Here is a 288,358-nt window from a genome sequence, read left to right on the forward strand (position 1 = left end):
GGTATTTTCCAGCAAGCACAAAGAACTAGATTAATCACTACTTTCATCCTGGTTGCCAAATATCCATGAATGCAACTCAAGACTGACTTCTCTTTTTAAACAATCCTGTTAATACAGATTCATATCCAGTTTCTAGTCAGCTAAGACCCTCCCTGAGATTTTTTTCACAGATCTACTGTTTAGCTGTATTGCCCCCAGTTGAGTTTTTAGACCAAAATGCAAGACCTTATTCCCTGTAAATTTTGTCTTATTGGATTTAAGCCATTATTGCAGCATCTAAAGACCTCATTGAGCCTTGATTCCGACCCCTGACATATTAGATACTCAGCCTAGCTTTGTGCCACTTACAAATTTGATCAGCATTCTCTCATTGTCTTCATGCAAGTCTTTGATAAGAAGCTAGAGAAAGTCCTGGATAGAGCCCTGAGGCTTGCTTCAAGAGACTTTTCTCTGCATTAATAGTCATTTATCTTGCAGTTGCATTATTGCCTGAGACCGCATGGGAAGTCACAAGAAAGAGAAATAATATACCATCAGAGCTTAGACAGGCCTACTTTGTGACCCCAGTTTGTCATTTACTAATTGTGTTCCTTCTAGCAGCATATGTGTATTGAACCAAACTGAGGAATGCAAAGGCTATTCCAACAGATGCAAACAACAAAAGCAGTGGCACAGAGTGGGGAAAATGAGGAATGTCTGGAGGACAGGAAAAAAAGAAAAGATATTGTATGATGGTGCTTTCACAAAGGATAAACTACAAATGGATCTTTTTTTTTTTTTTCTTTTATATTCATATAGAGTTTGCCTAACTCCTTTCTTTATCTACTATCTGGGGCTCATTAACTGGAGAAAATAATCATTTTAAATAGCATAAAATAATTTCTCTTAGAATAAGTATATGCATGTAATTTAGTATATGAAAAGAGGAGTAGAAATCCTGTTCCTTCATGAACTTGCTTTGTGACATTGGTTAGGTCATTTAATTACTTTTGGTTCTCCTCATCTACAAAACATGGGAGTCGGACCAGGATTCCTGCCATTTCTACTGTGGTGGGGTGGGTGGGGGAGGTGTGGTAAGGCAAATAGTCTATGGGACCTAAAAGCAATAAGTTACACGGAGTTCATGCTGATGCCTCTTTTTTCTTCCCCTAATCTCAATGCTGTTAGGCTAAAGCTACCTTGGAACTTCAAGAAATCTTTCTTCCATTTTACTTTTGATGCTTGTTAGGAGAAAACATAAGAGATGAATGTTGGCCAGCCATCACAGTATTTAAGCAAAAAGCCCAGAGGCTGTTAAACAAACAAACAAACAAATAAGCAAAAACGTTTACTATAAGTTCTCCTATAAAAATGTGACAATTGTTGGAAATATTATTTGATTCTGTCCTAAATAATACCTCTCACAGGGATAGCTAATACAGTGCTTAAGGTCATAAAATGATCATGAGTCAGGGTGATCAAGATTTGAATCATAGTTTCATTTTCTTCCAAAGATACAGACTGCTGTCTCTGTTAGAATCAGATGATGAGCTGAGCTAGAGAGAGGAAATGATTTAACTAATGGAATTCCTTGTAGCAACACATTGCCATATTAGGAAACTCAGTTGGACTGGATGGGAAATATACTAATCAAAATTCTCATGGTTGCCAGTGACAGAAACCCAGCTCAAAATAGTTTAAGCTGAAAGGTATTGCATTGGGTCATTAAATTGGGAGGATCAGAGATGGCACTGTTTTATCACCTCTCCCTCTGCTCAGCTCACATCTCTGCTTCTCTCTGCATGTTGACCTCCTTCTCTATGACTTCAGATAGTCTTTCTCCATGTAGCCAGGAAAGAAGGGAACAAAGTTAGCAGAAGTTCTAGGCTTAAAGGGCTGTCCAGTTAGCTCACTTGGTTAGAGCATAGTGTTGGTAACACTAGTCAAGGGATCGGATCCCCATACCAGCCAGGAAAAAAAATTTAAAAAGTCCCAAACTTGAATTATCCTAGCTTTGCTATTCCAGAGAAAAAGATAATATTTTTCCATATATAAAATCCCAGGAAAACAGAAAGGAAATGCCATGCCCCCCCCCCATCTAGCTAAAAAGGGCAATTGCTTATTTGTTTGTTTTGCTAGAATTACACTAAAGTTGAGCTCCTACAGACAATACAGGCCTGGTTGATAAGTAGCCTCCTACTAATCTGAAAGATTCACTTCCAAAAAATTAATACTCTAATGAGCAAGATATTGACATATTTTTATCTCAACAGAAGACATTAAAGATGTTTCCTACCATTTCATCAGAAAACATCATCAAAAAGACCCCAGGCTATGGCTAGGCACTCATCACGCTGAAGCTAAAACCAATCTAGTGAATGTCCACCTTGCCCTAAAGGCCCAGAACTCTTCTCTTGGCTAACCCTGTGGGTGTACGGCAGAACATGTCTTCTATTTACAGCCACCTGGATGGATGCAGGAGACAGCACCCCAAAAAAACAGTTAATTAACTTATCCAAATTAAAAAAAAAAAAAATCCCAGGGAAGGACTCTAGCTGGTTTTGGATCACAAACTAGTTAGATGTAAAATGCTATAACTAATGAGGCCTGATAACATACTTAACCTATAACCAGAAAATTGAGACACTACGTTTGGCAGGCCCAAAAGAACCATGTAGAGTAGACTAAGGTCAGTTCCTCAAAGAAAGCATCATATTCATAGCAGAAGAAAGAGGAAAGATAGCTGGGCAGGGGAGGTGGGAGTTCAGTACAGGAAGCCACTGACTCTCCAGGTGACTATTTCTCATAGATAACCAAATCCACTTCGCTCTGCTTAGAAATCTTCCGACCATCTCTTGGTTTGACCCTGACATTAGTATTGAGTATCATCCACGGTTATGGTCTGAATGCTTGTGTCCCTCAAAATTCATATGTTGAAACCTAATTCCCAATGTTAGGGTATTTGGATTGGGGGCTTTGGAGATGTGATTAGGTCATGAAGGCAAAGCCCTCATAAATGGATTAGTACCCATATAGAAGAGGTTCAAAAGCATTCCCTTGCTTCTTACATTATGTGAAGACACAACAAGCAGAGGCCATTTATGAACCAGGAGGTGGGCTTCACCAGACACCAGATCTGTCAGCACCTTGATCTTGGACTTCCCAGCCTCCAGAACTATGAGAAATAAACTTCTGTTGTTTATAAGCTACCCAATCTATGGTATTCTCTTACAGCAGCACAAATAGACTAAGATACCCAAATCGGCAGACTTTCTTCTGGTAATGATTAATGCCTATAGGATCAGAGCCACTTTGCTAGGGAGGAAGTCTAACAGAGCAAGGTGCCAATGAACCTCCACTCTTCAGGCAGTTCATTGTGTCTGACAGTGCCTGCCATCAGTGGGGTTCTTTCCTCCTCTGATTTTGGCAGCTCAGGAAACTGATTGCCTTCTGGGCCTTTGGCTGCCTTAACCCCTCCATGAACACAAGCTCTTTCCTTCATGGTGTTTCTCAACTCAGCCAGACTACAAGCCCCTTTGCCATCTCTACCTCCAAAAGATCCTGTAGCTTCTCATGCATAATTATCAATGTATTTGCTTTTTCATATTTTTATGTGTGGTCCTCCCCAAATTCCAACTTCAGCACTTTACCAATAATCAGCCCCTATTTATTTCCTCCACAAACTGAGCCAATTTAGAGCTGTTGAAACCAAGAAGCTAACTAGGTTCCTAGTTATATATTAATTTGTGTGGTCAAGATTAGTTTTTTAAAAAAACACAAAAGTGGATAGCCTAAATGGTGGCTTCACAAAGGAGAAGAAGGTACCTCTGACTCTGCTTGCCAAAGCTTGCATTTCTTCTATTAGAATTAGATGTCATTGGTTTGTCAAATGCATGCTTTGTCTCCTGTTAAAATGACAATCTTCAGTTGGAATTAGTTTTATCAATCCTCTTCCCAAAGTAAGATTTGGTAAAGAAATTTGGAAAAGAGTGTGCAAACTCCATGTAACCAAGGCAAGGACCAAGAGATACCATCCTGGAGGTCAAAGACACAGGACCAAAGACTCCAAAGAGGGCTCCTCTGTATGGTCTTACACTTCCCCAGCACATGCATTTCTGTTTCTGATTTTCCTCTACTCCTATGGACCCAAACTGCTGTTTTCTTTTTGTCCTATTGGGATTCCCTGACCCTACCCTAATCTCCTTTAGGACAGATGTTCCTTTTATATCAGTTCTAGTGATGCTTCAAAACGTGCTTACAGCAGCTTAGGCTAAACAGGAGAAAGGTGAGGCTACTGAAAGGCCAGATTAGACGAGTCCTGAAAGAGATCCGCATCAGCACAGTAGTGACAAGCTAATGGGTCTGGAAAATCTGTTACTGGCAGATTGCCAGCCTCCCACCTTCCAGAAAAAGATTCGTGGTTTACTGCGTGGTTCAAAATGTTAGTTCCAGGGCCAAAGAAGGAGGAACACAGTTAGGCAATATTGTCAGTTTCTATAGACTTCCACTGGGATGTCTTGAGTGATTGGGATTTTTGTTTGTTTGCCTGCTTGCCCATTTGTTTGCTGGGGGGGTTTTTTGTTGATGTTGTTCTTCTTCTTCTTTTGAAGATCTCTCCTACACTAGTCTCAATACTACAGTTGTGGATGATGTTCACAGTTGCTATCAAGCTTCCCATCATCTGAAAATGTCCGGATGAGTTGGAGGCAGCAATGAACAACCAGGCAGCCAACTCTCATAAAGATGAATCAAACTATGATGATCTGATAAGAAGACTTGTGAGATTCATTTTTTTCACCCAAAAGGATAAGAGTTATTATATCTTCCAAAATCGTCAGTGTGATAAAGTAACCAGTTGGAAGACACACTGTTCACGCTTTTCCCAAATGCACTAACTGGGTAAATAGAGAACCATGGCTCATACCAGCAACCATAAATTGAAAGTTAGAGCTTCAGGTCTATGTCTAAAGAATGACAGAGCATCATCTCTCCTGATTCATCCAGCAAAAATGCATCATCCTTTTTCTCCTGATCTAATCAGGAACCCTTCTGCCTGTTCGTTTTTCTATAAAAGTCCAAAAAAAGCAAGAAGAGATTTAGGCCTTTCGTCCTACACCGCTCTTGACTCAGGGTGGGGTTGGAAGTGGGCTGCATAAGAGCAAAAGCACAGATTCTATTCTGACCACACCACACTGCTGGAATCAGTTTCAAATGCTGTACACAAGTGCCATCTAGTGGTCCTCGATAAATTAACATGGCTCTCTAAGGAAGAAGGAAAGACTATTAAAGCCTTTCATGAATAACCAAACACGTTTTTATCTTTTTTATTTAAACAGGATGATTTTTCTGTATTTGCATTCTTTTTTGTAAGAAATTATTTCTTCCACCTGTTTCTCTTTGGTCTGGATAGAAGTATCTTGGCTCATCTCTGTCAAAGTGTGCTTTGAACCATAAAATGTAGGCTGGGGTTTATTCACAAGGAAACACACTGAGAATGTCTCCTTTATTGACAGCCACTACTCTGTGGAATGAAACTGAATTGGTTCTATTGCCTCTATACTCTACTTTAGCAAACACTCGAGGGTTGAATGGTGGCTGGAATGAAAGAGAAACATGAGAATAGGGATGGAACGAACCAGTCATCCCCTTCAGTGGTTCTCTGTTGCATGCAGGATGACAACAGAAGCTCCCACCTCCAAATCAAAGTCTCTTCGGTCTGACCCAAACTCATTTTTCTAGCCTCCTTCTCCTGCACCAGGTACAAAGTTTTATATCCACATTAGTCTGTCCATTAACTCCCGAATATATATTTTAGCTTGGCTTTTCTTCCTTTCCTTACCATTGCACTTTTCTCCCCAAACTGTGATATCCTTGCCCTCTCCTCCCTGTTTATTCAACCCTACTCATCCTTCAAGTTATGTATTACTGTAATGATGTGTCAAAATGGAACTACTGTAGTGTTGGCTTTTACTGAAACCTGTATTGCTGCTTAACAAACCACCCCAAAACTTAGTGGCTTCAAACTACAAGCTTTTATTCTAATTCACAAGCCTGTGGGGTAGCTGGGTAGTTCCTGTCTCCAGTCTCCTAGGGGCTGACTCATGCACCTGTGGTCAGCTGTGGCTCAGTCAGGAAGCTAGGCTATTCTGGGCCCAGCTCTCCCACATGCATGTTGGTTAGCTATCTGAAAGCTGCTCTAAGATATCCACAGCTGGGACAACCGGGATCTTCTTGTGGTTGCTTGTCCTCCAGCATTCTAGCCTGGGTTCATTCACATGGTGGTGCAAGGTACCCAGAGAGACTAGACCACACAAGACTTCTGGAGGCCCAGGCTTGAAAATAGCACCTTCTACTGCTTTCAGTTGACAAAGTGAATCACAAGATCAGTTCAGATTCTGAAGAAACAGACTCCGCCATCTAACAAGATGAAGTACAAAGTCACATTGCACAGGGTTTGGATATAAGGATGAGTGAAGAAAAATGACCATTTTAAGCATTTATTCTACCTCAAGGACTTAAAAATGCTACACTTCACAATGAGGGGAGAGCCCCTCTGAAGAATTCTAAAGGGGCTATCTGAAACAGGGTTTGTATTTACTAAACTGTCACTTTCATCAGGAATTGGATGTTAGGTGACGTGTTGTGCCTTGAAAAAAACTAACACTCCCCCCAATGCACACACCAAGGTGAAGGGTAGGGAGTGCCTGCCCTTAAACTGAAGTCTAGAAAGTGGTAATCCAGTGAGACCTCTTAAAGAGCTTGAAATGTGTGCTGTGAACTGCTGTCTGACTCACCCTGGATAAATGCTGCAGATGTGAAGTTAGTGCATCCTCACCAGCAATGGGTAACAAACGCAAGGCTTCCTGTGAAACAAGTGTGAACCAAGAGTTTTATGGAACTGGCATGAATTTGTCTTGGATCCTCATCAAGAGGGCAATGAAAACCTAAGCACTGAGGAGGACTCAAGCAAAAGGAAGCCAAATGTGCACTGTGCATGGCAGGATGTCTGGAAGTCAAGTGACCAGCTGGAAAAGCAATACAGTTACCCACTTTGAGGTACCTGATGATGTTCAGAGATGCTTAGATTGGGGGAGGGAACAGCTGGGGTTCTAAAGAACCACAGGGCACCTCCAGGAGGGAAAGAATCAGACTTTGTTGTAGGAAGCTTAGATCACAGTGATGCCACCAGTCGAGAAAGAAAGGTCTTGCTGCCATGGACTCTATGGAAAGTCACCAAAGAGCAACAGCTCTAGCAAAGAGAAAAGATCCACAGCTCCCTCACCCTTTGCAAGACCTGATCTTGGGGTGAGAATGTGGGAAAATTATAATTTCAAGAGAAGTTTTACTTTTTTGTTGTTACACTAAACATACTAATAACTGAGCTGGAACCATATCTCAGTCTTCTCTCAATGGGAAAGGCAAATATTAGTTCTGCATCATGTGCTAGGGCAGTGGAGAAATAAATCAAGTTTTCTAATTACACCCCATAAGTGTTGTGAGTTCAGTATTATGGTTTTCTTAAATTTCCTCCTTACTGCAGCTGTCTCAGGTGCCTCTTCAGCCACTGTTCTGACTGGGTTGATTTGACCTTTGCTTATAAGAAAGCGTAAGGTGTATGTAGAGCTAAAGAATCTAAATTGGAGTTATAATCTTACCATTCACTATATGACTTTGAGCATGGCCCATAACCTCTCTGAACTTCAGTTTTCTTTCTTTTATAAAAAATAAAATACGTTAACAATTTCTTATAATATAATCCGTCATTATTGAAAGTATTAAATGCAGTAATGCAAATCAAAGAGATTTTTTTTTAATATTTACTGTATCAGAAATTAAAACGAGAAGTTTTAAAATCAATTCATTTATAGCAACAATAATAAACTCTTTATATGTTTATATAAATAATATTTTGTATGAAAAGTAACCATCCTTATCAAAACAAAATAATTTAGGATAACGTGGCATTGTTTTTTTCATTTTTGCGATATGTTATTTTTCTTTTTAATGTCTGTCTGAATAGGAGACAGTTACATTCTCATATCTGCTTCCACATTCAATCTATTGTAATACGTGGTTTTGATTAGAGTATGTAACTAAACTTTGGCCTCAAACAGATATGTAGTTGAAAGAAGCAGGTGTATCATAGTAGCAATTTCAGATAATTGTGGATATTCTTTGATACTACACCAAAATTCAACAGGTAGCAATTTCTTTAAAGTTAGTTGTAGTTTGGAATCTGAAAACATATCAATGATTTTTGTACTCCATTACATAAAAATCCATCGATTAATTGTGCACTTTGATTGGAGTTTTTATCCATACACCATTTTTATAACATTATAACATTTCATATAAAAAACACTTGCTCACTGAACTATATAGGTCATCCAAATGTTGACACATTTCATTATACAATGATCTAAAAATCATATTTTTTAATATCACCACTGACTTCATCAGAAAATTCTTTAAGTACTGGGAAGCTGTCATGGTCCTGTAGAAGATACAAGAGGTCCATATTGCTAATTCTTGCTTAGAAGTTCGAATGTTTTCATTAACAATAAATACTGTTTATTATCTCCTTGAAGTGTTTATAATCTTGAATTCATTAAATTCAAATGGCTCATTTTAATTCTCAAGTCTGAATAATCATAATTTAACAGTGTTTAATTTCAAGCAAAATGGTTAAGCAATTGTACAAGTGCTTTTCCATTGGGAAAGAAAGTATCAGTGATGTTGGCCACACTGTCTATGCCTCTTAGCCAAGCAGATAGTGGTGGCCTTTAGTCATATATATCAACTTTATTTTGGCCTGAATTATGCAGAAGAGCCATAGCATAATGCCAAATTTAGTGAATCCTAGTGTGGTATTCTGATATAATAAGAAATATATATTTGATCTTTACTCCTGGTTCCTGGCATAGAACTCTTAAAACTTTCGTTAATTTCCTGAGTAATAGGACTGATAGGAACATCCTTTGTTATAATATTTGGTCTTACTTCCTGATACAAGAGCCTCTTAGACCCTTGGAATCTCTAGATCATGTGTCTTGTTGTATGCTAAGGAGATGACTGGTGGCTGGGGGTAGACAGCTTTAGGATGGGGGCTGGTTGCCAGAAAGACCAAGGCATTATTAGAGGGTTAAGAGTTTTAGCCCCACCCCACAACATCCATGGAGGGGAGAGGGGCCAGAGTTTGAGTTAATCACACATAGGCAGTGATTTAATTAATCATGCCTATGTAATGAAATCTCCATTAAAACTCCTAAACTACCGAGCTCTGAGAGCATCCTGCTTGGTGAACACACTGAGGTGCTAAGAGGGTGCTGTGCCCCTCTCACATACCTTACCCTGTGCATCTCTTCCATTTGGCTCTTCCTGAGTTGTATCATTTACAAAAGCCAGTAAAAGTAAGCAAGCTATTTTTCTGAGTTTTGTGAGCTATGCTAGCAAATTATTGAACTCAAGGAAGGGGGTCATGGGGACCCCTGATTTATAACCAGTTGGTCAGAAGCACAGGAGGCCCAGGACTTTTAATCAGCTTCTGAAGTGGGGGAAGACTCACAGGACAGGCCCTTTAACCTTGGGGTCAGATGCTAACACCTCTAATGTCATGATTGAGTTGAATCATTGGGCACCCAGTTGTTGTTCAGAGAGTTGGAGAACTGGTTGTTGGTGTGGGAAAAAACCTACATAGTTTGTATTGGAAATGTTGTGATAGAAACAGTTCACCTAGAGTTACAAAACATTTTAGACATCACCTAACCCACTTTAGAGGAAATTCTCTCTACAGCAGGCTTGACATGAGGACATTCAGCTTCTGATCAAGCATTTCCAGTGATGTGAATCTCAATGATTTTCTAAGCAGCCCACTCCACCATTCTTGGATAGCTTCAATTATTATGCAGATCTCCATCATATTAAGCCAAAATGTTCCTTCCTACGTTCCATAATGCAGAAGAGAATGAATCTACTCTCTCTTCCATATGGCTAACCTTCACGCATTTAAACTTTAAATTTCTTTGAATTTTAAAAACCACTTTAATCCATACCCTTCTCCACTTCAATTCACACACACACTCATGCATGCACACACCCACACTTCCATCATCATGATATCTCTTCTCTAGGACAGACTTGGTTTTTTGCTACTTGTCCTCACATAACATGGTTTCTGGATCCTTGTCGCCTTATCATCCTGGACCTTTTCTGCTACCTCATGCACCAACTAACGATAGCACCAGAATGCTATTAAAAGATTCTGAATTAAACCTTCCTACAACAGAATTTATTTTTTTCCTGTATGCCTGTATATTGATGCAGCCTACAATTGTATTCACTTTTTTATTTGTGTATGTGTTTCTTTTTCAGGAACCACATTAAACTGTGAGCACATGGTGAATTAATCTTTAAGCAAAATTTCTAGGTCTTTTTCCCATAAGAACATTTGTTAATTTGGCTTTACAATTCTGTACATGCACGATTGCTTTTTTTAGCCTAAATCAAGGAATTTATATACCATGCCAATAAATTTTATCTTTAGATTTAGACCCATTTAGAATGATGTTGACTGTTTAAGTTTTTATCAGTTTTAGTTATATATCTCTAGCACAGAATATTTGCTGACAATCAAAACCTACTCTCTCCTTCCTGGGCACATGACCAGATTACCTTTCCCAGCCCCATTTGTAGTTAAATACAACTATGAGATTGCTGTCTAGACAACTGAGTGTGCAGGAAAAGGGTGTATACTAATCTAGAGAGTGTCTCAGTCCATTTATGCGACTATCAGAAAATATCTGAAACTGGGTAATTTATAAACAACAGAAATTTATTTCTCACAGTTCTGGATACCGAGAAGTTCAAAATCAAGGCACTAACAGAGTCAATGTCTGGTGAGGGTCCAGTCTCTCTGTTTCCAATATTGTGCCATATGAATTCTGAGCAGAGGAGAGCTGCCTTCTGCCCTGGAATGCATACCCTAGAATTACATGAGCAAGAAATAAACTGTTTCTTAAGCCAATGAATTTGGGGATTAGTTATTATCACAGTTTAGCTTACATTAACTAATATATGTAACATATTGATGTCATATATGCATAATAAGATACATGTCTTTATCTATATGTGGATGTGTCTTCATCCACATTAATTCTTTTTTTCTGTGGTTAGAATAATGGTAAGGAATATAATATCCATTAATACAATTAGGCCATCCATATGTCTGTGCTTCATTCCAGTTTAAGAAACCTTTTTCATCTTCTAGAAGGTGCCCCAAATTCCTGATTTTGGTCATATTGTGCTTTTTTCACAAGGGACCCCTTCTTTGACAATTTTTCCGTCTTCCCCAGGCAGAGTTGGTATTTCTACCTTTCATACTCACACTGAAACTTTGCCCAAGCCTCATGACTTGTAATTCCATTTGCATTGCTTTCCTACTATCTTTCCATTAAACTATGTGTCCCCATGAATAGGGACCACATTTTATTTATCTGTATATTCAGTGCTGTGTTACAGTGTCTGACACATACTGAAAACTCAATAAATGCTTCAGAGTGAATAAATAAATAAATACCTGGATACTTTTAGGTTTGGACCTATAAGAAAAAGAAATCACCAAGAGATGGTAGCTCTAACATCACTAATTTTCCATTATTGTCAAATAAAGACTGAGTTTCTGACTACAGATTTATAGGAGCAAAGTAATTGGTTATCTTCAAGGTCTCTCTGGCATTCTGAAATCTGTCGATTCCCTTATAATCCTATTTTTGTTTTGACTTTCCAGAGCTAGTTATGGTGTCATACTCTTCGATGACTAGCCAGTGTTCCACATTGCAATGAACAAGCCTCTGAAAACCAGAGCATGTTTTTTAAACCTTGCACATTCTCTTAAGCTCAAGTAAGATGAAACCTACTGCCTTCTTATATTTCTTACTTTTGGTTCAATTTATTTAAGAGTATTCATGACAGCCAGATGGCCCACACTAGTTTCAGACAATTTATCATAGTGCACAACTGTTGCATTAAATCTATTTCTTAAAGGTAAAAAAATATATATTATTTTAACAGGAAGAGATAGGGCTCCAGACCTGCTGGATAACCTAGATGTCAGCTAGCAGCTCCCTGGCCCTCTAGAATCTTTATCTAGAAGTTATGTAATTGGCCCAAGTTTCAATCAATGTCCTATAAAAATCCAAAGCCCTCACCAGATTTTCTCCAAATTATGGGGAACATGGGGGTGGGTGGGATACATCCTCATGACAATCTCTTGCTTGGAGGTCTTGCTTCTGACCTTCTCAGTTACATACTCTATGTTCTGCACCACTTCAACCCAGGAATGAAGCTAAGCCCCTTTCTCAGTGCCCCCTAAAAAACCCCATCAGATATTATTGATGATTTGGGAAAAAGAGGAAAGGAAACTTATATCACAGGTTTGCAAACAACCTCAAAATGAATGTTGGCCTTTCAAGTAGCCTTTTAGCCCACTCCATGGGGATTTTTTTTTTCTGCTGGGCACCTCACCTGTAATGTATCTTCTCACTATCTCCTCTCTCCCTCTTCCTTCTTTTATATTTCTCCTCTCATCTGTCCCAATTTCTTTTTCTTTCTAATGCAGAGCAATGGAGCTCTTTCCTTTGTAGCTTGGTTTCCTATAGACCCAGTAAATGTTTCACCTCTCTTTCCGAATCTTACTGACTTTTTTGAAGTAGAATTCTGGCACTAGCTATAAGACAATAAAACCTAAAGCTCTGTTGCAAACATGCTGGGGGTTGGGGAGCAGGAGGGAGCAGGGAGAGACTGCTGATATCAAGACCTCAGTCATTTTGTATAGAGACTTGTCCATAGGTCCACAGTACATCAGCTGCAAAATACAGCCCTACCTCCAGGCCCCCTGACTCCTAATCAAATGCTGACTTCACCACAAGCCGTATCATCAGCCTCTACAGTGTGGAGTGAGCCTATTCCCTAAGCCGAATGAACACCTTTCTACTTTCCTTCCTTTATGCCCCAGTTTGGTAACAGTTGGCCTTTCTTGTTCCCTGATCCTATTTCCTTTCTTCACAAACTGCCCATTACCTCTGTCCATCTAAGACTGGGACTCTGATGCCCCAGTGTATCTAAGATTAGGACTGCACTACCAGCTTTCAGTATTTCACTAGACCAAGACACTGTAGTATTTCTATGAACCAAATTACCATATTTTGTTCATGTTTTCAAAAATCTCAGATCTGCTTTATATCTTGAGCTAAACCTTTAAAAAGCATTTTGACCATAGCTGCCCCCTGTTTAAAATCCCTACAGTGTATAAGGGTACTTCAAAAAAGTTTGTGAAAAAATGGAATCGAAAGATAATATAAATCTTTCCATGAATTTTTTGAAGTAGCCTCATATCTTGCTATTTTACTTCAATTTTCCTCTGTTACTAGGAAATTAGGTGTTTCCTTATCGCTTGAATTAATTCAGAACTAAACGATCTTGATAAACTTTCAGAAGTTGGGATAGAGAAAGGGGGAGTCAAGAAAAACCTGAGGTGGATGTTCCATTTAATTAACCATAATAAGGATGAATTGTTCAACATTCAATATTTAAATAGGGTTGGACATCTTATAATCAGTATTCATAGATATGTTGAGATAGAATTATCAACATTTTGTCATAAGATCAACATATTATATGAATTATGCTTAAACATTTCCCTAAACTATATCATATATATTCTATCTCAGTTGGGTACTTCAAGAGGAGTTAATAATTGTTTCAACATGATATCAATATGCAAGTATCTCCTCAAAAAGTTTAGACAAAAACACAAACACACACATACACACACACACACACACACACACACACACACACACACACACACAGAAACACACACATTCCAGATGTGCTGTCTTCATGTTCCAGGCACCTGGTTGCTTCCAAATAGCTGGATGCAAGGCCTCCTGCAGGTGAACATCTGGGAGACTGACTGCATTCTTCCCTATTCATCCAAAAGTTTTGGCAGCTAGTAGCAGACAGATTGAAAATCTTCCCTTGAAACAAACGAGAGTAGCCTCTGTCAGCTGAATATTGACAGGATCCGTGCTGAGGTTTTTATTCTAAGTCTCAGCTACCATCAAAATGTTGTTTCCAGCTGCTAAGTGCTGGCCTTTTATATTATACCTCAAGACCAATTATATTCAGAATAAAACACAGAAAAAACATATGTAGTAAGATTTCAGTTCTGGCAGAGGTGTTTAGATTACAGATAAAAGGTACAGAATGGTATACAGGGCAATGTCCTTGGGAATATCAGACTATTTAACATCTGAAATTATCCTCATGACAATCTGGGCTTTATGTATATGGGAAGAATTGGAGCTGGTCATCTCATCTACAGGCAATTAAATTTCCCTTGGCCCAGAACTATGGGTATCCATTTATGCTAATGAACAGTGCAATACTAAATTAAGGAATTTTTTGAGTTCCAATAGAATAAATATGTGATTTAAATTGTTTACAGATCAGCATCAACAATCACACAAACTATGTGAACTATACTTATATAGTAAGCTATATATGCATATTTTATTTTTTCCTACATGTATATGCATTATTCGGCTGTATGGTGGTGGATAAGAACATCTGTTTTGGCAGTCAGGTTGTGCATGGATTTTGTCTCTACTGCCTGCTATCTACATGAACTCATCAGAATGATTTAACCTTTCTGTGACTTTGTAAACTAAATAACAATAGAGCCTGCATTATGGGTCATTGCTTGAGGGTTATATGAGATAATATGTGTAAGGCAAGTGAGAGGTCACTGGAACACAAAAAGCTTTCAATAAATGTAACAGGATTGTGTCTGTGAATGTGAATATGAGTGTGTGTGTGTGTGTGTGTGTGTGTGTGTGTGTGTGTTTAAAGTTTTTGGCATTGATTTTCTGAATTTTATCCCCAAAGAGCTGTCATATGATCCACAGTTTATACTACAGGGGGAGAAAACCAAACTAAAAAACAGAAGGAAATTTTGTTCAAAAATAAAAGAAAACTTTAGAATTTATCGGTATATTGTTCATCCTTCTTAAATATCCCTCTGATAATTTTACTTCCCCACTCTAAAATCCTCATGGATTTTGATCACATCCTTATTTGATCACTTACAAATTATTTGACTTTGGGCCAGCCACTGCGTCCCTATCTATTAATGAGAATGGGAATTCCTGTGTACCTGCCTCTTGGAATTGTTGTGACAATCACATGGGAACTGCAGTGAACATCTCCTGCTCTTGTCTGCCTTGCTTCTTCTTTCTTGGGAGGAACTGCCTCCTGTCTTCCTCTGCATGTCTCCCATGAGATTGCTGGTCATTGGGATCTTCTTGCTTCTGATCTCAGGCTTGGGCATGTGCTAGAGGCCTGATCAATTGTGATACTTCATTTCAATGTCTTCAGCGATTGGTCCAAGAAATAGGCATTCAAGAAAAAATAGAATCTATCCATGAGTTTATGTATAAATAGACTCTGGGTAAGAAAGAACCTTCTCTTCTTGGATCACCATTTGTATGGAGGATATGAGCTGGAGCTTTTGCCACCATCTTCTCCAGCCACATGGAGGAAGCTGTCTAACATAGTAGGGAAGAGGATAAACTTTGAGGTAAAAAACATTTACAATAGCTATTTAAAAAATGAAATATCTAGGAGTAAATTTAACTAAGGAGGTGAAAGATGTCTACAACAAAAACTATAAAAGACTGGTGAAAGAAACTGAAGAAGACACAAATAAATGAAAAGACAGCCTATGATCATGGGTTGGAAGAATTAACATCATGAAAATGTCCATATTGCCCAAAGCAATCTGAAAATTCAGTGCAATCCCTATCAAAACACCAACAACATTCTCCCCAGAAAGAGAAAATAAAAAGATCTTAAAATTTATATGGAACCACAAAAGACTCTGTATAGCTAAAGCAATCTTGAGCAAAAAGAACAAAGCTGAAGGTGTCACACTACCTGACTTCAAAATATACCATAAAGCTATAGTAATCAAAACAGCATTATTCTGGCATAAAAACAGACAAATAGAACATGGAACAGAACAGAGAGACCAGAAATAAACCCACACACTTACAGCCAACTGATTTTTGACAAAGGTGCTAAAAATATACACTGGGAAAAGACAGTCTCTTCAATAAATGGTTCTGGGAAAAGTGAATAGCCACATGCAGAATATTGAGACTAGACCCCTATCTCTCACCATAAACAAAAATCAACTCAAAATGAATTAAAGACCTAAATTTAACAACTGAAGCTATAAAACTATTAGAAGAAAACATGAGGGAAATGCTACACAAAATTAGTATGGGCAGCACTTTTTTGAACAAGACTACACAGGCACAGGTAGTTAAAGCAAAAGTAGACAAATCAGACTACATCAAACTAAAAAGCTTCTGCACAGCAGGAGATACAATCAACAAAATGAAGAGACAACCTATAGAATGGGAGAAAGTGTCTGCAAACTACACATTAGACAAGTGGCTAATATTCAGAATACATAAGGAACTCAAACAACATAGTAGCAAAAAACCAAATAACCCAATTAAAAAATGGGAAAAGGACCTGAACAGATATTTCTCAAAAGAAGACATACATATGGCCAATAGGCACACAAAAAAATGCTCAACATCACTAATTAGCAGAGAAATGCAAATTAAAGCCACAATGAGATATCATCTCACCCCAGTTATCAACCAAAGAGAAAATAACAAGTGCTGGTGAGAATGTGGAGAAAAGAGAATCCTCCTATATTGTTGGTGGAAATGTAAATTGGTACAGTCATTGTGCAAAACAGTATGGAGGATCCTCAGAGAACTAAAAATAGAACTACAGTTATGACCAGCAATTCCACCACTGGGTATACCCCAAGGAAATGAAATCAATATAGGGAAAAGACAAATGCACTCCCACATTCATTGCAACACTGTTCACAATAGCTAAGAGATGAAATCAACCTAAATGCCAATTAACAGATGACTGGATAAAAAAAAAAAAAAAACAAAACCCGTGTATACGTCTATATAATGAAATACTGTTCAGTTATTAAAAAAAAAAAAAATCCTATTATTTGCAGCAACATGGATGAAACTAGAGACCATCATGCTAAGCGAAGCCAGCCAGGCACAGAAACACAAATACTGCATAATCTCACTCATATGTGCAATCTTTTAAAAAAAAGTGGTTCTCATAGAAGTAAAGAGTAGACTAATGGTTATCAGAGGCTGGGGCAGGGGTGGGGAAGGTGAGAGAGAGAAGTGGTGAATCAATGAGTGCTATCTACCCTAAGTGAATCATTGTGCACTATATGCATCCATTGAAACAACACACCATACCCCAGAAATGTGTACTAGTAAATGTTAAAATTTTTTAAAAATATTTTTCATAAAAAAATATTTAGGGCTGGCCAGTTAGCTCAGTTGATTAGAATGTGATGCTGACAACACCAAGGTCAAGGATTTGGATCCCCCTGCCAGCCAACCACCAAAAGCAATCAATCAATCAATCAATCAATAGTGGTAAAAAGTAGATGCAATGGGGGAAGTCCATAGCATATGTAACACAGCAAGAACACTTTTCCAAACTTGCTATAGGTCTACAATACATTTTCTAAACTATTTCTTGCTACCATGTATCATGCTGCCTCCAAGTTTATGCCTTCACTCACATTGCTACATTGCCACTCTTCCACCTACCAATTTCAACGCCTAAATTCCTTTTCCTGCTGCATTTTCAAATTTTGGGTTCTTCAATTTCCAGCTTTCTTTTACCTCTCCACCCATTATAGATTTCCCTTTCATCTGAAATTTTTCTAATACCTTATATTTTAGTAGTTAGTGATATTCTATAATGATGCTTTGGGGTGTTTCAGTATCGGTCTGGGTTTCTGATCCATAACTCTTTCCACATTTCATTACTAAGACTTCGCTTACTCCATAGCGGGGTCAAGGCTGTTTGCTTGCCAGCTGCTTCCTAGCTTCTAAACATCTAGTCCATTTTCAGAGCAGCATGAATGGATCTTTAAAAGAGAATGCTTAGTGAAAATGTAAAAAAGAAAAAAGAATGCTATTCTAATACCATTTATTGACATTAAAAACACTCATAGAAAAATAAAATACATATCTTATAAAAATGCACAAATAAAAAGGTGTATATTAAAAAGAATATAGTGGTCATTGAGGAAGGACATAATTACAGAGGTGGGGTGTGGCGCTGAAAGGGTTCTTGCATGAACTAATGACGGTGGTGTGCTGTAAACCGAGAACAATTAAAAAAGTCACCTCTTCCCATCTGAATTCCTAAATAAATTCATAAACATATACTGGGTCACATTGTTTCAAGATGCCTCAACGGTTTTGAGAATTGAAATCAGAACCCTCCTCAAGTACATGTTCCATTACATATACCCTGCTAATACAATGAAGCAAAAGGACTGCACATTAAACAGGGGTCAAACTTTAAGAAAATCCAATATAAGGGAATACAAACCAAAAAATTCTAAAACATGTATTAAAAAGGTTAGGAAGCAATTATTTCCATTGCCCAAAAAAATGTATTCTATTTAATAGATAACTTACTGCGAGGTTAATTTTAAATCTAGCAGTCCAGGTTCACGTAAAAGCATGTTTTAATTAAAGTGTTCTTCTGTTTAGAAAAGTTTAACTCACACCAATATTGCATAAAGAAAAGCAGCTCTGTTTTTTGTGTCATTGAATCTCTGCTGTTGCAATCCTAATTTACATGTTACATGTCTTAATGAATGGAGTATGCGTTATGAGATATGCACCAGGGAAGTCTGAGAGCATTTATTAAAGACTAAATTAATCAATTTAAAAATATGTTTTCCAAGTATTTGTTAAAAGGTTTGTTTTTTGTTTGTTTGTTTGTGTGTGTGTGTGAGTGTGTTTTCCATCTTGGTTTGTTTTTAATGCTGACAACAACAACATAAGGCCCTCAAGAGCAGAGATGCCCTGTTCCTTTTTCTGTAATTCCTAGATGTTTGGGGTCTGATAATGGCAGTGATCAAACTAACGATGTTAATGACCATAATACTTTAGATGGCAGAAGTATTCAAGACTGGCAAAATAAAATATCTTACTTTTGAAATGAGCTCTTTTAAATTTTCATTTCTTTCTTTCTTTCTTTCTTTCTTTCTTTCTTTCTTTCTTTCTTTCTTTTTCTTTCTTTCTTTCTTCTTTTTTTCCTTTCTCCATTGACAATAATAGGTAGAGAATCACAAATAATTTCAAACTACATTATGTTTCTTGATTCAGGGGACCATATATTAATGACCAGTTCTCAACCAGAGTGTCATAACATACTCATTTGTTCGTAACAGCCATGAAGTACTTTAAGATCAGTCTTAGTGTGTGATGTAAGTAATCAAATAGTAACAGCTAAGATAGCTCAGTTGGTTAGAGTACGGTGTTATAAGACCAAAGTCAAGGGTTCACATCCCCATACCAGCCAGCTGCCAAAAAAAAAAACAAAATAGGGAAGATACTTAAAAACTCTTATTTTTAATGAAGCAGTATATTTGAAGCTCTGCCATGAATAATATAATTTTCACTCATTTGCTTTCAAATTATGTTCTCTTGAGAAGGAGAAAAATGAAGACATAATTAGTATGTTAAAAATTTTACATACAGCCCTTCTATGTTGTCAATACCACGGCCTCATATTCACCATGGGACCTTCATATATTCTTATTTTAAATGTCCTATCATCTCATAAACACGGAAAGATACCAACATTCAAGTCTGTCACAATCTAAATCTAACACTGTGCTTCTCAATGGCAGAATTGGCACAAAAGGCTTCTGTCAAATTCTGGATCCTGAATTTCTTGTTTGAAAAATATGACCACTATAGAATTCTGCTAAAAAGATGTTAGTTAATCATCATATAAAAGAGAAACAGAGCTAGAGAACTATTACACAGATATTTATTCAGGTGTAAATCAGGTGTAAAGCAGTGATATGAAAACCCAGATAAATAAAAATTATTTTATCAGAGCAGTGCATTTAACTGATAATTTCAACATTTCCCTTTCCAAACTCATTTTACTGTGTCTGTTAAGGAAAGAAGGAAGGAAGGAAGGAAGGAACTGCAAAGGACATCCAAGCTTCTAAGACTTTGTAAGACTATAAAGGGAGACATTTGGTTATTTTTGCACCTGCCATAGATTGCCAGTCATTTGAGGTGCACTGAATAAAGAATTGCCATTTTCAATTCACACTGGGGACAGATAATGGAGAAATTCTATGGGCAAAAAGGAAAATGTCACATTCACACAAAATCCTAAAAATACAAAGTTGAACGAGGAAAAAAAAGTGACTGGGAAGAAAAGGAGAAAAGGGAAGAAGGAGACTGTGGGTGCCGGGGTAACACTGAAAGAGCACAGAGACTGAATTGAGTTTTTAATTTTGAGAGAAGTAAGAATTAAATTCTCCACCAGTAAAATAAATCAAGGGAACTTTTATAGGGTGACTAATACATTAACAACCGACAGAAGGAAAGGAGCTCTCAGGTGAAGCCAGTTCAAGGACAAAAGGGCAAGCTCCCACTCGCCGAACACTGTCAAGGGATCTTTAATGAATTCACGGAGCAGAGACTCAGAATCCAGAATTATCACAGATACTCAAACGCATCCAGAAAGTCTCTTGTGTACATCTCTGAAAGGCCTTATTATTGACTAATGAGCTTGTCTGAATCACCGATTTGCTTTATTATTTGCAAGCAAACATACTATTATGCCTGAGCTAATTTGAGATTCCAACTTTTCATTTTTAATGCTGCTTAGTTAACGCATAAAACCTTTCACAGCATTCGTGACAAAAAGGTTTCTCTTTATTCTTTTGTGCCAGTGATTTTTTCAAAGCGAGCTTCACTGGATGTCATTTTCTCTAGAAACTTTTTTCCCTTCTTCCATTAGTGGAACAGTCTAATTACCGCATAATCAAAAAGAGAAGCACACACGGCTGCCTGGCTTCACCACATCCACACAATGGTGCAGAATGCGTCTTAACAGTCCAGTGAACTGTCAGCGGCAAAAGTAATTGGAAATTGGGGGCTATTTCTTTGTGTACTAGTAGTGGGAGTTGTTCTTGGGCTTTGTTAATAGGCAAATCACTCTTGGGAGGTTGGGAGTCTACAGTTAGTTTGTAAGGACTCTTTATAATGTTTAAAAAAAAAAAAAGTTAAGATGCTGCCTAACACTCTCCTAAAAAATTTTTTTCAATTACACATTAAATGACTTGGCATTTGAGGTAATGTTATCTAGTGTTAATTCACCTGTTAGGAAATTGCCTCTGTCTAGAACCTGGGGTTAATAGAGTGCAAAAGACCATTCTTATCAAGGGGTGGGAGAAAGACGATTAATTTACACTATAAATTAAAACATAGAAAATGGAAAGAAAACAGACTCTGAGTTCAGACCTGACTCCTGAAAAGCTATTATGTTTTGTCGGTTTTTTTCTGTTTTTAATTTGTTATTTTTATCCACTTTAGCAGGTCTCTAATCATTCTAGGCAGAACACACAGCATGGATGAAACTATACATGAAAGAATATGCTTCAGGAAGCAAAATTAATTGACATTGCCGGGAATGTATTCACAGAGTCCATGGAGTTACAGCTGTGTGGCTTCTATTCACATCACTGTAGAATCATTTGTATGGTTAATATTTGCAAAAGCACATTTGAAAAGGAAAACTATAAAGTGCTAAGTAGCCTTGTTGACAAGCATCTTTGTCATAATTCACTTCAATAAAAATAGTGATGCTAATAATGATAAAATCCATTTGTACCACATTCAGAATCCATTGTAAAGTGATGTAAGTCAGAAGATGGTTTCCAACAAGTGAGCCTGAAAATAATTATTATGGACCACTATGCAGCTCTTTCTGAAGGTCAGTTACTATAAATAAAGTTTCTGATGAATTAATAATAAAAAAATAAATAAATAACTGAAGATAGATATATAAGTTATTCACCTGCATTTCAGGAGTCAGGCCTTTGTTCTACACTCCACCAGCTCCAACAACTAAAGGTAACAGCAGGTCTTGTCACATGCAAAATTTTAAATGAGCTTACCTATCACTTCCTCAGCTTCCAAGCCTCCCCTCCTTATAGTGCCAGGTTAGGCACCTTCACCGGAGCTCACACTCAGATGCCTCGAATTAAACTTAACCATTTCCCTTCTTCCTCCCTGCAGGTACTAACTTTTCCCTCTTCCTTTCTTCTAAGATTATGACATAGGTAATCAAGCACAGAATTTGGCCTGACGAGAATCTGCATACTGTAGAAATTAGCTAAGTAATATGTGGGATTAATCAAGTGTCCACCACTTTGAAGTTTTGTAGCTTTGGACATATTGCCAAATTTCTTAAGCCCCAGTTTTCTCATTTGTAAACTTGGGTCAGTAACCCTACACAGGCCTTGAAAAGATACATGTAAAGCACCTACACCAGTGCCTAGCACATACTCAATAGGTATTAGATATTGAATTATTATCTCCAGAGCCAAACACCGTACCTATCACATAACTGGGACTAAAATATATATCTGTATATATATTTTATATACAGAATGAGAGAATAAACACAGACTAGGCCAGATTACCATCAGTACCTTAAATACCAGAACAAGTCATCAATCAAGTAGCAATTACTTTATGCATAAAATACCACACAAGCATCAACATGGTTTCCAGAAGAACATAACGTTTTAAACTGGTTTAGTTTCTTCCTATGATAAAACATAGAAAAAGGAGAAAAGTTATATGCTTTCAGTAAGGTGGCAGAGGTTATCACAAATATTAACATTCAAGGAAATATGAAATTGTCTCCATCACTGCTGTCTGAGATTATCTGAAGTAGAGTTAGTTAATAATGACTCACTATTCACTTTTCAACTGGTGGACCAAATGACACATCTTTGATATCCCTTCTATCTATCCAGTGTACTTTTCGAAAACAATGGCTAATTAAAAAACAAACAAACAATAAAAAAAAAAACCTAAGGCTATAGTTAAGAAATTTTAACACATCACAAAGTAGAAGACAAAAAAATTTTTTGAAATATCCCTGACAAGTTAGAAAAGTTGCTTTAAAAATAGTACAAAATCAATGGGAACAATGTAATACATTTAGAGAAAATAAATGAAGTAAAAGAACAGGATAAAAAAAATCTTTTGGGGGAGAAAAAGGATTTTCGAAGAGAACAAATTTTGGTTTGAATAAAACTCCAGCACTTTCTAGCTGTATAAATTTGAATATATCACTTATTCTCTCTCAACCTCAGTTTCTTTATCTTTAAAATGGAAATTGGAATATGTCTATGTCACAATTTCCTGTGAGAAGTAGAATAATAAACATTCCAGGCACAGAGTAGCCACTCAGTACACAGCCGTAGTGAAGGAGTCAGTGGTGGCGGCGGCAGCAACAGCAGCACGACAGCAGTAGCAGGAGGAATAGATGAGTCTTGAAGAGTCGTATTTAACTACAGGCTGAATAAAGAGCAGCAATTTCATGCTGTAGAGAAAAAAAAAAAAAAACAGTACTCTACAATGTATTTTTTAAGTATATAATGGGGGAGGAAAAAGCAAATGGCCAATAAACATTTTTTAAATGTTCAATTTTACTAGTAATCAGGGAAATGCAAATTAAATAAAGAGATACCATTACTTGCTCATCACATTGGCAAAAATTTTTTAAATGTGACGATAGCAAATACAAGTGAGGATGTGAAAAGCAGGAGCTTTTCACCCTCGAGCACTTCAGAGAACAATTCTCAATGTCTAGTAAAAGAACAGCGTTCCTCTGCTACTCTCCAGGGGCCTTTATCCACTGGAGATATTGTTGCGTCTGAACACAAGAACATATGCACAAATATTGCTTATAATAGAAAGAAAAAATGGAAAAAAAAAAAACTAAATGTCTCCACAGTAGAATGGATATATAAAGTTGGTATATTTATTAAATGTAATATGATAGAACATTTAAAATGCATGAATCAAAGCTAACCCCCATATCGGTAGGAATGAATCTTAAAAACAATGTTGAAATGAGAAAACATGTTGCTGAATGATAAAAAATATTTACATATACTCCTTTGTATTGGTTCTGGAAAAGTACAAAAACATGAAATGATACATGCTAGATTCAGAATAGTAGTTTTTCCTGGGATGGGAATGGAAGAATAGAATCAGGCAGGAGTACACAGTTTATGACATTTGATTTCTTTCAAAAATATATGAAGTAAATAGGACAAATGAATAAGATTTCTTAAACTTGATACTGCGTGTGCAGGAAGGCCCATATAATCGCATCATTTAGACAAATCTCTGGAAGTTAGGTCACCATCTGTAAAATGAAGAGACTGAACCAGCTAATCACCAAGTTTCCTCCCAGCTGTGAGAGTCCCTGACTGTGATAAGAAGGACTATAATGATGTGGAGGGCCAGTTAAGTCATTCTTTCTGTCATAGAAAGAGGAAATCTATTTAAATTTAAGGAGAAATATTGCAAAGCTGCGGTAATCAAGGCTGTGGTACTGGCATAAGAGTAGACATGTAGATCAAAGTAATAGAACTGAAAGTTCAGAAATAAATCCTTATATTTATGGTCAATAGATTTTCAACAAGGATGCCAAGACCATTTATTTAGTGGGAAAGAATAGTCTTTTCAACAAATGGTACTGGGACAACTGGATATCCATATGCCAAAGAATACAGTTAGACTGGTACCTCACTCATATACAAAAATTAACCCAAAATAGATCATAGATTAAATGTCAGAGCTAAACTATCAAACTCTTTTAAAACAAAACATAGGAGTCAATCTTTGTGACCTTGGATTAGGCAGGGTTTTCTTAGATATGGCACCAAAAGCAAGAGACAAAAGAAAAACACAATGGGTTTCATCAAAATTAAAAACTTTTGTAATGGACATCATCAAGAAAGTAAAAAGACAATCTTTGGAATGGGAGAAAATATTTGCTAATCATATGTCTAATAGACTTGTAACAAGAATATATAAATAATTCTTACAATTCAACAATAAAAAAGACAAATAACCCAATTTTTAAAATGGGCAAAGGATTCGAATAGACATTTCTCGATATAAAAATTTACAAATGATATACCAATGAGCAATAAATACATGAAAAGATGCTTAAGATCATTAGCCATTAGGAAAATGCAAATTAAAGCAACAGTGATTTCAGATCCCCATTCCAGCTAGCTGCCAAATAAAAATAAAAAAGAAAAAAAGAAAAGCAAGCTTTCATCTGCAGTGCTGATGTTTAAATACACACAGACACACTGAGATACCACTAGTATGTCTATAATCAAAAAGACGAACAATAACAAGTTTTGTCTCCTCACATGATAGTGGTTAGTGTGTATGTGTGTGTGTGTATATATATATACACACACACACACACACACACACACACACATATGTATTGTCAATGATGTGGAGAAATTGGAAACTTCATACATTGCTGGTGGGGAATGTAAGCTGGAGCAGCCACTTTAGAAAATATTTTGGCAGTTCCTCAAAAATTTTACCATAGAGTTAATTTCCTCCTGGGTGTACACCCAAAAGAACTGAAAACATATGTCCATGCAAAAACTTGTACACAAATGTTCGTAGCATCTTTATTCATAATAGCCAAAGCATGGAAACAACCCAAATGTCTATCAACTATTGAATGTGTAATCAAACATGGAATATCCATACAGTGAAGCATTCTCAGTTATAAAAATGAATAAAGTACTGATACAAGCTACAACATGGATAAAACTTAAAAACATTAGATTGAGTGAAAGAAGCCAGACAAAAAAGTCACTGCTATGGCTGAATATTCCCCCAAAGTCATGTGTTAAAATCCTAGGTTCACCCCTGAGGTGATGATATTAGGATGATATTGGGGTCCTCATGATGGGATTAGTGTTCTTATAAAAGAGGCCTAAGAGAGACATATTGTACCTTCCATCAGGCGAGGAGACAATTAGAAAGTGCCATCTGTAAATCAGAAAGAAGTCTATAGCCATACCACCCTGAATGTGCCTGATCTCATCAGAAAGCAGGTTCTCACCAGATACCAAATCTGTCAGTGCCTTGATCTTAGACTTCTCAGTTTCCAGAACTGTGAGAAATAAATTCATTTATAAGCTACCCAGGGCTGACCAGTTAGCTCACTTGGTTGGAGCATGGTGCTATAACAACAAGCTCAAGGGTTCAGATGCCCATACAGGACAGCCACCAAAAAAAAAAAAAAAAAAAAAAAAAGACTATTCTATAAGCTTCCACTCAGTTTATAGTATTTTGTTATAGCAGCCCAAGTGGACTGAATCACATATTGTATGATTCCATTTATATGAAATGTCCAGAATAGACAAACCGATAGGAAAAGAAAGTGGATTAGTGATTTCCAGGGAATAAGGGAAGGGGGGAATGTGAGTGACTGCTAATGTATAAGAGATTTCTTCTTCAGGTGATCAAAATGTATTTAAATAAGATAGTGGTAACAGAGGTACTCTGAATATACTAAAAATCACTGAATTTTATACTTTAAAAAGGTAAATATTATGGTATGTGATTTATATCTCAATAAGCTGTTACTTAAAAATTTAAGAAGGAAAGTTTTGGGTTAGGTTTTGCAAAGAATAACTTGATTATCACAATTATTAGAATTTTCTTAGAAAGCTTCAAGGAAGTATGTGGAATCATTATTGTAGAAGCATTCCAAAAGAGAATATGTTACAGCCTATCTTGATGTCTTTAGACTTTTTTTTATCTGAAGGCATGAGGTTGGTTCATACAACTTTATGAGATTTCTTCCAGTTTATTAAATAACGAATCTAAGACTTCTGTTACCAAATATTGATTTTTCTTCTGTTTCCCTCTTGGGCTTTATTTCTAAACACAAAATGTATTCTCTTTCTCATCAGATATGAGGAAAACCCTTTGTCAAAATCAAAATTTGGTGACGCTATAATCACCTGTCATTTAGGAAGGAGTTTTTCCACATGGGTAGATACTACTAAATAACTGAAATTTATCTGCAGCCAAGCCCCATATTGTGTTTTCCTTAATCATTCTTGATAGAAATATCTCAAGAATGTTCTATTTCTTTGACTTCTGAAGCAGAGAACAGTGAACATATCCCATACCTCCCTTCTCTTCATGAAATGCAATCAGCATTATGATTGCCCATTCCCTGTAATGCGCTGTCATGCAAGGTCTGTCTCTGCTTTGGTTTGGGGCATCAACTCCTCCCAGGCTCTCAACAGTAATTTCCATTGTCATTGCAGAATGACTTCCATGAAGGCTTTTTCTAGATTTACAGAGCTTTTGAAATCCAATGCATAAAACACATCAGCTGCAAGTAACAAAAACCAATTGAGTTAGCTTAAGCCAAAGAGAGGAAATTATTAAAAAGATATGGAGGGGTTTAAAGGAATCCAAATATAAGAACACCTCCAAGACTCAGAAAAGGTTGAGAATCAGATCTGGGAGAGCTGGTAGAAGTACTTTCTCTGAACATTTTACCTCTACTTCTTTGGCATGCCTTTTTCATTTCTCTCTCTCTCTCTCTCTCTCTCTCTCTCTCTCTCTCAATTCCACTTTTCTTAGTTTTGAGTCCTTAAGCCAAGGGCTGAGCCAGTCTGAATCTTGTTTCGTCATACAGATATTGATTCTTAAAAATACTTAACAAACTTGGGCTGGCGGTTAGCTCAGTTGGTTAGAGCGCAGTGTTACAACACCAAGGTGAAGGGTTTGGATCCCTGTACCAGCCAGCTGCCAAAAAAAAAAAAAGTAAAAAAGAAACATAAAATTCAACAACCTTTCAGTGTTTTGAGAAACACCACAAAGCATCACTTGTTTGAGGCTGGAGCCCAAAGGCTGAAGGTTGGCAGATGTGTCTCTGCAGTTCTCATGTCACCCTGTGGAACAGTGTACTTAGCTGAGTAACAGTTCCACCATGAGGCTGAGTTCCAAGAGAAGTCTCCTGCCTTCTGGGGTTGTACTCCTTCTATGGTGCTCCACATTGTGGAAGCTGAGCATGGACATCAAAGAGTCTGAACATGGGTGCACTTGTTCTGGGGTTTCTGAGTGCCAGCAGCCACGTACAAAGCCACCTTATTGGAAGTTGATCTATTCATGAAGCCAACCCTTAACTATTTACAGATCTGAATAATTTTCCTATTCTGCGGTAATATCTGTCACTACCCATTGGCAAATAGAAAGGTTTCCACACATGATCTATGTAGTCTTTGCTGCCATCCCTTAATAATAGGGTTAGCACCCACATTTTAAAATAAGTATACGTTCTTCTGTAAGAATCAAACTTGTATTAGTGAAAACCATGACTCTATTTGGCACAACAACTCTTCCCACATCGTCATGTCAATATCAGCTTCCCTCATTGAACTTTGAAATCCTAAGGTGAAGGTAACTTGCATTTTTCCATTTTGTGTCACCTGAACCTTTTACAGTGTCTAGAACAGAATACGATAGATGTTCAATAAATATCTACTGGATAAAAGAAAGAAAATGTTTCCTTCTAAAACAGATATCCAAAAGAGAGAAATGAAGGGAATAAGAAAAGCAAAAGTCTGAAAAGTAAGGATGCAAATGAGTAGCTTGCAACTTGAGTTCCAAGTGGACTTTCACCTGTCCAAGGGTGTGTTTTTTAATAAAAAGAATAGTAGAGATCATTAAGCAATACAGTGTGCCCTTTCTTTCTAGGTGAGATGCTTTTACCCTTTTTATCTAATAATCAGAAGGGGTGTGATGGTTTGGATTTATCTTATTTGGAGTTTGCTCAACTCTTTAATCTGTAGGTTTATAACTTTCATTAAATTTTAGCCATTATTCATTTGAATGAATAATGATACAAATGTTACAAATGATACTCTAATGATACAAATGTTAGCTCAGATACCTAAGACTGTTTATTTTTTCCAGGCTATTTTCTCTGTTTTTCAGATAGGATAAGCTCTGCTAATCTGTCCTCAAATTCTCTGATTCTCTTCTCTGCCATCTCCACTCTACTACTGAATCCTTCCAGTAAGATTTTTACTTGTTATTGCATTTTTCAGTTCCATTAATCTCCATCAGATTCTTTTATATAACTTTTATTTCTTTGCTGAAATATTCCATTTTTTCATTTGCTTCAGGAGAATTCATAATTTTTTTTGAAGCATTTGATGATGGCTGCTTTAAAATCTTTGTCATATAGTTTCAAAATATCATTCATCTCAGTATTGGTATCTTTTTGTCTTTACTCATTCGGGTTGTGATTTTACTGATTCTTGGTATAAGTGATTTTTGAATGTATCCTGAGTACTTTGGTATTATAGTGCGAGACTCTCTATCTCACTTATTTTTTTGTTTTAAAGCAGGCAATTCAACTGTTAAAGCATATTGAGGGGGCCAGGTGGATGTGCATGTTCTGCTTTGCCACACCTCACCTCTCATCTCCTCACCCCCACACCACCCCTGCAAAAGTGGAATGCTGACTCCTACTGACTCTTTGCAGAGAGGAGGAATGAAGTTCATCACCCACATTGGCCAGGCCAACACCTTCCTAGAAAGTGAGACAACACTCACACCACAGCATTGCCTCCAGGGGAGGTGTGAACTCAGCTCCAAGCTGGGCCTCCCCCTGACACCAGAGGAGGGATGGAGAGAGTGGAATATCAACTATTCCTGCCTCCTACTAACTCATTCTGCCTTGCCGGATGCCAGGTTTGGTGTGGGGGAGAGGCAGGAGGGAGACAGGAGAAGAACTAGAGTGCAGACTAGCTCTCCTTTGCACTGCCTCATTCAGTTTCCTTATCAGTTCCCCACTAGGCCCGAGTGACACCAGTTGGGCTGGGAAGGAGTGAAGCATAATGGTAACTGAACCCCCTACCCTGCCATCTTGCACACTCTCTCTAAGTCTTGCTGCCGCCTGGAGGGGTTAGAGGCTCAGCCTGCTGTTGGATTCTGCTGCAGGAGCACAAGCACTAACTTCTGTGCTGGGCAGGGGGTGGGAGATGAACCCCACATTCAATCCTGAAGGAGAATTGGAGCACTGCTGCTTGTTTCCAGGAGGTGAAGGGTGGGGCTATGTTAACTGATCAGTTCTCCTGCTCCACTGAAACCATGGAGGATTTATGCAAGATTTTTCTGTTCTGTTAAGCCACCCTTTCCCATTTCTTTGGCTAAGGGAAACAGCCTTTTCTTGGAGCTTTTTTTTTATGCCTCCAGATTGGAGGCTTCTGCAGGGCCCCGTCCAGTATACATGAGAGACAATAAGGAAATCCTGGGAACTCACCGTTGTGTGGTTTCTCCAATCTTGAGGTTCCTAGACAGTCAACCTCTTTCTTTTCACTATTCGGAGTCTTCTTATGTTTTTTTGTTCTGTTATGTACAGGGTGTATTATTTGATCTCTATTTTAGAATCAGAAGTTTGGGATGTGATTCTTTAATTTAGACAGCTGAGACACACACAGATTTTTATAGGTAGGAGCCAGCCCAACCAACAATGTTCCCAGGAAAAAGTACTTTGGAAGAATGGATGAATGAATGAGTTATAAAATTTCAGTCATTGCCACTTGATTTGAAGAGAAGTTTTATTACACTGTTATCCATTTTCGTGTAATTTAATAGAACTTCCATTTATTTTCATTCTAACACAAAAAATACATTTTACTAAAACAACTAGACATATCAACATAAAAACAATCTCTATACTTAATTATGATATGTATATTTCAAAACTTTAAAGAGTATTTATTGACCTAATACTGGGCTTGTCCTCAAATCTGATTTTAAAATCCTTTTTTTTTTTTACTTTTAATGAGCTAATTTAATTTTTATTAGAAAAGTAATAATGCTTATTATGAAAAACTTTAAAATACAGAAAAGTTTTAAAAGAAACTAAATGTCTTTAATCTTACTACTGTTAATATTTTGGAATATTCTCTTCCAGTATTTTTTATTTTTTTGTCTACATAAGTAAATTAATTAGATTTATATAGTATACATAGTTTTAAATCCTGCCTTTTCATCTAACACTGTATCCTAACCATTTTCCTATAAGATTAAAAAAACTGGGAAAATTTATTTCATTGGCAGAAGAGTTTGCCATCTTAGGAATAAAACTAAATTAATTTGGACAATCCCTTTTCGTTGAATATTTAGATTGTTCCCTATTCTTATTTTTTGCTACTATAAATTGTGCTGTAAAGTATCTTTTTAAAATAAATGGTTATTTTATATAATTCTGATCATTTCCTTGTGATAGATTTTGTGCTTTCAATCTTTATTTTGAAGGGCATAAGGTTAATGCCAGTTTCTTGCATGTTCAGTAAAGATACTCAACTTCCTAGTTTTTAACTTTGCTATCATAAAAGCTTCCAAATATGTACTCAGTTATATTAAAAGTGAGGGCTCTGGGATTCTAGTGCATGTTTATATTTTTATTATTAGATGCTTTAATAGAGCTTGTGATTTTTTTTTACTAGTCTACACAATTACTCTGAATTAGTAATGAGTGGCTCTTATATGACACATCTGATTTTCCCACTGAAATGTGAAGATTACATTTTACTCTGAAATAGCCAAAAGCATCATAAAAATATACCCGAATGCATGGTTGTTGTCTTTTGTTTTTGTTGTTGTTCTTTCAGTTTTAGCTCTTTATAGCATTATGAGAAAATGTATACCACATGAATTCTTTATTGGTCCATAGGAAAAACATTGTTAAATACACAATTTGAGAACAGCCATAGGGTAGCATGTAAATCAGTGGAATCTTTAAATATCTTTGGCTTATGAGAATCGTACGATTTTTAAACCAAGTGAACCAGTTTATCATTGCAAAGTATAATAATTAAGCTTCGGTGGAAAAGGGTACGAGAAATATCACAAAAGATGAAAAACACATTGTTTGAATTCAGATAATTTCAGGATAAAAAGAAACTGGTTATAGGTAAAATTTTCATTTCCTAAAATGTTGAAAGGTAGAAAAAATATTTGCATAAAAGACTTTAAAGATTACATTGCCTTAAGTTCACTTTTCTTCCTTTAGAAAATAGACACAATGTGGCTCTTTGTAGCAACAGATCTCTTCTGTAATTGAAATGATAAATAAAGGGATCTGGGCAAAAACCGAGGTGGTTGGAGTTTTGAGCTGGGAATGCTGCAGTTTACACTTTTCCAAGTTTCTTTTCCTAACTTGTGACTCTGAGGCTGAAATAATGATCTCTTTTTTTCCCTTCAAAATAAATCTTTCCCTGCTTCTAACTACCAGGGGAATATTACGAAAACATTCAGAGCTAACATTACAGAACAAACCTAGCTAAAAACCGTGCATCAGCATTGTGAAAAGGGCTATAATTCCAGAGAGAGAAAAACTCCAAACATTAAAAGCAATGCAAAGCCCTTTACTGTTGATTCTGAGAAACACTAAATGTATTAGTCTGTTTCCATTACTTAGAACAGAATACATGGAACTGGGTGATTTATAAAGAAAACAAAATTTATTTGCTTACAGTTTCTGAGGCTGAGAAGTTCAAAGTCCATCTGGTGGTGGTGACAGTGACCCAGGGGCCTCACATTGGAAGATGGTGGAAGCAGAGAGAGCAGAGACAGAGAAAGACAGACTCTCCTCTTCTTTTAAAGCCCTCAGAACCGCACCCCTGACCACCATTTTTAATCCATTCACTACTACATGGTCCTACAACCCAATCATCTCTTCCAGGCTCCACCTTACAGTTACCATAATAGGATTTCCCACCCTCTTTACAGTCAAAGTGGGGCTAAATTCCTTATCCATAAATCTTGGGGGATACAACTCAAGCTTCAGGGAGCTTTGGGGGGACATAATTCAATCCACGACATTAAGTTTGGGATCCCTGCTGCTCATTTAGCAAAAATAAACTTACCAAAAAAATAAATAAATAGAGAGAGAGAAAGAAAATAGAAACCACATAGAAAACACTTCCTTGTGTTATTCTTCACCTTGGCATTCCTGACCAAGTATATCAGTTCATTTCTGTTGCTTATAACAGAATTTCTGAAACTGGGTAATTTATAAGATAATCATCCCCCTTCAAGTGAGGGCCAACTTTTTGATTGGGCACAGTAGGCACAGTGTCTAGAATGCATCATACTTTTAGGAACCAGGAAAATATTTTAACTTCTTCTAAACTCAGAAAAAAATAATAATAAAGAATATATTCCAATCTAAGTTAGATTTAGCTTTCACCAATGCAGTTGTAAAATACACTTTTTAGTGTTTTTTCTAATGAAGGAAGGAGCTAATACAACTAGATCCCAGGAGTCATAGTGTGGGCATGTTTCAAACCCCTAGCCCTTTCCAAGCCCTTGCCATCAGATTCCAACACCTCTCCCTACTCCTGCACTCACCCATGCAAGGATCAGGGATCTGCCCTTATTTACCGAGGACCTAAGCTCCAGATCACTATTTCCCTCTCCATTCAGACTGTAATATCTAGAATTGGCCCAACCAAACCATATATTGAGGCATTAATGCAAGAGGCCACATTTCTAGATCAGTTTCTCCACTGGATTGGAGATGGTGTGGTTTGGTGGGTGGGTGCAATAGTGAAGAGCAAGGAAAAGGTTGGGCTAAGGCTGGAACAAAGTGTTTCCTGTTCATTCTGGATCATCTCAGACATTGGGAAGCAATGGAGTGTGTAAGTAGAGAGCCTTGACAGCCTGATGGAAGAGCTGGGGAAGGCAGAGAGAGGTGTTGCAAGCAATGGAGGCTGAGGACAACACAACCATTTAGGATTTTTCAACATTCATCCTCTCCCTCTCTGTGGTCTTGGTCACTCTCATTTACCTGGCAGGGCTGGATGAGGGAAAGGTAGGGGAGACAGGTCTGTGCACTCAGGGCCCAGTGCTGCTAAGGATCTCCTTGCATTCCAGCTCTGGCTCAGCAGACCACATGCCCTCTGCCTCTGAGTGCCCATGCCCTGAAAGCCACATGTGAGTTTTCAAGGTATTTCAACGCATCTTGTAGGAAAAGCAAATGCTCAGCAAAATGGAAGTAGGAAACAAATCCTGAATCCTCATTTCCCCGGAAGCTTCCTAAGTTCTTGAAATGCAAAGCAGAGAAAAAAGCACATGTGTGCAGAGGGCTCTTGCCTCACTGTAAAAGTCAGCCTGAGAGTGGCAGGCAACACTCATTAGGCTGGCGCAGAAGAAAGCCTCTTCTTCGAAAGGCATGAGGGAAGTTAACAGCTGATGGGACGGATGTGTTTGTTTTAGCTTGTGCTTGGTCCTGGGACTGCTCTGAAGGGAAGGACGATTGCCCAGGGTCAGAGAGTGACCTTGCCCCGGGCATCTCCCTCTCCCTTTAAGTCTCTCTCTCTCTTTGTTAAGATACAGATTTACATCAGGAAGCAGCCCAGCTTCATAATGATGGAGACTGACTGTGCAGGTAAAAATCTTTGACTGATGGTGTGTAGGGAGGAAAGGAGAAAGACACAAATGTTTATGAATTCACTCTGAGATTCAAAACACGTCAATGCCTTGCCAACCTCCTTAGGCATAAAACTGGGCACCACAGAGATCAGCACTGATATTATATTTGTTGATGGTTCTCTTTCTCCCCCTTTTGTCTGAATCTCTGACTGCTGTTTTAACAACTTACTAAACTTATCAAATCAAGCGTTATCACCCTTCACCACCACTACCAACAATTTTCTTACATAAGGAAAAACAGAAAGGGAGATTCTTGCTTTTTTTTAATCAGCACTCTTATCTGAGTCCCCAGGAAAACTAAACTTATTGGCTCACTTTCGAAGAACATTTTTTCCAAGTTGCTCCAATGGGATGCCCCAAGGTTATTTAGCTTACTATTTGTCTCAGTATTTAAAAGATTAGCACATTAATAAAAACAGGGATCTGCAAATGCTCACTGTCACCCACCTAGAAGCAATTATTCAAAAGATAAACAATTTAACATCAATACTTTTTTTTTTTTTTTTGAATGCCAATATCTGTCAGACACTGTTCTGGGACCTTTCATCTAACACATGAAAATATAATTCATATCCCATGCTGATCAATGCAGGGTGAAAAAGAAATACATGTGTAACAGCAGTAAGAAAAGGCAGCATGCTAAGTAAAAAAGTACCTACAGGTGTAACAATGTACTTTGCACATCCTAGGTGTTTCTTTATGCATTCTAGGTGGTCCACACATGTGTTGAATAAATAAAACTTGTAGTTTATGTATAGTAATACTCACCTGTAAATATATTTTGCCGTTTCATAGTTCTGGTCATCTCACCCATATAACGTTCAAGTCGCAAGTCTCTGGTTCAAACAAAATTTAAAATTTCCTTTTGAATTGAGATCATTTGTGAGGCTGAAAAAAAACCCACAAGCCACAGAAAGATTCTAAGTCATGACAAGATTATTCAAATCAGTATTAGAAAAACTGGCGTTTTAGACGGGTACTTTCTATAGAAAAGGCGAATCATCATAGCTCATGTACATTGCACTAAAAAATACTTTTAGTAATATTAAAATTGGCTGGGAATGTTAATATACTGAAATGCATTCAAAATGTATTTATATTTTACTAAATAACCATGTATCAGGTACCATTAAAGAGAAAAATAGCTGTTGTACAATTTTACCTTCAGAATATTTCTCTTTGTTCATACAATTTTAAATTGTTTTAGTTTAAATTATGAATAATTAAATCCAGCAAAGCTTTTAAAATTTTTGTTGGAGGATTATTGTGTAGGGAGAAGTCAGCCCCCTTACAGAGGGTCTCGACAACAATATGTTTATTTAGTAGACGCAAAAACTGCAGGATGCAACTCCATCTATGAAAAGGGAAAAGAGAAGTCAACCGGAGTTCACAGTAGAACTAAGGTCGAAGAGGAGATAATCTCACTGAACCCAGAAACTGTCTATTAAATCCTAGATTTCACTCCAGGGCTGTTTGGAGGCACTTGGAATCTGGGAACCAAACAAGTAAGGGAATTATTTTATTCATGCTGTTGCAATAGATGGAATCCCCCAAATCAGAAGACCAGTGTTCCTCAGCAGGATGGTTTCATCTTAGACTTTTATAGGGAAAAGAAGACAAGCTATCTGTGGGATGATTTTGCAGTTGGGATTATTTTTAAAGTCAGGAGGAGTTTTAGCCAGCTGAGGAGGAAATTTTTCTGGGTCTAGCTAATTTTGGGAAGAAAAACGGTTCAGTTGATCATTTATGAGACAAAGAATGGCAATTTGGAGGGTCTGTATCTGGTCTTTTTTAATTAAAAATGGGTTTATTAGCAAGTTTTGTCTAAGTCATGGGGGGAAGGGTGGTTCCTTTGCCTCTGTCATTCTCAGTTTGGTTGTTAACTAGAAAACTGTCTTGCTCTTCAGAGTTCTCCTTCTAAGCAACCTAACTTTTTTGCGTAGTTGTTCATTGGTGTAACCCCCACTGAAGGCTTCAAATTGCTATAAAAGATAATTTTCAGGAAAAGGTAAAATGATGACACTCATACAGATATGAGTGTTATTTTAAAATAAACATGTATTAATAATTTTATTCTACTCAATCGGTGAGGAAACTATAATGAGGCAGATGTCATAACACCTCAAAAGAGAATTTGAAGAATATTCCTGATATTTTTAGATCAGGAATATTGAAATAAATATGCAAATTAAGGCAAAATGTGTTTTTCCAAACATAGTGGAGGGAAGTCAATTGGACTTGTCTAGAATTATTTTGCCTATATAGTTGCCTATAATTTACAAAGTAGTAAAATAGCTCAAAGACTGTGGAAGACTAGACTCATGTAACCTGGAAGAATGTCACTGGATATTGCACAGTTCTCCCCTAAAGCACAATTTTTTTCTACATTGCCTTTAGGGTGAAGTCTAAACTTTTTAGAACTTTTTTTTTTTTGGATAGTGAGTTCTTTCTGAGGCCCTGGCTCCTCCTACCTTGCAAACCTCTTTCGTTGCCTTTTCTCTCTTTTAGGGGTTGAATCAGTTCCTCCCCACAAATATTTATTTTGAAGTCCTAACTCCCAGTTACCTCATAATGTGACCTTATTTGGAAATAGAGTTATTGCATATGTTACTTAAGATGAAGTCATATTGAAATGGGCTAGGCTCCTAATCCAATATGACTGGTATACTTATAAAAAGGGAAAATTTGATCCCAAGCACACACAGGGAGAACACCACGTGAAAATGAAGGCAGATTGTAGTGATGCTTTTATAAACCAAGGAATATACAAGATTACCAGTAAATCACCAGAAGCTAGGGGAAAGGCATTAAAAAGACTCTCCCTCATAGTCCCCAGAAGAAACCACCCGTGCTGACAACTTGATCTTGGACTTCTAGCCTCCAGAACAATGAGGCAATATGTTTCTGTTGTTTATGCCACCCAGTTTATGGTACTTTGCTGTAGCGGCCCTAGCAAACTAATACACTCCCTTTCCACTGTGTTGTGCTTCTTTCAAGCCAGCCTCTCGAGGTAACCCAGGCTGTTTCCTCTGCCCAGTCTTCCTTCCTTCCCATCTACGTTTCTCTCGAGTCACTTAGCCAACTTATACTCATCCTTCAAATCAGTGTTTCATTCTTTTTTCCTCTGTAAGGCCTTCCTTGTCTCACCTGCCCTCCACAAATGGAAAGTACCACTCTGATGTGCTCCCATGGAACACTAGATCACTTTCCACACTTATCATAACTAAATACAGTTGATTCTGATTACTTGTGGTAGTTTTAGTCTCTAAAGTAGTCGTAAATACTGAATTAGGGAATGCTGAACCATTGATCGTAGAGGAAATACAGAGTCAGGTTCCTGCAAGCCTCTGGACACAACGTTTTCATCAAATGATGAATACATTGTTTTTTGTGTGCTTCTATTTAGAGACACCTTATTTAATATATATTGTTGACTAATTGACATTGAACTCACAACCAACAGCACTAAATGAAGGTTATCTCATCAAGAATTTTCTCCATAAGGCACATTACAGCCTTCTTTTACTCAGGAATACCAGTTAGCACTTCAGTACTACACTTGTAGGTCATATTAAACAGTGAAATCACCAATGAAAAGCATAAACAGGCAAAAAAGAAAAGAAAATGTGGATAGACACTTATTTATAGTACAAGAGCTGAAACAAGAAGGCAGAGCATTGCTTTGTTTGACCTCATCTGGGAATGCACAGGTTGGGTGACTCAAACTTTTTGCTTCTCTGTGCATGTTTGTGAATGACCGTGAAAGCACTGTGAGCATTAATTTGGGGATTACAGATACATTTTAGCCAGTAGGTAATTCACAAACACAAAATCCATGAATAATGAGGTTAGGCTATACTTGCTTAATTTTCTGACTTCTCTAGCAGACTGTAATTCCCAAAGGGCAGAGACTATTTTAAATATGTCTGTTTTCTCTCCAGCACTATTTCTGGCCCATGGCATATTTATTTCTTGAAAGAGTTAATGAATGGCAAGTGCAATAATAAATGTTCGTGTTATTGTGCTGTGGAGAATACAAAGATAAATTAATTTTGGCTCCGGATTACTTATATAAGATAACAAATACACATACATATCAATGCCAATAAGGGTAAGGATTTCAAAAGTATCTAGAAGGTTGGAAAATGTGTGGCTGAAGATCAAAGAGGGTTAAATAGAATGAAGCTGGTTCTTGAAGTAAGTGGAACAATGAGGTAAGAGGAGACTTTTTACTGAGAGAATAGAACATAAGCCACAGATATGTGGGAAACATGGGTTACACAGAAGAAAGCAGTTGGCTGGAACACAAGCAGAGTACACCTTGAGAAGAAGTAGAAAACAATATACCAATAGGAGGCTAAAGTAAGAATCCAGAAGATGAAAAGTTCCCAGCTAGACGTGATTTTTATTTCATCAGACGTGATGGACCGTTGAAGGGTTTTGATGAGCCACTGAAGAGAGTCACAAACTGATTGTGATATGTAGTAGAACGTAGGCATGATGGAAAGAATGAGTTAAACTCTTATTTGGGCTTATTAGAAAGTTTCGCTTCTTTTTAAAATTTAACTATATGGATATATATTTTTTAATTATATATCCATTGTATATTATATATAGTTGTGTGTGTGTGTGCGCGCGCGCATGCGCGCCTGACCAGTACAGGGATCAAACCCTCACTTTAGTGTTACTGCTTCTTTTTAAGAAGTGTTAAGGAGACCCTCCATTCATAGCTTAGAGGTGGCCTTCAGGAAGCTCAAGGAGATTTGGGGAAAAAATGGAGGAGGGTAGAAGCAGAGAGCAGCCAAAGCAGGTCATAGCTTCCTAGGATGCCCTAACCATTAATTTAATTCGGTGCCTATTAGCATCACAGAGGTCCATCTCCTCTATGAAGTCTTCTGGAAAACTGTAGTCAAGTTCCAACTCTATAATTATCAACATGACTCTAAACAATTTATTTTAATCTCTACTGTACTCGATTTCTGTGTGTCTAAATTAAAAGGAATGGGTGGTGCAGATTAGTACTACATAAGGCAGTTTGGGCCTCACTCATTAGAAATGAGGATTCTCAGGCCTACTGAACAGGCCTACACCTACTGAATCATAATTTTCATTTTAGTAAGATGTCCCAGTGACTCATGAGTTCAATGATAATAAATTACCAACGTATACTAAATAGGATTCCTTTGTATAGAAACACATGTAAAACAAGGTTATATATTCCTCATTTGATGAAAATGTTATGACCAGAGGCTTGCAGGAACATAACACTTTATTTCCACCAGTAGCAATGGTTCAGTATTTGCTAATTCAGTATTCATTATGACTTTATAGGACACAACTACCACAAAGAGCAAGAATCAACTATGCCACTACTGAGAGAATATAAAGGCATGATCTGCACATAGAATAAGAGAAAGGATATTATTCAGAACTGACATTCTCAAACACACATTGAGAGACAAATGAAAGTAATAATTTCAAAACAACTAAAACTTTGCTTCAATTCTATATATTCCACCAGGTCCCGGAAAGCCTCTGTTTTCTCTTAATTTCTATAAATAGCCTTGGTATAGAATGACACTTTTGTCTTGTCTCCACAGAAAAAGAGACAAAGTTTCACCCCTTAGTTTGACTTGATTTCTCCGAGAAGGTGGAAGCCCCAGTGTTTTGTTTTTCACATTCTACTCATTTGAGTCCTTTTCTGTTCCTTTATCAAATCTCACCTCTAGCCTGACAAGAATCCCTTTCTTCCTAAAGGAGCATTAACTTTCAGAATTCTTAAATTAATGTACAGCTGGAATCCAAACAGACTTTCGAGTGAACGATTCTCCTTTGTCTCTCCTGTTTAATACCAAGGTTTATTCTTTTACTGTTTGCATAAGCATTTTGTTCTTTTCCTCATTAAAAGATAAATTCCTATAATACAATAAGGTCTCTCCTTCTTTTTTAGGGTCTCTGCCACTATTTGCCTGTGCATTTATAGAATCTGCATAGGTGGCAAAATAACTTAGAATGACACCAGGATCACAAGGAATTACTTTTGCCACTGATCGTCTATGGACTCACAGACAAGATTGCTCCTCTTCCTTCTGTCTCAGAGATGCAAGTCTGAGTGTTGGGTCAGCAACCTTTTCGTGATTAAATATTCATGCACAAGCACAAATGCACACAGAGCAAGGCAATAAGAAGGGCCCCAAAATAATAGCAGCATCTCTGTCCTGCAGAGTATGCAGAAACACAAGGAAAGAATAAACACAGACCAGAATTGCAGATCAAAGACAATGTGGGCTGAGTATACACTGATTGCAATGGGGTTCCTGACAATAGCGAATTCTCAGAAATGTCTAAAGTCATTATCATCAGGCACTTTTTTAGAAATAATTAAATAAAGCTCTTCTGGTCTATGATCTTACAGGACAGGTTGAATAATGACATAGAAAACACACTCAGAGGGATACCAGGATTGCACCCCACACAGATGTGGTACATATTTATTTTCTCCCTGGTGAGATTGAAGGGGCCAGTGTGTAGCATAGTGCTTGGTGTTGTTGGTGTTGTTGGTGGCATATTTTAAGTACTTGTTAAATAAATGAACGACTTGCAAGATGCTGAATGCACCCAAATCCCCTCCTTCCATGGAGCTAATTTGTGATGTTAATAATTAAGGTGTTAATAATCTATAGATAGGCAGAGGAAATAGTGCTAAATAACATGGAGGACACTGAAGATACTGGCATTAATGATTTATATTCTGTTGCAAAAAGTAAGTTCAGGAATTGATTTGGAATATTTCCTCATAGCTTGATAAAAATATGCTTTTTGAAGTCAGACACACCTGGCTTTGCCATGTATTAGCTATTATTAATCATATCCAAATCACCTAAACTAATTTATAATTACTTTTCTGTAAAATATGGTAATAACACTTATTTCACTAATTTGCTGAAATAATTAAATAAAGTGACATACATGAGACTACCTAATGTGACAAATAGTAGATTCTTGAGTGGTATTTTAATTTCTACTTCCCTCATTTTCAGTATGTGCTCTAGGCCAGGAACTGAGGCAGATAATAGGGTATAGTGATGTATTAGTCTGCTCGGCCTGCTGTAACAAGTCACCATACACTGGGAGGCTTAAACAACAAAAACAACAAACATTTATTTCTTCCATTTCTAGCAGCTGGAAGTCTGAGATCAGGGTGCCAGCATGGTTGGGTTCAGGTGAAGGCCCTCTTCTAGGCTGCAGACTGCTGTCTTCCATTGTACCCTCACATAGCAAGTGTGCAGGAGAGCTCTCTGTCCTCTTTTTGTAAGAGTACTAATCCCACTCATGAACACTCCACTCTCATGACCTATACATTCCAAAGGTCCTACCTCCAAGTACTTTAATGTTGGGGATTAGCTTTTACTGCATAAATTTTGGTAGACACATTTAACTCATAATTATTTGTAAATATAATTGATACAAATTCTTTCCTCACAGAGTGTGTAGTCTAGTGAGGGAAACAGCCTTAAAACAAATTATTATCACAGAAACTCAAAAGTGCTTTGAAAGAAGAATACAAGGAAGGATAGATAGTTTTTTGAGTAGTATGACTTAACTGGTGTTGAGGGAGGCAGGTACCATCAGAGGAAGCTTCCCTGAAGGAGTGATCTTAGGCTTGTAATGAACAAATTTAATAGAAGTTCCTTTGACGGGAGTCGGGGAGGGATACTCCCAGGGTCCAGCATGGTTTTATAAAGGCAAAGACTTGATGAGGCTTAGAGTTTTTCATTCAACTGAAATAAGTCTAAAGTTCCTGAAGAGAGCAGTGTGAGCCAGGACATGCAAAACCTTTTAACACTGTGTTAGGATTAGCATGCTTTCCACTGTGTGTGACAGAAAATAATAATAATAATAATAATAATAATAATAATAATAATAATAATAATAATAATAAAAGTGGCTTAATTCATAAGCATAATTATTATTTACTTAATAAGAAATTCAAATGCAGATGATCTCAGAGTTATTCAGTGGCTACATCATGTTATCAAAGATGCACGGTCCTTTTATTTTTCTACTTTACCAACTTTAGTGTTTTTCTTTTATTATCAAGTTTACATCTCAGGGTCTCCAGATTTTTGCAGAAGCTCCAGACCTCACATTATCACAACAACCTTCAAGGCAAGAAGAGAGGGCAAACACAGTATTTCCCAAACCAAATTGGAGCTCTGTAAAAAAAGGAAAAAGGGAAACAAAAAAATTGGGGGAGGTGGGGAAGCAGACAACCAAAGCTGTTGACTGCACCACATTGAGAACTTTGGTCTTTATCCTTGATAAACTGAATATAGAAACGACAACAAGCAGACTGGATATAAAGTAGAACTCTGCCCAATCCTATTTCCTGAAGTGTTTCCCCTATGTTTTCTTTTAGTCATTTTATAGTATTGGGTCTTACATATAAGCTTTTATGAACAAGACCCCAAAAGCACAGTCAACAAAAGAAAAAATAAACAAATGGATAATATCAAACTAAAAAACTTCTGCACAGCAAAGGAAATAGTTAACAGAGGGAAAAGACAACTTACAGAATGGGAGAAAATATTTGCAAACTATCCATTGACAAGGGATTAATATCTGGAATATATAAGGAACTCAAATAACTTAACAATAAAAAAACAAGTAACCCAGTTAAAAAATGGTCAAAGGAGCTGAATAGACATTTCTCAAAGGAAAATATATAAAGGGCCAACAGACCCACGAAAAAAAAAATGCGCAACATCACTAAGCATAGGGAAATGCAAATCAAAACCACATTGAGATATCATCTCACACCAGTTAGACTGGCCATTATCAAAAGACAGAGAATAACAACCGCTGGTGAAGATGCAGAGAGAGGAGAACCCTCCTACACTCTTGGTGGGACTGTAAATTAGTGCAGCTGTTATGGAGTTTCCTCAAACAACTACAGATAGAACTACCATACGATCCAGCAATCTCACTGCTGGCTGTATACCCAAAGGAATGGAAAGCATTATGTTGAAGGGATACCTGCACTCCCATGTTTATCACAGCTCTATTTACAATAGCTAAGAGTTGGAACCTACCTAAATGTCCATCCATGGATGACTAGATAAGGAAAATGTGTTATACATAAATAACGGAATACCACTCTGCCATTCACAGCAACATGGATGAACTTAGAGAAAATTATGTTAAGTGAAATAAGCCAGACAGGGAAAGAGAAATACCGCATATTCACACGAAATGGGAGCTGGAGAGAGAGAGAGAGAGAGAGAGAGAGAGAGAGAGAGAGAGAGAGAGAGAGAGAGAGAGAGAGAGAGAGAGAGAGAAACAACAATCACAATAATTCCCTGAACTTTCAAAAGGAGAGATCAGAACTGAGGCCACCAGAGGTGGGAAAGGGGTGGGGGTGGGGTTGGGAGAAATTAATAAAGGGTCACAAAAAATGTTTACATGATGTAATGGTAAAACAACCACAAAAAAGAACTCTGATCCACAATCTGCAGCAACCATTCAAGGCAGACAAACCACAACCTCCATAGCAATCGGCCCAAAATGACAAGGACCTAGTAACTTCCAGCTTCCCTAATTTTCACCCCTGCTTCCATCTTAGAAACAGAAAAGCCAAATATGTTTCTCTAACAAATCACAAAGGATGCCCTACTTCTAGTTAGCCTGCCTCCAGCTTCCCCCGTGCCAATGACATCCACTCAGGGCATACCTAAAGCTTTCCCTTTTCTCACTATAAAGTTTTTACACTTCTCTGATTGAATCTGAGTCTCTACCAAATGCAAATGATAGTGTCTAACTCTTTTGCTATGGCAAGCTCTGAAAAAAATGCCTTTGCTTGTTCTTATCTGGGTAGTCTTTGTTTATTTCCACATCCTGAAACATTGGGAAGACTTTAGAATACTTTAAGCAAAGGACAGCCATGATGAGATTACAGAAAAAATAGCTGTGAAGAGACTAGTTAGGAGTTGTATTAGTCAGATCAGCTAATGCTCTAATAATCCACCACTAAATCTCACTGGTTTAACAATATAAAAGATGTATTTCTTATGCATGTCACAACCCCACCAGGTGTTCACGGGTGGCTTCCAAGCAGTGATTCAGAGACCCACAGTCTTTCTATATCGTGGTTTGCCATTTTTTCCAGCCTCAGAGACCTCCACTGAATCCTCTGCATCCAGCTAGGATTTAAAGGGGAGAGAAAGAATGCAGGAAATTGCATGGAGTTTTTATGGCCAGGCCTGGAAAAGATACACTTTTGTTCTATCCAAATTCCATTTCCCAGATTCAGTCCCATGGCTCATCTATCTGCAAATAAGGTTGAGAAATGTAGTCTTCCTGTGTGCCTGGAGGAAAAAGAAGCAAGTTTTGCATTCACATAAAATAGACTGCCACAGAAAGCCAATTGAATAGCTCAGGAAGGAAATGATGGTACCTGGACCAAGGTGATGATACTAAGGATGAAAAAAAGTTGACAGATTCAGAAAATATTTAGGAGTTAAATGAGTAGTAAGTATGAGGAATAAAGGTTGAGTCCTAGGTTTCTAATTTGTGGTAGTGCATGAATGATAGGGGGGATAAGAAGACTTTTATTTGTTTAAATGGAAAAAGCTTGGACAAGAGTAAATGCTGAGAAGGACTTAGCATAAGGAAAAAGGACCAGGGAAAGACTGTACATTTCCTGAAAAGAAAGTAACTCAAAAAGTATTAGAATCCAGAGCACAGGTAGAGGCATTGGCCTTAAATAGAAAGATCAATGACAGTTTTATTGTAATAGAGAAAAAGAAGAGCAGATTTGTATAGATGTGGATGACTATGGAGTTTTGGGGGGAAGATAGGTGGCAGGAGAAAGTTGTATGAGTTCTCATCTCATAGCTTTTACTTTTTCTGAGAAGTAGGAGGTGAGGACACGTGGTGACAGTAAGGAAAGGAAGTAGGAAAGTCCAAGGCTGAAAGAGAGGGGAGAAGAGTTGTTGCACAGCGGCAGAAGAAACAGAACAAAGAATTCACCAAGACAGTTTGGCCATAATAATCTTCGTGGTTAAAAATGTATATATGGACTTGTCAGTCCTGTTGTGAAGTTTATCCATTAGTGATCTGCTGCCTGGTAACAGGTATGGAGATCTGATGTCAAGTTGTACTTATCAGAACTCGTATTTTTACCAGGCAAGTACTATTAAAAGCGAGATAAAGAGATAAAAGCTGACCATGAATCACAAGCTAAAATATCCACAATGTCAAACAGAAAGTGTAAACACATGAAGCAGGTCCTGTTTTAGGCAAATGGGAACATTAGAATTTGTGGCGAATGAGAAAGTGCATGCCACATTTGAGTCAGGAAGAGCATGTGAGAAGGCAAATTATAATTAGAAGAAAGATTGTGGAGCACAGAATCAGCAAGAAAAGAAATTAGCTATAGTAGTTCATTTAGGGAATTCTTGGTCAATAGTCAGGAAATGAGCTTTTATTTACCAGATCCCAAATTAAGTAATTTAAGGCAGTAAGTAAAAGACTCAGAACTCCAAGATGCAAAATTGAGTAAAAAGTGTTTCCAAGAAAAATTTGTGAAATCTTGACTAAAGATAGTATAAACAACAATTAGATAATTCCTACACTACACAGCACTACACTGAGGGGAGTGAGAGGCACAAAGAGCTCCAGCCACAACAGTGTTCCTTGGGGTAACCTGATCATACTTCCCAGGGCAGATATGAACCTATTACTCTTTTATTGCTGAGATGCTTGACTGTGATGTCATTTAACTCCAAGTTTTCTCTTCTCACTTGTGGCACTGAGAAGGGAGCTTCTTCCTTTATATAATAGACATTGCAAAGGAACACACATGCAATATATACTTTTATTATTTTTCAGAATAGCTCATGTTTTTTTATCTTTTCCCTTTTATAGCTAATATATATGATCTTTTTGAATGGAACCAGCCAGGCCTTGGCTGTTTCTGCATGAGGATCACTCATGAACATTCATCAAGCCCATCTTTTTCCAGATTGTCACTTGACAAATGGCCATGAGACTTGGATTATGAGGTGGAATTTTTCAAGTTTCTTAGCACTGTTATCTATTTTATCATGAGATTAAGTTCTAAAACACCTAGAGTTATCAGAAAATGTATGAAAGCAGTTTTTTTTAATTAAAGAAAAAGGACTTATGAGATACTTTTAATGTAATAATATCACGGTCATTTGTTCTTGTTGAAAGCTCAGTAATAGAGAGTTGCTTTTTAAGTGCATTTTTTAAAATTACAAACTAATGAGAATAAATGGGTCATAGAAACCAGAAAAGCAAAACTTATTGTCACTATATGAGTCCTGGGTAATTGAAGCAATGGACCACAATCAACAAATTTCTAAACCATCATTAAAACCTTTTATCAGAATAATTAAACATGAAGTTGAGGCTGGCTGGTTAGCTCAGTTGGTTAGAGTGCAGCCTTGTAACACCCAGATCAATAGGTTGGATCCCCAGACTGGCCAGCTACCACCACCAACAAAAATAAATAAATAAATAAATAAAATAATTAAACAGGAAGTTAAAACACAATGGCAAAAGAAGCACAAATCAAAATTGCAACTCCAAAGGTAAATTAAATATGAGATCATATAGTCAGTGGAGTAGGCTACCACACAAAGAAAACACCTGTGCTTATAAGTCGTTTTTCTATAGATAAGCCACTGAGAGTTCTTCCAATGCAAATTGTGGTCCATGATTATAAGTGTGTGCTATATACATGAGTTGTGAAAAATCATGTGGGAAGGAAAAATGTCATTACTTTTCTATCGGAATAAGATGCTAAGGCTTCCATTTCATTTGTGGACATGGCCTTTCCAAATGGGCTCTGGAACTCAAATCTACCAAGCAATACCTCTTTGACCTAGTCCAAGAAAGGCACTCTCAGTTTTGGTTTTTGTGACTCTACCATGCTTTCAAGACTTATCAAAATCCTCCTTTTAGAAAAATAAATTGCCAAATGGAATGCAGAAGTATAGACATGCTGAATTTCAAAGTTACAGTCCTGTGAGAGTAGTCAGTGTCATATGCCATATTCATGTTAAAGAGTATATATATTCATATTCATGTATATATATATATACATAGACACAGTCACACACAAGCATACTTCAAAAAGTTCATGGAAGTATTCATGTTATCTTTTAATTAAAATTTTCCACAAACTTTTTGAAGTACCCTCCTATGTACACACACACACACACACACACACACACACACACACACACACACAGCGTTGGTTTATACATTAAATAACATTATAATGAAAGTAACTTAAGTCAGTACTGGAATCAGAGAATTTAGTTTTTTATACATTGTCAATACTTTACTCGTTTGAGAAACCTGTTTCACATCAAACTTCACTCACTGTTGGAAATATGCTGTAAACAGAGCACTTGTGACAACTTCTTACAATTGCACTGTTGGACAGCTCTGATGATTAAAAAACTCAATTTTTACGGTTCGTTGAAATTACATTTCCTGTAAGGACCAACCATTGGTGATAGTTATACTTAGGAACAAATCAAGCTTGCTCTCTTTTTGTTTAAATTTTAAGTTATAGGACCATAACTATCATGGGTTTTTTGAGTCTGCCTGTATCCTTTTCTTGCTTCAACAAATATTTTTGAAAAATTATTTTGGGCAAGGCATTGTGCATCAGCCTTTTTTTTTTTTTTTCCTTTCCATGTTAAATGGCTCCACACCTTTCAACTTCTCTTTGATTTCTTTTTTTCTGACCCCACAACATTCTAGTTAACCTATTGCACGTACTCTAGTAATGTCCCTCATAAAGTGTGGCACCTTGAAATAAATATATAGAAAATGAAGAATTTCATTCAACATCACCAATAATCAATAAATAGGAATTATTAAACTCAGCAATGTATTAGTCATAAAAAAGAGCAGACACAGAAGTACATGGCACATTATTCTTGGCTTCAAAGAGTTTTTAATCTAATTGGAAATGAAAATTTCAATTTTAGATTATATTAAATATTATAAAAATAATACAGGGGACACTCAGCTCCTGGCTGAGGCTTCCCAAAATTGATATCAAATTCACAGGTCTGGCTGCCTGCCCCCAGATAAAAGAAAACCACCCAAAAGTCAAATGTTGGTGAAAATGGAAGTCAGCTTTTATTCGGGAATACTGGTGACCTGAGGAGAGGTAGCAGGCTAACCCATCCCTCAAGTAAACCTGAAGAAGAATGGCCAAGCTAAAGCCATCTCAACGACTCAGGTTTACTGAGACTTTTTAAAGAGAGGGATGAAAGAACTGAACACGGGAAAATAAGAAGCATGAGGGAGGGGCACGCGAGCACCCAGAGCTTTGTTCAAGGTCTCAGGTGCAAGGTCTCTCCAAGACTCTGTCTGGTTTCTGCTTCTGTGCTTATCTCAGGGTCTGGGCAGTAACTGCAAGTCTGCAGCTTCAGGCTGACTGGAAAACTTTACTTTCGCATACGTAATGTCATCTTGCCCCATAACCAAGGTCTGAAATATCAAATATCCATGGGAAAGAGGGAACGCAAAGCCTTTTGAAATTTGCTTACAGCCCATGTAGTTTTAGGTCCCAACATGGCTTCAGTCCTGCTCACTCCAACAAAAATAAGCATTACGTCTCAGAAGATTCAGAGATATGTGTTCTAGAATTATTTCTGGAAATTCCTAGGTTCTAACTAGGGTTGGGTACTGAAAGCTACATGGATGTGACCATTCCGAGTGTAAACAAGCCCCCAAGTAGTCAAAAGAAGCACAAATACTGCTCGTGCTAAAAATGAAACCCATATGTTTTTGTTCTGTTTACTCCTTTCCCCACTCTTCAGTCAGAAAAAGGAAATATTTGCTTGAGATAGCAAATTAGTGACCGAATCCACAATTTTTGGAAAGGCCACTGGAATTTAAACTTAGCAAAATTCTAGTTTGCGTTTGTTGCCTCTTTAGACTGCAGTCAGTGAAAGCCGTTAAGATTATTTTTGACTCGAATTTCCTTTTTGATTGATTTTAGGTACAGCTCAAGCTCAAATGACAGATTCTTTTTTCCTTTAAAAAAAATAAAATAAAAGTTAGTCCTGTCTAGACAGGAAAACTGGAACGTAACCGGATAGGCTGCGTTTCCGGAACCTATTTGCCCTTTAGCAAGATGGTGGGCGCCTTGCGCACATGCGCGGAAGAAATGCCTGGGCGGGGAGTTCCGCTGCGTCGGATCGCGCCCCGGGCAGGGATTGGCAGCGCGCCGGCTGAGGGGCGGAACCGGAAGCGCTTGTGTTATGATACTAAGCCGGTTCATTTCTGCGGTCCTTGCTGCGTTTGGCTTGCCGCTGCAGGTGCTGGCTTTGCCAACGTTGCCATGGGGGAAGCGGAGAAGTTTTACTACATTTACAGTTGTGACTTGGACATCAACGTGCAGCTTAAGATGTAAGAATATTCTGGGGACGGGGAGTGGGATTGTTGGTCCATAGGGACTGGGAGGCAGGGGACTGTGTATGGTGGGGAAAGAAGATGGTGACTGGACTGAAGGCCGGGTTGGGGGCGGGGGAGCGTGTGGACAGGCAAGCAGAGGAGAATGGAATTGTGGAGAAGGGTCGTGTGGGAGAAAGATTGGGGACCTGGTCTCTGAGAAGGACAGCAGTAGGAAAATACCTTTTAAGTCCCACAGCCTTCAAAGCATTTTGCTGTTCACAGCACCCTCTTGAGAGATAATTACTGGCTCAGTTTACAGACGAAGAAATCAAGTCTCAGTAAAGTCGTAGTCCTGCCGTTGTTAAGAGAAAGATCGTTACTTTAGAATGGGACTGGAGACTGCAGAAATTATGGAGAGGTAGACACAGGCTGATGTGATAGTTGAGAAAAAGGTGAGCACATGGGTGTAGTGTATTGGCAGCATAGGAGGTGATAGAGGCTTAGGTTGAATTTTTGAGCAGAGTGGCATTGTTAAGCCAGGGAAGTTGGGAGTGAGTCGAAAATGAGGGTGCCAGTTGCAAAGGGACTAAGAAGATAGGAGAAAAGAGTCTTGCAGGAAAACCATGGGGCACCACTGTTGAAGAAAAGGTCAAGGGCATGACTTTTTGAGATGAGAATAATGGAACTGATGGAATAATGCGGGACAAGTAGCACCTAGTTGGAAATTATGTCCCTTTTAAGGTGGTGGTATAGTTTTTTCTTCTTTCAAAGCTATCAAAAACTATTAGCCACACATCATTCATAATCAGTATACATTTTTTGTGTATGAGGGCTGCTGCCCGTAGAATGTGATAAATACATTTTCTCAGAGTTGCTTTTGAATGAATTTTTTTTTTTTTCTGATCCCTCAACATTCACAAATGTTACTTTACATCCTTTGTTATTCAGTTTGTGGTGGTGGTAAAAATAATGCCAACAACCAAACTGTACCTTTGTATGATACTTTATGCCTGTAATTATGGTAATTTCTGTAGCATACACCACACTAGAAACTTATACGGGACCTGTACTTTTATCCTCTGGTAAAGGACTTTTCTTCAGTATGGTTCCTCTCAGTATTTTTTGGACATATCAATGCATTTTTTTAAACTTTTGAACATTAAAAAGAATGAAATCAAAAGAACTGGGCTATTGTTAACGTACACAGAGTAATATATACATTGAACCAAAGATAAAGCGTAAAGCAGAAGGTTAGCAAAATTCAATACTAATGGTCTTTTAGCTTCTTCCATTTTTTTTTTTTTTTTAAGGTCAGAAAACATTAATTTAGAATCATGTAATCAAGAATAGTAAATTATTTTATTCTATTTTTCTCCCAGGCTGTTTCATCTATTTCTAAGACTTTAATAACAACTTTCACTTTCTATGGTTTTAATAACTTGTACTTGTCTCTTTTCTTAGTTCCGTATTTGAATATCAAACTGCCCACAAGACATGGTCACTTTGGATATCCCAAAGCACTGTAAAGGCAGCTTGTCCAAAGTTGAGCACATTATTATTAGCTTATCCCTCTTACTCTAATCTTCATGTATTCTCTTACCCTATTTTGTTGATAGCATCATCCCTCAAATTTAAGACAGAAAACTGTGGGTCATGCTGACACCCCTCTTTTACCATCTTTGTTCAGTCACTCACCAAGTTGTCTTGAATCTATCTGTTAGTCTTTTTTTGCCTTTATATATGCTCTTCTTTCCCTTTGGGATGACTTCCTACCTCTTTTACTCCCATCTACTATATATTGTTCAGGCTCATTTCAGGCATCTACTTGGGGTACAAAGTCCTTGCCCCCAAGCCAGGATTGGTACTCCTAAGATTCTTTGATTTACCTTGCTAAGGTATGAAGAACATTGGTTTTGCCCTTCTTGCCCTGGTTTTTATTCTCAGCTCTGTTACTTTCTTCGTGACCTTGGATAATGAGTTTGATCTCCTAGCCTCTGCTTCCTCATTTATAAAATAAGAGTATGGATTAAATTAAGCAAGAAAAGGGGCGAGCCTGTGGCTCACTTGGGAGAGTGTGTTGCTGATAACACCAAGGCCACAGGTTCGGATCCCTATATAGGGATGGCTGGTTAGCTCACTTGGGAGAGCGTGGTGCTGACAACACCAATTGAAGTGTTAAGATCCCCTTACCGGTCATCTTAAAAAAAAAAAAAATAAAATAAAAAATAAAAATAAGCAAGAAAGAGTATATAATATGCCTGGCATAATATCCGACATAATTTTGATGTCCAAGAAATGCTCCTACCTATTTAATAGTATCCTGTGTATATTTTTTATGACTATTAACACTGTTTTAACTTAAATAAAAGACCAGATAGTACACATGTACATAGTTAAGAAAACAAGAGTACAACAAGAATATGCAATTAAAAGTAAGTTTTTTTTCCCCCGGAAGCAATGAGTTAATATTTTCTGCAAACACTGTATTGTTTATCCTATCTTTCTTTTCTGGGCCCCTATGCCTACTACAGTAAATGTTTGCTGAGAGAACAGATGCATAAGTGGTCATCTTGAAATGAATAAAATGAAACTAAGGCCTGGAAAGCTGGTGACTTCTAGAAGGTAGATTAAGAGTTGGTGACAGGGTTTAAAATTAGGAACTCTAAAATAGAGAAATATGTTGATGAAGCTGAATGATCTTAGGTATGTTAGGATTCTAAGAAATCTTTATCTTATGTAAAAGTGACTTTAATTTCATTTACAGGAACATGTTGTTTAGATAGTATAAGTTACCTTGACACAAACATTAATGCTTCTTAGCATTGTGCATTTGTGTGTATGTTTAAAAAAATGTATCTCTAAAACATTGTTGTTCTTGTGCTTTCAGAGGAAGCTTGGAAGGGAAGAGAGAACAAAAGAGTTATAAAGCCGTCCTAGAAGACCCAATGTTGAAGTTTTCAGGGCTATACCAGGAGACATGCTCTGACCTTTACGTTACTTGTCAAGTTTTCGCAGAAGGGAAGCCTCTGGCCTTGCCAGTGAGAACATCCTACAAGGCATTTAGTACAAGATGGAAGTAAGTTATTTTCTTGCATGTGGTGGATTCCAGACTGTTCTTTCATTTTTTTAATAGATGTTGCAAGTATAATTTAGTAATTACAGAGGAATTTCTTAAATTTAATACCTAGATGCATTGATTGTATACTTTAAAGCAGTAAAATACTCAGATAAAGTATGATACATATCAGTATTATTACTGCAATTGAAATGGAAGTGTATTTATGTTTGTGTTCAGTATATTAACATATTTTGATAAGCTCTTTACTGATTTACAACATGACCAAACCAAAACACTTCTGTAACATCTTTAAATCCTCTACCATTCTGTCCTCTTGAACACATAAACACTTGTGGTTAGTCTGAAATGTCTTCCAACCTGATGATTGGAGCCTACTTCTTTAGAGAGCTATTGTCATCTGTTCATATATGATTTTAAATATTATTTTAAATATGAAACTAAGTTTTTAGGTTCATGTTTTATTCAGTATGGAACTTTAGCAAAACATTGTTGGGATGCAGAGGAAATATAATGAACATGAAGTTCCTGTTTTTTCAGAACAGTATTGTGGGTCCTTAATCTAACCTCTTGACACTTCTTATTTGGTAGATAACATGGTACCATTCTTATATTTGATAAGAGTGTTATTCAGCACTCTGGTGGGCTCAGTGCAAGATACACAGATTATATGCTTTTAAGGAAGGGACTTATGCCCACAATATTCATGGAAGACAAGATGTGGCCACATGGATAGACAGGCTGTGCTACTGAAGGTACAAGCCTTTGTGTACCTACCAGGTATTGCCCAGTGGGGATGGGAAGTGTTTTTTCAGAGAGAACAGAAGCCTGAGCTCTGGTGATCTGACCACATCAAAACTGACAATTTTAATGGTGTAATTTCTTTACTAGTCCTTTTGTGGAGACACACCCACATCCACATGTATATATTTAATACTTTTTATTCTGGAAAATTTTAAACCTACGGAAGTATAGAGAATAACGTAGTGAACTCCTAAGTCCCCATGAGCTAACTACTAATTTCTAACTCATGGTCAATCTTGTATTCCCACCCTTATTTTATCTTTGGCAGCTGACCTGTATGGGGATCCAAACCCTTGATCTTGGTGCTATCAACACCATGCTGTAACCAACTGGGCTATCTGGCCAGCCCACCCACCATTATTTTGAAGCAAATTCCAAACATTATACATCATCTTAAATGTATGTATTTATGTATATTTCTTTTTAAAACATAATTATAGTACCATTATCACACTTAAAACAAGGGACCAGAATTTCTTATGAGTATCAGAGATTCTTAAACTGGAATCAGGAAGTCTTCAAAACCCTGAAATTGTATGCAAAATTTTGTGTGTCTTGTGCATTTTTCCAGGGACAGTGTCCAAAGCTCTAATTAGATTTCTTGAGGTGGCCTGTTACTCAAAAAAGATTTAGAACAGGAAGGTAAACAACTATGGTGAATCCCACTTTTCCTGGTAAGGAAAATTGTATAGTGGTTTTGTTCAATGCCTCGACAAAAAGGGAAATTAGAGCAAAAGCAAATTCTCAATTAGAGGAAGATTAAAGTCTATCTCCTCCTCCTTCCATTTGCTGACTCTTCTTTGCATTTTTTTTGTATTATATATTTGTAAGGATATAAAAACTTTCATGTTTGCTTTCTAAAAGTTTTGAATTTTTTTAATTTGTATTTTTTTAAACTATGAAACTACTTATTAAAGTAAGTACTCTAAAATGATGTAAAACGTTTTTTTTGTTTGTTTGTTTGTTTTTAATTAATAGGTTTAAGATGTGTGTAGAAAATAGAAAAAACCTTATTCGGGGTAAAGTAACATGAGGATAGGCTTTTTTTTTTTTAAATTTAATACTGTATACTCTTTGAGACTGAGGGAAAACATTTGCAAATTTTGTACATCCTGCTGTTTAGTTCTTAAAAGTTGAATGTATTACCAATTCATCAAAATAAAAATTGCTCTAAAATGCATGAGGACAAAAACCTTACACAGCCATCATTCTTTATAAGTGCTTGCTTAAAGGAAATATTCTATAAACTGGAGAAAAGAAATTATACCATTAAAGGATCTCTTGCTATCTGAATTTTTGCATTTCATTAGCTCAGATAGCATTTTGGGGTAGTGTGAGATTCTGAATTATTTAAATCTGTTTGATTTCTGAGTTTCTGATAATGAGATGTGCGAGTTCTAATAATGAGGCATTTATCCAACATTTATCCAAGTCTATCTTATCATACTTTACTCTATCCTGTCCTACAATAAGAGAGCCCATAGTGAGGGAAACCTGTATTTTCATTAATTACATTTAAGGTAAATTCTCATTTTTAGGTGTATATACTTCAAATTTCCAAGTTTTTTTATGTGAATATTATCCTGTAGGCAAGTGGTTTAAATTTTTAAAAACACTTATATTCTACCTTGATTCATAAAGGATTCAAAATGGCTTTAGAGAGACACATATACTAACAGTCTAATATAACTTAAAAATTACAGAGTTAGGGTTTAGAAGTGTATTATTCAGACTAGAGAGTGAATTCAATGGTGTGTGTGGGTTGGGGTGCATGGGAACTGCAGCATCCAGATTTAGATTTTACAGTCTTGTGATGTTTTTAGTGTGTCCAGGTGAATTTTAGTCTTGAGGTTAATGAGGATTAGGCCATAGGGAAGGGATGATGCATGGTGAGGAAGAGAACAAAACGATGTTCAAAATACACAGCTTTTTAATGTCTGACTAGATTTTTCCATAAGTTCTGGGATGTCTAGAGCAGTTTTCAAACTTTTCAGCTGCAGGATCATTTTTCTCAAAAGGACTCTCTGCAGAAACCCAGTATGTAAAACTGATTAAAAAGTGTGGTTGCTTTGATTTAAAAAAGTGTTGGGGGCCTGATGTTGTATAGCAAAAGTTTTGAGGAGAATAATCGATTGGTCACAGGTATTGTCTCCTAGTCATTAAAGATCAGAATATAGAGGTGAGAAATTTCACAATTCATTTTGGATATTGTGCCTGATTTTTCTAACTTTAGCTAGTTTTAATTAACCTCTATGGTTTGTTCATTGGTAAAAAATGACACTGCTTAGTAGCCTGCCCTACTGTGTAGATAGTAATTAAATAAATTCATTTAGTTGCTCAAGCTTATCTGTAGTACATAATGGCTTTCTTAAGCATGCAATTTATTTTTTTTTTAAGAACTGCATAGAGGAAAAGGAATTAAATGAATTTTTGCTTTTCCTTGAAATTGATAGCCATCTCTAATTTTCCTGGAGGTCCTTAATTTAATGGTGTAAATAAATGATTTGTTGTTTAAGTTTTAGAAAATTCTGTTCAATTTCTTAGCGATGGAGATGTATTTGATCTAGACTGTGATATGCTCCTTTGAGAATAATTTTGAGTAAACAGAATAATTTTGAGTAAACAGAAATAGAGTTCTATGTGTCTTCCGGGTATTAGTTTGTGTACTGATTGTATAATGTTCTCTTGGGATTTTAAAAGCCATCTGCTGTTTAAGGGAGTTGAAATTATCAAGTGAATCCAGTGTGAAGTTTAAGTGCAGAAGAAAATTTACAGAGATAAATAAAGGGTAAGAAAAAAAAAGCTGTGCTGTCGTTACTATATTAAGAACAACCAATCTTTAGTGACAGAATATATACAAACATGCTTTGAAAGCATAAAGCACTTAATAGCTAAGTTTTACAGTATTAATGAAATAACTTGAAGAACAGAAAATTCTCACAAAACAGTCACATGTCCATTCAGTTCAGTCTGGTTACTTCTTCATGTTATAAAGGTAGTTATTCTGCTTCAATGTCTGGTGTTTTAATTGTCTTTTTTATTTTTTCTTTTTTGCTTTATTATCCTTAGAAGTGTTTTGAGAATATGAGTAATTTTGATTTAATTTATCTTCATAATGTAAAGTTGTGTTCTGGTGAATGGTTAAAGAAAAATCATAGTTTGGTTCAAAAAGTTTTGACAGGTTGAAATATTTTCCCATTATCATATTCCCTTGTGTCTTAGTATTGTCTGAGTTTCTTGATTAATGGATTTACCAGTGTTATTTTTCATTAGCTCTATTTTTTTCTCAAAAAAATTTTTCATGTCCTCTGTATTTTAAATTGAAATTGCCTGTAGCAAAATTAAGGTGATTGCCACATCATTTTATAGAGTATTAATCTAATCTTTTTGGAACCTTTTTTTCTGAACAAACCTTCTTGTGTGATTTGTTAATTTGAAAGAAGGATATATATATATATATATATGTATATATATATATATATATATATATATATATATATATATATATATATATATATATAATCTGTTTATGTTGACTTTATTTCCATAGCTGGAATGAATGGCTAAAACTGCCTGTGAAATACCCTGACCTGCCCAGGAATGCCCAAGTGGCCCTGACCATATGGGATGTGTATGGACCAGGAAAAGCAGTGCCTGTAGGAGGAACAACTGTTTCACTCTTTGGAAAATATGGGTAAGCATTCTGTTCATCTAACCTATAACGAGTGTTGAAGCTTTCTGGCCCCTTCTTTTCTGGAGATGATTCTCCACATGAAAACCAGTTAGGTAAAGTGATTTGGTTATTCCTGAGACTGAATTTGACATATATTTCTTATAGGATATGCAGATAGATTAACTAAGAAACAATTCATGTTACTCTACTGTTAGTGATTGGTAATGTCATTTCTATTAGAAAATAGAAGTGTTTGGGGACTGGAACCTTGATTTTAGGAAAAAAAGGCTATTTGACACATACCATAACTACTTTCTTATAGAGTTTTTCTGATTCGTCATAATTGTGACAGAAAGTGCCATAAGCAGGATTAAAAGACATTAATTTGCTAATGATAAAAATGATTATTATAGAAAAGTTGTTAATTCAGTTTTTAAAAAAGTTTACAAATAATAAAACTCATTGTAAAAACAACAACAACAACAACAACAAAACCCAAAACCAGAAACTCATAGTCCTGAAGGATATTTTTTCTCCATCCATCCCTTTTCCCCTAGGACAGAGAGATAGCTCTGTTTTTAAAGAATTGGTGACATTCTATTTTTTTTTTTTTCCTGCATTTATTATTTAGAATTTCTCCCTAAAAATCTTGGCCTTTATCAAGTAGTTAGTTACCCTGGTATACAGTTCATATAGGAAAGACATGTAAATATTTAACTTTCTTTCCCCTTTATCAATTGTAAGAATAATGAGTTGGTGCCCTGGTAGCCTGCAAAAGTGATGGTTAATGGCTTTTTTGTTTTTTGTTGTTAAGTTTTGTCATGAACTTTTAGACTTAAACCTTTCTGATATATTTTAGTCCATTGCTGTCTCTACTCTGTATATTATCGCTCAAAAATTCCTGTTTTTAATCAGTAGGAGCCCATTGAAGTTGACCCCTTGTCCTTTTGACAATACCCTAGTAGTCATTGGTAGCTTTTTTACTTTCTAGAAGACAAACTATTCTAGGTTTATTGGGTAGCTTTCTGTTCCAGACCTGGAATCCCTCAAAGAAGTTCTGGTTTATTTCAGTGCAAAATGTTACAGACTTTAATCAGTCTGGGTATTATCGTATTTCTTAATTTTTGCCCATTTTAAAGTTGAAAAATGTTATTTATCTCTTTGTTTAATTTGCACATCATTATGAATGAGGAGGATCATACTTTGATGGGTTTATTGACAATTTGTTTTTGTGTTTCTGTGAATTGCTTTTTGATGTCCTTTGCCTGTTTTTTTAAATTGAGATATAATTCACATACCGTAAAAATCTTTGCATTTCCTTGTGTTGTCATTTTCTTATTGACATATAAGGAATCTTTGTAGATTAATGTACATTAATGTAATTATTGTAATTAGTTAGCCCTTTGTGTGTTAGGTTACAAAAGTTGTTTTTCCTGTTTGGCTTGTTCTTTTTAATTATTATATATTTGTTTGCTTGTTTGCTTGCTATTCATGCACCTTAAATTATGTTAAATTTATCAGATTTTTTTTGTCCTATGAATTTAATGCTTTAAAAAGTCTTTTCCATTTAAGATTATTTTGTTTTAAAAGGCATTACAGAAGTAATGCTTTTATTCTTTTACATTTAAATCTTTGATTCATCTAAAATTACTTTTGTGAAAGGATTGATGTATTGAGAAACAGCTTAAAAAAAACAAAACAAATGGTTTGTATATTTTTCACAATACTATTAAATAAGCCATCTTTTCCAACTATTTCAAAATGGTATCCACGTATATTCAATTCATCATGTATTGAAGTCTAAGAGGAGTATAGTATAGTGGTTAAGAAGACAAGTTGTAGAAATAGATTATCTGGCTTCAATTACTGGACTAAGTTAATACTTGTATATCCTTGGGCAAGTAGTTTAATCTCTTTATTCCTCAGTTTCCTCATCTGTAAAATGTGATAATAATAGTATCCACCTCATAGTTTTATAATGGTTAAGTTACTAAACACATTTAATGAGCCTAATATTTATTTATTATATTTTTATGTATTTAATAAATATTATAATGAGCTCAATAAATATTAGCTATCATTGTTTCTGGACTATTCTGTCGGTTTAGAATACTATTATAAAACGTTTCAATATTAGGTAGAGGTAATACTCATTAATCTATGTTTTTAGTATTTCTGGATATTCTCCATTTTAAATCTCTTTTTTTTGGCTGGCCAGTAAGATGATCTGAACCCTTGACCTTGGTGTTGTAACACCATGCTCTAACCAACTGAGCTAACTGGCCAACTCCCTGCCAGATAAATCTTAATATTATTTTCTCAATTAAAAAGAAAAACAAACTTATTTTGTTAGGAAATTTTATTGGATTATATATTCTAATTCAGAAGAGAATTGATGCTATTATAATAGTGAATTTTTCTATCCAGGAATGGGGGTCAGAAAGGCTTTAACTCATGAATAAAATCTAAATATATTCCCACTTAGAACAGCTTGATTGCTTAGTAATCTTTAGGTATTTTAATTTCATTTAGCTATTAAAGAGATTTGTTATTGAAATCCATACAGGAACAATACCTTAGACATAGTATAAAAAATAATTTCTAGTTTTTCTTTTTTTTTTTTTTCCTCGTAAGCACACAGTGGAAAATTCAGTTTTTAAATGTACTTTTTGGTAAAATAGCAAGTTATAGCAGAACCATATTACTAAATCAGTATTGTTCTTCTGCCAGAGTGTTTGCTTCTTCTTATTTTTCTCTACTAGGGAGAGAAAATCTTGCTTGTCACAGATTAAAAATAAAAAAAAAAATGCACACCAGTTTATTACTCTTCTTAGTGGCTAAATGTTTTTGAGAAACAGCCAGACAGATCTCTTGGATCTCATTTCCTCCTGGGCTCTTCATAAGTGGTTACCTCCTGGAATATCGACTGTGAGGGGTGGGCCCTGTAACCCCACATTGTTCAAGGGTCAACTGCGTTTTCCTTCCTTATTCTTTCTTTTTTTTTTTTTTTTGTCTTTTTCGTGACCGGCACTCAGCCAGTGAGTGCACCGGCCATTCCTATATAGGACCCGAACGAACCCGCGGCCGCTGGGAGCGTCGCCGCGCTCCCAGCGCTACCTCCTGGAATATCAACTGGAGGTTCCCTCATAAAAATACCTGTTTTAGCACTCATGTGCATTTTAAGGTAACCTTAGAATCTTGTTTAGGGAGATTTTCTGACTAGGCTGGAGGAGCAGGACTGCTGAAATTTCTACAGAAGGTCTGACCAGTTAGCCCTGTTGGTTAGAGTGCGGTGTTATAACACCAGGGTCAAGGATTTGGATCCTTGTACTGGCCAACCGCCAGAAAAAAAAAAAAAAAAAATCTATAAAAATACGGTGAAATGACCTGCCTAAAGCCAAATAAATTCTTTCTCAGATTGACATGTGTGGCACTGTTTTACTTGACTTTTGGCAAGTTTTGTAAAAAGTGCATTAAATCAGTAGTAATCTGTGTATAGGAATCATCTGCAAAGCTTGCTAGAAAAGCACCTTCGTGGACTGTTCTCAACAATTCAGTAGGTCTTGAGGGGGTCCAAAAATCAGTATTTTAAATAAGTATCTTGAGTGATTCTGTGAAAAGTGGTCTGTGGAGCACATTTTGAGAAATTCTGCATTAACCTATCATAGTAGTCTATTTGTATGACTTGCGTGTGCCGCTCTTTTTCATGCATTCTTCTTCCTTTCTTCCTTCCCTTGGTGTCCACTTTATTTGAAATTCTGTGTGTATCCCAATAAAAGAAAAATTCTTTTACTTCCCATCCAAACCAAGCTGGAAACATGCCTGAAAGACAAATCAGTAGTACTTGTTCTACTTAGAAAAGTAATTAAAACCCAAGGGATTCCATAAAGATAGTAGTAGCAATATGCAGGAGTTAAACTTAAATTCGTTTTTCTGACATTAAGTGAAATAAGACTTGAATATTGGAAAGTCATTTGTTTTCTCTTAACTCTAACTGGAAAATCGTTCACGCTGTTCCTTCATGTCCTGAATCCATCAGATGTCAGATACAAATGAAATGTGTTGGAGAGCAGCTTTGATTCTGTGAAATTATCTCATTTAGAGCAGCGTTCCTCAACCTGGAGTCATTACTCATCACTTTCAGAACTTCAGCCATATCTCTGTACTAAGTGAACTCTTCTTTACTTGATTATTTTATTTAAACCAGCTCACTTTTTTACTTCCATTTATTTTAAAGAAAAAACCTAATATCCCTGCTGTACCTGTAAAAAGTATTAATTAACTTTGGTGGGTAATAGTAAAATTAAATAGAATGAGAACAACTATGTCACTAAATTTTACAAATTGAGGCAAAAAAAAAAAACATCCTAATGAAATACAAATGGTTTTAAATCTATTTGATTTTCAAAATAGCATACAATACCTATTAAAAAGAAAAAGGTCCTTCTTTATTTAGAATCGTTCTGTTTGTGCCTAGTCAGGTGTAAGGGGATATTCACCTCACTGTCAATTTAATGTGAAGGTAATGTTTTGTTTTGTGAAGATAAGGTGTTATATCAACATTTTCTCTATTAACTGGTCCAACTCCTATATGATAACATTAGATTTTAATTTAGGTCTATGGATACTTTGAATAGTGGGGAAGGAGTGCAAAAAGCTAGATCACCAGCTCCTATTCCCCCTAGGCTGCTGCTTTTACTGACCTTCACCTCAGAAAAAGGAATTCTAAGAAACCCTATGAAATTAAAACAACTCCTTTTTGATCTCTGTGTCCTGGAGCTTTGCCCTGAGGGCGAAGTTGGGTTGTGGTGGGTGAAAGCAGGCATTCCCTAGCCAGCTACAGGACTTATTGTGCAGCTTTGGACTGTGGAAGAATATGATCTTCAGGATGTTCCAGGTGCTATAGTAGAGTGCAAACATCTACTTGTGCTGCTGGGTTACAGCTGCTTCTCTGCAGTGGTGCTGCTGACATCCAGGAAGACAAAGCACTGTGAGTCTTCTGGGTGGTCTCAATAGGGAGCCTATGCAAATTTTCTTCCACCTGTCATCAAAAATCATGTCATGTCACATTATAGTTCTCATGACTGAAGGAAACACTGCCTTAGATGTTTCTTATGCAATGAAATAACACCAATTACCTTTCATCTTTTTTGCTAAAGGGTCTGGTATGCACTTAGTAACTTTTAAAAATGGTTCTCAAAGCATCTAATATTGTAGTATTAGAGTACTGGTAATCTTATGAGTACTAATTCTTGCTAATATCTGTTTTGTATACTTGAGTCAGTGTGAAGCAGAACTTCTTGGAGAATAGTCTAATTAATAATTGAAAGACTAGTCTGTTAGAATAAGACTAGAATACCTATTATCCTTAATTTGAAAGTCTAGATTGTGAAATTTCTAAGTAGCTAAAGAATGGATTGATCATTAGGTTGAATTGGCAAAGAACTATAGTCAAGGTGCAGATTTCTCAAGTTGCAGATGTTTTTTCCAAATGTAAATTTTGAAGTCAAGGCAGTTGCTGCTATAGTGGCTTGGCACTGCAAGCTGGAGCATCAGCACCAGCTGTTGCTGGGGCCTCTGCTGGAGTCTGAAGCAGATCCTGCTGTGCTGTTTCTTCTGTCTTGCTTGTTTGGCTTAATTTCCCAAGTGGACACTATGCTCTGAGCATCTTCTAGCTTGCCACCTGGAGGCTGTGTAACTCTGCAAGGTTCCATTAGTGTCAAAAGAAAGTAATATGTTCACATGATCATTTGAATCACTTGGCATCACCTCTACCCTTCACGTCCCCTATCCTTAAATCTCTTTTCCAGATCCATCCCAAGGTACCTAAATCATTTAGTAAACCTATTTCCTGCCAAATGTACTTCTTTTTGATTTAGTTAAGTTCAACCACCAAAATACTCCCTGCAGGGTGGGGAGGTGGAGAGAAGGGAGGGAAGCCTTCTGCTGTTTCTGAAGGTACATTTCAGGATATTCATTTAAAGTGGCGTTATTACCTCCCTGTTCCCAGTTCCCTAGAGACTGCTCTAAGCAAGTCTGCTTCTTGTTGAATCTGTATCTCAGTTGAAAGGGAAAAAAAAATTTAACTTTATAAAAGGAATGTATAGGTCTTATATTTGTAATATAACATTTTTTTTTTTAGATATTTAACATGGTAAATAAATATCAACAGTCTTGATTTTTCACAGCCAGTCAGTGCACTTTGTATTAGACCTGTAAGGTAAGCTTTTGTAAATATGGTTGCTGGAATTACCTGTTTTATTGCCAACTTTAGAGATCTTATAACAGATATGGTTCTTAATCTTATTGTGCTCATGAGCTTGTAGCTATCCTTTATAGTTCCCAATCTAAATGTTTATGGCATCATTACTTACACTATATAATGTTCAGTGAAAATCCTCTTTATTACCTCAGGAAAATCTATGGAGAAACTATTAGCCAGAAAATTTTAATAATGATTTCAAAAATTTATGTTAACCTTTTACTGTTTAGTAGATAATTTTTTTTAAGATTAAAAAAAATCAATATATTCAACATGTACCTTACTTTAAATGTAAAAGTGTGCAAAATGCTTTAGGCTTGCCTACTGACACCTACACCCACTTCTCATCTTTTTCTTTCCATTGTAGTTGGTAATTTGCTCTTTCAGCTTTGGGAGGGATACTCTTTAAGTAGACTTTATGTTGTTTGAAAGACCTTGTTCAAAAACACTTAAGAAAGAGAAAACACTAACAGAAGAACATCTGTACCTCCCCAAAAAAACAAACTCAGAACCTTTTGACAGTTACGTAATCAAAACACATAGCTATAAAGCTCTTTATGAGTTTTTTAAATCCTTACTCTAGATCTTCTTGGCACTTTTTGAAGGAAACGTGATAATCAAAAGTCATATATTCTTTCACTTTGAAGCAGGATAACCAAGTTTAGGCTGAATTCTGACTATATGCTAAATTTCTGATTTGTAGACATGGGCACGTTTTTTGGTATATGAACCATTATTGTATTCACTTTCAGAACATCTGTCTTATGGAAAAGAAAACAGGAGAAAAATCAACGTGAACAGCAAAAAGGATAATAATAGCTAACATTTATTGAATACTTATTAGGTATCAGTCACTATTCTAAGTACTTTTTACTTGTACTGATTTATTTAATTTTTTCAGTAACCTTGTGAGATACAGATACTCTTTATAATCCCATTTTATAGAAGACGAAACTGAGGTACAGAGATGTTGAGTAACTTACCCAAGGTCACATAGGTAATAGATAGCACAGCTGGGATTCAAACCCAGGCAGTTTGCCTCTACAGTCTACTATGCTGAATTGTCACTTAAACAGTTGTGTAATTATTTAAATTTTGATTCCAGTCATTGTAAGTGGCATTTTTCCATAGGGTAGAAATTTGATTTCTATTATTTCTAAGATCTCCACGGCAGGGATGGAGTATGTGATGATTATCGATTCTTTTCTCCTTCCACCCTACCTATAGAATTCTCTGTAATACAGTCATGTGCGGCTTAATGACGGGGATACATTCTGAGAAATGCGTCATTAGGCAGTTTCATCATTGTGCAAATATCATAGAGTGTATTTACACAAACCTAGATGGTACGGCCTACACACCTAGGCTATATGATACCGTCATGGTCATATACGTGGTCTGTCCTTCACTAAAACATTGTTATGCAGTGCATGACTGTAGTTCTGACTGCTTGGAGGAGAAAAGCATGGCATGTGAAAAACAGTGCTGCATGGATTTTGGTTGCTTAGTTAATTACTTTACAACCCACTTGGGCTTAAAGCTTGGCAACAGAGACATACATTTCCTTGTGTAGAAATCTCTTTGCTTTTAGGAATCTAAAATTTCCAATAATGAACTGTATTAGTCTGCTTTTGTCCTGAACATTTCTCTTCTCCCCTAGCATGTTTCGCCAAGGGATGCATGACTTGAAAGTCTGGCCTAATGTAGAAGCAGATGGATCCGAACCCACAAAAACTCCTGGCAGAACAAGCAGCACTCTCTCAGAAGATCAGATGAGCCGCCTTGCCAAGGTGAGAAAGACAATTTGGATCAGGTGGAAAGCTCTGAATGATGTCTATTGTACTATACCATGACATTATGAATTCTGTCAGATTTTTTAAAAAATTTGAATTTAACTTTTTAGTGATAGTTGTACTGAAATATAATTTACATACCATAAAATTCACCTGTGGAAAATGTACGGTTTGATGGTTTAGTGAATTCACAGAGTTCTGTAATCATCACCACTATCTAATTTTAGAACATTTTTATCATCCCTGAAAGAAGCCATGTCCCCATCAGTTGCTCCCCATTCCTTCCTCCGTTCAGCTCCTGACAACTGCTAATCTTAACTTTCTATCTCTATGTATTTTCTTTTTTTTTGTCTTTTTTGTGACCGGCACTCAGCCAGTGAGTGCACCAGCCAGTCCTATACAGGATCCGAACCCGTGGTGGGAGCGTCGCTGCGCTCCCAGCGCCGCACTCTCCTGAGTGCGCCACGGGCTCGGCCCTCTATGTATTTTCTTATTCTGCACATTTCTAAAAATGGAATCATACAGTATGTAGCCTTTTGTCTGGAATTCTGTCAGATTTGAAAATATGTACCTCTTACTGATATATTCACGATGACCACCTACCTTTTTGGTGACTTTACATTCTAGAGATGCTTATGTTTTTTGGAAGTGAAGATTTGTTATACAATTAACTAGTCTAAATCACCTCCCCCCCACTTTATAAGCAGACTGAATTATACCTTTTTCTTTCAAAATTATTTTAATGAAGTGTTTTCATTTAGAAATATAAAAACAAAACTCAATTCTGTGCTTAAATTGCAACTATATAACTAATTTTATGAATCTCCTTTCACAGAGCACTGTTAGATACTGTTTAAGGATCCTTTTACAGTTCTTTTGTTAATAGACTTACTTTTAATTTTTGCCTGTATGTTTCCTTTGCAATGTTAGTATGGATGACTCTTTAACGTCTGGAGAAAGTTTTGATGCCAAGCATATAACAGCTTGTTGCCTCTACTTACATATGGAAGAAATCTTAGTTATAGAGAATAAGTACTTGCATAGGCTAGAGTTTGTGCTTCAACATAAAGTTTTTGTTGACACATTCTGTGTCTTTTTGTATTGCTGGTTTTAGGGAAATGATGTCATAGCTACCTCCTAAGCATATTGATCATATACTCTTGTCAACCTCCCCCCTTCGTCATTAAACAAATAAAATTTAATATTCAGTTCAGCTACTCATTCTAAGATTTTGTTTACATTTTTACATGGGATATAGAAAAGTCCTCAAGCTTTTCATATATCTAACTTCTCTTTATAATAGTTTATCTTAGCAGTAAACTTTCTTTTAAACTACTCTCTGTGACTTTTATAAACCTTGGGTAGTTAATAGAAATTTTATTAGAATCAGCTCATTTATAGCCTGTGGGTCACTATAATATGAAAAAGGTTAACTCTCAGGGGCAAGAGGAATGTGGCATATATTGAAGAAGCAAAAGTTCTTAAATTGTCTTTTGAGAGCAGCATTATGATTTGCATTCTAGATGAAATTCTAAATTTGAGGGAGAAATGAGAAAAGTCAAGAAATATAAAGCTGTATAGTTGTACAATTTATACACTTTGTTTTTCTATTAAACAAATTATTTAGGCTTCTGTTCACATGTTCCTAATTTTTTCTAATTATTTTTGATGGAAGTTACAAAAATAATTTTCATAACAATGATGGTATTTATTAAACATGGATATATTTAGTGTAATCATTGGAATTTGAATTAGACTTCTGGCTTTTTAATGTAGCACAATGTTATAGTATATATTTCTCATTTTACCTCGTATTTTGTAGTAGAAAAATATGTGATTTGATAATGATTAACTTTATTATTGAAACAGTAACCCCTTGAGTTTATGAGTGTTCATATTTATTCTTTTAGTTATTTACACACATTAGCAGCTCTAGAAATGATGACTGAGCATATGCAGAGCTAAATGAGGTATTGGAAAGAAGTTGTTAAAGTTTTTGTTAATTGGTAAGAGTTATCATCAACAGTCTAAATTCTTTATGTTAGAGTATGGGAACTTGGGTCCCACTTTTTCAAGAGATAGTTATTAAAATGTATGTGTTGTCTGTATTGCTCAGAATGGCTAACAGTTTTCAGGTAGGGCTTTATTGGTTTCTAAGTCTTTACAATGTGGATACAATTTAATGAGAATAAGTATCTTACAGTCTTTCTCTTGGTAATTGGAGCCAAGTTCTTTTCATGTTCTTTTACCCCTAATAGAATTGTACTTTTAACTTCTGAATGGAGTGGAGGCTTTAGAGCTTGCTGTGCTGTGACAGCTTGCATTAGGGTTAACTTATGTTTCCCAAAGACTAACTAAAAACCTTCAAAACTAGTAATTACTTTTTTTTAAGGGGAAAAATGCATCCTGTTCGTAGCATTTTTAAGGAACTGCTTCCTCTTTAAAGGAAGCTTTTATTTCTTGGCACTTTGGGCTAATATATTTCATTCTTTTTGATATAGCAGTTGATCCTCCTGTTTGAAGTTTCAGAACCTGTTATATCCCTGATACTGTTGAAGAAGAATGTTTAAAAATGATGTCTTTGATTTGACAAAATTGGAAGTTTGTGCACTTGGAAGCACTTTACAGTGGGAAGATCACTGTACTATGAGTTAGAGTTTGGTTATTCTACCAACTCAGGGACAACAGTTTCTGAGCGTGTAAAATCAAAGTTTAGAATGGATGGTTTCTAAGGTCTTGTGATCATATCCTATGATTCTAAAAATTCTATCTAGATTTGATATAGTTATCACCTTAGTAGAGCATGAAGCTGTGTTTATCAGTTTGCAATTGTGAACATATTGTCTTCATGTCATTCCTTGTCTTCTGGAATGTTGTATTCCTAGAGTGAAGCGTTATACAGGGCCTGCCTCATGTGAATGATGTGGCTATGCTTTCAGATTTTGTTTTTGTTTGATTAGTACCTGCTTTTTTTTTTTTTTCTTTTTTCTTTTTTCTTTTTTTGACAGCTTGCTCATAGGGGGATCTCAGCCCTTGACCTTGGTGTTATCAGCATCATGCTCTGCCAAGTGAGCTAACTGGCCAGCCCAGTACCTGCTTCTTTACTAAAATGTTTGGAGTAGGATTCCTGAAAAACAACTCTTTTTTCACCCAAAGCATGGTCCATTTACCCTGCCTTATACCGGAGAAAATGTGCTTTGATACTCTTTATGGTCTTACCTTGTTAACTTACTAGAGAGTATACTTCGATACTTATATTCTTAAGTTAAAATTATACTTACATATTTATTTTGTTCTTAAAATTGTGCTACAGTAGCTTTCTTTCTCTCCCTCTTGTTTTTCTGGTTATACATTTTAAAAAGATGTTTAGTTAGATTGTCACTTCCTCAAAATATTTTGAAATTGTCTTTGGTGTACTAAACTTTTAAAAACTGGGAAAGAATTTGTATGATCCATGTTCCCATTTTCGTACAAAAGGAGCAGAGATTGTAAATGTAATGCTCTCTTACTCCCATTTTAAGAAAAGAAATGACTGTTGAAATAGATGAGGTTTAAATGTTTAAAACTGAATGGTTTATTTCCTGTTGCATTTTGATTTTATGGTCAATGAATTTAGAGTTGTTTCTGATTGTTGAGAAGGCAGTTAGTTGGCTTAAGAGTAAAAAGTTGTACCTAAGTGTTAATAATAGCAAAACATAGCTACCATGCATAGTATCCATGAGCCTAAGTAAATAGCAGAGTTACAGTTTTCTGACTGTAATGTAAGAAAGTTTATTGGGTTATAGAACTGCTTCAGTCTTGGTTGCCTAGGGATAATGGGACAAGAGGACTGTGAAATGAAGATTAACTATTTAAGTGGCCTATGAAATATGGTGTTAGGTAATTATTAAGCAAAGAACCTCAACTCCAAGCTGGACAATACTTTATTCTGATTTATATGTCAGCTACGAAAGTTGAATTTTGACTACAATTTGAATAACTGAAGTTTAAATTAAAGCCTGCTTTCCAAGCTTGCATTTTTTAAAAGTCAAATCCTTTCAGAATTTTTATGAAATTAATTTTGTTAATGATTTTACACCATTTTGTGAACATACCTAGTTTTCCTTTGAAGAAAAATGAGTAAGAGTAAAGGAAACAAAACTGAATAGTTTTTAGTTTAGGTCTTATTTTTTGTAACTTGTATTTCTTAGACTTTCAGTAGGGAACAGGAAGAAATACACTATGTTTCCTCCCATCATCCTCATTCTCTTCTCTTTCCCATCTCTAAATTTTCCTAATTAGTTTTTACTAATAAAATGTCTTTTTGTTTGAATTGATTTGTAAAAATAATAAAAGGCCAGACTTCTAGGACATTTGTTAAATTTTCATTGTCCATGACCCAGCTTTTTAATGATTGTGGGCCTTGAGCAAATTTGCCCTTTGTTCCCATCTGCTCCATTTTCAGCTTGTCATATTGTAAGAGTTTTATGACTTGGATGCATATCCACCTGGGGTTTTGGATGTGACTACCAAGCTTTAGTGTTTGATTTATATTTGAATCCATGTCTTTAGACATGAAAGGTTAGTGCAAAAGCATGCTTCTCCACTGTCTCCTTTTCATTTTAGCAGCTCTGCTTGATACCTTTGGATTGTGCTTTAGTTTCTGTCAATTTGATTAAGAGGACGCAAAAAGAAAGTAATGACTAGATGAAAAATTCTTTGTGGTCTGTGTGACACAGGTTTGGAAATGTTGAGTAGAGTGTAGAGGTTAGCACTGTTGTAGAGAAGATGTGGTAAGATATGGTAATGTTTCATGCTGAATCTCAGAGTGCCTGCATGGGGGGTCACTGTGGATACATGTGAGGATCTCAGGTTTATTGCAGTAGGAATTAGATTTTTTTAGTTTATCAGGAATAATTAGTTTCTTGAGAATAGGGGTTATTTATAATCTAGTTGCATTGTCTAATAAGATATCCACAAGTCACATGTACTGATTTAAATTCAGGTTGATTAAAATTAAATAAAACTAAGAAATGTATTTGCTCTGCCACCATTTTCCTGGACACCATTTTTTTTCTCTAGACACCATTTTTCTGGGTACCTTGTAATTAAGTTAGTCTTTATGAGATTGTTGATTTCTTAGAAAACCATGAAGGGGCTAGAGAGTTTTGTGAGATGTTTCTGTTTTGGGAAATCTAAAGAGAACTTTCTCTCTTTATGGTACCTTTTTAGTTGAAGATTAGTTGAGCATGCTGGTTATACTGCAAGTTCTGAATAAACATTGTATTGACAAATTATCACAATCTCAAAAACAATCCTTTAAAATTGAAATAACATAAGACATTATCTGATCATATAATGAATTTTGCGAAGTGGGGTTGAAGTTGTTTAAATTATTTTAATAGTACTATTTGACCTGTTGAAATATTTGCGCATGAAAGAAAATATTTTGCATTGATGCATTGCATCAAATGGGTACTTGTCTTGAGACATTGTTTAGAGATTTAAACTTTATGTATGTGGGCAGGTCCTCTTTATCCCCACCAATATCACTTGGTATATCAAAGGCAGACTTTTAAATGTTGAAGACCAAAAAACGTATATTACTGAGTTCCTGATGTCATTGTTATTGCCATTATGAGTAATAATAATGATTGTTGATAATCACCTTGCATGTATAAAGTGCTTTAATCTATAAGACATTTTAGCATAGATTGAAACCAAAATGGAGAAGGGGTTAAGATCATGGCTTTGGAGACCATTTATCATTCATATCCTAGTTGTGTCTCCTGTTTAGCTGTGATCTTGGACTAACTACTTAACTCTTATAAATCATGAGATCCTCATCTGTAAAATATGAATAGTAGTTATATCTACTTTTTGGGGTTACTGTGAAGACTAAGCAAGATAAAATATTTAAAGGATTTAGCATACTGCCCCGCAAATACTGAACTCTAATAAATGTTAGCTTGTTATTCCTTTACCTTATTTGCTTTCATTTGATTCTAACAAGTGTAGGATCAGGACTTGTAACCTACATTGTTTTTAAACTCATGAAAAGATGAAAGCTTAGAGAACGATTACATGTTTGGTAAATTGTAGAACCAGGACCTAAAGTCAGGTCTTTAAATTCTTTATGTAAATCTTCTAAAGTTTCAATGACATATGCTTAATATTAAAGGATTGGGAAGAATTTGTTTGCATGAAGAACATATTGTTTTTATCCAGAAGATTAAAATTGAAAATAGAAGAGGGAGATAGAATATGAAACAATGTATACAGTGTAGGTCCTCCAGAATGACATAAAAATGATGCTCAGTAAACAGTGACCTGCCCATAGTGAATAAGCACCTATTACACATTTGTGCCATGAATGAATTGGAGTTTGAATCATATTTATTGCTTTAATTGTTACCAATACATAAATTAAAAGCAATAAAAAAAACAGTTAAACAGTTAATCTTATGACCTATTTCATGTAGTCAGTATAACTTCAAAGTATAAAGGCTTTGGAGGAAAGGAAACATGACTGTGAAAAAGTTAAATATTGTTCAAACAGTATGATAGGAACCTCAGAGTAAAAACACATGTGAGAATCCCTTAGTAAGGACAGAAAACAAAAAGAACAGATGCTGATAAAACTGTGGAAACATTTTTAAGCCCTGGAGAGGAAGTTAGTGGCTGATACTTTCTTTGTGTGATCACGACAATGATATGGCTAGAAAGTCAAGAGGTGATGGTAATGAAATCCTATTCATTCAGCTCAAGCTTTTGTCAAATTATTGACTAGATCACAAGATGATTTTTTGGAAAGTTTAAGAAAAAAGGACACTTCTCCTCTAGGCTAATTATAACCACTGTGAAAGAACTGATTGGTGAAAAGGAAATAACAGGAACTTTGGAAAAAACTAAAGATGTCATATTATACTTGGGACTGCAGTTATAGTCAGAGAGTGGAATAATGGACCGAGTTGGAGATAAGTTAATTCTCACAAAGTTTGGAGAAAGATAAGACATTCCATTGATCTGAGAATCTAAAAAGTAAGACAGCCCAAAAGGGACAAGGATTTTTAAGGGGTGATTTGGCCTGGATATAAGGGACCGTAGGTAAAATTCTTTAAAATTTGGAAGGAAAAATCCCTAAGGATAACAGAATATTTTTAATATTTATTATATAATATATATATTTTTTATATTTTACATTTTGTTTTGAGTGTACTAAAAGCACATGGGAGAAGTTGTTCTACAGTGGACAACCTAATTGATGTAGTTGAGTTTTATCTTCTGTATCAAACAAAGTGCTTTTCAGCCTAGGGGAGTTAACCAAATAACTTGGTTAAATGGTAACTGAAGCTCAAGATTGGCTGAATCAAAGAGTGGTTGAGAAGTAGTAGTAAGAAGGCATTTGTTGACTGTGGATTTACTCAGTTTTCCTAGTCCTGGCAAGATAAATGCTGAAGTTGTAAAATTATGTATCTATGTATTTTAAATTTTTATTTGTATTATAGAGCAATTTAAACAAAAGCATACAGAAGTACGTAATAGACATCTATATATTCACTATCAAGATTGAACATATGTTAACATTTTGCCTTTTTTCACATCTTTCTTTAAAAAGATTTTAAAAATTACGGGTAAAGACTTCCTTCATTCATTTTGCAATTTGCTTTTTTGAAAACACTTAATGCTGTTTTTGATATTTATCTTTGTTAATGTATGTGGCTCAAATCATTTCATTACAACTGTTCCATATGAGCAAATCAGTTTATTTATTCTCCCAACAGCTTCAGCTTTTAACTATTATTAGCAAGTACATTGTTTAATAGAAACAATAGTAGACATCCTTTTTTTGTTCCTAACTTCAGTGAGAATGTTTCTTACGTTTAACCATTTGGTAAGATGTTTGCTATTCTCGGTATATATTTAGGCTTTTTTACTAAAATTTTACATGTTGAATGAGTGTTGAAACTTACCAAAAAATGTTTGTTATTCTTTTCCTCATATGATTTTTCTTTTTTAATTTAATGTGTAGAAAAGAGTTAAAATAGCAGGCCTGAGGCTGTTGTCTTTAGAAGGGCCTGCTTGCAAGGTTGGCCCTTAGCTAGTGTCTGATAACACTTAATTTGTTACTTCTGAGACATTTCCTAACTGGTATACCTGTTTCACTCTGCCTAAACTGTACAATGTAATTTATGGTAAGTACCTCCTTTCTTTCTGGGAATCTAGAATTTTGGTAGTTGTAAAGCAGAGAATGCCTGTGTGGCCAGCCCCTGATAAAAACCCTAAACTCTAAGTCTCAAATGGGCTTTCCTAGGCACATTTTTCTTACTAGAGAAATAAACATACTTGCGGGTGTCTCTTACCAGATGGGGAGGGGAGAGCATAGGAAGCCTTTGTATGGATTTCGCTAGATCCCACCTATGACTTTTTTCATTACTAAACCATCCAAATATACATTCTTTCTGTGTTGCTGTCATAAATCTTAGCTGTGATTACGATTTCCTCTGAGTCCTGAGAATCCTCATGGCGAATCACTGAACCTGTGGGTGATCTTAGGGGTCCCTAAAACACTTAGTAATGCAGTGGATTATGTTAATAGATATTTTGTGTGAAACTGTTCTTCCATTCTTGGAATAAATCCTGTATTTTTTTTTTTAATTGCTTAATTCAGTTTGCTAATTTTCCCCTGAAATTTTGCATCTATAAATGAGAATTGCCTACAATTTTTTCTTTATTTCACTTTCCTTCATTAGTTTTGATGTCATGGTCATCTTCACCTCAGCAGGTTTTGTAGTGCCAGCTGGCTCCCTTTTGAAAAGGAGGAAATTTTTCTCTACCCTGGTATTAAGGCATTCTATATAGCTATAGTGGTAAAAACTTCTTGTTCTTTCTTTGTGTTTTGATTCCTTGATTTATGTTTTATGTTTTCATTTATTGTTTTATTTTGAGATATTTATTTTATTTAAAATATTCTATTTTCTGAATTTCTGTTGGATGTATTCCTGCTGTTTGTTGTGACTACTGACTTCAGCTTTTATTGGGATGTAATTTTGGATTGTAAACTCATCTTTTGCAAGGCTTATCTTCCTAAATTTTTATACCTATTTTACTGTTACTTTGCATTTTTAGCTGTTTGTTTTGGGAGGATGTCACATTATTAAAACTGGTATCAACTCAATGTCATTTGCTTATCTGCTGTTGATGTTAGAGGAACCTAGAAAATGGGAAGAGATATATTGAAAGACTAAGATCAGCAAATGTTTTGGTTTTTAAAAATATGATTGAAGAAGTTATTTTTGTTATAAACCAGACATCCTTTGTTGTTACAAATCTTAGAATAGGTTATCAAATTGATAATCTGCATGGATTTTAAAATCTGTACCCATGTAATGGTATTTTGTAGTTATATTTTAGAGAAATGGGGAGCATGAGAGTATCCAGCGAGGTGTTTTGAAAAATGAAGGCGTTACTTTTTATTTTATGCTTTTAAAATTGATAGAACTATCAAAACTGGTAGAAGATTTAAATACTAATGAGATACATTATAACTGGGGAGAGAGACTGGGAGTCAAGACCCCTGAGTTATAGCTCTCACGTATAGTGGATTATTGAATAATCAGTTATTTATATATTTTTGGAGATTTTTCTTTGTTAAAGCATGGTCAGTTGGACCTTATTATCTCTGCTAATTATAGGAATCATAATAATGCCATTAGTATTTTTATATTTTTAGTTATTTTGAAAAGAAAAATTTACCTCAGAGACTCTTTAGCTTATATGTTATTGCAAGTTGATTAAGTGTACTTTTCTTAGATTCTGAGTATATTTCTGCCTTGAAGAAGTTGTGTGAAATAACAGTTATGAATAAATTGACATTTTGGTTAGAGCACAGTGCTGATACCACCAAAGTCAAGGGTTCAGATCCCCATACTGGCTAGCCACCAAAAATAAAATAAAATAAATGACCTGACATTCTGGATAAAATTAGTGTAATAGAACAAGTTACTCAGATAGACCTATTAATGATCTTTCCTTATTGTTATAGCTATGTAATTTAATGTTATCAGAATATAATACTAAATTTCCAAAATTACATTCAGTTGATTCTATATGTTAGAGCTTTTTTTGAGAAGTCGGAATTCTTTGTAAGAAGTATCTATACTTGGTTAAGTCTTCACTTAGTTGGACACTTCATGTAAAGAAAGTATTCTTTTTCTATAGTTCCATCATTTAATGATTTAGGTCTAGCTGGGATAGCTTGGTAATCCTCAGTTCTCTACTTTCCAATCAGTTCATTTATGAACTGCCATTAGTTATGATATGAACAGTATATGCAGTGCGGTGTTAGACTAGATATAGCAATTTAGAAAAGTAAATCTACCATTTATAACATGTAACCCACATCTAGGTAAATGTATGTGCAAAATACATTCAGTGTTTTATCTATATGTATGTATATTGCATTTGCATTTTATCCACAATATACAACAATTGAGACTTGACCTTATAAGAGTACAGTAAAAATGAGTTTATTTTCTCAGAAAAAATGTAAGAGCATCCCCTATTTATGTATCTGCAATAATGTACTTCAACCACAAGGAACAAAATGAACAAAACTTCTGTTTTTTAGATGTCTACATTTTATAGGAAAGAAAATGGTGATCAAAGAGTTCAAGGAGAAATTTGTTACTTTACACAGAATCCTGCCTATAAAATTTGGGTTGGGTAGAAGATTCTCATATTGTTTTATTTCCTTCCTCAGAGGTTTTGTAATTGATAATAATAAACAGCAGAATTATGATAATAAATGCTGAAATTAAGGCTATCCAGCTTGTTTAGTGGTACCATTGACATCACCAAATATACCTCTTAGCTGTAGGTTTGTAAATAATATGGACAGCTTTTATAAACATGATTTATTTGATTTGATTCTGTGTTGCTGTGCTTTTGTGTTATTAACAAAAGGGTTTGGGAATATCTTATAAATTCATTCCTAATGCTATATGGCAACATGTTTTTTATTAGTCACTTCGGTTTGCTAACTGTTGTCTTAAGACTGTCAAAATTTTTAGATTTGTCTTGAAACCAGTGGTAGCAAGTAGACTAAATGAGTTTTTGCCAGTGTAAGATTGAGCCCAGAAATGTTCTGTAAATCTATTGCCTGTCTTTACAGCTATAGTTTCTGCCAGAAAAAATAGAAAGTAACATGCTTTTGAGACTACATTTATCTCTGAGAAGTTTAACTAAATGAAACTTTTATGAGGCAAATACTACTCTTCCTGAATAATAAGATTTACATGTAAAGTTTGAAAGTAAAATTGGAAGAATTGTGACCAACACTTCATTAATCCGGAAGATAGAAGAAACTAGAAGAAACTCTTATGCTTGCTAAGAATTAAATACATAGGCATATGAAAACTCTAACACACACACACATGATTTCTTTAATCTCAGTAGTTCAAATGAATTCTTATATATAATTGCATTTTTTTAAGATGAATTATAGCATAACTTGTATTTGATTTCATACAGGTAGGACTCCTATAGTATTATGTTTTTTGAAGAATTACACTTTTTAGTAATAGAAATCTATGAGAGAGCATATATATTGAACCAATAATGATACTATGTTCTAGTATTTATTAATTTAGCTCAGTTCTAATCTAGGCCTAGAGAGGCATTGTTGAAAGAGTTAAATTAGGCCTTTGACTTGAGGGAGTTTAAAGGAACAGAATATGAGGAAGTTGAAGAAATGCAACCCTGTATTAATCATGCATGAAGAAACAGTTTTGTACATGGTAGCACCAGCCATTTTTATTGGCCAGTATGTCTGTAGTTGTTTCAAGAGAGAAATTTTGAACATTTACATAGGCTCTGCAAATTGGAAAGTTTTCTCTGGTGACAAAGCAGATTGATTTCGTTTGTTTGTTTAAGTGGCAGAGAAAACTGGGAAAAAGTTGTATCTTTGTCAATTTTTTTCCTTATATTCACTAGGAGAGCATATGTGTGTCTGACTCAAGCATCATATCTATTGTATAGCTTTTTTTTTTTTTTTTTTTGGAAAGTCCCTTTATGTTGTAACTCTCTCTTAAAGTTTCTTGACATGAGTAAGGTTTGATACCTAATTCATTTTTAAGTTTTTTTTATTAAACACGTATTGAAAAATATCATGTAGTTTACGTAGTTCTTCAGTTGGATCTAGTTAAAAAGCCCTTGGAAGAAATAATTTGAGAGAGAACGGTCATGCTAATTATACTTGTTTTTCATTTCAGATGGTCAAGTTAAGTTAATTAGGCAGGTCCTTATTCTTTGAGTTTTTATTATGAAGTAAAATCACTTTATTTAGCATCATCTTTATAAATGCTAATCTTTAGTGGTTTTCTCAAGAGAGATTAACCACAGTTACTTGTTTTTTAAATAACTGTAGCTTTTAAATAGCTTTTGTTATTTTTTATTACAAAGATGATATACATCTTCTACAGTGGTAGAATATTATTAAAGCACGAAGAAGACAATAAAAATCACCCCTAACACATCACCCAGAGATAACCATCATTAATAGTTTACTTTATATACTTTCAGTAAATATATACATATTTATGTGTTGTGTGGGAATGTTTGTGTATTTATTTTAAAATTGGGATTATAATGTGTGCATGTTTAATTGAATCCTGCTTTTACACTTACTTTATGATGTCTTAAAGTTGTTCCAGGTTATTAAATATACTTCTACAACATGGCTTGCAAAGGCTAGAGGGTTTTGCACAGTGTGAATGTGACATAATTTATTTCAGCAATTCTCTGGATGCTTATTCAAAATGTTTGCAATTCTGTGCTGTTATAAGTCATTATCCACTTTAAATTTTCTCTTGGTTTGAAATGAAAAAGTGAGGACTGTTCTTTTGAATTGTTCTTAGATAACATTTATTTGATCTATCTAGTATATCCAAGTGATCAGACATGATCATAAGGTGTGTGTGAGTACTTAAAATCAGGATCAAAGTTTAGGGAACATCCTTGAATTCTTTTATTTCATCAGTTATATTCTGTCTTATGTCTTTATCTTATTTTTATAACTAGATATTAAGCTTCTTAAACATTTATACCATCTCTTAATAAACAAATAAAACTTTCTTTTCATAGCATCTGTGAACTTGGGCCATGTATCTGGTATTGTTTAATAAATATATGTTTATTGATGTCTGTTGTAAAGAAGAAGTTGGTGTTTGAATGTGGAAGAAACCAGCCAGGGTAAATTTGTAAAGCAGAAAACATGTGTCTGTATGTCTTCCTGTTTCTTTCTCCCCATTTACCATCCCACAGATTCTTGGGCAGACCTGAAACAGATAAACATTGTTTTTTAGTCCTTTTCCCTCTTTCAGCTTCAGGCATAAAAATCTAGGTCATGATGAGCCTCAAGAGAGCTGATGCTCAGTGTTGCATCTTATATATGTATCTTCTCACCCTCTAATCTGATAAGAACTTGATTTATTTAATACATAGTTATTGAGGACTACCATCTTGGTTTCTCTAATGCCTGAGCACATCAAGTTTGCTGATGTGCTGACAAACAGACTTATTTTCTGTGCCTGCAAGGTTTCATCCTCCCTTTCAACCCCCATTGTTACTTTCATAACACTGTGCCAATTTGTGGTTACATCTTTAGGTACACCTTTATGGTAAGTACCATGTGAATGACTCACTTCTTCTCACCTTGAAGTTATATGAGGACAGGGAACATGCTGCTTTTGTTCACCATTTTATTCTTATCTCCAGGGCAGAGGACATGATGGAAGTTTGTTACTCACAACAGCAATCAAGTAACATATATTTATGTTGAAAGTTTATAAATACTAGGAAAAATTGACCAAGGACAGGACTCATTTTTCCTCCAGCTTCATTTTGAGTGTCACTCCCTTCCCCCCGACCCCGCCAACTCCTCAAAGCTCTTGGGTAGAATTCCAAAGTATGCAAACATTTGTTTTCCATCCTATCTGTCACTCTTCTACATAGAAGACCTTTCAATAAATATAAATATTTATTGAATGAATAAATGCTAGGTTCTGCCGACAAGCTCTAGCACTCAAGAAACTTATGGTCTAGTGAGGCAGATAAGAATAAGGAGCAGGGAACCATGATTTGTTGTGATCATCATGTTTCCGAGGATCCCTGTCTGCTTTGACATTCATTTTCCCTGCTGTGCTTAGTCTCTACAGTGTACAACACAGCAAGTTGACCTACTTTTATCTCTGTTCTTGGTACTTTTATTAAACACCTACTTATCTGAGACATCTTTCTCAGTCACATATTTCTTTCCTTCCATTAAATCTGATAATATATGATTAGTATTCTAAGAAGTTTCCTGGGCATGTTGTTATTTGGTTCTTGGGATTCTTTTTTTTTTTTTTGTTAGAACAACTCATCAAAATAAAATTCCTGTTTTTTTGTTGGACAACATTGTTTCACACATACATCAAACAGGCCAAATAAATAAATAAATAAATAAACAGCAACTTCATAGACAAAAAAAGGAAAAAAAGAAACCTTTTATCTTTGGCCTTTTTAACCATCTCATACAAATCAACTGCTTATAGTACAGCTAAGTACATATACAAAAAAAGTTACTGGAATGCTCCGAATAAGATTGTTTTGTTTTTGGGGGGTTTTTTTGGGGTTTTTTTTGCTTTTTTTATAAGGTTTTTTTTCTCCTTTGAGATTATAATGAACATGGTCAGTACCAAACCACAATGAGAATTTGCAAGGGGAGGGAAAAAAAACAAAACTTCCAAGGCCCTGCTTTTTTTCTTAAAAGTACTTTAGAAAGGAAAATTTGTTTGCATTTTTTATTTGCATTTTATATTTTTGTACATAATGTAGGGGTCAGCCATTTTTGATGATCTCGATGACCAAACCAGCCTTCGGAGAGTTCTCTGTCCTACTTCTGACTTTACTTGTGGTGTGACCGTGTTCATTATAATCTCAAAGGGGATTCTTTTATTTAAATATTTACAACCCCTTGCTGTTTAACTCCGAGAGGAGTTAAGGCTCAATAATTACACTATTATTTTTGTGACAGTGGGCTTCTCTTCCAAATCTTGTAAATTCTTAAAAAATCTGTGTCCCTTAAAATGAGAGAGTGAAGCTTTTACTGAATTCTTGACCTATCTTCTTCCTAGCGTGGGCACCCTGGTGAGGACTGGTTCTTCACAAGCAACTTGAGACAGATTGTACTACTTTTATCCTGCTGTTTAACAGAATGCAGATTTTCTCTTTGGAAAGATCTAAGTCACTGACATTTCAGACCCAAAATGAAATATAAATTCTTATGCCAGTAATAAAATAATAAGTCCATACTCTTATGTTTTAAAGTTTATTTTTGGTCTTCTGTAGAATTTCCCAGATTGAGGATAACTAGAAGCTGCTCTGGCCTGGTAAAAACCACCCAGCTCTATCTACAGTACCTGCAAGAGACTAAATGACATAGGTCATGGGCTAATTTGAATTGGTGCTTATAATTTGCATAGTGCCTTACAGTTTATAAAATTTTTAATAATTATTAAGTTTTTTTTTTTAATCTGATTGAACGCTAAAAGTAAAAGGCCTTATAATTTGAAGAACTGAAAGAGACTTTGGTGATTCGAGTGTAGTGAATTAGTTGAAGAGCTGAAGGTTATTTTTTTGAAGAGGAAGGCAGAGGCCCCATTTAACAATTGTGTTAACTAATTCTAGACTTCCCTTGCTGCCTAACGTTTAACCAAGAGCTGACTTTACCATCTCCCATCTCTATCCCCCTGTTCCTTTGCGATTGGACAATCAGTGTATTATGTGCTTGGACTCTCCAATAAATAAGTGCAGTGCTAGCTAATCTCCAAGAATGGCCCTCAATGAAACATGCCTCCTAATACTCATACGCTTCCACATTAGACCTACACTAGCCCTTTGACTCATTTTAACTGATACAATGCAGCAGAAGTGATGCAGTGTTTCAGGCAAGACAGCTTGATAATTTTTGCTTCTGCTCTTTTTGGGAACATTTAACTAGCATGTAGGAAGTCCAACTCCTCTGTTGGAGGGCCATGTTGATAAACCACTTGGAGAGGGAACAGCACTGACAGTGCATGGGAGAGAGAGAGGCCTGTCACCCTAGTATCCCAGCTAAACCTACTCTTTCCCACTAAGGTCTAAGGCATGTGGGTGAAGCCATCTTGGCTGTTCCATCTTCAGGCACCAAATGACTATAGTCTCATGAGGGATTGTAAGTGAGGCCAGTAGGAAAAATTATTCAGATGTTCCTCAAGAAGATGACTTCTCCAAAAATCATGAGAAATAATATAATGTTACTTTAAGCCACTAAGTTTTGGGGTGGTTTAGCATTTAGTAATGGATAAATTGGGCAAGGTAGGAGAAATTGTGAGTGTTAACTGTTCAGTTCTGCAGAAATTAAAAAATTAATTCAAACAGAAGTATCTAGAATTTCTGCTGTCAATTTCAAAGTCTGGTGCAGGAGACAAACATGTAGACAAATAGTAGTCATAGCATAAATTTTCCTTTGCATTCAACAGTATCTTTCCCTATCAGGGCATATATATTTTCCTCATTCTTTTTCATTATAGTATTTCATAGTGTGTGTGTATACATAGTTTATTTAACAGTTCACACTGTTGATGGACACTTGCATTTTTTATGTCTAATTCTTCCATATTGCAAATAATGGTGTGCAAATGTGAATGTATGTAGGATAATTTAAACTTGTTTTCACAGTGGCTCTACCAATTTTATTTATTTTTAATATATATATTTTTTTGAGCTTGGGTTTCTTCAGCATGGCTTTATCAATTTTAGTACTGCCATGGTGACCACACATTCTTTGGGAGCTCTTTATAAGATTGAGAAAGGTCATATTTGGTATTCAACTAAGAGCTGCTAGACATATGCGATATAGGAAGTAATGCATATTAGCAGCAAACATAACTTCTGGGGCTAGCTAGTAAAAAATGGCTTTAGAACATTTCTGTTTTGTCTGGATGGTTTAGTAAAGGAGAAAAAAAGCTCCACCACATTCTCCCACATCTAAACTTAAGTTCTATTGCCAATTTTTTCCTCATAGGAAATTATTGGGCGATCAACTATTGTATCATAAATATGAAACATATTCAATAAATGACAGCAATTAATTGAACTTAAACCTCTTAGTAATAGTTCCTCAATAGAAAGGGGATAGCAGATACTGGCGGAAGGATATGGGCTTTAGAATCATGTAGACCTGGGGTTTAAATCCTAGCTCTACCACTTTATGGTAATAGTTTATAATCATCTGCAAACTGGATTTGAAACTGTCTACTAAATTTTGTGGTTATAAAAAGTGTCAAAAATTTGACATGCTAATGTTATTTTTCTGTTCCGTCCTCTAGGAAGTATTTACAAATTTTTGTTACTGATTTTTATTGTTACTTTGTTCATACAAGCAAAAGATATAATGTGACCTTTCCTATTTTCATTTATTTTGAAAACCAGTTTGTAACATCTTGCAAAGTAAGTTGGAATATATGCCTTTAATGAGTATGCAAAATAATATACCTGTCACGTTTTGCATTCATATCTTATTTGAATTTTGTGGGTAGGAATAGAAGTTAATGTTTTCATTTTATCAATGCAGGTTCAAAAATGACAGAGTTTGAAAATAAGAGTGTTAGTATTGGAAGCCAGGTTTTCTGGCTCCTCTCTTTCCTTTAGGTCACATTGCCCGCTATTCTTTTGGTTCTTTTGTGACTCTTTCTTGGTCTCTTTCCATGTTGGTTGCATATTTGTCTAATGTTCCACCAGAGCCAACAAAATAATTTAGTCCCTGCTGTGTGTAATTATGCTGAGCACTTACTGATATATTTTTTTCCATTTTAATTTAGAGATTAACTCAGGTGAAAAGGAATTTATTATTTGGAAGAAAGCTAAGTTGATATTATTATTTTTATATTACAGTGAACCTCAAATTTTTTGTTTGAAGTCACTGTTTTCATTTCTGAAATAGTTGTGACAACATGGTTGTGATAAGAGTTGAGGAAGATAAAGAATAGTGTTGGTGAAGATTTTTAGTTCTGTGAGAAAGATAATGATTGGTGGCAGTGTTTGACATTCTTGTAGGAATATGTGGACAATAAAGAGGAAGACAGCTGATAAAGACAAGCTACTTACTATATGTAAGGCTTTGATATCTAATTTTGTTTTATGCTATGAATTTGTTTAGAAAGAAAGAGAGAGAGTTGGCTGGTTAGCTCAGTTGATTAGAGCACAGTGTTATAACACCAGGGTCAAGCGTTTGGATCCCCATACCAGCCAGACACCAAAAAGAAAAAAGAAAAAGTAAAAAGAGAGAGGGTTTTGATACATAAAGCTAATTTTTAAAATTACACTTCCTAATACCAAACCTAGTTCTAATTTGAGGACTGTGGGATTTATATTCTTTGTGGATTTGAAGACTTGATGTATTGTTCATTTATAAAACTAAAGGTAGATTGATCTGTAAGACCGCAGAGGACTCTACCTACTGCAGCCATAGAAAGTTAAATTTTTTATCATTATTTCCTAAAATTAATACATACTTGCATATGTGTGTGCTTAAACGTTAGAGTATTAATCTGTAGGTCCTAGAGAAAATGCCTTGGTGTCTTTAACTTTCTTTTTTAATGTTAGTTAATTGAAATATGAGAAGAAAAGAAAAAAAGTGGTTTATTTACCATTTGAGGAACTATTCTAATTCCCTCCCTATGCAATAGTCAAAATACAAGAAATATGGAACATGGAGGTACTTTCAGGAAATACTTCATTATTTTTTCTGCATGTCTAACCATGGTAGATTTGTAGACCTTTTTTTAAAAAAAAGAAATTATAATATCTTTTAAAAAAATGATTTGTCTCTTGCCAAATTTCTTAATCTGATAGTTGTGTATGGTTTCTGTTGTGTATATGAATGTATGTGTACCGTATATGAGGATGACATTTTCATTCTTTATCCTCCTTTCTGTTAAATCTACATTAAAAGTTTCTCCATTGTATTTTTCTGTAGCTCACCAAAGCTCATCGACAAGGACACATGGTGAAAGTGGACTGGCTGGACAGACTGACATTTAGAGAAATAGAAATGATAAATGAGGTGGGTTGTACTCCTCTATTATATTTCAAAATATTTTCTCCAGATTTCTAAATTCATTTTTTGAGAAGAATTGTTTATTGCCAGGTATGTCACAAATGTGGGGTCATTAGGGTTAACCCTTGTAGCTGGGAATTCTATGCTAATAAGTGGAAAACATGGGATATCTGCATTTCTTTTTTTTTTTTTTTTTTTTGTTCTTTTTTGTGACCGGTAAGGGGATCGCAACCCTCCTGCGCTCAGCCAGTGAGCACACCGGCCATCCCTATATAGGATCCGAACCCGCGGCAGGAGCGCTGCTGCGCTCCCAGTGCTGCACTCTGCCAAGTGAGCCAGGGGGTCGGCATGTAATGTCAAACTGTGAAGTAGGTAGTGGATAGCATAACTGCACCAAATAGCATATAAGTGAAACCTGTGCAGGCTTGATGGCTCACTTGTGTGTTTTTTCTCATGGCAACAACACATATGCAAATTCAAGTCAGTGTTGGGTAAAACTTTCATCAGCACAGTGCTACCTCTTCACTTCAGTTACCATAAATCATCTTTAGGAAGTCCTCTCTCCAAATTAATATATTGCTTGTCTTATGTACTACATATAGGACTCTGCACCCTTAATAAAGTTACATGATTGAAGTAATTTATTTTTCTCATTGCCTTGTGTATTGGGCCAGTGTGTCTGTTTAATTAAAAGATGGCTTCAGTGAGAGTCTTTCCAGAAGTTGTAACAAAAAAGTTTTTTTTTGTGTGTGTTTGCTCTAAAATGACAGATGTTTGGCCTAACATTCTGTGTCTAGAGAACAGAAATAACAATTATATTAATCAAATTAGGAGAGAAGAATATCAATTTTGTGGTATGTCTAGTTTACTATAAACCACCATAGGGTACAACTGTCTTAATTTATATTCTCTGAATAGTTTTCAGCAGGTGGAAAGAGAGAGAAGTTTCTAATTTTACAGTGAACCAATTGTAAAAATTAGATTTTAGCATTTTTCTTTTTTTAGTGAATGTAGTAGCCCTTAACATTTACTTTCAGTGTGAATATTGGGTATCTTTTCTAAATTTATTTATAGTACATCCTCATATAGTCAAACTGGAAGAAAGATTTACTTTATTCAATTTTTATAATAGTCCTATTCCAAAAATAGTTTAATGAAAAAGCTTACTTATATTTTTCTATTCTTCAACTTAGGTACCTCTGGATGTAGAAAATGTAATGTTAGGGCTTACTTTGCCCATCCTTTATCACTTTCCCACCCCTACTCTTTAAAAGATAGGAGACCATTACCATTGATTACCACAGTGGACTAGAATATGCTTCATAAAGCTGAACAATTTAAGTAATCTCTTTAGACCGTTATGATTTTATGCATTAGATTTAAAGCCATTTGTAAATCTGTTTTGGGTCAAGACCAATCACCCTTTTAAGCTTTACTGTATTTTCACTTCATCATCACTGTAGTATTTACTTCCTGTTTTTTGTTTTTTTTTTTAAGGGGACACACTTATATAAAGAACATTTTTTTATGTGGGGGAAGAAGTAACTATTTCCCCAGTATCCTTAAAGTGTTCATAATAATAATTTACAAATGAAAAGTCATCTTAAGACCATTTATAAATTCTGAAAAACTTGTAAAGGTTATACTATGTAAAAGTTATATGTAAAGCTCAAACAGACTCTGTCCATTACAAAAAAAAAATTGCATACTTTTTTTACTTTTGGTTTTTGTTACACTTGTATTAATTTCTACAATTAGATTATTCATATAATTTAGGGGTGAGCTATTCTTTGCTTAAAATTGTTAGAAATACAGAACATCATCTTTATTTTTTAAATAAAATAGGCCTCCTGCAAATGTATAAAAAGTACCTTTAAGATTTTATATGAGATCCAAACTACTGAATAAACCAAAACTGTTATTAAGTTTGAGGAAAGAGTTATAAGTGAATAGTAGACACTAATGGATGAAATAATAATGCTGTATATAATAAAATAATAGTGCTATATAAAACAGTTCATGTATATAATAAAATAAAAATTTGTTGTATTTGAACTTGTTCTTGATAGATGCATGTATTACTGAAATGGGAAAAGTGACACATAGTGATCTTTTAAGAGAATGTTGAAAATGATTTTTTTCCATAAAACAATTTTTTTTTTTATAGAGTGAAAAACGAAGTTCTAATTTCATGTACTTGATGGTTGAGTTTCGATGTGTCAAATGTGATGATAAGGAGTACGGTATTGTTTATTATGAAAAGGTATTTGCCTTGGAACTTTTTATGGTCTCTAAAATAGAGAGGGGAGGGGAAACATTAAAAAAATTACTGTTCCTGCTGAGATGAATTATTTGGTTGCAAGATAGCAGCAGACAGCTGTCAGCAGCAGCTGTTTATGGATACACAAATCAAATCATATAGCTACAACAAGATTACAAAAGCTGATCATTCATGTAATGCAGTTCTGGGTTACAGATTCAATAAGTATGCAAGTGATTAAAAACTTTTTGATTAATTGTTCTGCAAATCGTGAGTTGGACACAAAAGTAATAGTTTTATTTACAATTATTATTCATTTGAAAAATAAAAAGAGGAAAATATTTTTTAAGTGGTAAGCTATTGAAAGTTAAGTATTTGTTATTTGTGTATATATGCAATTTGTTGGAATTCTATATGTGACACATAATTGTGCTTATGAAAGACTTCATAAATGTAGATTTATTTACATAATATGGGCAAAATTAAGAAAACCATGTTACCATTAGGCTGAGAAACAGAATATATGCAGTTATGGATTTCTTCTGGTCTATTCATTATGTGAAATTAAGTAGTTCTGAGCTAGGTATGTAGCCACTTGAAAAATATCTGCCTTATATGCCCGTTAAAGGGTTTTCATTTAAGTACTACAGAAATAATTGTATGTATAGTTCAAAACCACATAAACCAGGTTAACTTCTATGATTGTGGAAATAGAAGACAAGTGTTTAAATCAGTGCAAATGAGGACAGACTTTCAATACATCGCATAATTGCAGATGAATATTTCTTCTACCTTATAACTAAGTTATATGCAGTCTATTTATTCATTAGAAGCAACCCTTTTTTTTTTTTTTTTTTTTTTTTTTTAAATGTTCATTTATTTTTTATATATTGTCCGCTTTTGAACTCCTCAGGTCAGAAAATAAGGTCCTACAATGTATTAATACCCTGTCTTCTTAGAAGCAACCCTTTTAAGATGTATTTACACTTTTGTGTTGTTAAAGCTGTCCCAAGCGATTTTTAAAATATGTATACTTTTATAACTATAAATTACTATATGAAAGGTTTTTATGGTAAAGGATAAGGGTTTATATAGTTAATTTATAACCATTTTTGTTGTATTTTTCAAGTTAGCATTCACATTTTTTTCTCTTTATCTTTTATCCCTTTTACTTTAGAGAAAGGTTAGGAAAAGGTTGTTTCAGCCTTTTATTTTATAAATAATTCTCCCTGTGGAAAAAAGATAGGAAGATAGACTAGCATTGTTTATTAATTTATTAGAGAAACTGCATCAAAAAGGAAGGGAAATATAGCTGAGTGAAATTGCTGTGTCACCAACATTTTAATAAAATAATATTTTACATTTTATAATGATATGTAGTTTCATTAATAGTGTTATTTCCTACCCATATGGATTTTATATTGCAAAAACATGCTAATGGAGATGGTACTTTTTAGCATTGGAGATGTAAAGTATCTTTTGAAAGACAGCTTTGATAATAGATGAAATAATAACAGAATAGAAATTAGAAGAATTTCAAGTATTTTTGAAAAGGTTATTGACCCCTTTCTACTGTTTCCTGAAAATTGCTCATAAATTAATGCCCGTCTACCTACCCTGTCATATTTCCACTTAGTGTAAAGATTGTTGGGCCAGTGTATTGAATCTAATGGAAATAGACTTTCTTGTCACCTGTCTTTTGTGACAGATAGCCCTAGTGAAGATTACTTGTCACAGTTGGTCTGATAAATGTGTTTCCTGGTGTTGTGACTGAGAACAAGCCTTTTAAAGAACGTCTGTGGGAATTTGTGGTTTTCTGTAAGACTCAATTACTGAACTAAAGTTACAATGCTTCCCGTCTTTTCAGTCTCTTCTGATTTTATTGCACATATCTAAAGTTGAAAACATACTAACATTTGGAAATTGACAGAAAAGCTTGATACTAGGTATACAATCGTGAGGAAATGAATTTTGACCTTAATTAGTCTAGCCTTTTCTAGTATATTTGACAGTGATATTTATTATGCTGAATTACCTTTATTGCCTGAATTGGATAAAAATAAAAGCCAACATTCTTCAAAAACGATAACATGAGCGAAATAAGGCAGCTATATTTCTTAAAAATTGATCAATTCTTATTATTCAAGTTTACATTGTGTTGAGTATGTATCCCACTGAAAAGCAAGGTTGCTGCATCTCCAGCTGTGTAAATTTGTCAAACATTAACCCCACACTTAAAATTCTGCTCTTTTGAATGGATCTCAATTGTGATATCTTGAAAAGTTACCATATTCATTCAGTTTTTGCAAATGATGCAACATATCCGTTTTGCCCATGTTTTAATTATTCTGTGTGGTTTCTTCTAAGTTTGCAAATTAGCGCCTATTGTTTTTGATCCACTATCTTTATGAACAAAGTTAAAAAAAAAAAAGAAAAAGAAAAAGACCAACAGAAACAAATTTCCAGATCTCATATTTCTAAAACTGTAATACAAATTTTTGTTAGATTTTGTTGTTCTCAAAATATTTCATCAGTAACAAAAGATGTAAAAAATGGGTATGTATTTTATAATATGGTTCAGAGAAAATAAAAATTTTTTTAAAGGGAGGAATGATGCTCATTAAATAGAATTAAAATACATTAGAGTATACAACATTATGTATTGTTTCTTATTATTTGGTCAAATTTTCTTTTTTTTCTTTTAACTTACTGCTCTCTAATCCAGGATGGTGATGAGTCATCTCCTATTTTAACAAGCTTCGAATTAGTGAAAGTTCCTGATCCTCAGATGTCTATGGTAAGATATTGTCCCAATTTTTAGGGTGGAACTTCTCTTTAGAGTGACTGTGACGTAGACCCACACCATACACTCTCCTGAAAAAAAGTAAGAAGTAACCACCTCAGTAATCTAGAAGTTATTCATAAGTCCACTTCAGCTATCTAGATTCAGGTTCAGATGACATTCTAAAAATAAGGTCAGGATAGTATAGGTTTGAGCAACCATTTTATTTGAATTATTGAAAGAACTAGAGAATGTAGTCTTGGAGTAAATACTTGGTAGAACAGGTACTTGAAGGATTGTCATCATACAGAAGGGAAATTTGCTTATAACAGGAGGATCCTATACCTAGGATCAATAGATGAAAATTTTAGGGAGATCAAGTTTGTTATAAAATAAGCAAGATTGTTGTAATTATTAGAACTATTCAATTTGGAGCATGGTGACTTAGGTGATGGTGGGACACTTATCTATTAATGAATTAATTATATTAGTTACATTCCTAATCAGATCAAAATAGATTAAAAGCAGCACATTGGATGATGAAAACATGATGACTGAGATAAGTTGAGGTCATCAGATCAGGAAGTGTAGTGGCTAATAGCCTAACATCAAAGGAAGAGATGGGGGGAAGAAAAGTAAGAGCATAAAACATTAGAGAAAAGGTCACTTGCGGATTTCGTAAGAGCAAACACTCTAGATACTTTAATAGTCCCTGTGCATAGTACTTGTATAGTAAACTCCGGTTAACATATCTAAAATTGAGACTGAATTTTCAGTGTAAAATCAAATTATGTTTTGCATTTTGGATATTCAAAACACACAGATGGATGCATTCTATGGTTTACTTTCAAAATGGCTTGAGTGTAAACAAGTTTTGTTATATGGAATCATAGGTATCACTTATGTGTAACTCCTACCAAAATGTCAAGTAAATGAGTTGTCTGTATGTTTAGTGTCTTCTTTTCTGAAGAAAATGCCCATCAACAATTATAGCTGTTTTAATTATTTTTTTTTCATATTGTAGATGTTGTAACTAAAATAACAAAAATGAACTAGAGCCCCTGTTAATTTTTTTTTGTTTGCAAGACATCACCTAGGAGAAAAACTTTTTACTTCTAAGTGAAAGCAAGCAAGCACAAAAAAAGATAAAAAAGGAAAAATTTACCCCTTTGTCTTATTGTCCTATTGATAAAAGACAGACTTTACTTCTATAATTACAACGATATGGTACTGAAACATGTACATACAGAAATAGACTGGTTGAGCAGAATAAAAAGCCCAGAAATACATCTGAGTATGTATGGATATTTAGTATATGATAATGGTGGCATTTCATTACTGGAGTATAGTGCTAGGGAATGGAACTTAGAAAAAAATAAAATTACAGTAGATCCATATCTCACTTCATACATAAGGAAAAACTCCAAATGGATCCAGAATCTAAATGTTAAAAAATGAAGCTATACTAATACTTTACTCTCAGTGTAGGAAAATAGTTTCTAACTATGATCCAACATTCAGAGGCAGTAATGAAATGATTGATAAATTAGACTACATTAAAAAAATGGCATGGCATGAAACACTATCTGCAAAGTCAAAAAATTGTTAACAAGCTGGGAGAATATACTTAATACATATATCACAGACGAAGGGCTGATATGTAAAGAACTCTTAAAAATTAAAAGACAAAGGATCATAAAGCCAATCAGAAATTAGGGAAAAGACATGAACAGAAAATTCACACATGCAGTAAGTAGATAAATATGAGGGTACTTCAAGAAGTTCATGGAAAAATAGAATTAAAAGATAATATGAATCTTTCCATGAACTTTTTGAAGTACGCTTGTAGATAGATGAATATAAACAATATAAATATGTGTATTGCCTTAAGCAATGACAGTATGGTTAAAATTAATGATTTTGGCCATCGGTAAAGCAGTCAACATCAGGTGTGTGTATTCAAGTATTATGATCATTATCCTTGCCCTCTGTAACTGAAGTTTAAATTACTACTAAGATGACAGTACAGTGATGTCACAAGATCGCTAGTAGCTAATAGGAGGAGGGAATGCTTTAGTCTGAGTTGTCAGGGAAAATTTTAGAGTGAAGGTGATATTGGAGTGGATAGAGGATGTGAAAACCTTGAATATGTAGAGAGTGAGGGGTATATGTTTTAAGAAGCTGTACATATTAGGGCACTGGTGGAGCTTAGGTCATACTTAGTTTCCCAATCTCAAAATGGGTACATATTTTTAAAAGATACATAGGGGATTAAAGTACCAAAATGAAACACTTAGTATTATAAAATGGTTGTGAGTAAGTATCTATTTACTTTTTATTCTGACTGGCTATTGAAATTTCCTTTTGGTAAAGTTCACATTCTCAATTTTAATATTTGTAAATAATTTATAGGAGAATTTAGTTGAGAGCAAACACCACAAGCTTGCCCGGAGTTTAAGAAGTGGACCTTCTGACCACGATCTCAAACCCAATGCTGCCACAAGAGATCAGTTAAATGTAAGAGAATTTATAGAATATTAATATAAAAACAATTAAATGGGTATAATGGTTGCAACTGATGTGCTATCACTTCACAAAATGACTTAGATGCATATTTTTTCCAGGTAATATCAACAGTTTATCTGCAGTTTTATTATCATTGGGGCCTTTCAATAAATTTATTAGCTCTCTCTCCAGAGCTACAAATAATATATACTTTCATGATATAGCATTCTTAGAAATTGTCCCTAAGACATTGTCTGAGAGAGGATTTGGTGTGTACTCATGCATTGTTGTATACGTTGACTTGAAAGGAGGAAAATTTATTGTTTTTTTGTTTTCTTTTTTGGTAGTGGTGAGGGGGGGATTGTTGTTTGGGTTTATTTTATTTCTGGTTGAATTAAATGAGCTCTGTAGTTTTATACTTTTATATGGAGTATGACTTTCTCATCTTTTTCTTCCCCTTACATTCCAATAGTATACTTTTTAGATTGATAAGTACAGGAAATTTGTTTTATTTGGCTGGATGTACATTCTCCTTACTTGCGTAGTAGTTCTATTATAGGAATATTTAAATAAGTGAAAAATTTTTAGTGAAATGGAAATACATAGCAAGTATAATTGGCAAAAGTCATTCTTTTTTGTTGTTGTTGTTATAGATTATTGTGAGTTATCCACCAACCAAGCAACTTACATATGAAGAACAAGATCTCGTTTGGAAGTTTCGATATTATCTTACTAATCAAGAAAAAGTGAGTGCCTTGAATATTTTCATATATCAGATTTATCAACATACTTTGTTACTAATGATGAAGATGAGGGAACTGCCATGGAAATGTAGAGTTACTGCTTATTAGGTATAGTGAGGCAAATTACTTTGGAAGCGTGGTTTCCTTATTTTTCTAATGGAGGTAACTATCCTTCACAGGTAAAATAATACAGGTGAATAACCTGTGCAGAGTATCTTGTGCACAGTGTCTTCTTACCTCTTTGAACCCGGGCTACTAGGAAAATATTTACAGTATTAGAAGTACAGAATTCCAGAGGAGATATGGCTAGAGGGAGAATATGAGGAATATAATTTGAAATGTGGAAATTGAGTTTGTGGAGTAGCATACAGCTTGGCCTGCAGGATAGTGGCTAGGTCAGGACTTGACATTTGCTTTCCATAATGAAACCATGAATGGGTAAAGTTTCTGGAGGGAGAGAATTGTGATGAGGTAATCAGCAGTGAAATTGAGTTGGAGACTTGGTTTTGAGTTTTACTGTTAGCACTAAGAAGCAGGCAAATTACTTCACCTGTCTAAGCTTTAGTTTCCTCATATTTGATATGAGATAATCACGATAGTGAACTTTGTCTTTTTTGATCCTTAAAATTCACTGTAAATTTTTAGAACTGAGGGTCAGCGGCTAACTATTAAGGTATAATGATAACAATCAACATTTATTAAACAGCTACTATGTTCCAGGAATCTTTTAATCAACCCCTCAATGTATGTATTATTGTCACTGTTCCACAAACGAGGAAACTTGAGCCTTAGAGAGAGTAAGGGAACCTGTGTAGAATCACAAAGCTTATAAATGCTGCCTCTTGATATGCTTGCATTTATACGTTAGAAGAAAAGGGAGTCTGGAGATGAAGAAAAGAGAATTGTAGAGAAAAAATTTGCAACATCGTGCATGTGCCTTAGCAGGAACTCTGAAATGCATTAGGGGCAGAGGAAAGAAGCATTAGGAAAATTAATATATGTGAGGAAGCTGTTATATAATTATGTGAGAATGAATGAATTAATATGTTTTACAGTCTCATGAGATGATCTTTAACTACTTCGTTTTAACTTGTTTTTTTCTGAACCAATTGCATTTCCTTAATTTCTAAAGTAAAAATAAAAATTTGCAGCTCATTTTAACTCTTCAGCTTTTTCTCTTTATCAGTTATTGATACCTTGGGAAATTCTTTGTAGATGAATCATATTTATTCTCCTTTGTATTCATAATGAGAATGAGGAAGAATTTTAAATTTACTGTAACTTTGAGTGTTATTCTCTTTATCACTGAACAAAAGGAAATATTCATCAGCAGAAACACAGGTTTGTGATCTTGTGCTTTATAAAAGGATTGAGTTAGTGTCATGATATGTGTTACATGAAAAATAACTTCGGTCACAGAAATTGCATCTTGAATGCAGCACAGTGTCATCTAAAATACACAGCAAGATATTGAATTAAACCTGTTAGAATATATAGGTTTCAAGAAGCATAGAATAGATTTACAGAGCAGAACTTCCTTAGATGGAAAGGCTTGCAAGAAAGATTGTTTGTTTAAACAAGTAGTCACTTTCCACCGAAATTCAATTACTTCTAAATATGTGCAAAAGAAATAAAATGCTGAAGTGATATAAAGTATGTGACAAGTTTCATTTAACTAGTTGATCTCAAGTTTTCAAAAGGTGGGTGATGAAACTTCAATTCTCAGGACACATTATAAGATTCTTATAACCACAAGAGTGGAGTGAACAATATTTTTTAATGTTCAGGAAGCACTTTTGAGCAAGCCAAATATATATTGGCCTTGAATTGACCAGAGGAATTATTCACATATCTACATTTGTATTCTTGTAATAATTTGAAGTGGGTTTTGTAGAAAATAAATATCCCCATACCCTGCCCCTTAATTTATTTACACGAAGAAACTCTTTCATTGTCAGGTTCTCAGATATTGTGATTTAGGTTATTTGGCATTTGGGCCCTGAGGCTGAAAAGCTTTTCTAGATAGAAGGCAGTACTCAGAAAACAAATGAGAAGAAATTGGTTCTTACATATAGTACTTTTTATTTTTTAATTAAATCTAGTCTTTCCACCTATTTTTTCTAAATGAAATGTCTTAAGCAGTTCAGATAAAAACCCTCTAGTCTGAACATGATAATTGCACCTAAAAGTTCACAGTAATAACTTCGTCCAGTAAAACCATTTAAATTTTTGAAGTATTTAAAAATTTTTGGTCCACAGCAGGTAAGAAGTGACTCATTTTCGTGGAACTCAAAATGTGAATACTATAATTTTCAAAACTAGCTTTTACAGTGGCCTTTCTTCTTATAAAAAATGTTAATTAAAAATAACTGTTATATTAACTCCACACCTTTTGATTATGCTTGGGGAGAAAAAGCAGTAGAAAGAGTTACATATGGTGAAGATAATAGCGATCACTAAATGTTCTTATAAGGATGCTTCTGAGACAGTGACATCAGGACATTAATCATATTTGTGTCTTCTGATGAGAAGTTAATGGTGAACTACAGCAGAAGTGAATTCACTTCAGCAAGCATTTATTATCAACTCTTGGTCTAAGGCTTTGGGCTTTGAGGTATCATGTCCTCATATTAATATAAATTAAAATTATTTTAGGAAGGATATTTACACACAATCAAAACGGGGAAGTATAAGCTATCAGTTGATTAAGGGTCATTGTCTTAATAAATATATAGGTAATTACTGTAATAGAAATATGGAGATGACAAGGTCAGTGTGCTATGATGTGAGGGAGGCTTCACAGAGCAAAGATTGGCCTTAAAGTTTGAGCAGGCTTTGGCATTTATTATTTGATGATCATTTTTCACGGGGAAGAAAAGCATGAGTCATACTGATTGTTATGTTCAAGAGACAGAAAAGTTTGTATAATGGTTATGAAGTAGAAAAGATGGCATCAGATTGTGATGAGCCTTGAATTCTACCCTCGGGAATTGGATAATACTGGCAACAGGAAAAAATGTGTCCTAACAAGGGATATTTTAAGGAAGATACACTAGGATAGATTGGAGGAAGAGTCGAGAACAGAAAAAGAGACTTAATTAGGAGACTTGTACAGATTTAGAGAGTGTCAGCCGTGGGCGCAAATGCCAGTAACCTACATCACATTTCTGAGAACCCGATACTGAAAGAACTTCTTTGTGTAAATAAATTAAGGGGTGGGGTATAGGAATATTTGTTTTTTACAGAACCCATTTCAAATTATTACAAGGATACAAATGTGGCTGTGAATTTCTGTTTCTGATGTTGTGAGAGTGGTGTTGGAGGACAAGGTGTAGAGAAAAATATAACTTTAACATATGCAATTTGCTTCTGTACAAATGCTTGCTAAATACGAGAAAACATAACTAATGCCATTTTAAGTAAGGCAGCTTCTAAGGGGTTATGTAAAGGCCAAGCAGAGTCAAGGCGGGCCCAGGCACACTAGATTCCAGGAAGGGAGGAACCACCACCTGGTTCCAGGGACCAGCTCCTTATCTAGAGGCCGCCTGGCCTGACCACAAGAAAGATAAACGATTGGGAAATATACTGTTCCTTATCGGTGTGCCAGCCAGCTAAAGACCACCAATAAATCTAAAGGTCACCTCAGATAACCCGTAAGCAGTATACAACTCATCCTATTGCAAAAGTCTGTCTAAAAACTGTTTTTATAATAAAAAGCGCCTGTGTTAGGGGCTCGGGGCCGCTTCTGTCCTGAAGACAGAGCAACCCCAGCATGCTGGAATAAAAAAACCTCTTGCTTGATTGCAGCGATCTCTGTCTCCTGGTCTTTGCGAGATGAGCCTTCCCAACAAGTAAGATTCGCACTTTCGGGCCAGTCTTACAAAGGGAATGAGAGGGTACAAGTAAGTTGATTTGCAGACAACTCCCAGGGGATAGGCCTGAATGCCTGAAATAAGGAAACAGCAGGTAGGAGGAAGAGGGTGAGGAGATTTTTTTCATTTTTGAGTATTTTGAATTGAAAATATTGGAAGAGCAGCAAAATAGAAATTTCTGGTAATTGAGTTGGGTAGAAGTTAAAACTAGAAATATGTGTGATAAATATAGTATTTTCTGCTCTGAAATAATTTTGATTACAATGCTAAGAATAGAAGATAATAGTGAGGTGATTTTTAAGATTAAAAGGGAGATTAACAAAATATTTTTAGCTATAATAAAACAGTTTTATTATGTTATACTGTATTTAATGTGAATGGTTAACATTTGACATTAAACTCAACAGAAATAGAATAACAATAATAAACTGAAAATAAAGTAACATTTATCAAGTATTTATTATATACAGGGTTTTTATTTATTTATTTGAAGTACTTATATATGGTTTCTAAAGATTTTACATTTATTAACTTATTTAATCTTCACCACAACTCAATGAGATAGGTTCCTTAAATTTAAATAATGTGCTCCAGGAAAAAAGATGAAGATAAAAGAAAGAAAAGGTTAAAGAAAAAAAACAGAAAAACTAAAAAAACAGAAGAAAAATAGAGAAAAACAAATAATGTGCTCTAAGTGACTCAGCCATTAATTGATGGAGCCAAGAATGAGGATTTCAACCCCGGCACCATGGCTCTAAAGCCTGTACTCTCCACTTAACCTGTGGAAGCTCTAGAATCCTGTATCTTTACATGGATCAATAAAGCATCTTTAAAAGACCTGGGTTTAATTATCATCATTATTATTGCTATCTTCAAATTCTTCCACTTTGTCTTTCTCACACATCTTCTCTTTTCCTTCTTCATTCTGTTGCGTCCTTCATTACATATGTAACATTCAGCTTTATAAAGTTGTGAAATTATTTGTACAGTGCCTTAAGTTCCTTGGTAACAGTTTATTCTATTAATCTCCCAGATAAATCTGAGAATCAGGGAGTTTAGATTGTTTTAGTTATTGAATTGAGTACATTAGCATGCTGCAGATTTTGCTAATAAGTACATATCTGCACATTTCTATTAAGATTGTTACGTACTATGAAACAGAAAAGCTTTCACTGTAGTTGTTTAAGAAGTATTGCTCTGTTTCCACATTCAATTTAGAAATACATAGAAGTGAAAAATAAATGCATGGAATAAGTTAGTAGGGCATTCTGTGTTCTATATGGATAGAAGGAGCATTATACCAAATGGTGTGTGGAGGGTGCAGAAGAAATGGACAGCTGTCCTTGGGGAATGCAGACTCCAGTTTTAGAGATAAAAATGCCCACAAAAGCATTTGCAGTAAGAGGAACATCATATAAATGACCGTAGTAAAATTGAGCATTGTGTTGAAGAGCATAAGGAAGGCTTGTAGACAGGAGGTAGGGAATCATTTATGAAATAGGTTAACTGCTGAGGCAATAAGGGCAATAAGAGTTTAATGAAATAGAGATTTGGGTTGTGGTGAGAGATGTCAGTGGAATGTTTTGAGAAAGAAGCCAAGTTTTTGTTGTTGTTATTTATTTATTTATTTTTATAAACTATAATTGAAACCACATTATAATGGTACGGCAGTCATCTTCAAAGAGTAGAAAGGCTGTCAACGTGGTGTCGGGTTAAATTTGCTCTCATTATCTCCAGAGAGTGAAACTGACCAATGAAGATGTTTTTGTCTTTTGGGTCATTATAGTTTAAAAAGGAAAAAAAAAAATGGGTTAGCTATCTATAAATATAATGGCTACTTTGGAAATTAGTCAAAGGAATTACTTAAGTAAATATTGGTCTCTTTTTGGCAGTGATGTTGTAGGGTAACTTCTGCTGACAATGGGAGATTCTGCTAAGATGACTTCCAACTTGAGCTTTTGAGAATTTGTGTGAAATGATTAGAAGAGAAACTGGTATTGAGGCTCTTAGCTAGAAAGCTATGTCAGACATTAGATGTGTGATATAATGAGAATCTGCCTGAGAGGAAATACAGGAAATATTGCTAGGAAATAATTGACAGGGATTAGCAATGGATTTAGGGAATCAGTATTGGTGGAGTAATGGCTCCAAGGGGCATGGGCTTAGCCAGGTAGGGAATGGAAGTGCATTAATAACGAGGCACCACCTAGTGGGAGAGGCATGACTGAGAGTCAGTTGGTGGACCTGGATTCTAGGTCTAGCTCACCCAACATTTTGAGGTGCGGTTATATATGATTTAATCATTGGACTAGATTATTTGCATAGTGCCTTTTTTCTTAATTTAGTAAAATCAAGAATAAGTTGGGCGTGAAGTTTCATTTTGTGTTGTACTAACAGAAGTGTTTTGTGGTCTAAGTGGACATTTTTTTTTGATGACTTGATTAATTTGCTATTGAAAAGATTTTAGTTGGGCAGAGTAGGAATTTAAAATGTTAAAGTTATCATTGTTCAAGAGATAATTCACAGGTAAATTCATAGAAGAAAATGTCTTGGGTCCAGCCAGACAGTGTTGCCCGTGAGATCTGACAATAGGGGTTGCTCTTTATGGAAAACAAATATGTATGTTTCTTAAAACAGCATTTATAATTTATGCAACCATGCATGACGTGCTCCAAGGTAATCTACTTAATTGACAGTCTTGAGAAAACTTAAGTGTATTTCCTGTCTAGAGAACTGAGGTTCCACATAAATGCTACAAATAGCCAACTAACTGAATGAAAGACCATTTGTTGCTGCTTCTGTACTTACCCATATTTGTGCTTGTTTTCTTTTGAATTTTTGTTTGGTTTCCTATCTTTTTAAGTTATTACTTCTCAGAGAGACATACATATGCCAATTTGTTTGAGTCCTCATGTGTGAGTATCTAGGTCAGCCAGTGATCATACCCTGGGGAGTTGATTGAGAGTGAGGCTAGTGGTAGGAATTTCTACCCTTGCTTAGCTTTTGAACTTTTCATTTAGTGGAATTTTGTGTTACAGCGTTGATATTGTAAAATACAGGTTTTCTCCAAGGCACCTTGGAGTTCATGAGACATGTCTTGAGGCCTACAGTATTTTAAAATAACAAAAGTAAAATGAAGAAAAGACTTAAATTAAAAAATTCGTAGTGCTCTGCAAGTGATTTGGCCTGGAAAATGTAATTTGGGAATGCTTTTTTTTCTGTTCTGCAGAGCTTCCTTAGGATCATATGCGTAACTTCATTCATTGTTTACACAAGAGCCCATCACTGACTCTGTGACTCTGCCATCAGTACCAAATAGAATTCTGCCACCCTTGATCTTTCCTATGCCAGGCAATAGGCTGTTGTTTCTAATTTTAAAATCTTTTCTGATTTTAGGCTTTAACAAAATTCCTGAAATGTGTTAATTGGGATCTACCTCAGGAGGCCAAACAGGCATTAGAACTTCTGGGAAAATGGAAGCCAATGGATGTAGAAGATTCCTTGGAGCTGTTATCCTCTCATTATACCAACCCAACAGTGAGGCGTTATGCTGTCGCCCGATTGCGACAGGCAGATGATGAGGTACACTATTATTCATTACTCCTGTTTGGGTACATTTTAAACTAGATCCTAATTAAAGACTATGTGTATGTGTGTGAGAGAGAGAAGGGGAGAGAGAGAGAGAATTTTTAGAAGGGAAGAGGATATACTTGGTGTGTTTTCAGAAGTAAAATTAAAATATTCCTCCAAGGACTCCTCTGTGAAATGAAAATTTACTTCCTGATCTGTTACGTGATAGGACAATCTCTCCCAGGACATTTACCTGGCAGCAGAGCTTGTACTGCTCTGTCTGGAAAAAGGAATTCTAATGAAAAATGGTTTAATGCAGCACCAGCTAGGGAATAATTCAGATCTCCTCTATCAGTCAGTATACATCAAGCCACATATAATTGTAGCCTTGAAAAGCCCTTGGGGCCTTTAAAGCATAGAGATGCATGGTCATCTTACTCTCCTTCAAACTCCTCCTTTAAACTCATTTGCTGACAATTATGTGTATATGTAGATTTTCTGAAGGTATTTTTGAATACTCTGGGAAGCAAAGACTGCAAACTTTATGCTGGCTATTTATATACATGAAAGTCCATCAGGGAAGGAGGAACACTGTTGAAATGAAGCGTTGCTAGATTTTGAGTTTTAGTAATTCCTAATTAGATATACTAACCTAGCAGTTTTTCTCTTCTTAATTTTTATAGGGTGAATGTGTTCTCAAATACAACCTAATAGTTTATCCTAGCATGTAGGGCTTGTAGAATGTGGAATGACTCTTCTCAAGCCTCACTATATATATATATATATATATATATATATATATATATATGAATGCTGATCCCATAGAACAACTATTATCAAAGACATTTTTTTTAAAAAGTGAGATCATTTTGGATTAGTAGTGAGATCTGAATTTCAAGAAGCAAACAAAGCATTTATTAAAGGCAATAGTTGATGTGTGTATTTAATTATAGTAGAATTTAAACACTAAAGTAAATGGTATAGTGAACCCTTCTATATATTCATCTGTCTTCAGCAGTTCCTAACTCATAGTCAATCTTGTTTCATCTATACCATTCACTCTCTCTATCCTAATCCCCTGCCCTCCACTAGATTATTTTGAGACAGTTTTCTGACTTCTGGCTGACTGGCTATAAAACAGGGGATCCCACGACCCCCTCCTTGAGTCCAATAATTTGCTAGAATGACTCATGTCAAAAGATAGATGTACAACGAGTTTAATTGGCTTTTACTTGCTGTTCTAGAATTTTGCAGCACCTTATTCTATAAAACAGAATGAGTGTTCCAATGAGCTGAGCAAAGGAGGTTGGGATTATAGACAGAAAAGGGCTGAAGAAAGCAGAAACAACAAAGAGTGGATTAGTTATTTCAAAGTTACTTTCCTCATAAAGGTTAAAGCTGAGGGAATTTCCTTATGGCAGCCAAAACTGGTCTGTTTGGGGATTTGGCTATTGTTTCTCTCTCTCCTGAGTTCTCTGAGGAACACATAAACGAGCTAATTTTGGCTTGGTGGCATGGATCTTTAGCATGAGTAACTCCATTTTGGTTTGGTCTGTTGGGCCTATTACAGGTGCTCAGTTTAAACCAGTGGCTTCCTGTAAATTTTATTTAACCCGAAACTCAGGGAAACATTATTTACTATTGCTAATTTATTACAAAAGACACTTTAAAGGATACAGGTGAACAGATGAAGAGATACATAGGATAAGGTCCTGAGCATAGGAGCTTCTCTTCCAACCCTCTAATCACATGGCTGTTTCCTCTGGCATTCAGCTTCTAAGGGGCTTTGTAAAAGTCTCTCATGATCATAAACTCAGGTGTGGTTGAAAAGGGCTTGTTATGAATCACAAAGGACTTCTTTCACCCTTGTAACTCTTGTCATTTAGGGAATTACAAAAGTTTTAGGGATCTGTCCAGGAACCAGGCACAAAGACCCAATAAATATTTCTTATATTACAGTGTCACATGTATATTATATATATTCTGTCAAAGCACAAAATTACAACAAATTTAGTTTAGGGTCTTAATTTATAGTGATTCTAGAATTGGGCAACATGTTATACCATAAAATAGAGTAAGTGTTCCAGTGAGCCGAGCAGAGGAGGTTGATTTTATAGACAGAAAAAGACTGAAGAAAGAGAAACAACAACAACAAAAAATGATTAGTTATTTTAAAGTTATTGTCCTTGTAAAGTGGAGACAGGAAAACAGAACAATGGAAAAATAACTGACTAGTTAACATCAGGCTATCTCTTTTGTGTAAGGATTAAAGCAAAAGGAACTTTATTATCATATCTGTTAAAAGAAAAACTTTAGACTAATTAAATTTAAGAGAGTTTAATTGAGCAAAGAATCAGGCAGCCCCGGAACCAGTATAAGTTCAGAGCTACTCTGGGCTGCTGAGGGGTCAGCTAAGATTTATAGACAGAAATGGGAAAGTGACATTCAAAAAATGGAAATGAGGTACACAAATAGCTGGATTGGTTACGGCTGGACATTTGTCTTATTTGAACATGGTTTTAACAGTTAGCTGCCTGTAATTGGCTAAGACTGGGCTACTTGTTACAAGAAGAGGTTTGCACATCAAGTTAGGTTACAAGAGCAGGTGATGGTCTGTTTACACATCAAGTTAGGTTACAGTTCACTATGTCTGAAGAAACATTTAGACCAAACTTAAATTAACATTAAGTTAAATTAAGTTTAATTTAATTTAAAAAATTCCCCTGTTTGGGAAGTTGGCTGTTATCTCTTTCTCCTGGTTTCTCAGAAGGTCAGATCACAAGCTAAGTGAAGTACAACTTAGCAAAGTGACTCAGTTTTTATTTTTAGTCTGGTCTGTTAGGGTCTAGTGTAGGAACTTAGTCCAAAACAGTGACCTCCTGTAATTTTTATTTTACAATTCTTATATATTCTTCCATATTTTCTCTATGCAAATTGCAAGTATATGTATGCATGTATAGTATATATAACTCACTTTTAAAAAAATTAACATAAATGGGAATATACTTTTAAAAACTTGCCTTATTAGCCAAACAGTATATCTCAGACAGTGTCTCATTCCCAGTGTATTTATTTGGTGTCCATAAAGTTTGGAAACATAGGCAAACTATCATCCATAATGTTGTCAAGGACATGTTTAATCTGTGAAAAAAAAAATACCGTGTTCTGCTCTTTATGGATACCTGTTGCAGGGGAGGAACTACCTTTTTTCTTCTCTTCATCTAGGTTCTCTGCTGGGCCTCTAACAAAAGACAGATTAGCAATAGAAAAGCATACAATTGTATTTAATGTAAGTTTTACATGACATGGGTGACTTCATAAGGAAATGAAGACTTGAACAAATAGTTAAACCTAAGCATTTTTATACTATGAATAGTGGAAAGTCCTGGAAAATGTGATAAGACAAAGGAGTATGAGCTAAGAGTTGTAAACTAGAAGAAACAACCTGTTCATTCAGATTTCTCTAGGTGTCCCTTCATTCTTTGAAGATAAGTATGCTCCCAAGGTATAGGGAGGGCACCTCTCACGTGAAGGTCCTGCTTCAGAGGAAGGTCAGAGTCATTCCTACACCTGCTGTTTCTCAAATTCCGTCAACTTGATATTTTTGAATGCTAAGGTGCTATATTTTGGGGTAGTGTGTCCTGTCTCTGTAGATCTACCTTATTCTTTTTAAACAGCAATATGATATTTTACTGTGAGTTTATTTTTTAATTTACTTAACCAGTGAGCCTCTTTTGATAAGCATTTATTTTCAATCTTTTGCTATAACTATTTTGTAGTGAACAGACTTATGTAGGTGTGTGTATGTGTGTATGTGTTTAAATTAAGAATGGCTTTGAACACTCTTTTGGCACCTGTTCATATCATATGGTTACTCATCTTTAATTTATTAATGTACTGTTAGTGTGCTGATAGATTTCCTAATGTTATACTAAAAGCCATACACTTGCAAAATAAATCTTAATCTTTTAAAACCTTTCTGAATTTGATTTGCTAATGTTCTATTCAGGAATCTTTAAAAGTCATATTTCTTACTGTTGTGTGGTCCAAAATGAGAGAGATTCCACATTAGAATTTATGAGGAAGTGTGGCATTTGAGATATACGTTGAAGGAAATATTGAATTTTCACAATTGGAGTTTATATTCCAAGTGGAGAGAGCAATATGAGCAACAGCAAGAAGATTGAAAAGCGCAGCAAGAATACAAAGTATTTTACTTCGAAGGAGTAGGATATAAGTAGCTGTTGGGAAGGCAAAATTGGAGCCCATGTCTCTCAATTGAAAATGCCTATATGAAGAGTTACTCTTAATTCAATAAGAAATGGGAAGTCAGTGAGTGATTTTGACATAGGACTTTGCATTTGCACTCTGAGGCATTAGAATTAACTTCTTCTTGAGAAAAATGGTGATCACTATCTAGATAAAATTTCATAGCTCTTGGGAAATTTTTATTGAATTGCCTGAGATGGAAACCTAATTTTTTTTTTTTTTTCTTTTGCCTCGTTTTAGTTGAATACATATGTCCTTCATGCTTGGAGGAATTTTATATTTTTCAAGATTTGACTATATAAGAGAAAACAGACTGTGTACTTACTGTTGAGTTTAATTCATTTTCATACAGATGAAGGAAAATGTAGTTTAAATATAGAATACCAAGTGACGAACAAATCAGATGGTGATAGGTGACTTGAAAAGAGGAAAATTTTCTTCTGAATTTCCCCTTCCTTAGGAATTTATTAACAATGCAGCTTTTTTTATTTCGCATGGTCAGATTTTTTCTATACTTGGGAAAACACACAGTTGATGCATTCAGCAGCATTGGTAATGAAGACTAGCAAGGAAACTGTGATACTTGTACCTCCAAAGAAGACGGATATTTGGCATTAAACATACTGATCAATGTTCTGTTATGTAATATAATCGGTTTTTTCCTTAGAAAAACCATGTAATTATTATAATTATTGTATACCATATATTTCAAATATGATAATAGAAAATCAGATGTTTATTGCTGCAATTAAAAAAATGCTTTTTAGAAACAGAAGACTGTAGAGGTACTTTGATACAGAGTCACTTCATTTGCCTGGCCACTGACACTGACATATTTGAATAAGAATAAGCCACTTAACCTTTCATTTAATTCGTATTTATGGTGAAATCATGTGTTTTATTCTTTGTCATTGTTTGCCTAGTAATAAAAATTTTTACTACGTTTGTGTAAGATATAAATCATGAAAAAAAAGGTTGCTGACACATGGTATCTGTCCTCATAGAATTTATAAAATAGTGGAAAAGACAAAGAATAAATAAACAAGTAATTACAAGTGCAATAGAGGTTACAAATAGGAAAGGAAAGAGTGGGCCATGAAATATTTATAGAAGATTCTTTGAAAACTTGAAAATGTGGAGTTTCTTCCATAATGTTAAACATAGAATGCAGTTATGTGATCTTTTGCTAAAAATGGATCCTTCTCTAATTTCTTAGTTTTACACAAACTATTTTGATTCCTTATCCCCCACTTTTTTTTTTTTTTTTTTGCTTTTTGTATACCGCTACTTTAAACAAGCATTTACTGGCCACTTACTCTATGCCAGCCACTGTTCTGTGACTTTTTTCTATTTACTTATTTAATCCTCATAGCCCTCTCTAAGGTTTATATTATGTCCATTTTATAGACGAGGAGGCACCAAGAGATTAAGTAGTTTATTAACATACTAAAGGTAACACAGCTGTAAAGTGTAAGACAAAAATAAAATTCTGGCTTAATATTTAGCAATAAATTAGGTAGAGTCATATTACATTTATTTTTCTAATATTAGCTTCTTTTTTCTTTGTTTTCTAGGATTTGTTGATGTATCTGTTACAACTTGTCCAGGCTCTCAAATATGAAAATTTTGATGATATAAAGAATGGATTGGAACCTACCAAGAGGGACAGTCAGGGGTCATTGTCAGAGAGTGTGTCAAATGCTGGAATAAATTCTGCAGAAATAGATAGGTATGGATGAGAGGGCATATTTTCAAATTTGATAGTTTTCTCCCTTTTCAATTTGTCTTCTTTTTTTTCCCTCTTGATGTGACAAACCCTAGTACTACTAATTTTGAAATTTTACCAATGAAGATGGCATGTACACTCACAGAACACAAATTACTGTTTTAGAGAGCAGAGCTTTTCAGGCTATTCAGTCAGTATACCTGAGTTAAAATCTTGACTGCCATTTCCTAGCTCTGCAAACTCGTGTAAGTTGCATGTTCTCTATGTGGCTCCAGTTTCTCATCTTAAAAATAGGGATAGAAATAATAACTGATCTTTAAGAGTTGTTTGAAGATTAAATGAGTTAGTACTCGTAAAACATTTAGAAAATTGTCTAACACATAGTGTTCAGGAAGTGTTAGCTAATATTACTGTTCATGTTAAAATAGAATAAACAATGGGACTTGTTAGTGGGCTCAAATAGTTTAAGGAAAAGTCTTTTTTATTAGCTGCTTTCACCTCTTTAGTAGTTATACTAAAAAGAAATAAAATATTACTTGAATTAAAAGTCAGCTATTAACAATAATAACAATTAGAAAGTCCCAGCTCTGTATCTGATACTGTGTCAAGTGGCCCTCATACATTATCTTGTTATAATAATCCTCTGAGGTGGGTATTCACATACCTAATTTAGAAATGAAGGTCTTAATGAGAAGTTAAGTAAATTGCCTAAGGTCTTATATCTTGCAAATTGTAGAGTTGATTTAAAAGCCCATGTTCTTTCTACTTTGCTAATTCGCCTTTCATAAAATCTTAAAATTCGAAATAAACAGGAACCTTTAGGAATAAAATGTGAGGCTCAGTGATATAAAATGGTTTTGTGAAGGTCATGAGGTTTGTTCATGACCAACCCCGATCTAGAATTCAGATTTCCTGAATCAGTCCAGTCTTTTCAATTATTACTTGAGCTCAAGATTGGATTTCTGCATTTTTCTTCATGATCATGATAGTGCTATGCTTTATCTTCTGTACTTTATTTGTAAAAGATCTGAAAACAGGAAAAAACATTTTTTCATCCCTTGGCTACTTTATATTTTCTATTTTTAAGAGAGGAGACCCCTTACGTTTCCCACTGTACATTGGAGGCCTTCTGTCTCAAGTTCAGATTATGTATCTTCTTCCTTTCTTATGCCACCTAACATGTTTTATTAGTAAAACATTTAAAATTAAATGTATGTAATTTTAAACATTTAAAGTTAAAATCTATTAAAAATGTATGACAGGGTGAAAACTATAACCCATAATTTCCCAAATTATGGTCTGCTAGTTACGAATTCTGTGTGATTTTGGTGATCTTGTGGCCAGACATGTTAGGAAATTGCCGTTTAAAGATAAATGGATTTTTTTTTTTTTTTAAATCACAGTACTTATCAAAACCTATACTATGCAGACTTGCACATAAATCTCCAAAAGGCTATTATTACCCATAATCTTTGACCATGGATAGTCTTTTCCCTGAGCATAATGTTACTCTAGTTTTGCACTAAATATACTTTAAGAAGTGATGTATTAACCAGACACAATTAAGGTGTACTATGCTGAGAAATTTGTGTTTTCTTTTATAGACAGACTATTTTCTATCTCATTGATCTCTCCTATTACTTTTTCAGCTCACAAATTATAACCAGCCCACTTCCTCCAGTGTCTTCTCCTCCACCTGCGTCTAAAACAAAAGAAGTTTCAGATGGTGAAAATCTGGAGGTGAGTGTAAAGCTTTTAAAACTTCCAATAGGAGAGATCTTACCAGTTAAACATTTTATGTTGGTCTTTAAAACTTTAGAACAGCTTGATTTTGATTAATAAAACGAATATTATGACTTTATTAAATAACTTGTTTTATGATGCATGTTTATGGCTTTTCCCTTCAGCATAAAGTGCCAGATAATCCTCAATTCATGTCATTTTATTGGTGCTTTGGGCATATGAATGGATTCATATGCAATGTGAAAATAAACTGGGCTTAAATATTTTATTAGGGAAACTCAGAATATTTATTGTTAAGGTATTTATGAACATTACTGTAATTGTTATCAGTGTTTGTGATTACATTGTGAAAATGTATGACTTTGATACTAGTGATAATACACTAAGGAGCTGTTTTTAACTATACAGATAAGTTAGACTCATTTTTGAGGTAGAACAGTCTTATTTGACTAGTGCTGCTCTGAAAAGTACATTTGGAAGTGCATTGCAGAAGCTGATCTAGTACATATTATTGAATTTATCCCCAAGACTTCTAATTTAAAAAGAGTCTTTCACACACCTGATGCTGAAAACAAATAATACATGCTTTGATATTAGAAAGTTCACTTGATTTTTTAATGTACATGTATTGCTTTTAGTCAAATTTTCGGAGTTAAGGTTAGTAACTGAATGAATCTTTTAACCATTGACTGAAGTTTGCATGTTTGCATACCTTTGAAATAACAGAAAATATTTAACTGAAAAAGAATTTTTTAATTACAGGATTGTAGAATGCTTAGGTGAGCCCTTTAAGGAACCATTCTGTGACAGTCTATTTTGCCTTTTTAAAGTTTAAGATGTTGATTCATTGATTTGTTCATTCATTCACATATTCACACATATTTGTTGAGCCCTTATTACATACTGTTTTAGGTACTCGGGTCTATGCAGCAAGAAACAAAACAATCAGTCTTTGTAGAGCTTACATTCTAGTGCTGGGGTGGGTGATAGTTAACAGTTTTTATATATAGCAGAAGAGATAATGATGTCTATTTTCTATACAGAGAAATAAACCAGAGAAGTATGGTAAGGAGTGTTGGGGTGGGATTAGGTGGTTGCAGTTTTACAAAGACTAGTCAAGGATGGCTTCCCTGAAAAAATAATATCTGTGTAAGGATGAAGCACATGAGGCTATTTGGGGGAAAACCATTTCAAGCAGAGGGAACAGCAAGTATAGAGGCCCTAAGACCAGAGTTTAAGTTGTTTTTGAGGAACAACAGGCCAGTGTGCCTGGTTGGGGAGTGAGCAAAAGGGAGCATGGCAGAAGACTGGGTCCAAGAGAGAACTAGGTATCAGTTGTGTAGGGCTTATAGACCCTTGTACCAATGAGTTTTACGTGGAAGCTGTCGAAATACTCCAGGTTAGACGTGGTGGCTTGAACCAAAGTAGTTTATGTGGGAGATACTGTGAAGTGATTGGATTCTGAAAGTTATGTTAAGGATATAGTTTTATATACTCAAAACTTTTAGGCTAAAAATAAAAAGTTTTTATATGTTTCTGATATTTCTTTTGTGACTGATGGAACCTATCTGTTGTTACTCAATGATTAAGACATTTTACATTTTCTCAGCTGAATAGTTCCATAAAGCATTCAGGTAATCCAAGCTACCCCAGAAAGGAGTGGGAATTATTTAGAGTGATGTTTCCCTCCCTCTTCCCCTTCCCCCAGTCGAATAACAATATTGTACAAGCTGTTGTCTTCTTTAAGCTAATATCTGCCCAAGCTCAACTTCCTCTTTTCTTATCACAACCTGAGATATTGTCCTCCTCCCTGACACCTTAATGCAGTGTCTTATATCCTCCCTCATTTCTTGCCTGGAGTTTTAAGAGACCATTATACATGTCTTGCCAAATGTTAGAAAGAAGATAGAAGCTCAGTTTTTATAACTGAAATATGATCATATTTCATAAATTCCTTGGGTTCTTAAAAATACGTATTCCCCAACTGTTAGGTACAGCATTGGATGTATGTCACTAGAGCAAGCTTATTAATTGTGTCATTGAAATCACTTGTGCCCTTCTCTGATATCTTTTTTCCTGCTTGATCTGTGAAAGAACTAGGGTAAAATTCCCCTGTATGATGGTGGAATTATCAATATCTTCATGTATTTCTGTTGGTGTTTGCTTTAAATATTTTGAAGCTCTTTTATTAAGTGCATTGAAGTAAATCGATTCTTTTATTACTGCTTAGTAACTGTCATTATATCTGATAATGCTTTTTGCCTAAAAGTCTGATTTGTCAGATATTAATAGAGTTAGTATTCACTGGTGTACTTTTTTGATTCTTTCAATATTTTTTGTGTCCTTATATTTTGTATTTTATATTTATCTCTTGAAAACATCATACAACTAAAGTTTGCTTTTTAAACTAGTTTATCACTCTCTTTTAACTGGAACTTTTGCCCTATTTGTTTTTATTGTGATTATAGCTGTCTGAAGATACTTCAAAAAGTTCATAGAAAGATTCATATTATCTTTTAATTCTATTTTTCCACAAACTTTTTGAAGTACCCTTATATTTGGATTTACTTCACCATCTTATATAGTATTTCTTATTCTTTCATATATACATATATATATATATATATATATATATGAAATAGTTTTTATATATTTCTGATATTTCTCATGTGGCTGACAAACCTGTCTGTTGTTATACGAAGTGTATGTGTGTATACTTTTTTTTTCTCCTTGCCTGTCATTGGCTAAATCCCGTTCCCCACCCTCCATCCCACTCCTGGTTTGAAGGTTATATTGTCTATATCAATTATTTTACTGGTTATGCTAGATATTTTAACTTGTGTGCCTAACTTTAAGTCTCGCATAATTACCCTTCTCCAAAACAGTACATACCCCTTTACTTGTGTGTAGTTTTCACCAATAATTTAGTTTTATCTCGTTATTTAACCTCCAAATTTGATAATATATTAATTACTATTATATACACTCAGTAAATATTTAGAGATACCTCTAAGGATACCTGTATCCTTACTCACCATTTCTTCTCGTGTATCCGACCTCCAGTATTAGATCATTTTCCTTTTGCCTAAAGCACATTTTTTTTTCTTTAAAATGTTTTAAAATTTTAAAATATTACTCATCCAAAATGAATTTAAAAATTTACAGTATATATTTCCTGTTTCACAATTTTTTAATTTAATTCCTCCATATTTATTGTCTGTAAATAATTTTTTATGAAAACATTGTGTCAAATGAAACACATTTTCTATTTAAATATATATGTCAGTGTATAAAAGTGTAACGTCCTTGTCATATAGTCAAAAGATAAACTTTAATACTAATTTCTGCCTGTTAAATTCATGAATTCAACTTTACGTTATGGCTTTTTGATTGAGCAGTTTTCTTATTGAATTTTTGTTGCACATTTGAAAAGGAGATCTAAGGTTTTAGTTCTAAAATTGGAGATTTGATTTTTTTACTACCTCTAAAAGGATTAACACATCTACCTTGTGATAACAACCTCTTATTACTCCAGCTTACTTTTCTTAAGGGCCCCTACTGCATTGAAACTTGCTAATTCATTGATCTTTGTACTCTTTTCTTTGTGAATCAGCTCCCTTCAATATTTGTGCTTTCCTCTAAATATAGCTTTTATCCCACGGCTCATCATTTTAGTCATTCTCTTATTTTTATTTAACTTCAGTTCCCCTAGAAAAATCTAAAGTCTTTATAAGCCTAATTACCTCTTTTCTATCTACCTGAGTATTGCTAAAGAAAAACACATAGCCTAGCATGCTGGTGTCACTATAAATTCATGATCACAAACCTCAGATGAGCACTCAGTGCTATCTGCCATCTTACATTTCTCTAGGTGCGTTGATCTTCCACCTCTGCAGTGACTCTTTCATACCTCTTCCACTCTGTTCTTCATGCCCTGACTCCCCATCTCCAGATGACAATTCTGTATTATACTTAATGGGAACAATAGAAACCACTAGGTGAGAATGGTCTGTTTTTCATCACCAGATTTGTAGACATGAAATCCACCCCATCTTTTTCTTGTTTTCTTGAACAGAAGAAACAGAACTCCCTTCAGAGATATGCTTTCTTTTCCTGATAGAAATATTCAAATATGTGTGTCAGTATTTCCCATCTGAAAAGTTCAGAAAAAAGAAAAAAACTCTCCCTTGATATCGTATCCTTTTAAATAGCACCTTATTTTCTTTCTTCCTTTCATGATCAGGCTCCTCAGAGAGTTGTTTATACTTACTGACTCTCTCCTTCCTTCTTTTCTGGTCTTTAATCCACATGAGTCTGACTTTTGCTTAACACTTATTTGCTAAGGTAGTAAATGACATTAATGTTTGTGATTACACATACTTTTCAGTTCCAGTCAGAGTATACAGCAAAGTAAATAACTCCCTTCTTGAAAAACTGACTCTTCTCACCGTTTAGGTGATACCATACGTCCATTGTTTTTCTCTTCCGTTCTCCGGCTGTTCTCAGTTTCCTTTGTCAGCACTTTCTACTCTGCTTGACATTTTGATGTTCCTCAGGGTCCTCCTCTGTTCCCAATTTATACTCTTATCTTATGCTGTACTAATAAACTCAAATTTATATTTCTAGCTCATATCTCCTGAGTTTCAGATTTATGTATCCAAATACTTGATCTACATTACATGTCCAACAGGCACTTCAAACTTAATATTTCAAAAGACAACTCTCTTACCCCTTGGCCAACTTCTCATCTGGGATATCTGTGACAAAACAAGTCAACCCATTTGCTAAATCCAGTAATTTAGGAGTTATTGTCCATTCCTTTCATTCCTTCCTACTTCCTCTCCATCAGCAAGTCCTTTTATTATACTTCCAAAATATTTTTTAAAGTTGTCTACTTTTCATATCTTCTCTCACCGTTCACTCTTCCAGACTACTGTAACAGCATCCAGTGATCTCAGCTCTTTATATATCTCAGAGCTACCAGAGTCATTTTCATAAAATGTAAATCAGATCATCTCACTCTCCTGTTTAAGATATTTTGTTGGATATTCATTATTTTTCAAATAAAATCCATACTCAATAGTGTGACCTTAAAGGTCTTACATAATTTGACCTTTGCCTATCTTTTCAGCCTCTTTTACTTTTAGTGTTCACTATATTTTGCTACATTATACCCTTTAAAATTCCTTGAACAGCCAAGCTCAGGGCCTTTGTGCATAGTATCATTTTGGTCTTGCCTGAATGTCATGTCCTCATTGCTGCCTTTTCTGACCTCCCAGTCTAAATTATTTCTATGATCATTTCTTCAGTATCTCTGTCCTTTACTAAATATTAATGTCTGGGAGGACAAGGAACTCTGTGAACCATGGTGTCTTAACCTCTCACGTGTTGCCTGGTTTAGAATAAATATTGGATGAATGGAAGGATAGATGGATGGATGAAATTCTGATCTGTGATATGAGATATATAGATGAAAACTTATAGGTAAATGTAGACTCTCTTATTTTTTCCTTTAATAACAGATAGTAATATAATATATATGCATTTCTTTTAATTCTTCCAGCAAGATCTCTGTACCTTCTTGATATCAAGAGCCTGCAAAAACTCAACACTGGCTAATTACTTATACTGGTATGTGAAAATTATTTTTTGTTTATTTTCTTATCACTCTTAAGGACTATTGTTTTTACATAGTGTAAACATAAAGGCAGTTTAATGTAAGGTGTGAGCAATCATCAAAAGCCTAAATACAGTGTTTATATCTAGCTGTATTCCTTTAAAACTGGGCTCATGGAAATGCTTGTTAGCACCACTGTTTCTCTTCCTTTCACTAACTTTCCAGAAGCTAAGATCTAACTGGATAAGGTAGTGGGTTTTTTTCACTTTGTTGCCTTTTTGCTGCCTTTTTGCCTTTTATGCAAATTTAAGTAGTGTATATGATACTTCGTTGTCAACCAAATGGAGTTCGTTAGCCTATGCACTGCAGAAAGCCGAACACCAAATCATGGATCTTTGCAGAAGAGAAAAAGGTTTATTCACAAGGGGGCCAAGTGAGAAGACAGGAGATATATGTATCTCAAATCCGTCATGTCCAAGCAGGAAAGGAGATATATTTATGAGGAATTTGTTATGAGTGTGCAAGGTGAGGAGATTGCCCTTGGTTATAAAGGTCTGAGGAAGTTCCCTAACAATCTGTACAGGTGCAAACCATCTGCATGCCTCTGCATGTTTAGAAAATGGCAGCATTAGCAGGATCTGGAGGGGGAGTCTTGACCCTCTGATGCCAAAACACCATGCATCAGAGAATTGCGCAGGCTCAGTAGAGAGCTCTGCAGGCTAGGTTTGTTGTGTGTTGGGCGAAACTATCTCTGGTAGGTTCTGGTAGGACCTGACTTCTGGGCCAGAGGATTTATATTAGTAGGCAGATAAGAAACAGAATGAAAGGTTAGCTATGGAATTTTACTGAAAGAAGTAGCAAATTAAACAAATAAATTTTAACTGAAAAGTCATGGTTACAACTTCACAGTCCTTCACAGTAGTGTATATTTTCATATTATTTACCAAAACATTAGAATCATGCAAAAATTGAGAGTTGGAATTTAAAATTTTCTTATTTCATTTTATAGATGAGGAAACTGAGGCAGAGACATGATGTGACTAAACTTAGTAGAACCTTAACTAGACTTAGATAATTTATCTACCACTTTGCTATGTACAGGGTACTTTGAATGAGTATATCCCTATGAATTTAAATATATCCCTATGAATTTAAATGGGGCAAGTATAAATATCTTTACATTACGTGAGAACAGTGTCCTGAGTGAGTTGAAGAAAACAGAGAAACTAAGATACAGATTTCCTGAAACACAGTTAATGTGAGGCATGGCTCCCTTTATCTGTTACAGAATTCTAAAAGGTTTAAAAGACAAGTACCTTAAGCCACAGTGAGAAATAGTTTGGTTCAATAAAAGAAAGCTCTAGCATTAAACATTAGATAAGAGAGTTTAGCAGAGCAAACAAAGGGCAGAGCCAGCTGGGTAAGCCCTACATGAAGCTTTCTTTACATTTGAGAAAATACTTAAAAGTAAATATAACTTTTTAAACTTCTTGACATACTTGAGATTTTTAAACTGTAGAAATGATCTTGGATCTGATCTTATTACTCAATTTACAGCCTTAATTTAAATGCCCATTCTGAAAGTTCGTTATCTTTGAATAATAATGAGGGATTTTGCTTTTCAAGAAAAAATTAGAGAAAATACTATTTTGTTTTAGAATGGGTTTGGGAAAACTGTCCTGTGGGTCAAATCAAGCCTTGACTTCATTCTCCCACTCTCCAAAGATAGTTTTATTGTAGATACTGCTCCTGTATCCAAGAAGTAATTAACTAAATGGGGCACTGTTAACAAATACAGGTTTTGTTATTTACATAAGCAATAAATATTTGTCTAGTTGAATCCTTTAATTTAGAAAAACTGCTATCAACAATCATAACCAAATCAGTCATTTCTCCCCACTTTGGAATCTGATTTTTTTCCCCACTGGCCTCAGTAGTGGGAAGAAAAGTAATTCCCTACTTTTACTTTAGCAGTTTAATGTAATATTCATAAAATTATACTTCCCTTGCATTAAATTTCAGTATGTCCTTGAAAATATGCCCAAAGAATGTTTTGGCTAGTTGTTAATCACCATTTTTCCTTCGAAAAGTTTATTTAGAAATTCTCATTTCACAAAATTGCTATTATTTCTTTTTAATGTAACCTCTTGTTTCCTAGTGTTTCTCTGTATTCCAATCTGAATTCTTAAGTGTATGTCTGTTCAGTGAGTATTACGGGAAAATCTTTTCTCATGAAAATCTAAGCAAGTGTTTAAAAGGAAATAAAGAGAAAAAAATGCATGGGGCATGTTGCTGAGTTTTTGAGTATTTCCAGGTTCCTTAGGTATTTTATAATGTAGATTTTATGTATTTTTAAAATCACTTAGTAAGAATTTCTTTATAGATATTTTTGTTTCTTGCAGTACTCATGGAAAGTGTTCTGTGGCTTGGAATTTATAGCCTAGAGTAGTCACTATTATAAGAATTCTATTTGTGTATGTTGATTATGTATTTTGAAATTATGTATTTGGATTTTACTATAGACCAGATTTCATCGTAAAATTTGAAATTAGCTTTGATGGGTCTTTGATCTCTTATTTAAAGTAGGAAGAATTTTCAAATCATTCTGAAAGCAACTGTACAGAAATCTATTAGATGAACAGTTTCCAGCATGGCAACCATTTCTGTTCAGAAACAGCACTTTGTTTTCTCCAAAGATAATAAACAAAGTACAGCCCCAGTTCCCAGTCTTATAAGCATTCCATCAAACTTAAATTTGATTTGTATTTTGTCACTATATCTCTGATTCATTGAAGCAATAGCCTGTGCTATGTGTATTCATTCTCAGAATAATTGTTTTTCCCATATTTACAGTCTGTATATTACATATTCAGAAATACTCAAGAGGAGAAAAGCTATTAATGTAGACTCTGGCAGGTACTGTTTTTGTGAATGTAGGATAATAGTATGGGAAATTATTCCAAATAATCAGTTTTAAATGATAATTCTCTTATTTTGAACATGGATAGAATAGTATAAAAATATTAATCAAATGTAACCATTTAAATGCCTTTTACTCTAAGCACACTTTATTATAACAAATGTATCAAAATATAAGTTTAATTGATTGTGACATTTTCTTTTGAACATTTTGAATTTCCTTTTTTCATTTGTTCCCTTTCCAGTGTTTTAAACAGGATTCCTGCTGTAGCTAAATCCTTAGGGGCCTATAGTTGTGCAGACAATCCTTTTAAAATGAATGGTGTCAACCTTTTAAGCCACAGAGGGGAGTTATAGTTTCCAATCTGTAAAATGTTGGACATCAGAATCTATAAATTGTTCTAGTTTTTTATTTTTATAGCCATTCCAGTGTGTTGAAATTGAAAGTAAAGTTTGGGTACTTTGACATGTTTTCTATAACTTTTAAGACCTTTCAAGGTAATAAAGGTTATTTACTCCACAAAATGAAATTGCCGGGAAACAGGTAACCCACTGATGTCATCTTACAATGGATACCCAGACAATTTTGTCTGCATTTCTACTTTAAGATGACAGCTTTCAAAGGAATACCTTAGAGTGCTTTGGAGAATTTAGTTTATTGGTGTGAACAGAGAACTCAGTAATGATTCAAATCTGGGTCTCCTAGTCTTGATATCTAACCTTGTCTTTCATGTTTGGAGATGACACTGTCCATTTGATTTTAGATGGACTTTTTCTTTGCAGCAGAACTTTGGCTTGAATTATTTTGAGAGGTGTTTGATACTTGATCCTTATCATAAGCATCCACATAAACCTTCAGTCACAGGATAGATGTAGTCATAGTGTTTACTTAGTGGTCAGACCTGAACACAGCAATGGGGCTTGTATATTACAGTCACCTGTATGTTCCTTTTGAAATGAGTTTGCTATGTAAACACACAGGAAAAGACACTGGATATACTAAGGTAATGGAGCCAATCAAGGACTTTAAGGGTAGAATGGTAAGGATTGGATTTGAATAAAACTGTACTCCAGTTTTATAGTTTAGAACAACTGTCTTTTTGACATTCATAGGTGTTGTCTTGAAATGACCAAATGTTCTGGAATACTATGAATAGGAAATATGAGTTTATTTTTTACCTGTTCTTAGCTCATTTATCTAGAACAGAGCTCTCGAGTAGAACTTTCTGCAACAATAGATATGATCTTCAGTGTTATATATGCAGCTACTGAGCACTTGAAATGTGGATAATGTGACTGAGAAACTGAGTTTATTTCATTTTAATTTTGAAGTGTCCAGTGGTGGTTCTAGAAGTCCTAGAAAGCATTCTTGACTCAATATTCATAAATGCCTTCTTGAAAGCCTGCTGTGACTATAAATGTAAATCTTAAAAGGGGATAGGCGATAAAGAGGCCTGAAATTTAAACCTGTATTTTTTTTTTTAATCCCCAAATTTATTTGAAAACAAGAAAATTCTTGTGCTGAAATTTTGGGGGCTTTAAGATTTCTCCTTTTCAGTGACATTTCTGAATGCATAAAAATACCAAATTTTTTTTCACAGCCTTTACACTTCAAAATATGTTTTTGTTTGCTTGATTTTTGTCCCTTAGTATTAAATGTTGGGATACTCCTGGTTTTGTGTGTTTTGTTTAGTTTTGTTTTCTTTGAGACAACAGTACATATAATATAGAGGTACAGTTTGTTGGATTTTTGTTTATGTATTTATTTCATTCCAGTTTCGTTTATTTTAATTGTTGATACTTAAGTGTCAAACAGTAGATATTACTTGTTTTATTTATGATATGTTTCAGCTTAAAGTTATGTTATTCTATGTGGATGTAAATATAGATTTGGTGTTTTGAAAAAAATAAATAGAAAGAAAATGTCTTCTTGAATTTTTGGTTTCGAGCTCTTGCTGGTAGTATGATACAGTGGATGTAGTGTCATGGTTCAACTCTTTATACCATTTTACAGAATATACTGGTTATACAACTCTGGGGACCCTAGAACATCTGTTATTATCATGGTAAAGCATTGAACTTTGTATAAAACTACCTCTCATATGCCAGGGGCACTGAAAGTTGTTAAAATATGACACCTGGCAGTTTCTTTGTAACCATGAAGGGCTAAGAGTTGAACACGTGAAACAGAGACAAGCAAGGAAACATTAATAGCATAAGTTGTGTGAGAGGCTATGCCTATTCTAGGAAGTCAGAGAAGGAAGACGTTAAAGTCTATGAAGACTTCCTGGAAGAGACAAAATGTCAGCTATGCTTGAAGGATGGGTAGAACATGGAAAGATGAAGAGAGAGGGAAGGTATTTCTAGATAGTACTGCGACATGAGCAAAAGCATAAGGGGGTTGCCTATGGGGAGGGGCATTACGGGATTGACCTTACTGGAGTGTGAGTGCATAAACTGGGGATAATGCAAGTTGGAAGCAGAAGCTTGGGCCCACAGAAACTCTTAAAATAGTAAGAAAGAGGAAACTATTGATGTTTTTGTTAATATGAATGGGACGTGCAGGAGGTATTTTAAAGACAAAAAAATTAGGATGACTGTATTGAGCAGTATGTAATTTTTTTTTTAGAGGTAGAGAGGCCAGATAATGGTGTCTGCTGTTTGATTCCAAGTAGGTCTGGATAGTAGAGAACCATTGCAAGAGGCATTTAATAGGAAAAATCAACAGTGGTGACTAATTGAGCATAGGTGTTGGAGGCAGCGGAATGTAAGCTAAGTTTGGCTCTAAATGTGTGGACCACAGATTGAACACAGAAGACTAACACAAGTTTTAGGCAGAGCTTGTGTTCTCTGCTTTGTCTGTAGCCCCAGCTCTCCTTCTTTTCTTATATTCAGATGTAAACATTTGTTTCCTGCCTGACTTTTGAGGAAACTTCAGTTTGTGAACCCAGCTACATGAGGATTTCTAGCTCAAATGCCTGGAATATTTATAGTACCTTCAGTAGAGGTAGAAAAAGATCCTATTTAGTGTAAGTTCAGCTTTACATACATTCAGTTAAAATGGCAAAGAGTATCTTAAAAAGAGGCTCTGGTGCTTGAAAATTAAGGTAGATGAATGTGAAAGCAGGTCACATAATGAAATACAAAATTAGAACTTAGGTGTAAAAAGAGAGCTATTCATGTTTGAGAGTTATCGATATTGAGATAATGGCTAAATCCATGGTGGGAGTCATTCGTTCATTCATTGATAATACATTGAGCAATCTGTTACGAGCCAGCCATGGAAGTGCTGAAGGTTATAGTGGAGAACAAGATAATCTCTCTGCTCTCATGAAGTTTACCTTCTAGATGGCTGAATATAATCTTTTCTAGAAATAGTATAAAGGATGATGATAAATGTCCATGACTTGAGATTTGGGAAACTCTAATCAATTATGGAGGTTGAAAAATTTTTTGTATTTTTTTAAAGATAAAACAACTTGAGAGTTAGCTTAGAACAGAAAAAATTCTGACCTAGGAACCCAGAGTGCTAGGTTCTGATCTCTGCTCTACGATCAGCTAATTGAGCCACCATGGGCAAGACACAACCTGTTTAAGTTTTGCTATTTATAAATCAAGGAAGTTGATCTAGGTATGTGCTTTTTGAACTATACATTATGAGCTTTTGAAGCAATTTAAAGCTTCACAGTCTAGCATTTGTTATTTAAAGAAAATGAAAAAGAAGAGTAACAAAATATTAACATATCGTTCATAGGTTATTGCTTTCAAAACTTCAGTTTCATTCATCTGTGTGCACACCTATGGCTGTGTGTACCAGGTTGTGATATAAAATATTATTTGTTATTATGGTTTGTAGTTATCAGAACATTTAGCAGCACTGGATTAGATAACCTCTAAAATCTTATTTATTTAATTATTTATTTATTTACTGGTGGCTGGCAGGCATGGGGATACGAACCCTTGACCTGGTGTTATAAGTCTGCGTTCTAATCAACTAAGCTAGCTAGCCAGCCTATTAAAGTAGTTAACGTTTACTAAAATATTTAAAATTTCTTTAACTCTCTCAAATCACAGTTTTATAATGGAAAAGTTGAAGATTTTATATTTTATATATATATATATAATATATATATATTTGAGAAATGGAGAAATTGGACGGGAAAGGAAAAACTTAGTTTAAATTTTATTTATCTTTCAAAAGTGTGTTAATGAGAAAAGGAGCTTCAGAGTGGTAATACCACTTATGTAATACCAAAGGTTATTACATAGATTATGAAAATAGTAGATCTTTTTCTTGAGTTACTTGGTGGATACGTGAGCTTAGGTGATTTCTGAGGATGTTTATGTTCTAAGTACCTTAAAAAATGTAGAAGAAAATATTTAGAAAGCAAAATTTTTAGAAAATTTATGATATTGCACAAATTAAGACATTACTACTGTTAGTTTATTTCTTAGTGATTATTGTATATGTCACTTCTTAATTTTTTACTTTTAAGAGTGGTGATAAAATGTTTCATTACTTCCATGTGATTATTTTTGCAAATGTGAATTAGTCTGTTTTAATGAAAAGACATAAATATTTACAAAATGAGTCTGAGTTTGATTTCACATCATATGAATGACTTAAACATATTTTAAAGGTATGTGATAGTAGAATGTGAAGATCAAGATACTCAGCAGAGAGATCCAAAGACCCATGAGATGTACTTGAATGTAATGAGAAGATTCAGCCAAGCATTGTTGAAGGTAAGCATTTATGTGGGGGTTGACAAACTGCAGTATTTTTTTTTTTTTATTTTAATTTTATTGGTTATGCATATTCTTAGGGTACAAAGCTGACTGTTACAACTTGTGCCAAAGATTGATGGCCAGGTCAGTACTATCAGCATGCCATTAAATGGTTGGAAAATCAAAAGAAGAATATTATTTTGTGATACATGAAGATTATTTGAAATGCAAATTTCAGTGTTCTTAAATAAATTATTGGAACATAGTTACACTCATTTGTTTTCCTATTGTTTATGGCTGCTTTTGTACTACAGTAATAGTTGAATAGTTGGAATGGAAACTGTATGGACAACAAGGCCTAAAATATTTACTCTTTGGTTCTTTACGGAAAGTTTGTTGATCCCTGACTTAGTGAAATAAAATTTTACGTGAAATAAAAAAAATGTAGGGTTTTCCTTTCTTTTTTTGCTTTCTATTTTTTATTTTTCTTATCATAACTAGGTACATTCTCAATAATCTGGCAATGGTCATATTGCAAATAATTTCTATAAAACTTATATTTTTGCTTCATCAACAGTTTTGAGAGATGTAAGGCCATTTTTCTCCTGGTGTTTTTTTGATTCTTAAAGCAATGTCACAGTTCAGCAAGCAGAGGGCACAAGAGCAATGTAAAGAAAACACATTCATCTGACTTTGCTACAGAAATATTTTATTTCATAGCATTTTTTATCTGCTGTTTTATGTTTCATCTTAAATTTTTAAATCATATGATATTAAACACTTTGAAATTAACCTTTTATATAGTTCTCAGAGCTTAGAGCTTCTCAACATCAAACTGATTGGCATATAAGCCCTTGGTCTTCTCTTCTAATCCCACTTCTGTCTATTTACAGCCTTTGTCACCCCGTGAAGACATTTATGTTTCTCTGATCTTAAAGTTTCTCACCCTTGAAATGGTGATAATATTTGCCCAGTTGCCTACACCAGGGTAATTGGAGGATTAAATGAGAAAATGTATTTTACAATATTTTATGAACTGAGATCACTTTATAAGATTTTATAGCGTTTAGTTTTTATGACATATTTTACTAAGCAAGCATGTAAAAGTATTGTGCTATTTGAGTATTTTTCTTCCTTTTTTTTTTTTTAGTAGATTTTTCATTCTTTGAAGATAGTTTGTTTCTGTCATTTATATGCCCAGCATGTTTCCGAAGACCTTACAGGCTTTCAGATATTTTTTTTAATCAATGAGTAAATGCAATTTAGGGTGAATGAATTCTATTTTGTCGCATGGTTGTGTGTGAAAAAAAAGTGCTGTCATGGACAGACCAGTATTTGCCGAGGACTCATAATTTTCAACTGTAGACAAGTTTGTGGTGTTTAACTAAGATAGCAGGTTTCTCATTATCTCTGAATCAAGATAATTAATCTTTTTCAATTTCACTTTGTATTGAAGTTTACAGCTATTACAAGAATCTTAAATAAAGATCATCCATGCTATTAAAGAAGCTCTGGTCATTGTGCTACATAAAACTAATTTTCCTTTACTTTAATTCCCTTTAGGGTGATAAGTCTGTCAGAGTTATGCGTTCTTTGCTGGCTGCACAGCAGACATTTGTAGATCGGTTGGTGCATCTGATGAAGGCAGTGCAGCGTGAAAGTGGAAATCGTAAGAAAAAGGTAAACCTATGGGGTTTGCTTTCTGTTTATGACCAATAGTGGCTTGGCATCATACAATACTAAGTTTTTGCTACGAGTCCATATTTTTATCTGTGATGCATTACTGCCTGTCATTTTAGAATCTTAGTACGTTAGAATATATTTGTATGGAACAGATTTCTAGAGATCATTTAGACTAGAATTCTTCTGAGAGAACAAAAGTCCAGAGTGACTTGCCTAATGTTGCAGAACTGGTTGTTAGCAGCAACACTGGCTTTGTACCTGTTCTTCTCGTTAGTACATTGATTTTTCTCTCATCTGTGAGGCTTCCACTTGATGAGTAGAATAGATGGGTATTTTTCATATGTTAGTTTTTCTGATCAGTAGCCTAAATGATGTGAAAGATTCACTTAATATCATCTCTTTTTCCTAATCCTCTTAGATAACAGGCAGATCTTTCTTGGCGACCTTTGTAAAACATTTCAACATATTTTACAGTTATTCTCCAGATGTAAGAGAGGAAAGATGAAGAATTGAGTCAGAAGTTCAAAGGCAATGGATAAGGTCTAAAGAGTAATGCTAGCAGAGACGTGTATAAGAAATAATGTTCACCAAGTTAGAAAGGGGAAAATAGGCTGAGGAGAAATACATTTTTATTGAGTTGTCACTTTCTTTGTTCTTGAGAAGAATCACAAACCATGATCAGATAAATAAAGTAAATCCCTTTTTTTCCCTTTAGAGCACCTCTTAGAGGTATCTGTGTGAGAAGCAGTATGCTCTCAAATGGAGCTTGTATCTGAAACTGCAGTTTGTCCTTGTGTCAGAGGCTCTTTTATTTAGCAGACACATGAGCCTCTTGGTTACACCTCAGTTTTAGCTGTCCTATAGGATGACTGTCTATTTGAGACATTACTCAGAGCTCCCCAACATAAATTTTGTATTTGCCGCATAACCTATGTTTTAAGTCAGACCATTCCAAATATAGTCTCAACATTGGTTAAAACTCTTTTTAGACATTTTCTCATGATATGGTAAAAGACAAACTTAACTTTACATAAATTTACTAAAAACAAGCCCTGGCATTGTGGAAAAATGTAAACATGGCTGTCTACTACCATTATTTGCATTATTACTAGTAATAATTAAATGCCTACTGCTAATAATTTAAAGTCATATATAACATTTTTCCATGCCTCAAAATTAATTTGGGAGAGAGATATGGCAGGTGTGCAGTGTTAGATATGTGGCAGGGTAATGCCTGAGTTAATTGTTAAGTGAGTGAAACAAATAGTAATGTTGCTATCTTCTTCCTGTGTTGACCTCTAGTTTAAAAAAACTTTCTGTTAGAAGAAGTCTCTGAGTCTAGATATTTGAGTTCTAATAAAAATGTATTTTCCATCAACATTTTTTTAAAAATTAAAGCTTTTATTTTTAATGTCGTAGTCTCTTTTCACTTTGTGGTTCTTTAGGGGACATTACTCATTTATTTGTTCTACAAATACGTATTGCATGCTTCCTGTGTGCCAAGCACTTTTCTGCATTCTGGGGATATAGCAGTGAATGTAAAAGTCCCTCCGCTTATGGAGCTTACGTTGTTGTTGAAGAAAGTAAACTAAATAAATAAGTAAAATATACAGTATGCTAGATAGTGTTGTGTGCTGTGGGGGACAATAAAGCAGGCAGTAGGAATAGGTGGTGCTAGGTTGAGTAGTAAGGCAGTGTTGTACTTGTCAGTAGAGTGGTCAGTGAAGGCCTCATTGAGAAATTGACATTTGAACAAAGACCTGAAGCAAGTGAGGAAACGAGTCCATGTTTCAGTCAGAGGTGGATAGCAAGTGCAGAGGCCCTAAGGTTGGACCATGTGGGGCGTGTTTGAGAAATGGATGAAGCCCAGTGTATTTTGAGCAAAGAGAGTGGGGTAGTAGGAAATGAAGATAGAGATAATGGGGAAACAGATGGAATATATCCTTATAAGCCATTATGAGGGCTTTGATTTAAACACTGAATAAAAGTAGAAGCTATTGGAGGTTATGAATGGAAGAGTGATATGATATGACTTTCATTTTAGTCACTGGTTGCTTTTGTTAAAAGACTATAGGGGCTGGCCGGCCCTGTGGCTCACTCTGGAGAGTGCAGCGCTGGTAGCCCCAAGACCTCGGGTTCAGATCCTATATAGGGATGGCCGGTGTGCTCACTGGCTGAGTGTAGTGCAGACCACACCGTGCTGAGGGTTGCGATCCCCTTACTGGTAAAAAAAAAAAAAAAAAAGACTATAGGAGCATAGGTTGAAGAAGAACCATCAGGAGAGTATTACAGTAATCAAGATGAAAATGATAGTGGTTAGGTCCCTAGGGTTTCCAGTGGTGGAAATGGTGAGAAGTGGCTAGATTTTTTACCCTTTTCTTATTATCTGCTTTCTGGTTATTTTGTCGTTTATTAGGACTTTAACTGAAATTGATGAAGATAGGATAATTTGAAAGTTGGATTAGTTGACATTACTTCACATTAATTTACCTGGTTATTTGTTTAGGGAGTAGACTTACTGATTTTTGTAAGCATATTGTGGAAATTCATACTAGTTTTCTGTTGATTTTGACTTGAACTTTTTATCATTCAGAAGGAGATTTGGAGTATTACTAAAAGGAAATAATTTAGTTTTATGTTTTGGGAGTCCTTGAAACATATTATTTTTCTTAACTTCCCTCTCTCACTGATTCCAGAGTTCTCTCCTTTGATGTATATATTTTTCAAGGTCAATAGAGTTGAAGTGCATGATGCTACTGGGATTGGCAAGTCAAGTTTTCTCTCTTAAAGAACAATCTCACCTGTTTAAAGAATGCAAGGCTCTCTCAGCTCTGAAAGGAAATAGATTTTTCTTTTGGAATTGAATAGAAAAATAAAATAAAATAAACACTGTAGATATGACTAAATGACGAAACTGTTTCATTATAACTTGGATTTTCTCAGTCTCTGAAATCTTGGCTCAATGCAATATGTATATGAGCTCAAGAAAGTGAATGATGATGATATCTTAGGAAAAGTTTGATCGGGCAGACTCAGTGAAAGGGAAAAGGTAAGGTCCAATTTTCTTCAAGTGAATTAAATTTTCTTCTTAAACACCAAAAAATGTGCTGAGGCAGCATAACAAAATTCTTGCTTAATATTTGGTCATGCAAAATCAAGCTTCATATGAGTTACAGTTTCTCTCTGTGGCTTCACAGATCTTTGGGAAACAGAAATTGAATCTTTAAGAATTCAACTCGAATATATTCTATTTTTCCTCAGCTGCAGCAGTGAAATTTATTCTCTATCCTTCCTGTGAATGTCCAGCTTTTCATAGTCAAGGGGTTGCCCTTTTTAATTCACGCTGCTGCTATTGTTAGCTGTATATTTATAAGTGCTTATCTCTCACATGTACACTATCTCCTTTACGTTAGTATCTATATACTTTTACGGTGCTTTGCAGATATTTTATAGTTAATAGAATCAGTTTTTATGTCTTTATTATGTGTTTTATAAACTACTTTTCCATTTTAACCTAATTAATTTTTTCTGATTTGTTCTCCTAGAATGAGAGACTACAGGCATTGCTTGGAGATAATGAAAAAATGAATTTGTCTGATGTGGAACTTATCCCATTGCCTTTAGAACCCCAAGTGAAAATTAGAGGAATAATCCCAGAAACAGCTACACTATTTAAGGTAATTGTTATGGGTCTTTAATCTATATGATTGGAATCTAATTCTTTAAAACTAGGTCAGAGACACTACCTTGAAAAATTATTACATTGCAGGGAATATCTGTAATTCTGTTCGATTTAGTAAATGCCAGATGAAAAGGTACCTTTTATTTGTCAGTGGGTTTCAGTTTATGATCTTTTTGTGTTACTGGTGCACAGGCATTTTTATATGAAATGTGTAAAATATTTTTATATCTTTTGGTTGTTTTTTAATATTTAATTCTCTAAACTAATTGTTAATTAGAGCCATGGCTACTTTTTGCCATGTAAGCTATTAAAAAAAAAAAAAAAGTAAATTGCAAAACTTATATTGTGCATTCAATTTATAAGTTCAGATGGTTAGATATGAGTTCCAGTCTGATTCATTCTAATATCTGTTCTTATGAACTTTAAGGTTTTCTTATATTTTCAAGTAGCAATTTTTTTTAGTCTTTTTAGTTCAAGCTCAATGTGCTTTCTTTTGGCTGGCCACCAGTTGTACAGGTAGAAACAGCTGATGTAGCTGCCTTCTCTAACAAGGTGTAAGGCCCAAAGAACTGAGCGTCCTTACCTGCAAGCTTCATTATCTGCTGGGCATTATACTGAAAGATTTCTGTGAGACGTGGTGTTTTAGGTTTTGTGATTCTAGAGGTAAAAGGGCATAAGTTGCATTGAACATTACTTTGCATCAGATAAAAAATGGTTCATAAAACAACAACTAATGTATATAAAGGGGTGTAATTACTGTAGGAAATAGTTCAGATTTTTTTTGAAAGGTGTGTTTTAAAGCAACTTGTTGCAGCTCAACTCACACAACTGAAACATAAGTTTCATAAAGCAGTGATTTATCTTACTGCATGTTAGGAACTAATAGCTTCTGTTCTTTTAAAAATTATCCTATTGCTTTAACTTTTAAATGTTGCTTACAGCCTATTTAATTGGTTTTAAAATTCATTAAGGTTACATCCTTCAATTTGAAAAATACTGGTATTACAACCTGCACTGAGAAAATACTAGTATAGAAGATACAATGCAAATATTTCTTAGTTTGTGCTTACAATCCACTGGGGGCTGAAATGTAAAAAGCTATACACAAGGCAATATACCTGTAACAACCAGCATTCCTTTGAACTAAAACTCCCAAATAAGGCCAGCTTCTAATAGTCCTGTTTTCTAAGGTCAAATAAAGAGAAGTGAATTGAAAAGGTAGTTCTATTGTTTTTTTTAAGCAGCATGGAAAAGAACATCTAAGATGTAGAGCAGGTATTGTAAGAGTGGAGTATAAGAATGTGTATCTTGTTAGGTAGATTCTAGACTCATTTTCTCCTTACTTATAGAATATTATAATTGTGCCTTATATACACAAAGTAAATGGTCAATATAATATCATGGGACATCTGTTTATCTAAGTGTCCAGTCCTTACTATTTTTCTTCCATCCCTTAAATATGTGGGCATTCGTGAAAATTCTGACTTGGAATTTAGGAATAATGTTTCTGAGGCAGTTACTTTAGTTATGTAGAGTAACTAGTTATATAGAGTTTCTCTATGTATACTTACTACATAAATCTTAAGTAATCCTTAGTCTTTTTTGTCTCGTGATTGCTTTTGAAAATCTGGTGAAAGTGAGGGATTGTGCACTTCAGAAAATTGCTCTTATTCTACACATACACAGAATTTTCTGCATTTAGTTGCAGGGAATCCATGATTTCCTGTTGTCCTTTTATAAACTCTTTAGAGCTAAAAAGGTTAAGCACCATTTTTTCTAGTGTTTTTAAAGAATATTTTGTAGTCTTTAACATAAGAGCCAAAGCTAGATCTTCATGGGACACTTGCTTGCTTTAGATTTCAGATGAAATCTGAATTTACTTTTAAATCTGAAAAGGGAAATCACGACAAATATCTTCCTGCTTGTTATTTATCTTTAAGGAAGATCACTTCCAGTTATTATTCTTGAGCTTTTGTGAACTAGGGCACAAGGTAATTTATAAAATATATTTTTGCCAGAGGTGATAAGGATACTCTAAGGTAATTTAAGGTTCGGAACAAACAACTAATGCATATAAAAAAGGATGTAATTACAGTAGGAAATTACCATAAGTACTAGAGTTTATAAGTTCTAAACATATAGTTTTTGAAGCCTTTTTTATGCCTTTTTCCCCATTATGTAGGAAAGTTGAACATACAGCAAAGTAGAAAGAATTTTACAGTCAACAGCTGTGTACCTACCACTTCCATCCTATCATTACCATTTTGCTGTTTGCTTTGTCTTTTCATCCCTCTATTTGATACTTTTTGTGCTATTATTTCTCTTGGCTTATGTAAATTAAGGTTATTACCATTCGTTTTCTTTATTTGCCTGAGTTGTTTATTTTCTTTGGATTATTATAAATTTCTTATCTTATGTAATTTCCTCTCAGAGATCAAAATAAATAGGGCCTATCTCTCAGAACAGTTTTCTGACCATTTATTTCCAAACTAGTGTTCTCAGCATGCTACTTAATGTGAGGTTTTATATGATTCTCACTTTCGAAAGAGAATCTAATTTCTTTATTTTTGGTTGATTTAAATGTATACCTAAATTAATATAGAAGTTCCATGTAATTGAGGGAAAGATTCTGGGGGGAAAAAATTATTCCATAATAATATTACAGATATTTGAGATCTCACCTCATTTTATAAATGAGAAATTTGAATCTCAGAACTGCACAAGTAGTACTACATTTGCCATTTAAAACCAGGCCTTGTTTACTCCAGTATATCTCTAATAATAAAAATAGTGATGATGGACATGTGTAGAATGTCTGCTCTCTATCAGGCATGGTGCCAGACCCTTGACTTCTGTGGTTTCTGATCACTTTAGTAACTCTGCAGATGAGGTGTTATCTTTATTTTACAGGGGAGAAAACAAGTTAAAGAATATGCACAAGATCACTGAGCTAGTACCTGGCAGAGCCTGGTTTCATATCCATGACTGATTCCAGAGCTTGTGCAATTTCCACTATGTAATCTTCTGACTATTTCTTAGCTAGTTCATTTTTCTCTTTAAGTTACCCTGAGTGTCTTACTAATAGCCCATCTTGTTTCTTTAGGTCCTTTTTACTGTGAGTTTAACTTACATGTCAGCATTTCCTTCTGTATGTTGTAAATCTTTATGCATAAATTGAATCCATATTTGAAAACAATGTTTTTGTTTTCCAGAGTGCCCTTATGCCTGCACAGTTGTTCTTTAAAACAGAAGATGGAGGTAAATATCCAGTTATATTTAAGCATGGAGATGATTTACGCCAAGATCAACTTATTCTTCAAATCATTTCACTCATGGACAAGGTGAACATAACCATATGTTGGTGGGGAACATTTTTTCATTTTAGAAAACTGTGGTTTAGTACCTTTATTTTTTACAAAAGGAGAAGTATTTGTAACATTCAAGTACAGTCCTGAGAAAACTCAACAATCTCCACTTGATCTTGAACAAATTTCATTGTTTTTTACACTTCGGAATGGCTCTAGTGATGAGTATACAATGAAACTGTATGTGTTCCATAAAAACTTTTTTTCAAATTAAATTCTCTGAGTGCTGGATGTAGTAATTTCCTTCCTCTTAAGTCTATTACGTCTTTAAAAAAAAATAAAGAAAAAGACTTCATCCTCATCCCTGGTTTTTAAAGGAACATGTTTCCCTCACTTTTTTTTTTCTTGAGTTCTAAAGTACTTTATGTCTAGAAACGACTGCATAAAATAGTAGGAGGAACACTATTGCTCATTAAAAACTTCCGACAGAGATTTAGAGTAGATCAGAAATTTGGCACAGTATCATGTAAGTGCTTAATAAATTTATTTTGATGATTGAAGTTAAGTAATTAATTTAAAGTTATGCTTAATGTAGGTTTACCTCCTAAATCTGTATTATATTAAAGTGCTGTAATATATGCCCACAAAATTGTTTTTTAACCTTCTTTAGTTTGGTTGATATATTTTATCTTTTGATTAATAGCTGTTACGGAAAGAAAATCTGGATTTGAAATTGACACCTTATAAGGTATTAGCCACTAGTACAAAACATGGTAAGTTTATTTTACCTCATGATTGTTTATTTCAATGTCCAAGTATACTTTTCATTCTTCAATTGAAAATTGTTAAAAATGTTAGAGATCGAACTCATTTCTAGCACTGAAGACCAGTTATGCTGACCTTCCTTCGTTTTTCCCCTTCCTTCCTTCCCATCTCCTCGTGCTTACTACAAATTTCATAGTCTTGTTACCTTGGAGAAACAAAATATCTGTTTCAGGTTTTCTGCCATTCTGCTGGCTACTCCCAAATCTTATGGATAGTTAATTACTCTTCTCATTTTTCTCTCAGAATGAACTTTTTAAAAAAATGCAAATATGCTTCTTTTAGTATCCTACATCTATTTATTTACTAGCTTTCATTTGCTCTTGGACAAAGGCCAAACACCTTTTCCTAGCTTATAAGTTCTTGCATAGCCTTTTCTTTTGCTACTCTCCCCCTGCTTGCTAGGCTTTAGCCACACTGGCTACCTTCCAATTTCTGTAATGCATCATGCTCTTTTCAGCTTTCTGAAACACCTTTCCTCCATAAGTTAACCTGTTAGTTTTACTATCCTTGAAAACAGGTGCTAGTCTCCCTTTACTACTCCCTTTCATAGTGCCCTTTCATTCATAGTTTTTATCCCAGTAAAACTTGTAAGCTTTAAGATCTACGTAGGCAGGGTCAAGCATCTATTTTGCTTACTTGGCAAAGTTCTTGCCACATAGTAGAGAAACAACATGACCTGTTAAGTGAATTAATATGTACTATTCTGTATTTGTGATATAAGAATAAATGAGACATGTCTTACTTTAAAGGTGAATACATGCAGATTGCTATAATGTAAGGGTCATCAAAACCAGATCATGATTGTTTATGATACTGAAGTATTGCTTTCTTCATTCAGCTTTGATTTTTAAAAAATATATTTGTTGTTTTATGCTCCTGTTGTCCCAGATTTACATTTTCTCATTCTCATTCTCCCACATACTATTCCCTTTCTCTTCTCTTTGGTAAAAAGTTTAATGGATTATTTCTAGCAAGTGACAGAAACATTGAATACTAGACAAAAGGAACCAATGGACATGCATACAACTTTAGGGTCAGGTGATTATATTCCATAATTCCAAATTTCTTAGATTGATTTTAAATTTGGAATATTTTTAACTGGTATATGTTATAAAACTACTGAAAGAAGAATTTTTTTTTTTTTGAACTATCACTTTATAGATAAGAAAGAAGAAATTTTCAATTAAGAAGCTTAGATTGTTACTTTGTGTTCCTCATGTTCAATAATAGAAATTAGCCTAAAGAAACATATAGTTTAAATCAACTTAATTAAAAAAAGATTTCCTTGTAGTTACTATGACATGATGCCAGTATAAACTTAATATAGTTTTCACAGACCTTTTTAAGTTGTTCAGATATGGAGTGTATCTATCTACAGATGAAGGCTATTCTTAGCAGAACCTTTATTTTTATTGATTAACCAATAGTTATGCTTAATTCAGTGCATACTTTTCTGTGTAGGTTTCATGCAGTTTATCCAGTCAGTTCCTGTTGCTGAAGTTCTTGATACAGAGGGAAGCATTCAGGTACAGTCTCAATTTTAAAGATTTATATAATTTATGAATATATTCTTGTTATTAAAAAATTCAGTCTTTATAAAAAGTACATAGAGTTAAGGAAAGTCTCCTTTTATCACCTTTCTTTACTCAAGTTTTTTTGTTTTCTTTCTTCAGAAGTAAACATTGTTTACAGTTGGAAATTCTTCCATGTTAGTACATATAAATGATAAATTGCTTGAAGAATGCGTGGCACATAATAGGGGATCAGGGGTTAATTGGTGAACAAACTAATACTTTGTTAAAGTTTATGTGGTTGCATTATATTCCAAAGTGTGGAAATTTGTAATTAAATCGTTAATTGATAAACATTTTGATTATTTCCTGTTTTTGTTGTTCAGAACAATGCTACGGTGATTTTTTTGCTCATACATCTTTTATACAGTTATTTTCTTAAGACCTCTGTCCTCTTTTTCCAATCTCTTGCTCTTCTTTAATATAAGAAAAGATGAGTAGTTCCTGTGACAAAACAATGTATATCTTTGGAACTTTTTACCCTTTAAGTACATGGACTAGTTCTTGTCCCATCTTAATGGTTTATTTTTGTTATTTTCAAAATACATTTTTCATTATTTCCTATGTAAGAAAAATATATGTAATTAACACAGAAAAAAATGATATGCCTGAGATGAAAGATAATACAGAGAGAAGTTTAATATAAGGTATTTGATACAGTGTGTTTTTTGCCTTTCCCAGTTTAGAATGTCCCAGTAATTCAGGATGAGGGTGAAATTTGCACAAAACCATTACACTGATTCACTGGCAAAGCAAATGCTTATGCTGTTCTTTGATTTGGGGCACAGCCATGTGCAGGTGTTAAAAGCTCAGGCTCAGAATATCAAACTGCATGGGATTGAATTCTGGCTATTCATCTTTCCAGCTGTATAACCTTAAGTGAACTGCTTAATTCTTTATTCAGAAAAGAGTTAACTCTTAGGTGCTAAGTCTATAATGGGCTTTCCTGGGCAAAAATCTTACACCCACATTACTGTTCCTTTTTTTTTTTTTTTTTTTTTTTTTGCTGTTGGAGGAAGTAGTATACTCGGTGTGTCTCCTCACAGGAGTGAGCAAGCTAGGAGCCTTGTGCATGAATTTCGCCAGATTTTTTTTCATGCTGACCCTGTTGTGTATCCTTTCACTGTAGTAAGCTTTAGTTATAGTGGAACTAAATGTTGAGTCTGTGAGTCCTTCTAGCAAACCTGTTGCTGGTCTTGAGGACCCCCTAACGTATCCTCTAAGCCACAATTTTTGCATCTATAAAATTCGGGTAATAATCAGTAGAACCTAGCTCTAAAGTTGTTCTAAAGAGGACATGAAGAGCTCTTATATAGGTTCTAATTGAAGTCATTGCTCCAAAAAGTTATTGACTGTTTATGTTGTTCTGGGTAAGTATGTTTTGTTTTTTTTTTAAATGAAGACAGTAACAGTTTGTGTACTGATTCTTGGCTCCATGTTTGATCTGTTGTGGAAGTGAACTCAGCAAGAAAGCAGTCAAACACTTGGAGGGTTGGAGAGCCAGAAGTTTATTACACTAGCAGGCCCATATGAGCTCGTGCTCTGAAAACCTGGACCTCCAACCCTCAAACCTAGGTCTGACAAGGCTTTTTACAAACGGACTCTTCCAGGGCTTTTACATGTTTTTTTTTTCTTTTCTCAGCATTTCAGCTAGCATATGCAGTCTGTGCAGATAAGCTCTTGTTACAAAAGCCAACAGAGCAAGCAGTGATTAATAGCCAGAGCAAGCAAGCATAGTTTCTAGGACAAGATATTACTTCAAGAACAAAGCAGGCTTGTGAGAAAATTATTTCAGCATTTTTCTCAACACTTCCCCACTTTTATGCTCTCTTTAAACTTTTGAGTGAGCATAACCTTATTTGGTATTGCTTTCGGGTCTCAGAGAGGTTTTAGGGAGGTGTAGTCTGTTAAAACTAGCAGACTACTGGCTGTTTTTTTCCAACCAAAGTTTCTATGGTGGCATGAATGTAGATTGCCACCATGAGATGTCTAAGAAACATCCTGATGTCAGGAGATAAAGGAGTGTTAATAAGAAATTCTTTTACCCTATTACAGTCTTTTGGGGCTAATGTCATCAATCTTATGGCAAAAAGCAAAGCAAGCAATATAACAAAATTAAAGGCAAGGGGTGACATATGCTTATCATTTCATAAAAATAAAATAGTGTACTTGTTATGTCCCGCGGTGACAAAATCCACAAGCTTCGGCTGTGTGCAGGATCAGCCGGCTTCAGCCATGTGCAGTGACAATTAGCAAGACATCTCTGGAATCGGACCTTGAGCAGGTCAGAGGGATTAGCCTTCATGGACATGAGGTGGCGTCGTTTAGGGAGGCTGCCTGTTTCACCCATGTATAAGTACATCAGGAAGTCAGACCAGCAACCTTAACTGTAGTAAGAGTGGTTAGTTCAATTATGTGCAGCCCCGTCCAGGTTGGTTTTAAAGGAGCCTTTTTCCAATCTTTTTTCCACGTTGTGTCACCAGTTTGAAACTGATGAGCCCATCTTCCTAAAGGGATGGGAGCTTGTTTTAAAATTGTCTGAGTTTTTTACTTGAAAGTCATAGCCAGTGACTACAAGTACTGTACATCTTTATCTTCCCCCAGCTGGTGAGGGTCCCTCTGCAGTCTAGCTATAAGCGGGGGTGGTCTTCCATACATGATCTTAAAAGGGGAATATACTATTGGTCCTGTCATACACCAGACTCATAGCAAAGCTAAGGGAAGCATATCTTTCGAGGGAAGCTCCTGTCTCTTGGCAGAGCTTAGCTAATGTGGTCTTTAGGGTCCGGTTTACATGTTCTACTTTTCTTGAACTCTGTGGCCTATATGTTGTACGGAGTTTTCATTTTATTTCCAGCACTTTGGCCAGTCCTTGAATGACCTCTATAATGAATGTTGGCCCGTTGTCTGACCCTATCATCAGAGGGAGCCTGTATCTTGGGACCACTTCCCTTAGAAGGGCCTTTGTGATCTCTCGGACTTGTTCAGACCACGTGGGCAATGTCTCAGTCCATTTAGTGAAAGTACATATCATCACCAGCAAGTACTTATAGGCTCTGAAGGATTTTAGTTCAGTAAAGTCCATTACCAGGTCCTTAAAAGGTGATATCCTGACTGGCTGAACTCCAGGGGCTGGCCAGAGTCCTTGCATGTGATTTTTGGCAGTCTTTTTTTGGCCTTTAGCAGGTGCTGTTTGGACAGTTGTTTTTTTGGACATCTAATCGGCCAGCCGGTTTCCTTTATTGATCTTGTCCTTTACAGTGTATAACAGCCACTTGGGAGGACTCTCAAATTGCCTCAAGGAGCTGAGGAATTTCTTCCTTGTCATTAGTAGTCCCCCCTCTTTTTTGTATAGGGCCCCATGGACGTGCAAGGTTGCAAAGGAATATTTAGAGTCAGTATAAATGTTGACCTGCTGTCCTTTTGAGAATCCGAATGCTTGAATAAGTGCCCATAGCTCTGCCCATTGCGCTCACCAGCCCTGAGGAAAGGACTTCATCTCTATAACCTCTTTATGAGTTGTTACTGCATATCCAGTTCTATTGCTCCTATCCGTGAACAGTTCCATGTCTGGGTCAATCAAAGGCAAGTCTGTTAAATTGGGCCTGCTGGAATATATTTCATCTATCAGTTCTTTACAGTTGTGGTCCGGGGAGCCAGACTCAGCAGGCAGGAGCATGGCTGGATTCAGTGTCCGCACTGTTTCAATGCGCACCTGGTGGTTTTCACAGAGGAGTACTAAATAGTGAGTCATCCTGGAGTTTGTCAGCCATTTGTATCCCCAACTGTTCATTAGGGTGGTCACCGCATGTGGGACCTTTACATTGAGATTTTGTCCCAGAGTGAGTTTATCTGTCTCTTGGATTAAGGTGATGGTGGCTGCCAAGGCCTGCAGGCAAGGTGGCCAGCCGGCTGTCACAGTATCCAACTGTTTGGACAAGTATGTCATCAGCCTCTGCTAGGGTCCTGTGGTTTGCATGAGGACCCCCACAGCCATATGATCTCTCTCATATAGAAAGAGGTTGAAGTCCCAAGTTATATCTGGAATTTTAAGGGCAGGAGCCTGGGTCAACAGAGTTTTAATGTCCAAAAATACATGTTCTTGCTCCGGACCTCACATTAGAGGCTCCTTTCCAGCTCCTTTAAGTGTTTTATATAAGGGCTTGGCCTTTTCTGAGTATCCTGGTATCCAGATTCGACAGAAGCCGGCAGCCCCAAGGAACTCTTGACTTTTCTTTTGGTGTCTGGTCAGGGTATGGCACAAACGGCTTGTTTCCTTTCTATTTTCAGTGAGTGGCGTCCTTCAGAGATGTAGTACCGTAGGTATCTGACCTTCTGTTGGCATATCTGTGTCTTTTCCCATGACATATTTTATGCTAAGTCAGAGAGCAGACTCAGTAGGGCTCTTGTTCCTTCCCAGCAGTTTTCCTGTGTGGGACTAGCCAGGAGGATGTCATCAACATATTGAAGCAGAATGCAATTCGACCTGTCTCCTTGAAAGACAGCTAAGTCCAAAGCCAGTGACTCTCCAAAGGGTGTAGGTGAATTTTGAATCCTTGTGGCAGCTTAGTCCAAGTTAGTTGAGTCCTTCCAGTGCGGGGATTTTCCCATTCAAGGACAAACAGTGGCTGACTTTTAGTTGCCAGTCAGAGACAGAAGAAGGTGTCTTTGAGGTTGAGGCAAGAGAACCATCTATCCTGTACAGAGAGCAGACTCAGGAGCGTGTATGGATTGGGCACCGTGGGGGGGAGGGTGACAGCTGCCTTATTCACAGCTTGCAGATCCTGGACTGGATGGTACCACTTTCCGTTGGGCTTCTTGACCGGCAGGAGCAGTGTGTTCCAGGGCGATTAGCACTCCACCAAGATTCTTGCTTCTTGCAACTGGTGGATGTGCTCCTGGATTTCCAATTGAGCTTCCCACGGGATCAGGTATTGTTTTACCCTGACTGGTTTGGCCCCTGGTTTTAGCTCTATGATTATTGGGGCATGGTTCGTTGCCATACCTGGGGGTCCCAATTCTTCCCAGACTGAGGGAAAGTCTCTAAAGAAGCAGTCTCAAGAGATCCGGTAGTCCTGTGTTTGAGTCTTCTTTAGCCTCAGTGTATAGGCATCATTTCTCTTCTCCAGGCACTGTTACAGCTATCATTAGGGTCTCCTGGTTACTTAAAGTTAAATGACTTGTTTCCCCAGGTGTGAAGGTTATTTGTGTACCTAGTTTTCTCAGCAAAACCCTTCCTAGTAGAGGCACCGGACAGTCAGGTAAATAGGGGAATTCATGAGTCACCTTGTGACCACTCAGGTGGCAAGTTCAGGCCTTGCAGAATGGCTGCTGTATGTGCCCCTGTTGCACCAATGATAGTAGTTTTCTGACCTGAAAACGGAGCTACTTGGCCGGTGACTACGGTATGTTTTGCTGTGGTATCCACCATGAAAGTCATAGGTTGGCCCCCTACCACCATTTTGACCATGGGCTCCTGGGGCCCAGGAACAGGGATCCCAGTCTCCCCTAATCTGAGTCTATTCATGTAAAGCCAATGAGGTTCTGGAACTCCTGGCTGGATGGTTCAGGCTTATATTTTCTTTCTAGTTTGTGCCTTGTCTTCGGACATTGGTTGGGGTTTCTCCCCACTTTTTGGGCACTCACTTTTCCAATGGCCAAACTCCCTGTAGAAAGCATACTGGTGTTGGACTGTAGGAGTGTCCATCCTCCTCCTTGATGGCTTTTTTTTTTTTTTTTTTTTTTCGATGTGGCGTTCCAGTTCAGATTGAGTGCTGCCAGGAGTGCCACCTTCTGTCTTAGGCATTTGTCCGCTTCCTTCAGGGCCTCCCGGTCTCGATTGATGAATACCTTGTTGGCCTCCTCCAGAAGCCGTGTGGCACTCATCCTTGCAAAACCTTCCAGCTTTTGAAGTTTGTGACAAATATCAGCACAAGACTGGGACACAATGGCTGCATTGACCATCTGTTGATTCTCAGCTGCTTTGGGGTCAAATGGTGTGTAGATCTGGAAGGCTTCACATATTTTTCATAAAACTCAGCAGGTGGCTCATCAGGCCTCTGGGTTATGATGATTGTTTTGGCACCTGCTTTTTTCCTTTGGAGAAGGGCCTCTCTATATCAGCAGAGTTGATTTCTCCATTCTTCTTCGTTGAAGTCCCAGTTCAGCACCATGTCTGGTGCAGTGTCTCTTGCCCCGGTCTCAGGATCCATGGCGGCTGCAGATGCCTGCTTTTGCAACCATTGTCTAGCCCGGTCAGGATGCATGGCCATTCCTTGGTGTTGAAGAGGGTGAGGAGTAGCTGGCAGTCTTCCCAGGTGGGTTAATAGTAGAAGAGGGGGCACCCTGGCTGCACACTACCATCTGGATTGATCTGCTGTGGGCCTTGGGTCTCCCATAGGGGCATCTGGAAGGCTGAAACCTGTTGGGCCAAGCGGAGTTGCCTCTCCACCAGTTTAGGACTTTCAGGACTTTAGGGCTCACTGGTGATGATGCTGGTGGGAGCCAATAGGACTGACATTGGAGGTCTGTCTGGCACTGGGTGCCTGAGGCCAGGTGTCTCCTCAGGAATGGGGTATGGTAGAGGAAAAAACTCTTCATCAGGATCCCTTTCGTATATATGTTTTTTCATCTCTCACCCTTTACACTCTGACTTCCGGACTGTTCACGCAGCAAGGACCATACTCTTTCCCTTATGAATGCAGAACCAGACCCAGGGTGGCAGAGTCAGTCAGCAGTCTATATATGGAAACTGATCTGGGTGTCCTGGCTCCCCTGAAATGACCTTATAAACAGCTCGAAACATTGGGAGGTCTAATGTCCCTTCCGGAAGCCATCCAACCCCAAAGGTAGGCCATTCTAATTCACACAGGGTCTGGAATTTCCTGAGGGTCATGTTACTTCTGTACTCCCCAGAGAAGCCTTTCTGAAAATTTTTAAGATATAATTAAGGGCAGTAGGTTTTGAGGCACTTGTCCCCATGTTTAATTCCATCCTCCATTTTTGTCTCAGGCACTTATGTCCTAAATAGCGTTGGTGCTGTCACTCAACTAAATGTCTAACCAAGCAAACAAAGTGAAAAGAGGAGCAGTGGGGTCCAGTTTAACCTAGTCGCAATTGGCGGGGTCAGCCCATTTCGCTGACACGGTAATTGGTAAAAACAGTTTTCCCCACTGCAGTTGGCACAAAGGAGAAAAATACCTACTAGATTCAAATCAGAAACAGAGCATAGCCAGGCTGCACCTGTTCAGTAGTGGGTATAGTCCAACCAAACAACAGAAGAGGGCTCAGACATTCAGAGAAAGGTAAAGAGGATTAAGCATTGCCTTGCAGAATTTTGGCTGGGGTAGTACTAGCAGCAGAGACATGGGAGCAAAATAGTCCCCGTGGCCACTTACCTCTTGCAGCTAGAGTCCCCTCTGGTGCCCTAAGCCTTTCAGTTTTTGCCAGTGACCAAATTAGAAATTAACAACGTACCAATGTACCCAGCAGTAAAGCAAGCAACACTTTACTAAAAAGGAGACAGACTAATGTAAAAGGAGGTGGGTTCCCCTCCAAGCGGCTGGGTAGGTGCTTCATCCCTGGGGATATGAAACTCATGCATGGGAGGGAAACTCTATGGCAGAATGTGCAATGGATCTCCTGGAGTAAACAACACAAAAGAAGTGTCACTTCTCAGGAGTCAAGTAAACACCTCCTAGGTCTGAAAAGAAGCGTTCACCTCTCTTTCAAGGACGCTAGAGGGCACTCAAACATCAAACATGGACAAAGGCTTTTCCTCCGCTGGTGTGGGACCCCTCCCAGTTCCCTCCCTGCTTCAGAGTCACAAGACAGACAAGGGTGGGAGCTGCTCTTCTCCCAGAGGAGGAGGAAGACCACACAGGCGTCTGCCTAGCTGTGCCCCTTGTATGGACTGTTGGGCCCATCTTGGCTAAGGTGTACCCATATAAACCCCAGGCTTGGTCCAGTCCGTTTCTGGACTGGAATACCATTATGCCATGCAATGTGACCACAAAACCACAGGTTAAGACCCACTCGGACACCGCTTTTATCACTTGATGCCACAAATATCACACATTCATTCACACTCTCACACAGAAGTTAAATATTTCTCTCCTGTAAACCCTGACCTGAGCTGAACAGAAGGCCTTTGCCACAAAGTCCCAGCACAGAGAAGCCCTGCCATAGGGCTTTGACCAGATAGGCCTTAAAGGCCCAGTACAGTAGTTCAGGGACCAATCGGGCACTCAAAGAGGCCCTTTTGGAAGGTGATCAAGCTCCCCTTCCCCCTGGAGGTGGGCCTGTACGTGGGGAGGGTGCCTACCTGTCCTGCAAGTAATGATGGGTGGGATTTCTGGCTGGTCCTTTCCCTCTGCTGAGTCTGTTCAATAGGAGCTCTTTAGGGTCAGTGAGGTCCCGATGGAACCAAAGCCCTGACAAATAGCCAGGCGGTGCCTCCCTCAGTCCTTCCTGGTGTCACCAATCCAGCCAAGCCTCACGTCCAAACCGGTGGCTCAAGGGGCCAGTATGAATCGCTTCCGGCCCATGCACCAGAAAATGTTGTGGAAGTGAACTCAGCAAGGAAGCAGTCGAATACTTGGAGGGTTGGAGAGCCAGAAGTTTATTACGCTAGCAGGCCCAGATGAGCTCGTGCTCTGAATACCTGGACCCCAAACCTAGATCTGACAAAGCTTTTTATAAGTGGACTCTTCCAGGGCTTTTATATATTTCTTTCTTTTCTCAGTATTTCAGCTAGCATATGAGGTCTGTGCGGATAAGCTCTTGTTACAAAAGCCAAAAGAGCAAGCTGTGATTAATAGCCAGAGAAAACATAGTTTCAAGGACAAGATATTACTTCAAGAAAAAAGCAGGCTTGTAAGAAAATTATTTCAGCATTTTTCCCAACAGATCTGTGTAAATAGTTTAGTTGAATCATAGGGTATTCTTATTATCAACTTTACTTGGTAATTAAAAGTTGTTTTCAAAAATAGTTGTGCCTTTTGTTTTTCTTGTTGCTACACATCCTTGATTAATCTTAGTATTGCCAGACTTCTCACTTTTGATATTTCATTGTGTTTTTAGTTTGCATTTCCCTGATTATCCACAGGGTTAAGCATTTAAACATATATGTGTAGACCGTTTATTTTCTCTGTGAAGTCCTTGTTCACATCTTTTGCCCATGATCCTTTTGGGTTGTTGGTGTTTTCTTGTGGATTTATAGGGGTTCTTTATATATTCTAGATACAGATCCTACATCAGACATAGCTGGTGTTTAAAAAAGCTGAAAACATAGGATAAACTTATTTTTTTAACAGTATGTTACTTGTATTTTCAAATAATATGCTCTGTTTTTCTTCAACATTTAAATATGAAAGAATAGGCCAGGTTGGTAATGGGGGGGATACTTTAAACATAATATTTTCCCCAGTGTTTCCAATTTCTTTGGACACTCTAGTGCATTTATTTACCCTTTAATTCGTTTGTTCAGTCAGCATCTCTCTTACTGGATTTTTACTAAGCTTGCTTGCTTGCTTATTTATTTATTTACTTATTTATTTCTCTCTCCCCCCCTCCCCCTCTCCCCCTCTCCCCCTCTCCCCCTCTCCCCCTCTCTCCCTCTCTCCCTCTCTCCCTCTCTCCCTCCCTTCCTCCCTCCCTCTCTCCTGGGAATATTTTTTTTTTTTTTGCACCTGGCTGGTAAGGGAATCCAAACCCTTAATCTTGGTGTTGTAACACTAAGTTTTTAGACCAGAAACTTGCTGGTCATTATTTACAATTTCAGAGTGCCTAATTTATTTGATTGTATTGAGTTTTTAAACATGTAAATAATGTGTTTTCAGAACTTTTTTAGAAAATATGCACCAAGTGAGAATGGGCCAAATGGGATCAGTGCTGAAGTCATGGATACTTATGTTAAAAGCTGTGGTAAGTTTTTCAGGCTATTACTTTCTATAGATATCTTTGAATAAAGAAAAACAGGCCATCCTGATATTGTCGTATTTATATATATATATATATATATATATATATATATTTAGATCATGATAAGATTTAGATGCTCTATAAGAAGAGTAGAAGATATGTATAAAATGTTGATAAAAGAAGTCATCAGTGCTTTGACCTAATAGTAGTAACAAGATGTAAATTCTACTTGGTCTTTAATGGATGTGTCTTTGCAATCACTTAACTATTTTACAATTATAAGTTACCTCTTCCTGGAAGTTTTTATTTGTCCCTTGATCTTTTTCTGTTTTTGACTACCTGCAATTAAGCAGACAATGGGAAAAATTTGAGTCAGAAATAATTGTGTTAATAATTGTGTTAGATAAAACTCAAGAACTAAAATAACATTGTTATGTTGAGAGGGTGCCTCTTAGGGTATTTTAAAGTCAGTACTTATGGTTTGTTCCCAGAAATAAGTAAGTAGTAGCATGCCATAGGGATTAATTTATGTTCTTCAATCAGTTCTGCCTGTCTTCATGAAGCTTATATTCTAAAGGCTTATTTTTTACTTCTTATTTTTTTAAGAGATTTTTAAAAATAACTAGATCATTTAAGTGAGGATTAATAAAGGAGTTGATACTAGAGTTGGGCCCTGAGTGATATATGGTATATAAAAGAGTACTTCAAAAAGTTAATGGAAAAATAGAATTGAAAGATAATACAAATCTTTCCATGAAAATTTTCTAAATACCCTTGTAATACATTGTACCTGTTTTATATACACATTATGTTTATGTCCATATTTATACCTATATTTAAAGCTGGAGAGAGCAAAAACAGGATTTTCTAGGCATTTAACAACAATTTTAAAACTTGCGTATTATTTTATGTCTTAGAAATTGCTTTTTTATACACAGTAATTTTTTTGTTTTTTGCAACACTCCTTTGAAATAGTATTACAGATTATTTGGGGCCTTATAACATATTCCCAAGGTTGTTCCTGATGATACATTTTTGGCTGAGAAGCATATATAATATTCCTAGGAACTTTGAGAACACTGAAATAAAATTGTGTGTGTGTATGTGTATATATATTAGAATTCTTTATAGTTGTAATTCTTATTTTTACTATAGAAATATAAACATACTGTAGGAATATATTACATATAAGTGAGTTTGCTCATAAACATGATTACATATAGACAGTGTATTTAGATTTAAAGACTTAAAAACACTAATTGAAGCATTCAAGAGAATATGTTTTCCCCTTGCTTTTTTACTCTATTTCTCCCTTCTTTCCCTCCCACCCTTTCTGCTTTTCTTCCTTTCTTTCACCCATTTCTCTTCTTTTCTGCTTTTCTCAGACCTTCAAGTCTGTGTTTTCTGTGCTCTAAAAATATTTCATGTCATCTATAGGCTTGACTAACTAGACTGGACATCCAAAATAGCTGGCAATTTATACTGTCGTTTAGGTAGACTTGTTAATTGAATTACCTACACATGGCTTCTCTGTGGCTTGGGTATCTAAGAGACAGAAAGTGGAAAATGTTGGTTTCTGAAGACCTGGTCTGGGAAGCTGCTACTATATCATTTCTGTAATATTCTGTTGGTCAGAGCAGTCATAGAGCCTGCCTAGATTTGAAAGGACAGAATATAATCCAACCTCTGAATGAAAACCAGTTCTCAGTACCTTGTTATGTGAAGTATTTTGCATGCCGTAAGGTAACTATTTTTTATCTTTTTATTTAACTTTCAGAGTAGTTATTGCGAACTTTTTTAAGTCATGAATCTGTTTAATAAAGGGATGTTTACTTTTTCCACTTGAAATACGTGCACACATACCCCTTATAAATATTGACTAAAATTTGAAAATCCTGTTCACTTAGTAAAATTATCCGAACACTATTTGTGTATTTTATGTAAACGCTTAATGTCATAGCATTCTGTTTTTTATATAATGGTCCATTTTTCCACAAAAGCTAATAAAAAGTATGGCTTTTTCATTTGGAAGAAATAGCAATTTAAATTATCATACCTGTTGGACAGTTAAATTCAAATTAGATCATGTTCTTCTCTTTTTCCCCATCATTACATTGCACGTTTACTTATTCCTTAGCAACTGATTTGATGGCAGGCTTTCTCTTCATCGGGAGTAGCCTTCTCTTTTCTATGTCTTGCTGTGTTACAGAATAATCTGTTGTGTTTTAGTAAGTTTGATAGCTGTTTAGGTAATAATGTTGGAGGGTGAAAGCCATTATCTGAATTTTTCATTAAAGGATTCAATACTTAACAAATTTGCTGTTTTGCACTAGAATCTGATTGTTAGGCATTATCATATAGATCTATGTGTAACTTTCATTTTGGAAAGTAATGTTTTAGTTTTTTGCCAGGGCGTGAGAGGAAGAAAGTGTTAATAGTTTTGGTGACATCCTTTTCCAGATTATACAAGGTGTCAAAGTCTACCTCATGCAAGCAAATATGAGAATACTGATTATTCTCATACACACATATCTTTAGTTAATAAAAAGAAATAAGATCATTTAGTCATCTATTTTTTTCTATACTTTACTGCAAGTCAAATTTGTTTTATAAACCAATTTCAAGATGATGTATATATCTCACATGGGGTCAGAAAACTAACAAACAGCATCCTTTTGACAAGATCTTCTTGGACAAGTATAGTGTTTCCATTGTGTAATTAGAGAATAATTTCAGTTTCCCTAAAAATTCTGTAATAGATCTACTCTGGGCCATCTCCAGTCATTCCGAGTATTAATTAGGTTTCGCCTCAACATTTCACTCTCACTTTCTCAAATTTTTTTTTGAGGACATAGTCTTTGTTTAAAGTGCCCTCTAAGTATTGATACTTTAAATTATTGAAGCATCTTAAGTGCTCATCTCCACAATTAAATATAGCCATATATATATATTTGTATACACATGCACACACACACATGCACACACACACAAAGTTGGTGGAGAAATTTGAATTACCTTTTAATTGTTTCCTCGTGTATATGTGTGTGTATATGTATATTTGTATATGTTTACATATGAAGGAGTGAGGATCATGTTATCTCCCTTGAATAAAAAAATTATCAATATAACCATCAAGCATATTTATGGCCATAACCCATGAGGCAGGGTTAAAGACTTATATATTTTCTATTTCCATTGGGGAAAAAAAAAAATTCAATAATAATGAAATATTGTAAAAGCAAATTTGATGATGAGGGGTAGTTTATACTAATATCGTGCTTTATTAGTAGGGACAGGTATAATTCATATGTGTCTAGCTACATGTAAATTTTAAGTCAAAAATACTGTTGCTGCACATGTGAATCAGTATTCGCTAATGATAGCTTAAACACTTTGAAAGAAAGTCAATAGTGATACAGTTAAACTAATTGTAATTTATAATTTGAGAAAAAAAGAATAGTAAGTAGTTCCATAGAACAACTCAGGTGCACTAATACACAATGACATTCTTTTTGAAAATTGAAGGAGTTTCAACTGTCTTCATATGCACATTATCAGTAGTTTTCTACCCTTGAGTGGCAGCCGGATTTCTAAGTGAATCATATATTAGAGGAAGAGTACTAAGTTCTAATGTGTTCTCAGTGTGCTGAGTTTCTCTTTATGAATACCAAATTTAATATCCCTCAGTAAATCACTTAGTAGTTTTTCAGTGGGGAGCCTTTAGTCATTTGTGAAATTGCATATTTTGCTGCCGTTTTAGGGCAGTGCTACTCAAAGTGTAATCTGTGGACCAACAGGATTGGTCTTACCTGGGAGCTTGTTTGTATTACAGAATCTCAGGACTTGATGTTTTGATCAGAATTGCATTTTAACAAGATTCCCAGGTGATTCTTATATACATTAAAACAACAGAGAAGGCTTCTCAAAAATTGGTGTGTGTAACAATTTTTGAAAGTTTGTTAAAATAGACTGTGGTCTCTGTTGTAACCATTCAACCCTGCCATTGTAGTGCTTGAGACAATATGTAAATGAATGGTTGTGACTGCATTCCAATAAATTTCATTAATAAGAACAGGGGTGAACCAGATTTAGCCCTTAAGCTATAGTTTGCTCTCTCTTCATTTAGATGCCCCTCATGTCCCTTCCCCACCAGTGGACCACTAAATGTGTTAACAACTGCATTCAGCTGCAACTAACATAATCTAATTATAGTGGCTTACATACGGAAGAGTTTATTTTATTTGTTGTAACACGACTGGAGGTAAATAATTGCTGTTGTATGTGTTTCAGCTGATTTAAGAGGTTAGGGCCAACCAAAGGCTAGGTGATTCTCTTGGCCTTTTCCTCATGATCCAATGTGACTGCTGCAACTTCAGTCATCATGTTTGCAGTGTAGCCAGGAAGAAGAAAAGGCCTAAAGGGCTAACCTCCCAGCTAAGTTAGTCCCTCTTTAAAAATGCTGTCCATGAAACTGCGTTTGCTTAGATTTCATTGGACACAAATCCCAACCCCATGACCTTGCACAATCTCCTTATTTCCTGGAGCCTGAGATTTTTTCGTTTGAAGGATGGTCATATTACTTACCTGTCCTCATTAAAAGGGTTAGAGATGATGAACATAATATGCATAGCTAAGAGCCTAGCCTTCAGTACATTGTAACTGTGATTATTATTAATTAGTAATTAATGATTTGTCCAGTGATGATACTGTTGATTAAGTCACTTTTGGACTTCTTGAATGGCCTTCACAACCTGACTCAAATGAACTGAGGTTTAAAAGGATTAAACTAAGGTTAAAATATATTTAATTTGAATAGGGCTAATTTGGTCATTAACAGGTGGTCCAATCTTTTTCCTTCATATGGGCTGAAATAAACATATTCTAGTAAATACTATTACTGTTTTTTATGTTTGCAAGTGGTGTTTGTTGTCAAGTTACTAATGGGAGGAACACACGTAGTGGGAAAATATGCTACATAGAGGTGCTGTTTGCTAAATTCTGTTTGAGTAGTTTCGATAAATGCTAGGTTTTCAGACTTTTTTTAGAAGAGAAAGGTAAAACAGAATAATATTGGAGCCGATGACTCTGCCTCTAGCCTTGGTCATATAATTTTTCTTAATACTTTGGAAGGTTATGATATGAACTTTATAAATGCCTTTGCTACTCAAGTGAATGCATTTGATTTTCTGTTTGCTGGCACATCAGGATTGTTGTTGTTTGTTTGTTTTAACCCTGCATTTACTTCTGATATCTTGTAGATAACACGGTTTTGGGTTATGACATGGTTGATAATTGATTTTATGTGTATTTCTGTAGGTACTTTTTCAGTGTCTTTAACATGTGTCCAATTTGAAATGAGAAATGGTACACAAATGTTATAATTAAGTTTCTGAAACCTAATTTAACTTTTGGTACAATTGACTTTATAACTTGACAAAATTCTTTAAGATATTTTTTCTGTTGCAAATAGTAATTTCTTTGAGTTTTAAGTGATAGACTCTTCATAGGATCAAAGATTACAAATATTAGAATTTAGGTGAGAAATCTGAGACAGTAGAGAGTGAATTAAAGTTAAAGTGGCACAGACTGCTTTTATATTCAATGGAATATATAACCTGATCTGCATGTGTTTTTCACAATTATTTTATTGTATTTATTTTTTACTGTTATTGCAGCTGGATATTGCGTGATCACTTACATACTTGGGGTTGGAGACAGGCACCTGGATAACCTTTTGCTAACAAAAACAGGTAACAAATAATGGCTGCTATTGGACATACATTTGATTTTTACCTTGGAACCTACATATTAACAAAATAAGTTGCACAAGTGAAGATAAATCAGAGTCTTACAAGTTTCTTTAAATGATACCTTAGAGGGACATTTAGGGAAACTCACATCCCTTATAAAAATTGCTTTAGTGGTAATCTTATAGATAGTCAGCTAGCCGTTGTTTCTGTACCTGTTATGCCTCTTTTTATGTAAAGCCCACAATGTATGGAAATAGTCCAATCTCTTATTATATAACTCTAGTTAGAATGTTGGAATGTTCCTTCTTTTACCGAACTATGTTTAACTCACTTTAATATCTATCTTTAAATATTTGCTTTTCCCCTTGGAGTTCTATGGAATAATCATTCTCATCTCCCTTCTTCCTGTGAATTCTTTAGCCCCACGTCTTTAAACCCCATCTCTATGCAAACATCTTCCAAACTTACATTTTTCTACTTCAGTCCATTTCATTAACTTCAAATTGAAATATCCAACTGCTTACTTAAAATCCTAAATAAATATGGCTAATTGTAAAATTTGTCCCCTTCCTTGACTACCTGCCAAAAATCTGCTCCTTACCTCATTGTCTCATCTCAATAGATAGAAGCATCATTTACCTAATTGTTCAAACCCTAGACCTAGAAGTCATTCTTGTCTTATTAGCAAATCTTGTCTACTCTTCACCTCCATCATAGATCTATGTTGAAGTTCCTCACTGTCTTCATTTCTACTGCTTTCATCCCGTTTGAAGGCATCAACATATTTTGCCTAAACAATTTGAATAAAATCTGAACTCTTTACTGTGGCCTTGAAGCTTGCCATGCTGGTCTCCTTTATGACACTCCTGCCTCAGACAAGTGCCCTTGTTTCTTTTCTCTGGAAAGCTCTTTTCACAGATTTTTGCAAGTCTGACTTTAGTTATTAAGTCTAAGTTCTAATGGTATCTCCTTAGAGAAATCTTTTCTAAGTTTCTGGTTTGTAATAACATATGTACCTCTTTCTCTATTAGCTTCCACTTATTATGCTATTTTGTTTTCTTTGCAGCATTTATATCTAGCTGAAGTTATCTTTTTTGTTTAATTCAACAAATATTTATTGAACACCTGCTAGATGCTGGGAATACCAAAGGAACAAAACAGACAGAAATCCTTGCCCTCACAGAGTTTGTTGACTTCTTACCATCATCTTCTCCCATTCAGGATGAAAGTTCCATGAGAGCAGGGACCTGTTCATCCAGATTACTGTCAGAGCCTTGAACAACACTTAGCTAAAGTGTTCAATAAATCAGTGTTGAATTTATGAGTGAATAAATATTTCTGCTCTTCTATGTAACCTTTTCTTCTTTGTTCTAAATAATCCAGTTTTTTCACCTTTCTGCAGAAAATAGATTTTCACATTACTCTTTAAATTGATCTCTCTGGTAAGTGTATTTTGTTTTGTTAGTATTTCTCCAAATTGTGATAGCCGGAATTTAACATAGTACTGAAAAGTTTAGAAAGAATTGATACTGAGATGAGAAATGAAGCTAAAGGAAGTTTATTGGCACAGGTGACGCAGTGGAGACATAGGTACAGGACCTAGCCTGCCTGCAATCCCGGGGGTTGGGCTTTTATCCCTTACTATGCAGAGTTTACAGTTCTAATTTGCTGAAGCTTAGGCTAATGAGGTGAAAGTTGAAATGTCCAGTGGGCGCTGCTGGGATGATATGTTAATCAGGTGACTTTTTAGGTTGTTAAGGATTGGTTGTCTTAGTGTGCATAAAGGGTTTTGCAAGTGGACCAATGGCATGAAGTCTTTGTGGTTTATTTTGGAAAGTTTTGTTATGGGGTCCTTCCTAGAAATGTTCCACCCTGTAGGTGGGGCCCCCATCCAGTTAGTGCCAGTGACACTATTTTGAGTATCTATTTCTGAGACTAATAATAATAATAATAATAATAATAATAATAATAATAATAATCAGGAATTTCATATATTCAGTTTTTAATGATTAGATACGAAAAGTCATTTGTGGTAGAATTTGTATGTGTGATGTCATGTCTGTGTCAAGGCCAGGCAGTCCCTCTAAGAACCAAGACTGAAGAAATATAGTCAGATTGTCATGGAGTTTCTCAATTTATGTGCTCTTTTAGCAATGGATATTTATAAAATGTTACAATGTACTGGGAAAGAGTTGTAATTTGGAAGAAGTTTTCATGTATTGTTTTCATTAGCTCTCTTTTTGGGTAAATCTTTTTATCACCAGAATCAAGCTACCAAAGCGATTCCATTTGTTTCTAAATTTCAATCATTTTATAATCACAATAGAATTATCTAATGCATAGAGTAGCATTACATCTATAATATTATATTCACAAGATCCTATTTGTCTTTTCTTTTGGAAATTGATAATATAATAGACGTTTTCCTGTTGGACTTTAAGAAGTATTGTTTATTGTGTATGTGTGTCTGTGTGTGTTGATGGGGATATTTTAAGAATAAAATTTGGAAAGAGGAGTCTACCTAATGTACTATTTGTCCCACATGTCATTTATTTGTTTTATGGAAATCAAATTGTAAAATTTCAGAAAGAGAAGCTTTAATCTTCTTCTTACCAGTTTTCCACTAGAGGGTGCTCCAAACTTGCCTTTAAAAACCACTTACATTAAAATGTGCTAGATAAGAGGCACATTCTTTTTCTTTTAAAACAGCAGATTTTTTTTTTTTTTTAACTGCTTTGTAATTTATTTCGTCCATTTGTATCACGCAGTTAGCATTTTAAATCTTCTTTATGGGGATAAATATTTTCAAATTTCCAGGTTTAGTTTAAATGAAATTAGGTTATATAAGGAGAGACTGATTGCATTCAAACAAGTAGAAGAGTAATACATTCCTCAGCTTCTAAAAATTTATAATAATTTTAAAATGTTTGTGTCGTTAGTTGTCTTTTAATGACAGTTCATATTTCAAAGCAGCTCCAAGTTATATTATTTCCATGTATGTTTTAAATCGATTTTGTATAGTTTAGAAAAAGTGAATTTTGAATGTGGTTCATTGCAGGAAATGTATTTCAGTACTTTTACTTAAAAATGCCTCGAATATTATGAAGTATCTTTTATGATGTATTTTGGGCCCATTATACCTTCAGCACAGATTATGTAACTTTAAAAATTGAGAATTTTGAATTATCTACATAACTTTCCAATCTCTCAATGGCTGATGGATCATTTCTTAAATATATGAAGTAACATTTCTCTCATTCTTCAAAATAGAACACCTTTGTCTGTTCTCATTTGCCAGCTGGGGCAGGTTTAGAGTTTATAATGAATTATAATCAGAGTGCTGTTGTATCACATATGTCCAGTTCCCAGGTATGAGAGATGGAGCAGAGGAAGGAGACATTCAGATTTTTTTTCACTGGTGTCTTTTTGGGACTTGCCCCTGGCAAACTGTTAGACCTATTAATATAGATGAGACATAAAAAGACCTGGCTAAGAATTCTAGTCATGTGTGAAAGAAAATGATACATTGCATATAGAGAATTTCAAAATCTATGCAAAGGTAATGTGCTAAAATGCAAAATAATAGTCTCAGTTTGTGCCAAACGGTTCTTTGCCCATGCATTTGGTTTTGGATACTGTTAGCTTGGTTGGAGTTTCCTCAACTTGTGCAGCAGAGGGTGCTATGTATCCATCCACTATAAATGTAAAAGTATGAAAAATTTTTTTGTCAGTGTATTGTTATGTGGTCAATTATAACATTGTTTTTTGGAAGTAAATTTAAGGTAAATAATATTTCACTTATTAATGCATTGCTATAAATTTCTTTGGATAAGAAATTACAAAATTCAAGCTCTGGTGCAGGATTGAAAAAAATGTTTTTGTTTTGTTTTGTTTTTTTCCAGAGTAGTCTTTAGAAGAAGCTTTAAGAAGTTTATTCAGGATAATCAATTTTGGCAGGATTCAAATGAAACATGGTTTGGGTTTATCCCAACTTTTTAGAGAACGGTTTATTTTTTCTTTTTATATTTGAGAATTTGAGGGGTACAGGGGAGGCCCAGTATAATGAAAACTTGTTCATTCCTTATAGTGTACAGACTTTGTGATAGAATTAATATGTTGATAATTGAAAACATTCACAGATGAATGCAGGGGGCTGGGGCTAAATGGAAAGTTAGTGGTAGGTCCTAAGGATGGCCCTTCTAATCTTGAGTTATACATTTGTGAGAGGAGTTGTGGTTTTTTGTGTCTTTGCACTTCACGGTAATACACTTTGAGCCTTTTGTCAGAAAGTTCAAAGTGAAGGAATAGTCACTTTTATTATCCCAATTGGACTTTTTTTTTCAATATATCACCTATCCTAATTTTCCTTATCGCTCTTTAATTTTATGTTAAGTTGATTCGCATTTTTTAAAATTCTGAGGAATAGTTTTAGACAGCAGTTAATAGGTTAGGCTCTGAAGTCAAATTTTGGGTTTAACTTGCCCTTCCACCATAGGGTGACTTTGGGTAAGTTACCTAATACACCTGTGGCTCAGTCTCCTCTCCTGAATGTGTAACTAATAATAGAACCTCTCTCCTGATGGTATTGTAAGGTTTCCATGAGATAATGTGGTAAAGTTTTGCTTGATATTAAGCACAACTTAGGTTTGTTTATTTTACCACCATGAGATGAGAATGTCTTCTTTTTCTAACTTATGTAGTTGTTACTTGGACTCATAATTTTAGAGATAAGAAAGTAGTTAATATATTTCAAAAATTCCTTTTTCCCCAACCCAAAATTCAAGCTCTTTTAAGTTACTGCTTTCCCTAATTCTCTTTTGAGTGGCTCTCTATGTTAATAGTTTAGGGGGGCTTATAAAAGAGAAACAGTCAATTTGATCATTGATTTGATGTTATCCTTTTTATGTTTTTAAGATAAGCCTTGATGTTTTCAAAATAAAGTATACTATATTTGTTTTATTTTTTTCTCAGAGTATAATACAGTTATTTATGATGTTCAAAATCTCATGTAGAAATAACTATTCAAATGGTGGTGCCTCCTCAGCTATTTCTATTTAAGTTGAGTATGATACATTAAATGCACTGTAAAATGTAAAGCCACACACTTTCTTAATGTGCCTGTTTATTTTCTGGGACATGAGGGAAAGGAATTCAAAAAGTCTTATGCATTTTGTAGGCACCCAGTAAATGCTTTTAAAAGGAATAAATGAACTAAGTTTTTTCATGTAATTTTATTCATTTTTAGGGTTTCCAGGAATTTTGTTTGTTTATTGATTTTTTACCATAGACTATGGACATACTATTATTTACCAGTTGGACTGGTTGTCTACAGTTGATGTATACAAAAGAGAACCAGCCCACACCTTCTATTTTTATCCATAAATATTTTTGATCATTCCTTTAGATGTTTAAATAGTGAGGAGGACTTTTCATATGAATCATTTTCTTTTAGAATTATTTAAAATGTCTTATCTTTGGAAAGTTGCTTGAATATTCAGTATCAGGAAGTCAATCTTGTATTAACTGAACCCTATCATGGGGAAAATCTTAATGGTTGCTGTAAGGATTTTTTTTTTTTTTTAAGTTTATTTTAAAAGGACATAGTTTCTTCTCATAAGTAATAAAAATGTTACGGTGCTATATACCATGTGTCTAAGGAGCTGGCAGTCACTTCATGGAGAAAGTAAGTTAGGCCAGGTTATGAAGAATGTGTTGGGTTTATATGGAAAGCAAAGGGGAAAAGAGTGCACTGTATTAGTTCATTTCTGTTGCTTACAACAAAATTCCTGAAACTGGGTAATTTATAGGGAAACAATAGTTATTGCTTACAGTTTTTGAGGCCAGATAGTTCAAAGTCCAGGGAACACATCTGGCGAAAGCCTTGGTGGTGGTGATAGTGACGCAGGGGTCTCATATGACAGATGGCGGAGCAAAGAGAGAGTAATCTCCTCATCCACTGTCCTTTTAAAGTCACCGGAACCACTCCCATTATGCCAAGAATGTATCAACCCATTGACAAGAGTGCAGTTCTCCCAATATAATCACCTGTTCAATGCCCCACCTTTCAATTACCATAGTAGGATTCCTACCCTCAGCAGTTAACAGTGGAGATTAAGTTTTGGGAGGACATTCGATCCAAGGCACACACATTCCAGTAAAAGCCTCAGAAGCTGAAATGAGCATTGCCTTCACACATAATGTACAGGCTGATTAAATTAGATTAATTTGAGGTCAGAAATCAGTCTGCTTCTTTTCGGATCACCTTTTATATAACAAAGCTTAATTCAGTCATTAGAGTGAAATTGTAGATTAGAGTATTTAATTTGTCATGTACTTTTTTTATCAAGGGATTCATTCTTTAGTGCTAGGTAGATACTATATTTTGCTTAGCAATGAATATGTTTTGAGGGAGGTAAAATTTTAATATATATTAACACATTCAAAGTTCTACCATAAAATAGTAATCATAACCTAGATTATTAAAAAGTTAATGTATTTTTATAGTGACCTTTTGAACAAAAGTGTGTCAGATTTTAAGGTAATGGGGTGTTCAGCACAGGGAATTGGTAACCATTAGTATTGATTATATGATTTTTAATTCATTTAGATTATTAATCTACCACTGTCCCCTCCACAATAACCTAACTGAAATTGTGAGTTCATATTAGTCAGAATTAAACTAGATCAGAGATCCTCAAGCTTCAGCCTGTGTCAGAATCACCCGAGGAGCCTGTTAAAATACAGATTACTGGGCCTCAGAATCCAAAATTATATGGTAGGGCCTGCTAATTTGTTTGTGTAACAAGGAAAAATATACCCTTGTATAGTTTGGTGCAAAAAATTCATGGAAAAATAGAATTGAAAGATAAGATGAACCTTTCCATAAACTTTTTGAAGACCCCTTGTACATAGTTATCTGAAAAGGTTATTAAATTTCTCTTGTCATTTAAAAATATTTGTATGTTTGAGACTGGATTATCTTCTTTTACTTCAGTTGAAACAACATATCATAATAGATGTAAAGCACGTATGAGAATCCAAACTATTTCTATTAAGCCACCATTAAAGAGATTTGCAAAATGTAAGACAATGCTCCTCTTCTCACTAAATTATTTTTGTTTTAGAAAAGTTTTTTTTAATAGAAAACAAGTTATGTTCAAATGTAATTGATGTATTGATTTTTTTTAAATAACCTAATATTTTTTTAAAGTCTCAGTTTTCATTTCAAATGCAGTAAACATTGATAGACATAACCCACATAAATGGAGGCTTTGGGGGGCCCTCAATTTTTAAGAGCATAAAAGGGTCCTGAGACCAAAATATGTTAGAATTGCTCATCAAAGGCCATTGTTTTTAATCATCAAAAGGTGACTTTTCTGCTTTAGACATTAAAATGGTTTTCTAGAAGAAAGGAGTATTACAGAGAATAAATCTTTATTGACTTAAGTGACTATATGAGAAATGAAAATTCATGACATTTGAAATTTGTTTTTTTTGAATGTACTTAGGCTATAGAGTCAGGTGTAGTAAGTGGGTTTGCCTTTATTTCACTAGTTAGTTTAATGGTATTCCTATTCATAAGAAGCCCATCTTAACAGTTGAGTGTGAAATGATAAATTGTGTGAAACATTTAGCAGATAATCAGAATGTCTATACTAATCTGTACTTATATATGTCTTATTGTTCTTTGTTACTCAAAAATATTATTGGAAAATATTGCATCATTACTGTGCTTTTAACTACAGATGAAAATACCTCTAACCAAATATATATCTTAAGGGCTTAAGTAATATGTATTGGGGACACTGGGAGGGTAGGTATAGGGAGCATTTTTAATTCCAAAAATATAGGTTTTATTATAATATTAAATAGTTATTCACCGTATTTTTTTCTAAGTTTAGTGGTAGGACAACAGGAAAGGTAGAACATTTGCATAAGAAATAAAGGCTTTTTGTGAAAAAGTGGTAAAATGTCAGGTTGTATAAAAAAAATTGGAGAGCACGAAATTTACTGTGGAGTAGAGTTTCAGGGAAGAATTTTGGAGTTGGAAATTATATGGAATCTTGAAAAAAAGTAGAGTTTGAATTACAGGAAACAGTGGAAGTGTCAAACAGAAGAGGAGTAAGCAGAGTTATAAAAAAAAGGAATGAGTACAATTTTTAGATTGGCCACATTTAGTTATTAGATAAACAAAATGGAAATGAAGACTCTACCATTAAATACTATTAATTTCAGCAGTATCTATTCTCTTTAATGCAAGGACCTCAAATGCCTTGAACTATAATTTTAGAAAGAAATTCATGCAGCATATGCACATAACAGGAAAATTTAATTAGCACCTCTTATTCCCTATGTATTACAAGTCAGGGACAAAAGGAGGCAATTACGGTCAACAACTAGTTGGACCATAGTTATGTACACTTTATTTCTCGATTGTTTAAGGTGATAGATTTGAATAAGACCACACTCGCTGAACTTCTTAATTAAACAGTTTTTAGATTCATGAAGTGCATTTTTAAAATCCATACAAGTTTCATTTACAGATATTAACTTTAAAAAACCATTCCCTTTAGTATGTACAAGGATGAATTTTCTTGAAACATTAATAGCCTCTTTTCAAAATACACAGCTCTTTGAACTTGCTAAGCATAATAATGGTTTCACTGTTAGATACTGAATATTTTATGCCTTATAATTAAGCAGTATTACTGTTCTTTGAGAGTTTTCTTACAAAAAGGATAGAAATATATCCTTTATTTGCAAGCAGTGATGCATAGATGAAATTAGAATCCCAGTAATGCCTCTAATGAAACGAAGGAAATTGGGACTAGATTTTCTTTTAAAAGCATGGAGCCCATTAAATAATCTGTGTGTGTTGGCAGTTTTGTATAAAAGATTGATCAGATTAATTATCTGCTCAAGTTCTGAGTATCATTAGGAATTATGTTAGTAACAAAACATTACTTAAGTAAAACCAAGGAACATTATCTACACCTGTAATATTGTGAGCTTCTCCTCTTTTTACCTCTTGAAGGGTAGAATGCCATGTATCCAACAAGGTAGAAAATAAATGGGAACTCCAGAATGTGAAGTACTAAAAGAAGTGCTTAGCTAAGTTGAACAGAGGATACACATTTAGTTGAAGGTGGTAAAATTCTTAACAGAAGTTGATCATGGACTCTTTACCAAGTTATGGAAAATTAAAATGATAGCATACCCCTCTTGAACTTTAAGAGATTAGGAGATGATGCTTTTCCATTGAGTACTGCATTTATCAAATTCTTTATTCTAGAACTGATTCCTCATATTTTTTGAATCATGGACTTCTCTTGAGAATCTGGTAAAGTGTATGGATCGCTGAAAATAGCTTCATTGTGCTTAGAGACCAGTGAAGCCCATTTTGGGATTATGAAAAGATATTTTTCAAACACGGTGATACACAGGCCCCTTTTAAATGGAAATAAATCTCCCCATGTTTACATATTTTATAATCTTAAACATATACAACATAAAACCTGATTAACATCTTGTGTGTCTACTCTCACATAACTATAAAATGAAGACAAATTTATAAAGTAAGTCAGTGTTACAAACAAGTAAAATTAAGTTAACAACATTGATGAGACAGGTGATATATTATTGAAACTAAATTGCCACTTACAATGTGAATATGGTGCAGATAGTATAGCGTGAGTTTGAATTAGTACTTTTACTATCATATCCCATGTGTAGGTTCTTGTACTACTTTTCTCTACTTGAACTACTTTAAAATATCTGTTCAGGATGCTGTCATAATTTCAAGGTATAAAATTGTGCTTTTATTTTATTAGTACTAGCCAGCAACAATTAAAATAGAATTGCTATTTGATACCAACCCAGGCCTAAGACACTGATATCACAGGGCAGTACTAAGTAGTAAGGTATCGTCCAGATGATCCAGAGTTGGCCTCTATTAATTTTATTATATATCATCATGGAAATAAAGAACACAAAATTTTGAAAACAAAACAACTTCTTATAAGAACTGTAAAGCTTCTAGAAAATCTCACATCAACAATGTTATTAAATGGTGTCTGAGCTGTAAATGCAGAATTAAGATATCATTGGTTAAATAAATGCAAAATAGACACATTGAGTGCTCCTGTATGCTAGGCATTGTCCTAGGTTTCAGGAGTATAACAAAGATAAATAAAACAGGATTCTTGATTATAAGATTATTAACTGATTCATTAAGAGTTTAGTGGAGGAAGAAAAATAAGTGAGCAAATAATTCCAATATGCACTTAGCCAAGGAGTTTTGATACATATAGATGAGGTAAGAGCCTCATAATAACTGCTTACCAAATGTCTGCTGACATGGATAGCCTTAGTATGAGCTACAGGAATCATTTAGCTAAGCTGTTACTGCCTTTGTTATTTTTTGGAACAAAGCCGTTTTTCTATTCTCTACAGGTTCCTTGCTATCTATATCTAATTGTAATTTTACTATACTATACTACACACACACACACACACACACACACACTTTAAAAAAAACAACAACATATTAAGCCTGGTATAAGTGAAAAAATAAATAAGTAAAAAATAAACGGTGAGGAGTTGATTTGGATAAATGCAAAATTGGTTTTCTTTGCAACAGTTAACATAACATACAGCCAGTGATAATGTTGTTTAAACCTTTGGATAGTTGTTGTTACGAGCATTAATACATATGCTGTTATTTCTCTTTACATATGAAGACCATGATCCAAATTTGATACAACTTCTGTTAAGTCTAGATAATTTACAGTGTAGTTTTCTTTACTGTAATATGAAAATAATGCCATTATCTACTTTGAATTTTTCTTAAACTTAGTATCATTATTGCCTAACAATCAGACTTTTTTTTTATTACCTGGCCGTAGCAGATTTGAACTTCCTTCTCATTTTCAAAGTTGCGTAAAATTTCCAACTTAATTGTTTAGTTTTTCCTTGTGAGAAAGATGACTAAAAGAGATTCAAAAAGTAAGGTTGCTTATTTTTTTAATATTTAATTTTACTAATTCCTGGAAGTTGTGATCTCAGATGTAATATACATATCAATTCCGTATATTCAAGCATCTTTAAAATGTTAAATTATTAATTTTTTTGAATAAAGTATGGAATTTTAATTTTTAAGTGGTAATTAAAGTATTTAACATAAACATTTACAAACAACTTTCAGAGACCTAGTTATTAGATAATAAATAGGTTGATTTAGTTTTTGTAAGTCCTGTCAGACGAAATGATTTTCTCCTCTTACTTTAGTGACATACCTTCTAGAATGGGGCAAGAATGTAGATGTAGATTCTTGCCTTAAGTGAGGTTTTTTAGTTATTTTGCTTTACACACCCATCTGTAACTTAGTTGGGAATAGTAATAGTAATAACAACAACAACAAGAATAACAAGAATAATGGCAGCTAATATTTGGAGTGTTTATTGTGTAACACATACTGCATTTCAGTTTTATTGTCTCTTCTAACTCTGCCTCATGAGGTAATTATCAGTATTATCTTACTTTGCAGTTTGGAAAGGTTAAGCAACTTTGTCAAGGTCACATACTTGATCAAGTGAGACATGACGATGTCTTTTGTACCACAGGGCAACTACTGTTTCAAAGTTCCTGCCAGTGCATCACTCTGACCTGGGACTTCATTGCCTTATAACCAGAATCAGTCTGTGCCCTTGATTGTTTAATTTAATTTCCCACAGTGACCTAATTATGGAGTTTAAAATTTATAGATAATAGTAATAACGTTCAGAGAAAAAGGTAGAAGTATACAGCTAACATCTTAACAGGAGAGTAAGTGTGTAAAGTATTTTGCAAGATGGCAGAAGTGTGCAAAAATCCAATAAATGCACTGCTAGAAGGATCGGTGTTGGCTGGTGCCCTTTAGGAAGAAAAATCTAAGCTTCCCAAATATCCTACAAAGGATAGATTTCCACATAAAACAAGTCATAATGTATTATAAGACAGATGAGAGTGGGCAGGTTGCAGTGGAGAGATTTCCATCTGGCTTTTTAGTGAATTCTTTCCTTCATTCAGCAATGAGTGCCTACTATGTGCCAGTAACTGCTGAGACTGGGTTACAGCAATGCGCAACATAGGCACAATTCCTAAATCCCTGCCTTGGTGGAGCTTCGATTGTTGAGTAGGATCCATGAGGTTACTTTTTGTTTTAAATGTACCCCTGCTTTATACATACTTATAAGTCAGAAGTCTATGGTGACTTTCATACTCTAGAGTGAGTTATCACATTCTGACATGTCTGTTTATGAATTTAGGTGACTGCTGTAGTGGGCACTGCAGCTGTTTTCAGCTCTTGGCAGACGTGAATACTGTTTTTGGTTTCCTAGTCTGCAGCTAATGAGTGACACAGATTAGTTGAAAATGATTCAAATGAATTTAACAATATAATTTGAAATTTGGGTTTGGTTTTTTTTATTTTTTTTTGAGTAATGTTAAGTTAAAGGAAGGGTTCATATCAGGAGAACTTAAGTGAAAGAAATGGTCTTCCATTATGAAGGACACTTTGCTTAAACCTGAGCATGAGAAATTTGCCACAAGATTCTAGTTTCTGCTGATGCCTTAAAAAGTTGTCCAGGCTTTGACCGTCTTTGATTCTGGAGACCTAAAAATAGGATTTAAATTTTTAAATTAATATTACTATGGTATGATTTTAAGCATAGTTTTATCTGAATGAATGTGAGTTAAAATGAACTAAAATATGCCTAAAGGCCACCCCCAAGCCAGGAGTTAGAAAATCAAACAATTTAATGGGCTTTTTCATAAATTAATACTCTTTATGAAGAGATACTTCTTATACCGGTTGTATGACATATCCCCTTCCCAGTTTTTGGATACAAATTCTGGATACAAATGAGTTTCTTGTCAACATCCAGGCAAACTCTTCCACATAGACTTTGGATATATTTTGGGTCGGGATCCGAAGCCTCTTCCTCCTCCAATGAAGCTGAATAAAGAGATGGTGGAAGGAATGGGGGGCACACAGAGTGAGCAGTACCAAGAGTTCCGGAAACAGTGTTACACAGCTTTTCTCCACCTTCGAAGGTAAGTCCATTTGCTTGACATAGAAAATTTTGGTAAATTTATGTTATAGAACAAGAGCAGTACTTGTTCAAATGTGTGCATTCTCTAGCATTAATCTCTTTATCAGAATAACACAGGTAACAAATATTTCCTGATATACATTTGAAATTTATTTTGATACTCAGTCTGATATCAAAGAGAAAAGACATAAAATTTCTTGTTTTCCCACTAATTACCCATTACCATTTCCCACTAATTATGGAGGCCTCAAAGTCAGTGGGTTGACATTTAATAAAGTATGCTCTGTATACTTGTTGGCAGTGGGATAGAGAGAAAGTTAAGTAACTTTATACCATTCAGATCTCCCTGAAAGCAGTCCTGGAGGATTATAATCACCATGCTGAGTTCTTTTCCTTCTCCCTAATTGACCTCCCATTTTTTTTTTAAATCAAAGAATGAAGGATTCGCCTTATTTAGAGTGATATTAGTTCAGTCATTTTTATTTTTTTAGCACCTTTATCTGTCTCAGTTTGGGTGCTCTTCAGGAACATTCAGAAGTTTGTTCAATGTTTGAGGAGTAAATGTTACATGTGATTTTGTCTCTTTTTTAATACCTCATCAGTCATTCTGCTGTATAAAAATGTTGATTTTTCTCTGTTCCTTTTTTCTTCAATATCACTATATCTATGCTTCCTTCAGACTAATTTACTTGGGACTGAATATCATATATCATCAGGAAAAAAATTAGGCATGTTTGTTAAATTCAGTATATGGCTCTGATGATTAATCAAAAATGGCAGGATCATATTTGACTCTAATGCTTTTTCCAGCCTAACTCTGCAAAATAAATTTTCTTAGTCTGGCTAAAAATTCCATGTAACAAAATATATGATCATCTCTTATTAATCAGTACGTATTACACCAGTAATTAATTAGTAAATTTATTTTTTTCAACTCTAATGGCAACAGTAGTAGTACTAAAACATTTTAAATCTTAAGTGTTCAAGGAAAACATGATTCTTTTAACCCATGTTTATGCCAAACACCATTCTAGATTCTGATGACAAAAAAGATTGCCAACATTTTTTGGTAAAAATCTCTAATACTGAATTTTGGAATGCATTTAAATATATCAAGCAAAGTTCTTATATTGTCTGAGAGGATGTTTGCCTAGTCACCAAAGATCAGTGAATTTGTTGGTCACGCTACCTTTCATCATTAACTACTTTGTTTCTCCTCTTTGAATAGTGATGACACTTATTAAATAAATATTTTTATGGGATTCAACTTTAATATTTGTGGCATAATGGACAGAATGCAGGGGAAATAGACCTAAAATACTGTAAGAGCCTCAACTCATATAGTTAAATGCATTTGTATTTTCCGTTTTGATGGTTTTTCTGGAAAAATTTAAACTATCTTTGAATGACTAGTGTATAGCATGATGGTTGGCATAAACATGGATAAAAGAAAGAGTGCATTTTCCTTGAACACTATACTCAACCCCTTTTAACAATCCAAATTATATTACATCCCTCCATATGAGGGTACTTCAAAAAGTTCATGGAAAGATTCGTATTATCTTTCAAGTCTATTTTTCCACAAACTTTTCAAAATACCCTCGTACAAGTTTTGTCTACAGTCAATTTTATATACTTTCCCACCCCACCATTATTTTTTTAACCTTATCTTTCCATTGTCCTTCAATACTAGTTTAAAGATTTCTGGTAACTTTTAAATCTGTTTTTTTCTGGATAGGATGTTAAATGGCTACTCTATTTAATATGAATTTTCTATTTTTATTTACTTGTTCTTTCTGAAATAGAAAATGCAGGTTAGTGGCAACAGATGTAAAAGATAAGTACAGTTAAGGTAACGACAAATTATCCACAACGTATTTGGATGTTTAAGCTTCTTATAGAATATTCCATTGTATATTTATTTAATTCGGTTTCCTTTGCTATAACAGTGGAAGCATGGGTAGTTAAATTTAAACCATCACATAATCCAGAAAGCATTAATGTTTGCATTTTTAAAAAGAAACATACATTCTGCTTCCATAAAGGTAGACATTTTAACATAGATTCCAGCTGCCCATTAGAATCACCTGGGGAGCTTGTGGAGGAGGTGTTGGGGAGCAGTTCTGGGCTCCCTCAGATTTCATGGTTTGGGATTGGGCCTAGACACTGATATGTCTAAGAAGCTCCCCAGGAGATTCTAAGGGACATTCGGTTTTGATAACTTGTGATACATCCCTTTCAAAATTGAATCTTATATTCTCCTCCCTGTGGTAAATTTCTAAGGATTCTCTCATGACAAGATGGGAAGAAACCACATATAATCAGATTAAGCAGAGTATAAATAATTGAGAGTTAGTTGAAAGGGCATCTTTTTTTCATAACGTAATACTTAACAGCTGGCTGTACTCTGCTCATACCACGTTCCTTGCAGCGATCTCAAGTGGATCACCTTTAGAAGAAGAAAAGTAGGCACACATAACTCCGTTGAAGATCACACAATCAGACGTATTACCCACTGCTAACCGTCATCTGCCTACCTCCCCATCACTCTCATTCAATGAAAACTTTCACTGTCTTCTTTGTGACTATTGCTGTGACTTCAACATCCACATGGATGGTCCAGCAGTGATCTGGCCTCAGAAGGGCTTGTCCTCATTTAGAACCAGCCTTGACCACTCCCTTCAATCAATACTAGTAAATTTACCCTTCCGAAATCTCAATCCCAAGCTTTCTATTCTCTCAACAACACTTTTGTATATTTACAGCTCATTTTTAGATGTGCCCTACAAGTCTTCCACCTCATTGATACTTCCAGTCTCATCACCCTACCACCATACATATCTACCTCATATTCTCACTTTTTTCTTTTCCTCACTGAATTTTATGGCTCCAAACTATTGCTCTTTCCTCTAAACTCTCTTTTAAGCATTTTTATTTAGTCCTGTAACTCCACCTGCTGAAACCACAACTCTGGTCAAAACTATTTCATACATGCAGTGCAACAGCTGTATGTTAGGAAAGAAAATCTAACAGTTGTGGTGTTACCACTGGTTTTAAATCAGTGTTTCTCAACAGGGCTATTTTGCATTCTCTACTCTCCCCAGGGCACATTTGGCAATGTCTGGAGACATTCTTTGGTTGTCACAGCTGGTGAGTGCTCCTGGCATCTAGTGGGAGAGACCAGGGATATTGCTGAACATTGGACTACTACCTTGTTTCTCCGGTGTGTGTTGTCACTGTCTCCACTAACTTGCCTCCTTTACTTTCTTCAGCCTTCTCCAGTAAGGCTTCCATTCCTACTCCACTATTGAAGCTAATCAAGGTAAACAGTTACCTATACCAAATCCAGTGCTTGCTTTTGCATCCTAGCAGCTTCTGACACAGCTGACCACCTCTGTTCCTGAAATCATTTCTCAGATTTGGTGTCATTTCCCTGTTTTCTTTCTGCCTCACTGGTCTCTCCTGCTTCTTTATTGATTTCTTCCATTTTCTTTCTGACCTTTACATATTGAACTGTGTAGAAATTTCATTATCATTATAAAGTGTTTAGTTCTGGATCTTTTTTTCCCCCTAAACTCTCTTACCCATTTTCATCTAGTTCTGTGACTTTAAATATGATCCAAATGCTGATGGCTTTAAACCAAAACGACCAGACCTAATTTCTCCTCTGAGATATATGTAATTGCCTACTTGACATGTCTGCTAAGAATCTAGCAGGCATCTCAAACTCAGTATATCTAAAACAGAATTATAGGTTTCCTGCCTAAAATTCAGTCCCTTCTCCATTCAGTATTTCCTATTTTGGTGAATTACAGTAGTGTTCTGTTACGTAAGCTAAATCCTTTGTGACATTCAGTTCCTCTCTTCTCTCTCCCCACCTCCATTGAAACTATCAGCAAATATTATCTACTCCATTTTCAGAATATACCCCTAATACCATGTTGTTTCTTTTACATCTGGAAGTCTGTGATACAATTTCTCTACCTCTATTCTTATTCCCCACAAGATGGCCAGTGTGAGCTTTTGAAAGTACTTGTCAGAATGTGTCACTGCACTCTTTAAACTCAGTTGCTTCTCAGTACATTTTGAATAAAATACCTCCTTAAGATGGCTCCTTCTTTCCTCACTCTATCAATTACTGACCCATTTCCCTGTTTTTCCTTTTTAAAATCTTTGTATCAGTCAACCAGACATAAAATTATCTTATCTGTTTGTTGTATGAGCCCCCAGCTTCCTCCAGAATGTAAACTCATGAATGGAGGGACCTTGTTTGTTCGGTTTGCCACTGTATCCCTAGTGCTTGGAACACTGTATATAGTGGGTGCTCAGTAAATATTTGTCTGTTGAATGAATAAAAGTTTTTTTTGTTTGTTTTTGTTTTTGTTTTAAGATTTCCCACAAGGAAATCAGTAACTTAAAGCTAGGTTAAAGCTGTTTAGCCATTTTATAACTTTTTTTTTAAAGAGTATAAGTGAGTTAAGGCCTAATTTGATTACAAGAATATGTCGGGTTAGAAGTTTTCATTATAGTTCTTCCTGTTTTTCATGAGCAATATGAAATTCAGAAATGATAAAATGAGTAATTTGAAACTCATATGGATAATCATTTTTGTATATGTTTCATTATCATTATAGTTCAAGTAAAACAGTTTTAAAGTAACATCTTGTCCTTTTTTAAATTTTATTTTAGATGGGTAGATGGCTGGAATAAAGATTCTGTATCACCCTCGTCCTGGCCTTCTTCCTCTGGAGAAGAGAGTGCTAGGCACTTGTGTTGATACTTTTACTGAGACAGCTAAAAACCTCATTGCCTAAAACCAAAGCTTCCTTTATTCACGCTGATCCCCAAAGTTAAACCTGAGTCTCTTTTTATCATCACAGTGCTAAGAAGGGGCCACCCAGAGCATAATAACTACCTAAGGGGAGAGTATTTTGGAGCAGGAGGTGGAGCATGCCCAGTAAAGACGTATTCACACCTTTCCCCACAAGCCTCCACCTCTGGAAATGAACATTTAGAATGTAGCATTCTTTCTCCTTATTTGGGAGAAGAGGAAGAGTTTGAAATTCGTGAAGATAAACTGTCAGTTCCTGTCAGAGGCCAGAATACTCCAGGGATATCATCATTCAGATAGCTTGTCCATTTTTAATGTAGTAGAGTACTAGCTATTTTCTCTTTCATTTAAGATTACCTATATCCAGGCCTGAAATCATGATTAATCTGTCTGGAAGATACTCATGAATGATTATCACTTTAGTTCCTGAAATCATGATTAGTATATCTGGAAGATACTCATGAATGATTCATGGGATGACATTATTTCTCTTTCATTCATTTAGCCATGGCACACTGAAGTCGTCTTATGGTAGCAAATTATCATCATCATCTAACAAAGATATCTTTTCATTGTTATAAAATGCAGATGAGATATAAAGTGGACTCTCCTCTGACCCCTACTAAGAAGAATATACTTAACAAAGAGTGAAAAGAATGTCATTATTAGACGGTTACTCCAAAAGTTTGTTCCAGAGTGTTGGACACCATAGAAATGGTGTTATAAAGAACCCAGGATATGATGATTTTTCAAGGCTTGCTTTTCATTGAGACCACTGTTGAATAATCTCATATTTTATTTTCCTTTGGAGTAATAGTAATCGTTATAAAGATCCAAGTACCACTACTTCCAGAGGTGTTCTTGATATGAGAAAGAAATACAAGATTCTAACTTGTTACTATTGTTTTTCTTTTCTGCTTTCCTTTAGGTATTCTAATCTGATTTTGAACTTGTTTTCATTGATGGTTGATGCAAACATTCCAGATATTGCTCTTGAACCAGATAAAACTGTGAAAAAGGTAATTTTTATACATCTGTGGTATCACAGTCTGCTTTTTATATATAAAAGATGTTAGGCTTTTAACAACCCATTTCTCCTGTTGTCCCAGCCCCTTGACTCTTAAGTAACATAAATAAAGAGACCTTTTGTATAATTTTTTTATATTCCAGAACACAGCAACCAACCTCTCAAGTCTTCTGCAGCCAGTTCTGTCCCTTCTCTGTTTATACCAATAGTCACATGACTAGATCACCATATTTGGAGAGACAGCTTACTACTACAATACTTGCTGTTAGTCCTGAAAAGTTTAGCTCTTCCTTTAATATTCTGTATAGGATACCTGATTCCTGGCATTCCCAGTCAAAGCATGCTAAGGATGTAATGCCATATAGGAGAAAACAGCCATTCCTTGTTCTTCCCATCCATACCCTTTGTTCCAGGAGTTTCTTACTGTGTCAGAAGAGTAGAGACCTGCTTTTTAAAACTTAGCCTGCAAAGAGAACAACAAGGGAAAGCCATTGTGTAGATGAACAGTTATTCAGAACTGTCTTACCTCGAGTTCTAGCAAGACATGGGAAGAAAGGCAGTGGATTAGAAAGTTTTTATCTGAACTAATTTCTGATTCTCTTATTTGTTGGAGGGGTGGAGTATATGTAAAGCACTTTATTTGTCGAAAGGTAACATAAGATGATCTTAACTATTCATATGATTATTAATATGAACTTTAAAGAAAGAAAGTGTAGCTTTTTAACTTGTAGAAATATAAAATCACTAAAAGTGATAGCAATCTCAGAGATGAAGTTGTTTTGGTGGTTGAAAATATTAAATAGCACCAAAAAGCCTTAAATTCTAACATAACTGACTCTGGACATTATTAAATACCCCTATAGATTGAACATGAATAAGACTGATCTCTTTTTTTCTAATTTTTGAAGTCTTTTTTAAGTGTTTAGAAAGCAGTGAGAAGAATTTGAATGTAAATATTTTATTACTTAACCATTTTAGAAAATTGTGCTCTTATTAGGATTACACTTATTTTTTTATCCAGCCAGCACTATTTCAATAAAAACTTCTTTTTCCCCCAATAGGAAATACACCACTTATCATGCAAGTTTTTAGAATGTCTTATTTTTTGTCACTTTAGTCATTTTTTATTGACTGGAGCCCATCCATCAAGAAATGTAATTGGTTGATGACATTTTTTTTTAGCTATAACTGATGGCTGCACCAGATTTCAAATGCTTTTTTGGGGTTTGTTTTTTTTTTTTTTTTTTTTGCATCTGCTATATTCAGGGTCTGTTTTGCTGTTTATTTTAAACCCACTTATTTTATCTCTGTCATATGTTTACTCTCTTCTAACTTCACTCATGTTCAGAAGTCATTTATGAAAGTTCTAACAGTATTTGTCAAACTGAGTCAGACAATTTCTTATGCCAGTTAAACTGTGTTGTTCTTATTAGATCTTTTGTTCCATCTCCTTCTATTTTAGGAAATCTTTATAATTCTTTTTGCTACCAGCTACCTTTATAGCATTATCTTTTAAAACACAAAGTGATACATTTCCTGAGAAAAACAAAAACAAAAGCATTTTCATTAGTCATTTCTCTTTTAGGCTAGTACTCCCTAGCTGTTTATTCTAGTTTCAATTAAAGGAATCATTTTTAAAAAGGCATACACCATATTTTTTCCCAAAACTGTATTTCATAAAAGGTTTCTTTACTTTCTGATGTTTTATCAAGAATGTGAAGTAACCAAGTGCAACATAAACTTGACCACAAAATCATAATGTTGGAAAGTTATGCTGGAATAGGCTAAAATGTATGATTTTATGTTGGTTGGTTTTTTCAAGAAGTAGAAGATTTTTATACTTTGATGAAATAATGATTGCTAACGTTACTTTAAAGTATCACTACTTGGAAAATTTTTGTGTTTGCCTCGTAAATCGAAACTAGCTAGACAGAGTAGTACATTTGAGGCCAAATCTTTAAAGAAACATGGATTATTTAAGTTGAGTGATTGTAAAAAAGTGCAATGATATTTTCCTGCATCTATAACTTATTTTAATATGTATCAATTTTGTTTTAATCTTTTGGAAACTGTTTCATTGTATGTGGAATACGTAACAATTTTGTTAATCAAATTTGCTTATTTGTTAGAAAACATGATTGGCCAAAAATGTGAAGATGGAGTTGACAGGGTTCACGACATGCTATCCCCAAAATGGCACCTTGACATTTGAGAAAATAGTAGAAGCAGGAAGGGCTCTGCCCATCTCCCACTGTTCTCCCCTGAAACAGGCCACAGAAGAATTCTCTGAACTTCCTTTAAAGTAGGTCATAAGAACCTCATTGCAGAGGGGCCCTCCCCTACACCTGGAGGAAAGGAATATCACACAAAGATGCTAAGAAGAATCTGAACAAACAGTTCCCACCAGTTTATTACCATTAGGTCATACCCTTTTCTGTTCAATAAAGTCCCTCTATCGCTATGAGTTGAGTATCCCTTATCTGAAATGCTTGGGACCAAAAGTGTTTCAGATTTTGAACTTTTCAGTTTTTGGAGTATTTGCAGAATACTTACCTGTTGAACATCTCAAATCTGAAGATGCGAAATTCAGAATGTTTCAATGAGCATTTCCTTTGCACGTCATGTTGGTGCTCAACAAGTTTTGGATTTTGGAGCATTTCTTATGTCAGATTTTCAGATTTGGAATGCTCAACCAGTATCCACTTCTACATCAAACTGAGCATAAAATATACAGTTTTCTCTGTTTCTAAAGGCTCCCATGTTGCTTAAAGTTTATATAAAATAAATTTGTATGCTTTTGCTTTGTTAATCTGGTTTTTTGTTACAGGAGTCTTAACCATGCTTGTGATGGATGAGAAATCTTTTCTCCCTTACAGGGTCAAAATTTTAAACACATAATTATCAATCATAAGTATTGATTGAATGCCTCATAGTAGTAAGTTAGTATGCTACCCATTGCTTGATTCTATAAGAAACTTGCTGAAAAATTGTTTTATTCCTTTAAATTTAGAACAAAGCTCTCCAGGTAGTCTAATAAAAATATTACATATTGATAAAAACAAAGTGTTATTGTGTTAGTATAATGAAAGCATAGTGGATAGACTAATTTTCAAAAAAATAGCAAGCAGATCACATTAGTTTATTATATAGATACATTTGTGTTTGATATAAATATTTACATTAAATATTTAAATCATATAAAAAATACAGATGCTAATATAACAAATATTCATTACCCACAACACATATTCAACAGATGTTAACATTTTGCCCTATTTGCTTTAGATCTTCTTATTAATGAATGAAAATGCAATTAATGTTGAATTGCGCTCACCATCTATCTTAAAGGGTAATCATTGTCCTACAGTTTGAGTATATCTTTCACGTGAATTTTTTTTATACTTTATGTATTCACTCCACAATATTTTTTGAGCTGTTTGCTGTTTGTCAAGCACTGTCCCAGTGTTTGTGTTATTGAAATAAATAGAGCAAAATTCCCTGTCCTCATGGAGCTTACCTTTTTAGTAAGGGAGATACACAAGAAACAACGTAAAGTAAGTAAACTGTATAGCTTATTAGTGATCAATGTTATGAAGGAAAAAAATAAAGGAGGAGAATGAAAGGGGTTGACAGTGGTGTTGGAAATTTTCAATTTGGTGGCCAGGCAGTAACTCACTGAGAAGGTGTGAGTTGGCTTTTTTTGAAAAAATTAAAAGATATTTTGTAAGCATGTGGTATGGAAATCAGATGTTTTGTTCAACTTCTATAGAATGCATTAATGAATGAAGGAAACTTAAAACATTTGAGATAAAAACATATATTCTCTAGCAAATCATTAACTTTGCTGCTAGGGATAGTGTGTGCAAAGAAAATTGCCTATCAAGGAGTTGTAAATCTTCTAAGCTTTTTGATATATATGACTCTGTTCAGGAAAAATAAATAAATAAGTAGGTAAGTAAGTAAGTAAGTAAATAAGTAAGTAAGTAACAACAGTAAAGAGAAGGTAGAAATAGTTTAATAGACTCATGACCACTAGACTTGACAGTCAGTGCTTTTTATTCATGTTTTTCTCTAATTCAGTAATTAAAAAGAAACCTTTTAACTGTGGTAATGAGTTCAAAGTAATTTAACAAGATAATACTATTTCATGTTGAATAATTAAATGGATATATTCTTCTAAATTGATTTTTTCACTAAACATACATATATATGTTCTTCATGGTTTCAGTATACTGCAAGATTGCAAGTGGATCTTTAGAACTGAGGGTGGTGATTGCATTTACAAGATGAAGAAACAGACATTATGGATATTAAGTTGTTTTCCTTGGTATCCTGATATATCCCCAGTGTACTAAGTACTCTTTTTCAAAGACACTGACTGATCCAGATAACAACTTTAAATTATGGTAAAAATAAAAAATACTATTTGGAGGCACTGGGGAATAACCAAAACCAGACATAAACACAGAGCATGTCTGTCTTTGAAAAGTGAACAGTAGAGAATAAGATTGGCAAGTTTGCGACCTTTTGCTTGTACTTTCTAGATTGTTGGGATGTAGGAATATTGAGGAGATGTAAGAGGATAGAGTTTGGAGCTGGTAGGATAGCTGGGAAGTTAGGGAAGAAATTCTGGAAAGGTAAAAGTCACAGAGGAATTGAGCCCTCTTCTCCCCCAATCTTCATATAAAATTTTCTCAAATGTGAAACAATTTGGAACCTGCAGTCGCAGCTGAGGAGGGAGCAGTAGCCAAACTTAAAGAACTGAGCAGAGTTTTCAGCTGTTGTCCATCACAGGGAGGACATATTTTGGATTTCATTTCAGCCAAGTTAACTGCCTGTTAGAATGAATCTTCTCAGGAACACAACAGAATTCAGAGTGTCTATAGCACATCAGTCAGAATGTCTATTATCTATTTAAAAAATCACTAGATATGTGAAGAAACAAAAATGTGACACAAAGTTAGTGAAAAAAAGCAGTTGGTAGAAATGTACTCTGAAAAGATCCAGATGCCACAACCACCAGAAAAAGACTTTAAAGCAGATAATATAAATATGTTCAAGGGCTTAAGGGAAATAAATGCATAAGGACTAAACGGATGGGGATCTCAACAAAGAAATAAAAACTAGGAAGAAAAAATAACAAAATGAAAATTCTAGAGCTGAAAGTACAATAGCTAAAATGAAATATTAATTGCATAGGCTTGGTATTTAGGAGTCAGTGATCTTAAAGATAAATCAGTAGAAATTATATAATCTGAAGAACAGAGAGAGTGTAGCTTGAAGAAAATTATTAGAACCTTAAGAACCTAGAGGGCAGTAACAGGTAGCCTAACATAAATTGGTAAATACTGTTAACCTTTGTTATAAAAGAGAATATTTTCATATTTGGTAAGTAATGTTGTTATGCCAAGTATGTATCTTTTTGTAATTTGGGCACTTATACAAGTGTTTAAGCTTTGATAAATTGGGCTAAAGGTTTATTTTAATTCTCCTGCTCCATGTTTTTTTTTTTTTTTAATGTCCTTAAAAATAGTTCAGAAATTGTCATACATGCTCTAAGTAGAAGTCAAGGTAAACAAAGGATTAAACTCAAGGAACACGTTTGTCATTATCTGGGATCCAGAAATGAGAGAGATAATTCATTGAAGATAGACCCTTAGATGTCCCTCCACCAAATTTTCCTTCACTTTTTACATATACCTCTCTGTTACCTCCCCTGTCCTGAGGCTGCAGAGCTATCGATTGTCTCCAATCCAATGAAGTGACAAGTACTGACCAGGGGCTGTGGGTTATTACATTATCTGTCCCTCCTTCTTGCCAGTTTTCTAGTAACTAAATCCTGTACTTAAAAGGACATACTGAGTGTGGACTACATTCCATCCACTTGGAAATCCCATTTTCTTCTAGCCTGCCTTTCAGAAGTATATGTGGGTCATTTATAAAAGGAGAAAGGAGTAGAGTGTAGTGGTCATGTATAGTGGCATGAGATTGTCTGAACGCATGCACTGTTTATCATCAGTTAAGGATCCCTGGGTTGGCTTCATAAATTCTCTGTTCCTCACTATCTGCGTGATATAGATGGAGATATTGTCTGCCTCAGGGGCATCTGGGAGTCAAATGAAATGTTACATGTATAGTGTTTTTCATTGTGTTTTACACAAAGTAGTCATTCAGTAACATTGGCTTTTATTTTTTAGGTTGCCAGTTTTTATCTATAATGTATACATATGGATACACACACATTAAGTTTTAGTACCTAGTGCAATTGAAAATCAACTGTAACTTTAACTATGAACTAAAAGAAAAGTTCTTTTTTCTTTAGAAATTATAGACTCACTGAAGTGGCCCTTTGTAGGAGTACAAGGAACTGTTGTAGGAAAGGAGATATTTTAAAAAATCTAGTTCTTATTTTGCCAGTGATTGACATAGTTCCTGTTCTTGTATAGGCCATGAAGATGGGGGAATAAAATTAATATAATCTCACCTTACTACATCCATTTCACAATGAGTAATGGGGATAAAGAGAATGGGAATTGTTAATATGTCTCAATTTAAGTCATATGTAGGAGTTCTAGATTTGAAATTCAAAAAAATAAAGGTAAAAATGTTTTTTTCTCTTTTTAAATTTTGGGGCCCTAATCGAATCAAATTTTCCACTTCCTTCATTTATTTTTTTTCCTTAAAAAATGTTTACAACCAGCAAGAATAGGGAGATAACAAAAACAGTAAACTTCCACACTCAATGGCATTTGGTATTCTTCTTTGTTACAAATCATTTATTTAGCGTAGAAGTGGCTATTTGTATATAGTAATCTATCTATATCAGTTTGATTCTATCTCTTTGAAATATGTCTTTTTTTCCCCCCCATTAAAAACCTAACAGACTGTTTCTTGTAGGTTCAAGATAAATTCCGTCTGGACCTGTCCGATGAAGAGGCGGTGCATTACATGCAGAGTCTCATTGATGAAAGTGTGCATGCTCTGTTTGCCGCGGTGGTAGAGCAGATTCACAAGTTTGCCCAGGTAAGTTATCTGTGGACAGTTTATCTCAGCTTCTCCATGTACTGCTCTAGACGCCTTGGAGAGCTATACTCTTTTCCTGCCAACTGACATCTTTTCTGGTTTTCTGTTATGCTTTTTTGACTTCTTACCAGCCAGCTGAAGTGAACATGTTCCATTTGTTATTAACTCTAAAACATCCACTTTTCTTAGTAATGACTAAGTTGTGAAGCACCAACATAGGTGTATTAGTCCATTTTGTGTTGCTATAACAGAATACCCGAGACTGGGTGATTTATAAAGAAAAACAAAATTTATTGCTTACAGTTTCTGAGACTAGGAAGTCCAAAGTCCATTGGGTGGAGGCACCAGTGACTGAAGGGTCTCACACTACAAGATGGTGGAAGCAGAGAGAAAGAGAGACAGAGACAGACAGACAGACTCTCCTCTTCTTTTAAAGCTCTCAGAACCACCCTGACCACCATTTTTAATCCATTCACTACTGCACTGTCCAACAACCCATTCACCTCTTCAAGGCCCCACCTTACAGTTACCCTAGTAGGATTTCCTACCCTTGGTACAGTCACATTGGGGGCCAAGTTCCTAATACATAAAACTTGGGGGACACAACTCAAGCTTCACTGAGTTTTGTAGGGACATAATTCAACCCACTACAAGAGGTATTTTTGTCGTTTGTAGTGTCTGCTGATTATAAATCCTTCTTGAGAATGATCTGGGGTCTAGCAAAGGCCTTGACAAGTGAAGAATATTTAGAAGAATAAAGGTAAAAATGTTGGGTTTTGGTAAATGGTAAAAGTGCTAGGAAAGGAGTTTAGAAGCTAAGAAGAACAATCCACATCACATACTGAAATGTCTCAGGGACTTACTATTAAGCAGTATCTACAAGTTTGTGAGTGGGGGAAGATCTTTCTACCCCAGCCTATGGAGATAAACCTTAGATTTAAAACCTGTTTTAATTATGCATTTCATAATGAGGATGATTATTAAAATGGTTAGCAAACAAAATTAGACTGCTTTCCCTCTTCTCCTTGTGAGCTCCTTCTTGACTTTACACATTCACCTAATTTTTCTTATCACCCCAACTCACACTTTGACTTCTCCCTTTACGTCCAGTACGTCACCAAGCCTTGTCAGTTTCTTTATCCATTTCTTTAATTATCCCTTTCTATAATTTTCTGACTACTGTACTACCATTTTTGTTCAGTTTTTCTTCTCTTCGTGAGGCCTTGGATAATTAAAACCCTTTGTAAATCTTCTCTGTGTTTAAGTCTTTTTCTGAGCATTTTTACCTTTTTCTTATAAATATTCTGATCAGATATATTTTCACAAAATAATGTGTTACCTTGTCTTTTTAAAATTTAAATGTGTATAGTGTTTTCCCATTGCCTAACAGTGAAGTCTAGTCTCTGGCAACTTAAGGTCTTCCAGAATGTTGTGTTCTAAGCTATTTTCCAAGCTGTTCCCTAAAACTTTCTTTCTGAATATTTTGTTCTTTTTCATCTCAGTGACTCCTTTGCTGCTGCCATTTCTTTTGCCCAGAATATCTATTTTCTTAATAATGCATCATCTGTAAACTTCTGCATGCCAAAATCTAACCTTTCTTCCAAAAGCAGTTCTTAATGCCACTTCAGTTTATCTTCTCTGAATTTCCTTAGTACTTTATATCTTTATTGTGAGTTGTACTTACATATTGCTTCCTATTATATATATTTGGATTGCCCTATAACTCACAAAATGCAAACTGCTTGAAAGCCAGGTTTTGTCTGTCAGTCACCTAGTAGTACAATGCCGTATGCTCTTAAAAAATATTCAATGTTTTGTTTTGTTTTGTTTCCTGAACATCAATCTAGATCACATTTTTACTACAAGGTCCACTTCAAAGTCTTCTTCATTAGTCATTAATCCTAACCAATCACTTCTTCCAGAGTAAATGCGGAAGTAGGTAAGTCCCTTGTAAAAGTCAATCAGCTAGCTAATGGTAGATCTGGGTCTACATGTAGCATAGCCAAATGTATTAGAGCTATAGAGAAAAAAAAACCCAGAGAGGTATAATGACTTACCCAACATCAGGTGACTAACAAGAACAAGGGGAAGAACCAAGACTTGAACCCAAATTTTTTGACTCCCGTGTCCAGTATTTTTGAAACCAGGTCTCTTAATTCTGTATTTCATCTTGCTCCATCCCTGTCTACAACTGTGCAAATTTCTTTCCTTCGTGAGTTTTCCTTACTACATACTTGTAGATTTTAGTTTTTCTTTTGTGTGTTCCTGGGCAATTATAGTATGTAATGGAGCCAAAACTCCACATTTGAAATTAGTGCTGTTGTCTAACACCTCATTTCAGTTTTCTGTAGCCATATAACCAACTCCAAATTCAGTAGCTTAAAAAGTAATAATGATGTATTATTGCTTATGATTCTTCAGTCAGTCAAGAATTCATCCATAGCCAAACTTTGGTGGTTCTTTTGTTTCCTGTGATGTTAGCTGGGTTTACTCTTTCAGCTGTGTATTCAGCTGGTGGTTGGGTTTGTCTGGAAGGTCTGACAAGGCCTCCCTCACAGGTCTGGCAGTTTGGTGCTCCTCCACATGGACTGTCTCTTTCCACTTCTCTCTAGCCCCCGCTGCTGCTCTGCAGTATGGTGAGTGGCTTCCCCAAGAACACATGAAAGCAGAAGCTGCAGGCCTCTTAACATAAGTTTCAAGAGCAGCCCAGATTCACAGGGAGAGGAAATCTATCTCTTGAAGGGAGAAGAGGTTGCATAGGCAGAGAGGAGAGGAATTAAATGTGACATCTTTACAAATTTAATTGCCACTCACCAAACATACTCCAGCTTAAAGTCTGAGTCTTCAAATGCTGTAAAATGAACTTGGGGCATACTTTATTATAGTGATCTAGTTTTGAAATTCTCTTGTTAATTTGCATAAGATGCCTGTTTTGCCAGCTTTATCTAAGAATAGAAGTACTATTTTTTTTTAATTATCTGTATTAAAGATGGAGGAGAGAACGAGCCTGATAAAAGGATCATACCATTATTTGGGGGACCTTGATGTACCAACATCTCTGGGCCTCAGTTTCTGCATCTGTAAAGTGATTGATATTGAGGAAAAAACTAACATTCACTTTCGACATAAATTTAATGTCAGAGATGCACAAAGGTTAATTGTTTTTTATTATATAAAGCTAATATTGACTTCCATAAGGGTTAGTAAATAAAATCTGCCCACTTCTCCCCACCACTCTCTTGTGCCAGGGACTGTTAAATTGTGGAAGGTGTCACAAACTCTTTTGTGTTATTGACATGTACCTTTTCTTCTATTTATAGAGAAAGTATGAATATGGATGATGAAAGGAATTGGTAATAGAAATGAGTATACTCTTAAATTAGACATTGGAGAGATCATTTTATAAGCATTAACTAACAGATGATTATATTTCTTGGAAAGAAGCCTTAAGTCTGTTTCCTAGGTTTCTATTTTTCAGTTCTTTAGTAGAATAGTAGATAAGATATAGAAATCTTGAATAGCTAATTCAAATTACTTTGGCCTTGGTTGTTACAAATTCTTTTATACTAGGGTAGATTCTTGATAACAAGATACAGTTGAAAATCAAGGTTATAGCAACATGAAAATAAGAATTAGCAAATACCTGGGTGATTCCAACAATTTAAGGATTGTCATCATCATCCTCGACTGGTAAATGTGGAGATTTAATGCAGCGTGAATATCTATGTAGATGAAAAATAATCTCATATTTCAGCTCTCCATTTTATAATGATAGACACAGTATCTGTGACAACAACAACAGCTTTGCTGTTTAATTGAACTTTGTACTTTATATGAGGGCATTTCAGAAAGATTACGGAAAAACAGAATTAAAAGATAATATGAATCTTTCCATGAACTTTTTGAAGTACTCTTGTATAGTACTTCTGATTCTTACTGTAATCGTATAGGTGTGTTTTAGCCTTATCTCCGTTTTATAGATGAACCACATAGAGTTGTTTCCTAGCTTATCAAATTCAGATCTTTTTTAACAGAATCCCGTTTTCTTTATCCTAAGGTGAATTTGAAAATGCTGATGATATTTTTTAGATTTACTTAAATATGTCATTTGTGACAATACTATTGTGCAAATGAAACAATATAAAAATAAAAGTAATCTAAGGATGTTCAATTTCATGCGAACTTGTGTAGGCATTGAAGCGTACATACTTGGCATACTAACTAAGGTCTTAGCTTCATATAAGTTCTTTTCAAATTATAAAATTATAGAAGCATGGCTGTTTCTTAACTAATCTCTGGAGAAGTTTTATTTTCCCTTTGAAACTCACATTTCTACATGTATATTGCTAAGTATTGATACAAATAAATTGCATGTGCACTGAAATTCTGATGACCAAAATCTGTTTTTTTTTTTTGTCATTGGTAGCATTTATTATAATGATGCAAATTGCTGATTGATTTTTGGTAATTTCAGTGCACTCCTATTAATCATTATGGATTGTAGAATCAAGTTATTAAAAAATGGGGATAGACTGATGTTAACAAAAGTTATAGTTATTTCAGCATGAAAGATACTATATTTTAAAATAGCATTAAAAATTGCCAGATACAACTATTATGTTGAAATGCTGAAAAGACTTATTTTCTTCCATCATGTAATTCCTTAGGAAAGGTAGAGATTAAACACTGCAATATTGGTTGCCTAGCAACATCTACCCATTAAATTTTCCACTGAAAAACACTTTTATTTGGGTCATTGTCTTTGAAATTGCATCATCAGAACTCTTCTTTCTGCTGAAATTATCTTTAAAGGGCTTTTTAGTCTTGTCTGCAAGGGAAAGGTAGAGATCTCATAACAGCTCTAAAATGAGGTCACTTAACAGCTCTAAAATGAGGCCTTTCAGTGGTAGTCTCTCACACTGCAGTCCATTTCTTCTGTGCTTTTTCCTGTCTGTCTCTCTTCACTGAGAGAGAGTAAAAGTCTGGAGAATGGGGTGTGGTTTTTATTAACTTTAATACATATTAAGTGTAATTAATTGAATCTTGGGCAGATTAACTAGAGCTAGAGATATGGTTTTTTTTGCAGACTGTCTGTAAAAAGGTAAGAATAGATTGGATCCAGAAAGTTTACCAAAGTTCCAGATCAAGACACTAGGAACACATCACTGCCATGTAAGAACTCTAGGACCTGTGGTGTTCAGAAGGAAAAATACAGGTCCAGGCAGAAGGGCACATAAATATGTAGTCATATATTAAGTTAAAGACCATGTGTCTTTAACTTAAGGGGATTCAACTATATATACTTGGGATTTCAAAACAAAAAACAATGAAAGGAGAAAAATGGTTTAGTTATTCTGTCTGAATTTCCCCTTAAGGGCGTATGTCCTCTAATAAATGTGAGATTGGCTCCCTCAGAATTGTTTCAGATATCTAGTGTCTCTCATAACATGGTGTGTTCCCTTGCTTAATGTGATCCCAGAATTGAAGATTCTCATTTCTTTTGTGTGTACATCATGACCATCAGCGCAAACCATCTGCCCTGAGTGACTGCTTAGGTGTTCAGAATTGGGAAACTAAGACCATTCAAGCCCATGTTGACTTTCATTTCTCTAGGTGAAATGTAGACATTGTCTGTGTCTGGAGTATGCATAAATACATCTGTATTAGGTTTAAGTGCATATTCACAGCACCCTGAACAATCAAAAAATCAGTACTTGTGCTTGTGTTAACCCTTCTGTTTTGTTTCGAAACAGAAGAAGTTATTTGAAAGTCTCTATTTCATGGGCCAGAGAAGTTTTGTTTTGTTTTTGTTTTTAAGCCTTTGTAACAATAATAAATATGTAGATACACTTAGAGGACCTTAGTCTATATAGTCTTAAATACACCGTGTTGTATTTTTGTTTGTGCACTTTATTTGATGTTTGGTCTTACGTGATACATTAATGAAGCTAGCTCTGTTTAAGGGCTATATATAGCTAATTCCCATTGTAGAAAAGGAATATTATCATACACAAGAATTTTTTGTTTGCTTTTTTTCTTTTATAATTTTATTTAAAGTTCGTATACCTAGACATGTTATTTTGGGGTCCTGATTGTAAGTGAACAGATAAGTAGAAAATAAAATGTACCTTTATTTTCCAATTAGAACATACCATCTTCAACAAACATATAATTGGCCTTAATAATAAAAAAAGTCCATAAAACCCAAGTTTATGAATTTATTATTATTTCCCGCTGCAAACATTAAATGGCATTTAGTCTTTAGCTGTGACATAGATGCATGAGTGTGTAGATGCAAAATAGAACTAAACTATTGCAGGTTTAAAGCATTGCTAGTACTCATATGTTAAATGTAAGTACAGCTCTTTCTGTGTATGTGTTTTGTTTTTATAATGTTACTTGATTCATACCAGCTTTCCAGTTTTTTTTTTTTTCCTTTTGGTGTCCACTTTTGCCTCATACTCTGTGTTTGTGCTTTTTTGTAACTTCCCTGTTTATATAAATTGACCAGTAAAACTGAATTCCTCTTTGCAAATTGAACACCTTTCTCTTGTGTTCCCTCTTACAAGCCAGACTGGAGAACATGGAATGCTCTCTAGTTTTAAATCTTCTTTTACTTAAGTGTCTTACTCATACTTTTCATAAAGTTAAAAGCCATATAACCTTGAATACTTTAATAGCCATGTGCAAAGCTAAAAAGCTAATCTTGTTCAGTATGGCTAATACATAGTCTCCCTTTATACTTAGTTCCCCTTATTTTGCCACTTTAAACAATATCTCTCTCTGTATAATAACTAAAATCTGTTTGGAACATCAGGTTTCCATCCTACTTCATAAATGCAAAACAATGACCTAAAAAGAAGAGAACAGAGAATCACATCTGAGTTTCCATTACAGATGCTCTTGATCATATGATGGGGTTGCCTCCTGATAAACCTCTTGTAAGTTAAAAATATTAAGTCAAAAATGCAGATAAGGGCCCACCCCGTGGCGCACTCGGGAGAGTGCGGCGCTGGGAGCGCAGCAGCGCTCTGGCCGTGGGTTCGGATCCTGTATAGATGGCCGGTGCGCTCGCAGTGCGGCCAGTCACAAAAAAGACCAAAAAAAAAAAATGCAGTTAATACACCTGGTCTACCAAAAATTATAGCTTAGCTTAGCCTTCCTTAAATGTACTCAGAACACTAACACTAGCCTACAGTTAGGCAAAATCATCTAACATGAAGGCTGTTTTATAATAAAATGTTGAATAATTCATGTAATTTATTAAATACTCTGCTGATGGTGAAGCACAGAATAGTTGTGTGGGTACTTGAAGTATGGTTTCTGATGAATACCTATCACTTTTCCCCTATCATAAAGTTGAAAAATTATGGTGAACCATTGTTAAGTTGGAGACTATCTGTATATAAACTTCATTTTACCATTAGGAATGAAGAATATTAATGTAAAATATTTTATTGAACAAAACAAAAAGTATTGAATTCTGTGTCCAAATAGAAATTCGTTTTCCCTAAAACCAATTTTTTTTTTTAATTTGGTAAATAATTTTCTAAAGAGCCAGCTCATTCCCCTAATGGATTAAATAAATAACATAATTCCAGTATGTCATACAGAACGATTTTTTTTATCATTGTTTCTGAGATCTATCCATAACTTAGATAAATTATCCCAGGAGGAATAATAACAACAACAAAGAAAACAATAATAACAGTAATAACAACAGCCTGTTGAACATTTAAATGTGCCAGGAATTACGTAAAGTGCATTTTCTTCGTCACCTCATTTAATTCTCACACCTGTGTAATAGGTGTATCACCAAGCCTGTTTGACAGCTGAGAAAAATGAGACTAATAGTGACAAAGCCCAGATTCAAGCACAAACTCTGGGTTGCAGAAGTAGATGCTAGTTAGTAAATAAATTAACTTGTAAATTTTAAAAATGATCTTTTAACTTTTCTCTCCTTAATCTTTCATCTGACCAAAGGAAAAAAAATCAGATTCCTGAACAGCCAAGAGAATATGATATATAAAGGAGTCACTGGGGACACTGAATCCAAGATAAATAGGATAAGGGATAACATTTACTTTGCACATTGGCCAAAACCAGTCTTGGATTTCATTGACCCACATATGCTCTCTTGTTGCTCTGCAGTCAGCACTGCTACACAACTACCCAATAAAACATATAATGTTTAAAAAACAAATAATGCTGGCACTTGCTGCATGACAAATGTTTCAAGGTCTTAAAATTAGTTAATTATTGTACTAGCAGCAGTCAGCAGAATGCCCCATAATTTTCAGCTAAAATGCCCTGCAGTTTATTCTTTATTCATACAAATTTAATTTCCTTATCTTCTCTAGGAAGGTTTTCAAACACTTGAATGTAATCCTTGATAAGGTTTGCGCCTGTTTGCTTCATAACTGCTTTTAGTAAGGTTAATTTCCTAGTAACTCATTTTCTAGCTCCTCTGTGTTATATCAAACCCTTTTATAAAAATTCTTTGTATGTACAGGGAGTTCAATATTTAGGGATGGGCTCTGCTACATACTATTACTAATGTTTTTTTTTTTTTTCCTTAGGCACACACTTTGGGGTATTTAGGAAATGCACTAGAGACCATCTGTTCAGTATCAGCATTTTTCTCATACAAACATATGAGAGTACTTCAAAAAGTTCATGGAAAAATGAAATTAAAAGATAATATGAAATCTTGGATGTTATAACCACAAAGAAATTATAAATGTTTAGGTGATAGATATTCTAACTATTGTGATTAGATCATTAGACAATACATGCATGTATTGAAACAACAAACTGTACCCCATAAACATGTACAATGAAAAAAAAATTTTTAAAGAAAGATAATACGAATCTTTCCAAGAACTTTTTGAAGACCCCTTATACCGATACCCATGTGCAGTTTTTAATTGCTTCCCATTTGCTTTCAGGATGTTCAGACTTCCTAGCATGTCAGTGTGGACCCTTCACAATTTGACTTTTACCTACATTTTCAGCCTTCATCATCTTCCAGCAGCCTTCAAAAAGAACCTTACTTGAAGCTCTGGTGATCTACCCCCTGATGACAGTTCCTCGTACTCAATCTCCCATCCCCTTCTTCCCAAGCAGTACACGATTGTTCTTTGCCTCTGATGAGTTCCCCACCCATTTGCCCAACTTTTAAGAGTCAAAGTGTGTGCTATGACTCGTTCTGTATATACTAATTAGGTCCTCAAGCATTTTGTTTTAAATATCTTTGGGATCTCTCACAGCACTTGAACCAGTTCCTGGCACATAGTAGGCATCAAATAAATAAAAGAATGTGATTTTATATAAGTGCCAAGGATCATTTCTTCAATAAGTTTATTTTATTTTTATTTTATTTTATTTTATTTTATTTTATTTTTTTATTTTATTTATTTATTTTTTTAACTTTTATTTTGTCGATATACATTGTGGTTGATTATTGTTACCCCTTACCAAAACCTCCCTCCCTCCTCCCTCTCCTCCCTCCCCCCCAACAATGTCCTTTCTGTTTGCTTGTCCTATCAACTTCAAGTAATTCTGGTTGTTATATCTTCTCCCCCCCCCCCCCCCCCGGTTTGTTTTTTTTTTGTGTGTGTGTGTGTGTGTGTGTGTGTGTGTGTGTGTGTGTGTGTATGTGTGTGTGTGTGTGAATTTATATATTAATTTTTAGCTCCCACCAATAAGTGAGAACATGTGGTATTTCTCTTTCTGTGCCTGACTCGTTTCACTTAATATAATTCTCTCAAGGTCCATCCATGTTGTTGCAAATGGCAGTATTTCATTTGTTTTTATAGCTGAGTAGTATTCCATTGTGTAGATGTACCACATTTTCCGTATCCACTCATCCAATGATGGACATTTGGGCTGGTTCCAACTCTTGGCTATTGTAAAGAGTGCTGCAATGAACATTGGGGAACAGGTATACCTTCGACTTGATGATTTCCATTCCTCTGGGTATATTCCCAACAGTGGGATAGCTGGGTCGTATGGTAGATCTATCTGCAATTGTTTGAGGAACCTCCATACCATTTTCCATAGAGGCTGCACCATTTTGCAGTCCCACCAACAATGTATGAGAGTTCCTTTTTCTCCGCAACCTCGCCAGCATTTATCGTTCAGAGTCTTTTGTATTTTAGCCATCCTAACTGGGGTTAGATGGTATCTCAGTGTGGTTTTGATTTGCATTTCCCGGATGCTGAGTGATGTTGAGCATTTTTTCGTATGTCTGTTGGCCATTTGTATATCTTCCTTAGAGAAATGCCTACTTAGCTCTTTTGCCCATTTTTTAATTGGGTTGCTTGTTTTTTTCTTGTAAAGTTGTTTGAGTTCCTTATATATTCTGGATATTAATCCTTTGTCAGATGTATATTTTGCAAATATTTTCTCCCACTCTGTTGGTTGTCTTTTAACTCTGTTAATTGTTTCTTTTGCTGTGCAGAAGCTTTTTAGTTTGATATAATCCCATTTGTTTATTTTTCCTTTGGTTGCCCGTGCTTTGGGGGTCGTATTCAATAAGTTTATTTTTATTTTCTCTGATACTACCTTTAATGAAAATATTTAAATAGACTCTTAATTGTAAATTACATTTCTTTTATTAGCATTAAAAGTAAATCGCCATATTTTTCTAGAATTGCCACTTTAAATTGTATCGGATTAAAATCAGTAATTTTGGCATTTTCCACATTTTTACATGTATACACACATGCATACCCACGAATATACTTGTTAGCAAGGTTTTTTTCACTTCACTTTTTTCTCTAAGAGTAATAATGACATTAAGTTCATAGAAACAAAGTTCTGTCACACATACAGTGCATTCTTAATTTCTCCAAGATAATGCCAGCATATATTTTATTGAATAAAAGGACACATGAGGTGAGGACAACTCAGTGTATATTCAGTCAAATGAAATGATCAGAGTTGTTCTTGCAGAGAGAGTGCGTGATTGACAACATCTTCATGTGTTAAACCAACCATTAACTGTTGCAGGTTATTTTTGCATTAAATAACCTTCAAAATTAATTGGTAGCATTCTCTCAATTTTACTGAATGCTAAACTTGAGAGATAATAATGAAAATAGGGCACAGTGTCATGTATACAGTCATTCATTGCTTAGCAATGGGTCATTAGACAATTTTGTCGTCATTTGAACAACATAGGGTGTACTTACACAAACCTAGATGATAAGTCCTACTACACACCTAGGCTATATGATACAGCCTATGGCTCCTAGGCTACAAACCTGTACAGCACGTTACTGTACTGAATGTTGTAGCTATTATAACGAAACTGCAAAATTCCTATCATAACATCATATGACGGCTGTAACATCACTAGGCGATACAAATTTTGCAGTTTCGTTATAATAGTTATGGGACCTTCGCCATACATGCAGTCCATCATTGACCAAAATATCATTGTGTGGTGCATGACTGTATATCATTATAAGCCTTGTATGAGGTAACCATGAGGTTGCTAAAAATCTTGGGTTTTTTTGTTTCTACTTATCTTAATATTGAACACAATTACTGTGTTGGCCTCAAAACAGTTCTTCATTGGGCCTCTTTTGTTCTTTCAGTACTGCTTCCTTTGATTTGATTTCCAGACCATTTCTGCAATGAAGTGGTTGCACTCTGTGGAATAAGCTACAGGTTTTCATAGCCTTTCCAAAAACTAAGCATACTTCTCATATATTAATCATCTGACCACTGCAGAATTCAGTGGAAGTTTTGCCTTCCTAGTGCTTGATGAGATTTTTTTTTGCTTGCCATGTCATAATTGGGCCATCTGGAGCTTACAGTCAGCAAACACCCCCTCCCCCAAATATTTTCTCCTATAAGCTGGTTTTTGAACCAAACCTCAAAAATCCCACATAGTGTGGTTAATCGCAATCCTGTTGATGGTATTTAGCAAGGTAATTCATTCACTTTCTATTTTAATGGAAGTCTTTTTGTAACTATAGACTCTATTGTTTATCTTTGTGAACACTAAAGTAAATTATTTTGTTTGTTTATTCTTAATTTTTCTAGTACTGGAGAAAATGAAACTGGATTTGACCCATCAAGATGCTTGTCTCAGTAGGAAAACCACTTTAGAAGCAACCTGTGTATAATGAAGACTTCCGAGTTCCAAGCAAGGAAGAGAAAACTTAATCTTCAAGATACCATATTTCCTAAATGTTACATGGTACCTGAATTTCATTTCTTTGGATGTCATTGCTTAAATATGGCTTTGAAGCGTTTATTTTGAAACATTGTATATATTTATTTTCAAATGTATACGTTGTTAATAAGCTAAGAAGTAAGAAGCTTATTCCAGGATTAAGTACATATTGTGAGAGTTCTGGAAGAATTTTATGTTGAAATAGTTAAAACATTTTAGTCTTTGAGTTTAAGACATTTTTTTTCCCTCATATCTTCACATCAGAACAGCAGTTATATGAATTTGGATTAATTGTCTCACTTAAGAAGGTTTTGGGGGGTTTTTTCTCTCTCCCTCCCTCCTTCCCTTTTATTCTTCCTCCTCCCTTTGTTTAATTTGCACTTTAAAAGTTTCATTTAAAATTTTAATTAAAAATTTACTTAATGTTTCATATGTTATGGCTCTTTCTTTCACAGGTCAAGAATTGCTTATTTGTCAGAAAGATGGTCATTTTCTCCTATAAACATTTTTTTTTAAAACTACAGTTTACAGTTCTCCTAGGTTGTAAGTATATAAAGTGGAATATGAAAATGTAGCTATCTGGACAACTGGCCAAAAGGTAATTTGACTGCAGATTTTAGTACAGAGCATAAGATATTTTTATATATTCACATAAGAAAATGTAAATTGTTTTTCTGCAATGAATTATTTTTTGATGGAACCTTAGTTTTCAGAAGCTTTTTGAAATAATTTTCCTAGACTTCTTAATATAAAATATCCTTTCTGATTTTATGCAAAATAATTTTTTGTTCTTTAGGACTAGAATTCCCATAATCCATCTAGCTTTTATGACTTATGGAACTTTGGAAAAAAGGAACATTATACAAATGATGTGAGAAACAGTAATAGTCTTTGCAGATTAATATATTGCATAGTCGTGTGACGTTGTCTTGGAAGAAAAGGATATCTCATTATTTTGGTGTTGAATAAATATGAAATATCAAATAACAGAAAAGATGAAGGTTAAATTATGGTACAGTTTCAGAGAGTGCCATTAATTATAATGTTTATTTGTCACCATATTTTTACCTCTGAGCTTGCCTATTTAGAGTGGGGTTACCAACTAGAAAGCAAGCATATAATTAAGAGACATCCTAGGGGCATATGGAAAATGATTTGTATAAAATGTACATGCAGATTAGAAAAATGCTAAACATGAAAAGACCTTTGTAAATCATCTTAGGAGAGTTTATGCATAAATTAAATGGCAAGCTCCATCCTCTATCTTGCTTTTTCTTTCTTTCATGTGTTGATGTCATTTTTTGTTGCCCATAAGTTTTTAACCCTTCCACATAATCCTCCTTCTAGTCCTATTTCTATTGGCACCTGCTTGAAAAGTTTTCTCTTAATGACCTTGTTGAAGGTGACCTCTTCACCTTCTGAACTCCTGGAATTATTTATAGCTTTTTAATTGGCATTTAGTAAAGTTGGGAATTTTTCTTGTACCTGCACCTTCTATTTTCGGGGTTGGCAGACTTTTTCTGTAAACAGCCAAGGTATTAAATATCTTCGGCTTTGGGAGACACATAGATAGTTTCAGTAGCAACAGCTCATCTCTGCTGTTACAGTGCAAATACAGCCACAGACCATATATAAACAAGTAGGTATGGCCAGACCCACTCTCTGGCCATAATTTGCTGACTCTGCTTTTATTAACTGTAAAACAAAACTATCATTTGACTCATCTTTATAAATTCCAAGATACTTTGCCTAGATAATAGAATGTTTATAGTAGACCTCAAATAATTTTAGCACTAACACGAAATTCTGTAAGGGCAAACACTGACAACTAGTAAGAAGTGATCATAAGTAACCTGGTATTCAGTGCAAGCTTATTATAAGGGGAATAAAGCTTTCTAGGAAGGAAGACAGGTATTGAGTGAGGAAGGAGCATCTCTGAGAAGGATGGACAGTGGCTGTGGTTTCGCTTACAGTATTTTGACTGATGAGCCTGTATCAGAATGAAAAGTGACTCATCAGTCTCAATTTTTATTGCTCAAAGCAACTCTACTCCTATTCCCCCCAAATCCCATGGTTTTACTGTTCAGAGCTCTATTTTCACATTGTAGTCTGTATTTGTTTTATTGTCATTGACATGCAAATTCTTTGGCAAGTTCTATAGTGTTTCAAGCACAATGTTAGCTTTGAGTATGAGAAATGTATCTGTAAGGACATGTTGCTTTAATTAAAAAGTGTGAGTACCATGGTCATTAACTGAATATTCAGAGTGAGTTTTCTGAGGAGGGGGAGGGATATGGATGGCAGATTGAGAGTGGGGCTATGGGAAATAAAGAAGAAAGGTGTGGTTAACATTCCCAAATAAGGGAGTGATACAGTCTGATTTTTGCCATTCTCCATATGCCAGGGCTAGATGTTTTCATCTCATTTGCATTAAAGAGTTTTCAGCTGGGTGTGTATTGTAATATCATCAGTCAACATTATTTAAGAGACATTCTAGAGGCTGGCAGACATTTTACATGACAGGACTATGCTAATGGCATATTAATATTCCTTATCTCATTTTTCTGTATAACAGTCCTAGGAGGTAGAATTGTCTTCCCATTTTCCATTTGAAGTAACTGAAGTTTGAGGTAGTTGAATCATTTGCACAAGGTTAAGGTGCTAGTGAAAGCAGAGTTGGGATTTGAAGTTGAGTTAATCAGACTCCAGTGATCACAGTCTTGACGATTAAATTCTCCTAGCCTTCATTTCTCACTGAGATAATGGTGGTGATCATACTTACCACTAATGTGTGCAGTCCACTCGACTTTACTCCCCAAAAGACAAGGCTCATTCCTTTTCTCATTTTTTGTAATTTTTTTTTTTAATTTTTAAAATTTCTTTTAACAGGATTACCAAAGGCACAGACAGCCAAAATGTAAATAGATTTCTAAGCAACTGTGTCATGTCATCATGCCACATATTCATACTTTTTGGGGATGGAAAATGGATGGTCATGGGAATAGTTGCGGCTAGTAAAGTCCATGATAGGTTGAAAAATGCCTTCAGTTCTTTATAGTTTTCCCCATCGAGAGGTGGAGCCTGTTTCTCCATTTCTTGAATCTGGGCTGGTCTCCCTGCTGGATGGTGAGAGACCATGGCATTCACACCCCCTTCTCCCCGCCCCTGCCCACACACACACTCCCAAACCCACCAACTGACAGCAAATCAAGCCCCTGAGGTAGAGCTGATCAGCAGTTGACTGAAGATACATAAGTGATCCCAATTGAGAACAGTAGAAATACCACTTAGCTGAATCCAGCCCCAATTGCCACTAAATCAATGGTTATATTAAACCACTAAGTTTTGGGGGGGGTAACATTTTATATAGCAAAAGCTAATACTGATATCATGCATTGATTGTGCACCATGAAACACTAGGAATGTCAAGGTAAAACTAAACATAAGAAAATTAGTCTAGTGGACCTATCCTATAGTGTAACTTTGAGATAAATTTAAAAGTTTTTAAATCACAATAATTTTACATTGGTCTGATAACTTCAAATAAGGTGTCTTATTTTTCTAAAAAGTCTAAATAGGGAGGAAATGGATATAAGTAACCTCAAAATAGGTAGAGTAACCCATATCTGAATGAACCATAGAATTTAACTGTATCTTCTCCAATTCTTACACTAGGTGATCATCCCTACTTCCTACCTTATGACCATCAGGACTAATTACAACATACCATTTATATCTGTTAATGTCAGTCACCATAAGAAACTCAGACCTCCCTAGTCATTCCTAATGCTCTGGTCTCTCATCACCTATACACTTTTGTACAACCCCGTCTCCCCAAACCTAAGAACTCCTTGGGCTTATCATCAACAGAATCTGTGAGTGCCAAAGTTTACCTTCTGTGTGGTAAAACTACTTACTGCATACATCTTTTTTTTTTCCTGTTCTCTCTCTTTAGAAGGAAAAAAAAAAAAAACCGCAAGCAAATTGGTTTCCGAAATTCAATAAAAAATCAACTAAAAAGAGTCTCTGAGTGTATCCTACTGTCTATACCTTCTTTCCCATCCCTTTACACAACACCTAAACAATGATTATGTTCATAATCCTAAGCCTTTGCAAGACTATCAGTCATCAAAAAAAAACAATAATGTTTAGTTAATTATACCTAATATTGAATGGTTAGTACAATATCTAGCTCAAAAAGTGTTTCATAGATGAGTAAACGAATATTAATTATCAGTTAACATTAATTAAAGAACATTAATTAAAACTTCCTCCACCAACTTTAGATAATTTTAATTTCAGTAAGCTCACTTCTTGACCAAACATTCCCTTTAAACTTAATAAAAAGAAATCTGAGTTTAGTATTTTTAAAAAGTGTAACATTAGCTTAGCATATGTATTAGTCTGTTTTTGTGTCACTGTAACAGAACACCTGAGACTGGGTAATCTTAAGAACAGAGGTTTATTTGGCTTACGATTCTGGGACAGCTGCGTCTGGAATAGGCCTCAGGCTGCTTCTACTCATGGTGGAAAATAGCAGTCCAACCTATGAGTACAAGGAGATCACATGGAGAGAGGAAGCAAGAGAGAGAGAGAGGGGAGATGTCAGGCCCCTTTAAACTAAGGAACTAATAAAGCGAGAACTCACTCATTACCCTCCCACCAGGGCATTAATCTATTCATGAGGGATCCACCCCCATAACCCAAGCAGCTCCCAACACTGCCACATTGGGGATCAGATTTCCATGTGAGTTTTTGGGGGGGCAACACATCCTAACTCTTTCATACAACACTGCAATTCTGCTCCTAGATCTCTACCCAAGAGAAATGAAAACATGTCCACAGAAAGACCTGCACACAAATGTTTCAAGCATGATTCATAACAACCCAAAAAAGTGGAACTCGAATATTCATAAACTGATGAATGGCTAAAAATAATGTGATACATTCATACAATGGGATATTATTCACCAAAAAAAAAATGGAACAAACCACTGATACCGCAACAATATGGATGGGCCTCAAAAATATTGTAGTAATATTTTAAGGTAACAGACACAAAAGACCACATATTTTAACCTTTAATTTCCAAAAAAGGTAAATCTCTCAAGGCAGAAAGCAGATCAGAGTTTATCAGGAGCTGAGGAATCTGATAATATGACAGGGCACTTGTGAGGACGGGGAGGAGAAATTTGCAAAAATTCTTTAAAAATATGAAGTGGTGGAGATAGTTTTACAATATGCCAAGAAAGTTTTTAAGTAGTAAGTAATTCTTAGTCTTTTGTTTGTTTTGTTTTGTTTTGTTTTCAGCTCAAATCCTGGACCTTGGTGTTTTCAGCACCATGCTCTAACCAACTGAGCTAACTGGCTAGCCCTTCTTAGTTTTTAATAGTATTATTTTCTGCAAGATACAGAGAATGAAGTAAATTCCGTAAAGCAGATTAATTTGTTCCTACATATTTAGTTTGTGTGAAGTCCTTTTCACAAGTACCTTTTGTACAAAAATTATTTGAACTATTAACTGAGATATATGTTTACATATATATTTTGTTCTGGCTCAGTTGAAGGTTTTTTCTGCCAGAAGTAGAGGTATCTTCTTTATTCTGCTAAAGCAATGCAGTGAACTTATTAAACTATAAGATGGTTTGCTTTTTTAATTTGCTAAATCAATTACTATTCCACATTTAAGAATTTCCATTAAAGTGGCAGTTAATGTTAATAAGGTTGCTTTATTATGGTTTTTTAATATGACAGTAATCTATAATTAAACTGTCACTGTGAGGTATTTATCACTGTAGTGTTAATATAATAAAATTAATTAATTAATTAATTAATTAATAAAATAAATGTTTGCATAGTGTTATATAGTATGTAAGGTAACTAAGCACATTTTCTTCAGGATGTAGTCCATCTTATGTTTCATTGAAATGTTCATTTTGTATTTTTAATACCATTCAGCAAGCTTTGCTCTGAAATGTCAAAAATAAAACAAAGGGAAGAAATATTATTTTTATGAGAGAAGATACATTATAGTAGTTAAATTAAGTAGACAACTTTTAGTTTGTCAGACTAGGGATAAGAATAGCATGTATAATTAAAATCTGAGAAATCTGTACTGCTATTATTCCACAAATATTTGGCTTGAGTAGTATAACATTTTGGTTCCTTTTATGGTCTCTTCCCCAGTAGAAGACCAAATACTAGTGAAATGATCAAAAAAATAAGAAAGTGATGATAACATGCAAACTGAACAAACATCTGAACAGTCTAATGAGAGAATTGTGTTTGTTGACTTCAGAAAGGACTTAATATTAAACAAGGGAAAGTTAACATAGTCTGTGTCTCTATCATCCTTTAGAAATTATACTTTCCAATAGGAAATTGCTGCCAGGACAATTTGAGAAATCACATTGTTTTCAAAAAGGTGACTAGAAGATGAATTAATAATAAATACTTTATTAGTAATAATAAGTAATTTATTAGTAATAAATTGTGTTAGGAATGAGGATGGGGAACTATTAGATTAAAACCAGCAAACTATATGATTGTATTTAGAATGAGCAGAGAGGTTTGCATAATGGCCTGAGGAGCAAGAATGTTTGACTCTTACCCTATTTCCTATATATGAAAGGGATACGAACATAAGGGAAATGAAAGTGTCACTGGTGCTCCATACTCCGATGTTTAGCTCTATTTTAAAAAGGGGGAAAAATCTAGATTGGAAACACTAGGGTTTCTTCCAAATCTAAACCACTGCATCTTGCCCCTTTCCCTGGCTATATGGAGGAAGGAACAGAAGGGTGGTCTGCCAGGGGGGGGTGGAGAAGGAAGGTAGATCCTGTGTAACAGCCCTTGGTTAGTTCACCACCCATTTTATCCTTGGAGACGACGGGTTGTGGGCAAGTGTTGCCTTGTGTATTAGGTTCCTATTGCTGCTATAAAAAATTACTACCAAATTAGTGGCTTAAAACACCACCAATTTAGTATCTTGTGGTTCTGGAGTTCGAAAGTCCAAAATGGGTCTCACGGGGCTAAAATCAAAATGTTATTAGGACTGCATTCCTTTCTGGAGGCTCTGGGGGAAATCTGTTTTCTTGCCTTTTTCAGCGTTAGAGGTTGTACACATTACTTCCAACTTCTAAGGCAGCAATGGTTGGTCAAGTCTTTCTTGTCCTGATTCTTCTGCCTCTCTATTCCCCATTTAAGGATCCTCGGGTTTACATTGGGACCATCTGGATAAAACAGGATAATCTCCTTATTTAAGGTCAGCTGATTAGCAACCGTAAGTCCCTCTTGGCATGTAAATTAACATACAGGTTCTGGGGATTAGAATATGGATGTCTTGTTGCCTTTCAATGCAAGTGATCCTACCAAATAAACTGCACAGAGTTGCAACTCCTACCTGGGTAGGAAACGAGGAAGGCAGAGGAAAGAGGCATCAGCTTTCTGGCACTAGGAGAGAGGACAGGAATGTGTCTGCCCTTAAATACTCCTTTATGTTCTCTTTTAGCCCACAGACTCTGAAAAGGGTCCAAATAGTATGCTTTTAAATTAACTCCAAGAATACACTATTTTAGTCCAAATATTAATCCCTCTTATATTTCTCTTCTACCAATACCCCAAGCTCCTTATCCAGAATAAATTCTGAGGATAATACAACAAGCACATGACAACATAACTCATGTAATACACGGCCAGATGTATTAGTGAAGTGAGAGCCTCAACTCACTGGAGCATAACATGACTATTTTCCAAATAGTTGCTTTAACTGTAGAGTGTGGGAATAATCCCTTCTCACTGGGTAGTAAACAATCCCATTCCACAACTTTTGGGAGCTTTCTAGTGGTAAGAACAGCCTGATTTTAGCTTCCAAGACCAAAGTCTGGTGGTTAATTTTTTTAATTTTTAAATTCATCTCCTGTTTATCTTAAAAGCTCATTCTTTGGATACTACTTGCTACCTCATCTTGAAACAAAATATGTGTATGTAGGACACCTACAGGAGATTCCCTCTTCCTCTGGGCATCCTTCCAGCTCATAATTTCCAGATGCTCTTGTCTTTTCCTGTCACCATACCTAGTATATGAGCAGATACCTACAAACTTTTGAGTAGTTGTGTTGGGGCCTTTCTCCCTTGACTTGAAAAAGTACCACATCCTTTACCATGAGGAGGGAAAAAATAACCTCTGAGTGTGTTTGTGTGTATACTACAGGGGCAGAGGTGATAGTATGAAGGTTAAGACCCATCCAGTGCACAGCAGTGCCCATTTTGAGGCCTCCTTCTGGCAACACCTTAATTTCACATACCCCTGGGCTTAGTCATTTTCTCCCAGGACCAACAGCTGCAGCTGAAAAAGCTGAGAGCTTCAGTCTACCCGCTTTGTATTTACCAGTCTAGGTTACAGCCTAGACTTTTGAATTCCCTCTGGAGTATTTTACTGTGGGGTCCTTGCTTACCTTTCATGTCTCTGGGCTTTGGGGAGGCACCTACTCCTATCCGAAAATACTCTCTTATCTCTGAATCTCACAGAAGAGTTGCAATACAGGCCTTTTTTTTTTTTTAATTCCGAGGTTCTTTGGGATCCTCATGCAAGTTACTCTGTCCTCTCTGCCAAGGTCTGCACACAGAGACAGGAACAAGGAGAGGATGCCAGCTTCCCAAGTCAGACATGCAAAAAAACGAAGTTGGAACTGTGCTTAAAAAAACTCAAAATAGAATACAAAAAAAATTAACTCAAAATGGATTTTAGAAATTAATGTAAGAGGTAAACCTACTTAAAATACTTAGAGCAAACATAGGAGAAAGCCTTTGTGATCTTGGATTAGGCACTGGCTTGTTTAGATATGACAGCAAGGCACAAGCAACAAAAGAAAAAAAATAGTTACATTAAAATTCATCAAAATTAAAAATTTGTGCTTGAAAGAACACTATCAAGAAAGTGAAAATCACCCACAGAATGGGAGAAAATATATTTAAGTCATATATGTTATGATAAACTCATGTCTAGGATACATACAGGACGCTTACAATTCAACAGTACAAAGATAACATAGTTGTAAAATGGGCAAAGGATCTGAATAGATGTTTCTCCAGGAAGATATACAAATGGCCAAAAGCACATGAAAGGATGCTCAACATCATTGATCATCAAGGAGATGCAAATCAAAACTATGATGAGATACCACTTCATACCTATTAGGATAGCTATAATCAAAAAGACAGACAATAACAAGTATCGATGAGATGTGGAAAAATTGTAATCCTACACACTGCTGTTGAGATTGAAAAATGGTTAAACACTTTGAAAAACAGTTTAGAAGTTCCTCAAACTGTTAAACATGGAGTTATCATATGATCCATAAATTCCAATCCTAGATACACCCAAGAGAAATGAAAAACCTATGTCCACACAAAAACATACCCAAATATTCATAGCAGCATTATTCATGATAACACCAAAATGGAAACAATCTAAAAGTCCACCAACTGATAAATGGATAAACTATTGTGGTATATAACACAATGGAAATTATTTGTTAATAAAATGGAATGGAGTTCTGATACATGCTACAACATGGATGAACCTTGAAAACATGTTAAATGAAAGAAGCCAGCCACAAAGGACCACATATTCTGTGATACTATTTATAAGAAATGTCCAGCATAGGCAAATCTGTAGAGACAGAAAAATTAGTGGTTGCCAAGGGATGGGGAGAGAAGTGAATGGGGTGTGAGGGCTAGCACGTATGGGATTTCCTTTTGGAGTGATAAAAATATCCCCAAATTCAGTATTGGTGATGGTTGCACAACTCTGTATTATGGTGTGTAAATTATATTTTAATAAAACTGTTATAAAAAATTGGTAAGGTCACTTAGGGAGAAAGTGTTTAAGAAGGTAACAGAGGGTATACAAGATTGACATGTGAGAAATTTCTGTGCTTAGAGGTTGGGTATGGAAGGAGGAGCAGGCAAAGGAGATAGAGATGGAATGCCGAAGAAGTAGGAGAAATACACAAGTATGTGGTGACACAAGCCAATTAGAAGTGTCTCAAAAAACAAAGTATTGGTCAACAGGAACGTTATTGAGAGTCTAATAAGTTGGCTACCAAAAGATGACCACTGGATCTGACAAAGCATTATCTTTATTTCCTATTAGACTGTAAGTTTCATGAAGGCAGGTTGATAAAAGCATCAATTTATGTGGAATAGCAGAGACAGAGCAGGCTGGAGTGTGTGGCAGACTGAATGGTAGAACTCTACCTGAAGGACTGGAGACAGTAACTGTAGACAGTCTTTTCTGTCTTTTGAAGGAGGAGAAAAATAGGGAGACAGCTTGCAGAGGATACTAGGTAAAGGGAGCATTTTTCTTTTTTTAACATAGAAGATACAGTTCCTAGGTATGGGCTGGGGATTGATTGGTTCCAAGACCCAACTCCACATTCCCCACCTCCCCTTCATCACCCCTTCCCCACTCTTACCACCTGTGGATATCAAAATACCCACGGACTATGTTAGAGCTACAGATGATGGTGATGATTCAATAAATAATGCAGGCTGTCTGGTTAGCTAAGTGGTTTAAAGCATAGTATTGTAACACCAAGATCAAGGGTTAGGATCCTGGTAATCCCCATGCCGGATCATCCACCTAAATAAATAAATAAGTTAATAAATAAAGCAAAGGGGGCTGCAAGTAAAGGACTGAAATCCCCAAGATCGTGAAAAGTCATGTCATCCCAAGAGGAGAAATGTAACTTAAATGTGAAGAGAGTGATTCTTCCATTTAACTGGAAGGTTGTTGAGCAAGGTTCTAAACTCCACTCCTGGGATGTACAAGTAGCCTTGGAAAATGAGACACAGTTTCTTTCAGCTTGGCATGCAGGACAGTCTGAAAGCTACATTTAATGATCAAAAATTCCTTCTTATTTTGCAGCCAATTTGAAGATTCAACCAGAGTAGCCAGCCTGCTTCAGTATTTCAGCCAATCAGCAGTTCTGCACAAGGTCCCAGTCAATCCATTTCTGGAAGCATATTTGCTTGAACTTAGCAACGAAATGACGTGTTCTTTATTCTGCTCCTCCAACGACCTCATTTTGCAACCCCACTCCTGTCCATTCTGGTAAAAAGGAAAGGGGTTGTGAATGTGTTCACACACACGTTATTCTTGTTCCCATGTCCTTATTTTCCTTTGCACTTCAAAAAAAAATTCATATTATGCTTTCATGGGGGATTTTGTGATAGAGAGGACAACCCTCTACACTCTCCCCTTTTCTCACTATTTGCCTAAAGTTAACTGGCACAGATTGCCCACTTCTACACATTTCTTAATTGAGAACACTTACATGGTGATTAAAAGTGAATACTGCCAGTGAAATATACTAAAGCACTTCCACAAATTATATGGATTTATCTTAAAAGTATCAGTGGGATTTTTATTTTTATTTTTTTTTAATTATAAGCAGCTGGGGGGGGTGGTTGTGTAGAGGGAGAGAGACAAGGAGAGAGAGAAGGAGAGTCATTTGAACACCTGATTTATATACATCTAAAGGGTCTTCCTGGTCTTCCCATTACACAAAGCAATAAATCACTCCTTTTTTGTCTTTTTGGCTTAAACTAATTTGAATCAGTTTTCTATCACTTTATCTGAAAGACTCCTGACTAAGGTAATTACATATCCCCAAAGAGGAGCTGAAACTAGGTCAGGAAAAAAGCATCAGAATAAATCCCAAGGATAGTGGGTAATATTCTCCTAATTATTAGACATGATTGTTAGTTATTTTCATTTACTCATTCATTTACTGAGTGCTTTCCATATGCAAAACACCCTAACTTAGTGTAATTAAAATGAGAACATGAAAAAAAAAAGAAGCAACGGAACAAATCAGAACTTGATGAGTCCAACAGACCAATCTCAAGATACATGGTACACAGAAAGGGGAAATCAATATCAAAAAAACTGGAAAGTCTGGGAAGGCCTCCTAGAAAAGTGGAAAGCCCACTGGGACCTTGAGGTTCCCAGTGATTTGGGATGAAAGCGATTTGAATGAAATGAAGATTTGGTGGGGGGAAAAAAAAAAAAAAAAAAAACACCGAAAGCTCTTTAAACAAAGTTTTCTAGTATTGGTAACTATGGTGCCACATTTCGTAACTGCTTTTGAAGAGGCTTTAAGCATTTTCTTTCTCTCCGAATTCGTGTGGTTTTATTTTTTTATTTTTAAGTAAAAATTTCCTTACTTGGTACTGTTTGTAATGGAGAAGAGTTGGTATAACATAATTGTTCAACAACTGGTGAATTTATTTTAAAAAATTAAATTACAAAACATAATGAATGGCATAATCCCAATTTTCATAGAAAATAATACATGTGCATACAGAAAAGTCTAAAAGGAGATACACACGAGCGAATTATCAGCAGGTGACTGTGAGTGGGTGGGCATCATAGATATTCTTTATATTAATGTGCCTGTCTGTGTTTTCTGATATTTTAGTAATGACCTGCATAACTTTTGTAATGAGAAAATAATAAGAGAAACATAAGCACTAAAAAAATAAATAAATAAGAAAAAATATTTTAAAAATATAAGAAAAGTATAAGAAAACAGAACACAACCAGCACAGCAAGTTGGAAGGGTTGGGCTAATGGAGGGTGAAGGAACATCTGTCCAGGAAGTAGCAACGGCACAAGCAGAGACCTGGATCCGTGGGAAGGCATCTTGCATTGGGGGTTATGGAGGAAAGAGAAGCAGTGAGCAAGGCTTTTCTGCTTGTAACTACTTTGGGTAAGCAGTATTTGATTTGACTTGATTTTGATTTTTTTAAAGGAGTTCATTTGTTAATTGAAACATTGATTTATGGGGTTCAGAGTTATATTTCAATACATGTATACAATGCGTGATGGTCAAATCGGGGTAATTAGCATATTCATCATTGCAAAAATGTATCATTTCTTTGTGATGTGAACATTTGATCACATTTGATCTAGCCGTTTGAGGACATACAACAAATTATTGTTACTTATGGCTGTCTAGCACTACAGTACACAACTAGAACTTGTTTTTCCTGTCTTGCTGTAATTTTGTGTCCATAAACCAACCTCTCCCTATCCTTTCTTCCTGCTCCATTTCCCAGACTCTAGTAAACACAATTCTACTCTCTACTTCTAAAAGTTCAATTTTTTTTTCTTAGCTTCCACATATGAATGAGAACCTGCAGTATTTACCTTTTTGTGCCTGATTTCATTTAACATGATGTCTTCCAGGCTCCTCCATGTTGCCACAAGTGACAGGATTTCATTTTTTTTTTTCATGGCTGAGTGATATTCCATTGTGTATATATACCACATTTTCTTTATCCATTTATCTGCTGATGTACACCAGGTTGATTCCATATCTTGGCTATTGTGAATACTGCTGCAGTATGGGATTGTATATATCTCTTCCGTATGCTAATTTCCTTTTCTTTGGATAAATACCCAACAATAGGATTGCTGGATCGTATGGTAGTTTCATTTTTAGTTTTTTGAGGAAACTTCATACTGTTTTCTATAATGGCTGTTTTAAAATACATTCCCATCAATAGCATATAAGAATTCCCTTTTCTCTGTATCCTCACCAGCATTTGTTATTTTTTGTCTTTTTGATAATAGCCATTCTAAAGGATGTGGCATGATATCTCTTTGTAGTTTTGATTTACATTTCCTCCATGATTAATGATGTTGAGCATTTTTTCACATACCTCTTGGCCATTTGTATATCTTCTTTTGAGAAACAACTATTCAGGTTATTTGCCCATTTTTAAATAAGATTATTTGGTTTTTTGCTATTGAGTTAAGCTCCTTGCATATTCTGGATATTAACCCCTTGTCTAATGAATAGTTTGAAAATATTTGCTCCCATTCTTATGATTCCCTCTTTTCTCTGCAAATTATTTATTTTGCTGTGTGGAAGCTTTTTAGTCTGATGTAATCCCATATCTGTTACTGCTTTTTTGTTGCCTATTTTTTAGAAGCCTTCTCAATAAAATTTTTGCCCAGAACCAATGACTTGGGGTGTTTCACCTGTGTTTTTTTCTAGTAGTTTAATAGTTTAAGGTCTTACTTTATAGTCTTTAGTCCATTTGGGGTTGATTTTGGTATATGGTAAGAGATAGGAGTCTAATTTCTTTTTTTCTGCATATGCATATCCAGTTTTCCCAGCACCATTGATTCTCTATTCTGTTCCATTGATTCATGTGCCTGTTTCCATGGCAGTACCATGCTGTTTTGACTATAATAGCTTTGTAGTATATTTTGAAGTCAGGTAGTGGAATGCCTCCATCTTTATTAATTTTCCTCAGGATTGCTTTGGCTGTTAGGGATCTTTTGTGGTTCCACAGGAATTTTATGATTTTTTTTTATATTTCTGTGAAAAATGTCATTGGTCATTAGTATTTTGAAAGGGATTGCATTGAATCTGTAGATCACTTTGGGTAGTATTGTCATTTTGACAACATTAATTCTTCCAATCCACGAACATGGAATGTCTTTTTATTTTTTTGTGTGTGTGTCCTCTTCAATTTCCTTCATCAGTGTTTTGTATTTGTTATTGTAGAGATCTTTCACCCCCTTGTTTAAATTTATTCCTAAGTATTTTATTTTGGGGGGGGTAGCTACTGTAAATGGGACTGCTTTCTTGATTTCTTTTTCAGCTAGTTCATTGTTGGTGTATAGAAATGCTACTGATTTTTGTAGGATGATTTTGTATCCTGCAACTTTACTGAATTTGTTTTTCAACTCTAATAGTTTTTTGGTAGAGTCTTTAGGTTTTCCTATATATACGCTCATATCATCTGCAAATAGGACAATTTGACTTCATTTTTTCTAATTTGTATGCCCTTTGTTTCTTTTTCTTGCCTAATTGCTTTGGCTAGAAATTCCAGTACTATTTTAAATAAGAGCGGTGAGAATGGGAATTCTTGTCTTGTTCTTGTTTGTAAAGGAAAATCTTTTAACTTTCTGCATTCAGTACAATGTTAGTTGTGGGCTTGTCATATATGGCCTTTATTTTGTTGAAATACTTTTCTTCTATACCTAACTTGTTGAGAGTTATTATCATAAAGAGATGTTAAATTTTATCAAATTCTTTTTCTGCATCAGTTGAGATTATCATATGGTTTTTGTCCTTCATTTTGTCGATTTGGTGTATCACATTTACTGACTTGAGTATGTTGAACCATCCTTGCATCCCTGGGATAAATCCCACTTGATCATGCTGTATAATCTTTTTGATATGCTATTGAATTCTGTTGACTAGTATTTTCTTGAGAATTTTTGCATCTATGTTCATCAGAGATATTGGCCTGTAGTTTTATTTTTTTTGTTGTGTCCTTGTCTGAATTTCGCATCAGGATGATTGATGCTGGCCTTATAGAATGAATTTGAAAGAATACCCTCTGCTTCAATTTTAGGGAATAGTTTGAGCATAATTGGTATTAATTATTTAATAGTTTGGTAAAATTCATTAGTGAAGTCATCCAGTCCTAGGTGGCTTTTTTTATTGTTGTTGGGGACACTTCATTTTGTTGGTCTGTTTTGGTTTTCTGTTTCTTCTTGGTTCAGTCTTGGTAGGTTGAATATATCCATAAATTTATCCATTTCTTCTAGATTTTCCAATTTGTCAGCATATAGTTTTATATAATAGTCTCTAGTGATTCTTTGTATTTCTGTTGTATCAGTTATAATGCCACATTTTTTATTTCTGATTTTTGTTATTTAAATCTTCTCTCTTTTCTTCTTAATCTAGGTAAGCATTTGTCAATCTTGTTAATTTTTTCAAAGCATCAAACTTTTTTTTTCTTGTCTTTTTTTTGGGGGGTCTCTGTTTCATTTAGTTCTGCTTTGCTCTTTATTATTACTTTTTATCTACTAATTTTGGAATTGGATTGTTCTTGCAGTTCTAGTTTTTGAGGTGCAAAGTTAGGTTGTTTATTTGAAATCTTTCTACTGCCATGATGTAGAAAGCACATATTGCAATAAACTTTCCTCTTAGTTCTGCTTTTGCAGTACATATGAGTTTTGATATGTTGTTGTTCTATTTTCATTTGTTTCAAAGAATGTATTGATTTCCTGCTTACTTTCTTCTTTGACCCCTTTGTCATTCAGTAGGATGTTGTTTAATTTCCATTTATTTGTACTATTTCCAAAGTTCTGCTTATTATTGATTTCTAGTTTCATTCCATTGTGGTCTGAAAAGATACTTGATATGATTTCAGTATTTTAAAATGTGTTGAGACAATTGTAGCCTAACGTGTCATTTATTTTGGTGGATAATCCATGTGCTGAGGAGAAGAATGTATATTCTGCAGTTGTTAGATGAAATGTTCTGTAAATATCTGTCAGGTCCATTTGGTCTATAGTGTAATTAAATCTGATATTTCTTTGTTGATTTTTTTGTCTAGATGATTTGTCCAGTGCTGAGAAAGGTATACAAGTCACCAATTATTATTGTATTTGTGTCTATTTCTCCCTGTATATCCAATATTATTTGATTTTATGTCTGGGTGCTCTGATGTTGGGTGTATATATATTTATAATTGCTATATTCTCTTGTCAAATTGATCCCTTTCTCATTATGTAATGCCCCTTTTCAGTCTCTCTTTATAGTTTTTAGTTTAAAGTCTATTTTATCTGATAGAAGTGTAGCTTCTCCTGCTCATTTTTGGTTTCCATTTGTGTAGGATATTTTTTTCCATCCCTTCACTATTAGCATATGTATCTTTACAGCTGAAGTGAGTTTCTTGTAATGAACATATAGTTGGGTCTTGATTTTTAATTGATTCAGCCAGTCTGTATTTTTTAAGTGGGGAATTTAATCCATTTACGTTTAAGGTTGCTATTGAAAGGTACTGCTTTATTTCTGATACTTTGTTAATTGTTTTATGGTTGTTTTACATATCCTTTGTTCCTTTGTTTTTCTTCTATTGTTTGTCTTTGCTATTTGGTGGGGTTTTTTGTTTGTTTGTTTGTTTTGTAGTGATAAGATAAAATTTCTTTCTCTTTCTCATTTGTCTATCATCCCTACCACTGAATTTTATTCTTTTGTGTGTTATCATTGTGGTAGTTATTGTTCTTTTCCTTCCAGATGTGGGACTCCCTTAAGGATTTCTTGTAGGGCCAGTCTTGTGGTGGTGAATTCCCTCAGTTTTTGTTTTATCTGAGAAGGAAAGACACTATTTATCCTTTATTTCTGAAGAAAAGCTTTGCTGGGTATAGTGTTCTTGGCTGACATTTCTTTCCCCAGTGTTTTGCATATATCATTCCATTCTTTCCTGGCCCTTAAGGTTTCTGCTGAAAAGTCTGCTGTTAGTCTGATGGAGATTCTCTTATCGGTGATGGGACACTTTTATCTTGCTGCTTTCAGAATTCTTGTTTTGCCTTTGACTTGACAATTTGACTACAATGTTTCTTGCAGAGTACATTTTTGGGTTAAATATGTTTGGGAATCTTTGAGCTCTTAGATCTGTGAGTCCATATCTCTCCCAATACTTGAGAAGGCTTCAGGTATTATTTTGTTAAATAGCTTTTTGATGCCTTTCCCATTCTCTTCCCCGTCTGAAACACCCACAATTTGGATTTGTATGCTTAAAATTGTCTCATAGATTTTGTAAAATTTCTTTATCCTTTTTTGTCTAACTGTGTTATTTCAAAAGACCTGTCTTCAAGCTCAGAAATTCTTTCTTCTGCATGATCTAGCATGTTGCTAAAGCACTCCATTGTATTTTTTACTTCATGTAATGAATTATCATTTCCAAGATTTTTGCTTGGTTCTTTTTTATGATGGCCATCTCTTTGTTGAATTTCTTTCCAATCATGAATTGTTTTTCTGATTGTGTTGTGTTACCTATCTGCATTCTCTTGAACTTTGTTGAGTTTCTGTAGGACTATTATTTGAAAATTTTTTTCATGCATTTTATACATTTTCTTTTCTTTGGTGTCTGGTACCTGCATCTCCACAAGACATGCTGGTGTGCTCTGAATATCCCCAGCTTAAATGGGTGACCCTTGGTGAGATTTTTATGGCTGCAGCCAGGACTTTGGACTTCAAGAGAGACAATGAGCTATTCAGCAAGTCCTCAGCTGAAGTGGGTGACTCTGGGTAGGGTCACTGGGGCTTCAAACAGAACCCTGAAACCCCAGAAGAGGGGCTGGGGTGCTCTGAAGTTCCTCAGCTGGTGTGGACTACTCTGGCTGGGATTGTTGGGGCCACAGACAGTACCCCACACCATTGAGAAAGAGGCTGGGGCACTCTGTAGCTCCCCAGCTGAAGCAGGCCACTTTGGGCCAGGTCATTGGGACCCTGTGCCCCCAACAGAGATTCTGGATCACTCTGTAGCTCCTTAGCTAGAGTGAGCTACTCTAGGAGAGTGTGCTGGGGTCATGGGTTGGATCTTGCTCCATGAAGAGAGATGCTAATTTGCTCTGCAGGTCCTCAGCTAGAGTGGGTTATCCCAAGCAAGGCTTTTAGGGTCATGGGTGTGCCCCTGTGCCCCCAAGAAAGAAATTGATCTGCTCCACATCTCCCCAGCTGGTGTGGGCCACTCAGGGTGAGATTGCTGGCATCACGGGTAGGGCCCCATGCCTTCCAGAGAGACATTGGATTGCTCTGTAACTCTTTGGCTGGTGTTGGCCACTTTGGATGAGATCACTGGGGTTGTGGGCAGGACCCCATGTCCCCAAGAGAGATATTGGGTCACTCTGCAGCTTCCGATCTGGGGCAAGTAACCCTGGGTGGGCTCATTGGAGCTACAGACAAGACTTTGTGCCCCTGAGATAGGCATGAGGACACTTCACAGCTTCCCAGCTGGAGTGCATAGTTCTGGACAAGTTTGCTGGAGCTGCAGCAGGACTCTGTGTCCCCAGGAGAGGAGCACAGGTGCCCTACCAAAGACAGGAGGGCCACCAGCAATGGCAGAGGACCCCATTTTGTAGGCTTTCAGGCTCTGGAAAGTGTGAGCACTGTCTCCCTGTGTTCTGTGGGTGGCCTCCACACTGCACTAGACTGCCTATTCCTAGGGGTGCAGGGCTCTGTGTGGGTTTGAGTGCCAGAGTCATGGTGTGATGAGGGGGCCTTAGGGATGCGGAGATGCCAGGGTTATTGGGCCGCAGGGCAAAATTCACTCTGGTGTTGACTCCAGTTCCAAAACAGTGATGACCTGCTGCAGCCCAGGACCCAGGTTATGGAAGGTGATGAGGAAGAAACGAGGCCAGAAAAGGAGAACAGAAAGAACCACAGTGACTGTATTTTTTTTTAAAACTGAATTGACTTGCTCTCTTCTAGCCCAAGAAACTGACTGTTATTAGAATTTACTGCTTGACAAACAGACTCTGTTCTCAGAAGTTTGTTAACACCAAGAAACCCAGTGTATAGATAAGCACAGATAACCTTGCTTAGAGAAATCCTGGGAAGACAGGATGAGTCAATTTGTTGAACATATGGAAATTACCTACAAATTGAACAGCCTGGATTGGAGAAGCCATGAATATTGTAAAAGGCCCAAGAAACCCCTTGTTCAATGTCATAGTCAGTTACCCATTACATCTTCACACAATGTTTGTAATTTGTTTTACTACTTAGAATTTCTTGAACTTACATTATAAAACTTCCCCACTTTTTCTGCTTATTAGGCACACTTACTTCTCAAGCTGAGAGGTGGTCTTCCCCAGTTTGCAAACCTAAATAAAAGTCTTATTTGAATTTGCTTATAGACTGAAGTGTTTTGCTTCAGCAAGGGGTTCAGTGTGACCTCCCTCTCTGGATTAATGAGGGTTGTATGAGCTCCAGGCAGCTCTTCACACTGGATTCACAGCCTACAAAGCTGGGCGGCTCTCTTGTAGCTTGGGTTACAGTTGTCTGTGGCAAGAGTGCAGACCACTGGGGATTCCCCTTGCCTACACTTCCCTGCAGCAAGGAGTCTCTCCTGGCTCTGAGTCAAACTTAGCCAGGCACTTCTTTTGTGCTTCTATGATGCCATCACTAGTTTTTGAACTTCAGGGGGTCTTCCTCACCCTTTTGCTGAATTCCAGTGTTTTCTCCCAGAATCGCTATTCAACAAGTGACTATCCACTTGTTGTTTTGGACTTTCCTTGCCTCAGAGGCGAGAGCTGTATGTCTCTAGTCAGCCATCTTGAATCCATATCCATTCATCAGTATTTTAAATAACAAAATAAATTTTGTTTTGAAAGAAAATTTTAAATGAGAAGACAAAATGCACACTGCCTTGGGCTAAGAAAGTAAAATCTTTGAGAAGCTGTACTTAAAAAATATATAGCTGATTTTTAAAGTCCGTTTCAATATCCACATTGGACTTGGACTTCAAATCTGTTGGCAAGTGGTCAGCATGCTATGGCAAAGAAAGATGTGATGATCATCAAGTCCACAGGAAAAGGTTACAGGCTGAGGCTATGTCACCTCTTGGATGGGAGACCACTGCCTTTGTTACCTTGTTCTTGACTTTGAGAAAAATATGAAACACAGTGACAATTTGCAACAAATCATCTAGAATGAGAGAGTGTGAAAAACAGAAGCAAAATGAAAGGGGAGGAGGAATTACCAAGGATTCATTAGGACAACAGATACCATTTGCCACATCCCCAGGAACTTGAAAAATTAGTTGTATTGTAGAGGAAGCATTTCTCTTCGAATATGACTGATGGAAGGGATCAAAAAGCAAGATTTAGCAGAGGTTTGTGAATCTAAATAAGCTGTTTAATGTTGCTGAACAGAAAAATAAAAATCTAGATGTTTTCAGTTTGCTTCTTAGAAGGTTCAAATCAAGAATAAAGACAAATTAGTGGTGACAACTTTCTGTGGATTGAATGTAAATAAGGCATGAGTGGTTAGAAGAATTGAAGTCTTGGAAATAAAGTTCTCAATGAAAGATTTATTAGAAAAGAAACCTAAAAGTTTAACATTGAAACTGCCTTTAAATTAATATCACTTGGAACTGGTGATTATGTAAACCTTGTAAGTATCTATGAATTATCAATCAATGGCAAAGTTCATAAGGGGTTTATTCTGGGGTCACTTCTCTAATCATGGGTTAGGAAGAACAGAAGAGTGCTTAGTTGTAGAGAAAACAGAATCTGAGATTCAAAAACCTTAAGGGAAGAGTCTATGATATCATATACTAATTGGGAAAATATTGTAACATTTCCCAGCAGTACATAATATAGTCAGGATGAAGCTTTGCTATGTTAGTAAGTCAAAAAAGCTTGAATCTTTGTAACTCTCTGATGAGACCCTAGAGCCCCCGTCTTCTATCTCCTACCCCACACCCTCATTTTCCATGACTCAGTCTAAAGTCCAGGTCCTTGCATTTGTGCTCACTGGTAGGAGACAATATATGCTCCACTCATGTGCCCACCTCAGGCATTGTTTTTGTCAAGGAATGCCTGTGGTCAGGTCTCATTCAGGACAGCCTAGCTGGTGAAGTTCTCAGCTAGCTGCCCAGAGATTGGCCCCTGACTTTTACTCCATGACAAAGACCTCCACATTGCAGTACAAAATGTGGCTGTTTGCTGGCTGTAGGGGAGGAAGGGGAGGTGATGGCCCAGGAAGCAAGGTTTCCTATTTCTCTTTTCATTGTCGTAGATGAGGAGCTTCCCCTGCAGTCTTTCCGGTAACCATGTGTGTCCATGCTGGGAGATGAGAAAACCCCTTGTTCCTTTTTGCACCTCTGCTCTGCCCAGCATGTCTGGGTCCCGGCTTTCACCTCCTTTCTCTACTCAGTGCATAGTTCAACCCTCCCATCTGCTTGTTTTCAACTGTAACCTGTGCAATCTGTAGCCCCCTCAGGCAGGCACCATCATGACACTCTTTGTAAGAATTGTGTCCATTCCTGCCCATCAGAACCTCAAATCCAGTGATTAGGTATGGACTACCCAGCCAATATTCCTACGTAACACTAACTTATAGAGAGATTCTATAATTTAACCACAAGATTTGTTGGGAATGACTGAATCTACACTCTGTATTGTGAACTACCTACACTTTACGAGGCATAATCAATATATAAGAAATTTTTATCTGTTTGGATCATTTCTTTAGTATCCCATGATACTCTTGTTCCACTATTTATTGCTTCATGGACTTGTACCCTTGCTAAAAAATTAAAGCCCATAAGCATTGATTCTCCCAGTTCATTTCTGTGAAGGTTTTGCTCCTTTCATTGTAGTTTTCAGAGAGCTGGCTGTGATGGTGTACTGTGGTGCATGTGTCAATTCCTGAACATGCATGGGCCACCTTAAGTAGGTTAGAAGTATAACTAAGCATTTTTCTTCTTTAAAGGTTCTTCCTGGATTGAAGACCACAATCATGAGCAAAAATAGGCAAAATATGTATTAAGTCTTTCTTGGATACCTGCTGATGTGTTCTATATGCTGAAATATTAGGATTTCTACTTTCAAAGATCTTGCAATCTGGTATTGGAGATAAACCCAACCATACTGGAAGACTAGCAAATTGTACAACAAATTATAGAACAAGCAGCTAAATTCTGGAGTACAACCTCATGGGGATTAGGAGAAAGGGAAACCAAACAGGGGAAGTGGAATTTGAAAAAACTTTAAAAAAAAAACAGTGAATTTAACATGGTCTTGCTTTTATTATGACACGAATTGAAAGGAAGATGGACCATAACGCTGACCATTCGATTTACAAGAGCTCCCATACCACAAACTCTCTCTCTGTTCTGATGTTTGATATTGGGATGGTTTTACCCTTGCTCTGCCATCATCACAAAGACCACCTGCCTGTTCTCTTATGGTTTTATATTTCTTTGTGACTCATTGAAAAAATAAAACAGTCCACTAGCAAGCAACTCATATGAAGACACGCTAACAAACCATTTATCCAATAGCTACATCATTCCAAAATAACAGTTTGAGGTAATTTCAAACATACATAATACCAAAAAATAAAAACAAAGAATTTAAGACAAGCATAATGTGCTGGGTTAAAAAGTGGGAGATGGACAAAGAAGGCTGGGAAAACTTTGAGAGGTGACCTCCTATAGAGAGATTGGTAATTCATCAGTCCTCAGAGGACTGGTGATTGATTTAAGAAGAGACAAATTAAAAGGGAAAGAAAAATTTCCTCAAGCCTGGACCTCAGGGGACCTAGATATGACATTTTGAAAGGTGAGACTGCCAGAGGTATGTGAGATTGCCGACAAAGGTGGATGGCATTCACATCGCATGCAGTAAGTAAGAGCCAGTGAGAGTTTTCTCAGCATTCTGTGGTTGATGATGTGTTTCCAGTTCCCTCGGACACCATCCTGAGGGGGCGAGTGAAGGGAGGATGAATCAGAGCCAGCCTGGAAGACCATGAGTGGCCTCCGTAATGGCTCTACCTCCCCAATGTTTACCTCCCCAATGTGTGTAACTCTGTGCCTTTCCTTTAGAGCTTCAGTTTCTTCATCTTTGAAATGAAGGAGTAGAGTGAATGGCTTACAGTTTTCCTTTTTGCTCTAAAGGTCATTGACTCAACAAGAACAGACTTTCTTAATTTTTCATTTTCTTAAATGAATAAAGGCTAAGTATTTGTTTGAATACCAGGAAAGGAAATTTTTCTTGTATAAGTAAGGCGAAAACCAGAGAAACAGAACTAGTAGAAAATATATATTAGATTGATTGCAGAGAGGTGGCTTACCTCATTGTGGGGACTGGTCCAAAATCTGTGAGGCAAACTGCCAGGAGAGGAAGGCTGGAACTCTTGGGCGTAAGCTGATGCTGCAATCCATGGGTGGAACTTTCTCTTCTGGAAACCTCAGTTCTGCTCAGTCCACCCAAATATCTAGTATCAACTTCTTTACTTAAAGTTGACTGATTATGAATGTTAATCCCATCTACAAAATACCTTCCCAGCAACACCTATAGAGAGTTTGATAGAATAACTGGGAACTAGAGCCAACACAGCAGATGTAAAACTGACCATCACAGGACTCATTACAGTAAAACAGCTTCCATCTGACATTTATTTCTGAGAGCAGGATTTCCCCGGTTTGTAGAGCAGTAACTTTCCCTCCTCATCTTAATCGGCTTCGCAGTGGCATTCAAGACTGTTGGCCAATGTCTCTTTTCCCCCACCCATTCTTCTGTCTTGGTTTCCTTGACATTGCACTCATGGTTTGCCTTCTACCTCTCCAGCAGCTTTTGCTCAGTCTCCTCCTCCTCCACCTGGCCTTCACTTCCTTCTCTATACTCTGTCTTTACATAACTTCATCCCCTCTACTATTGAATAACAGTATATTAGTTTTCCCAATTATATCTCCAGCTCAAAACTCCCCTTTGAGCTTCATACTCATAACCAGATGTTTATGTTCCTCATCACCACCCTCAGAGATCTCAAAATTAACACACTCCCAGTGGACTTTAGTCTTATACCATGAAGCCTGCTCCTCCCCTGTCTTTTTCATCATGGTAAATGAAACCACCATCCACCATTTTCCATGCCAGGAATTATACTAGATTTGATTCCTTCCTCTTCCTCACTCATTATATTCAAACCAACCCACAGTCCTGTTCTTTTTGCTGTTCTTTTGTCCTGTTCTTTTGAGATACCCAAAGTGTATCTCACATCTCTCTGCTGTCACCACTGTAGCAAAATGATTTCACTTCTTGCCAGAACAATTGCAATTGACTTCTAACCAATCTTCCTTCTTTTTTTCTTGACTTCCTCCAATCTGTTCTCCAGAGAGCACTTTCAGTGGTCTTAAAAAGATGTAAATCAGACATCACTGTGCTTGAAATCATTCCCTGCTTTCCCATGCTCTTAGAGTAAAGAGGTTCTTGCCATTGTTACTGGACAATGGAGGTCCATCCTTCAGACAGCACAACCAAGACCAGGAGGAAAAGGCTTTATTACTTACAAGTAAGGAGAACACTGAGGATTGCTTCCAAAACAGTGTCTCCCCAAACAAGGGGAAAGGGTTGTCTTATAAAGCCAAATTTGCTGCCTAACTTCCCACCCATGTTCTCATTTGGGTCTTCTCATGCAAATGAAGGATACAAGCTTGTTCAATTTGGATTGGTCTACTACAGGACAGAGTTCACTGGTCAGTTCTGAAGCCCAAATTTGCATTTTGGCCCAGGAAGGAATATGACCTTTTGACCGCAGGAAGTTGTCACACAGGCTAAACCTTGAGACCTCAGCTAGTACAGGATACAGTCCATAGGTGGCAAAGTGAGACTTCCTGTCATGGTTGACCCATGAAATAAAACAGGGGCAAGTAGGTGTGTAGATCCCCTCTCCTCCTTGGATAGAGAGTCACCAAAGTTCATGTCTGGGACTGTGTTTCAGCATGATATATTTTAAGAGCAGTCTGGTATTTCATGGTTCATGATTCCTGCCACCTTCTACAATAATAGAAACTCAGAACAAAGGGTTATGACTGGTTCGCTTCCTGTTTTGGATCCTTTTAGTGGCAGCGAGCACCTGGATGTTTAGGAGACCCTGGGCTCTAGGTTACACCGTGCCCCACTGGGGTCTCTGGTCCTGGCCTTGGCAACCCCTTCAAGCTCATTTATCCCCCTCCACGCTCTGTCCCTGCCACACTGACATCCTTTCTATCTGTGTGCCTTTCGCCTCTCAGCACCGTTTCTACATGCTGTTCCCTCCACTTGGAATGCCCTTCCCTGGCTCTTTGAATAGCTGTATTCTCATTCTTCAGGTCTCAGAATCAATGTCACCCCCTCAGAGATAACTTTTTTTGACAAACCTATGATAATGGGTCTCTTTCATTATTCTCTATCTCAGCACTCCCTCATCTTTCTTAACTCACAGCACTTGTCAAATTAGTACTTAAATATGTATTTATTTGTTTTGCTTGTTTATTGTCTTTATTGTTGTGCCCTTTCTCACATTCAATTATGTCACACTGCTACTGTAGGAAATTAGAAAGTCAACTCTGAAAATAAAGGATAAACACACACCTCTTATTAAGAAATGCATATGAAATGGTATTAGCATGAATTTTAGGAACTGCAGTTTTCAGTGTATGTGGAGTTGATTTAATCCCTGCTGTAAGCAATGATTACACTCTGTGTTCTTCTTTTCATCCACTGTTTCTGCAGAAAAATGGAATTCATTTTTTATGCTTTTCTTAGTTCTAAAAATAAAGTTGGTCTGAATATTTCATAGGTACTTCCAACTGGTTATGTGTCTAGTCCCCTGCTTTGCTTTCTCTGTAAAACACAAAAGGGAAAAACATGGAGCTAGAGAAGAGCTTTAGTCCTAGCTCTGCTGTTTCTTTGCAGTGTCATTTGGAGCCTGTCAGCTCAGTCTCTAAGTAAAAGGTTTTGAACAAGCAGCACTCATGGGGAGTGATCACAAAAGCAACTTTATTTGCCTCCCTCAATCCCTTTGTACTTGCTCTGTGGGCGAATTCTTCTGTTGTCCTTGGATGGAAATTTGACAAGTCTCTTGGGTTTTCATGTCCCTACAATCTCTTTAAATCACAGAACACTGTTCCAGTTTAACACTTAGTCTCAGGTAATAGCCAAAGCTTGCAAATTCATTCAAAGTTGTAGCTGCTCCCCTTCCCCCAGTTGCGGTTGGTGCAGGCAAGAGTGCTGTAGCTAGTGAAGGGGATAGAAGGGGTCATTGTCCACCTTCTCTCCATACCTCTCCTATCCCATCTTGCTAAGGTAGGATTCTGACCCTTCAGAGGTAGGGAGCTGAGGAAGGAGAAGAGGTGAGGGGCCTGGAAGGTCATTACTTAAATGGTGCTGCTCTGAGATAGCTTTGCAATGTTTGGGTCCAATAGGTGTTTAAGGCTATCTCTTTTGTGGGTGCTTGAGTGGGCTTTTCAGAGGCCTCCATCTGTTGCCTTTGCCTTCAGACCTTCCTCTTGGCAATTTAATTCATAGCACTCTCTCAGCTAGAATCTGGTCACTGTTTCTCACAGTTTTCTTGCATTGAGATTTAACATGGCTCAAGGCCAGCTCTCTCTCTTATGTATTCTTTGTCCCAACAGAGCAGTTACTCTCCTTCACTTGCCCAGCAAAACCATGCACTGGCCTTCTGTCTGGGTTTCCTAGACTGGAGTAGGACGCCAGTCCACTGAGGACTCTCCTAACTGTAGGAGACTCATAGAGTTTTTACTTGTAGCCTCTTCTCTTTTAACCCTTGGGTACAGTGCTGGACCCTGGGAGAAACCAGACCGAAGAAGCTGCATCACAGGAGTAAGAAACAAGCTGGGCTCAGAATCTTATCTTCCTTTCAGTCCTGAGTAAAAGTCCTTGAATTGTTTCTTTTCTCCCCTTTTCCTTAGACTATAGTTCCCTAAACAGGCCACTCTAGAGACCCTCTGGACATGTAAAATAAGGATAATAATAGTTCCTACTCACAGGGTTGTGTGAAGGTTAAATGAGTTAATGCACGTGAAGCACTTACAGCAGATCTTGGCACATAGTAATTGCCATGTAATTATCAGCTATTACCATAATTACAATGCCATGCAGATGAACCCTCTAGCTCATCTTTCTAGTTGTACAGGCTTTAGGCAGAGAGGTGGTGGTGGAGACGGGAGAAGCAAGGATTAGTCTTGAAAAGGAGATTTGGGACTAGGAGTGAGGGACTTAAATATTTCAGGTTTATTAACTTGACAGGAAATAGCTAATTAAAAACAGTATGAGGGTACTTCAAAAAATTCATGAAAAAAATTGTATTATCTTTCAATTCTACTTTTTCACCAACTTTTTGAGGTATCCCCATATTATTAAAATTCTTTGAGCTAAGCTTCATAAAGAGGACATGTTGAATAGCCAGACAGTTAAATGTAAAATTATGCATTTGGTCAGATTGGAAGAAACAATTGATGGAACATGCTACCTTGTTAAATATATTCAGTAATCAATCCTTTACTCTTTAATGTAGGCAAACTTTCAAAATCCCTGTTTATGCCTCAAGCATTGTCTAAATGATTTGGCTGAGATTTCAAAGGGATTCTGCAGCTCAATGGAAATTAAAATGGCAAATCATCAGTCCATGAGCAGTCAATATCTACCTGTCAGCAGTTGGATCATTGTCCCTTTTGGGCATTGAGTCGTGTATCACGGGAGCCCCAAATCTGAAAGGGCACTCATGTAGTATTTGCATGTTCCAAAAAACTCACCCAGTTCAATAGGTAGAGACATCAGTTTATTAGACTTACAGGAGTTGCTGATGGCAGCCAGACAGCTGGAAATCCACACTGCCACAGGGTACATAAGACAGTTATATAGTGAACAGATCAAAGTAGAGGTGTAAATCATTTGCAAGCTTATGCACAGACCCTCAACCAGTTCACATAACTCAGAGCATGTAGGAGATCTGGCTGAGTAGATAAGCTTATATACTAGCTACTCTCCTGGCACCAGAGTGCTTTAACGACAGCATGCTAGTTTGCTTAGGGTCCCTGCTTCAAGGGACCTTTGTCTTAAAGGAGACATGCCTTTCCTTGGATAACTACCTTGGCCAGGGGTAGTTTCCCAGTGGGGAGAGGAAAAGAAACCCTGGTACGCATGGGGAGGGGAATAGGTCTATGTCCAGCATTTACCCTACAAGTTGTTATTGTGTTTTGTGTTCTTAGATGGCCAAAAAGTGCAAAGTATGCATACCCAACACAGGGAGTGTCAATAAATGTGCACTGAATGTGAAACATCCACTGGCCTATGATGTCACCTACCTGGATATATTCACTCATTTCACAAAAGTCCTACAATGTTTTAGGGATCCTACATTCTCCAAATTTTATAAAATTATCTTATTCTTTATATTCAGGAAAAGTCCCCTCCAACCTGAACTGTGATCAATGTGCACCTGCTTTGAGTGTTCTTTCTACTTATTTGCACGCCCAGGCTTTCAGCCTCTGCTGGCCTCCCCTCTGCCAGTTTCAGGAGCCTCACCAAACAGCTCAGCTATTTCATGCTCTTTCAGATTCTGCTGGTTGTGTCTCCTCTTTCCAGATAGCTGCATGTAAAAACAGGATGTTCTGCACGTTTTAATTTAGCCACATTGATTCCATTGATGTCTTGTCAGATACTCTGCAGCTCGAGGCCTCATCAGCCACACAGAACAGATCAGAGATGGGCCCTCTGGTCTTTTGACCCTGATTATTCTTTCTTTTTATTCTGATTTTTTTTCTTGGCATTGTAGAATGATGTGGAAGAGAGCCAGAGGGAGGGGGAATGAAGGAGGTCATTGCTCACAGTCACACAAGAACAGAAGAACTGCAAATTAGGGCCTTTCTCTGCAGCCACCTTCCCTTCAAAAGTTGATGATGAACCGTTTATCATCTTCTTGGGACTCCCAGCTCAGCGCTGGTGTGGACCAAGTGAGAGCTACCTAGCCAGACACTTGTCAGCCCTTTCCTGGGGCCACCTCTGTGCAGCCTTCCCCAGGTGGGACTGCCCACAGTCTGGAGGGATTTTACATTCCAATTATTTATTAAGGAGACAAAAAAGAATAGTTAATGAAGCCTGTCAACAGACAAAATTACAACAAATTAGAAAATCTCAATTGGCTGTATTTGAGATTCTAGAATCGGGCAAAACTTTATTCCATAAAATAGAATAAATGTTTCGATGAGTTGAGCAGTGGGGTTGGTTTTAGAGACAGAAAGAGCTGAAGAAAGCAGAAATGAAAACAAAAAGCAGACTGGCCATTTCAAAATTACTTTCCTTATAGGGGACAGGGAGACAGAATAATAGAAAAGCAACAGATTAGTTAACATCAGGTTACTTTGGGCTTTTGTGTAAGCATTAAAGCAGAGGGCACTTCATTATCAAGCCAATTGAAGATTGAAACTGGCCTGTTTGGGAAATTGGCTCTATCTCTCTCCTGATGTCTCCAAAGGTTAGATAGCAACTTAATTTTAATTTGGTGACATGAAACTTTAGCATGGGACTCCATTTTGACTTTTAGTCTGGTTTGTTGGGGCCTAGTGCTGGAGCTTAGTCCGAAATAATGGCTCCTGTAATTTTTATTTAACACGCCTGTGGTTGGAGTAGGCAGTGCCATGGCTGACACTACAGGGGTAGACTCTTGCTTGGCAAAAGTTAGACCAGGTTCATTCTATTGTTTTTATTGTGTTTGGTTGTTTTTTACTATTGTTTCTTAACACATGATATGTGCCCTCATTGCATTTCCAGATCACTTTGGATAATCTGTTGATTTTTAAAATTCAAGACTTGGCATTGGAGGTTCCTATAATATTTGAGTCTGGTTTGTATGTTAAGATTGGGGTTGGGGAGTCTATGAATAATATATGCAATTTGTAACCATCTGTGGAGCTGAAAATAAAATAGATTGTGCTTGTGTGTGTTGGGGAAAGGGGTAATCTCTACATTGGCATTCTGTATTTGAAATTTGGAGTTTTAAGTGAAAGTTGGTGCCTTTATCTGACCTGTCAAGATTATAGATGGTGCTGTATATTTATAAAGATATTTGCATATCTTTTATCAGATGGATGCTCTTAGTTGATTTAGTATTCCAGCTTCTATTTTGAAAAATTAATATTAAAAATGAAGATGAAAAGCTCAAGGGATTTGACTCACTGCCAGTTCTAGGGTTTCTCTTCCAATTGGAATGTGTGACCTTTTGGGGTCAGTGCTGGATGTAGTCAATTAGTAAAAAAAAGAGCCTTTTTTACTTCTTTCTCTTTTGTTTTCACCACCTACAAGCCTATGTACATCCAAACTCTCAAAAGTTTATTCCGGGCTTTGCTGTCCACTGATTATCATTTCAGATGCCACCTCCCTTCTAGACGCTACTCCCTTTTGTGTGTGTGTGTTTTAAATGGACGTTCTTGAAGACCTAATATTCTTTAAGAATTTCCACAACAAAAGCACTGGTTGACAAAGTGCTTTTCCATATATTATTGCATTCTGATTTTTCTTTCTAAATCAAAAATGTCTCATTCGATAGAAAGGGTAGATTTTAATATGCATAAAGAATAAGAATAAGATGGAAGAACAGGACCCACTTGGAGTCAGAGGGAATTCAGTTCTCAATCCAGTGCTGCAACTGCTGGGTGATCTCTGCAAGGTATTTAATGTCTCTGATTCATTTCACCTTCTGTAAAATGGAAAAATCTTGAAGAATTGTTGTGAGAATTTTAGATGTGCATCCAATGTTTCTGGCTTGCAGTGGATAACCAAGATGTGGTATGTTTATTATTAATACTTCTCACTTGTTCTCCCATTGTGGTAACAAGGAAGTTCAAATAAGAGGACAGTTCAGGCTGTATATACACATACACAATTTGGCTTGGGGCTAATAAAGGAAAACTTGTCTAATTCAAAAAAGCAATGATTTTTCTACTATCAAATAGCTAGTTGATTCAGTCAAGTGTGGGTTTTCCAACCAGGTTTTTACGTGGAGATAAAGCCCCATGTCATTGAGTTCTCACACTTAGCTGCCTAATGTGCTCATCTGGAGGGTTCATATACGGGACAAGAAAACAAAGTTGAAGCAGTGATGTCAGGAACTGCAAAAGCTCCAAGAGTTTTACCCTGCTTGAAAGCAACACATTGGTCTGCCACAGTGTCATGGGCACTGTGTTAGTCCGTTTAAGTTGCTTATAACAAAATACCTGAAACTGGTTGATTTATAAAGAAAACAAAATTTATTCCTTACTGTTTCTGAGGCTGAGAGATCCAAAGACCATCTGGTGGTGGCGATAGTGACCCAGGGTTCTCACACTGCACAATGGTGGAAGCAGAGAGAGCAGAAAGAGAAACAGACAGACTCTCCTCTTCTTTTAAAGTCCTCAGAACCATGGCCCTGACCACCATTTTCAATCCATTCGCTACTGCACAGTCCTACAATCCAATCACCTCTTCAAGGCTCCACATTTCAATTACTGTAAAAGGATTTCCCACCCTCTTAACAGTCACAGTGGAGGCTAAGTTTCTAATACATAAAACTTGGGGGACACAATTCAAGCTTCAGGGAGTTTTGAGGGGACATAATTTAGTCCATTATAGTCACTGATAGAACATGTGAGTCTCCTGGATCAGAGATAAAGAACTTTACTGCTCACGGCCCAGCAAGCAGCATGAGCTTCGAGTTTACATCAGTTCCCCTTGGCCCTCAAGTTCTGAGGTGACTTGAGCAGTCCAGGTAAATGCTGTACATGATGGTTTTCCTCATAGCTGAGAAACCCTGAATTTAGGAAAATTCCAGTATTTTATAATGGGCTGCAAGCTCATTTGCCTAACCTTTGTTGCAGAGGGAGACATTATCTTTATCATATGGGCAGCACACAAATCCTGCTCTGGGCTCTGGAGGGAAAGATTTTCTAAGGCTATTGAGTATACAAACATCTTTAAGAAGGTAGTCAAAAACAAAGGGAGTCAGTGGCCTGCTTTCAAGATATGCAGAAACAAAAAAGGCCCACAGACAACTGTCTTCCTCAAATGATATACACATTCTTTGTTGATATAATAATATCCACTAAGAGCCTACTGTGGAGGCATGTATTAGGCAATCTTTGTTTTGCAATGATTCAGTGACAAAATTAATTAATTGCCTAGAGTAGAGAGTTCTTTTATACCAACTTCCAGAATTTCCCTCCTTTGAGAATACTGATAAACTTTTCTGGATTAAGCTCACTCTCTCTTACCAGTAAACTGGCCAGACTGTATATTTTTAAGGTATTTTTGCCCTCCCCAACTATTGAAAATATTTGTCATGGAGCATTTACTCTGTGCCAGGCATAGTTCCTACTTTTCATGAGTTAGCTACTGCATATCTCCATTTCACAGATGAAGAAACTGCAGCCCAAAGGTTAAGATAGTTTAACCAGGGTCATGTGGATGATTTATGGCAATGATTGGACTGAAGGATCTTCAGGTTCTTTCCCATTTCGGCTAAAATAGAAAGAAAAGCAAAGTGTGTCTTTGATGCAGTTTGTCCTTCTTGAAATGTAATACTTGGAGCCGGGACAGTGGGTATAGATGGAATGGGGAACTGAGAAGCAGGGACAGAAAAACCGGGAAAAAACTCTCTTCACATTTTATAGTCACCATTTAAGTCTCTCTATATACAAAGAGTGCTTGGGGAAAGCTGTTAAATATTAATAGTGCATGGGAGGAACATTTATATTTCAATTGTCTACATTTAAGAAACACTTTGCATATCTGTTCAAGGCTTCCCGTCATGATCTTGAATATAAATGAGAGAGGAGGAAACAAAGGAGGCCCAGAGGCTGGAGGAAAGGAATTAGAGGGTGCCTCAGACAGAGCACATCAATCCTGTGGAATCCCAGGCATGACCTGTTGCCGAGCAGGGTGGGAGTCCAAGTTTCTCTGCTTTCTCACTGAGGACATGGGTCCCCTTTATGGCCTCCGCTGAGATTTACCCATGACTCAAACAGAAGCGTGCCTGAATTTTCCTTCATAATTGGCTGGTCAAGGCCCCATGCAGTAGAGGTTGTGGGGCTCTAACCAGTTGCTTCATAAACTTTCAGTTGCGCTAATTAGGTTTATATGTGCCACAGTCCTAGAAGGAAAGAAAACCAGTAGCTTTCAGCCAAACTTACTCAAATTCACAGGGCTTTGAGAATTCTGCTTTCTGTTAGAGCAAAAATTAATTATCACCTTTCATGTGCAGCTAGGAACTACTAAGAAAGATTCCCGGGCATTGCATTACTTTATATATATATTTTTTACCTCAGTGGCTAAGAAGGTAGACAAAGCAGGTATTATTATCCCCAATTGTATGCACAAGGCAGCTGAGGCAGCATTAAATAACTTTCCAGAAGCCATTCAGGTAATTGCTGGTAAAACCTAAACTAGAAACCAAGTTCTTCCACTAGATGACGCTGCCCACTAAGCTAGAAGCTTGAGCTGCACTGCCAGAAACCCATACCATAAGAGTTTTTATTTTTTTTCTTCTTTGGCCCTTAAATAATTAAGATAAGAAAGCCACATTCTATGTTCTTGGGTCTTCTCTAACTTCTCTTTGTTCAACCACTGTTTAGTGTGGTTAGTATCACAGTGCGGATCTGAACACGGCATTCCTAGAATAAGCTGCTCTTTATAGAGGGCCTGTGTTTTGGAGGCAGTGTTTATAAAGTACATTTCTGAAGATTGGATTATTTTTTAAGCTTTGATTTACATGATTAAAATGGATATGCGGATTAAGGAAAGAAATCTCAGATCCCAGACAAAATGTGGACTTATAGAAACAAGGCTAAGTACTTAAAAAATAATACTGTTGAAAGAAAATCATAACATTTAGATAAAGTTTTGAAGGAGAAATATTATCTTAAAACTTTGTTCTCTCTGATTTGCAGACATACAAAGAATATGTGGAATTTCAGCTTCTCTATGTTTTGCATTCCAGTATGCTTTCTATTCCAAATATTGTTCTTTAAAAAAAAACCTGTTAAGTTTATAGATATAAACAAATATTGGCCATACTCTGGGTTTGGTCTTTGTTACTGCACTGCTACCTCTTTCTTGATAGTGTGCATAATAAATATTTCTGTCTTGGTTACTGTTGGGATTTGATTTTTTTTTTTTTAAAGAAACCCTAATTTTTTATATTTAACGGCCCTTTTTTAGAGCAGTTTTCGGTTTACAAAAAAATTGCTTAGAAAATAGAGTTCTCATATCACCCTTCTCCCTCCAGTTTCCTCTACTATTAAATGTATTAGTGTGATACCTTTGTTAAAATTGATGAAACAATATTGATGCACATTATTATTAACTAAAGTTTGTAGTTTAATTAGGGTTTACTCTTTGTGTTGAACAGTTCTACGGGTATTCACAAATGTATTGTGCCTTGTGTTCACTGTTATAGTATCACACAGAATAGTTTCATTGCCCTAAAACTTCCCTGTACTCCACCTATTCATCCCTCCCTCCCCAACCTCCGACCTCTGGGATCCACTGACCTTCTTACTGTCTCTATAGTTTTGCCTTTTCCAGAATTTTGTATAATTGGAATCACAGAGTAATTAGGCTTTCCAGACTTGCTTCTTTCACTTACTAATATGCATTTAAGATTCCTCCCTGTCTTTTCATGGATGATACTCATTTTTAAAAATTGCTGAATAATATTCCACTACACGGATGTACCACTGTTTGTTTATCCATTCATCTGCTGAAGGACACCGTGGTTGCTTTTAATTTTTGACAACTATGAATTAAGCTACCATAACAACTCACTCATGTGCAAGTTTTTATGTGGAAGTAAGTTTTCAGCTCATTTTTATAAATATCTAGTGCAAGTTGAATATCCCTTGTCTGAAATGCTTGGGACACTAAAAGTGTTTTGGATTTCAGGATTTTTTTGGATTTTGAAATATTTGCACATACGTAATGAGATATCTTGAGGATGGGTCCCAAGTCTAAACAAAAAATTCATTTATGTTTTATATGCACATTATACACACAGCCTAAAGGTATTTTGTCCAATATTTTTAATAATTTTTTAAATGAAACACATAATCCATCACATGAGGTCAGGTGTAGAATTTTCCACTTGTGCTATTACATTAGAACTCAAAAAGTTTCAGATTTTAGTACATTTTGGATTTTGGATTTTTGAATTAGGGATGCATGATTGCCATATCATATGGTAAGAATATGTTTAGTTTTGTAAGAGACAGCCAAACTGTCTTCCAAAGTGGCTGTGCCATTTTGCATCCCCTCTAGCAATGGATAAACGTTCCTCTTGCTCCACATCCTCACCAGCATGTGGTGTTATCAGTGCTCTGTATTTTAGCCATTCTAATTGGTATGGAGTGGTATTCCGTTGGTGTTCTAATTTGCAATTCCCTAATAACATATGATGTTGAGCATCTTTCATATGTTTATTTGCCATGTTCTGTATGTCCTCGTTGGTGATGTATCTGTACAGATCTTTAACCCATTTTTAAATTGGGATGTTTGTTTTCTTATTGTTGAGTTTTAAGAGTTCTTTGTATATTTTTGATGTATGTTCTTTAATAGGTACGTGTTTTGTAAATGTTTTCTCTCAGACTGTGGCTTTTCTTTTAATTCCCATTCAAGGACTTGCTTTTTAAATCCTATATTAAAGCTAAGAAGAAAATCTGATTTCTTTTCTTCCTTCCTATGGACTCTTCATGTGTGAGAAGCCTCTAGATTTCAAGGCAGGCTCTGCTTTCAGACAGGGAAAGAAAGTTTCCTCTCTCAACATCAATTTTCCTATACGTAAATATGCAGTACTTGAGTCGGATTATTTCTAAGGGTGCTTGTAGCTTGAATGTTCTATTATTCTTTCTGATGACTGCTGATCTGAACAGACGAGGCTTTTTCTGAAGCTGACTTTCACTACTGAGATTTTGTTGTTGGAGACTTCTGCGATTCTCCACATACACTGACGTCAGAAATGAAGAATTATTCTTCCTTAGATTGGGTGCTACTCAATTCTGTCTTAAATGTTTATAATTCTGTTGGATCAATAGAGGATTTATGTTGAAATATTACATAGCAAAACTCACACACACAAAATAATGAAATGTAACCTGAATTGTTAAGGCTGGAGAAAGAAGATTGAAGGACAAGAAGGTTGTCCATGGTAGGAGCCAGCACAGAAGATGATACTTAACATTTAGTTTTGGAAAGGAAAAAAATGAGGCTTTTCTTCTGCCCTTTACACAAGGGAATTTGGGGTCGGGCTAACAGTTATGAGAACATATGGACTAAACGGAGACTTTGGACTTGGAAGTCCATTGAGAGAACAAGTCATGGAGGGAAGCATGACCCACCAGTATATTGAGTATTTTTCAATCTCAGTTGGCACTGAGTGTCCTGAAGGATTTGGATTTAGCTTACCTTTCGAGATTTTTTCCCCATCTTTTCCCTTTTCCTGGAGGCATCCACCCCCAACTTGTGCATTATTACCTGGTCCTAGTGCCATCTTCTCCACCAAACCTTTCTGATTCCATCTCAGTAAAAATAGTTTTATTTCCTTGAGATTCTACTGTGATTTTTTTGTCCTTGCCTGTTTCTTTGACATATTTTTCTACAGATTTCTCTCCTGCATTAGGCTCTTGTCGCACAATTCAGCTCACTCTTTTCTTAGGGCTTTTACTGTAGCCCTTACAGAGTTACAGAACTCTGCCTGCAAAGTTTGTTCCTCTCCCAGATTTTTACAGTCTTGGTAACAACTTGTCATTGCAATTTTAACCAAATATCTCTTCCTTGAGTGACTTTCATTGGCCATGGTATTTAATCATTGACTCCCTATGTGACTGATTCACTGTTATTCACATGCTAGGGGCTTGGGCCATGTTTGTGGTTGATAACACATGTAATTGAATGGAAGATTCTCACTGTCATATATGAAGACTATTCCTAACAATTGATGTTGGCTTTTTAGATTCATGGTGTTTGAGCTGTGATGCTTATTTAGAAAGCAAAATGAGATGTAGAGCTGTAATGACTCTGACATAGACCAACCTAAGTCCTCGGAATGCCTGAGGCTTCACGTGCCCATTTAGGGAGAAATACCAACTTCTTTCTTTCCCTAAACAATTTTTTAAAAATTTCACCCAATTAACATATGCAACTATTTGGGGAAGTAAAATAGTTTTAAAATCTGCCCCCAATTTCCCTCACCAGAAGCTAACACTTAAGCAAATACTTAATTTATTCCCTCTGAAAGAGAAAAAAAAAAATGTTTTTCCTTCTGGCTTTAACATTTTCTTTGGAAATAATATGTGTGGCAAGTTATATTTGCCAAGATGACCACAATAAAATCTCCATTTCATGTGTTCTTCTTGTGATGTAACACTGACACTCCTCCCTGGAGAGGCAGTGCCTATGCTTCCTCTCTTTGAAACAACGTGGGCTTGTGACTATGGTGGACGTGGCACTTTGTGACTTCAGAGTCTAGGTAATAAAAAATTGATTCAGCCTCTACATATTCTCTACAGCCTCCTGGAACAATTGCCTTTGGAGTCCTAAGATACCACATAAGAAGTCTGAGGCTACTATGCAATAAACTCATGGAGCACTGAGAGGCCATGTGTAGGTGTTTTAGCTAATAGCCCCAGTTGAAGTCCCAGCCAACTGGCGGAGTCAACTTCATACATGTCAGAGATAATAATAAAATGATGGTGGTTGTTTTAAACCGTTGATTTTTGAGGTGATTTGTTATAACACCAATAGATAACTGAAACATTCATGTATATTTCTATCTTTTAATCCATTAATTTTAGACATTATCTATTGTGTATTTGTCTATCTTTTATGGCACTTGATGATAAAACTTGCTTGCATTAGCATCTCCTTTGTTTCCTCTCTTTATTCTTTTAATATAACTTCATATTGTAAATTTTGGTTAATTGATCATTGTGTTTGCATTCTTAATCCTATAATATACATTGAGTTTTCCCTCTTTTACTTCTCGTTGGTCTTATTTAGTAAGTAATTGCCTTGATTTTTCAGTCTGCTGTGTTTTCTCTGTACTAAAATTTTCCCTCTTTTCCCTATAGATTTCAGCACCATTTTCCAGAAGGTCAATCACAGGAGGTGATCTATCAATTTCAATTTTTTTTCTTGGAGTCATCCCACCTGGGAACTTCCATTTTCTTTCTATTTGGGCTTGTTGTTCTCTAGGCCTTATGCTTAGCTGTCATCCTGGGACTTCCTTTTGCTATTGTTTTGAAAAATTTCTTTGATCTTCATGTAGTTTGGACTCCCTGTTTCCTAGGTTTCATGTTTTCTTCTTATGTGGTTTAATCCCTTGTTTTGATGGAAAGCATCCTCCATGTTAAAAAGTTCTTCAAGGCAACTTTGCCTAAGTTTGAATAGAAATTTTCAGCTTCTGTGACAGAGCTGTGAATTGCTTTACATGCATTTCTAGGAACAAGCTTAACTAGGAGGAGGGAAGAAGAAAGAGGAGTGACTGGCTCTCAATAGGGAGCCTGCAATGAATTACTATATTCTAACTAGGGCAGGGAAAATAGATAAACATATTTTTGAGAATCCTGTGTGAAATAAAATTGGGAAAACTGGAACCCTCATACATTACTGGTAGAAAGGCAAAATGGTTTAGCCACTGTGGAAAACAGGCAGTTTCTCAAAAAGTAAAACAGAATTACTATGCAACCTAGAAATTCCACTCCTAGGTATATGCCTAGAGAATTGCAAACAGATATTCGAATAAATATTGTACACAAATGTTTATAGCAGCACTATTTACAATAGCCAAAGTTTGAAACATATGTCCTTAAATGGGTGAATGGATAAATGAGGTATATCCATACAACGGAGTATTATCTAACTATAAAAACGAATAATGTAGTGATACATGCTACAATGTGAATGAACCTTGAAAACATCAATCTAAGTAAAAGAAGCCAGACACAACAGGTTGCATACTGTGTGATTCTATTTATATGAAATATACAGAATAGATAAACCCACAGGGACAGAAAGCAGACTGGTGGTTTCCAGGGGCTGGAAGTGAAGTAACTGCTTAATGGGTATGGGGTTATATTTTAGGGTGATAAAAACATTTTGGAACTAGGCAGAGGTGGTGGTGGTTACACACATTATGATCATATCAAATGCTTTAAATGATTCATTTTGTTTCGTGAATTTCACAAGCTTAACTTGGACAGGGAAGCAGAAAGAGGAGTGACTGTCCCCTAATAGTGAGCCTATAAAAGGAATTACTGCTTTCTAGACTAGGGTCTGGGAAAGTAGGTAAATACATTTGTGAGAATTATGCGTAAAATAAAGACAAAACGCGCACTGCTCTGTGTATACATGTGACATCTATTTTACTTTCTAGACAACTGTTTTTTTTTACTTAATGCTTTTATCTAATACAATGTTTTGGATACAAGAATATTCTGGAGAGATGAGTTCTGGCTAGATAAGCTGGTCCTGAGCCACACAAATGTACTTTGTGATAATAATTTTAAAATTTGTGATCAAATGAGATAGCATGTCTGCAAAAAAATGGCATTTAAAAGTATTAAGTACAAGGTAATATTAAGGAATTTACAACTAAAGTAATATTTGCAAAAGATTTTTTTAATAATAAAAAAATAAATAAAAGGAGATGGAACAAGTGACAAGGTGAATAAGAGCCTCATCATAGAGGACCTCCCGCGGGCCAGCCTGATGGCTCTCTGCCTCACTGAGTGCATTTCTGTGCACCAGGGTAGGGGCTGCTCTTCTCGAAATAGAGTGAGTGAACGCGGCCAAGCAGCCCAGCCCAGCCAGCAGCCGCTGTTTATTAAGCTGTAGCCCTGGAGCCTCCCGGTTTTATTTTATTGTTTCTAGGGTGCGAGTGCTATGCCATTCGTAGGCAACTTTCTTTCCAAGCAATTAAGTCCCCCATCTCAGAAGCCACAAAAGGAAGTAAATAAGAAGGGAGAGGCAGCGGTGTGGTGGGGGCTTCCAGGTTATTTATTACTTTAATAAATCTGGGCTCCTCCTAGCTCGCCTCAGAATCCTGTTTCTGCCAAGCTCCCGAGGACAAACGATGGCTTAATTGTAGGGTTTGTGGGCCGAGGTGGGCTCCAAGCACAGTTTATTGTGCAGAAAAGGCTGTTAAGTATGACGATGTGATAGTGCCCTGGCCAGTAAGTTATTACGCAGAAATTAAAAGCAGAAAACTTTCAAGCATCTTCTCTCTAACTTGTATTAACCTCTTAAAAGCAGAGTTGGTTGTGTTTGCAGTTGAGGGTAAAATGCAGGCTTCGGGATGTTTTATCAGGGATAGAGAGTAGAAAAGGCTGGCTTTAGACTGTGTCCTGCCATCATGAAGACATGGCCCCTAACCTGCTCAGTCCTGACAGTTGCCAGATGAGAAGACACCCAGGGGCCATGGGATTTGCTGAGGTACCCATTAGGTGAAAGCTAGGTGGGCCTGGAACATGCGCCACCCTGATCCCAGCTGCTATATTTCACTGGGAGCAGAAAACTCTGACCTCAGGGAATCAGTCTCAGTGTGGAGCTTGAGTTCATTCAGACAGTGAGATTTTCTCTTATGGACCGCAGTGAAGCCGCTCCCTTCTGGATTTAAGAAGTAGAGTAATTGAAGAAGGTTGGCTAATGGCCAATCAACTGATCACTACTTATAACAGTGCGACAAAGAAATCCAGAGCAAGTGAATAAAAAGAAAGCAGAAATTTTAACTTACCTTTACTGCCAGTGCTACTGAACTGCTCTGTCTTCGCATACACCTTCCCACCTTTTTAACCTCATCTCTCTCTCTTTCCCTCCCTCATTTCTTTCAATAGACTTTATTTTGTAGAGTGGCTTTAGGTTCACAGAAAAATTGAGCAGAAGATATAGAGATTTCTTGTATACTCTCTCCCCACATAACTGCAGAGCCTCCCCCCATCAGGTGCTGTGGGCTTAAATGTGTCCCCCAAAATTCATGTGTTAGAAACTTTATCCTCATTGTAACAGTGTTAAGAGGGTGGAAAATACAATTACGGTATTTGAAAGGTGGAGAATTTAAGAGGTGATTGGGTCATGAAGACTATGTCCTCGTGAATGGATTGATTCATTCTTGGAATAATATGTTGGTGTTTTGGTGGGTTTTCATGCACATAGACTGATGGCTTTAAAGGGAGAGCACATGATAGTGCTCTTGCCATTCTTGCCATGTAATAGCTTGCACTGCCATGGGACTCTGTACGGAGCCCCCACCAAGAAGGCCCTCACCAGATGTGCCCCCTAAATGCTGGACTTCCCAGCCTCCAAAACTGTAAGAAATAAACCTCTTTTCTTTATACATTACTCAGTTTCAGGTATTCTGTTATAAGTAACACAAAATGGACTAATACACCAAATCAATATCCCCACCACAGCGGTACATTTGTTATGATTGATAGACTTACACTGACATATCGTTATCGCCCTAAGTTCATTAGGGATCACTCTTGTACATCCATGCCTTTGGACTGCAGGGAGGCAAAACTTCACCTCTATTCTATTAAGGTCTCTGGCTGAGCCTGAGAATTAAGTTGACATAAAATAGATTAGCAAGAGAAAGCATGCAGATTTGTACACATACACAGAGCCTCAATAGAAAGATGAAAACCCACAGAAGTGGCAAAACCTAAATGCTTATACTGTAGGTTGGACACAGTGGTAATTGTGGAAAAGTATCTGAGATGTATGGGGAGACTAAACGAAGATGAGTTATTTTAATAAGACCTCTTCATACAGATTTTTCTCAGCCTTGATTTCCCATCTCTGGTGACAAGAATTATTATTATTTTTTTTTTTCTGGTACAGGGAGGGCATTGTTCACATAGGTGTTTTCTCCCATCTCTGGTTATAAGAATGTTGTCCACCCCCCACCCCCCGCCCCTTGGTACAGGGAAGGCAGAGTGAATATTTTTGTATTTGCTATTTTTCAAGTGCCTTCAGTTCAAAATAATCCTTATGCCCAAGTGTCATATTTCAGGATGGCATATACTGTCACCCTTCAAGACAAACATGTGATGACATAAATCCACCATTGTGGTATTACATAGAATAGTTTCGCTGCCCTAAAACTGCTTTACCTATTCATCTCTCCCTCCCCTCAACCTCTGATAAGTACCGATCTTTTTCCTGTCTCCATAGTTTTGTCTTGTCCAGAATGTTATATAGTTGGAACCATAAACTACATAGTCTTTTCAGATAAGCTTTTTTACTTAGTAATACGTGTTTACGTTTCTTCTATGTCTTTTCATGGCTTGATAGCTCATTTGTTTTTAGTGTTGAATAATATCCCATTGTTCGGATGTACCACAGTTTATTTATACATTTGCCTACTGTGTAGGTTTTTGTGCAGACATATGTCTTCAAGTTCTTTGGATAAATATCAAGGAGCACAATCGCTAGATCATATGGTGCTATGGACTGAAAGTTTATTTCTGCCTCCCCCTGCCCAAAATTCATACGTTGAAGTCCTAATGTCCAATGTGATGGTATTTGGAAGTGGAGTCTTTGGGAGGTATTAGATCATGAAGTGATGCCCTCATGAATGCTATTAGTATTCTTATAAGAAGAGACACATGAGAAATGATCTCTTTCTCTATGCCAAGAAGCCAACCATGCTGGGACCTGATCATAGATCTTCAGTCTCCAGAACTGCAAGCAGTAAATGTTTGTTGTTTAAGCCACTCAGTCTATGTTATTTTGTTATAGCTATCCAAACTGACTAAGATATATGGTAATATTAGTTTTATAAGAAACTGCCAAACTCTCTTCAGAAGTGGCTGTACCATTTTACATTCCCACCAGCAATGAATGAATTCCTGCTGTTGTGCATTCTCACCAGAATTTGGTGGTGTCATTACTCTGGATTTTGGCTTTTCTAATAGCTACGTAGTGATATCTCATTTTTGGCTCATCTGTTTTAAAATCTCTTCTTCTTCAAAGAGGCAGGACAAGATAGTGAACTACAGGTGTCCAACATATAATCGTTCCACAGGAAGGGATCAGAGCAAGGAAAGACAGCTAAGTAAGGGGAAGAGCATTGTGGGCAGGGGGGAGAGCGTGGGAAGTCAGTAGGAACCTGGTGAGGACCTGGTGGAACATGAAAACCAAGCAGGGTTGTATAGAGGAGAAAGAGGCATATGGATTCAGCCACTGCCATGTCTCCCAAACTAGGAGTAGCCAGGAGGAATTCTCCCTTGAAGCAGAAAGAATCTGCTTGGCCATCAGCACTTCCCAGCAGTAACCCTTCTCTTGCTCCTGCTTAGACTGCCCCCACTACTGCCACTGTTGAGCCATGTCCCTTCTCCCCACACAGGAGTTCACCTGTGCAACGTACCCCACCATGTGACCCATGTTCCCTGTGCAGTGCTTGGTGTCTGCATGGCTCCAGTCTTCCATCTGCCTGTGCGAACCCCATGCATCCACATGACCCCAACTGCCCAGCCACCCATACAGCTCCACTCTCCCATGTGGGCCCTGCTGTCTGGCCACCTGTGTGGTTGGTCCTACCCACTCATGTGAAACCAGGCATCAAGCCTCCTGCACAATCCCAGCTGCCCTGATGGCCCATGCAGACCCAGCCATCCAGCTGCCTGCATGGCCCCACCTGCCACAGCTATCCATACAGCTCCTAGATGCATGTACAGCCCAGCTATAGACAGAGCTGCCAACATCCCCCAGAAGTATTGAGTCTACCCAGAACTACTGAGTCTACCTGGAACCAAAACTAAAACACCCCATACAATGGGCAATATGTAAAAAAATCTACAGGAAGGAATCTCTCTCCTCAGAAGTTGCCCCAAAGTAATAGAAGAAGCAACCACCAGATGACTAGGATCAATGTAGGGATACTAGAAATGTGAATAACAGAACAAAACAAAACAAAACAAAATCCCCAAGACAATATGACACCACCAAAGGAACACCATGATTCTCAAATATCAGACCCCATACAACGGGAAACACTTGATATGTCTGAAAGGGATTTCTGAGTAACAATCTTAAAGAAACTCAGTGAGATACAAGAAGATTCAGTTAGACAATACATTGAAATGAGAAAATCAATCTGGAACACGAAGACAAATGGGACAAATACCATAAAAAAGTATGTAACAGAACTCCTGGAGCCGAAACACTCATTCAGTGAAATAAAAACTGCAATTGAGAGCATAAGCAGTAGTCTAGATCAAGCAGAAGAAAGAATTTCTGAACTTGAGGATAGTCTTTTTTAAATAACCCAAGCAGACAAAAAAAAAAAAAAAAAAAAAAAAAGAGCTAGCTGACCACTTTAAAGGTACAGACATTTGAATCATGGGTATTCTAGAAAGGGAGGAGAAAGGCAAAGGCACTGAAATCATATTCAATGAAATAATGGTGGAAAACTTTCCAGGTATTGGTAGAGATATGGACTTCCAGATCCAAGAGCTCAAAGATCCCCAAACAGATTCAATCCCCAAAGGTCCTCTCTGAAGCATATTATAGTTAAACTATTAAAACTCAAAGACAAAGAATCCTAAAAACAGCAAGAGAAAAGTGTCAAGTCACCTATAAGGGAGTCCCCATCAGACTAACATCAGACTTATCATCAGAAACCCTACAGGTCAGAAGAGAATGGAATGATATATTCAAAATAATAAAATAAAAAAATTGCTCACCAAGAATACTATACCAGGCAAGGCTATCCTTCAGAAATGAAGGGAAAATAGTATACCTCCCAGACAAACAAAAGCTGTGGGAATTCATGACCACACAACCAGATCTACAAGAAATCCTTATGGGAGTAATACACCCAAAACCCAAAAAGTGATAATCACCGCCATGAATACACAAGAAAAAACGAACACCACTGGTAGAGCAGATACACAAGAAAGAACAAAAACCACTGGCAGAGCAGATATGCAAACAAAAAAGAACAAAACTATATCATAACACCTCAAAAAACCAACGAATACAGAAAGCAAACAATAAAAGGGAAAGAAAGGAATGAAATATATTTAAATCAACCATAAAAAAAATGGAATTAAATGTCAGGAGTAAGACAATACCTTTTAATAACAGCCTTAAATGTGAATAGATTAAATTCCCCACTCAAAAGACAGATTGACTAATTGGAATAAAAAACTAGACCTAACTATATGCTGTCTACAAGAGACTCACCTCACTGGTAAAGATACACACAGACTAAAAGTGAAGGGATGAAAAAAGATATACCACACAAATGGAAACCAAAAACGAGCAGGAGTAGCTACTCTTATATTGGATAAAATAGACTTTAAACCAAAAACCATATAAAGAGAGAAAGAAGGCCATTATATAATGATATAGGGATCTATCCAGCAAGAAGACATAACAATCATAAATAACTATGCACCCAGCACTGGAGAACCCAGATATATAAAGCAAACACTATTTGACCTAAAGAAAGAGACCCCAATACGGTAATAGTTGGGGACTTTCTCAGCATTAGACAGATCATCTAAGCAACAAATCAAAAGAGAAACACAGGATTTAAACTATACTTTAGACCAATTGGACTCAGCAGATATCTATAGAACTTTTCATCCAACAACTACAGAATATACATTCTTCTCATCAGCACATGGAACATTGTCCAGGGTAGACCACATTTTAGGTCACAAATCAAGTCTCAATAAATTTTTTAAAATTGAAATAATTTCAGGTATCTTTTCAGACCACAATGGATTAAAACTAGAAATCAATAACAAGCAAAACTCTGGGAACTATACAAATACATGGAAATTAAACAACAGGCTCCTGAAAAACCTATGGGCCCAAGAAGAAATTAAAAAGAAAATACAAAAATTTCTTGAAACTAATGAAAATAAAGACACATCATACCAAAACCTGTGGGATACTGCAAAAGAAGTATTAAGAGGGAAATTTATTGCAATAAATGCTTACATCAAAAGAATAGAAAAATTTCAAAGAAACAACCTAATGCCGCACCACAAAGTATTGGAAAAACAAGAACAATCCAATCCGCAAATTATTGGATGAAAAGAAATAATTAAGATCAGAGCAGAACTAAATGAAATAGAGACCCCCAAAATGATACAAAAGATCAATGAACAAAAAGTTGGTTTTTTTAGAAGATCAACAAAATAAACAGACCATTAGCTAAACTAACTACAAAAAGAAGAGAGAAGACCAAAATAACAAAAATCAGAAATGAAACAGGAGACATTACAATCAATACCACAGAAATACAAAGAATCATTAGAGACTATTATAAACAACTATACACCAACAAATTTGAAAACCTAGAGGAAACAGATAAATTTCTGGACACATACAGACTATCAGGATTGAACCAAGAAGACATAGAAAACCTTAAAAGACCAATAACAAGCAACAAAATCAAAGCAGTAATCAGCAGTCTTCCAACAAAGAAAAGCCCAGGAGCAGATAGCTTTACTGCTGAATTCTACCAAACCTTTAAGGAGGAATTAGTATCAATTCTGTTCAAACTGTCCCAAAATATTGAAACAAAGGCTATTCTCCCAAATTCATTCTATGAGGCCAGCATCACCTTGATACTAAAACCAGACAATGGTACAACAAAAACAGACAACTACAGGCCATTATCTCTGATGAACACAGATGCAAAAATCTTCAGCCAAATATTAGCAAACACAATACAGCAACACATCAAAAAAATTATACACCATGATCAAGTGGGATTCATCCCAGGGATGTAAAGATGGCTCAACATACACAAGTCTATAAATGTGATACACCACATCAGCAAAATCAAGGACAAAATCCATATGACTATCTCAATAGATGCAAAAAAGAATTGACAAAATTCAACATCCTTTCATGATAAAAACTCTCAACAAATTAGGTATAGAAGGAAAGTATCTCAACACAATTAAAGCCATATAAGACAAACCCAATATCATCCTGAATGGGGAAAAGCTGAAAACTTTTCCCTTAAGAACAGGAACAAGACAAGGATACCCACTCTCAAGACTTCTAATTAATATAGTATTGTAAGTACTAGCAGAGCAATCAAGCAAGAGAAAGAAATAAAGGGCATCCAGATTGGAAAGGATAAGGTCAAACTGTCCCTGTTTGCAGATGACATGATCCTATATATAGAAAATCCTAAAGACTCTACCAAAAAACTCTTACAGCTGATAAATGATTTCAGCAAAGTTGCAGGATACAAAATTAACATGAAAGAATCGTTTGCATTTTTTACTCCAACAATGAACTACCAGAAAAAGAAATCAAGAAAGCAAGCTCATTTATAATAGTCACCAAAAAATTAAATATCTAGGAATCAATTTATCCAAGGAGATGAAATATCTCTACAAGGAAAACTACAATTCACTGCTAAGGAAATTAAATAGGACAGAAAAAGATGGAAAGACATACCATGCTCTTGGATTGGAAGAATTAACATTGTGAAAATGTACATAGTATCTAAAGTGATCTACAGATTCAATGCAATCCACATCAAAATGACATTCTTCACAGAAATAGAAAAAACAATCCTAACATTCATATGCAACAGCAAAAGACTTTGAATAGCCAAAGCAATCCCGAGTAATAAATAAGTAAATAAATAAATAAATAAACAAATAAATAAAGCTGGAGTCATAACACTACTGATTTTAAATTATACTACAAAGCTATGGTAACCAAAACAGCATAGTACCAGCATAAAAAGAAACACTTAGACCTATGGAACATAATAGAGAACCCAGAAATCAACCCATATATCTACAGCCAACTGATTTTTGACAAAGCCACCAAGACCATACATTGGGGAAAAGACTGACTCTTCAATAAACGGTGCTGGGAAAACTGGACGTCCATATGTAGAAGAATGAAAATAGACCCATATCTCTCACTGTATACCAAAATCAACTCAAAATGGATTAAAGACTTAAATATGAGACCAGAAAGTATAAAACTTTTAAAAGAAAACATAAGAGAAACACTTCAAGAAGTAGGACTGGGCAAACACTTTATGAATATGAACCTAAAAGCACAGGTAACAAAAGGAAAAATAAACATATGGAATTATATCAAACTAAAAAGCTGCTGCACAGCAAATGAAACAATTAACAGAGCAAAAAGACAATCTACAGAGTGGTAGAAAATATTTGCAAATTATGCATCTGACAAAGGATCAATATCCATTATATACAAGGAACTCAACAGTAAAAGCCCCCAAAAACAAAAAAATAAAACCCCCCACAAATAACCTGATTAAAAAATGGGCAAAGGAGCTGAATAGGCATTTCTCAAAGGAATGTCCAAGAGACACATGAAAAAATGCTCAACATCACTCAGCATCAGGGAAATGCATATCAAAACCACATTGAGATGTCATTTCACTCCAGTTAGGCTGGCTATTAAAAAATAGAGAATAACATGCTGTTGAGGATGCAGAGAAAGGGGAATATTCCTACACTGTTGGTGGGACTGTAAGTTGGTACAGCCATTATGGAAAATGGTATGGAGTTTCCTCAAACAACTATATGTAGAACTGCCGTTCAATCCAGCAATTCATCATGTCGAAGGGATACCTGCACTACCATGTTAATCATAGCTGTATTTACAATAGCCAAGAGTTGGAACCAACCAAAATGTCCATTGTCAGACAACTGGATAAGGAAAATGTGGTGTATTTACACAATAGAATACTACTCTGCCATAAAGAGGAATCAAATACTGCCATTTGCAACGTGGGTAAACTTAAGAGAAAATTATGTTAAGTGAAATAAGCCAGGTACAGAAAGAGAAATACCACATGTCCTCACTCATAAGTAAGAGTTAAAAAACAAAAAGGCAAATAAAAAAAAAAGAAAGAAAGAAAAAAAGATACAATGATCACAATGACACATTGAACTTGCAAAAGGAGAGAACCGGACTGAGGTTACCAGAGGTGGGAAAGGAGAAAGGGGAGGAGAGTAAGGGAGGAATTGGTAAAGGGCTATGAAAAAAAATTACATCGTATAATATTGAATATACTAATTACCCTGATTTGAGCATCACATATTGCACACAGGAATTGATATTCAATGCTGTACCCCACAGATATGTAGAGTCAACTGTGTTTCAATAAACAGCAAAAAAGAAAAATGGCTGTTCTTCTATATGTTGCTCCTCCTTGTCTCTCTTTCTTGATAGTTTGTGACTTTTTCTGACTTCGTCTCAACTGCCCTTTTCCCTTGTTCCTTCTACCGTTCACTTTTACTTTGATTTCTGTCTAATTTACTCATAATTTTCCTTTCCACTTTTTTTCATTTTTTGCCTTTTTCCTACTTTTCCCCACTTTCCGCCATTCCAACTTGCATAAACATGAAATTGAAAAGTAATATGTATTTTCAGTATATATTGGTTGTATTGAATATATTAGTTAGCTCTTAATTAAAAATAGCATGTGTTGACCATTATATATTTCTATCAGGGAAACAGCACCAGATAAGTTAAATTGCTTTTTGTATGTAGCTCTTGATTTATTTATTTTTCTATGGGGTCAATAAATCTCAGAAGTGATTTCCTTTTGACTTCTTACTATATATTAGTATTTTTGTAACCTACCCACAAGGATTTTTTAGTAAATAAAAAAAAACCCAATTCTCAACATATTTCTAATCCTGTAAAAGATTATATGCTCAACATTATATTTCTCAGATTGAAATTGAATCCTATTTTCTCTTATTCAGTCTATAGCTGACAGTGTTGCTTTTCTCCTAATAATGCACTGGAGTGAAAGGTTGAGTAATGACCTTTTCATTCCAACTCCTCCTTCAGTTTTAATGATGTTTATTTTTAATGTTGCTGTCTACTTATATTGTGCCATTGTTAAAGAAAATTACTCAAAACTTGGAAATAAGGCAGAATGATCCTGCATGCCCTTCCAGTACTATACTAGGGTGTTTTATAACACATTCACCCAAGGGTCATCTCAGCTCTGGAGGAAGATAACTTTGTTTGGCTTATTTATTTTTTGATTAGGGCTCAGACTCCACAAAGTTGGATGCTCACTGTGGAGGATTCATATTTTGCAAAATGATTTTTACTGGGTAAAAAAGATACCTCCAAAGGCTACAGTTTTATTGCCCGTAGGACATTAACCAGTTTTTAATCTGTTTGTAATCTTATTCTTTTTTTCCACTGACACCCATCCATTTTTCAGCTCCTTCAAATCAGATTTGCCATCTTGCTGGTTTCCTCACTGAAGAGTTAAATACATCTTTGATCCACTTTCCATCTAATGGGAAAAGTAATTTTTTGAAAAATGTTCTTATATCTTCAAGTAACACAAATGCAGGGGCCTTCCCTTATTATTTCTGCAACATTCATTTTGCCTTTTACAGGGTTTTTGAAATTGACTTTAGTAAGTTAATATATCTATAGTTACAGAAAGTGTACTATTTTAGAGATAGGAACTGTGTTGTATATTCCCCTATACTCAATTCTTATCTATCGATGAAAACAGAGACAGCGTCCTTAAATGTTTATTGGATTGAGTAGGATTGGACTGAATCTGTCTCCATTGTCTTCAGCCTTAGGCTGCTAACAACAGCTGCATGAAAAGATAGCTTTCACTCTCACAGAGTATTAGATATTTTAGATCTCCATTACTGCCTCTTGGGAGTGCTTACACTAGCTAGTGTTTGCTCTTGTCGCTGTCCATCTCTGGCGGAGCCTTTCCAGACATCTCTTGCTAAGCAGCAGAGCATATTTGAGTCATCTTCCTTAATGCCAGTAAAAGGTCACCGGGTACCACGCTGGAGTACCGGGCAATAACTAACTGCATCACTCCTCCCTCTTCTATGTATTTTATCCACACTGGTCTGGCTTCCTTGGAATTATATATAATGTAACATTTATGCCCTTCTTTTTTTGTTTTCATATGATGAAATTAACGTGTCATTGTGAAGATCCTAAACAGATGGGGAAAGGTCAAGCTTTCTTTGTTGCTAAGTGTGTTTCCATGGCTACGGCAATATGTGTGCATTATCAGAAAGTATCATTTGTTTGGCTGCTGGTGGCTCATTAGAGGAAGGAGGAGCCCCGCCTTGATGGTTCTGGGTGGTTTATTTCTGTTTTACTTTTCATCTTGCTCTGAGTATTATACTGATAGGTTAGAACAGAAATACACCTGGTGGCTGTAGGTGGAGAATACCCACAACAGGTCCATATATGTGTACAAATGACCCACACAATTTAACTGGGACATCTCAGCCCAGATCAAATAAGCTCAGGGTAAAATGAAGCATTGTCCAAACCACCATATATCTTGCGTTCTGCTTGTCTCAGGAGATCAGCACTTTGTACAGCACCTGCCCCTTCTTTTCTCCTACTTCCTGATACTTTGCTGCCAGTCTCCAGGGAGTACCCATTTCATTTTGTGTTTCCTGGGTGATGCTGTCTTCCATTCCTGTTGCTTTTGTCCTTTCTCAGGTGATTTTGCTCTAAAGCATTTCTGAGATTGCAGCAGAGAGCATGTGAAGAGAAATACCTTGGGCCATGTGATGTTAAGACTGGAAGAACTAACCAAGTTGATTCCTAAGGAGGTGGCCTACAGTGTGAATGCTTGGATATGAACGTATGGCAAATTGTGATTTAATTCAAGCAGAATCCAAAAGATCCTGATAGGGATAAAATGTGGCCATGAGTTTATTTGAGCAGGGATGCTAGGAAGTCAGACCCATGTCAGGCTGTCTGAAAATCTGGCTTTTTAAATTTCATTTCATTTCATTATTTGTTTATTTATTTATTAATTATTTTTGTCTTTCTGGTTTCTAGCAGGACCTTAGTCAGTCCCTAAAGATTTGGGGGAAGACCTCAGCTACCGGGGAGAGAAGCTGACAAGGCAGGCTTTAAGAGACCTCATCCAACGGAGAATGAAATTCAAGTCAAGGTTTCAACCCCATAGGAATCACAAAAATGGGGCTATTCTCCTTTATCTGCCCCTAATACTGATGACTTGGGACTGTCCTCTCTTCTCTGGGCTTCAGTCTCCTCATTGGTCCAATTCAGGACTGGGCTTAATGGTCAGCCTTCCAGTGTTTAACGGCTCTAATAGATGATCTTTTTAATGTATGCTGAAGCATAAGCAGCAGAAAATTGCTTAGCATATAAATTTTAACATGACATAAATTCATCTTAGTTAATACCTTCAATTGACACTACAAAAAAACTCTACCTCTGTCTGATGGATGAGAACAGTATGTCTGTTCTTTCCATTTCTCCTGCCACTATTTTAGTCTGGGTCTCCACCATTTCAGTCCTGGTTTGTTTTTGCAGCCGACTAACCAGATTTCTCTACCTCAATGTGGTCAGCTCACTGTGGCCAGAGTGATTCTTCCCAACACTATCATTTGTCTGCTTGGAAGTCTTTATTCTATGTCCTACCACCTACAGGTTAAAGATAAACTCATCAGTCCTCTAATGAAAGCCATGCATCAGCCACTTTTATTTTCCACCACTACTGTCAGAACAGATTGTCTGGGCTCTTTGCACTCCCAAAAGTGGTAATTTTTTTCCTCCCTGCATATTCATGCTTTTACATGATCTTATGCCTTCATACAAGATGGTGCCCTGGTCTGAGATGTGACCTACATCTCCCCATGTCACCCGGTTAACGTTTTACTGATTGACTGACTCACCATCAGCACCCTGGGCACTCTTCTCCCATGGGATGTACCACATTACATTGACCTTGTCTATCTAGAGGGGCAGAACCTGTATCATATTCATCTTGGCCCCTCATTTCTAGATGTATATATTTGATGGAACTGAATTGACAATAAATATCTGCTCATGTTATTTCTCCTTTTGGAACCTTTTCTAATAAGTCTCTCCTCCAACCATGCCTCCCCCAGCCCTGCTGTATTCTGTGATTGGTGAGCTACTTTTTATCTTTCAAGATCCTGATCATATATCACATTTTTTGTGTATCCTCACCTAACTCTCTTCTCCCACTTGACTTCGTTGCAAGCAGTTAAATGGATGTGAGTAGGCTATTCACAATTGTGCTCCTAGATACTAACTCAAACTCTTGATACATGCTTGCTGAATCAATACTATTAATTTTTATTTCTAAGACTCTAAATTTTATGAAGTTATTTGACATTAACTAACCTTTCGATAAAACAAAAATGTTATAGAAGTAGAGCAGGTAATATTAACTTTTTCTTAATACATAAAGGGATTGAGATTTACACAAAATGGAACCTGATCTAGATCAGAGTTTGAAAGCAGAGGATGTAGGATTCAATCAATTATTTTTTACTTGCACTGAATTATTTTTTCACTGTTTGCATAGTAAGATAATGCCAGAGTTCCCTCCTCATGGACTCCAGAAATCCTACCTACCCACTGGGGGTCACCTCAAATCTTCCGTATGATGCTTGCATATTTCCCCTGCCCTTGATGATCTCCTGTGTCTCTGTCAGTGGGTAGGGCCAGTGATCTGACATGTGTGAAGAGATTCTGAGTTGCTAGGTGCTAAGGATTTCATATTGTTGTTATTTTTACAAAAACCCTTTGTTCTACTTATTTATTATCTTTTATTAATTCTTGTTATGTATTTTCTAAATTCTTCAGTGGAGTGTGCAGGTCTTTAGTTATCATTATAACCTGTAAATAAGAGAAGCTGGACTCAAATTCTCATTTCCTGACTCTGATTCTATGGTATTTCCATCGACCACACTGTCTAATATAGGAGAGGGAAGTTTTATGGCCTGTTGGGCATGAATTATCACTATCTTGACAAGAAGCATTTGAAAAATTCCTTTTAATTCTCCACCCTTTAGAAATTCCCTTCTTCTCCTTGGAAACTAATAAGCAACCAACCAAACACAGAAATGGAGGAACATGTTTGAGCCAATTTGCTCTTCATAAAACCGGAAAAGCCTGACTTCTATATCAGAAAGTGCAATTATTTTTTTATTCCTGTGCACAATTCTATTTCAAATGTAACTTTCTTTTGCAGGAAGATTGCTTTTGGTGCAAACATTGTGTTCTTACATAAAACCAAGCTCTACTAGGGATGAAATGACAAGGAGGAAAAGCATTCTCCTGGAAATATATAGTTGATATGTTGTTCTTTCTGTACCTTCTTCCATGAGCATGAGCAGCAGTTTGTTTCATGAAGTTGAGGTGTTGGGGGAAAGTGGATTTTCTCTAACAACAACAACAAAAAGCATAAAATTTGAAATGAGAAGGCAAGAGCATCTTAAAGCTATTCAACATCAGGGAACTAATGAAAGTCAGTAGACAGGGTATGTTAGAAGTAGTGGTGTATGCTGTGGTCAAAATTACTCTGTCTATATGTAAATCTTCTCTGGATCTGGAGGGTCAGACTGTCCACATGATTACAAAGGACCTAGCTTTAAGTGAAGATTACATAGATGGTCACTTGCTTGGAGAAGCTTGAGAGGTGAGAGAAATCCTAGAGTGATGGAATCATTGAATTAAGAGGCTGCAAAAAAACCTTAGATGGTATCCCCTAGAATTACATTTTTCAAACTTCTGGTCATAACCCTTAGTTAGTCGTGAAATTGTTTAAATGACAGTATTTAAAAACAGAATAGAACAGAACTACAAAAGCAAAGTACACTGCACACAATAAGACTAGATATTTTTTCATGAAAATTTTGTTTGTCACATACACACTCATATGCACACACCAGGTTATTTGATTTAAAATTGATTTCTTACAATGAATCATGTCAAAATGTGTAAAAACCACTACACTAGACCTAAAGCTCCATGAGGACAGAGAAGTGTCTGGTCAAAACAAGGTATTCAATAAATATTTGTTGAATGACTGATCTTGTTCAGCCTGTTATTTTACCATTGTAACAGAGGCCCAGAGAAGTAAAATATCTTCTCTAAAGTTATGAAACTGGCTAGTAACAGAATCAAGAGTTCTTGGTCCTGAGTCATATTTTAAAATGCCTTCTTCTCTATCCTTCAAAAAAAAAAATTCTTGCTAGATAATATAGTTTGGATATGTCTGTCCCCCCAAAACTCATGTTGAAATTTAATCTCCAATGTAGCAATGTTGGGAGGCATTTGGGTCATGGGGGTGACTTTTCAGAAGACCAAAACTTGAGTAATCTACATGCTAAGAGGATAAAAAATAAGGGAAAAGGAGCTGCATCTTCTTATCAGGATATGGAAACCCAATGGCCATTATGTGTCAGAGTGGCTTGTAGTGAAAACTAACAGTCTTTTTTCCTGATTGGTGCTGCTTACCAAGATGGCATGGCTCAGTCTAAAATCCCTCTCTAGAAAACCGGAACTGATGGCTGTAAGGGGAGGAAGGCATTCTCATAAGATGGCAAGGTGGACTGGAGTAGGGACTTGTGCTGGTGGAGTCATCCACTCTCTGTTTTGTACTTTGGTATAAATAACTCCAAGTACCAGGAGAGACAGAGTAACTGAGGCTCCTTGAAGAGCAAAGGGTTTTTATCCAGGGGTGAAATCAATGTTTGTTACTCAGATAAGATGACATAATATAAATTTTTTTTTTTTAAAGCATCAGATTAGAAATAAGAAGACTTGAATTTAACTCCTGGCTCTATCTCCAAGACCCTGTAGAATTGGAACTGGCCACTTTCAATGTTTGAACTTCAGTTTTGACACCTGCAAAACGAAGACTTGATAAGACCAGTAGTTTGGGACCCTGGGTAAACATCAGAATCACCTAGAGGGTTTAAAAAAAATAAACTGATGTGTAGGTTCCACTGGTAGAGATCCTGATTTAATTGGACTAGCGTGGGGTCCAGAATTAAGAATCAAAACAAAGTTCCTCAGGTTATTGTAATGTTCAGTAATGAGCTCTAAGGCCTCTCAACCTCTGGTGTATTGTTATAATCACAGTAAAAGCACTATTAGGTATCAGGCAGAGCACTATTTTAGTTGTGGCAGAAATATAACTCAGACTAGAATAAAGAAAAAAAAAATTAATGTCTGCTGACTTCAGGGCTTTCTTTCTCCCCAATTTGAACTTTGTTTTCTTCTCTGGTTTGGTCTTATTTTCTCCTTCATGCAGTTTGGATTCCTGTGTACTTTAAGGAAAGTTGGCAGCCCTGGATTCACCTACTTGGTATTCCCCAGTGCGAAAAGGAGCTGCTTCCTGCTTATGTCTCTATATCTAAGACAGAGATATGCTTTGATTGGCCTTGCCTGGATCATCTTTTCCCTTCTTTGTGAATTGGTTTATATGCCTGACAGTTCCTCTATATGGAGGTCATGAAAGTGTCCCACTCACATCTCCTTTCTGGAGAACCTGCTGTGGAAGGCATAGCTAATTGACAGCCTTCAGCTGCCACATCCACCGTGTCATTCATATCAGGGCATGTTTTCACTGGACTTCTCCTAGCCAATGACCGAGCACAATAGGGATATTCAAACCAGGCCATTCCTGCCTGATGAGGGATTCTTCTTATGAGCTCTAATTAGTGCAGGGACTCCGCATTGGCCTGGCTGAGACTCTCACAACTGCACTAGTCTAAGTTCCTTCCTACCCAATTCTTCCGTTCCTTTCTTCTTTTATAGGTGTCAAACCTGCATCACGGTCTGAATGGAGGTTCTCCCTGCCTATTTCTTCTCTCTCTTTCTTCATCCTTCACAGGTGTTTCCTTCAATAATCTCTTGTTTTCTATTCCTGGCTTGGTGTCTGCTTCTTTGAGGACATGAGCTGATACCGACTAAAACCCTGCGGAATGGGGATGGTCTCAATGCGGAAGGACAGCTTACCTAAGGAAGGGATGCCAGGTGTTCCAAAGAAAACCCATGCCCTCTAAAGACTGCATCTTCAGGTCTCTGTCCAGTATGGGTCACTCTAGAGAGGATACAGAGCAAATGCCAAGTTATTAAGCAGCCAAGCAGTTTTCAAATCCTCAGATGTCTTCTAGGGGAGGATTTACATTCCCAAGGGTCAGTGAAGCCCCTAAAGGTCAAGACAAAGTCATCAGGTCTTGGTTTGTGGAAGAGTTTATTAAAAGGAATAATCTAGATGCACAACAAGAGTTGTTACACGTGTCACTCTGAGCTCTCTACAGAAATCACCTGTAGACCCAATTGTCATTTGATGTTTCCAAAGCCCACTTTACTTATTTACTTGTAAATTAAAAACAAACAAAGAAGTACAGCCTCTATCTACTTGCCATTTGCAATTGATAAAAACTAATATTTTAAGAATATATGCTTTAGATTTGTTTGTTTGTTTGTTTGTTTCTTGGTTGTTGTTTAATATTCAACTTTTTAAGGGGAACTTTTATCAGGACCAAGAAATGTGAGGTTTCTAGTGGAGAGTAAGTAGAATTCTTTTACTCCAGATATCAACCCTGTGATCCCACTGATACTCCTGGAGATAATCCAGTTGGTATTCATTTTTTCTTTTTTTTTTGAAAACTTAAGAGCCTCTCATTAACATACTAGTGTTTCTGAGAGGAGTTACTCTTTAACTTGATCATCTTTTATAAGCTCTTCTGGATGAGCTACTTATTAGCTCAGACTCACAGCTGGCCACTTGCCAAAAGGGGGTGAGAAAGGGACAGTGCAATTTCAGTACATTTGGGGTGAGGAACAGAGGTGTCTGGGGCCCAGGGTGATGGAGACAGCCCAGGGTGGTTTGGAGGGCCTCTAGAGTCAGAGGTGTGAGCTCTCAGGGGTCACTGGGCATTTCTGGATTGGAATTATGAGGTGGGGAGATGGGGACATTGAAGAAAAAATGGGGAAGGATGGAGGTACATGTTTTTTGCTTTGTGATTTTGCCAAGGGCCTGGCTTGACTTCTGTCTGCCTTTGCAGGAGAATGTACAAGAGGTACAGTGATATCCTGAGAGAACAGGTGGTCACAACATCCCCTGCATCTCTGTAGCCAGAAGGAGGCTAAGGTCCAGCCCCTGGTAAGTCCCACTCGATTCACCAGGCAGAGCACGATGATCTGAGGATCAGTGCCAGCTCTCCTGCTGAACAAGCTGTGAGACCAACTGTTCCTTATTTTCTAAGCACTGAGCTGCTTCTGGACTTTGCTTCTTTGTTTAGAAAATAGATCCATATTTCTTCCCTCTGGACTTACCTGATCCCCAAGCCTGAGGTTTAGCCAGCATTAGCTATTATCTATTCTCCCAACCACACATTTAACAGCCATCCTACACACACAACCCACTGATGGGTTCACTTCCTATTTTCAAGGGGCTTCTACATTTTTGAGGGGCTTCTACATACTCTACCTGATTTGATATTAGAAACAAAGTCTGACATTGGATAGGGCAGATGTTATCACCTGCTTGACAGGTGCTAGGCCTGAGGCCTGGGAAGTTGACATAAAGGTGGTGTCAGAACCAGAAGCCCACTTCAGCCTGTTCATCTATAGTCAAAGATACCAGTGCCTTGTCTCATGGGAAGAAAGCACATATTCCTACCTCCTATTGGGCAATGTCAAAACTCCTATAGGACTTTAATCTTCAGTTCTTTATTCTCAAGTTGCCAAGTGAAGAAAAGGAGCATTAATGTGGTGGAGTCTAAGGCCACCATTTGATAGAGCAAGAGTAGGAACTTGTAGGTGCAGATGGTCGTGTCTGTGATTTATATTGGAAGAATGCAAGAAATAGGAATAAGAAAATCTGGATTTTAATCTTGACTTTTCAATTAATTAGCTTTGTGATACTTACTATACTCACTCAAACTTCCTTAGCATTGCTCTCTTCTTAAGCAGGAATGATACTATCCTGCCATGTGTACCGCATAGAATTGTTAAGACAATTAAATAAAACTATAAAATAAAACTACCCTTAAAATTATAAAGCACAGTTCAAATAAGAAGGTTTTTTCACATTATTTTTAATTATCAGCGCATGGAAGGACTAAATAAATATCTGTTGGAAGAATGAGTGAAGGAATAAACAAATGATTTGGCTCTTTTTAATACTCTCCATCGTCATGAGCTCTTGCAGCCTTTTAACTTCTCCGGTTCTTTCTTCCTTCCAGTTTCTCACTTGATTAAGGGTAGGTTTTTCCCCATTTTCCTCTAACTGAGCTTCAGTCTGCCAGGTACAATCTTGACCCAAAAGTATGTGTATAGTTACTGTGTACTATTCAATAATCCTAAAATTATCAGTGATAGCCCCTCTCTAAGCCCTAAAACATTGAGAGAGTTCCTGAACCAAATGGCCTCATCTCTCACCCCTTTTCTTCTCTCCTCCCAGCAGTTTCTAAGAAGTTGTTGTCACCAAACTTGGCTAGTAATGAAACTCTTGGATACCACAGGGAAACAGACTTATTGATTCAAAGACTCTTAGAGCTAAAAGTGTCCTGAGAGACTGTCTTAACCACCTTCCTTGCTTTGCAGAGGCAGCTGAGTTTCACAAGAATGAAACACCTGAATTGGGCTCACACAGGAAGTAAGTACACAAATCACTAAAATCCAAGGCTCTGAAGTGACCAGTGCAGTGGTCTTTGCAATTCTAAGAAAAGGCTGCAGAAAGGGAAAGCCAAAGGAACCTCCAGGGCTGTCTGCACTTGGAGCTTTCCTTTGATGGAAGTGTGAATTTCAAAAGGTCTTTGATGTTTTTACCTCCCAATTTGAAGACCTCTTTTTGAAACGTCCTCATCCTAGCAGTGCCCTCTACTGCTACAATGCTTTTAGGGGGACTGAGGATTTAGTGCCCACCTCTGGATATTCACACATTTTTTATGCTCAGTTTCATTAGAGGGTGAATTCAGTTGATAACTCACTTGGCAACCTTATTGAGAAAAATCCTAGAGTGTTGATCCTGACTTTTTGAGTGATGTGAAAACTATGGGGGTGGTGGGTTATATGGTTTGAACAACTTGGGGCAGACGGGGAAAAATTTCAGTGGTCATTTTTGTAGTTTCCAAGGATTTGAGTTTTTGAGCATGCAAATTAGCCTGAGAAACATCCTAAATTGTTTTTTAGGGAATTTGGACCTCTAATGTCAATTGTACTTGCAACAAGTTTCTAAAAGTACAGGTGCCAAACAGGCCATCCACTTAGAAATGACCAGGTGTGGTCAAGGGGTCAAAGGCAGTTCCTTTCTCTTTGTGTTCTAGGTTACCTAACATTTTTGATTACTCAGATAATTTTGATTTCTCCTTATTCAACATAATTCCTAGCTGATGGCAGTATGTAACTCATACCAGAAAGACTCTTTAGAGAGAGAATAAGTGGTTGCTTTGGAAATGAGGTCATTTTAGAAGCTTAAAAGAAGACCCCAAGTCTTAACCAGATACTTTGCCTTAGTCATTGAAAAGTATAATTTTACTGTAATTTCTTATGTTTACAGAATGTAGTATAAATTATAATATGCTTTCATATTTACGATCTCTTTTAAACACTCTGTTTTTCATTGATCTAGTCAACATATATTTCTTGAGTTCCTAATATGTCCCTAGCACTGTAGGTAAGAATTTTACAGATCAAGTGACGGCCTTCTGACTCAGCTGAGCAGGGAGAAACCAAAGCTTGGACTCAGGGCCTTCTGATTTTAGGTTCAGTGGTCTTTCTGATACACCATGTTTCAGGTCTCCTGACTTCTGCTGTAGGCTTCGTTTTTCCTGAGCTGTACTAGGAACTCATAGCACGAAACAGTCAAATAGATACAAAGGCCCAACCTTAGATTTGATCATCAGGGCATAAGCATGTAGATAGTCACCGAATTTTTCACTCTTTTACTCGTCATGTTTATTCCAATTGACCCGTGCCCATGCCATACAGGCTGGTGAGTAGTTGAGCATCAACCCAGTTATGACACCATCACATCTCAGGCTACCTTGTCTTTGAATTGAACCGGCTGCTCAGCATTGGAAACAGTGTTGACCACAACTACTCCAGCCCCTCTTTGGCTCAGACATAATTTATTCATTGACTGACTAATTTATTTGAGTGCACCCTGGGGCCTACCCCCCTGCCAGGCCCTGAAGGTGGGTAAGAGGGGTGGTGTGGGGAGAGCAGTACACAAACCTCAGTTTTCTCATCCCTAAAAGTGGAATAATAAGGTTTATTTCACAGAGTCCTTCTGGAAATCAATCAATACAAGGTCTGTAGAAGCACCTAATAAATGATAACACATGAGAGAGATAAAAGGTGGTGGCATTATGTGTTTTATAGAGGAAATTATAAAATGCCCCTACTGCATGTGGCACCCTGTAATACATGTACACTGATCTACAGGCTTCTCTTGTGTGGGAGCTGGGCGTTATTTGTCATTGTGTTCTTAGCCTCCCACATAGTGTCTGACATATGGTGTTTGAAGAATAAATAAATTAGTTAATTAAGAAAACAAGAAAGTATATAGATGCTAAGGGAAAAGGACAGAAAATAAGACCTGTGAAAGTTCACAGAAATGAGGGAATTTGGTTGTATGGAGAGATGATACAGCAACTTTTGTGTTGTCTTAATTTAACGAAGAACATTCTAAAACTAGAACTATTAACCAAGAAATGAATTATAAAAGATGATCACAAATGGAATTAAGTTTCCTACCCTGGAAGTATTCAAGAGAAGACTCGAGAAACCACCTACTGGAAATCTTCTGTACTATATGTAATAAAAATATAATAATGTGGTTCTTGTGTATAGTGCCTGGACGTTTTCAAAGTAATTTTACATTCATCATTCCATTTGATTCTATGATTACAATACTGTAAAAATTATAATAATACTTGCTAGGTACTTTTCTACATATATTAATTTATTAATATATTAATATTTATAATGCATATGAATTCGTTTAATCTTCACAAAACTTTGTGAGGCAGGTCACTATTATTGTCCCTGTCAGATAGGAATGAAACTAAAGCAGCAAGATGTTAAATAACTTCCCTAAGGTCATGTAGTTTGGAAATGACAGAGCCAGGATTTGAACATGTACCATCAAAAGCCAGCATCTGTGCACTCTTAACCAAACAACCTGTGGTAGAGAAGCAGCTTCTGATGCCTGTTGGGCTCTGGCCTGAGACATATGTGGGTGACATGGGCAAATGAGAGAGTGCCTGCTGCATCCAAAGAAGGCACCCGACCCCCAGTTCCAGGCAATTCCTGCCCTGCTGGCATGCTGTCCAGTGTTGCCAGATTTTCTGAATTTCATATGGCATCACCCAGTTTTTTTCTGTTGTTGTTTTGTTTTGTTTTGTTTTGTTTTTTGTCTAGGCAGCTGGACGCTATGGGGATCCGAATCCTTGACCTTGGTGTTATAATACCATGCTCTAATCAACTGAGCTAACTGGCCAGCATCCCCTGCCTCCTGTTTTGAAATGTGTCTGTTAAGTAATCATATTCTCTAACATATATACGTGTATGTATACACACACACATGCACGTGTGTGTATACACACATATATACATATGCATGTATATGTATATTAAAGCAATGTTTACACCAAACAAACATACATGTAGGCTGGGTTTGGCTTGCATGCTCCGTGTTTATTATGACATCTAGGAAGACCCCACTTTTTATGACATTCAGGCGGAGGTGAAATGACATGTTCAAAGTGGTAACAATTAGTGACTCTGGGCATAAAGAAAGCCTGGCTTTTATCTCACTGTCATATCCATTCTACAATGCCATGCTTACACAGAGATGGGGTGGTGAAGGAGAAGTCACCACCTCTTTACAGGGAACACATCTCAACACCCCTGTGGTAGATTAAAATGGCAACAGATTCATTGCTATTCTTGTCACAGACAGATGGAGTCTAATTCTGCTCCCGTAGTGATGTGCTTGACCAATGGATGTGGTAGAAATGATGTTCTGAGACTTCTGAGATTAGTCATAAGAAGCCTCACAGCATCTGCCTGAGCCTTTCAGTACCTTCGCTCTTGGGATTGCTTGCTTGGGAACCTGGCCACCTGCTGTGAGAAGCCCAAGCCAGATGGTGAGACCAAGTGTCAGCTTTCCAGCCGATAGCCACAGCTGGGCTCCCAGCCATCAGCTAGAATCAGCTGCCAGGCATCCCAGCCCAGGCTTCAGAGAAATAATCCAAGGTACCATATTGAACGTGCATCCTCCTGCCTCAGCTGCCCAGTTCATGCTACATGGTTGAGAGTCTGACTGTCCAGTCCAGCCTTTCCTAAATTCCTGACCCACCAAAGTGTGTCAAATAAAATAGTCATTTGACTCCACTACATTTTGGGTAATTTGTTACATAGTAATAGATAACTAGGACAATCTCTTTAAGCAGTTTACCCAGGAAAATACTCCAATGCTGCCTCCATCTCTCCTCCCCCTTTACTTTCAAGTTCTCCTGTAGGAATTTCATTTACTGCTGGGAACTCACACAAGCCTGGATGTGCAGAGAAGTCATTTTGGTAAAAGATGACTTGGGAGGTTCCATTTTCACATAGAATGTATTTGTCATTTGGACACAGCTGGCAGGTAGAAACCCTCTTACAAAGTGGTGGGTGACATATGAGTATATATCCCTGACTATAGGATTTATCACCTCCTCTCTATGGGCCTTTGGAAGACCAGTAGGGTGGGAGGATTAAAGGGTCTCTGTAATGACTCCGGACCCCATCAAGATCCTGCCTGGAGTCACGGGGCTGATTGAAAGGGATGACTGTGGTCCCAGGACTGCTGTGCCTGGCAGCCTGACACTTGTGGAGGCTCGAGGCAGAGCGTTTCTGTCACCTGGGCAGCTATTCACCTTCATGTCACCGCAGGCAAGTGCCAAGGGCTGAGGATATGAAAATAAACAAATGTGCCTCTTTCCTCAAAATCTACATACTAAAAGGATATGTGTGCATCAGTGTGTATGTCAGTGCGTGTGTGTTCTGACACATATGGATACATATAAATACACATGTATAAAGTAAGTGTATTCCTTAGGCTGAACTTTACAGAGTACAAACAGGCAATGGCTTTATTTTTCTCTTCAGCAGTCTTTATATTTCCTTCAAAGGGCTTTCTGTCATTTCACTTCCCTTCCTTGCCTGTTGATGACATCTTGGGCGGACTCCATAGCTGTTCAGTTTTTCAAAACTCCTTTTCGACAATATAGAGTCCCTTCTAGGTATTAAAAAGCTTAATTCTGTCCTAAAGCTTCAAACTCACATTTAATTTAAAGCTGCTTTTCTTTCTTCAGAGCAAGCTAAACTTGTGCCTTGGACACCAGAGTAGGCACTACTGTGGTCTCTCCTCATTCTTCCTTCCCCCTCTCACTTTCCTGTTCCATGACCCTCCAAGGTCTGGGGTGTGGGAAGAGGAGGGACGGAGAGGGAGGGATTAGAACTTGGAAGAATAAGGCAGGCAGAGACCTGCATGGCAAACGGATTGTAGTGCAGCCAGCCATACCCCAGGCTGTAGCAAGGGTCCAGAGCCACGGGAGGCACATTGGTAGGCTTCACAGGTTTTCCTGCGGAGCACCACAACCTCACCCCCAGTGTGGGGATTTCTGCCATGTGGTTTCCTGATGCAGGTGCCACATTCCCTGGATGACCCCTTGCAATCTCTTTCTAGCCTCTGCCCCTCTGAGGTCGATCCCAGGCATCCAGTCCTCTTGGGAAGGATTGCCTCAAGCTCGGCCAACCTCAATGCTCCGTGCCATGCACTGGCTCCACAGGAAATTCACCTACACCTGTCAAGCCCAACTCTGCTAGCCTGTTGCCGTCTGCACTCTCCCTGCCATCCTGGGCTTCTCTGGCCAGCCTTATATTGCCAGAATCCTCCGGATGGGAAGCAGACTCTATCCTCTCTGTTCACATACGCCCCCACACTCAAGCTCTCCCAAGATCACTCACTTTGCTTCACTTGAGTCCACAGCCACTGTGAGGCCTGTGATTCAGTGACACTGTAAACACCCCACTGGGGAGCTGGCCTTCAGCATCCCCTTCCTACAGCCATCCCCGGGGTCTATAAAGGATGCTCTTCAAGCCCCTCCCCCAGGCCCTTAATTGAGAAAAGCCAAGTACTTTGTCTTTCCTGAACCTCCTTTCACATTTCTAGTGTTCTTTCACACAGCCTTGATGGTGCAGTGGTCTTCAGCTTCTCTTTAGAATCTGTGAATACTTTATTGTCCTCAGTTTTAGCCCAAATTCCAGGACAATAAGAGAGAGAGATGGTCCATTAAATACAAACACTTCTGAGCTACGTTGATGGTTACTAAATGGAGCCACGGCCTGAACAAATTCAAGGGGAGGAGGGGGCAGGAGTGCTGGAGGCAGCTAGGCACGGGAGGAGTGAGCCCTGGAAGGACAAACGGGATGTCATCAGGAAGAACATAGAGAGAGAGCTCCAGGCAGAGGCACGAGAACAAGTTCAATAGCAGAGAGAATTGGGTGAACTCGAAGTACAGCACGGTGGTCACTAGGGTCTGTGGTGGGGAGAACGGCTGCAAGACTGCAGAGGGCGCTTGAAGCCAGAGCAGCAGAGGTGGGGACACCGAGCTTTGGGGAAGGGGTGAGGTGATAGCAGTCAGAAGGGGACTTGGATGGGATGCAGGAAAAGCAGCTGAGAGACTCCCGCTGGCTGAGGTGAGAGGTAATGAAGGCAGCTTCAAGGCAGGGTGGAAATGGAGAGGGGAGCTGCTCAGGAAAGGGTCTTCAGACCGAGCCTGCTGATGAACTGGCTGTGTGGAACTCAGGGCTACGGGTAGGGGCCAAACCTTGTCCAGGTCCCCCAGGTAATCCCCATTACCTCAAAGATATTAGCCTCTTATATCCTCCTTAGCTACTCAGTGTCTTTTATTCCCAGATCTCTTCATCCTCTATGCTCCCTGCTGGAGGGGTGACTGACACTGGGAAATGAGTGGCACAGTATTCATTTCATGGTGGTGGCACAGGTTCATCCACCCACAGTCTATTTTTGGCCACCTCAGTGAGCCTGAGTGAAGTAAGGTGCATGAAAATGTTCTAAAAACTCCAACCTTAGAAAATGTAGGTAGCTCTCACTGTAAAGCAGTTACTGTTTGTGAGACACATTTAGAGATTAATCACGAACTACCTAAATGTGACATTTCTTCTCTTGTTTTCTGAAATTGTTCTTTAAGTCTATAAATCTACTTGCATCATCCCTCAGGGCTCTGCTCCTCAGTTTCCAAGGTGACAGCTAGCTAGAAGGTAGATTAACTCCTGCTAATCTGTTATTTGCTACCAAAGAAGGCAACTGAGTAATGCCATACATTTAGACCTAGTAATTTTCAGGCTTCTTTTGAAGAAAAAAATTATTTCAGACCCACCCAAAATATTGACCGAGGTGATTTTTAATTATAATAATTATGTAGGTATGTAGATAATTAGGGCATGCCAGATATGTTCCATTGCTTCACATACTTTCATTTAGATTGAGTCATCAAGGTGGCAGGTAATTGAATCTTAATCTTATTACAGTTCCCTGCATCTCAGCTAACACATCCATTAAAAGTTGTGCAGAGGTCTTGGGAGGTGGAGTCTTAGGCAGAGACAAAGCCTGTAGACCATTAGACCCTCTAATAATTAATAAATGGCCTTGTCCAAGTCTTAAGGCAACTTAAAGACTACTGCTCTGCTCCCTCTAGACTATGTTGGTGGCCCAGGAACTGGGCCATAGATTCCTAGGACCCAATTTTACAAGGTGCACTAAGCAGTCATTCACCCCCATCTCCCAAGCCTATCTTGAGATGGAGTAGGACATGTATTTCTACTGATGAAGGACCCTCAGATCTTTATCTCCTCCCAGACTTGGGTAAATCTGCCATTACTTTTCCTACTTCATCCTCTTCTCTCCCTAGCGAGGATCTTTGCCTCCGTCCCTCCCCCACTGGTGTACTCAGCAGATATCCTCAATAAGTGAAGTGTTCACAAAAAGCCCTGTTTGGTGCATTCCTCAAGTAGCTTTGGTTGTGGCTCTGCAAATGCTCCCAATGTCACAGGTAGCTAACTTGCCTACTGAAATGAAAGTGGTACGTGGTGCTGACCGCAATGCAACTTAACATCTCAGTCATTTCTCCTACCCCATATAGAGACATGGGAGTAGATATAGCTTTTTAAATGCCTCTAGACATTAATAAACATAATAAAGTTATTAATTAAATACAAAGAAATATAGAACCCAATAAAATGTATATTAACGATATTACTCATGTGTGATGATGGTATTTGAAGGAAAATCATTGTCCCTGGCATTGCTTAGGCTCTAATTGCTATGGCAGGTCCCTTTTGACGTCCGCATGGGTGTGCTGTCACAAGTTTTGTGATGATGACTCAATTCGCCCACAGTTTTCCTGTTTCTGCTACTGTGACCTCTTTTTACACAACCAGCTGTGATGCTATTTAGACTTCTCACTGTGCCATAGTCATTATTTACACAGTAAACATACTCTACTCCTTTTTCATTATTCTGGGACAATTAAAGTAGTACTAATTGGTACCAGTGGCATCACCAACACAGACACAGGCTGGACATGGAAATTGTGGGCTAGTGTTAGGTTATTAGATGGCCATATATACTCATTGTTTCAAATGCCATTGAAATGCAAATAGAAAACTAAGAATTTTTTGTATCGTATGCTTGGAACCTCAGGCATATGTTCATGGAACTCCAGGGCCCATGGAAACCAATTTGAAAACATTGCTACAGTTACGTGAGTTTGAGCTCTGGAGTCAGAAAGGGCTGAATTTAAAGTCTACCTCAGTTTCCACATCTGCAGCATAGGAATGGTAATATTGCCTTCTGTATTAGTTTCCTGGTGCTTCCATAACAAATTACTACACATTGGGTGGCTTAGAATAAAAGAAATTTCTTATCTCGTAGTTCTGAAGGTTAAAAGTCTAAAATCAATGTGTTGGTAGGGTCATGCTCTTTCTAAAGACACTGGGGAAGGATCTGCTGTGTGCTTCTCTCCTAGCTTCTGGTAGCCTCAGGCATCCCCTGGCTTGTAGAGGCACTGCTCCAATCTTCTGTCTCCACATGGCGTTTCTCCTGTGTCTTCACATCACGTTCCCTCTGTGTGTGTCTGTCTCTGTGCCCAAATACCTCCTTTTAATAAGGCTGCCAGTTATATTGGATTAGAGCCCACCCTAATGACTTTATTTTAACTTGATTACTTCAGTAAAGACCCTATTTCCTGAAAAGGTCACATTCTGAGGTACTTGGGGTTAGGACTTCAAAATATCTTTGAGGAGGGCCACAGTTTAATTCATAACACCCTCCTTTGGTGCTTGAGCATTAGAGATAATGGATCTAAACTGCCAGGCTCTTTTTAAGTGCTCAATGAAGAGTTGTCAGTATGTTCATAACAGGAGGGTTCATTGCCCCTTCCAGAAACACGTTTCACACCCATATTTACATTCAGCATACCGGCTGTAGTTTGGAATTTCTGCCACTGAGATGTGTCAATGAGAGAAAGGCCCTTTGCTGCAGAACAAATTCCTCCAAAATGTTTATTTACACTCAAGGCTAAGGCTGTCAGATTTCTTTATTTACTATGTTAGTTTTCAAAAATCACTTCGGACCAGACTGTCTTTTGATTTCATTCATCACTCTATCTCCTTTGTCCAACAGCTTAGCTGCTTAGCAAATACCAGCCCTTTAGTCCTTCCAAGCTTAGGCTGTGAGTTTCTTTTGCTTGAAGGAAAGAGTCTACTATATATTTTCTTCTTTGCCTTTAATTTTTTTTTTTAGTTGAATTTTGGGACTAAGCCTGACTCTCCCAAATGAAGAAAATTAATGCCAAGCGAGAGGCAGTGATAATGAGGAACACTCAGAAAGAGGACTTTGAAGGGAAGGGAAGGTGTGTTGTTGTGGGCATGGGCACCTGTGTGCAAAGACTTTAAAAGTCTCTTCATTCCAATCACAGGTTGTCATGTTCTGTGCAGATTAGATTCCCAAAGACAACTCTGGACAGTGGCCTTTGCCTCATGGACATAAAAGTTTTCGTTGTGGAGTCTCATGACTGTGGGAATTAGGAATGGAGCTTGGCTCATCAGGCTAGCTGAGGGTTTTTATGTGGTAGAGGGAGAGCAGGGGACCAGCTTTATAGAATGCCCTATCAGGTAGATACACATTTGAAATAGGTATGCTGAGTTATCAAGTTTTCTCCAAGGGCAATCATATATCTTGGGAATCCAGAGTCAAATTATATTTGACATTTCATTTAAAGCCTGAGACATCTTGATGTTAAACCGGAGTCTAAAAGTGCTAAAGCATGGGACTGTTCAATTTGACAGAGCGGATGTTTCTATTCCTATCTCACCTGCATGGGTAATAGACAGGTCCTGATAGTTCTTCCTTATTTCATCCAGATGAAAATCACTGAGTTAGCAATCTGCTGAAATGACACTAACTTGAAGTTATTTTCTCTTCACAATGTGAAGGGAGCACACCCAGAGTCATTTGGAAGCTGCATCATGACAAGTATTATTCATGAAGTGGGCAACAAAGCTGTATTTACTTGACTTCCATTCCAGATTGAAGAGGTATAGGAAGTGTGTGCATGTGTGTGCATGTGAGTGTGCATGTGTGCGTGAATAGGACATACATGAGCAAGACACCTATCAAGTGATATTTCCTCCAGATGTAGGAAGTGGGATGAGGGGGTTGGAGAACTGCCTTTAACTCAGGGTGGTAGTGATTTCCAGCTCCTTCTTTCCTTTTTAGGAGAATTTTATACTTCTCTATGTGGATTTGGGAAAGTAGGCAGGGAGCAGAAAAGGGGACATAAGGAAGGCTAGTTCAACCCAGTATTTTCTGGAATGTGTGGAAATAAAATAATTCATTGTCTAAAAACAAGTAAAATTTAGATGTACTTTGTTAGCATGGTGGTACATGTTTATAGTTCAGGGATAAAGAAATGCACATATTTTGAGAGACAATGCTCATTTTTTTTTCTTTTAATTTTTACTTAGGGGAATAAGTGACCAAAACCATTTGGAGATTACCAGCCAAAGGCTTGTACTGGTTGGCATGGTTAATTATTGCCTTAGGAATTTACAAAATCAGAGTCAGTCTATCTTGTAGCCAGTAGTTATTTTATGAATTCCTACTATGTAAATATTTCTGTGCTAAACTTTGCAACAGACACTCAGAAGCATGAGGGATGGTCCTCTCTGTCCCAGCACTCCCCTAATGGGAGAGGAGTAAGAAGAACATGTTGAATCCCAAATGAATTGCTCAGGGCTGGGAGCCTGCATCCACCTTGTCATGCCCAGTGTCTGTATCAAGCCTGCCAAGGTAGCAAGGAACGAAGAGTCGGGGGAGTGGAAGAATGAGCCACTGAGTGAGTAAGCAAACTCGAAAGCCTCTGCCAGATGTCAGCTGAGGGAGAACTCACAGGGACTGGGCTGCAGTGGTCACAGAGAACGTGAAAGAAAGAAGAAAAGCTTTCAAGGTTTTGCAAACTTCTACAAGTGCAGAAGTTTCTTTTCTTTTTCAGAGTCTGCCTTCCTCCCTGCTCCAAAATGTGTTTTGCCACATTATCATCTCTCTTTTAAAAAATCTCTATAATGTTATAACTGGTTGTTGCACACCAGTGGAAGTGCACGTGGAATCTTAGAAAAATTAAAACAGCCAAATCAAACCAGCACATCCTCCTCATCTGGAAGTCACCACTATTAGCACGTTGTTGCATATCCAGTCAAGCACATCTGCAACATTTTACACCAAGATGAGATTATGCTGTATACAATATACTGTTCGGCAACCTGCCTCTTTTTCTAGTAATGACATCTACCTTTCCATTGAATAAATTGTAAACTCATCCAATTTTATCCCAAATGACATTCAAATGACTTTTGCAGTTGGTTTCTCCAGTATCAATCCAGGACCACAATGAGCCAAGCTGTCATGTCACCTAAGTGGTAGCATATTGCCACTGGCTTGTGCCATGCACAAGATCCCACTGCTAAGTTTTCAAGAATTTTATGAGTGGTTAATGTCACATAGGTAGCTTGAAATTGCCATGGTGGGAGTAATAACAACATGGAAATCAGCAAAGACTGCAAACCAGGGTCCCTCCATGACTCCAAACGGATTTTGAAACATTGCCAGCACACCTTTGTCCCGGTCTCTTTTAATCTAGCACAGCAGCCCTTTGTTGCTTTCTTCTTATGACATTGACTTTCAGTGAAAATAGGTCACTTGTCCTGTAGAATGGATTATCTTTTCTGCATTTGTCTGGCTTCTGGTGTTATTTATTTATTTATATATATTTTTAAAGTTTTTTTTTTTTACTGAAACATGATTGTACATATCTGTAGGGTACAGTGTTGAATATCAATACTTGTGTGCAATATGTGAGGCTCAAATCATTATAATTAGTATATTCAACATTACACAGTACAGTCATTTTTTGTGGCCCTTTACCAATTTCTCGCTGACCCTCCCTCCCCCTCCGCCTTTTTCAACTCCAGTGGCCTCAGTTCTGTTCTCTCCTTTTGAAAGTTCAACGAATTATCGTGATTGTTGTCCTCACTCATAAGTGTGAGCTGCAAAAATAAACAAATAAATGAAGATACTTCAAATGAAGTATCTTATATGAAGATACTTCAAATGAAGTATCTTATATGAAGATACTTCAAAAAGCTTGGGGAAAGATTCATATCATTTTTTCATTTTATTTTTTCACAAACTGCAGTACCCTCATATTTTGCATATGTCCCATACACTGGAAATTATGTCAAAAGGTTTAATGAATTCAAGATAATCATTTCTGGCTGATTTTAGTTGATCATAGATATATAATATTTGCAGTATACCAGAACACATATAATATTTTGTTGACCCATCATTAGTGATACTAACATTGACCTCTGGGTTAAAGTAATGACAACGTAGTTCCTCCACTGGAGAATAACACTTTTCTTTTGGGACTAGAAATCTGTGTAACATTTCACAGATTTCTAGTGAAATCTTCACAGATTTCTAGCACTGTATGAATGTATTACTGTACAACCATTCACCTACTGGTCTTGACACTAATTGATACTCCCTGCCTGAAGCAGTTAATTTAATTATGGTTTCTAAAATGTGTTTAAAATCCCACCACTCTTTCTTCATTTGTTAGCTGACATTTCTATGTAAAGAAGTTTTCGTCACTAAGTGGGCTATTTTGTTACCCTGAAACCCAGTTTGTTACCCTGAAAACCAAAAAGGCAGGATAAATGATTCTTTCTTTCTCATTTCTCAATTTTCAAAGAGAGGAGTTGTTTTAATATTTACCTCTAATGATGACAAATGAGATTTCTATGACTCTCTTTTTAAAAATATCATTAAGAACTCATTGATTTTTTTTTTTATTGATTCAATCTGTTTTAATCCATTAAACTCATTGTTATTCTTGAGATTTAGATTGTCACAACTTTGACCAGTGGTAGCTCATTCACATCAGCTCCTGGGTCTGTTGTGACAGCCTCTTTGGTCTTTGTGGGCTCCCTTGCTTTCTGGCATAGGAGGTCCTAGGCTCACTTGCTCCTATTCTGCCCCAGACCTGAAATCAACCATTTTCCCAAGTATCTTTGGTTTCTTTTCTTTCTTGTTCATCGCTGTTGAGATTATGTGGTTTCTAGAACCTTTCAGTTCCTTTAAATATATATTTGAAAAGTCAAAAACTCATATTCATAATTTTAATTAAAATATTAATGCTAGAGAGTTTTTACTCTATTTTATATTTATATCCCATTTTTTTGGCACTGAAAGTTTTTGTTCCTAACATCATTAAAATAATTATTTGTTTTAATATGTATTATTAAAAATACAGTTGACCGATGAACAACATGGGTTTGAACTGCACAGGTCCACGTATAGGCGGGTTCGCACTGCCACTTAACCAACCGTGTAAATGGGCCTACTTGTTGTACGCTCGAGTTGCACAGCGCCAGCTACTTCAGTAATGATAAGGAGAAAGTTATATGCAGATTTTTGACTGCTTCTAACCCCTGTGTTTTTCAAGGGTCAACTGTAGTTCGAAATTATCAATATCAATTTTACAGCAAACAATATAATTACTGAGGGAGGTTTAACTTTTTTGTGTTATTCTTTTTGCCTTAGAATATCTTACACTACATTTTTTCACAATCAAAATATTCATACTGTGTTTTCCAGTCCTTTGAATGAAATCATTTTGCTGTTGCCAATTTGGTAAAGAGTTTGGTTCATTTGCTTCAAATTATTTTCAACTTCAGGTTATTTTTCTTAATTTAACTTTCTTGAAAAGTTAGTATATTTACATATTTCAAAGGTCAAAACAATACAAAATGTATGCACTTAAGTCTTTCCTTTATGTTTCCCTCTCACCAATTTCATGTAATTATTTAATAATTATTTTCTTTTTTATTGTTCCAGTGATTCTTTTTGATATTTTTTTCCTATATGCTATATGCAACATTCTGTGACTTACTTTTTGTTATTCTTCAATATTTTTCGTGATCTTTTCATATCAGTATGTGAATATTAACCTCATTTTATTTTTAATTCTGCCACCACTTTTCTTGATATTTGGATTCTTCCCAGTATTCCTTTATTACAATGAACAATCATGTATCAATGCCATTTATTACTTGCCCAGATGTGTATGTGGAATAGGATCCTAGAAGTGAAATTGCAGGGGAAAAAGGTAAATCAATTTCTTGTTTTGCAAGAAATTGCCAAATTCTCCTCTTCAGGATATTACCGTTGTGCTATCTCACTAGCAATATAGAACTATGCACAAGAGTGTCTATATTATAATATTTCTTTTCTTTTTCTTCTCTCTTTATTTTTGTTTTTGGCTGGTATAGAGCTAGAACTCTGGATCTCGGTGTTATCAGCAACATACTCTAACCAACTAAGCTAACTGGCCAGCCCTATATTATAATATTTCAACTACAGAGCACGTGGAAGCTTTAGGTGAGAAATGGTATCTCTTTTTCTAAAAATTTTTATTGAATCAAAATTGATTATACATATTCTTAGGGGTTCAACATTGCAATATGCTGATCAAATCAATATTGCTAGTATATATATATAGTTACAAATCATACTTATTCTTTATGCCCCTTGTCCAATGTTACCCCATCCCCCTCTCCCTTCCCCCTTCCCCCTCTAATTACCCTAGATTTCTTCTCTCCTTCTGAAAGAATAACGGTCACTCTGTTGATTTGTTGCCTAGATGATCTGTCCAATGCTGAGAGGTGTGATCAGGTCCCCCAATATTATCATAGAGCAGATGCTTCTTCTGTCACTCTGAAATGAGCTTTGTGGAGAGAGACATTCTCTTCTTTATCTCTGCTGGTGACTCTCCTTGTGTCAATGCACTCCAGTGGTTGGGGGACCATTTGCATGGTGGTTGTGGCATCTAGCCACTTTCGCAGCAGCCATGGTTATTGTGGTGGCTGTGGTGGGCCACCCACATGGAGGATATATTTTTGGCATGCTCCTTACTACTGGCGGTGTGCCTGGTTGTGGGGGTTCTGGTGCCTGGCTCCATACCTCAGGTCCCCGGGTGGGCCCCAGGGTGCTGGTGTGGTGTGCCCAGTTGAGGAGAGGGGTGTCCGGTCCCTGACTCTATGCCTTGGGTCCCATGGCAGGCCCTGAGGCATTGGTGGTGTGCCTGGGCCAGAACTAATTTTTTTCCTTTGTTTACTTCTAAAACGGGAGAACTTCCTGTGGGAACCAGTACCTGAGATGTGTTGTTGAGCTAACTTGCTGCTTTGCTGCTGTTTCCATAGGGAAGACTTTTTGTGCAGCTTAGGGATTAATGGTTGACCTTATAGGTACTTCCAGATCTCCAGAGACCAGGTGCACCTGAATTGTGTAGAAACTCTGATCTATGCCTGAATCTTTTCATCAAACTGCACCCCATGCAATTCTGCATTCCAGACCAGTCTCCTCTGAGTGGTCCTGTGCTGATTCGAAGGTGGATCAGCTGTTCTTTCTGTGTCCCGTGTTCTCCTGGTGGGCCTGTCTTCCACACCACCCATACTCCAAACACTTCCCATGGGATATGCCCTGTGCTAGTCCCTTGTGATGACTCATCAGCCTCTGAATGGCTCCTCTTTTTCAGCTGTTCTGGTTCCTCGCTCCTGCATGGGTCCATGGGAACCCTATTAGTGGTCCTGCTCTCCTGGGGCCACCAAGGTCCTCTTCCCCCCGCTACCTCCAAGAAACTCCATCCAAAGGGCACAGCTGTGGCTTCTGCTGGCTACTGCTCCATGCACTCAGCAGCTCCAGCCCTAAAGTGGCTGTGGCCTGAAATGCTCCGAGCAGTTTTTTCTTTCTCTCATCATGGCTTCTCCCCCTTCATGAACTCCATAGGTCTCTCCTGCTCTTCCCCTGAGCTCCAGCGGCCCCAGCTCAGCTGTTGTTACATTTTTATACTTGTAAATTAGTTGATTTTGGGGAGAGAGTGATACTGGGACCATCTATTCCTCCATCTTGACTGCAACTGAGAAATGGTTTCTTGATAGAGCTTTCGTTTGCATTTCTTTTAGAACATATGTGATACTGAAAGTCTCTTCCTATGTTTGAGGGAAAATTTTATTTTTCTTCTTGTTCCTCGCTCATTCTCTGTTGGGTTGTTGGTCTTTCTCTTTCAGATTTCTAGGAACTCTGTATAATTATCTTACCTGTTTGTATACAGTGTAGGCTTCAATTTTTTTCTGTTTGTCATTTATTTTGACTTTGCCAGTGATGCTTTTTGCCATATAGAGTTTTTATTTTCATATGTTCACATTTGTTATTCTTTTCTCTCATGGAACCTGGGTTTTGAGTTATAATTAGAAAGGTCTTCTTGGCTGTAAGGTTTAAATGAATTTTCTATTTTTTTTCTTGTTTTCACAAAATTTCATTTTATTTTCATTTAGATCTTTTATTAACTTAACTTGTTTTCTTCCATCATGCTTTCAAAGTCCTTGACTCTTGGCTCTTACCACATTGATATTTTCTACTGATACCCATTGTGCTCTAAGGCATGCCTCATTCTCTTGTATTTTAGCTCCTTTACACCTCTGCTCACACAGTTCTTCCCCTCTATTACACTCTAAAAATCCCAGTTTTTCTTTAAGGGCCCTAAATGAGTCTTATCCTCATTGATGATATTATTGACCAACATAGCAGATGTTGGCCTCTGTATCCTCTGGCATTTTTTTAACATTTACCACTGGTATCACTGACTTGATGGAAGATTTACTGCTTTATATTTTTAGACAGTACTTGTATGGGATACCCAGCAATTAAATGGTAAGCTGCTTGAAGTCAAGAATCATGTTTTACGTTTATATGTGTCGCCTTCAGCTCCTGAAACACCACCTGCCTCTGTGTCCTATCCCAGACCTCTAGCCATTTGAAGCATCTCTGTCCAAAAAAAGCAAAAGCATTCTTTCTCCCTCCATTCTAGTCTGCTGAGAAATTAGCTGTCACTACTACACTGCTTAGAGGAAAATCTCATTAAAGCTTCAGAATAGTTTATTAGAGTGAACAGAAAAGGATATAAATATAATGTGTGAGAATTGCACTCAAGGCAATGATTCCACGCATGTGGTCAATGGTTCTGATCTCCCCATGGAGGCCTTTGTTGCTTGACAAACTATGGGATCAAGATCTGTTCTCCAAGATAGACCTGATCTCCAGATCAGGTTTCATGCTGATTGGTTAATTCCAAAACTAAATTCCTCAAAAAAGGTATTTGCATTCTATATGTGAAATAGGAGGTACAGCCCATCATTACTTGGTACCCTGGACAGCAATGCAAGCAGAGAAACAGTTCCTTATTGGTTGTGGTTACAACCCTGAGTCTATCACAGGTGAAGAAGGAAGAATGAAAGCAAAGAAGGGGAGTTAAAAAGGCATACTCCCATATTACTTGGGAGAAATCACAACAAAGCCAGAGATAAGGCAGAGTGGGAAAGTCCAGGTTTATATCAGGTGGTAAGAAGGACATTTTTTTTTTTTTTTTTTTTGCTGGATAATGTTTTCTCAGCTAAAAGACAGCAGCCTTTCTTCTTAGGGGCTAGCACTTTCAACAGCTGAGTCCTGCTTACTCAGTACGACAAGGTGCAAGTCTGTCTGTACCTTAGTGAGACCGCAAATGAGAAGAGCCAGCTTTCCTTAGCTAATATCAGGGCTTCCTCCAAAGGGATCTGAAAACTGATGAAGGCTGATGAGTTCAGGCTGTGTCTCCTATATGGAAGGGGGCCGATGATTGCTCTCATTGAAATTATTGCTTATGATCAGGTTTGTTTTGTGCTTAATTGGTGAAAACTGACTAATACACCATACAAGAATACAAAGTTCAGAGCTGTGTTCATTGAGAACTTCGTTCATTCACTTATTCAACATACACTTATTGACTGTCTACTATCTTCTAACAACTTAGCTAGACTCTGACTATGTAAAGCAACATAAAATATGGTCTTGTTTTCAAGAATCTTCTAATATAAAGCGGTGGTTCCCTAATTTTTTTATCTCACACCCAGCACTAAACACTTTTCAGCACACATCCCAGTAGTCCTGAGTTATTTAAAACATATATAATTATAAAAGAACATTATAAAACTCACTCAAAAATAAACCTTAAAATGGTTTATAAAAACATAAATGGAAGTTCTAGTATTTTCTCTCAGAATGATTTTGTAAAATTACTGAATACAATAAAATTGTGATATGGGCTATTAAAATCTATTGCACATCCAAGTAGAAATTAATCCAGTTAAAACAGAATTTGTCAAGGTTTTTCTTACTCATTTTTTTCTATATAGGCATTAGAAAATCTTGCCTCTAATATAAATATGGGGTTTCCTAGTTCAATTAAACCAAAAGGACTTCTGTTTAAAATGAGACTTAGGAAGACAATAAAAAGTGGGTTTTTTGGGGGGAGGGGTGGAGAGGGACAGTCAAGGGGATGACTATATGTAATGTATACCACCTAGTTAAAGTTAAAATGACCTGAAATTGGTTCGAATTTCATCCACCATAAACAATTGGTGCCCTTAGTGGTGTGGTTAGGGACCAGTTTGGATCAAGGCTTTATTTTCTTCTGGGTGCTCCATAGAATTCTTTTCTCTAAGAGTTAATGCTCGTGCATCTTGCTCTTATTTCAAATGCTCTGTTACTAAGGCATAGTCTATGCTTGAACAGTTATTCAAAATAAATCCTTTAAATACTAATCTTCTGTTAGTGGATTTTGGTGAAGGATATCTGCCTCTACAGTGGTCTTTGAGAATTGCTGCCCTCAGCTACGTGATGCTGCAACTTTTTGTGACCTGGCTCTTCTTGGTGAGGTAGATTCTCTATGAATTATGGTGTTTGAGGGTTGAGGTGGTGTGGTCAACTCCATTTTGGAGACTTGCCTCCCTCTTGAAGTCCTGGTTAAAAAATGACTTCCCTCATTGTGCAGAAACATGAGCACCATGACATTTCCTGCAGACATTCTTAAACATCTCTGTGGCAACAGCAGATTAGGACATTGTATTAATCCCTCATGTCCAATACTTTATCAGTTTCAATAAGATAATAATATTAGTGCTAAATTTAAAATGTAAACTTTTTTTTTTTTAACTTCAGGCTTTCTACCTAGAGTTTAAAGGGAAATTTGAACAAAGTATTTTTTAAGTGTTTCACAGGAGATTTGTTTTAGAAGACGTGAAATAATGATTTCTAATTTTTACAGTTGTTTGTAAACCAATGGGTGCTGCTAAAATGCCTGCAAATCATTTAGAAATGTTGTTTAAATATCTCTCACTCCAGCTTCTGGCCATTTACTTTGCAATATTAATTTACTTAGCAAAACTCCCCTCACAGACAACTGAGAAAAAGACTTCAGCCTGAGTCAGAATTATTCAAACTGCATGATCCAAATTACCTCACTGAAGCCTTCGTGAATTTTAAGGTTTGGTTTCGGGCTATGCTGACAGAGGAGACAAGCTCATGGTGACAGCGCTCCTGGGGGTGAGACAAGGCTTTGTTGGATTACCTTGGCAGGTGCTCTGTTCTCTCTTTATGGGCCCTGCTTAGCTCTCTCTGTGAATCCCCATTTTCAATATTAACATAATAGCATGTACATACACATATTTATAGAGTACCTCCTTTTCAAGAAGGAAAGATATTAAGATTAAGCCAAGCCTTTTAAATTTCCCAACCACATTATGAACAAAACAATTGCTTTCCTTGCCTCTGGAGTGGAAAGCCTCAGTTGTCTCCAAGCCGCCCAACTATGCTGGGGATCAAAGTAACTGAAATGATGGCATCATTTTAAACTGAAAGCCCAACAACATAGCCTTAATAGGCTTCTGGGGATTAATGAAAAGGAGTTTGGAAAGCTGACGTTTTCTTAGGGAGCATTCAGTCGTCCATATGGCACTAAACGGCAGAGAGGTGGTGCCTTCATTGAGACAATCATCAGGACTTGTTATTTGCAGCAGCATCCAGGAATACTTCTTGGCTCCTAATTGGGTACTGTGAGATGTGTGTTCATATCCAAAGTACACACACTGCACCTGCACTTCTCCTTATAGGTCTTTGTGTGATTATTTTGTTAATATCTTCGTTAGTCCATTTCTGTTGCTCATAACAGGATATCTAAAACTGGTTAATTTATAAAGAAATAGAATTTACTTCTTACAGTTCAGAGACTGGGAAGTCTGAAGTCCAGGGAACACATCTGGTGAGGCCCTTGTTCTTAGTGGGAACTCTCTACAGGATCCTATGGTGACCAGGGTATCACATGGCAAATGGCTGAGCAAGAGAGCTAACCTGCTCTCACTCTCTGTATAAAACCTTGCTCATAACCATGCTCATAAGCACCCATTGAACTACCAATGGACTAATCCATTCTCCAGGGTACATTCCTCACAATCTAATCATCTCTTAAAGGTCTCACTTTTCCATTACTGTAATAGGATTTCCCACCCTCTTAACACTGTTACAATGGAGATTAAGTTTCCAGTATATGAACATTTGGGGGACACATTGAACTCACAGCAATGTTGATATTCCCTCAGACCACCTGCTCCATTAGTGCAGAGACTATTTCTGATTTACACCCAGTTTCTGCACAAGGACTGGCAAACAGTAGTGCTAAATGCATATTGTAGAAACAAGGAAGGAAGGAAAGAAGGGAGAAAGGATAGAAAGGAAAAAGGATGGAAGGTAGGAAGAGAGGGAGAACAGGAGGGAAAGAAGGAAGAAGGAAGGAAAGAAAAGAGGGAGCGAGGGAAGGAGTAAAGGAGGGAGAAACAGAGGAGAGAATATAGAAAGTGCAATACAGCTGTAGTCCTTGAACAATTGGTTGGGGATCTTCAAATGTTTTGGAGAGGTGGTTGTATTTTTAGTTACTCGGAGTCTTCAGATCATGAGATATGGGTAAGGTGACCATAGTCCCATTTGCCTGGCTCAGTCCCCAGTTACTTTTGTTGAGCTGGCATAACTATTCATAGGGTACCTTTTCAGTCTCAAAAGTGTCCCTACTTGGCAGATAAATTATATAGTAATCCTAGGCAAGGGTGTGTGGAAATGGGATCTTTAGCTATCTACTGGCTACTTGCAGTTGAGTCAGTACTTTTCTGTTTTTATAAAATATAGGTCCAGGCTACATCCCAGAAGTCTTTTGCCTCCTTAAACTGGTCCTATGTGCAAAGATCTACAAGTACTTTTGAATCAATATACTACGACATCTTTGACCATTTTTCGATTCTTCCAGGGTGAAGACCTGGTTTCAGTTTCTTGAAAGCCAGACAGAAATGGAATAGCTGGAAGAAGTGGTGTGTTCCAAGTCTTTCAATGCTGCACTTGATTTTCACTTGGTTGTGACTTTCTGATGTAACCAGGGTGCTTATGTTCATGACTGGGTAAGAGCAAGTGTGAAATACGAGCTAGCAGTGTAATCTGGGTGGCTGTGATTTGCACAATGTCAAAATACTATAATGAAAAAGAAACCACTGAATTATCTAAATGTTTGGTTTATATGGCATTCATTATATAGATATGGGATCTGAAAATAGCCCAAATGTTCTGATCATTCACTGTTTATCTGATTATTTTCTCACTATATATAGCTAGTACTCATCTGGCTTCAGGCTTCTTTGGGAGAGATGGCAGGACCAGACCTGCCAAGTGTTTAATTGCAGCTCATTGTAAAGTGAAAATGGAACCACAAAAGAGCTGCTTGGATCATCGTGGATCCTGAATTTCAGATCTGTGAGGAACTTGGGTGCTTAATCACATCCTCATTTTGACCATGAGGAAATTAAGGCTCAGAGAAGCTAGGTGACTTGCTGTAGGTCACACAGATGGTGGCAGAACTGTGTCATCTCTATTTTATACTACTGCCCAGATAGATTGCAGACAAAACATGTACCAAACTCTGATTTCTGTTGCTCTCAGTGCTGGGGGGAAGCCAGAGTTCCTACCTCACAATGAATGCTCTGAAGTAGGATAATTAAGGAACATCGGAGAAGGCTCTGGGAGGAACTTGCAGCTGGTCATATGAAATTTGGGTGTCTGGCTTAACCTGATTAATCACTGGCTCTTTCTCTGGCTACTGGGAGGGAGGTAATGGAGTTTTCTTGTTTGTGTTTTATTTTTATTTTTATTTTGGGGGGATTGCTGGCTGGTGAGAGGATCTGAACCCTTGACCTTGGTGTTATCAGCACTGCTCTAACCAACTGAGCTAACCAGACAGCCCTGTAATTTTTTTTTTCATTGTTGTCGCTTTAGTTGCTATTATGGGTTCGTATTTTGAACAAATACACTTTTCCCTCTTTCAAACCTGTGTTTCTGATAAAGTTAAATTGGGCACTTAATTTGCCATACCCAGCACCAGGGAAAGATAGAGGCTTCTCCTTTCAAACTTAGTTGTGGTAATCAGCTCCTGCTGTTTAACATACCCCAAGCCATGTAGTTCATTTGTCTTAGTTATGCAATTATTTTAAAAGATTCTGATTTTGTCTACTTAGCAAAGTTCTCTGGAATACACACCACACCCCTCTGATTAGAGGTGATTAGAGAAATACCTGATATCAAACTGCTTTCACATTTCCTTCTGTATTGATTGTCCAAAAGGTGATTATTGTGGCTGCTCAGCCAACTGTTCTCATTAGGGCTCCATTGATCGTGGTCTGGTTATGGTTCCAAATGCCAGGCTAAACATGTTGCCTTCGATTCCTAGCATGAGGCACCCACATAAGAAAAAGAAAAATTAAAGCCAGCATTTTACTGTCCAAGCTCTGGTTAAATTGCTCCACTTTTTTACTGCTTTCCTAGTTCCCTCCCCAAAGAAACAACATTAATTAGTCTTTTCAGCTATGCAGTGTTTGGAAGCAATACTCTTGATCTATTGAAGGCTGCAGTATTAAAATTATCTGCTGTGTCTGTCCTTAATAAGGTCAAGGAAGGAATCTATGAAAGCTGATTCATCACAAAGGCCCTAGGGATGCACATCATTGAAGAAGCCAATTTTATTTTCCAACTGCAAGACAGAACTGGGTTGCAACCTCCCTTGCTTATCAGAAAGTCAAAGCCTAGAGAATCCACTATTCATTTGGAGAAAAGGGCTAATCAGTCTATTGGCTGTCTTTGTGGAGGATTCCTAAACGACCAGGATGCATGTGTAGGATGGAGTGGGGAGGGAGGGTTTTAACTCTCTAAGTGAATGATAATTCCTCTTGGGAGATGCTTGTCAGAATAGATTTCCCTCCAAGATCTCAGCCTACATTTCTTTAATAGTTATTAATGCCACTGTATCAGCAATGCTCTCCTCCTGCCATGATAAAATCTCCCCAAAGAGGATTGCTATCATGTACATTCAGCAGGATTTAGGAGGACAAGATGCAGGGAAAGAGAATTGACTTGCCCTCTTTCAGTAGAGGACAATGATAGGACATTGGAGTGTCTTGTATCACAAAATCTGCAAATTACTTCAAAATTGCATAGGATGTTCTCCATAATATCCTCAAAATGTAAAGATGCCCGACATGGCTTTTTTACCTTAATTTGAGTTTTCTGAAAAAAAGAGTTGTATTTCTAGGAATGAGTTTTAGTTCTGGAATTTTGAGGGCAACCAGTGTAAGAAAAAAATTGGTGTTTGGCCCTGTATTGCACCAAACACATAGTAAGTATCCAGTGAATATTTGCTGGCTTGCGGCTATGTTGCTAAGATAAAAGCTAAAATTTCCCATGAGTTCATTTTAATACCGTTCCCATTTACAGCAAGTAATTAGAGCTTGATCTTTAACATAATATATTTATTAAATAAGTGTAACTCTATAACCATAGAATTTAAGCACCGGAGGCTCTCCAAACCCCACCTCACATTAAATGCAAGCATCAACTCAGAAGTCATTTTCTGGCCTCCAGCTCTGGGGTTATGTCTGGTTTTTCCTCTTCCACTTACAGACTTGCAATGATATATCCTAGAAGTTGTGAAATCTTTAGCTTCACTTCTACTAAGTAAAAACAGGGGAGTGAATCAAATGAGTGTCAAAGCAGGTTTTTTTCAGAGCCTTGGAAATATTGGATGTCTCTTGGCTGATGATGCTGTGGAAAGTATTGATTACTAGGTCATATTAGAGAGTTTTTTATTCAGCATAATAAAAACAGGTATCTAGCAATTTCTAGTGAGTTCCAGATGCCCCTTTGCTTGGGGTTAGAGGCAAAAAGATGACTAAACAATGGCCTCTATCCGGTCAAGCCAATTGATTAGTACATGTTGTGGGGCATGGGGAAGGGGTGACAGGAGATGTTTCAAAAGAGGGAAGTATTTGCTCACCACATAGGCAGTCATGGGTGGGTATTCTACAACCAGCCGTATGTACGTGTAAAGGCATAGAATCCTGAAAGATCTTAGTCTGTTGTGAAATAATTGATCTGCCTGAAGGTGAGTGGCTGGAGGAAAGCTTGAGAAGTAAGCTGGAGTCAGGTCATCCAGTATCTGGTTAACCAACCTGGGGAGATTAGATGACTATCTGTATAACCAGCAAAAAATTTAACCCTGGATGACCAGATAGATCACCCTTGCCTTTGAGAAAGTTAGCGGCCATTCTTAAATCTAAAGGAAAAAGCAGGAATTCAGGCCACAGTATGCCCACATTTATATTATTCTGAGATCCAGTCCTGGACCATTGCATTATTCCAATGAGGGCTAACTTTTTATATTCTTCTCAGCTGTTTCAATAACAAACTTTAAGGATACATCTTAGTTAGGAGACTACTAATTTGTATTTCTCAGTGCCAAGACTGCAGAGAAAAATATTATATGTGAGGCTCCAGGAAGGTTGACAGATCTTCAGATGGGATAAGATATCCTACACGTACTCTTCATTCAGTTTCTGATTTACATAGTGCCTCTCTGTTCAGTAAGGAACACTCTGCATGGCTTCCTGATGCTGAGCTGGATTTTACTTATAGCTTCCCTAAATTGTGTTATTACGGTGTACCAGTGGTTCAGTATTCAGCCTTGCTCCTCTGTAACTTAATATTATGATTTATTTCTGTCTTGGCTTTTATATCTTGAATGCTGACTTTTCCTAAGAGGTTCGTGTGGAAATGTGCTGCATGGAAAAAAAAATATATATACAGAATACAGTTTGGCCTCAGGGCAAAACATGAATATTGACCCAGGGACATGAATACAGGGTAGAAGGGATGGTGCCATGAGTACTTAGCAACCAATAAAATTAACTCTTTCTTTTACCTTTCATCCTAGATGTCGTGGAGTGTCTCAAATTTTAGCACAGGAAGTAAAGTTAGGAAGAAATTGCTATTTGCTAACAACCTGTTCTTTATTTTTTAAGACTAAACTTTAAAAATTAAACCTGTTCTTTAATTTTTAAAGTTCAAAAATTTGCTTGAAAATGACATTTTCATTTTCTCTTGGCCCAATAAACCAAGTTTTAAGGTACGTAGTAGTTCTAATACCACTGGAAAAGCAAATATTTCTTGCAGTCTACTTCTGGATGTGAATGAGCGTAAAGTAAATGACTCAGAGATAGATTAAATGTCCCTTGAAATACACCCAAGCTTAATAATTAGTAGAAAAGTGCTTGAATAAACACATTTAGAGTGCTATTGAGCATATACAAGCTTAGATGGTACATATTTCCAAAAGGCAGTGAGTTTACAGCACGTTTTGGGGAGCTGAGCAAATTACGCCATAAATAAAAATGGTGGTGGAGGCATTTGTTTTATCATTCAGTTAAGCAGGAAGAATTCTTTCATACTTAGAGGGATGTAGGTAAGACTAATGAACAGACAGACCTAACAACAAGAACAACAAAAAAACAATAAAGCATTACCATTCACGAGTATGAAATCACTTCTCACAGAGCCTTTTGGCATTTAATGCTTTTTTTTTGGTAATGTCAAACTTAAACTTAACCTAAAGCAGCAGATAACTACTAGATGGCTCTTAACATACCTCCCAGGGCTTATGGTCTCCTATTATTCAATTAACATCTCCCCGTATGTTTCCAAATTACTTTTTCAGTTTCTCCAGTGTTCAGAACTAACTGGATAGAGTGTTATATGGTGGAGATAAAACTAAGATGCACATTGAGGTGTTCCACAGCAAGTTCCAATCCTAGCTCTGTCATTGTCTTGCTCCCTAATCTTGAATGAAGTCCTTAGCATCTCTGAGCCTTAGTTTGTGTATCTGGAAATGAGAAGTGAAACACAAACTTTGTGAGGTCTTTCTGCAGATTGAATGAGGTAGCCAGGAGGTGCGTGGCCAGTGTTATAACTCAGAGTTGTTCACAGCATTGTGAACCCTCTTGACACGCAGACTCAGACATGTCTTTCCAGTCTTATCCCTGGCCTCTCTCTCACACATCTCATGCAGTCTCTGCTGACTGTTGTATTTTCCAGTCCATGAATACCCTTGGCGTTGTCTCTTATCCCCACATTATTTCCCCATATGTGGAACCTCTAAGGACATTGCATCTTTCTAAGGTATCTCTGAAGGAGAGATACTACTGGTCCATGGTGAGTGTAAAAATAGACTCAAAAGGGAAGGAAAAGGGTAAATGTGATTGAAGATAAAACACTATATTTCTTTGGGACATACATGAATAGCAAGTACTCATTTCCTACTTAAAAAAAAAAATCTGGGGCTGACCCCGTGGTGCACTCGGGAGAGTGCGGCGCTGGGAGCGCAGCAGTGCTCCTGCCGCGGGTTCGGATCCTGTATAAGGATGGCCGGTGCGCTCACTGGCTGAGCGCAGTGCGGCCAGTCACAAAAATGACACACACACAAAAAAAATCTGAAGAAGAAAATTCAGGTATCTTTCTATCACTACTCTGGTAGTCCTAACCATGCAGAGAGACTTGGCTCCCCTTTGAAGCTGACTTTCATTTGTTATGGGTTGATGCTGCTCACCATTGTGGCTTTTCCAGTGGTCCCTCTGGAAAAGGCAGAAGTTTCCCCTCCTGCCACGCTGAGTCAGACACAGCATGTCCATGGTGCATGGCCAAATGGCTCTGTGCCAAAATTCACCTTGCTTGCTTTTCCCCAGCCTGGCTAGTCCGTGTGCCTTGCAGCTTGTCCCAACTCATTCCCAGTCTGCTCTTCCTCTCTGGAGGCACCCACCCTGCTCATATCTGGTGCTGCCACTCAGGAACTTTTTGAAGAGTCTCTCACTATCGGACTTTAGACTATTTCCAAAGCTGTTTCAACCACTGGATGGTATATAATGTAATCTGTGTTTGGATTACCCTCTAGTCAAAATATCTTTCAGAAATCCAACTGTAAATATGTCACTCCCTGGGCTATAGCAGTCTTTTTGTTCAAATGCACATGCTCCTGGGGAGTGTACATCAAGTCATCTCTCCATCATTAGTAGTGTGCATCTCACACTGGACTAGGAGGAGTTCAAGACGGGCATAAAAGTGAGGAAAGTGGTGCAAGGTGATGGGATGGTTAATATGGGAGAGGCCCTTGAAGAGACAGGGTGGGAGGGATTTGGGAGAGAGACGCATACAGGAGGAGGAGGACAGAGATGGGAAGGTAAAAAGGGAACCAGATCAAATGCCTGGTACTACACAATTTGGTCTTGAGCAGTTCTTCCCTCTGCAGAGTGGCCACAATTTTCCATGAAGCTTTAGTGATAGTCACCACTAGCACCTCTCATTAAGAGCAAAATCTCTGAATGTTAATCAGAGATTAATCTAAATAAGCATATCCCACTTATTTAGAGAGTAAAAGTCCTCTGCTAGAACCAGCCTTCTCAGAATGGCATTCAGGTTTCCAGAAAAGCCCAGCACTAGCATATTTCTTATCGCCTTTGAAGGTTATAATAAATCCCTTCTTTTAATTCATAAATCCTTTAGCACGTGCCATTTTGGGGCCATGTGCTTTCCTTCCTCCCTGTAACCCTGTGAAAGATCTTTCACGTCCAACTCTGTAGATATCTGAGTGTGAAATTGGGTATGGTTATCTTCTTCCTCTAATCAGAAGGTCAACAGTTACCTGTGACTTTTCTGTCTGTCCTCTAGTTGAACACTGGCATTTAGTAAATAAAAAATTAGTTATGAATTAGCAAAGCTGACTGGCTCAATGAGATCCAGCCTGGGTCTTTGCTTGAAAGGTGGAAGTTTAAATATGATTTGAAGGGAGATCCTAGGTGAGCTCTATTTGTCAAAGCTGTGGAGTAGCAACACAGAGGATGAGAGATGTTCTCCTGGACAAACACGTAAAATTGTATGGCGAATGGGAATATTTCACAGGGTGATTATTGAATTTTGAGCACTACTCTGAGTGAATCAGGTGTAACTTTTCCCCCAAATACAAGGAAGAAGTGGAAAACAATTGTTCTCAAAGTGTTTCAGCCCAGAGTTCAATTGGGTTTCAGTGTTCTGCCAGGCATTAGAGTGTTAAAAGGTAAGTCTCAAAGTACACAAAAACACACATGTGAAACAATCTGCAAACAATAAAGCACTAACCTAAGTGGTGTGAATTACAGATGCAATAGTGAGGTAGGACAGAATAGGGACACACCTCAGCGTGGTTGCTTATGAATATTCAGACTGGACTGGCATTAGCCATCTCCTTGTTTTGCAGTTAATAAATCCATAATGAGCTGATGACAGCTGAACCACCTTACCAATCAGCATGCTACGCCTGGAATTTTACAGTTTTTCAACAGAAACTTAAAACCATGAGCAATCACAATGCCAGCACACTAAGAGGAACACACCACTGTGCATGTCCAAAAAACTTCAGAAACTCTGGTATGCATGACAGGAAGCTGATACAGGATTGCATCAGCCTGTTAGGCCTTAGTTAGCCTAGAACCTCCCCCATGGCTGAATATTCTTCCCCTTAGTTAGGATAGAGGAACACTTCCATTCCAGAACAATATATAAACCCTCCCCCTAAGGATCCAGGGCACATTCTTCCCTAGTGAAAATGCCTGCACACTCTCCTGTGCGTACTTTCATTTTGCAATAAAGTCCTATTGTTTGGATGTTTCAGCTGTCTGTCCCTCTTTGTTTCATTTCATTGTATGGCTGTGTACCACATTCTGGACCTTTCTTGGTCCCATGAAAGATTCTTCTTCACAGTTTGACTAAGAATCCAAAACTGCTGTCTGGTAACAATCAGATATAAGAAAAAAAGGGAAGAACAGTGGCAGCTGAAGAAATTGCAGGGAAGCTTCATTGAGAAGCTAAGTCTTGTGCTGGGCCGTAGGTAAATGGGTGTGGTTTCTATAGGTAAAAAGAGAGGGAGTTGGAGGGGGAGGAAAGATTAGAATGACTGGAGTGGAGGAGAAAGCAAGTAAGTCTGTTCAGCTGGTGCTGAAGGCAAGTGCTGGGAAATGGCAGGACTTCAGGGGGCATGAAAAGACTGGCCAGGCCATTTGGAGTTGATATTTTAGATCACAGGGACCCATTACTGTTTCTCAAAGATAATATGAAAGGAAAATAATGGTGGCTCTTTAACACAGTGTATACCCGGCCACTGAGGTTGAGATTAGGAAGAAAGGCCAAGAAGGGTTACCGTAATAATTCAGGTGTGACATGGGACTGGCCTATGATGGGGAAGTGAAGAGAAGAGACAATCTGACAGTGAAAAATGTAAATGAAAGCCAAGACAACAGGAGTTCAGATAGCTTACAAATTTCCAACCTGCTGGGGAGTAAAAGGTTGGACCTCTGGCGGTTGTGGGGCTCCTCCACTGGCAGGAGCCTTCAATTAGAATGTCTCCATTTCAGCCAAATTCCTCTGCACACGTGTATAGCCTGAGCCCCTTTAACAGCAAGAATGTGTACTGTCCCCCTCCCTGTCCAGCTGGGCTCAGGAATCTTGATGTAGCCCAAATCCTGATGTAGCTTGAAGCTGTTCTCTCTCAGGGGAGCTGGATGTTCTGGTGGTATGGGAGCCCCAGTATTCTGAGATTTAACAGTCCTGGCCTTGTCTGTTTTGGAGTACTCTGGAGCTCCCTGGCCACTTGCACTTGGTTTAAGGCACAAATTTAGGCCTTAAATGATGGTTTAGATTATGTGTGGACCTCGCAGACCTTTGTCATTTGTATCTCAGAATGGGCAAGTATTTCTCTTCGTATCATTATCCTGTACACAGTAACTCTTATTGAAGGTCTGTTGGGAAAATATAAGAAAATGTTAAGGGCCCCTCAGATGTCCAGAATCTTGCTGAGCATTTGCTGTGAATCGGTTGTGTGTGGGCAGAGTTAGTGCGCCTGCATAGTGCCACCACCTTGGCTGGAGTTTACTGCCTCGGGCGGCCGCAGTGCACAAGCGGCCAAGCCTTTCCAACCTACGACTTCCAAGGACCTGTTTGCCGGTTACCTAGCTCATAGACCTGTGTGTAAGGGGTCTGGTGACCCAGCCTGGCATGTGAGGGCTCTGGTGACCCAGTCCAGAGTGTGAAGGGTTTGTAACCCAGTCTGGACAATGGGCTTAAGGAGTCTGTGAGCTCCAGACCCAGCCCTAGCTCGGCAATTGGTATGGTCGGGGCAGGAATACTGGCAGGTAAAAGAGCTGAACAATTGGCGTGGTCATGTTGCTTTACAGTTGGCATCCGGAACAGGATTAACAGCGCTACAATTGGCGTAGCTGTGTAGTTTTACAATTGGCCCAGTCGAGTCTGGATTATGGGCAGGTAAATAGCTCCACAAGGTTTGAAGGGGACACTAAATATTTTTCCTTTAGAATTTACTGCATTTTGTGTCAGAAAAGATATGCTAAGGCATTATTTGCAAACTTAGGCAATAGTAAAGGTCTCTGAACATACTTATGAATATGAAAAGTGTGGTAGAATCATGTGCAAGGATGGACCTGTTCAGTCTTGGTGTTACCAAGATGCAGGGAAAAACAGGAGGGGGAGGCAGTACAGAAAGGGGGAGGGGCAGATGGGGTTCAGGATTTCCACTAAGGTGAGGAGCAGACAGGCTGGACTGGGCAGTTTAGGGAGAAGCTAAGGCATGAGGAAGAGTGTCACTTTGCCTCTGACTGTTTGTGGAGAGCTCCCTTTTATGGCAGCGTTCATGCATTGTTCTCTGAAGGCTCCAGCCTGGGGAAGATAAACCAGGGGCCAGCGATGGAGCCAAAATTGCATCCCTGCCATTGATGAGTTTTCTGAGCTGGTGACATAGGCAGTTTTTCTTCCTCAGTGTGGCCTGGGGTTTCTGAGGATGTCAGACAGAAACTGAGTTCCTGAATCCCCAGGACTGTTGCTGTTCTGTTTGCTCCCTGCAGCTGGGGCTGAAGGCTCTGAAATGGGGCATGTAACTAGGGCTCTGACTCCCCTTAGCAGTCATTTTCACATTTGCACAAAATGATGTATTTTTCCAGGCGGGTGTGTGGCTGCCTAAAGCAGCCTTCAGCTAAATGAAAGCATTTTCTTGGTCTCTGGGGAACCAGATGCTGACAGATGGGTTTCCAGGATTTAGAATTTCCTAGGTTTGTTGTTTGAGTCTAACAAAAGAGAAAACTCCATCCTGGATGCAATTAGACCATTTTTGATTTGTCTTTTATCCCCCCCTAGAGAAACAGAGAAAGAAATGCGAAGGACAGAATTTTACTGCTGTTATTGGTAATTGTAAGCCCCAGTGTGGGTGAGATAATACCTGATAAGAAATAAGAAGTTTGTGTGTGTCCTTTTAGCTCTCTGAAAAGGCTATAATGCCATGAGCATACTCTGAGCAAGAGGGAAATTCTCAGTATATTCAAATAAAGGATAATTTTATTATAACACATCATGCAGTAAGGCATCTGTGCAGGATAGAAGCTCCCAGAGGAAAGCAATTTCAGAGCAACTAGCTACCACAGATTGTGGAGGGCACTTTGACCCTGCGGGTGTAGCAGGAGAGAGCATGAATTTCCATTATTCAGCTTCATAAACAGGGTGTCCTGCTTGCAGGTGTAGTGATCATCTGTGAGCTGTGGCCTCACAATCTCATTACTACTAATAAACACTGGTATAATTTTTAAAATTAACTTTGTTGAGTTATAACGTACTTACAGTAAAATTCACCAATTTAAAAAGTGCAATTTAATGAGTTTTGACAAATGTCCATAGTCTTGTAATCTCCATTAATGATGATATAGAACATTTCCATCACCCTAAAATGTTCCCCTTGCCCTTTTCAGTCATCCCTACCACCCACCCATTCCATGGCACACTGATTCACTTTCTATCACTGCAGTTTTGTCTTTGTTTTTCCTTTGCTGTATTTCTGAACTTACCTTCTAAGTAATTACCACATTGTCTCTATAACTGTGCTAATACTAGTCATCTGGTTTTAGCCAAATTTTTATGACCTTGGAGTCATTTTGTCTCTTTAAGGCAACTTTGCAGATTTCCACTTTGATCCATAACATGTGATCTATATGGGATCATAGTTTAACTCTCATTTCTTCTTTTGTCCAGGTTCTCTGTGAGCGCACCTCACTGTCACCTTTATTAATACTTTAAAAGTTGTGACAGGAGATCATACATATGCTGCGAGACAGGGTGGGGTGCAGAGGAGAGGATAATCAGGAAGAGGCTGAGGGGAAGGAGGAAGTCTGATGTCACAGGAGGGGCAAGCAGATCCTGGAGGAGGGAAGATGAAATTTGAGGTTGGTTTGGTGGTGGTGGTGGTGGGTGGAGACACCTCTAGTTTTGGGACAGTTATTTAGGATAGGTAGATACTGTTAACAGATTAACCTAGAAGTGAAGAAAATGCCGCCAAGCCTCATGAGGACAGTGACTGGAATGGATAGAGTCAGGGAATCTGAGGAGTGTGCCAGAGGTTTACAACTATGGGAGGAAATGCACAACAGCAATGGCTTGACATAGAGGAATAAATTGCTAAGGGGCATTAAGGGGCCAGTTACTCCTATAGGTACCACCTGGTACCATTTTCTATGGGTGTTTCTTTGATTAGGTAGATCCTTAATGCTGCTCAAATAAATTTTTCTTAAAAAAATGTTCATACCTATAGAAAAGTTTCAAGAGCATTACATTGTATTCTCGTACATCCTTCACCTACATGCAACCCATTGTCAACATTTTGTCACATTTCCTTCTCTCTCTATTATACAAAAACATCCACAGTATTATTCTTATAATTATTACAAGAATTATGATCACCTTGTTGAATCATTTGAAAGAATTTGCAGAGGTCATACTCTTCATCCCTTTAGCATATATTTCCTAAGAACATGGACATTTTTTGACATAACCACAATTCAATTCTCAAAATCAGGAAATTTAACATTAATAAAATAATATTATATAATATGAAGTTAATATTCAAATTTCTCTCATTGTAGGTGCTTGCATTTTAAATGACTTTCTTGAAGATCAACAAAGTTTTGTGACTCAAAAAATGATATTTTTGGAGAATGATAGGTATGGGGTTGCTATTTGGGAGCAGAGAGGTACTCATTGGCTACATTTGAACCCAGTCTTGGGGAAAGTATCCAATAAGTATTTGTTTAATTGACCTAAAGTATTGTACATTGGCTAAAAAAATCATTTGCTTATTTTTCATTTTTTATTCTCAGCGTTTGGGGTCTCTGCTGATAATCAGTGTGCACATCTGGGCTATTAGCTATTTGGAACATTCCATCTCAGCCCCATTTCTCCAGTGACTTGTAACAGGCAGGACTGTAGAAAAGAAAACCCTTTTTACTGCCCTGATTCATATCAATCAAAGACCAAGGAAAGGATTCTAATATCTTTTACAAATGTTTTCATTTATCTTGGAGTTTAGTTGTCATAAAAACCGTATGTTTAAAGTGTCCGTTGGGTGTAAATGGTCCCATAAACTCTTGTAACTGAGTGACATGTGATAATGAAAGTAACTTCACCAAGAACAACAAAATAGATCTTTTTATTTTTTTATTGGAATATCAAATAGTGTGCCCCAAGGTATTGATTGAATTATACATAAACCTGATATGGAGCTATAAAAAAGATGATAGCATGCTGGTTCAAAACAAACCACACACACATTAGTCTGTAAGAAATAACCTTAATTCTAACAACAGCCACAACCTTTGCTGGATGGAACATGAAACAAAAATATTTCTGGATGAAAACATTTCCTGCCTGAATGTATGTAAATTTTTAGTGTGCACTGTGAGAAATTTTATCAATCAAAAAATAGGAAATGCGTATTCAAACAAAGAAGGGATTTATTTATTTAGGAGGCAAGACTAAATACACAGGAGAGTGGCAAATAGTTCAAGGTAGTATTTTGATTAGTCACTGTAATAAAGTTGGTGTTAAGAGGAGAAGGTCAAGGTCTGGAAAAATTCAGGAAATACTGTGTAGAGAAAGGTGGTTTAAATTGGGTCTCTGGTTTTGTAAATTTTTCTACCTGAAAGGTTAAAGTTAGTTTTTTACTTGTTTTGGAGTTTCTATTTTGAATCGATTAACTAAATGGGTATTGTGGATTGGGCAAAGTATTAAGATTTGGAATTCTGTTCTTTACTGGCTCATTTTCTTCCTGATGATGCAGTCCTTTAAACCTTCTTATCATTGCTGAATATGCTGGAATGGAAAACAAACTACTCCCCACATTTTTCTTCAGCTTAAATTCTATGCTTGTGTGTGCCCCATGTTTTTTCATCTTCATGCCTCTGCTCATGTTTTTCACTCCTTCTGGAATTTAATTCTCCTCACTTCTGAGTCCAGTTCCTACCCTCTTGTAAACCCTGCTCAAATCTTCCTTCAATGGAAGGTCCCCCTGATTGCTTCAGATGGCAGTACTCTCACTTTCCTTAATTTCTTTGAATACTTTTAGCTGTTCATCTCTTGCAGCCCTTACCACTTCCTACTTGGTATGGTGAGTATGAATAAGCATGTTTTCTCTTTCTTCTGGCCTGTGAACCCATCAAAGACAGGACCTGAGCATGCTCTTTGATGAACACAAGTTTGGTGCCAAACTTGTGAAATTACTCTGAACATTGCAGATTCGGATTTGAAAGCATAATGGTTATGTAAGCACATAGCCTTTGAATGAATTATTTTAAAATAAAATATATTTCAAAAAACTATTTTCCCCCCAAACAAAAATCCCCAAACAAAACAAATAAAAAATTTAAAAAATTGTTTCCAAAACTGATATTTTCACCATCTCTTCTATAATTTTACAGGAACCTTAGTGTTTCTTTATGGATGCAAATCCACACATATATAGTTAATTTACTTTTGACAGAAGGACCAAAGAAATTCTATAGGGAAAGGACAATTTTTCAACAAATAATGCTAAAATAATTGAATAGCGTATGAGGGAAAAAAAAACAAACAAATAAACTTCAATCTTTACCTCACACCATATAGAAAAATTAACTTGAAATAGATTATATTTCTGAATGTAAGAGCTAAAGCTATATAAAATATTAAAAAGAAGATAGAACAAAACATCTTAGTGGTTATTTAGCAAAGTATTTTTAAATACCACACAAAAGGCACCATCTATAAAAGAAAAACATTAATATATTGGACTTCATCAAAATTGAAAACTTTTTCTCTTCAAAAGACACTGGAATGTCCCTTCTCTTCTGGAAAACAGGCATAATAAAAACCACCGCACAAACTTTGAGGGGAAGATTGTGCAATAGGCAAAGCACCCAGCACAGTGATTCCATGAAAGGATCTTTCCCTTCTTTTTCTCTCTTCTCCACAAAGCCAAGCACAGGTTGTCTGTATAACAAGTGCCCAATAAATCTTTGTTGGGATTATTCACCATTTACTTGTTTAAATTCAGCTAGTAAAGGCATCTAAATCATTCAATCAAGAATTTTCCAATCTCATTTTTTTGTCTTGGCATAAAACAAAAGCACGAATGTTGAGTACAGGTAACTAGAGCATTTGGGACAATTTGACACCTAGCATAATTGTATATTTACTAAAGTAGTTACTTACAGAAATGTGAACCTCCTATATACACAAAGTGACTAGTTGAGAGATGATCATATTTATAAAATCTGAGACTTTTGATCATGAATTTTTTGTCTGGAAAAATTTACATAATTATTTCTAGAGTCCAGGTAAATGAGTTTGTCCAAATTATATGATGCATATTTACTTAATTCAAAAAAAGAGAAAAGGTTAGACTAGTTTGACAAAGCAGACATTCAGGAATTCAAACAGAAAATGCCTTCTTTAGGCTTTAAGAAACTCTCCATATGGAATATGCCATTGATGGCATTTCTTTCAAGCACTTTCTTCTTGCCTCCTCAGCCTCATATGAAAGCCCAGGAAGCTACTGAGAAAGGAGTTCAAGTACCCTATTAAAAAAGTATCTTTAGTAAGGCCATAAATAAGTTCCCCTTTTGCCTCAGGCATTCTGCAAGGCTTGGTTGACACCTAAAGGCAGCTTGTTTCCCAGGACTGATCAAATCTGATGGCAAGTTCTTTACATACTATTAGGGGGTCAGCAAGGAGTTAATAGAAAGCTGCAGTCTGGACAGAGACCATTGCTAAAAAGCTGCATTATCATCTGGAAACATGTGAAGCAGCCAAATTTCTTCAAGGTATTTTTAGTGACAACTTAAAATGTTACTGTCATATTGAAAAGAATCAAACCAACAAACAAAAACCACAAATTCAGTCTTGATTAGTTTGAAATTTGTGTTGTTCAAATAGTGCTTAGATTGAAGTTTGCATTTGTTTAGAAAATATTTTTTCCAAGATTGCTAACCAGGTTGTGCTGTGATTATAATAGGGATCCTTAAAATATTCAAGGATATTAACCTCTTCAGGATTCTGTATATACACTTTAAAATTTCTCACTTGTTGGAGGCTTATAATAAACCATGGAATTCAATTTCCTTTCTTCATTAAATGTAAATTCATGAAATTCAAGTCACTTTTTAAAGGAGGCAGGTAATTCTTGAATAAATGAATAAGCAAAGGACCCTAAAGCTGATAATGTCAATTCCCTATCCACATCTCCAAGGCAATAATGCTTCCTTCATACATGACTTCCAAACTTCCACCAACCCACTCTTGCACTTCTATCTGGGCACTTTATCTGGCTGGGGAAGCCTGCTTTGTGCTCACTGAGCAAACCAAAATTACCCATAGTTTCCCACCCCTCTTCAGTTGGGTAGTAAATACTCCAACTCCCTCACCCATAGGTTAGTATGACTTTGAGGGCCATGTTCTAAACTACTTTCCAGTTTCCTAGATGAATTAAGCCCCAGTTGTCCACAGTGGCAGCTTGCTTGAGAACACACCCATAACTGGACGTCTGCTCTCCTATCTGACCTCCCCACTCTCCTACCAGTGTCTTCTGAGATCACCTTCCCAGTAAATTCTTACACTTGAATCCTCGTCTCAGGATCCTCCCTTGCTGGAAATCTAAACTAAGACAGGCCTGCGTACCCTTGGTTTTAAGCAGCGACTTCTCTGGAATTCACAAGCTCCCTCTTTTAGAGTTCATATGTTCCTGGGAGGGGGAATCATCTCTATAAACTTGATGTGAGTCACTTATGAAGGAGTAAGATAATGTACTATTAAACAGGATATTTCTGAAGACAGAGAAAGTCAAGGAGGAAGGTTACTTCCAGTCTCAGCAAGTATTGCTTGTAGTTTATTTCATGACATCTTAATAGTGAATGGGGCTCTGTGTAAATTCCACAGCAGTCTCCAAACCACCAGTCATAATACAGAGAGAATTTTCTTTGCTCAATTATATGCAAAAGTGCTACTTAAAGATAAGCCTTAGTTATTGCCTATAAATGATGACCAACATCATTGTTATTCTTGTTGTGATGGGATTTAAAGACTTGCTTACTGCTTAAGACATAATGTATTTGAAGGAAAAACGCAAATGCATGACTATATGCCTGTCTTCATTTAGTAATTGTGTTTGCAGTGGTATTAGCATCAGCAGAGGGTGCAAGGAGACAGTGTCAAGGCATACGTTGTATATTGTACGGAGAAGGCAATTCAAAAGATCCTTCTGTGGTCAAACATGGTGCTGATGAAGCCAAAGCCAGGAGGTCAGTTTCTACTTGGATAGGTGAATTTCATGCCAATAAAAAAAATGGTCCTGAAATCTTAGACAGGGATCATAATCCCAGCTTCTCATATCATGCAATGTAAATAACCTCTTGCTTCATCTTCTTCATGTGAGAACATAATGTGTTGAAAGGACACTTTACTTTCCAATAGTGCCATGGGGTGCTTGCCCATTTCATTTCCAACTCTCTAAGTTTGAACTCTTGCGAGTAGGTGTGTTGGTCTTCTCAGGCTGCCATAACAAAATACCACAGACTGAGTGACTTAAATAACAGAAATTTATTTTCTACAGGTCTGGAGGCGAGAATTCGAACATCAAGTTGCCATCAGGGTTTGTTTCTAGTGAGGGCTCTCTTCCTGGCTTGCAGATGGCCACTTTCTTGCTGTGTCCTCACATGGCCTCTCTCCTGTGCATATTCAGAGAGTGAGCTCGCAGGCTCCAGTGTCTCTTCTTCATCTGTAGAGACACCAGTTCTATCACATTAGGGCCCTACCCTTATGACTTAACCTTTATTACTTCCTTATAGGCTCTATCCCCAAATACAGTCACATTGGGGGTTAGGGCTCTAACTTATGAATTTTGGGGGAGAACACAGACATAATGCAGTCACAATTCAGGACACAATTCAGTTCATACCAGCGAGAGTTAAGAGCTGGAGGAGGGTGGCAGTTCTGCAATAACTTCTGTTCTTCCTTTCCCTACCACCCCTAGAGTACTAGAGTTGTGCAAACATGCTGTATACTCCACAGTCCAGACACTAAAGGAGGGGATCTTCATTTAGTGAATGAATATCTACTCCATGGCAGGCTATTTGGCATAACACTTTAATTCTTATGCCAACCAAATTCTATGTTACAGGTACATTCATATTTTCAGTACTGAAAATCAAGCCTCTGAAAAGTTAAGTATGTGAGTTAGGATCCAAACACAAAGCTCTTGTTTTTTTCCTACATTACTGTGATTCTTTTCAATGTAGAATTGTTCTGACAATTGATTATGGTTCCAACTTTCTGAGGTCTTTTCTGATATTTGGCTTTTTCAGTTAACACTTAAAGTTGAGGCTTTCAACAAAGATTTATAGTTAAAGGGTTATAGATTATTAAGGAATACTTTCCATTGGGGATTAATTATACATAAATAAATGAGAGCATTTTGAAATGCATCATATAAATCAATGAAAATAGCATTTATTTAACAGATATTAATTTACAATAATTTTCCAGGAAGAAAATTTATGAGGGTAGTAAGAGTTAGACTTACAGGATAAACATACATTTCAATCTACATATGGAAATTGAGCTGTCATTCTACCATTTCATTCACTTATTTATTCTGTGAGTATACATTGCATTCTTATTTTATGCAGTCTTATTTTGTGCTAGGTCCTGCACTGGCTGTGCATAATAAAAAATGTATTTGATGTACTTTTTGCTCTAGGGAAGGCAATAAGGACATAGAAAACCACTGAGAAAGAAGGTGCAAGGTAAGAAAGCAAACTGACCCAAATGAAAAAATAACCATTTTCTCTATCTTTTTATGCTCATTTTTAACCAAATTCTTTCCCCCAGCCCTCATGCACATTGAAGGGGCTTGATATAACCTGGAATAATTGTAACTATGATATAAATCTTTTTCAGAAGAAGAATATCATTGAAAATACTCAAATATCATTGAATCCTTTCATATTGATCTTGAAGCCTTCTTCAACTTTATGTAAGCCCATCTCTAACCCTTTGTGAGAAATTTTTTCTGCTGGAGTGGGTACTTCAGCATCTATGAGAAGACCTCTAATAAGAGATTTTTAAAAATATTTTGGTGATGCTTAGAAGTACAATTGACCTCACAATGGGAAATTTCATGTACTGGTTGTAGAAGTTTTTTGTTCATTTGTTTTTCTTCTCAGCAATGCACTACTTTCTTTTTTCCTTCCTTTCTTTATATGTTTTTGTGCTTACATACACCTTAAGATGCTGGTCACTCTTTTTCACTTTCACAAAGTATTCTCATGCCCACTGAACTCCTTTTTCATTACACACCACAAAAAATTTCCTTTAGGGGTAATTAATTCTAAGTTGGTGGCTGATGTCTTGAGTTTTCAGCATCTTCTGCTAACCATTTATACTCACACACACACAAAAGTGCACACACAGGCATGTACAGGGAGCCCTACATTGACCCATTCACAGTTCACAGTTGAAGCTAGGCTCTAATCAATGACTTTTACTATAAGCTCATTGGGAAGATCATCTTCTTTCTATGAAGTTGATGCCATCTGCCAGCCCAATCATCAACTTAGGGTTTGTTATGCTCGAAGGAATAATACAAGTCTACTTCAAGATGGCAACTCTGTAATTATATTTTTCTTTCTTCTCTATACCAAATAATCCCCTATTTATTTAACTGTTGCTTCTATGGCATGGCTCCCAAACTCCTTACCATTGTGTCCGCTTTCTGATTTTATTGCTTATCCATGTATCTTCTAAAAAACTGGCTTCTGCATGTCACTACGACATCATTGTGTGATCTATGAGTAAGGAGATGATATTACTATCTACTTTGAAAATTTCACCTTCTACTAATATAGGCTAAGTTTTCAGAAGGTGTAAAAAACTGGCTGATATCGGACTTGCAGTCAACCAGGAGATTTCACTGGAACTCTGGCTAAACCAGGTGTTGGCTGTTACTGACTGCATTGCCTTTGACAAATTTTGCAACCATCCTGAGTCTCAGTTTCCTGAATACATCTATCTTAACAATTGTACAAAAGATGAGGGAAAAATGTGTGTAAAGTGTTGAACATTGCCTGACATTTAGTATTTATTAAGTAGTACTTGTTATATTTATTCTAGTTATTGATTTCCAAATAAAAGAAGAATGTAATTCAAGAATAAAAATTTTTCTATGGCATTAATTATAATTTGAGCTTTCAAAATCTAGCTCCATCAAATTCTACTTTTAAAATATGATTAATAAGCACTTTTACATTCATCAACTTGCTTGAGCAGTATAAAATCTGTGAGATAGGAGTGAGAGATATTATCATAACCACTTTGTAAATGAGGAAATAAAGACTCAGAAATGTTAAGTGACTTGGCCATCATCATATAGTTATAAGTATTTAAACAAAATACCTTTGATTTTATGATCTTTTTAGTGTGGTGAAATAAGATGTATTTTGTTGTTTATAGAATTTACAATAATGCCCAAGAGCTAATGATCTAGTTAAATGTATTTTTATTGCACAAACATAAATAGAGTTAAATGGATTTTAAAAAGACATAAGACATAAATTATCCCAATTTACAAGTCTAACAGAAAACTTAATTCATTTTAGCTTATTATTTTCTTTCAGTTTTGGTTGGTGTGCAATCATATTTTATATAATTATAATAAGAAGAATTATACATTTCTGTACCTGAATTTTACAGTTAACATATGTTATTAACACTTTCCCTTGTAGTTACTTAGAGTTTATTGCTATTACTTAAAAAAAGCTACATAATATTTTATTGAGTTTAATAGTTTGCTTAATTATTATTTTTTTTAAAAATGTAGTTTAGATAATTCCGTAAGGACTTTTAAAAATATTAATTTCTTAATATAAATTGCCAAAAACTATTATGTCAAAAAGTAGGAATATTCATCATATTGATATGGGTCAAGTGCATATATATATATGGCATTCCAAAGTCCCTATGTGTCAAATTTACAACAATATAGACATAGCCTAACATTGGGTTCTAAGAGTTAAATTATTTATTTTGTGATTATTTTGCTAACTTTCATGTAAAATGCTATCATATCATATTTTACTTTTATTTTTCATTGGTGATAAAGTGAATAATTCTTTGTCAATTTATTTACTAATTTTTAAAATTTTTTTATTTTTTAAATAAACTACCTATCAAACACTTCTGAATATTCGGCGATGAATAAAGCTTAGGCTGCAGTTTTGGCATCTGGCAACACTATAATTAGACAGAAGAGTGAGTATCTCTAAAAGGAGATAAATCTTCATATCTGTCACACATTGTTGTGTTTCTGGAATCCTGTTGTGTGAAGGGCTCAGGTGAACACCAGCAGTGTCCTGGTGAGGTGGGCCCACCATTCTCTTGGCACAAGGAAACGCTTCAGCCAGGCACACCCAGACCTTTTACGAGCTCTAGGAAAGAGCTTTTGCTTTCTCTACCAATAGGGAGATCA

The 288,358-nt window shown here is 36.5% G+C and overlaps 1 protein-coding gene across 2 annotated transcripts; it reads left to right on the forward strand.

The window, feature by feature from the left end:
• Window positions 1–49,873: 49,873 nt before the first annotated feature.
• On the forward strand, window positions 49,874–186,752 carry PIK3C3 (phosphatidylinositol 3-kinase catalytic subunit type 3). Of its 2 annotated transcripts, XM_063076906.1 has the most exons (25): window positions 49,874–49,982; window positions 52,855–53,043; window positions 57,398–57,541; window positions 65,443–65,572; window positions 84,615–84,701; window positions 86,863–86,958; window positions 89,681–89,752; window positions 92,150–92,254; window positions 92,896–92,988; window positions 100,254–100,439; window positions 106,271–106,425; window positions 108,072–108,162; window positions 113,729–113,796; window positions 121,342–121,447; window positions 122,993–123,109; window positions 126,658–126,789; window positions 130,007–130,135; window positions 130,803–130,872; window positions 132,386–132,450; window positions 142,335–142,419; window positions 148,092–148,166; window positions 161,090–161,258; window positions 167,017–167,107; window positions 174,013–174,138; window positions 186,193–186,752. In XM_063076906.1, exons 1-25 carry the CDS (start codon window positions 49,915–49,917, stop codon window positions 186,205–186,207), a joined length of 2,664 nt encoding a protein of 887 aa, XP_062932976.1. In that variant the 5' UTR covers window positions 49,874–49,914; the 3' UTR covers window positions 186,208–186,752. The 2 variants fall into 2 exon arrangements, with proteins under 2 accessions (XP_062932976.1, XP_062932977.1); XM_063076907.1 differs by lacking the exon at window positions 148,092–148,166.
• The last annotated feature ends 101,606 nt before the right edge of the window (window positions 186,753–288,358 follow it).

Source organism: Cynocephalus volans, chromosome 13 (genome assembly GCF_027409185.1).
Source record: "Cynocephalus volans isolate mCynVol1 chromosome 13, mCynVol1.pri, whole genome shotgun sequence".
In the NCBI taxonomy this organism is placed as follows: domain Eukaryota; kingdom Metazoa; phylum Chordata; class Mammalia; order Dermoptera; family Cynocephalidae; genus Cynocephalus; species Cynocephalus volans.

What these genes read in the sequence shown, in the direction of transcription:
- PIK3C3 (XM_063076906.1), top strand. Translation starts at nt 49,915, where the DNA reads ATGGGGGAAGCGGAGAAGTTTTACTACATTTACAGTTGTGACTTGGAC. An exon ending in CCTTTTGCTAACAAAAACAG is followed by an intron (nt 148,167 to 161,089) that starts GTAACAAATAAT and finishes GTCAACATCCAG; the next exon opens with GCAAACTCTTCCACATAGAC. An exon ending in CAGATAAAACTGTGAAAAAG is followed by an intron (nt 167,108 to 174,012) that starts GTAATTTTTATA and finishes TGTTTCTTGTAG; the next exon opens with GTTCAAGATAAATTCCGTCT.